The sequence below is a fragment of the Macrosteles quadrilineatus genome, unplaced genomic scaffold (genome assembly GCF_028750875.1).
Source record: "Macrosteles quadrilineatus isolate MER2022 unplaced genomic scaffold, UCM_ALF_1.0 Scaffold_1__1_contigs__length_201487025, whole genome shotgun sequence".
Taxonomy (NCBI): Eukaryota; Metazoa; Arthropoda; class Insecta; order Hemiptera; family Cicadellidae; genus Macrosteles; species Macrosteles quadrilineatus.
This window is the reverse complement of record NW_026542594.1, coordinates 156,899,451-157,187,352: the sequence shown is the minus strand read 5'-3', so window position 1 is coordinate 157,187,352 and position 287,902 is coordinate 156,899,451. Positions and strand designations below refer to the sequence as shown.

General features: G+C 35.1%; 4 protein-coding genes across 7 annotated transcripts; 2 read left to right on the top strand and 2 right to left on the bottom strand.

Annotated features, from left to right (window-relative positions):
- Window positions 1–6,424: 6,424 nt before the first annotated feature.
- Window positions 6,425–36,193, bottom strand: LOC128988206 (uncharacterized). 2 transcript variants are annotated; one of them, XM_054409477.1, is made up of 5 exons: window positions 35,968–36,193; window positions 22,427–22,573; window positions 17,233–17,277; window positions 14,740–14,874; window positions 6,425–7,909 (listed from the first exon to the last, which is right to left on the bottom strand). In XM_054409477.1, exons 1-5 carry the CDS (start codon window positions 36,107–36,109, stop codon window positions 7,833–7,835), a joined length of 546 nt encoding a protein of 181 aa, XP_054265452.1. In that variant the 5' UTR covers window positions 36,110–36,193; the 3' UTR covers window positions 6,425–7,832. The 2 variants fall into 2 exon arrangements, with proteins under 2 accessions (XP_054265452.1, XP_054265461.1); XM_054409486.1 differs by lacking the exon at window positions 17,233–17,277 and having other exon boundaries at window positions 35,968–36,184.
- A 50,826-nt stretch (window positions 36,194–87,019) lies between these two features.
- Window positions 87,020–113,253, top strand: LOC128988193 (glutamyl aminopeptidase-like). 2 transcript variants are annotated; one of them, XM_054409456.1, is made up of 18 exons: window positions 87,020–87,495; window positions 88,188–88,217; window positions 91,456–91,608; window positions 93,676–93,864; window positions 95,058–95,140; window positions 95,876–96,081; window positions 96,615–96,795; window positions 97,385–97,610; window positions 98,043–98,197; window positions 99,263–99,511; window positions 100,436–100,594; window positions 101,909–102,143; window positions 102,837–103,020; window positions 105,223–105,444; window positions 106,681–106,823; window positions 107,067–107,196; window positions 107,673–107,895; window positions 108,589–113,253. In XM_054409456.1, the coding sequence occupies exons 1-18, from the start codon at window positions 87,456–87,458 to the stop codon at window positions 108,733–108,735; spliced, it is 2,955 nt and encodes a 984-aa protein (XP_054265431.1). In that variant the 5' UTR covers window positions 87,020–87,455; the 3' UTR covers window positions 108,736–113,253. The 2 variants fall into 2 exon arrangements, with proteins under 2 accessions (XP_054265431.1, XP_054265440.1); XM_054409465.1 differs by lacking the exon at window positions 88,188–88,217.
- Window positions 113,254–117,283: 4,030 nt separating this feature from the next.
- Window positions 117,284–261,260, top strand: LOC128988185 (segmentation protein cap'n'collar). Of its 2 annotated transcripts, XM_054409434.1 has the most exons (16): window positions 119,743–120,180; window positions 126,595–127,274; window positions 180,879–181,049; window positions 183,993–184,047; window positions 196,444–196,580; window positions 197,399–197,542; window positions 248,233–248,476; window positions 248,592–248,722; window positions 249,795–249,894; window positions 251,569–251,764; window positions 253,395–253,543; window positions 254,378–254,551; window positions 255,193–255,297; window positions 255,916–256,103; window positions 257,732–257,905; window positions 258,831–261,260. In XM_054409434.1, the coding sequence occupies exons 2-16, from the start codon at window positions 126,660–126,662 to the stop codon at window positions 259,005–259,007; spliced, it is 2,760 nt and encodes a 919-aa protein (XP_054265409.1). In that variant the 5' UTR covers window positions 119,743–120,180; window positions 126,595–126,659; the 3' UTR covers window positions 259,008–261,260. The 2 variants fall into 2 exon arrangements, with proteins under 2 accessions (XP_054265418.1, XP_054265409.1); XM_054409443.1 differs by lacking the exons at window positions 119,743–120,180; window positions 126,595–127,274 and adding an exon at window positions 117,284–117,531.
- Window positions 261,261–262,364: 1,104 nt separating this feature from the next.
- Window positions 262,365–280,528, bottom strand: LOC129001957 (hepatic leukemia factor). The gene is made up of 4 exons (XM_054429409.1): window positions 280,396–280,528; window positions 265,385–265,516; window positions 263,802–263,950; window positions 262,365–262,496 (listed from the first exon to the last, which is right to left on the bottom strand). Exons 1-4 carry the CDS (start codon window positions 280,526–280,528, stop codon window positions 262,365–262,367), a joined length of 546 nt encoding a protein of 181 aa, XP_054285384.1.
- Between the last annotated feature and the right edge of the window lie 7,374 nt (window positions 280,529–287,902).

Here is a 287,902-nt window from a genome sequence, read left to right as displayed (position 1 = left end):
AAGATGGCATTTTACGCTATCTTCTCCTGGAAAACGCGAGTACCTATCAAGATCTAAGTCATTTTAATGTATTCACTGGATTGGCGAGATTGTCTTTAGCCATTAAAATATGGCCTCACTACTTTGTAAATAATATTACGAACGTTCAAAAATGTAGTTTTGTGCGATTTATGTCAAGTTTTCGTCCAATTTTTATTGCATAATCATCTATGAAATAACGAACAGCTGTTCGGATCAAGATTATTTTTCCTAGCTGTCACTGATATGTTTACAAATGTTGTTTACAAATACCGCAACCTTTTTCAATCACGTTTTGAATGCAAATCTCAACCAAGAGAGATTAAAAACGTTTTTCTTACATAACGGATTTAATTAATCAAAAGTGCAATAATATAGTGTAATAGTGTAACCGTGTAAATGAAATTAAATAACTAGGCATCATCCAGTTCAGGAACCAGAGATTCTTTGTGTATAAATTGTTCTTGAGTTTTGATAACCAGAAAGAAGACCTTGAATCAGTGTTGTATACGGCTGGGAAACTTTAATTTAATAATGATCGTCGCCAATAGCTTAGAAACATGGTTTCCACTCATTGACACGGCGCTTCAATGGCGGTTGTGTAAAGTGTAAAGTAAAAAATCACAACTGCAGTGGGTGATTGTAACAAAGGTTTACGGATGATGCTAAACTCGCTTTTCTAATGTGTTATTTTCTGTTCCTACCATTGACTATATATATATAGTCAATAGTACCTACTCACCGTGTGATGCAATCGCTGGACCATACAGCCAATAGGCCCATAGCCCATCTCTTGGGTACGTACGCCTACCCAATTATTCATAACAACCTTTTCGACGACGATCCTTGATACCGGTACTTTTCCCTAGAATACACGGCCTACCTACTTATGAAATAAAATTACAAACGTCCAAAAACCCAACGTTGTGTGATTTTTGTCACATTTACTTCTAATGTTAATAGATAGCCTTTACCAATCATTGTTTAGAGAATAGGTACGTAATCTATTAAATAACCACAAGTTGTTTGTATGAGGTCTTTTTTTGACAAACTGATACCGATAAGTTTACATTAAAAGTTGTTTACAAATAAAGCAATTAATGGGAAATAACTTTGATTGCCGTTTTAAAACGTTTTACGAGAAAATACAAAACCAAGAGATCAATAACCTCGGGACTTGATTAACTCATATAATTGGTCGGCTGTACTATAGTTCTCAACTGTGAACGTTGGTTTTTGGTACCGGTTCTATTCCTTAGAACCGTTGGTACTGTTGGTAGCAGCAAGAATCATTTTTAAGTGCCAACACATCACTGTACTTTACAAATTAGTTATCGTTGGTGTTGCACCTTATTTATTATTACAGGCGTATTCAATTTCATTGATGTCTTAACTGTACAATTTTTGCTTTTTCTTTCTTGATTTTTCTTTTTCTTTCTTAATTTATGCTAAGAAAACGATAACGCATTTTAGTAAAACATTTATTCATCAAACCATCATGGATTGTTTAAACGCTTTACGTTGTTTATGTATCAATAGTTCGTGGCCGATTTTGGTAATATTTACTATAAGTTACCAATCGTCTATAGTACTTCATTTCATATAGTATGCCGTCACTTCGGGTCATCATCGGTCCAAGCAAATATACATTGTTATGATGAAATTTTATGACATTAACAAATATTTCAGATACTAATTTTACAAGTACTTTGTTATGCTTAAAGCGTAGCAAATTCCCTAATTAAGTTCTGTATTTTTGTGTGTATGTATGTTAGAAACGCATTAATGTTCTTATTTCTCAGTGTTTCACGGAAAGGACAAAAGTATCTTTATAATGAAAATGTCAACACGAATAAAGTGTTAAATTGGGAGGTTGAGGTAGTGCCTTAAATACTTTTAACCATTGTGGAAGGTAACTTTCAATTATAGGCCTACATTAGGGCTATGCCTCATAGATCTATCTATAAAGCATGTTTTAGTTTAATCATTGGATTTAACATATGGACCAACACGACCCAGGCTACATTTAATTTCGAAGCATTTGTTTTGGCTTGAAACTGTCAGATACTGTATTTGCGAAGGTTTATATATAAAAGTATTGCCAGCATATCTGAAAATATGCAAACCAAATTCTGTTCTTAATAAAAAGGTTTCAATAACTGACTACAATAAGATCCCCGTGCGTAGAACGGGCACACAGCTAGTGACTTACTAAAAGAAACTAGGTACTTGTAAAAACTGGTTGACTCTGAACAGAAAACCTACTTTCAGTAGGTACACAGGATAGTTGGATGAAATACAGTAGTACTTTTCATTAATAGTCTCGAAAGTGACTTATTGTGGGGAGAGATTGCATTGGAAAAAATTATCGAGCCCCGTAATGGCACTTTTGAGACGAGTATTGAACATTATTTTTCATTACAATATCGAAAAACTTGTAAACAATATGAATATTTTTGTTTATTCAACTTAGGATCAAGAAAAAACCGAACTAATAACGCTGAGTTTCTGTACTTATGTCGAGGTACATACGTACCGAAACTCAGCGTTATGAGTGATTAACAATGCAACAGCTGATCAGTCTGCACCACAAAATCCCATAACAGTTACTTTTCAGTGCACCACAAATCCACAGAAAGTTAACGTTATGTAATTTTTCCTTGCAGTAGCGGGAATAACCTATTTTCTTAGCTAATTTTACGTTTAGAAAGTGTATTTTCGTGTATAGAAAAATGAAAAATATTTAATTAATAATAAACTTAAATTCCTAATGTTTGAATTACAGGCAAAGATTTCACAAAACAAATTTCTTATATAGGAGTAATACCTAACCTATTCAATTACACATTTGATTTTTTAAATTTAATTTAATAGTTTAAAAGATGCATTCTAGCAGGACTATCAACTAACTTAAAATACTTAAGAATGCTAAATGAGAATGATATGTCTCTGAAAAGTATTTTCATTAATTAAAATATAATGGGTAATAGTAGGTGAAATATATTTAGTTTTTTATAGAGGGTATTAAAATTATATGCCTATACAATGAGATTTGATATCACTATGTAACATTTAAAGTTCATTAACAAGGACCTTTTTTCAATGAGAGTTTTCCTCTTTTACCACTCATTTGTTAAACTTCAGTTATTGTTGTAGTGAATATAAGAAACATTGTGTGTAGAATATTCAATTATTAAACTGTTTTCTCAAATCTGTGTGGAGAAGTAGTGCTAAAACTGGTACTGAAAACATATACCCTACTAAAATTGATTTAATATTATAAATACAACATGTTTCTTCTGGCAAAATAAATATTTTGTAACTTTCTGTGAACTTCATAGATAAGATGGTAACCGTCACAAAAAAAAAGAAATACAGTAAAGTCTCAATTATCCAATCTAAACGGGGCCTGGCTTAGCAGTAACATGGAAAATAATAAAAAACCTATAGTAAAGATATTAAAATCATTAAAATAATCATTTTCAAATACTAGGTTTTAAGTTGGATTTCACCTGTTTACTTATGAATAGTCGTACTCTACAGAAAATAGTAACAATTTGTTGTACTCAATCATTATTCTGTTAACTTTCCAGAGAATCAGAATCAGAATAATTTATTTGTCATTGGACATTACAAAAATGCATGGACAATAATTGTCATGTTATAGCATGGCAGTCAGGCTAGACATTACAGATAACATCTATAATATGTTCATGAGGTGTTAGCTCTGTGGATTACCTAACAGTATGGCATGTGATTTAACAATCAATTTGTTGTTATTATATAAATAAACATGATAATTTAACAAAGAATAAATTATAGGAACCACAGACAATAACATAATACTGATAACAGAAATTAAGATAAAAATTAACAATTGCAAGTTGATGGTCAGTTAAAATATAAAAAACAATTGACTAGGCTCTGCTAACAATAGATAAACTAGGCACTGATAATGAGTCTAAAACTTCGGCAATTGAAAAAAAGTATAAATTTTTTTTACAATCGAGACTGTAATTTACGTTAGTTTAAAAACTTGCTGGTTACAATCTAAACCCTAGAATCATAAACATTCTTTCTTCACTTTTCCTTTTGTTTCTAAAGGTCATTTCTCTTCTTTCCTTTTTTGGTATACATTATCATGGCCATAGAAAGGGGGTAGCGGATTTCTACCCCCACGAGGGGCGGGGCCTATACACGGTCGAGAAACAGCCCGGGACTGGAAATTTACCCCCAATATATTATTAAATAATCAACATGTTATTGTTTGATTATAAAGTGATTTGCCATAGCACGGAAATCTACCCCCGGACATCTACCCCCAGAAATCTACCCCCAGACATCTACCCCCGGACATCTACCCCCAGTGGTTAAATCATAAATATCTGGCCCCGGAATTCTACCCTCGGAAATCAACGGCTCTTCGGTTAATCATTGTCTTGCAATATCCAGTATAAAACATGCGATATGTCATTGTCTTGTTTAACATTATCTATATTCCTAATTCAATAAGTTGTAACAGTCCTTTTTCACCCGACCTACTTTGCCGATTGTTACGATTGAGTTGTCATTTTAAAGCTTAAGATCTTGCGCAGAGCAAAATGGTAAATAATTAAAAAGGATATTTTGATTATTGCTTCAAAAGGTTGACCCCTAAGCCTTTCATGTTAATTTTCTATTAGAAAGACGTTAAAAAAGCGATAAAAACTATCTTTTTGATTAAGAATCCATTATTTTTAATTTTTATATTTTTCATCTTTCACAGCTGTTTGTTATTTCATAGATGTCGTATTCTCCAAACAAATTATTAGTATTTCATAAATTACTAGTAAACATTACGAGTAAACTTGACAAAAATGCAAACAATTGGGGGTTTGAACAAAATTTATTTTAATTCAAAAGTAGTGAGGCCATATTTTTATGGCTTAAGACACTCGTGTCAATCCACCGAATCCAATTAAAAAGATTATTTAAATCGAATCACGATCGATGCTCTAGTTTTTTAGGAGAAGGCCACGTAAAATGCCTCCTGGGCCTTGACAGACAAAGCAGAAATTGAGATAAAGACTTGTTTTGGCTTCTTTAATGTATGAAACGTAAAAATGACCAGAAAATATATAATTTTGAGCAATGTTCATACTAAACTCTAATTTCATTTAAATAAATTCGTAAACCAAAAAGAGCCATGAGGTAATAATACCTTCCCTATCCCGAAATATCCAATTTTATTCTTTTACATTATTCTCCGTTATTTCACAACCAGCATTGACAACCAGAACCAATCATAAAATATGTTTATGTTTTATTTTTTACGATTAATTATTTGTGTAAACAACTAGACTTTTTGGCCAATGTAAAACTCCGGATAGTGTCTACTACATAGGGATTATGCTATTTCGTATTACTAGAAGGTAATTGATAGTAAAAAAAAATTATTAATTCATTAATCAACCTGTGGCAGGCTTTTTATCAACATTTAATTGCATTTTTTACCACTAGTAATCAGAAAATAACCTCCTTCAGTGATAGGTTTTAAATTTCACGATCTGCACTCGTACATGTGCCGTTAGCTATTAGTGTATGTGAAAATTTGTCAACCATTTAAATCACTGTCTGAAAATAAATCAAATGCTTATGGGTTAAACTTTTGAAGCCCTTTATCAAAATATCCTTTTTAATTACCATTTGCGTTGCACTGAATCTTGAGCTTAAAAATGACACCTAAATCAGTTACAGCTTAATGAATTGGGAAGATTAAACAATACAACGACCTATCACATGCTTAATACTAGATATTAGAGTGTAATTATTAAACGAAGAGTCATTGATTATTTTTATAAACCAATTACTAAAATCAACTACAACAATGAATATTGGCCGATACGTAGTGTAGCACGGGGGGTAGATTTCCGGGGGTAGAATTCCGGGGTCGGACATATATGATTTGACCACTGGGGGTACATTTCTGGGGGTAGATGTCCGGGGGTAGATGTCCGGGGGTAGATGTCCGGGGGTAGATGTCTGGGGGTAGATTTCCAGGGGGAAAGTTCCGGTGTCAGGTTTATTAGCATTTTGATTAATTTCAACTGTTAAGTAAACCGTGAAATGCGAGTTGATTGAATAAATAATACTTTATCCATCCTAAAAGTTCACAGCCGGAAATCTACCCCCATACATGTGACGTCAAAGTGACGTAGGCGTTTTTTCATGGGGGTAAATATCCGGGGGTAGAAATCCGGCGACCCATAGAAAGAATTTTGTCATGGATTATAAATAATAACTTGCATATTTTTTTATTACTTTCAATTTTTTATTGTTCAGAGAAGGTGACCAAACTGTGGTATGAATTTTGAGCTAGTTAATACAATTTAGTTTTAGGTAACAGCTTTCAGTATCTAACAAAAAATAACATTTTACTCCAAAATGTTTTATTAAACAAATAAATCTACAATATTTTACTTAAAATACATTAAAATATTTCATATTTTTTTAGTACTACTAAGCTATATAATGACACAATAAATCGATTTAGTTCAAGCTTTGTTGTTAAAAAGAGTTCTTACCCATCTTAGTTAACAATATGCATTTCATCCTAATAATGTAATAATATGTTTGTCATATTATGATTTATAAAACAAAACACAAATTAAACATATTCATTATGAAGTATTAGATCATTTTATGGTAGTTCTTTGAAAAATGGAAAAACAGTTTAATCATTAAATTTTTAATTGATGAACATCATAAATGACAAAATATTTATCAACTTATGCCAAAACAGTCAGTGATAAAATGCAAAGCCACATTGTCATAATATTGGTTAAGTTATAAAGAACTCTTCAGAAAGAATCTTTGGGTGCTGTCAACTCAACTCTAAAGATTGCCAGAACTTTGTTTTAGCAGCCTAAATTACAAATTCTTTATAGATTGAACATTTTTAGTTATACTTAAGTAAAATAACTTTTACATTTATAGAAATGCACTTATTTAAGGGAACATTTTTTACTATTTCATTCGTTCAAAAATTATTAGTTCGGCCGCTTAGAAAGCGACCTCCTCCAGCATTGGTTTAGCATTAGCGAGCAGGTCGTTTTCTAAGCGGCCGAACTTTAGTAGGATGTGGCGAAGGATTAACTTTTAAGCCTGTAATAGCAACCAATCTCATGTTGTTGGTTAAAGAAGTAGATGATACACAAAACCCAAAAGTAGTAGTTTATTAATGAAGAAAATTCATTAAAATATTTTTCATCCCAATATTGCAGTTCCTACATGTAATTAATATTATTCATGTATTTTAAAACGTTTTTTAATTGATCATTTAGTGTTATTTTTTAAATAAGTTCAACCACTAAATATAATTGTAATGAAATAGTAATCAGTTTTTTTTTGACAAATCGAGTTTTTTCTTACAACTACAAAATCCCTGGATAAAATGTTGTTATTTTAGAATAATATTCCTCTTAAAAATACTCCAAGAGTTGACAGTGTGGACGGATTTTCTTAATTAAATTTCCTATTATACAAGTTACACTCATAACTACAATCCAGCCTATGTACATTTATATGCTGTCAACATTAAAAATAGTCGCTATGTATGCTGATAAAATAATACCTAGGTTTATAATCTACATTACTGCACAACATGGTAAAACGGAAATAGAAATACATGATTAAAAATTGAAACTTTTAAATTGATGATTGGAAATTATAAGAATTGTGTCTTGGAATGGACACACAATAAGTTATAAGATGATGTAAGCAAAACCAAAGTTGGAGGATGGGGTGCTCGTAGGACCTAGGTGGAACTAAGGGTCTCAGTTTGTGTGTAATGTGGCGATCGCTAGCGAGATGAACAGCATCAGCGAGATCCAGGCGTTGGTTTTGTGTCCACCTGTAACAAGGTGTTTAAAATATAAATACATCACTGATTGGTTACCGCTCCTACAATTTCAGGTACTCAAGGAACATGTTACATACGTCATATCTAGGCTAAATCCGTATTTTATCAATAAAAAACATTGTTTAAAATTAAAAGGCAGTCTCCATTAACTTATAATCAGTGTTAGAAATATCCATTCATGATTTGTTTGTCCTGAAAATGTAAACGTTTATAGCTTCAGTCAACACAACCACTAGTCCTTTGTCACTGCAGATGTCAGACCCTTGCCAGTTAAGAAACATTTTAAGAAATAAAGTACTTTTCCAAGATATATCTTCTAAAAAAAATTCAATAAATTTTATTCTTGAAAAAAATACATGCCATAATCTTAAATCATATACAGTATGAATAACTTGACATTTCAAAGCTTTCATCCAATTCCAAACTAACCTCCTCCTAAATGATATGATCAAACAAGTAGTTTTTTTTCTTTTTTTAAAGAAATAAGTCAAATGAATGGTATCAGCAAAGTTACTCGTAGGTACTTTCTTACATTAGCCTGTCAAACACCCTTACAATAAGTAAGCTGTGCTCATGATATTGTATGGGGAGAATCACAAAAATTGCAACTAACTAAAATTAAACGGTATTTTTTACAACATTGTGGGATGGTCAATTTTGTTAAAAATGAAAAGAACCGTATCATACAAAATTAAAATCAAAATCGCCATTTTTGTGAAGATCCGAGTTTTCGTTATTCTATGGCATTTTATGGAAAATCACCATTGCAAATCTATATTTAAAAATGCCAGAAGATACCGTGGATGTCCCACACACCAAATTTCATCAAAATCGGACCACAGATAAAGTATGTAGCTGTGTACACATCCACACAGACAGGAGCGCACACAGTCAATTCGAAAACCACTTTCTTTGGGTTCACGGAGACCCAAAATGGAGATTTCCGCTCAAAATTTAAACTAGGAAATTGTGACGAAAACAATACTTTCTCCGCATTAAAACCATTCAATTAGTATTGATTAAAACCATAAATATATTTTAATCAGAATTTTATTGTGGACGACACCAAGTGGACATCATTTTTAGTCCAAAACATCGGCATGCATACCTCCATTGTCTGGGCAAAGCTTGACTCAAGTTCTTTAGCTAATTCGTTTGAGCATTTCTGGGGTGACTCGTGCAAAAGAAACTCTCTACTCTCTACTGGGTGTCGCCGCGGATTCCGTCTCCCGAGCGCCGCGTCTCTCCAGGGGCCCTATTTTTGAAATGGTTGACTGTTGAGTCAATCGTCAGCACTCAACTCAACCAACAACATGATTTGGTATTTTTGAAACCCAACAGTTGGGAAGCGAGTTGGGAATCACTAGTTGAGAGACTCGTGGTGGAAATGTAGAGCATACGACCGTCAAAAATTCAGATGACGTCATTTTGAACCAATCACAATGCAGAGTTCTTGCGGACTTCGATTTAACCTCTTCTTACTCTAAAATCTGGCAGCTAATCTCAATCTGCCATATTTCGAGACACTGAGGTAAACTGTCAACTCCGTTCTTGAGAGATTGAGGTTATAATGGGTTATGTCTTGCTTAATTTAATCTTAGTGATTGCAAAGTACCTTAACTTATATAGGCTAAACTTAAGTATTAAAAATAAAATTTACTATGGATGTTTGTTTTAGGGTGTAGCTAATTATAAGTTTAGGCATAGGCTGCACTTTACTTTAGGTCCTACACTCATCCTAAATACATTATTAATTGCTTTCTTCGTCTCTATTTCGGAACACATCACCTTATTTTAGTTTCCTTCATCGGTTTGTTTTATGTTATTTTTAATTGTTTTTTATTTAGGTTAAAGCGGCTATTTGCCATTGCACTGGAAGCATATCGTAACTTAAATTAATTTGATCCCTTTATTAGGTGAATGGTATTGAAACAAACTATGATATTGTTTCTCTCTACCACAATCTTTAATACCTTAAATCATAGGTCTAATAACAATAATTATCTTATAATAAGTTCAATTAGTATGCCTAGTCTATTTCAAACATTCCAACAAGATTAAAACCCTTGATTAAATAGTCTAGTATTGACACAGTAAATAAAATTAAAATGCGATTATTCTACAGAAAACAATCGCATAATTGGGTGCTAATACATTGACAACAAATACATAACCTCTAAATCGCAATTAGTAAATTAAAGCAATAACAAAACAATATGGCGTCGTCTCAAAAAGAGTAATTTTTTGCCGAAAGAGAGGAAGAAGAAAGTGCAGTCAACCTCCACTCAACAGCTCGATAGGTGTTGAGTAGTTTTGGTTGTATAAGTCCACCGTCAACCGTTTCAAAAATACGAAACGATTGGAAATAGAATGACTCGACACTCAACTCAACAGTCAACCATTTCAAAAATAGGGCCCCAGCGCCGAACGGGTTACCTGGCATAATCTGACAGTTTTGACAGTCGAATTGGAATTCACAAAAGCAACGGACCGCAGTGAATTTGTGTGCCCAATTGAGCATTGTAGGCGGGTAGGCCTAGATCAGCAGTCAATATTTAATTTATACTAGAATGATTTGGTTTAACTACAGACAATAGACCATTATTTTTTGTCTTTGGGTATACTTTGTCTATGGTTTAACATTACAAATCAAGTCCAGTAATATAAAACCCCCGCCGCAGCAAACCTGCCGACTAAGCGAATTTCCATTTGTCTGAATTGATTTTCAGTCAAATATATTTTAATAACATTAGGTTTAACGAGTAGTAGCTAGGTTTGCTGTTACAAGGAAACTAATAAAGTGTGTTTTTGAGTAAAATATTGATAGCTTAGTACAAAATAAATAAATTTGCCAAGTTTGATCAAAATATATCCATAAACAAGCGAACTACAACATTTGACGATATTCTCCATAAGAATAACATGGGAATTTTAAATTTACAATTTTTTTTGTTTTCTCCGTCACTAATAACCGAACAAAAATACTTTTATATACTAATTTTTTTTTGAAGCTCTTTAAAAGGGTCTAAAGAGAAATTGGGAAATTTTGTGTTTTGAGGGTCAAAAGTGAGAAAAACCAATTTTTACCCCATAAAACCCCCCATAAAACCTTGTTCCCATGGTCCGATCGTGCTGGTTCGCGAACTCATTCAAGTTTATCCCCCTTTACACCTTTAAACCAAATTTCATCAAAATCGGACAAAAATTATTCAAGTTATCGCGTTCACGGACGTATATATATATATATAAGTCTATATATATATATATATATATATAAGTCTATATATGTATACATATATACAAATTTGAACGAATGGTGTTTTTGGCCTCTGGGGACATCAAAATGAAAAAGTAAATCGGTCCCGGGTCTAGGCGGAGCACATGAAAAGAGCCCGAAATTTTAATCCCAAAAAAGGTTCACTAATCAAGCATGGAAAGAGCCCGGGTCTCCACAGGTACCTGAGGAGGAGGACGCTGACTCGTGTTCTGAAATAGTGTTGTGTTTGGTTGGGTTAGGTTAGGTTAGGTTACGTTAGGTTACGTTACGTTAGGTTACGTTACGTTAGGTTAGGTAAACAGACTATATCTTTTAGTAATGTAAATATCTTTTAATAATCTATATTTTATCAAGCAACAGCTGTGGAGAAGGTATAATATGATGAAAATAGAAATGAATAATATCAAAACTATGTCCGTGCACCAATGAAACTGTTCTCAGACCTAGCGAAATTTTATTTTGAGTTTAATGAAATTATTATGATAAATATTGACTGATTCACAGATTAAACTCATTGTAAACGGCATAAGAAAACATATTAACCCTCGTCACTTCTACATCACTGAGTAGACCCTTTGGTAATTTATGGCTTCGGCGCTCGGGATACTCTTTTGCTTTCGGCGTCCATAGTAAAAAACCCAATAAGCCCATAGTAAAAGTAAAAACCCATGGTGCTATAATAACTCCTGCTACTTTTTACATCATAAACTCAAAACAAATTACCCCGCTTGCTTTTTGTAGCAGTTCTAAAAGTGTACCTAACTGCACTTGTCATTTAAAAATCAATTGGAGTGAAACAGTCAAACAAGGCAATCAGCTGATTGTTGGGCCAGTTTACGTCCGGATGTCGGTGTAATGGTGGCGGCCATGGGACTCGCAATTGCGGCGACTCGCGTGAAAGGTTACCTTATCCCGGGGTTGGCATTACTGGGGTAAAGACAGAGGCAGCCACGTGACTGATTACAACCTCTCCCCTGATATCGCGTGATATCTGACTACCAAGATCTCGCTCTCTTCTTCCACCTTCTTCATTTTGTTTGAACACCGAAGGTTAATTTGTATCGCCTCTGTCTCTGTTAGGTAATAAGCAAATCGGCAATTTAATACCTTGGTGTGTTTTCGTGATGGAAAGGTCCTACAGAAATACGTAACTTTTCAGACAGTCCTTGACATTTGTTGAGTGTTTAGGTTGATGTTTAGTACGATTTGCTATAAATATGTTTCGACGGTTTTTACACCTCCGCCATTCATCGTTAAGGTCGATTCACACACATCAGTTACGGCACGTTACAGTCCAGTCACTTTAAGCACGTCACAGTTATCAAAAATATTCTTTAATGGATTTTCTATAGCGCTATCTACACTCACCCGTTGCAGTTCCGTCAGTAGCTCTGCAGGCGTCCGTCAGTCAGTTTCAGATTTCTTTTCACCGATATTTTTGGATTGTTCGGAAGCCTGACGGACGTGTTTGAGGTTAGAAAATAATAATTGTTTATTTAAATAATCGATTTTATATTTTAAGTAATGCTTGTAACAATTAACAAGACGAACGATGAAAATTTTATAGAACGTTGTGTTTTAATTAAACATTTTATACTTTAACAACACTGTAAATAAGTGATGGAAGAGTGACTGCAACCAAATGACTGACAGTTTTACTTAGAAGAGGCGGATGCAACTGTGACTGGACTGTAACTGGATTGTAACGGAACTGTGACTGGACTGATATGTGTGAATCGACCTTTAGGCAAACCAAAGAATCCACTGATCAATGGGTCGTCTGAATAAGTTAAACATAGTTAACCCACAACAAACAATCATCCACAAAATAGGTCTTTTTACCAAAACTGAACTGCGTATAACTTATTCAGACGCCATGCTAGAAGTGAATCCTATGTAGACTGGCCATGGCGGAGCGCAATCGGGAACTATAAAAAAATTATAATTCTACAAAAGGCATAGGAGTAATGATTATATTAACAGTTTTACTGTAAGGCCTGCACAAGATACGAAGGTAGTTTGTTTCGAGAGTTCGTTCGTAGGTCTGTTAACTTCAGACCAAGTATATTGTACAGGGTGGGGCAATGAAAGCACCCCAATCTATAAGTAGTACAAACTCAAAAATATATTCACCCTATGGATATAAATTGCGCATCAAAACACAGCTCATCTTTTGCCATTTAACCTAAACAAAGTCATTTTTCCATTTCTTGAGAAAGAAATCCTGCAAGTGACGTTCTTGTCCTACTTGACATTCCTTTTTCATTTGAAAACTCCATAAAATACTCCTCTAGCATTTCTTCAGGAATCACTTAAGTTTTTGGACAATTCCTAGCTTCGGTTCAAGCAAATCTGTGGGGCGATTTTGGAAAATCTCTAACTTCAAGTAGCTTATTAGAACAACCCCCCCCCCTTCCAAAAAAATGAGCCAACGTAAAGCTTTCAACAACAAAAGCTTCCTGGGAAATCTCTTTGGACTTTCAGTTACTGCGACTCGCACTCTTTCAACATTTGCTGGTGTACAAAGAGTTTTGCGGAACCTATCGATTATTTCTTAGGTTTAAGCGTTTATCTTAAATAACGTTACCCAGTTCACCACTGTTTTCCAATCTGGAACAGTGCCATGTTGACCAAGGATGGAATGTGGTCCAAACAATATCTGGGTTTTTGCACAAGAATCACTATTTTAAAAATAGGTTTAGACATCAAAATCTCAGTGTTAATAGCCTCAGAAATAATATTTACTAAAATGGCATAGTTTAATTGTTGTTCCTGTCCTGGGGGAAGAGTGGACCTTTGGTCTAACTCAGGGCAGGTTAAATAAAGAATTTGTCATTTGTCATTTATAAGCACAGATGATCATTCGTTGTTGCAACAATTAACATGTGACAGCTAAAACAAATTGTAGCGTTCTCATTGCCTCATCCTGTACTTCTGAAATCTTTAAAAATTCATACTAAAATAAACTCAGCCCGTTTTTTATAGATTTAGACTTCTGATATTCTCGGACAAACGTCAATTAAGTGGCCCTTAACCGTAATAATAGCCTACTACAGTATTTGATTTCATACACTAAAACTAAAATATATATTTCATCTTTATAAACAAGCACTTTTTGGTGTCAAACTTAGATTTTCTTGTTGGAACTTTGAGTTTACAATAAGTTTTTCTTTCAATTTGAATTGCTTGAAAGGTTTGCATATTCGACAGAAATCAGTAAATAACACGGTTAATTTTATCGGTGGCCAATACCATAACGTTCATTTTTTGACAGCTTTAACATGGAAATGTTACGTATACCTCTATAAATAGTCAAAGGTATTATCATTGACTATTGGATAAATAGTCAAAGGTATTATGTAGTGTGATGTTATTGTGGCACGGATTACTTTAAGAGTTTATTTATGTTTTAAGTAGCCTACTGCGCCGTTACTTATCCACCCCTTGTTTGCTGTGATCAAGTTTCACAACGTAGGACCTACACTTGCTATTACCAGTACTATACCAGAAAATATATCCCTTAGTATTTATTGATCGGACTCACTGTTGCATTGGTTGTCCTCCTCCTCGTAGCCGAATCTGCAGTAGCATCGCTTCTCGTTGGCCTTGACTGTACTGTTGACCACACACTCCGCCCCGTGGATACACTCGTGGTCGTAGTTACAGGGCTGGTGCAGTTCTGGAACACACCGACAACTCTACACCTTACAGTACTGTCATATAGTAATGCTTCGCTGTTCGGCTAGAAGCAATTCTACTTTAGACTAGCTGTAACCCACGGGCTTCACCCCGTTTGACTTCATAAGTATTAATAAAACTATTGATTGGTTAAGTTAAGCTGAAATAAACAGATAAGTAGGCCTACAGCTGAGGTATTTTTAACATTAGGTATATGGAAAGTTCCCTTTAGAAAGGAATTACGACCTTAAAAGGCAATTTATGAAATAATGGATAGTTTTGCGCAAGGTTTCTCGTCATTACGAATATTTTAAGTATATGGTTTATGGGGGTGTGACTTGTAGTTTTCTCAAAAGTTCATGGGTACTTTGGGCTTTATATATGGATAAGAACAAAATGTTCAATATTTTTGTGATCGACATTTCTTAAAGTTAAATTGATGTTTTTAAATTGATTGTGGGTTAATTACGAGTATTTTGAAATTGCATTATAAATACACGCAGTGATATTTTATAATGTAAAATTTTAAGGAATTGTTTAAAAAGTAGTAATTCATAAATTATATCCAAAAGTTAATATTAGGAATCAAAATCAGTGTTAGAAATAATTTGGAGATCTAAAAAGATGTGAAGGTTTATATTTACGAGAATCTATAATCAGATTGTATTACGACTTAGTTTTTTATTTCTTTTTAAGTAAACGTATCTAATTTAAATCCATGATTTAAAATCACTTATATTTATATCGGCAAGTCATATTACCAAAGGATATAAGAGTTTTACTTTTAAAACGAATTTTCGTTCTTTCCTGCAGTTTTCACTGTAGCCAAAAGTAGTTTGTTTAATTTTTTGACAAATTTATTAAATGTTAAAGTTATGAAAAAGTAGTTCTCCAATTATCACAGGCTTAAAAAGCTACTATTTTATCAAAAAAACGGAAGGTCATTTTTTAGAGTAAAATTGTTGTTTTCGAATTTGAAATAGTAATGTTAAGAATGTAAATGTACCTATGTTGATATTAGCATAGGGCTTGAAGAGCGGAGGTTTGGTGGTTAGGTCCGTCTGGCTTGGGTCAACCGGCCGAAATAATTCTCTCTCATCTAATGTAAAATAATACAGTACACAGTTATTGTTTTCACTATTCATTTAACACCTAAAATAAAATTACTTCACAATACCTCTTGTATCACAACTGATATCTTACTAATGTTTAAAAGTTAAAAGTCTAAACCATTACAAACCATTACAAATCAAAGTATTCAAGTTTATAGAATACACTTGGTGGTATTTTTGATGGTATTGTATGATATACTATTATAAATTTACCTAATTTAAACTACATGAATTGCCTACGAGTGAGGACAACTAAGTTGTTTACAGATTGTTCAAATCGTGCATTCTATTGATAGCCAACGTGAGACTGAAACTCATTTTTACTAACTAAATTATCAAGTTATACATTACTTAGGAAAATTTTGGTTTATAATTTTATTTCATTAATATCTATAAAATACGTGTATTTTAATTTACAACCAGTAAGCGTATTAGTTTGCATTTACTGGTTTAATTGTTAATTGCGTTGTTTTATGTGCCAACGTTAAGGCAATTTCGTTTGTTTAAGGCTGTCAAAACCTTAATATGGTGAAACCTCTCAAATCCTAAATACGGGGTTTACAATGATACACTTGTTTTGTAGCACATTTTAACTTACCTTGTAGATATCCAACCCTTCCACATTTAAAACCTTATACTTTGCATGATTTCATGTTTGTCAAACCTAACAATAGGTTTGCATATTTTAGGCTGTCTTGCTGTGTGGGCATTGTTTAAAAGTTAGACTTTGAAGCCATACAAAGTTTTCATCGCCGCAAGCGTTTAACGAAACTATAGTGAGATAAGAACAGGCTTCAGAAACATTTCATAATTAATGTGTGAATAATACGTAAAGTATGAACTTACCTTTCTGATTTTGATCTAACACTCGTGTATTCAAATTGACAAATAAATTTTGTTCACACCAAACAGTAATTAGTAGTTGATAGTTGATACACAAAATCAACAACATACTAACTATGTGGTTGATGAGCATTATTCGTAATACTTGTGATATTAATGCAACAACATCAATTGCACCACATTAGTTGCTGACACTGACAACATAGTTACATGACACAGACGGGACTGGCTATATAGTGCTGCTACTTACCCTGGTCTAAGTGTCGTGTTAGGTTTGTATTTCGTACCCTATGTCATATGACAGCCCCTTACTTTGTCTGTATATTTTACGATTGTCTGATTCACTGTTTGTTTGCAGTTATGTAAATATTAATATTTTTGTTTTGTTATATCGGTCAACCAACCTTTTGGTGGGCGTTTGTTCCCGATCAGGACATATCCACGAACATCTAAGGAAAAAAACTGTCTTAACATTTGTCATGTTTAGAGTAAATCGCCTAGGCATATTTACATGTTTTTGGCAAAAGGCGTAATTGTGGTTGATTTTTGGTCTCATGTATTCTGGTGTATTTGAATATTACTTTGTGTTGAATTGTGGTGAGAATTAGCATGCTTGAATTACATTCTACGCGTGCAATAATTTTAATCGTGCTTAGTGACAGGCAACTAAACAACACTAAAACTTACCTGCAGTATTTAGTAGGATCTGACGGTTAGGTATTTATTTTAAATTCTGGATATTTTATATATGTTTCATTTGTATTATTAAATAACCGTATCTTACTGTTCGAACAGTTAAGGAATAGCCAGTTATTAATTTTGTCATACATTTCTTGAACAATCTATGGATGCAAGTTGTTTACACACAAAATATGCTTTATAACTCTGAAACCCTTTTAACGAGACATATTGTTTATATTTTTAAGTTTAATCGAAGAAGCTGTTTACTATGCAAGATAAATTTGACCAGCAGGATACGTAGTTTTAAGGCTTATATTTTAAATGAATGTTTTATAGAAAGTACTGACTACAAAATTACATTTAATTAAGATATAAAAGAAATATTTTTATCATAAAATTAACACGCAAACTGTATTGGTCCTATGAGTTATGATAGGAGATTATGCATTTTTTTACATGATAATATTCCTTTTGATTTCCGCTACAATTTTCATAAACCGAAACCAAATGTTTATGATTAGGCTACCTTACAAAGGTTTATGAACAAAGGTTTATATTTACTGAACCGCTAAGTATTGCAACCATAAATGAGGGTTTCCCCTTGTACACTGTACTAAGTTAGTAGGCCTATGTATCCATGAACACGCGTATTCCTGCAGATAAATAGCAATTATTTTGATAATTTCCTCCTTATGGGCTAAAACCTCTCTGTCTCAGAACAACAACAGTCTTAATAATAAATATGGTATTACGGAAGCATTCGATCATCTTTCCCTTATTATAGCAATTTTGACTAGTCGTGTTATTGAAAATACAACGTGCACAAAACTAGGGTTTTTTCTCCAATATAACAAATTTTGATATAGAAATTTCAAAAATATATATGTCATTGCGAAATATAGAGGCATAATTCAAACAACCCTGTTTTTACCTATGTTTAAAGAACGGGATTTTCATTATTCCACGGCCCACACCTCGACACCTCGTTGCTTAGTCAATCTTAAAATTTTTCGAATATGAAGAATTTTAGTCTACTATACTTGTTTTCTTAGTTTTAGTAATGTAATACAAAATATAACACACTGTACACTTTTTTAAACATTTCTATTTAAAGTTTTAAAGACATATTTTTTAACTCTCAGATAAATATATCCAAAGTTCGACTTAAACCATGAATTTATTGTCTCAAGAGCCCTGAATTAAGTTTAGTACGAATATTCAAGTCAATACCAAGAACATCCAACACACAGCATACAGCGGAGTTCAGAGAGCGGCTTACAAGGGAGGGACGAATTCGCTTCCTTCCATTAAGATAATAATAATTACATCACAGCGAACTCAAAAGTAACTTTTTCTAAGATCAGTAGAAAACATTTCGTTTTGTTCAAGCCTTATTGAACCTTATTGAAGCCTTATTGATTAAACGAGCATTTCATAGTACCATGGTATCATTTAAAGTTGATCGTTTCGCAACTAATAGTTACCTACGGATTAATCATCATGGCACCATGGGAATCCCGATTTCGCCTAAAGGTTAACAGCTGTTGGACATGTCAAAAGCCAAAACCAATTAATGACCGGGGTAACTTCAAAGCCAAGTTGGAGTGTTTATTCTGTTTGCAAAACCACAGACAATACAGGAACTGTTTGGTTGGAGATTAACGATGTGAAATTTAACTCTTGCCTGTTAATAGGCAACCTAACTTTTAGAATTATCATGAGTAAGATAACCCATTAAGTCTTAACGAAATTGTAAACGTCGGGAGGAGTACATTGGGGGTTCATAGAGTCCTTGTTGGAGAAAATGAAACATTTGCTATGATAACTACCACTAACTAATCATTAAATGTTATTAAATGTTTATTTAAATAACCTTTTTATTTTATACAACTCACATTTTTTTACCTTTTTGGCAAAACAAATCTATTATTTTGCTATCATCTCATAAAAAGGTACAACAAATTATCTTAAGACCTTTATTAGTTTTGGTATACTATTTACTGATATTATTTTAGCAATAAAGTGTTGGATTCTATTCATTTGATGATAGACTAAGCCTCTAGACATTAATTGTAAAAATCCATACGAGCACAGATCATGGTGCATTTTTTAAATTAAAATAGTATCGGCTATCTTACAGATGAACATAACCAAATACTTAAATATAAAACTACTTTCTCAGAATTGATGTCGGGGTAAAATAAAATGAACCTAAATTTATATGTCACGTTCCATTATCACGAATTGACATTTCCTATTGAAAACTATTAAATTTTACTCAATAAAATATTTACAGACTGCTTTTATAATATAAAATATATATTAAAAGTATTCTGAAACATATAAATGAAGCGTTGTGAATACTCAACTGATCTATATACCTACACAAAAGACGTGTATAAGAAGAGAAGTACTTAAGAAATATAGAAAATACTAAAACAGTAGCAAAGACTTTGGGTAAAGGCAATACAAATAGAAAAGTATAATATAGCTATGTACAGCACATGTATAATTATCTCTCTTTGTTTACAAATGGAAACAATAAAGAATTAATGTAGAACAGTTCACATGTCGGGTATAGTTGAGTTCCTAACCTAATAATTTAGTGCTCACAGTACCATTTCACATGAATTGCTGAGCTTGAGACCCATGCAATATTGATCTGTATATAAGTACAAGGCACACGCATTCAACAATTCTCCTTATATTATACCAGGCAAGTCAGTCTTTTGTGCGTTGTGGAGGTTTATCACGAAATAGCGTTACCCTCCCTAAACAAATTCTAACTAGTTAATAAATTGATTGAAACATACTCAATACCACAGAATATAGAACCTAAAGGTATGTCCCTAAAGGTAGAAACTTTAGGTTCTATATTCTGTGCTCAATACCAAGGGACACCTCAATAGTTGGGCTAAAACTTATATTTAAGGCTCCGCTCTACTTTTGTTGTCGTAATGAGTGAGTCATATAGTTCGCTGGTTGAGATATATAATTTAAGGATTGGCTGGCAAAGAATGATTTGACTTTTTCCTATTTATATTTGTTGAACGGGATTGATTTAAGGTGTATTGAATAAAAATCTCTTTGGTTTAAATACCATCTAGGGTTATTCTCCTTTCGTATTTTGAGTTCCTTGATAATCAATCACAATTTTTACATGTTTAAAATAAACACACACCGCTTGATACATCCATTTTTGTAAATGAAAAACAATAGTTTTAAAGCGTTGAACAAACATAACGTCTAGAGAACTAAACCTGTCACACCATTCGAGCTTTGATGAATGTTTTAATTGTCAGAGAAAGTTTTAAGAAAAATATAATGGTTTTATAACATTGGTTATAAGTTAACAATTTGGTGTTCCGTATACAAAACACTTGCAACACCCTTGCATAATCCTTGCAACCTTCTTGCAAAACGCTTGCAAAACACTTGCAACAACCTTGCGAAACCCTTGCAAAACCCTTGCAACACCATTGAATAACCTTTGCAACACCATTGAATAACCTTTGCAAAACGCTTGCAAAACCCTAGCAAACCCCTTGTAAAACCCTTGAAACACCCTTCCAAAATCCTTGTAAAACCCTTGCAACATCCTTGCAAACCCCTTGCAAAACCGGTGCAACACCCTTGCAACTTCTTGTAAAACCCTTGCAAAACACTTGCAACACCCTTGCAAACCGCTTGCAAAATCCTTGGAACATCCTTGCAAAACCCTTGCAAAACCCTTGGAACACCCTTGCAAAACCCTTGCAACACCCTTGCAACTTCTTGCCAAACCCTTGCGCAGATTGGTAGAACAGAGCCTTAACAACAAAGTAAAATAATGTAAGGAATTACAGTGTTGCGTCTAGTCACATAATTAGTAAAATTTAATTTGTTTTACTAAGTAAAAAAAAAAACATCATAGGCATAGTAATATAATAAATCTTATGGGATGTATACAAAAATACGTCTAATAAAACTTGAAACACGAATTCCCACTTAGATTTTTTTCGTAAGGGCTATTTGCCAGTTGCCGTCTTTTGTGTGTATTTGCAATCTTGTTAAAAACCGTGAAAAATGTGTACTTTTGGTTTTGAAGTAAATGGGTAAGTTTGAATGTCATATAATGTTGGTTTATGCTGAATGGTTAATGTTGCCTTGATCCGTGAAGTGAACCTAGGTTTGTATCAACACCACTATCGTATTGACCTACTAGAGTATCTTCAAGGGTGACAAAAACATCAGTAATTCGACCAAGTTTGGAATGATCGTCTTTGTCACTTTTGAAAATCCTAGTCGTACATAGGATCCCTTAATGGGACAAAGTAACATAAAACACTGAGCTTTAAATTCAGTTGTTCATAGCCTATTTGTCTATGAAATTAGTATTTAATTAAAATTCGTATCCGCTTACATTTTAGATTTAGACTGAAACTTATTTCTGTCAAAAATGCTTGTAGCACTTGGGGAATGTGGAACTATGTAGTCGATGAAGTCAAAGCTTAGATCGTATGGAAAACTGATAAAGTATAAGGTCGACTCAAGTGTTAATATCGTGAGATAAAATGACAACTTATTGTTGTTAACTCTTTAAATAATTTAACAGACTTTTAACAAAAAGTACCATACAAAAAATTAATAAATTATATCCATTTGACAAAATTACTTAGAAACATCATGTTAACGTACAGCACAGATAAATTTAATACACAAGTTTTGCTTTAGTAGTTTAATATTTCAGTTTTATTATCGTTTGTTTATTTGGCTATGTGACTAATGTAGTGAGTGACCTTATAAGTATGTTGTAAGTGTTCTGCACCACGAGCTGTGTACAGGGTTGTGTGCTAGTGTGTGTATGTGACGTCACAACCCGGTCCACAGTACGTGTATGTGTGGTAGTGTGTAGGTACTGTGTGGAGTGTGGCATACCTCTCTTCTTGGTGGCGCACTCCCCGTTGGCTGGTGGCTGCAGGTCGTAACATAGACACCGCTTCTTGTTGTCAGTGTCCTTCTTGCAGGTGGTGAACTCCAGAGCGGCGCAGTCCTCCTCTACGCGGCACTCCTTTCCTCTGGGAGCTGCAACACACCTCTACCTCACACCTCACCCATCACATCCATCACATCCATCAAATCCATCAAATCCATCACATCCATCCCATCCATCACACGACTCGCGCCGTGCTGTGTCTTGTCGGAGTGTAAATGTCTTACGACAAACTGAGCTCCCGTCTAACGATGGTGTTTGAAATGTAAGGGTACAAACTCCTCTAAAATAGTGAATAGTGTTGTGTCGAAACCTGATAGTAATGTGATACTGGTTCTTGGAAAAGTAAAGATACAGAGAACTGATGTATATTCGATACCACTGATGATAACAGATAGCTACGCACCGAGGTTACCTTTTTGGTTTGTTTACTTAGATTGTGATGTGTCCAAACGGACACTCGAAACCACCGAACATTGATAAAGCGACTGCGAGGCAATATATATTTTTTTAGATGGTTTTACTTTTCCGAGTTCATTTTTCTCTTCTACCCGACCGATTTTCATGATTGAGGTCGCAAATTGGATGGATACACGCACAGATTTCACATCAAGCATCGGCATATATTTATCTACAGTTCCACTCAGCTTATACGCAAACGAAATTTACTCCCCATGCATTTCTTATAGGAGTTAAATTTTGTTTTTCTTTTTGGCTCTTCTGCATGACCGATTTTCATTATTGAGGTCTCAAATTGAAGGAATGCACGCACAGGTTTGCCATCAAGCATCGGCATATATTTATCTATAATCCCACTCGGCTCATACGTAAACGAAATTTGCTCCCCATGTATTTCTTATGGTAGTTAAATTTGGTTTTTCTTAGCCGAGTTCGTTTGGCTCTTCTACCCGACCGATTTTCGTGATTGCGGTCAAAAATTGAAGGTATGCCCGCACAGATTTAACATCAAGTATCAGCATATATTTATCTACTGTATTACTCTCAAAATAATCAGTAAATTATACGCTTTAAATTGACTTATTGATCGTTTGAATCAGGTAAGTTCAAGATACTGTGTTACTCAATCAAAAATCACAAATTTAATTATTTCTCTGATATTATACAGGGTTATTACAAATGATGTTCCTGATTTTGATTATAAATATTACTGGGTTAATTTGTTTCAAGACTATTTCAGTTGGTACCATCGGAAAGAAAAACTCATAAAGTTTCATTTACATTGGTTTGGGTGCATATCAGCTGTTTGTCAAGTCAATTGTTGTAAGTGTTGTGTAATGGTTGAATTTGAAGGCAGGAAAGCTTTTTGCCAGTTGGAATATTACATTAACCAATCTGTTATTAGTGTTCAACGACACTTTAGAACTAGGTTTAACGATGATCCTCCTAGTAACCACTATATTGGCAAGTGACCCTTGAAATTTAAGAGAAATGGCTGCATTTGAATGTTACTTGTAGTAGGGCTGAACTTCGAGCTCGGTGGTCGGAATAATGACACACCCCTGAACTGGCCTACAAGATCTCCGGACATCACCCCCTGTATTTTTTTCTTGTGGAGATACATCAAAGATAAGGCGTACACATTACCATTATCAGATAGCATACTTGAGATCCACCAACGGATTACCAATGCTATCGAAACAATAGATCAAGACACACTTTTCAAAGTCTAGCAAGAGCTTGACTACATTATTGACATCCGTCGTACCACAAGGGGTTCCCGTATCGAGCATTTACAGTTCTGTGTATCTGTGTCGAAACTTTTTGAGTTTTTCAAAAGTTGTAACCATTTTATTTCTTTGTATAGCAAATAAAACTATATTTTATGTATGTTTGAAATCATGAACATCATTTGTAATAACCCTGTATTTATTTCAACGCAGCCTTGCAGCATGGGTCCTCTTCCTCTAGTATCTAAGAAACAAATGTTTTTAACACGGCAATATCGTCCTCATTTCTCACGATCGTGGATTTCTTGTCCTATGCGATGTCATTAGACGAAAACGCTCGGCGGTTGGTGACAAATATAAATTTTGTCACGCAAATGTTTAAACATAATCGTTTACAACTTGTTTTAACAGAGTGAAAACTATTTTAATGCAGGTAATATTGAAACAAGTACCGAGAATCGATTTTGTTCAAGAACCGGTGTTGGTTCATGAATTTACAGTTGGTTAAGAGCCAACTGAGGCTGCTCTAGGGGTTTGGCCCTGTTGGGCCTTCGTGATTGTAGCTTTGATTGGTGCTCAGTATCCTATGTACCCTATATCAGTGTCCCATATCGTACCTTTGTAATTTATTAAAATCCAAAATATCACTTGACCTCACAAACGGACGATGTAGGGTTTGTTGTAAATTAGTAGACTGTAACTGAATAAAGGATAACAACGATGGTGTTGGTCATCTATCGTGGTTTTCAATCTATACTGACTTCTATCTTGCAATGCTGAACTCTGTTAAGTATTTATCAAAACATACATTTTTGTATAACAACTATAAATTATTAGGTGTCGTTGTTTGTATCTAAATTAGAACAAAGTAGTATGGACACTGACAGTGTATTTAGTGTATAAAAATATAAATAAATAAAATACAATCGTGTTGTACTTCTGATCAGATTTCACATCATTAGGCATTAAACAAAATGCAGTAGCCACATTTTAATATATCTTTGGAATTGCACTTTAATATTCATATTCCACGGACCACTTGAAAATTCAAATTGAAATGTGATTTATATTTATGTGTAACCATGCGTGACTCTGATATACAGTTTCTCCAAATTCGATGTAATCAACTGAAACCAATTTTATTCTGAAAGTTGTTTAAGAAATGTTTGAAAACATATATAAGAGAAACATGTTTTTATATAACGAGTAATTTTGTGCCATGTAATAAACGTGAAATATTTTGATTGGCATTACACAGAGCGCTTGTTCCACTTAGCGCATACATCTGCCACATTGCGTGCTGCATTGATTCGAAGCTCGCATATTTCATAGCGGGGTCTGACATGAAAGAAACCCTTTCTTTATAGATTGATGCGGGTAAACATGCTGACCGTTTAAACAGTCCACTCAAACAGCGCTGGGCAAACCACCTTATCTGACCACGGAGAAAATAAGTCTGGCCTTGGATTGTGTGCTTACAATAATTATAGGCCTGATGGGTTCCGCAGTAAGTTCATGAAAAACCTTACAAACCTGCAGAGGAAACTTTGAAACTGTCTATACGAAATAATATCTTAAGTAATAATATATGCAGTAGTAGTATGGTATTTAAAGTATGTTTGCTTAGCTGTGGTAGTATATTTTGCATACTACTTGAAACAACTTATGAGAAAAAGTAAACTGTTTATATATTGGTACAAAAGAGAAATGTGAAATATTATTTACTTGTGAAAAGGATCGTGCGATGATTAAACATAGACAACACATTTTTACCTTAACATGTTGTGAAGTTAAATTGTGTGTTTGTGAAAAATATGTTGTTAATTGAAGATTCTCAAACCATTGTTTGGTGCTTGTTGATGTGATTGTAACAGGTAAAGTGGAATTTAAGAAACTTAGTGAATTGTAACAGGTAAAGTGGAATCTGAGAAACTTAATAATTAATTGTGTGAATGTGAGAAAATTGTGAGAATGTAATAAATGTAGATTAGATAGTAAATACCTTGTTAGGTGGTAATTTGAAACATTGAATTAAGAACTTCCACTAGGTGTTTAGTAAAAGTAAGTAAGTAAGTTACTGATATTGCAGACTTTTAATGAATTAGTCTTAAAGACTTAACATCGTTGAAACCACGTTCAAAAAATAAACCAACGTTTTTTTATTCAAGATTACAAGTATTAGCAAACTTGGTATTATATTATTACTCTACTAAGTTTTCTTTACATTCTGTTACGAGAACAACAATTAACTTATATTGGTTATTGAGGTATTGCAATGTCATAATAATATATGAGTTCTACATCACATACAGGGTGATTAACTCAAGGTGGCCACCATAGGAATATCGAAAACGGTAAGAATTAGAGAAACCTTTAAATGGGGGACATTCCTTTATTTTTTGGTGGCAATTGAAAATATGAATTTAGTTTTTTTTTATTCAGCCACCATTTTCCAAAATGGTGGCCAACTTTTAAATTTCTTATGGAACACCCTATATTTGAGCCTATGAAAAAATGACTTCCGGTGTACATGTTGCATCATGTAGCTCCTAAAAAAGTAGTCTTAAAATTGTATCTACATTCCAAAAAGACCATAAAATACGTAAAAAATATTGATTCTATTATTTCAAAAATGTTAGCAAACTTCAAAAGTGGAAAACGGTCTATTTTTGGTATTTTATGGTCTTTTGGAATGTAGATACAATTTTAAGACTTATTTACATTTAGCATTTTCGCTATAACCTACTCGTTTAGGAGCTACATATGATGCAACATGTACACAGGAAGTCATTTTTTCATAGGCTGTAACTCCTAAACAAGTGGGTTTATGAAAAAAATGCCAAAAATAAAAAAAGTTTTTAAATTGCATGTTCTATCCAAAAACATGATCAAATATCAAAGTTGGTCACCATTTTGGGAAATGGCGGCTGAATTTAAAATAACTAAATTCATATTTTTAATTGCCATAAAAAAAAGGAATGTCCCCAATTTAAAGTTTTCTCTAATTCTTACCGTTTCCGATATCCCTATGGTGACCTCCTTGAGTTGATCACTCTGTATATTAGGAAATCTAAAACCACAACTAGAATAGTACTGATTTATTAAATTTTTTACCATCGTTGACTGTGTCACTTATTATGATTTTATATTTCCTTGAAGGGATGCACTGTATTTATAATTTGTATGCAAGTCGCTTGGTTTGCATTATCATCATATGAGTATTTGTATGGTAAATCTATTGAAAATCGCCCATTGAAATAAGTACTGTAATATTGCATTAGAAAATAAGTTTTATCGGTTTACTTGGGATTATTCAAGTCAATCTTTTAAATGCTTTTTTATACGGTTCTAATAGTTCACCTACAGTTTTGTATCTTTGAAATACTATTTTCCGTGTTTGCCGTTTTACTTTTATAACAAGACGTTCTTACAAGTAGCCGATTTGTTTAATTTAATTGCTATACTTTCACGGAATCAAATAATAAACACATGACTTGTTTCTCATAGAATGTACCAAGTGCTTAGAAAGAAAGGGAGTGAGACTTTTGAATGCGAGTCACTTTGTGATATGGAAGTTATGTGCCATAGAAGGTGTGTGAGAAGGATCAGTAGTGTTGTAGATGTTGAAGTAAACCTGTACTCACTCCCGTGGGTGTACGGCACATACAGGGGTTTTGATCCAACGTCAGAGGTTTCTGAGAAAACTGAAACATGCCGCAAACAGCAGTAACATGCATTATACTGCTCGCACCCATAGCAGGAGAAACATATCATGTAAACCGGTGAAATTTGCAAACAGTTTTATTGAAGCACAGAACTTTGAAGACAAAACATTGTAAATGTATAGAGTGTTACCCCAAATTTGCTGCTAACTTACATTTATCATCAAACTAACTATTTTTTATGAACATTTATGAAATACAACAGTAAGTTGAAACTTGATGGATGAATGATAGAAAACTCTACTATATTATCATTAAAAACTGGAAATGTATGTGAATAAACCGTTTGCTCTGCCATAATCGGAATATTGTTAAAACACAATGACGTATACATAAATACCAACAGTTGACGCATAAAAGCTGTCAACATCCATAAACTTTTCGCTTATTGTTTAGTTCACATTAAAAAGTGTTTATAATAAGCTGTAGCTGTAGTATTTTGGTTTCTGACAGTGTTTGGTGATAGTTCAATCATGCATTCAAAACTCCATTCATTCATTTGCAGCTCTGAATGCATTATAACAGATTCTCATTCAATAAGCAAACATTCACAGATGATGCACCATTTTAACATTCTCACATAGTCATTTATGCTTCTCCATCTCTTGCATGCTTTTCAGTGCCATTAAAAATCGCTGCTTCAAAATGTTCTGTAAATAGCAGTGTAAGTAATGGTGGAAAAATATCCTCAACATATACCATGGAACTTGATTATCTGTAAATAGAGTACAAAACGTTCCTGTTCAGGCTATTTAATGATAGAAGTATTTGAAACGACAATACTGCACTCATGGAATCGTAGCATAAAAACTACTAGTTTCGCGACAGTCATAGAAACCGAATTGTCTATCTAAGACTAGACAACATCTCTAGACAAACACGAAACCTATTGATTAGTAAAACAAAGTTCAGATTTTAGGAAAGAGTAATCTACGAACACAACACATTTTTACAACAAAATTTAGAAAACTGTTTACATAATCTTCTGTCTCCTAAGGATAGCCTGAACCCAATACAACATTATTTGACACAAAACGTGATTTTCTCTCCATTGCATTTTTAATTGAACTACCTACTATGAATTAGTTATACTATAGTTCTGACTATTATGTTTTCTGTGCTATTAGTTTCATGAACAATCGGATTGATCTTCGAAAGGTAAACCTTTGCACACATTTATTTCGAAATGAGCTTGAGTAAGTAATGTAAAAGTTAAATTCAAACTTAATTTAAAGACGCATTGAAATTCGTAATAAATTTAGGGAGCAGCTTTTTACATGTGTGCTGTGGGTAGTTTTTGATTTGGTTAACGCGTAAAACCAATATTACCATACAAATATCCTCGACTTCGTTTTGTTTTCGATATTGTGCGGAAAGATTAAGGGAGATTTACAACTACAAGATGGCAGAATGTGGGTCAGGCAAATCACAGGCCATGTAATCTGAGACCAACCGACACGCATTGACTCAACAATAACTGCTGCAGTGACTGCTCACTGCTCCTCGCAAATATTCATTTGGAATTTGGATTGTTGTCTAGCATAAGCTTTCAACGCGTCTTTGAAAGCAATCCTGAATTCGCACTAATCACTGATAATACTACTCGTACTAGCATACCACTGAGACACTGTGTGCGTGTAAGTTTAATCAGGATGCCACGAAATCAGGCAGACCAAGATGCTACCAGAGTTAACAAACGTTACGATTGTATGCTAAATTATTTTATTTTATCTTCATCACGTAGAGGCTAATTAGCATAAAGTAGGGAGAAAACTGTAGAATGTAGATAACTTATCACATACTGCTAAACTGCTACTGCAGACTTAACGTATTGAACGTACCAATACCTAGCTAAGAGATTACCGGTTGTGCAGTTTGGCGTTTGGAATGTAGGTCACAACAACCGCATGTAGGATTAAATCAAATCACGCTTTAAACTGCACCTAACACTTAGAGCCTACAAAAACTATGGATCATCACGTTTTGTGCGTTACGTCTAAAGGTATGAAACGTAGCAAGATATAGAGTACTTAGCCAATGAATCATTGGGCACTCGTAGTCTATTTAGGATCATAATTTGTCTCACCACATCGGACAAAAATAAGCCTTGGTGTGAAAGTCTAATATTCCACGGATGCCCTCAAGAGCACGCGTGGTTCCGTGACTAGGGCAAGTTAATTTGCATGCAGGCGAGATCGATGGTTCGTACGTGGTGGTTGTGGCTAGAGAAGGACAGAGTTACGACAAGTGTCTGAATACATCAACCGTCGGACAGATCCGGTAGGGCACAAGTTTATATAGGGATCTTGGATTATAAAAAATATACAAGTTAAAAAACTACGTTTTAATTTTACGCTCACTCGGTGATGATAGGGAATCACGGCCTTAGAACCTACTTAAACTTTTCAGTCAGTTACTATTATTTTTATTTGACAACAGTTAATCTTATTATGGTGATTTCACGACAGTTTTTCATTATGATTAGTGAAAGGTTACGTTTTCTCATCGTCCACAAAAGCTGTTAAGAAATTGTTTTCAAGTTCCTTAACAACCCCCTACCATCAAGCCATAAGATTTATTTACTAAAATGAACAGCCAAATATAAAAATGAAATTTACACATAGGCCAATGATAAACAAATATCTCTTTTGTTTGTGATTTAGAAATACGTACTAAGTTTTGTAGGTATTAAAAAATAAACTAAATGAATGAAATGAGCGACTAACATTGTGTTCTACAACAGTCTAACTTTCAATCTTTTCCCTTTTTCTCGTCACTTTCTTTAGATAGTACTTTAGATACTTACTTTAGATTTAGATAGTAGATGTGACGTAAAAGATATCTAGTTTAGAATATGTTGCCCTTACATAATGTGTGGCTAAAGTTTGTGTGTTTCCAATGGACCAGTGTGTCCACCAGCGAACTCTGTCGGTGGCCCAATTCAATGTTGATTTGTTCTCAAACTTGCTACAATTCTAGCATGGAAATGAAATGTTCAGTTGAAATGTTCATGAAATGAAGAGTTCCATTTATGGTCAAAATTAAAATAGTTTGAGTTGGGCCGAACCATTTTAACTGTTGAAACAAGATTTATCCAAGTATTTCTAAGATTTATCCAAGTATTTCTTAACACTATTGTTTTAGAACAGTTTAAGTGTCCTATCTGAGTGTCCGTTTATTACAGGGATTTTATGGAGAGATTTAGCGATGATTAGTAACAAGCGTTGACAACATTTTTAATTGATCATCATTGAACTCTTAGTTTTGTTGGACGGCTTGAAATGAAACTCGGGTACAACTTTTAGTATAGTTTTTTGGCAACAAAATATGTATTTTTAAACTTAAATGTAATTTTCAGAACCGGTAATGTAGTGTAAAACTAATAATATACGTCAGACTAGTAAAGTTTTACTTAATTTTCCAAATGGTACAATCATGGAGTTGAACGGTAAATACGCGTAATTTAAACTGAATATTTTAACTATAAATACATATCTCTGGTTACAGTTTTACGCACTCTACAAACAAGTAATATTTAAGTAAAAAAAGAAATCGTCAAAAAACAGAGGGTGTAATTAATTAATTAGGAGTTTTATTACACACAACGGTACTTACTGACAATTACCGACAGTAAAACTGAAATATACAATTAGCCACACCACTAACTAAAAGATGTTTCCGAACAACTGGAGATTCTTTACTAAACACTACTGAATCCGTGGTAAAAGTTTCCATTGATCTCGCTTTTCATTTGAGAAAAGAAGGAGGAAGGTGTCGAAATCAAGTATATTTTACTAGTAACACAAATTTCTCTAGGACGTTCCTAAAAAAATTTAAAAAATAAAGAAACAAAGGAAATGAGCATGAAACGTCTAAAATGCCGCCATTTACTCTCTTTTACTACGACAAATAGTTTCAAAGTTAAGACCATAAATAATCGATAACTTTTTCGTTAGTGATAATTTCCCGCTGAACATATAACACTTTGTTCACTAGATATAGTACTATTGTTGACGTAAGTATGGTTAATTTCACATTTTCATTGTACAAAATGTTGCAGTGTTTCAAAAATGTCTGATGAGCTTCAACCTTAACTAATGAGGTGGTAAAAATCTCCTCAAGGATGTTATATTATCATTCATAAACATAGCAAAAATATTAAGCCCATGTAATATAGCAACTTTCAACATCACCTGGTTCTATTTCGTACGGCTACAAGATAAAAAATTACCTACCTTATTCAAAAATACAAAGCTAAGCGTTGAACTTGAAAAGACATTTAAAATCCCTCTCAGTGAAGTAACTACAAAGTAATTAACAAGGGGGGGGGTCAAAGGGGGGAGTTTGCATATACTTCATTATAGAAAATCTTGTAAACTTTAAGTCTATCCACTAGGCCCTAACAAAATACGCTGAAGATTTTATTGTTTTAGATATTATAAATTTAAAAAATTTTTACTATCCATTTTTATAACATTTGTCATATTTCTTCCACATTTTTACCACAAACTTTATTAACAATAGTAAACCTCTACTATGAGCCAGGCATTTTTCTTTTGTATTTCAATATATTGCAAATCTAAATTTACCTGTTCTATGCCCGTGCCATGGATCTTTTTTCTGAAAGAGTTGATATTAAATAATTAACATCCAAGAATAGGAATACGAAAATCAACAATACGCAAAATCAATCAAAAGAAGAAATCATATACCTCAGACAGTGGCAGTCAGTAAATCAGTAAAAACTAGTAGAACCCCGTCGAAATCGACGGTTAATCTTGAGGTTTTATGTAAATTCAGCTAACTGCGATAGATAGAGTGAAGTCATAAAATCTTAGTTAAATGAAGGGAGGATAAGCATAATAATAAGTGTGACGATTGTGTTCCCTAAAAACCGTGATTGATGAATTCCTTTAACACAATATTTCCTACCTTTTTATCGGCTTTAGGTTGCCTAAAAGGTTTTTTAGGAGTCTTATAATTGTTTGTTCATGAGTTTGTTTCATGTCAAAGCCACTTTCACTATATGGGAGAATTAGTTCATATAATTAGTCTATCATGTTACGGAAAGAGTCAATATTTATTACTAACAACTAATTCAATCTGCTTTAGGAAAATCATTCAGATTGTATCCGGATTTATAAGTAAATCTTCATCTTTGGTCATAAAAATACAAAATTTTATCAGCATATTAAATCAGTTTTTTTTTTTTTTATAAAAATATCTGATTCTCTAGAAAGCAGTAAGATTCTTACTTCGATCTAAGCAATTTTAATTCCTTCTCTTGCCACATCGACCCATGTATTTAATCATCCTGTTCTTACTTGATAATTCATTAACTTATGGGATAGTTTCGCCTTGGCCAGATCGATAACATAAAGCTGTGCATGTATTTCGTGGATGAAATGAACCATAATTGTAGGAAATTTGATCACAAATCTTGAACATTTGCGGAACCAAATCCATAACCTAGTCCAGCCTTGGTAACAAATTATGCAAACGCGATTAGATGTGATGAAACTGTTGTGTTTCCGAATGCTTTGTATGTAGTGAGGTTTAGATGCGTTGTTACATGTGTACAGCAAAGTAAAAACCCTGTACACATTTTTTTAAATACCTGAATTGACATTAGTTCACCTACATCACCAAAACCATAGATGAAACATACTCCGTAGTTAGTCTATTCCAAAACTTGAACACAGCTCTCATCCTCAACGTACTCATCTATGACACAATTTTGAACCCGATTGTTGAAAACTTTTATACCAATAAATGAATTTCTGGTGTTCTTTCTTTAATTCAAAAATAAATGGTAATTGAAAGTAGGCAAAAAAAGGCAAGTGCCAACCTTACAATATATATAAGCTAACCCGATAAGGAATAAATATGTCCTTTAAAATTGATATGTCACACTTATTTCATAATTAAAAATTTTCTAAGAGCAATAAATATATTGATATTTTTGATCACAACATTTAAAACATTTCATAAATTCATCATTTTGTTGAAACTATAAAAAACATGCCATGCAGTGGAGAGTCAATTTAAAATTATAAATAATAATTTAAACATTTAATTTTGACAGTTTCAGTAGACCTTTGAATACAATTTCAATATTAACAGCTGGTTCATTAAAAGTAGTGTAAAATTATCCATATGGTCGTAATGTAAACAAAATTGCTGAGTGAACTTTAAAGGCCTCAGGGGCAGAGTCCCGAGGAAATTTACCTCGTTTCTCTTTTGAAGGCTCACCTACAGACCAATACCTTTCTTTAGACACCCCTACCAAGTTTCTACACCCAGCCGTTCTCTCAAATTAGCTGTGACAAAAACCCCGTTTTCTTCCATAAGAATAACATGGGATGGGACTTAAAAGGCCACTGGGGCAGAGCCCCTAGGGAATATACCACGTTTCTCTTTTGATGGCTCATCTACAGACCAAGACCTTTTTTTAGACACCCCTACCGAGTTTCTACGCCCAGCCGTTCTCTCAAAATAGCTATGACAAAGAAAAACAGTTTCAAATTAATATATAGATACAGCCAAGCAAGGCATGGATATTGTTTAAATTTATAAAAAGTATATTTTTAATAGGAGTACTAGGAGTTAAACCTAGAACACAGTAAACCTCCAAACAGCCGATGACTGCGATATTTTTTTATGAGGAACATTTTTTGACATATTACACTGTGTCTTACAAATTGATTGCGGTATGGAAGTTGTTATCCTATAAAATCGTTGTTGAGAGGAAATAACTTGTTAACAAATTGAGAATGTCTGATACCCGAGAAAACAACTATTTAAAAAAACAATTGAACTGCCGATAGTTACTTACATTTTACAGAAGTGTTATTTTTTTATCAGCCATTCAATCTACACTTTATCTTCAAACATGATCTTTGATGATTTTAGTTAAATGCACATAATCATGAATTCAAATTTACCAAGACTTATTTCGAATGATAGTTTAAAAAAATGCAAATATTTAAATGACATCACCTCATTCGGATCTTTTGATAGATTGGAAAACTATTGTCTTTCGATTATAGGGTTCGATTTAGTGTCTACTAGTAAAAAATATATTGTTATATTTTATAAAAAAGATTATATAAAAAATAGTTTATATAATTGTATGAGTTTTATCATAGATAAAACATAGTCCCTTAGGTTTTATGCAACGGTATAGAGCGTAATAAGTCTACGAATGTTTCTAAAATTAGTTAATACATTCCATTGTTGTCCCTTGTCGCCGTAGGAAAACAGGCAATGAATAGGATAATTTCCTTTATTTCACATGTTGATACTACTATATTTCTATTGATCAATTATCCTATTAACCAATTTATAATAGAAATATTTTTTGTTTTAAAATGTGTTCGCCTATTGATATGTTTGAACTTTTGTCTCCTAGTGATAAAGTATTGAATTTACCATTTAAAAGCTCCTCTTGGAGCAGAAAATGTGAATTAATCTAGTTTTGTTTTATTTCTATATACAAATATGTATACCAACGGAAAAATTACACTTACACTCACGCCTGATATAAATAATAGCCTATTATTATAACTTGGATTTGTTGATGCAAGCAACAACCAACCGTAGTTTTACATTTTCTATTATTGTTGACACTCCACCATGAAATAAATATTTTATTTTGTTTTACGAAGACAATACTACTGTATAAACAAATTACTAAAATTTTACAGAAAAAGAAGGGGTTTTGTATGTATTATTATTTGGATCCTGAGGTCTCTCCTGTTACAACCACAATACAAATTGAGAAACTATTAAACTTTTTTAACTCGTACCTACTAAATATTCTGGTATTTCTACTTTTCCACTACTATAAAATACTCTTCTATTATACTTTTTACTACATATCGAATATCTAACTATGTTCCGATCACTAGAAATAGTCTAAACGGAATACAAAACATTAACCAGCTCCGGTGCGTATCTCAACATACTGTAGCTAACTAGTGGACATTGTCGAGGACATGAACGAGAGAAATGCACCACATTCTAACATAGACGACCGTGCAACATAAAGGGAGGCGATATGAGGGTGACGCTTACTTTTGGGGTCTGTCTCGGTGGCTGGGGTCTTGCCGAAGGTGGTGAGTCTCTTGGTCCTGGCGGGAGAGTCCTCGGCGACGACGGTGGAGGTGACGACCTCCAGCAGGACAAGCGCTCCTAGTAGAGCTAAGGGGCGCCACATGGTCAATCCTCAAGCATGCCTAGGGTCCCACTGCGGGCGGCCGCTGTAGTAAGGGGGAGGGGCTTCTTGACGCTAAATTATGTACTCCTTGGAGCATGCGCTGCCTTCCACCTCTCTTCGTTCCGACGATAAACTATAACAAAGTTTAGCGTTAACTGTTTAATGCCATAGGTCGATAGGTTGCCATCATCGGGATTTTGAACCAACCTTTAACTTCTCGAGGGCGTAATGGACTGGTCTGTGCACAGATGGATCATTAAATATTTGACATTTATTTCTTGAAAGCCAAGATGTCTCAGGCAGGACTTTGCTAGATTATTTCATGCATTGTGTAAAACTGAATACAAATCTAAGTATGATGAAAGATTGCTAAGATTGCAAGCATACATTGAATATATAGCGAAACCCGGCAATGTTACCAACATGTCAAAAATTCAAGTCGGCTGAAAAGTGTTGCATGATTTGAGGTGACTGATCTATAGAGGTGCGTTAAAAAGTGCATACGTCAGTTGCAACTACATACCAGTTTTAGTTGATCTGTTTATTAACTATTTTAACCCTTGATCGCCCGGGATTCCATTACTACCAAATCCAACTACTTTCAACGTCATACGAAGGTTATTCTGGTAAGATACAAGTCTAGAAACATTTCACATTAATCCCTGTTTTAGTACTTCAGCGTGAAATGTAATGTATCTTAAAATACAATTTAATACGGTTTCAGCCTTGACTTGAAACTGCCACTTTTATTTATGGCGAAGAAGTGAAATATTGTTTAGATATATCGCTTGGCTGTTGACATGGTGGGGGAAAGTTGGCATGATCAAATATCAACTGAAACAACACTGCGTGCGGCAAAACGCAGTCACGGTTAACTTTTGTCACGACTTCACAATGGAAGTTCTTTCTGAGAAATATTTCGCACTTTCCTTTATGAAATTCCTAATAACGTAATATTATTACGATTAATAATTATTACATTTTTTACAAACAACAACTGCCTACACGAATACGACAAAATATCAGATACTTCGTAAAGCTGGCATGTTTTATGAATCTTAAAAAAGAACCCATACATAATCTGAAGAGGGTTGCCTATTTCTTTGTTTTCGACAAAACCTTCTGCAAACTTTATCAACCGACGACACTGATCCTTTATAATAAATCGAAGGCGAATGAGATCCATCGTGGTAAGGATAATATGAAAAAATTGTTACCGTTATCTTCAAGTTATTTTCCAACATCTTACACAACTAGTGGCACTGTCATATTTTATTAGTTGTTTCATGGACCGAAAGGTAATTTGGTTATCCCTACTTCAACTAAAATGTATGTGAAATCACCAAGTATTAATAGTGTATTTGGTTGTTTGTTTGTTATTTTCTTTTTTTGACCTTAATTTTGACGCTTTGTTATGGATACAGATAATTTTGTGGGAATATTTTTAGTCATTGCTAACTAGACACAGTTTTAATCAGGAACAACTAATAAGGCTTCAGAGCCTGGAAAAAACAATAATTGCCTTCTGAATGAAATGGTCAGGAACTCCTAATCAAGGTGTAACATAGTTAAAGCAAATAGTTTTGTAAACAAATAGATGAAAACAAGTAGATAATTTTGTTTTGCAGATGAAAACAAAATAGTTTAGCATGCTTGACATTGTTTTACAAATTCACGACGAGGTAGATAACATGAAAATAATGAAAAGAAACTGAATCGAGGTAATAGTGTTTTTTTCACTATACTATAAAACAAACGAACTGCTCTGCCCGTGCTTATCTCAGAAAAGAACATTCAGTGAATAACGTAGGCTTTCTTTGACCGGTTTACTTTTTTATTGAACTTTTTCGTATTATGTGTAATTTTATAGTATTTTTTTTATTGGAAGTAATCACTATGATCACCGAACCACGGTGACGTGCCAACCACAGTATTTGTGAGTCATGTTTTCCGGGTTTATAAAATAATCATTGCCTAAGTATGTCGGCACTCATGAAAGGGTGTTATTTTCTTTATATTATTGTGTTTAACAAACAAATGTTTCAAAGTTGCAACGAAGACCAAAATAACACATTGTTGAATCTGCAGAGCAATGCTGTGCCTAGTGGCCGTTGTGGTACAATAAAAGCCACAACAATAACAGCAGTAAAAGTAGCACGGTCAAGTAATAGCTCAATACACGGCTCTAATAACAGTTTTACTGAGGTTATTTTGTTTGTTGCACATTTATTGTGATTTTCCGTGCGGGCGAAAGAAAACTATAGGGTTAGCAGTACTTCCTGTAAGAACCACAAGAGATTAAACCAGTATGAAATAAATAACCATGCAACATTTTTATGTTTTTTTTTTTACAACCATACTGCTTAGTTTTTAAATTCATTTCTGTCTACTTGTGCAGAAAAAATAGCTACATCGGCATAAAAGTAGTCATATGAAACCAGAACATGCTATTACCAATATCTCAAACTAGGCCCTAGTTAATAAAAATACTACTTGGTGGTAACAAAATGCGAGTGAACTTTATCCCTGATTGCTTGACAGATAGTGTGGTAAGCTGGCATAAAAGGGTTTAATTGTATGTTGATCTCTACAATACCCTGTACTTTCATTTGTTGTGTGGCTGCTGTGCAGTCAACTAAAGGCTCCAGTTGAGGAAGCAGAGTCGCTAGTTCGAGTGAGAGGAGAATTTATAGTAGGGGTGGTAGCAGAGTTACTTGTGGTATCATAGTATACATAATGGAGATGCTGTATATGCATACTGTATAAGCATAGATACTTTATACTGTACAGTAGAGAGATACTGCTAAGTTGATGGATGTGGCAGCAACAAATTAATACAGCAGCAGAGTTATTTGGCAGGTATGAACGTTTGTGATACCAACATATGTTAATGCAGAAGATTATTATTGGTGGATTGAGTTTTTGAAATGAAATAAAATGAAATGAAAATCCTTCTGCATTGAGGTGAACTTAGGACATCATGGTCCTTTCTTACAGTTAACCTCTAAGTTTATCAATGTTGTAGCAGATTTTCTGGACCATGTTGCAGCAGGTTGTTGTAGCAGCAGTGTAGCAGATTTGCTGATCGTTGTTGCAGCGTTGGTTGTAGTAGCAGCAGCGTTGTAGCAGATTTGATGACCGTTGTTGCAACGTTGGTTTGGTAGTAGTAGTAGCAGTGGTGTAGCAGATTTGCTGATCGTTGTTGCAACGTTGGTTGTAGTAGTAGCAGTGGTGTAGCAGATTTGCTGACCGTTGTTTCAACGTTGGTTGTAGTACCAGCAGCAGTGGTGTAGCAGTTTTGCTGGTCGAGGTTGTATCGGAGGCTAGCAGTGATGAAGTGGGCCAAGTGATGAATGTGGTTACAACACGCTCCTCGCCGCGATCTGACACCTCTCGTGCCAACATGTCCCTGTTAAACTTTTTCTGACTTTGAAGAACTTGTAGACAGAGTAATATTACATGACCTACACCTAAACTTTTTGCCAGCGTAGGGCACGCAAATGCTGTTTTTACTGTACCAAGTAGTTTTAAACAGTACCAATATATCTCTAGATTATTCTCTGCTCAATAAATTATCCAAAGTTTTCTTATATTTCAGCTGTATATCTTCCAAAAGCCGTTTTAGTTTACAAGTTCACAAGCTGCAATGCTGATCTACTGTATATTATTATTACTATAAATAGGCCTAAATATGGAAATGTTTTCTTACTAATAATAAATATATACAACAATTATTTAGATTAGAACACCGTACTTTCTATTTATCAATAAATTCATGTTCACCTCATAAAAATATATGTTTCACAAAATCAACACAGTGTCTAACATTTCACTGTGGATATAATATTTTTATTTTATTTTGAATCGTGAAATTTTCTATTTAAGGATCTTCACGCTAAATACTTTTGTCGAATTAAGCACGCCAATCGGTTGTTATTATTCAAAAATTCAAAAACACGTTTGATTATAGGTTATATACAGGCACAGTTTTCTCAGATTTGTATTACTTTTTTGAGTTTTAAAGCAGAACCAGAAGTCCGAGACTGATATTTATTTTTGACCTATTCTCGTTATGTTTTTAAAAAATGCAGCTGTCAAGCAAATTGCAATATTTTAAAGATTTTATAAGCTTACTAGCTGGCCCGACAGACGTCGTCCTGTCCTAATATGGTTTTATGTCAAATGCTCGTTCATTTTCAAGATGAACTCGTTCGCATGGCTCAATCAAGTCCTGGTTGAAGTTCGTTCGCTATGCTCACTCACCTTTAGGTTGGAGCTCGTTCGCTACGCTCACTCACCTTTAGGTTGGAGCTCGTCCGCTGCGCTCACTTGCCTTCAGGTTAGTTCGTTCGCTACGCTAACTCACCTCCAGGTTGAAGTTCGTTCGCTACGCTCACTCACCTTTCATAAATTAAAAAAAATTACAGTGCTGCACCCTGTTGGTAAACCTATTAACTTTTTAATGCTATTTAACATCACAGAGTCAAATTGTTTGGTTGAACCAGCTGTTAAGATTCTTTAATTCCATTTAAATATGAGTGCTCATAAGGTTAACATGGGAAACTCCAGAGCCACTGGGGCGGAGCCCTTTTGACGGATCTGCACCAAACTTCACACAAACCATCCTTGAATAATGATAAATAATGCCTGAAAGTTTTATTACAATCTGTCGAGTGGTTTCGGAGTCCATAAAGGACAAACATACATACATACAAACATACATTGGATTTTTATATAGATTTGATTAGTCTAATATATTTTGTTCGGTATTTTGAAATATAATTTTAACATTATGTTAACTCGTTAACAGAGTACTTAAGTGACTAACTTAATAATTTCAAATAATATAAGAGTGAATCCACACACGCACAGTCATTAATTTAAATATTTGATCAACTCACCAATAATTTTTCAATTAAATTTTGCACACAACATATTTCAATCACTAATTCGCCAAGTTTTTTGGCAATGAAAACACAATAAAGGTAAGACCAAACAGCTGGATTTTTATGAGAGTAGGACTAAAATAGGCGACTGTTCGTGTTGGTAGAATCATTACAAATTTGTTCCCCGGCTGAGGACGTGCTTGCTACGTCATAGTTTGCGTGCTGACCACCACGCGATCTGCCGCCTGGTCATCTGTTTGATACTATCAGCACAGGAGCGTTGCACCCCCAGTCTAGGGGGGGGGACGAACCTAATTGCTAATTTTGGCACACCTTGACAGATCGTTAACACCAACCCTGTCCATAATACACCAACGCAAGTAAAGAGTCACAGTCGCACACTAAGCAGGTCTCAAGGAGGAATGGGCACCAAAGAACGTTGTAAAAGTTTGTGAAACTTTCAAGATTTATTGTACTTCTTTCTTGTAATATTAAAGTGATAGTTTTACAAATACCTCAACTATCATGTAAAACATAGGTATCCAATAATCTAACTGTAGGACAACTAAAGTTATCTTTAGTTCTACAGTAGACCAAAGTTAGTTAAGTATTTTACAGGTGCAGCGATGAAAATTATGACCTGCTATTCCTGTGCATAAAATCCTAGCCAATTTTGTTAATAGTAGTAGTAATTAGTATAAATATCGACCATCCAAATAGCTTGCAGTAACATTAATGCTAATGCTCATGAAATTGGGGGAGCGAGCTGATCTAGTGGTTAGAGCGCGGGATTTCAGTCCCTGAAGTCCCGAGTTCAAATCCTGCCAAGTCACCAATGGATGTTATCTAAGTGATATTGCCGCTATCCCTAGGTCTAGCGTGACGTAAAGTGAAAAACAATTCCGGGCTCTTGCCTAGCGTCTTAGGACGAAAAAAATGCTTATGAAATAATGATTTAACTTAATTCAAATTAGTAAAATAATGGAAGTTGTGCTGAACCCGAGAGACTTTAGTTATGTTTCATTGATGAAACATATCCTACGAGATGATTAGCGATTATTTACATCACCATTTTGTTTGTATGTTGTAGCCATACAGGTAAGTGAGCCATCTACAGACAGACAGGCTGCAGGTATACCTGTTGCCAGTTCTGATGGTGATCGAATCCAATGCCGTGCCTCTGATGCCGTGATCAAGCCCATCTGTTGAGCTTCATGCCAATTTTACAGCGAGCCCTTGATTTTATGGCATGTTCGCTCTTTCTATCAGTCTTCAAGTTTGTTGATGTTTGGCTTAGTTGTTTTAAGGTTCTTTGTTCACGGACATATAATACATCGCTCTATCTTATTCTTGCACATAAAAATAACTAATTTACCTACGTCAAACGTTAATATATATCGTATTAACTTTACATACAAAACATGTAAACTTATAATAAATTAACTATGAAAAGGCGAAACAGTAAATTCTTTAAAAAAATGTCTCATAAAGTCCTGGATGAATTTCAATGAAACGTTAGTTCATACACAGCTTCCTTGTGGACCATAGATATTTACTCAGAAATGGTCCTCATTAGATCTTATACTTAGACATTATCCTTATTTATAACTTCTTTTGTCAACTAGAATAACATAAAGAAGTGTTTATGCATACATTCCAAACTCAAATGTATTCATTAACACTTAGCGTACCAATTAATCGATGTGCTTAAAAGGTTTAGTAATGCTATTGACTACAAATACTGAAAGAACACATAGCAAAAAGGATTACAATTGCATTTAATCTCGATTTTACACATGCCAATGCCAAAAATATCCACACAACACAAACTTATATGTTAACATAAAATATAACGCTTGCACATATGAAAATAATTACGTAAATATAAACATAAAATGGTTTCTTCCACCTAATCGTAGTTAGGAAGCCTAGTATTTGTATACACTTCGGTTTTTCATGCAATTTTTCATTGCATAAATATTGTACACCTTATAGTCTATCTTTTACTTGTGACAAATAGTGTTGAAGGACAGTAAGCAGCGACATGCGATTCAAGTTGGTAGTGCGTGTTTGGCTGTATTTTTAGCGCCAACTATTTTATCTATCTTATCTGCTACAGTACGTACAAGCCATTTTCCATTTTATGACGAAGTTTTTATATCTACAACTGTTTATCACGAAACATTCTTATCCTTTTAAGATGGCAAAAGAATAGCAAAACATGTTTAAGATAAAACCTTATTAATGCATGAAATATCTGCGGAATTTGCTCTAAATTGTACAATTAAAGCCTATCTATTTTATTCCATACTATCCTTAATGGTCACCTACCTTTAGAACTTTTATTCGTCACACCTCTTCAATTATTCATACAAATAAAAAAGTCAGCCGAATGCAGAACGTTACAACTCTAGTACAAATCGTAATATCTATACCTATCTTTAATTCCGAATAAAAGTATCGCGGCAAAATTTCGAGGTCCCAGAGGAGCTGGTTATAACATCTTCGAGATCCTAGAAAAATCTTGAACGTTCTCAACGTCAGCCATGGATGGCTATTGAAATGGCAGAATAAAAACTGCAATTTGTAACTTTTCATTGAGTTATGGTTATGTGTCTGCAAATCCGTAATTTTGTTGATCAATCATCAATTATCAAATTGGTGTAAATACCTGCTTCTTGTAATCCAAATTGTTGCTGTTATGACGCAACTAGTTTCGACTTATCACGAAGTTATCTTCGGGCGTACAGGGGATGTCAAATCACTTCATCAGAAGGTCGTCAATACACACATACGTTCATACACGAACATGGTCACGGTTACGAACAAAAACACAGACACGAACATTGAAACGAAAAAAGTACCGGTGAGGATTATGCGTCACGGCCGGATGGATGTAGCGTCTAGACTCTACATCCATCCGGCCGTGACGCATAATCCTCACCGGTGTAACCATTTTTAGCTTTTACTCGTTAAATCGTACTTTTTTCGTTTAGGGATACTCATGCGTTTTATAGGGTTTTCTTATCAATACTTGAGGCTTAGGGCTTTAAATAGCAATAAATGGAATTGCTAATAGTTGTTTGTAGTTTTAGAAATATCAATGCACGGCTTATACATATTTTGGTCTAAATATGTTTTCTTTGAAGGGAAATAAATCTTGTAATTTTTATAACAACGAAGACAAGGAGTTTTGTCCTATTTATAATTATATTTAGATATAAAATTTATGCAGGTGACTTTCTTAAAGTATTTTCCCTGAATATTTATTCTTTCCCTCACGTTTATTTATTATTTACTGTCTCTTAAATGTTTAGTACATTTCAATAAGCTAGCTTAACAAAAAATAACAAAAGTTATTTTGCTGGTACGCCAGCAACTGGATTATTTTAAGTACAAATAACATTCCAATTCATGTAGTCAGATTTTTTCAGGACGAGTTTAGGCGATGGTTTAGGCACGTACACGATCCCGTGCCTCGGAGACTCGCGCTCGGTGCAAAATACACAAAACTATAAAAAAAAGTCCATTACAGTAGTTATATCTATTATGAAAAAAGGAAACGTGGTAGTATAAATACTGTATTCCATTGAAATGTTGGTTCTGGTACTTCTTTTTTGGTCGTAACGGGTAGTGAGGGACACCGCTCTGATTTTTTGCACGTAAGCCCATTTTTTGCTGCATATATGGTTCGAAATAGGTCCCGGATGAAAGTACAGTAATGTGGACACGTCTGTTTACTATATAGTTGTTAACACTTTTGTAGTTTCTGACGGTTACTACAGCGTGTAAGTATTGAATGCAGGGCAGTAAGATCGATCAGACTCGCGTGCAAGACGGTGTTATCTCGGGGCTGATCTGCTTCCCTCTCCACCAAACCTCGCTGGACAATAGCCTTGAACACTTTATTTCTACCATTAGTACAGTGCTTCCTTGTCAACCATCAACTAATGCTAAAATATTGTTCCTCTTCCACCGACTTCTCTGTTTCTAATTAAATTAGCATCGGGAAAACAGAAAACAACAAAGAGAAATTATACCCCAAGGGATATTTTCGAACAAAGGAGCATCCAGGCGTCAACTTGAAAGGACTGTGTTTAGTTTAACAATTCCTTTAGAAAACCTCATATTCTTTAAGGAAATATCAAATCGGTTACAGTTGCATTCAAAAGTTATCGTATTAAGTTATCAGAATAGAATATCTATTAAGGATGATTAATAAGTTCACTCTTAGATAACAAATAATAAAGTTGACCTAAATTATTTATAATGAATACGTTTTGGAATAAATACCCCCGCCACAGCAAAACTGCAGACTAAGCAAATTTCAACTTGTCTGATTACATATTTACAAAAATATTTCCATAAATAAGACATATTTATTCCCAATTTAAATAAAATTAGATTTAAAGAGTGCTTAGGTTTGCTGCTATGGGGAAGGTAAAAAGTGTTTTTGACCAAAACTTTAATAGATTAAGTTAGGATGAAATAAATAAATTAGCCAAATTTTATCATACATATTTCCATAAACAAGTAAACTACAACAGTTTTAATTTTCTCCATAAGAATAACATGGAAATTTTACACTTCCGCTTTTTTTATTTCTCTGTAACCTTTAGGCATACAACAGAGCTTCAATGTACTAAATTATTTCTATTTTTTAAGCTCTAGAAAACGGTTTAGAAAGATATTGCAAAATTTGATGTATTTAGGGTCAAAAATGGGAAAAACTCATTTTTACCCCACAAAACCCCAGGCCCATAACCCCCCCCCCCCCCCCCCCCCCCGTTCCCATGGTCCAATCATGCTGGTTCGTGAACTCGTTCAAATAAATGTAGGTTTACACGCTTATACCAAATGTTATCAAAATCGGATAATTTTTCTCGAGTTATCGTGCTAACGGAAACATATAAATATATGAATTTGAACGAATGCTGTTTTTGGCCTTTGGGACCTCAAAACGAAAAAGTAAATCGGTCCTGGGTCCAGGTCTTACCAAGAGACTCACGGTAATAGTTTATTCTCTATATGGTAAATTCGCTAAAAGAGTGATATATCTTGTTCTTCTCATATTTACGCTATTTCCTCTAATGATAACATACAGTAAGAGCAGCGTCACTTCAACAGAAGAGTGACTTGGGTTTAATGATGTCACTGGTTACAACTCTTCCTACATTTCTAACAAGTTTCTAACAAACATGTGCAAGGCATACTGAAAACTTTTCCTTCCAAAACACCATCTCTAGCCGAAAAATCTACTTCTCAATGCCACCGGTGTCCACATTTTATATTGACCTAACAATACGCTTAACCAATGAACAGATCAGTAATTTTGTTGTATTCTTGCTACATAGAAATTGCATGTGAAAGGGCTAGATAGTTCTATGTAACGACCTTCGGCCTTAACATTTCACCAGATATTCGGCAATAAAGTATCTTGTTACCGATTCATGGGTGATTGTCTGGTCGAAGTAGCGTGAGTGTCACAAAGAATGAACGTTTCCTCAGCAAATGTCGCTATCAGCAGCTCCCAATCGCTGATAACGCTGACGACCAAACCCTCTCCTCGCGTGATAGGCCACCAAACTACCCGGCTGTAAACCGAAGGCCGAACTAATCAAAACTCAAATAAAAACTATTTGTTGCCTTAAAAAGTAGTGTGTTGGGGCCTTTGAAGATACAATAGCTAATACTGTAGGGTTGGAACCGTACTTGTTTAGTTGAAATGTACAATGTAAGGCAGTTTAAATATGTCTACAGTATCAAGGAGAGGATTTTCAAACGTTTTAGACTACTTGAGGAATCATTTGGGACATGAGATCATTAAAGAACAGAGATATAGAGATGTGACTGTTTTAGTCAATTTGCCTTAGTTAAAATTCTTTCACTGTTACAAACGTGTCAGTACACACAGTTTTAAGTTTTGCAATGTTTTAAATACAGTTGAAAAATACTTAATTTCTAATTCATAAACTTAAATTTATCTTCGAATTATTGTTATAACTTTGTTTATAGGTCTACCTTTTACCATAGTTTTTCATGCGATTGATTTTTGTTACCATGGATATTTAAAACTGCATTCATATTAATTCAATCTATGCAAATAGTAATTTGAACAGAACCTGGTTTAAAAAAGCGTATATTATGCAACTTCTTGGTATAAACAAGCGCATCTGTCATTTTCTAAGAAGACTGTTCGACCCAGAAGACAAGGTATCCAAGAAACACCGAACCTGTAACCTCGCAAGGCTTCAAGAGTAGATTGTCCCACATCACGTCAAATATTGGGATACAAATATACGGTAACGTTACGTACTATTTTATGGAGTAAGTACTCGGGTATGGAGTAATTAAAACAATGGCCTACAGATATTTACGTTGCAAATAGATAAAAAAATATCGTCCTAGGACCAAATCTCAATCAAACCACGTATTTTTTTTTTTTTTTGTAGTAAAAAAGCAAACTAACTCAGCACTATAATAGTTAAGGCAAATCTATAAAAGTAAGAAAATCGTTAGGAAAAGGAGAAGTAGGCCTACATTACTATGAGAGTTGCTTACGTTGGGCGACAAAGAAACCAATTAAGAAAATTCTGTTGGGCAATAATAAAATCTATTTGTTTAGTACTGATGTAGTCATACTGTCTATACTCCTTTTATCTATGGTCATACTATGTTTTGGGCACCATCTTAAAGTAGGTCCGGTCTACAGTAAGAAGAAAACAAAAAGGACAGTTTATGTGAGACGATAAATATTTCCTAGGTATTGAAGAAGTCCTTCACTATGACTTAACAATAAAGTTAGATCAATGGTTATCCGAGTTGCAAACAAAAGTCTGTCCGAATGTTAAAGCTATGTAACTTACCAGTATTTTCATCAAACTTTTTGTTAAATAGAAGTTCCTATTTTTGGAAATTAATTGTAAGACAATTTCAGTTTAAACATTTGCAACATTAAAAAAATTATTGACAATAGTCGTAAGTTATTGCCAAATGACAACTTATTGGTGCATTTCTTAAGGGTCGATAAGTTTGGGATATTTTTACTTCAAAATCTTTCATATCACAGTATGAAGCTAAGGAGGCTGATTGCCGTAGACCTATTTAATGTTTTGTTTCAGTTGCAATGACGGAGTGAGATTGGACTCCAGCATACAGTGTTATGGATACTGTACAGTATGTAACGTATTTAGTACTAAAGGTGAGCAGTCTGGAGTGTGGAAACTGTTTATGACGATTAGATTTAGGTATCTGCATTCTAAAAACTATAAGGGAAGGGAGGAAAACGGGTCCGCGACGTAGGAAGTGATGTAGGAAATAGTCAAGGCGAGCTGTCCGGAGTGTGGGAACTGCTTATGACCATTATATTAAGGTATTTTCAATCCTATGATGCTATGGGAAGGGAGGGAAACGGGTCCGCGACGTAGGAAGTGGTGAAGGAAGTAGTAAAGGCGAGCAGTCCGGAGTGTGGGAACTGTTTATGACGATTAGATTAAGGTATCTGCAATCATAAAATGCTATGGGAAGGGAGGAAAATGGGTCCACTACGTAGGAAGTGGTGAAGGAAGTAGTCAAGGCGAGCTGTCCGGAGTGTGGGAACTGTTTATGACGATTAGATTAAGGAATCTGCAATCATAAAATGTTATGGAAAGTGAGGGAAACAGGTCCGTGGCGTTAAAAGTGGCGAAGGAAGTAGTAAAGGTGAGCAGTCGGGAGTGTGGGAACTGTTTATGACCATTAGATTAAGGCATTGCAATCCTATGATGCTATGGGAAGGGAGGGAAACAGGTCTGCTACGTAGGAAGTGGTGAAGGAAGTAGTAAATGCGAGTAGTCCGGAGTGTGGGAACTGTTTATGACGATTAGATTTAGGTATCTGCATTCTAAAAATTATAAGGGAAGGGAGGAAAACGGGTCCGAGACGTAGGAAATGATGAAGGAAGTAGTCAAGGCGAGCAGTCCGGAGTGTGGGAACTGTTTATGACGATTAGATTAAGGTATCTGCAATCATAAAATGCTGTAAGAAGGGAGGAAAACAGGTCCACGATGTAGAAAGTGGTGAAGGAAGTAGTCAAAGCAAGCTGTCCGGAGTGTGGGAACTGTTTATGACGAGTAGATCAAGGTATCTGTAATCCAAAAATGCTATGGAAAGGGAGGTAAACAGGGTTGTGGAGTAGGAAGTGGCGAAGGAAGTAGTAAAGGCGAGCAGTCCGGAGTGTTGAAACTGTTTATGACGATTAGATTAAGGTATCTGCAATCATAAAATGTTATGGGAAGGGAGGTAAACAGGTCCGTGACGTAGGAAGTGGTGAAGGAAGTGGAAGTAGTAAATACGAGTAGTCTGGAGAGTGGGAACTGTTTATGACCATTAGATTAAGGTATTTACAATCCTATGGTGCTATGGGTAGGGAGGGAAACAGGTCCGCGACGTCGGAAGTGGTGAAGGAAGTAGTAAAGGCGAGCAGTCCGGAGTGTGGGAACTGGTTATGACGATTAGATTAAGGTATTTGCAATCATAAAATGCTATTGGATGGGAGGAAAACAGGTCCGTGACGTAGGAAGTGATGAAGGAAGTAGTCAAGGCGAGCTGTCCGGAGTGTGGGAACTGTTTATCACGATTAGATTGAGGTATCTGCAATCATAAAATGCCATGGGAAGGGAGGAAAACAGGTCCACGATGTAGAAAGTGGTGAAGGAAGTAGTCAAGGCAAGCTGTCCGGAGTGTGGGAACTGTTTATGACCATTGGATCAAGGTATTTGCAATCCTAAAATGCTATGGGAAGGGAGGTAAACAGGTCCGTGACGTAGGAAGTGGTGAAGGAAGTAGTAAATGCGAGCAGTCCGGAGTGTGGGAACTGTTTATGACGATTTGATTAAGGGATCTGCAATCCTAAAATGCTATGGGAAGGGAGAGAAAAAGTCCAAGACGTATGAAGTAGTGAAGGAAGTAGTAAATGCGAGCAGTCCGGAGTGTGGGAACTGTTTATGACGATTAGATTAAGATATCTACAATCTTAAAATTCTATGGGAAGAGAGGGAAACAGGCCCGCGACGTAAGAAGAGGTGAAGGAAGTAGTAAGGTGAGCAGTGTGGAGTGTGGGAACTGGAAACCGTTTGTAGCAGTTAGATTAACGTATCTGCAATGCTGAAATGCTATGAGGAGGGATGGAAGCATCCCCACGACATAGAAAATGGTGAAAGAAGTAGTAAAGGCTAGCAGTGCGGAGTGTGGGTAATGTTTGTGGCAATTAGATTAACGTATCTAAAATACTAAATTGCTATGGAAAGTGGTGAAAACAGGTCCACGATGTAGGAAATGGCTTAGAAAGTAGTAAAGTATGAGTATAGTGTGAAAACCGTCTGTGGTAGTTAGATTGATGTATCTTTAATAAAAAAAATGCTATGAGAAGGGAAGGAAACAACTCTCTGACGTAGGAAATGGTGAAGGAAGTAGTAAGGCTTGCAGTGCAGAGTGTGGGAACTATTTTTGGCAATTACATTAATGTATCTGCAATCCTAAAATGCTATGGGAAGAGAGGGATACAGTTACACGACGTTGGGGGTGGTGAAGGAAGTAGTAAAGGTGAGCGTGTTGAGTGTGGGAATGGATTAATGTATTTGCAATGCTAAAAGGCTATGGGGAGAGACTGTAGACTGTATGTTAAAATAATTACGAAGCACGAATCGATACATATTTCGATACATGCAATCGTTTACAATATAGAAATTTACAACTGAGTTGACAACAGCTGATTTTTACTCCATAGAGGATACAAACTATTTTTACTTCTTAAAGAGTAAAAATGCTACTTTAGACCCGCAACGCATGCTTTAAAAACGACTGGTATAACTGCAGTATGACCAAAACAATATAATATAAACTCTTGATGACTCCGCTCAATTTTGTGGATGCCTCTGCAAACGCCACCTAGTTACATTTTAAGCCGCTCCTCGACCCGGGCGAGTCGAGTCACAGCTTTGCAGACAATGAGACAATGTTTGTAACACTGATGGTTTGGCTATCACACTGATCTGTTTTCCTAATTTCTCATTTGGATGTATGAATTCATTTACATCCCGGTGAGAAACAAAGTAAAATTATGTAAATTTTATGTATCTTAGGTTTGAAAACACTACTATGAGTTTGTTAAATAATTGTAAAATCTTAGTTACTTTTAAAATATTATAACAGATAGCAGAAGTTTTGTAAAAGTGAATTAAATATCATAAAATAGTACTCTCGCAATGCAAAATATTACTTTGTTTACATTACGCCTGCAATTGGTTTAGGAGTTTACCAACAGATGGCATTGGGGTATACAACCCTATTATATGTACACAAAAAGTCTGTTGCTCTCTGGCGGCCAGTTGAAGAATTTGTTCCACTTTAAATTTACTATGCAAAAATTTATGTGGTGTGTAGTTTTAACACTATGATTCAGTAAATTTACATTAATTAATTAAAGTTGTTCTTTAACTAAACCCGCACAGAGGATGGCTAACACATTTTCCGATTGTTTCAAAGTATCTTTAATTTTTGTTAAATTTCAAATTAATTGTTGTGCTTATTTTAGAGTTTATTTGAATTTATAAAGGGATCCTGCACATCTATAGGAAAATATCTTTCTAACAGTATGCGTAGACTTTCCCTGCGATGTGTACAAGTTTAAACCAAAGGAAAGTAGGGTCATATAGTGGATTCTTTGTCTAGGAACCCCTAAAGATGAAGCATGTTCAAGGGGAGAATCCTGCAGGATGGTATCTTACACTTCCGCAGTGTGTCTCTCTTTTCCTACGGTTGGTACTGGAGTGCCTGGACAGACGATAATGTATTTTTTCAAATGCCAAGTATCATTGCCTGGAATTAGTGTAAATAACACTACAGTAAAGAGTGTATACCGTTGGACCTCGAGTTCCTAGACGATATGAAGGCTATTTATTCTGCATTTTCCAGTCCTAAATTTAGTTTATGTTCGTTTCTCGTGAACCAATCAACCAACCATAATCGTCCATAATTTATATTTTAAGCTTGTCCTTTGATACATTTGTAAGCTGTTGTAAATGTTTTTAAGCCCTACCCATAAAAGTATGATATTTTACGATATGTTCTTGTTATATTTTATGGATATTAGAGGAGACTGTGGTTCCACGAATAGTCCTTACGATACCCACTTGAACTTGTAAATTAAAGACAAATAATGACCACCAACATTAAAATAATCAAATTGAAGTCGTATGTATAGCACTTGTTTAGTTAAAAGTTTTAGGTCAAAAAAGGCACTTATTGATTTTGTTAAAGATACGTCACCAGTGAATGTGCAAACGAGTTTTTAAAGAATCGAACCTAAAGTTAACCGTTCTATGCATTTACATTCACAAATGATATTTGATGCGGAACATTTACATATAAATTCCATATACCTTCCTGTCTGCATAGCACATTCGTGAATATGTCTATGTTTGTAAAGATACAAACGAACAATTTTAACGGGAAGAAAAAATACAATTATAAATAAGGAGTTCGTGAAAGTAATTTTAACTTTACGTGAAGCACGCTAAGAAATGTCTGCAAAAGGAAAACAGTTGTCCAACGGTAATCATAGGAATATTTCGTGTGCATATAGCAATGTTCAGTAATGGCTGCGGGGCTATTATTTTGAGGCCACGCTATTCACGTGTATGTGTCTTGTAGAGGCTAGTGTACAAGACATGCCGTATGTAACTCCGACTAGACCATTTATGCTAATGTATGTTTGACTTTCAAATGTATCTGCCAATTAAACTCTATTGGGCGATTAACCGTTGAATCAAACTTTCGCTACGATTGCAGAATTTCAAATGTTCAATGGACAACACTTATTTTTGAAACCGTCAATTTGTGCGTATAAATTAATGTTAATAAAATCAATCTATGCAACAATTTATGTCACAAATTGTTGTGGAAGCCATGCACTTGATATACTAGTGTTTACTTTTATTTTTTGAACACCATTAAGCTATCCCCAATAATTCTTATTTGCAATACTAAAATTACATTTTAAGGATGGGTTATAGGTCACGTTTGATTTTCATTTAAAATAATCTTTAAAAAGTAAAGCTATTGATTTGAAATGTATGAATACTTAATTATAAATCCATAATTTTTGGGGCTTTGATTTATTCGTATTTAGTTTTTGCGATGATTAGAACGTTTTGCAAATTATCACAGACAACTCATGACTCATGAACAAACAAAATAGCTGGTTGGGAAAATTAAATATAAGTTTTTAGATATTTTTACTGAGTTTTGTATTGTTCATAACGTTCTGCACGACATCATGTTTATAAGATAATTTTCACTAATAATATGTTTCTTAATATAACTTTACCAATGCTATTGAGCATTCGTTTATTAACAGGGTGAAAATCAAGTAATTTATATTTATAATGCTTTTTAGAGTCTTAAAAAAGGTTGGAATTTGACAGAACTGTATATGCATGAACTTGAAAGCTTCTATTTATATAATAAGATTTCAGTAAGATGAGCTGTTTAAGTAGCCTATGGATACATGACCAGCAACAATTAATTATTCTTAGGCTACTCTCCATCCAAAATATTATGAATGAGCTTTAGTACAGTTGAGACATTTATTGTGTGAGAAAACCTTTGGCTTAGCAAAATATTAAAAAAAACTATTCTGAGAAAAATTAACATTTTTCTATCAAAACTTAGGACAGTTAAACACGCTGTCGTAAATTATAAGTTGTACTTAAACTGAGATATTCCAAGCCCAAAACTTTGTCTGTTGAAGTAATCTCGTAAGCTTATTAGGTCACGAAATGCGGTAGAATATTAATTAATACTTTCAACTGTATGTTGTTTGTTTGCGCTGGCACACGATTTTCAGGCTATAAAATACTTCGATTTCTCTAATGAGTTTTTAGCATGGAAAATAACTTTTTTGCGACCTTGTGTGCTGATAGCGGTTGGCCTGGATTTGCCGGGTTCGTGACCGAGTTTTTTATTCTTTGTTTGATATTAGCTTAGACTAACAAACATAACTTGGCTTCTCATCCCATTGTAAATTTTGAAGACTGTTCTTCGTGTCTAGTTTATGTCCGGTGACACTGATCACTAGTGTTGAAGAAATTTTAATTATATTATTTTAGGGTTAATTCCAAGATTTGTGCTTAACTGTTTAGTTATATAAGTAGGTGACGAGTTATTTTTAGTATCAGATCGTTTTATTTGGCTAAGCGAGGTTTAAATTTACTTAAATAACGAGAAACAAATTTTAAACCAAATACGACCCCTTCAGTGCACCGTACAGCACTATAACGATAAAATTGGCTTCAGCTGTTCCATAAGGATGAAAAATCTACTATGATAATAATTAGTAATCGCATACGATTCCGCAAGGCGCTGAAGTAGGCAATATAGATGCTGTATACGTTTTGTCTCCCTGAGCTTGAAGGCGCGACAGCTGTACATTCGGTTGTACATTGAAGTTCAATCACGCATTAACTACTATTTGGATTGGGCTGAAATTTGGTATGGTGATAGCTCACATTCCCTATTAACATATAGACATATTCCTATCTCAAAAGTCCTTCCGGGCTCCTCCCCAATGGCTCTAGAGTTTCCCATGTTAACCTTACATGTACACCTTACATTCATATTTAAATGGTATTAAAGAATTTTGTCAGCTGTTTCAACTACACAAGTTGGTTCTATGATATTAAATAGCATTAAAAGTTATACAGTTTACCAACAGGGTGCAGCACTATTAATTTTTTTTTGTTGCATTTATGACAACAGTTAATTTGAACCAACAGCAACGAAAAGCTGTGGTACACAATGAGAACTTTACTTTTTTCTATTGTTTAGGTGCAGTAGTAGAACATTATGGCTATGATAGATGTGCTATACTGTAGGTACCGTAAATTAAAAGAATCAAATTTTCTTAAATAATTGTGTTTTCTTCCATTGAATACGCATCCATTTAAATATTTAATACAATAGGTGATTTATTTGTTAAATTCGGTTTAAGCCATCCCACTAAACTGATTTTTATATTTGACTAGCTGAACCCGGCAGACGCTGTCTTGCATTTGACTATTTATAATCCCGCGGGCTTTGCCCCGTTTAACTTCTTTATTTTCAAGATGATCTCGTTCGCATGGCTCAATCACGTCCTGGTTGAAGTTCGTTCGCTACGCTCACTCACCTTTAGGTTGGAGCTCGTTCGCTGCGCTCACTTGCCTTCAGGTTAGCTCGTTCACTACGCTAACTCTCGCCTCCAGGTTGAAGTTCGTTCGCTATGCTCACTCACCTTTTGGTTGCAAATTAGCTGTTGCAATAAATGTAAAGAAATAATAGTGCTGCCCCTGTTGGTAATCCTTATAACTTTAATGCTATTGAACATCATAGAACAGAACCAACTTGTTTAATTGAAACATCTGTTAAGATTCATTAATTCCACTTCTCATAAGGTTAACATGGGAAACTCCAGAGCTACTAGGGCGGAGCCGATTGGACGGATCACGAAATTGATGGTGTATAAACCTATTCCATGAAATTCTACACGTATGTACCAAGTTTCGTGGCAATCGGTTCAGCGGTGTCTGAGTTTATCACTGCCAAATATATATATATATACAAACATCCTCTTTTATACTTATAGATGTGTCATTCTAATGTTTAGTATCTAGTGCATCTGCGAATAGTAATTTAAACTTTATTTACTTATTTACCAGCAACAGAGCCCGTTGTGGTTAAATACAACGATCTCTAGGAAAATAACTGTTGGCAATAATTATACTGTCATGATATTATTTGAAATCTACACGAATTAAGCTTTCCAACAACTCTTTAATTAATAACATCGGTCCAGTAGAACTCTAGATTAAGTTGAATTATATATAAGTAGATTTATGTGGTAACATCATGCATTTTAACAGAAAATATAACGAATTCTACATGGCAAGAGCAACCTCGGTAACAGGAAATCCAATCTTGACTAGATAAAGAAACAATGTAACAATGATGCACAAAATGAAATAATGAAAAACAATAACAATGTAATCGCATACAATTCCGCAAGGCGCCGAAGTAGGCAATGTAGATGCTGTATCCGTTTTGCTTCCCTGAGCTTGAAGGTGCGACAGCTGTACATTCGGTTTGGTGTAACTAAATTCTGTAAAATGATGTCAATAAAAGCTTACTTACACAGCATTATTTATTTACTAGCTATTGTACCCGTGCTTTGCAAAGGGAAGAGGACACAATATAGAAACATTTTAATCTTTACATCTGTTGCATATAATAGTTACACATCCGCTAACGCTTTTAGAAACGTTTAAGTTATGACTGATATGAGAAAAACTGACCAAATCTTTGAATAAAACTTTCACATACATGAATTACCTTCATCTCCCTTAGTTACATATAATTTTCCTTTATTTTTGTCATTTTAAATTTCAATTTTGAAATTGCAAAAATACTAATTACTAAATTGAAATGAACATTTCTTTTATTTCACTCTTCTTCATATTAAATCACAAATCCTTCCATCTTCAGTTTCTTCACTCACAATAAATCATAGCAAAACCAAGTCAGCTGTTGGAAATATTGTTGTGTTTTGTGTGTCCATTTGCTATTATATACCATACATGCTAGGCTATGTTATTTTTAACTTTTCTTTTGCTGAGAGCAACAGACAGTACCTGTTAAAAATTCATGGTGTAGATCTAAAATCAACAAATGATTTGTGAGTAGTTCCATTTGCCTAAATAACTGTTCCAAACAAACATAACCTTCAATAGGTAAATGGGTATTGCATTGTATTAATTTTTCCTCGGTAACAAGTTTTGGGCAATAAATACGGTTCCCCTCGTAACTATTTATTGATGTTGTATTGATATTATTGATGTTATCATGATAATAATTTGTGATATTGGCATTATCGAGATCATTTCCCGTAATTGCAGCAAAATGTTTAACATCACCCTTGTCTACCGGGATTCTGATGAAATTGAGAACATCTCTCGTGATCGCGAAATCACCACCAGGTTGTGACGACTAATGTTTCTCATGGATAGCAAAAATGTTGTTGCAAGTGTTGATAATGAAGGAACTGAACAAAAATCGCTTTTTCAACTACTTGCAAAAACATTTTTATACATCCATCACAATCTATATAAATAAAGATCCCCAAGACCCCAGAAGCGCAAGTGCGCTGCTTCCCCAATTGAGCTGTTTTGCTATGCTTCTATATTATACGGCTGACAATCTTGGGCCCAACAATGAGAGGGATTTTTTTGTTTTAGGTTTGATTTGGCCTAAGATTTGTTTCTGTAATACTGTATAGTTTTTGTAGTTATGTTGCAGTTTATATAATATCCGCCTGGTCAGCTAGCAGTGTCGATAGTCACCTACTCAAGGCGCAGCCGCTGACGCATAATGGCGACTATCACCTCTCACATCTACACGAACCTCCCACCATTCAGACTGCTTTTGCAGCTCTGTTTATTCACCTTTGCCCTATTTACACGTCTTTTGTTCCTTTTACCTCGATTATTTCTTGATTAACCCAACCTCTCTACAGTAAGATCGGATCGTATCGTCAGCTTTTATTTATTGCCGACATTTGTTTGCTTATTATTTAATCTGTCAGCAGTACAATCGTTTAGTGAGGGAATGTCGGTTTAAATGCAATGTAGAACTTTACAGGGTGGCAGTTGTAGTAAAGTACAGTTTCAGTGGCTGGAAGTCGCCCACAACTACTCCTTATTTTGAATTCGTTCAAAGCTGCGAAGAGGAACTCATCACGCTCACGCTGGAGAATAGATGTCACTTGCCAACATACAGAGTTGATCAGACTCCAGAGGCGGCGTAGGCTTCCGGCCACCTGTCAACCTTGACAGCAAGATTAAACTCAATAAGAGGTTGTCAAAACTCAAGTTACAGTTACTAATATAAGCTAATGGAAGGCACTGAAGACTTGAGCCGCAAAAACATTACATAAGGACATTCAACTTTAAATTCTTTGACCCAAGATTTAGGCACCGACCAGCAAACTAAATATCGCCACAAAAGAAGGCATACAAATCACTACAACAGAAGGCACACTAGATCACTACAAAGGAAGGTACACTAAATCACCACAACGTAAGGTAAATACCATAGATCACCACAAAAGGTTCACCAAATTACCACAGTTTAGTGTACACCAAATCACTTCAACGTAATAGACAATAGATAACGACAAGAGAAGGTACGAAAATCACCACAACAGAAGGTACACTAGATCACAACAAAGGAAGTTACTCTACAGAGTTTTTTGTATTCATAAAGACGTTGGTTTATAATATATTTTTCCTATTTATTTACAAACGGCGATACACCAATAAATAATCTTTGCAAAACTGATGACAGCAGAAACAATGTTCAATTTTACGGTAATCAATTCATACAAAATTTGCCTAATTTCATTTACAATGTGACAGTAAATATAAATAAATTGGACTTTTCCAACGTGTGTTCCGTTTAAAACTACCCAACGTTTCTGGAGGTGAACTATCCTGTTGAACAGAAGGAGTTTATCCACCTCCAGAAACGATGCGTAGTTTTAAACAAAATGCATGTTGGAAAAGAAAGGTACAAGATCTCACCACAAAGGAAGGTAGACCAAGTCAGCCCAACGGAAGTTACATTCGACCACCACAAAGGAAGGTACACCAAAATACCAAAACGAAAGGTACACTAGATCGTCACTATAGTGCAGTAAAAAAAAGAGAAAAATTCCATAAACCTAAAAAAATTTAGCACAACCGGGGAATTTGGTACAGATGTTGGGTGTACCTTCCTTTTGAACATACTAAAAGTCCCCTAAAATTGAAGCTGTGCTACGGCCGCCATATTGGAAAATGGCGGCATATTTCTGCATTTTTCGCTATAGTGACTTTATTATTAGAGATACAGGAAAAAGCTAAACATACAAAATGTAGGTCATCTAAAAATACATATTTTTTGTATTTACCATCTTTCTCTAAACCCAACGGTTTTTGAGTTATTTGTTATTAAGTATATTTAGTTTTTTCAATTTATCAAAAATAGGCGAAACACATGGAAATTGACCGTTACTTTCAAGGATTATGATAATTTATCCTATTTAGTTAAATAGTGTGATACTATAAAATCTTAAAATTTAAGCTTATTTTATGAGTAAAACAACTCTGCCACAGCAAACCTGCAGACTCAGCAAATTTCCTTTTGATTGGATGTTTTATTAATTGTATTTAAATAAAATCAGATTCAACAGGTACCTAGGTTTGCTGCTACAGGTAGGTTATTATAGTGTGTTTTTTTAGTAAAATATCAATAACTTAGTATAAAATAATTAATTTTCCAAGTTTGATCATAATAAATCTATAAACAAACAAACTGCAACAGTTAACTAATTCATAATAATAGCATGGTAGCTTAAGATTTACAATTTACAAATTTAAAAATACAAATTTTTGTTGTGTTTACTAAAAATATGGCTATTATTCGTCACGATTCGATTACTAACCGAAGGGGTTTTCAAAAGGAGATGAAGCAAGTAATTTAAGTACTGTAATATTAACTTGTACCAAGTATCGGAAATATTGTATGGAGTGAGGAAATCAACCATATTTTGTAAACTACGCAATAGTCATATTAATATTTTATACTCATTTGTACCCATTTAATAAATTAACATTATTTTGATGGCACTACCACTATCACTCTGATATCAACTAAGTGGGATGAATAATTGTCGTAAACCTTGAAAGTAACAGTCGATTGCGATGGGTTTCACCGATTTTTGATAAATAAAACTAACTATACCATGCTTAATTAGTCACCAACATGAACTAGACACGAAAAACACCCTTCCAAATTAACAATGGGATGTAAAGTATAGTTAGTTAGTGTGGTGGTGCCATCAAAATACTAAAATGTGAACTATTAAATGGATAAAAAATTAAGATAAAATATTAATATGACTATTGCGTACTTTACAAAATATGGTAGATTACCTTACTGCATACAATATTTTCGGTGCTTGGTACGAATTAATATTACTTAAATAACAGGCTCCATCTCCTTTTGAAAACCCATTTGGTTAATATTCTAATCGTGACGAATAATCGCCATCTTTTTAGTAAACACAACCAAAATTTGTATATTCAAATTTGTTTATTGTAAATTTAAAACTCCCATTCTATTCTTATGAATTAGTTAACTGTTGCAGTTTGCTTGTTTATAGATATATTTTGATCAAACTTGGAAAATTAGTTATTTTATAGTAAGGTATTGATATTAAAAAAAAATACACACTATAATAACCTTCCTGTAGCAGCAAACCTAGGTACCTGTTGAATCTGATTTTATTTAAATACAATTAATAAAACATCCAATCAAAAGGAAATTTGCTGAGTCTGCAGGTTTGCTGTGGCAGAGTTGTTTTACTCATAAAATAAGCTTAAATTTTTAGATTTTATAGTATCACACTATTTAAATAAATAGGATAAATTATCATAATCCTTGAAAGTAACGGTCAATTTCCATGTGTTACACCTATTTTTGATAATCAGAAAATAACTAAATATACTTAATAACAAATAACTCAAAAACCGTTGGGTTTAGAGAAAGATGGTAGATACAAAAAATGTGTATTTTTAGATGACCTACATTTTGTATATTTGGCTTTTTTCCTGTATCTCTAATAATAAAGTCACTATAGCGAAAAATACAGAAATATGCCGCCATTTTCCAATATGGCGGCCGTAGCACAGCTTCAATTTTAGGGGACTTTTAGTATGTTCAAAAGGAAGGTACACCCAACATCTGTACCAAATTCCCCGGTTGTGCTAATTTTTTTGGATCAAAACATATTTTTACTGTACTAAGTACACTGGATCACAACAAAAGAAGGAACACAAAAACGGCACAACGAAAGGTACATTAGATCACCACAAAGGAAGGTACACCAAATCCCCACAAAGTAAGGTACGCCAAATTACCACATCGGAAGGTACAATAGATCGCAACAAAAAAGGGACACAAAAACGCCACAGCGAAAGGTACAATAAATCACCACAATGGAAGAAAGACCAAATGACCACAAAGAAAGGTACACCAAATCATCACAACGGAAGGTACACTAGATCACCACAAAGAGAAGGAGCACAAATAATTACAACGAAAGGTACACTAAATCACCATAACGAAAGGTACACTAAATCACCATAACGGTAGGTACACTAGATCACAGCAAAGGAAGGTACACCAAATAACCACATAAATATACGTAAATCACTAAATATAAATAAATAAATATATTCCAATGCTGTTATTTCGTGTACCTTCCTAAGTAGTGATCTAGTGTACCTTCAGTTGTGGTAATTTGGTGTTTCTTCCTTTGTGGTGATCTAATGTACCTTCTTTGAAGTGTTCCTAGTATCAATACAGGAATAACAACTTTAAAATCACTTATGTTGTTCTAAAACTAAAGAAGAATTATTTTGGTTAATTTGCAATTTAAGAATCTGTATCGGAAGCAGAGCGGGCACGGGATTTATGAGTGTAATTTACCAGGATTGTGGTGGCAGAGATTTGTGCGTGGTTTGCATGGTCGAGTACATTAACTCGTGTGTGTCATGGTACTGAACAATCTTCCACACCTCCACATTCACACATCGACCTGCATAATGTCCGTCAGCTAACTCATCGACTGACATAGACATCTATCGGAAGCCTCGTACACTTCATTTTTGATTGTTTAAATAACCTGATAGAAATTGAAATAGGCCTTTCGTGCCGAACTTTAATTCTAAAGCTGGCGGATGGATATATGAGTTTCTTCTTTACGATATTTTGGTGCAGCCAATGACTATTCTTAACTCAAATGTGTATGAAAGCAGTGTAGGGTGACTGAGATGCCTTAAATAGCCTTCTTACCAACCAATCTCTGATGTTTCATTTTCCAGAACAATTTATTAAAACTTGTGGTTTCATTGTGGTCAAAAAATCGACCAAAACTATGTATTGTACAGACGTCTCTATTTTCACCCCACACTGTAAATAAAACATGTGATTGGAATTTCTTTCATTTGTTTTGATTTTCTGTTTATATTTCGTTGTTATTTCGTCACCAGCATGGCAACCCAAAAGGCCCATGTTAAATTTTTTCAAGATAAAAATTTTGAAGGGTTTGTAAAAAAAATACAATGACGAAAACCCGAGGTAGATATTTCATTGCTAGCCTAAATGGCGGGTATTCCAAAATTTGACTTATGTTAAAAAGCACCCATTTTGGAATACCCGCCATTTTGGCTAGGGGTGAGATATTCACATCGGGTTTGGGTCGTTGTGTTTCTTTTTACAAGCCCTTCAAAATGAGGGGTCACTCCATAGGGGTTGCTATTAAAAAAAAAATAAGTCACCCCCTAACCCCTACCCTGTTAGGGGGGTTAAAGATTTTTTGGGGTAGAAAAAATTGTGGAACTTTTGTTAAGAATCAATGCTACAAACAGAACATTTCTATCTATTTTGGTTTTTAAAATACAGATTTGTTTGTACACACTTCATAGATACCAATGATCATAGATATTGGAGTTAGATAATTCTGGTAAGAAAAACATAGACATTCAGTAAGGCCCGGAAATTAATACTCAGGCAATATTTCCCATATTGCCTCCACGCTAATTACCTAATCGGGAAAAGTATTTGACAAAATCCTAAAATTTAGACTGTTTTTCTTACAATAATTTTAAATATTGTCATGGCACGGTCTTAAAAGGATAACCATCGGGAATCCCATAATACAGCAGTAGATAAAGAAATATATAATCTGTTAAGTGAAAGAAATACGAGTGCGGTTCTAGAAAACAGTAGGTTTTTTGCGCAGTATTAGTAAACTTCTTACAGCCTTTTTGCACCCTTTTTGGTTTTACATTTTGACTTAATATGCATAATCTATCGACAACATAACTGAAAATAGGATATATTTTTTTCAACTTTGTAATACCACGTTAGTTATTAATCCAATTAATTGTCCTTTTCCTGGAACGCCGTTTTAAACAAAACCTGAACTTGGGGGGATATTGATCGATTATTCATCAAAGCTCTTATTTTAGTTAAAGACGTACTCATCTATATTCCTAACTTGTTGATAGCTTTAAATACTTAAGCACAAGACATCCTTATGGACTCACTGTTGGCAGAGCTTTCTCCAAAGAGAACTTAGCTGTTCATAGAGAGCGGTAAAAGCAACATGTACTGCCTCTTTCGGTTTTAAACGAATTTACCTATAGAAGAGCATCGATGTACTTAGTATAGTGTAAAAGTTATACTATAATATACTGTACATTGTACAGAAGAGTAGCTACTACTACTGACTATGGTATTATTCCCCAATAACTAATGGCAATAAGAACAACAAAGTTCACTCTTCTGCTACCTATCGTGCAACACTGGGACTAACTCCAACTTGACTGTTATTGACGTACTTGTGAGAGTTGCTGCCGTGTTTTAACAGCGAATGCAACGCTATCTGTTAGTAACTCTAGAAACTATTTAGGATTACACGTATACAGAAAGAAATTCGGTTTTATCAATCTTCGATACACTTGAATAAAACATTTGTTGTACTGCCTCATTTAAGAAAATCAAAGCCTATTACAAAATGGAAAAAACGTTGTTCTTGTCTACAAAAATATTATATAGCTTTAAGGACAGAATTATATGTTGGTTGAAGTTCATATGTAAAGTACTTACCAACCAACTCCAGTAGACCTTCATTTTATTCATTCCAATCCACCAAGGTATTTTATGTTCATTAATTAGTTATAAGCCTAGTGGATATAAAAGTATAAAAGTTTTCTTTTCCAATTTTGGGTAAATGTGTTACCGTCGTGTCAATCAGAAAATATTATACATAATGTAATTACTTCCATATTCGTTTTTCAAACTTTTACTGTTGTATTCGTTTTGTCACACTAGTAGTTACACTGCCAAGTAACACTACCTTTTTTATTTTCGATTAACTCAAGGCAAGATCAAGAAAGGTTATCAAGGTCAGCTCCGTGTGAATTTTGCAGTTCAGCTGAGAAATGCCGCCCTTGACCTTCAACCCTTTGATACGACGTTGAACACATTGTTACCAGAAACATGAGCAAACAAGCAAAGTTGTCGATGACGTCATCGCTGGAATTATTCATCTTGCCAAGGCGAACAATATTGTGACAATAATCATCTTGAAGCAAGGTTCATGGGTTATTTCATGGTTGATTTACAATATCAATAGGCAAAGTTAAATTATTACAAAACTCTTTCATAAATATATTTTAATAATAATAATAATAATAAGATAATATTAAGAATAAAAAGTCAAGACCCCCCTCTCTAATATTTTTCTAAGTAAATATACAGAGATATACTTTTGGTGGTCGTGCAATCTTAGCAGGAAGGTTTCATTTTATGATTTTTAAATTTTTAAATGTCCCCCCACAAAAAAGGGGGATTTTGGGGGCAGCTCAAGTGTTTACACAAACTTAAAGAATGGTGAAAACCAGAGTTTGCTATTTCAACTCTATCCAAAATGGTAGTCCATCAAATGTTATGGAAAATCAATGGTAATATTGGTTTTTAATTGTAATATTGGCTACCATTTTGGACTTCTGTCCAAAATTTCAAAATGAGGTGTCACTTAAAGGAGGTTAAATTCAAAACTTTTGAGTTGCCCCCAAAATCCCTCTTTTTGGGGAACACTCAAAAATGTTAAAATCATAAAATGAAACTTCCTGCTAAGGTTTCATGAGCAACAAAAGGATAACTCTGTATATTTACTTAGAAAAATATTAGAGGGGGGGTCTTGACTTTTTATTCACCCTTTAGTTTAGTTCTATTGTCCAAGTCCAACTCTCAGTATACATTGTCTTCAATTCTCATTCATTATATAAGTAGGTTTTAGTATTATATGCACAAACAACGACGTCTATGATATTTAGGTTTATAGAAGAATTTACTTACATGACACTAAATGATGTCATTTTTTATTCAGTAGATGCTACAGACTCTTATCTTCTTATCTCTTATCTCTTCGTCAAACCGATAATGCTTCATTTTCTCTTCTACCTTATCTCCAAGATATACAGCTACCCAATAATTATCCTACTACTCAATGATGAGGTGTCCTTTACCACACAATTACAGTATGGAATGCATCGTCACATGCAAAAAAGGTTGACATTGCAGTCAATGACATGGCTCGGATTGTAACTGGGCGTTTGAAACCAACCCCAGTACACAAACTCTATCCTATCATAGGGATCGCCCCTCCATCAATCCGACGTGATGTCGCTGCCGACGCAGAAAGGACTAAGCAAGAGACAGACCCTCGTCACCCATTACACGGCCACTAACCTGCAGAGCGACGGCGACGGCTTCGGCTTCGGTCCAGAAAGAGCTTTTTATCACGGACACGAGTTCTAGATGGATCACTCTCAAGCAATCGGGTGGCAAGGTGGGAGGCCACGTTGACTAACCCTCCCAAACCAGCCTGGGAGGAACTGGCTCCTGGTGGAGGCCTTCATTAAACGGTGTGGAAGACCTTAAATCGAACCAGGGTTGAGGTACCAAAATGCAAGACAAACTTACAGAAACGGGGTCTCTTACCAGACGAAGAAAACATCTTGTGTGCGTGTGGTGCTGTTCGGGATCTTGGCCATCTGCTGATCTGTCCACGCATAGACCAGTCTTGCACATTTGATGATCTTTTACAAGCGAATGACAAAGCCATATCGGTAGCTAATTTTTGGAAAAGCGAAGTCTGATTTCCGGACACGGAAAGTAAGTACTACGCTAAAACTTCAGAACACATGTATGTGTAGCAAATAAGGTCCATGTACCAACAAATTGCTAATTATCGTATTAAAATCTTGGTGCATGGCTTTTTCCTAGATTTTAAGAGTACGTCATAACATGTTGACCATGAGTGGTTTTATTCATAGTAAAATTGACTTAAGTATGATTACCTAAGACATGATTGTGGACATATTTTATCACGATTAGTAGAAAACAGAGTTTTCACGATTAGGCTACTATAATATTGTGAGTGGGGTTTTATTGTGTTTCCCAGCTTCTGCAGGGTTTGTATACTATTCTTATATTGTTTTCAATATACATTCTCGCGTAAGGACTGGATCAGATTCCTGAACCCTAAAGTCATAAAAATCTATTTTACTGATCATAATAACAATCATCTGCAATAATTTCTCGGATAATTTGTAAACTCTCTAAAAACTAACTTCAAACAAAAAAGTACATTTATATACTTGATTTATATACATTTTCAAGTGCTATGACTGTAGTCTTGATTTTTAGTTTAGCTCATAAAAGATTTTCTATTCTGTAAAAAGGAGCAATTTTAACATTTAAATATTTAACATACACCATTTTTCATTGGTCTATCTAATGATGATATCTAACAATAGGTCAGCGTTGGATAGTACCAACACCAGGGGTTGGACTGTCCCCTCACAAAAAAAAATAAAAAGTTCTGCATAGATAAAGGTCCTACGTAGATGAACATCAAAATAAAATAAATATCTGACCTCAGTTCTAATGATGATAAAAATTATGCAATGTTTTAAGGGTTTAAAACATTGCATAATTTTTATCATTGGGTAATGGTTTTAATTAAACCTTTATTTTTCCTACAGTTACCCGACAAAGTGGGCTTTCTTGCACTGATTATAGTACATAAAGCTGTTACTGCATTTACTTACTGTTTCGCACACCAGTATTCCAACCAAACAACACAAAACAGCGTGCTTTTATTATGCACGTAATTCGTAAACGCTTGGAAATATGTTGGCAACACTTTAAGATACTACAACTACGACCAGCTGGTGCAGCGTTTCCCGTTTCGTTCAATGTTTGGATTTAACCTAACCTAAAAACGTGTTGTACAGCGTATGAAAGACTAATCATTTACATGCTTTATAGTAAGCTGTAAGAAAAATATAATGTGTAACACGAGTGCACATTGCCTTTGCTGCACTCGAGAAACTTTCCACTCTCGCCTACGGAGTGCGTAAACAAATCTCTCGTGCCACTTCGCCCACTAGTTACACAAATCAGTAATCACCATAGCTGTGGCAATTAATTCGTCGCGATCAAGAAGCCCTTTTTCTCCCTAGGGTGAAAAAATCAGCTGGAGTCAAGACATCAGCGTAAAATGTTTCCGCATTAAAAGTTCGGCCGATGATTTTCCGAAGAAAATGACCCTGATTTGTGAAAATATTATGTCTAATGTATCATTATTAAAACGGTTAGGTGTTTATCATTTGACAATAATAATTAACTTATCCCTTAAGCACATGTAGACAAATTTGACCAATTTTGATTAAATATTTTGCTGGCGGAGGAATACTTTCTTCGGTCTAGAAGTGTATTTTTGACCCTCGCTCAAACTTGAGCTCGTGTCAAAAAGAGACACTTTAGGCACTAGCGATGAAATATATTATTTCTACAATGGCTAAATTGTATTTAAGTTTTGCATAACACCCGTTGCGAAGTGCAGGTGAATTAATTCTTTGAAACAATGTAATAGCTATTTACTTTACAAGTGTAGTAAGAGCGTGTTTACATCACGCAGGTGAATGTTGTGCAACGAGCGGAAGCGAGTTGCATAATTTACCTAAGTGATGTAAATACACCCTTGCGTAACGTGTAACGTACAAGATTTTACCTGACCCGACAATATACAGGAGGTTACGAACAATATTTTTCATTATCCATTTCACTCATCTTCTAACAGTAACGTTCATTTACAAACAAAAGCTAGGTTAGGAAAATTCTTCAAAGCATAACAATAAAATTCAAGTGCACAGCTGATTTCTAGCGTTGAACGTCGTTGGCTCCATAGAGGTATATTTTTTAAGTTAAGCCCTCAATGTTATTTAAATGGGGTTCATTACCTCACCGAGTGAGTTTTTTCAACTTTACATCACTCGAGAAGTAAAGAAGTTGTATACATTACGCTTGGGATAGGGAAGTTTAACATGGCGGGTTAGGTAAAAGTAGTTAACTCTACTAAATCCATATGCTTACTTTTTAAATTAATAGTGCTGTGTAACTGTTTTTGTTTACTCATTTGAAATCTACTAACTTAATTTAACGAATGCTTTGTTGCATTGCCTAGTAAACTATCAAACAGCGAAGTAACCTACTTTGCATGTAACTCTTTTTTGTAGGTAACGCAACTGTACGTAGATGCATAGAATAAGTAAGACGGTAGGAAAATACTCAATTCCAATACATTTCGAACAGAGTATACTTAAAAAAATACATAAAAAAAATCAGTTTAAGATGTTCTCAAATTAAAACCACACGGAGGGTTGTGTAAAGGATGTCAACCCCCTTCCACGTAGAAGATAGCGTCAGCCGATCATATTTTCAGTGAGTAACTGATGCTCGTAATTAATATCGGAGCAGAGTATATTCGTGCGGTAAAGTTGGTACTTGTTGCTGGGGTTGTACAACCTGTGGCGTGGGTGTGGTGGGGGTTGGAGGGAAGGGTGGTGGCGTCGCGGTGCCCGGAGACCATCAGTCTGGCGTCGTCCACCACCCTGTCGTGATCGTCCATGAGAGCCGTGCCCTCGTCTATAGGCGGGAAATGCCACTTCCTTGCTCAATATCGCCTCTAGTAGTAGAAACGTGTGTTGTGTTTCTGTTTGCTTTTTGGTGTTATAGCCCCTAATGGTTAAAATGCATACTGTATCCTAAAAATTTGTTTCCAATACATTTAGCATTCCGTGTGCTTGTTGATTGCCTCGTGTACAAGATATATTTTTTTGGTAATCATATATTGAAGAATTTACAGTGTAAGTATATATTTTTCACCTGTGTTTTTAACCGGAACGTAAACAAAGCTGAGAGAGGGCAGCACCCTATCACCTCCCAAACCCTTATTGTTTATTTTTGAATTTGGTCAATACCAAAACGTATTTTTATTTCTTAAGTATTTTTTACTTCAAACAATTCACATCCTGATCCTACGAAAACTCATCACGTTAGATAATTTATTTACTGTTTAATTTCAAGATCCATTATTTTTCTTCTGTCTGCATGTCTTAAACTCGTTACTTTTTCAAATATACCATTGTATTGGTATAATTTCTGCAGCATTGAATAATAAATTCCGCGCAATGTGGTTATTAAACAACGAAACCGATATGAACCATGCTAACCATGGTAGAATGTGTGTTGGTAGGTTTCTCTGACTGTCCTTGTTGCAATAAAAACTAAGTATAATCTATGATAAATAACATTTTTACTATATTTTCTATATGCATGTGCTCTAATTGATCTTCGTATAACGTTGTAACCCAATTACAAACTACCAGGTGAGCGGGGTACCCCGATAACAAGTTGTCATTTGAATTATTGATTGGGACTTGTTATCAGGGTTGACTTCTTATTGAGGTTTCATAAAATAATTTAGGGGTGAAATAAATTCTAAATGATTTGAAAATGACATTTTTTAGTAACTTATTATCGAGGGTCTTGTTATTAATGTATCACTGTACTACACCACCTTCAATAAGCTGTAACTATGTATTTGTTGTTTTACAGATCACGATTCTACGAAACTACACCGTCTACTACAACATAACTGAATAATGTGAAAAGACTTGTGACAATGAAGAGAGACAGGAGACTGTGTTGATTACAAGCCGTGTTAATTACAAGACGCTCGAGGGAGACTAGACCAACACAGCCGAGACTTGACCCCTTTACCCGTGACGTGGACATACTGTAGTGTAGTGATTGGAATATGCTACTGACTGCCACACTGTACAGCGTGATTTACATACAACACCAGTAATTGCCGACATAATCTACGGCAGTGACTAACATCCTGTACTGAAGTGATTTTTCATATCACAATAGTTACAGAACGATTCTACTACGGTGACTAACATACTGTACAGTAGTGATTTTTGATACTACAACAATAACTGACAAACCAACACTACTAACTCTTTACTGATACCTTGGCGTCTGCAAGATGCCTCACTCGGCGGAGAGGCCGGAGTCCATCCAACTGGAGCACCTGCACAAGTACGACCATCACAACAGCTCTCCCAACGGGGTGATGACGGGCCAAGGTAAATACCAACAACAATACATTCAATGTGATTAAGACTAACAATATCACGTACAATGACATTCATTGTCACGTTCATTAAGGTCTATAAACGCCTGGCCTGAAAACACTTCAATATTTCGCAAATTTAGGTATATTGAAGAAAACATGAGCTTGGTATTGTCTCTTTTAACATAAAAACAACTAGCAAAATAAATAACAGTTATCAATGTTTTTACATTGGACACTGCTTCTGCTGTCAGTGTCACAGTATATGTATTACATGTTATACAGTATGTATGTGTGGCCAGCTGATGGACGTCGTATCAGCGGTCATGTTGTGGACGTTGCTGTCTAGAGTACCCCTACTGCTGCTGTCAGTATTACAGTATAGTTGGTACATGTTATACAGTATGTGTGTCTGTGACCAGGAGATGCACGACGTAGTCAGCGGTCAGGTCGTGGACGTTGCTGTCTAGAGTACCCCTACTGCTGCTGTCAGTGTCACAGTATATGTGTTACATGTTATACAGCATGTGTCTGTGACCAGGTGATGGACGTCGTAGCATTGACTATACACGTCAGCGGTCAAGTCGTGGACGTTGCTGTCTAGAGTACCTCTGCTGCTGCTGAGAGTGTCACAGTATATGTGTTACATAATATTATACAGTATGTATGTCTGACCAGGAGATGGACGACGTAGTCAGCGGTCAAGTCGTGGACGTTGCTGTCTAGAGTACCTCTGCTGCTGCTGAGAGTGTCACAGTATATGTGTTACATAATATTATACAGTATGTATGTGTGGCCAGGAGATGGACGACGTAGTCAGCGGTCAAGTCGTGGACGTTGCTGTCTAGAGTACCTCTGCTGCTGCTGAGAGTGTCACAGTATATGTGTTACATAATATTATACAGTATGTATGTGTGGCCAGGAGATGGACGACGTAGTCAGCGGTCAAGTCGTGGACGTTGCTGTCTAGAGTACCTCTGCTGCTGCTGAGAGTGTCACAGTATATGTGTTACATAATATTATACAGTATGTATGTGTGACCAGGTGATGGACGTCGTAGTCAGCGGTCAGGTCGTGGACGTTGCTGTCTAGAGTACCTCTGCTGCTGCTGAGAGTGTCACAGTATATGTGTTACATAATATTATACAGTATGTATGTCTGACCAGGAGATGGACGACGTAGTCAGCGGTCAGGTCGTGGACGTTGCTGTCTAGAGTACCTCTGTTGCTGCTGTCAGTCTCACAGTATATTTGGTACATGTTTTACAGCATGTGTCTGTGACCAGGTGATGGACGTCGTAGTCAGCGGTCATGTCTCCGACGTTGCTGTCTAGAGTACCTCTGTTGCTGCTGTTAGTGTCACAGTATACGTGTTTCATATTATACAGTATGTGTGTCTGACCAGGAGATGGACGTCGTAGTCAGCGGTCAGGTCGTGGACGTTGCTGTCTAGAGTACCTCTGCTGCTGCTGAGAGTGTCACAGTATATGTGTTACATAATATTATACAGTATGTATGTCTGACCAGGAGATGGACGACGTAGTCAGCGGTCAGGTCGTGGACGTTGCTGTCTAGAGTACCTCTGTTGCTGCTGTCAGTGTCACAGTATATTTGGTACATGTTTTACAGCATGTGTCTGTGACCAGGTGATGGACGTCGTAGTCAGCGGTCATGTCTCCGACGTTGCTGTCTAGAGTACCTCTGTTGCTGCTGTCAGTGTCACAGTATACGTGTTTCATATTATACAGTATGTGTGTCTGACCAGGAGATGGACGACGTAGTCAGCGGTCAGGTCGTGGACGTTGCTGTCTAGAGTACCTCTGTTGCTGCTGTCTATGCCGTGGCGATCCTTCAGGTCAGCCCCCATCTTCCCCTCAATATAACAAACTCGTCCTAGCATGTCACTGGCGTACAGCACTTCACTTGCATGATCCGATTGTCAAAACACAATTGTTTTTTCCAATGATGTTTTGTATTTGTGTTAAGCGGTTATGTTTGGAATCTTTGAATCCTGTAGCCCTTATAGAGGCGGCATCATTGTTGAATCTCTCATATCGTCTGCACACAACAGAGCCAGGCTTCACGCTGGGAGACACTTCAAGCTTTGCACACTCGGGATAGTAACATGGTAGAATATTTTCTTTAGAAGGGAACCTGGCAGCAATTTTGGGAGGTACACAACGACGCTCTGCATTTATTCTTTTGGTTGATTGTATCTTTCAATAATGGAAGCATCTGCTAAAACTTTTTTCCTCGAAATAACGGCTGTTGAGTGGTTTTTGTTATCTGATGAAGGTGGTTTAGTTTACTCACTATTTCTTCCCATATTAGTCATAACATTACGGTGGTGGGACTCTGTAGAGTACTTTTGGTATTATCATTTTTCTCATCCAACGCCATCAGGAAAAAATAAACTATCACTTTCACAACACACGTGCTAACCGCTACGGTATATAGTGATATGCAAACTACAGAGGAGTTGTAGCCACCTAGCTTCCAGCTATGTAACAATCGGGGTGGAAATTGTAATTCCAACCAGCTATGCTCCCTGCGCCATCGGTCATCTAGCCAGACCTAGTCCTAGTCAACCGTGTGGTTATTTTTACATGGCAGTAAGCGAGTAAGCTACCATCATAGCCGGGATGTACTCGGCTGGAATATATTCCTTGTATTTTAATGTCATTGATTAGGCCTACTGCACAGTGTTATATTCAATTCAACGCTCTAAAAGCGAGGCTTGAATTTTACCAATCGATGAAATTAATTATGTCCTCAAACAGTGAATAGAAATTCCACAAACCATTACTTCAGCAATTGTCAATTCTTCAGCCAATCTAGGTAACCAAGTGCAGACATTTGGCATCGTGCGTCTATTATTATGAGGACGCCAGCGACTCTTAGGTTTTTCATATGAATTAGAATTGTTTTGTTATTCGCCTCTTATCAACACCCGTGGATCAGAGGATCCACAAGTATGGAATCGTCCCTCGGAGTACAAAGTTCGTTTTATGCAGCTTAAAACTATTTTAAGTTTTAAGTTAGAGAGCGCCAACATAGACGAGGCGTCGGAATTGTCACCGCGCCAGAACTGTGGCACGCGTTGAGCTGACAATTTATCGTCGCCAAAATACTTGAAAAGTACTAAAACTGTTTTATAACAAGCAACGCAGATTATGCATTTATATTTTTCGTAATTTTTCAATCGTCCTAGATCAACATTTTTTTTAAATGTATTAAATAAATGTTATTAAGCGTATATTTGGTTTACTGTATATATGTATACTTAATTTTAACCTAGCCCTTTTACGGGTCTATATTTGTGTATTAGATTTGCAAACAAATATGACCTTGTAAAAATGCATTTGTGTTATAAACATAAGTCGTCGTCATATTCTTGTTTTGACTTGGGAATTTTACTTAGGCCTTCATAATTGTAAAGGCGAGGCTTTGTGAGAATGTTTTACGGCTATTATGGGGAAAAATAAAACTAAATATTATAAACTTGAGTATAATTAATTGTCAATTAAATTGATTTAATCTACTTAGAAAAAATAAATTTTTAGAAACGTTCTTTGGTGTGGAACATTGGTATTCTACTCTAAATTAAGTGGACAACGAGCGACACAAATTGAACTAGTCGTTTTAATAATTACTACGTGTAAAGCCTAAGTTGTCGTAGTATTAACTGCAATTTTAGTGATTTATAAATGGGTTGATAAAGAAGGAGGAATTGGTTGTTTACGTTAAGCAATGTCTGTAGGGTTACCAGGTTAAATTAAATACACCAATTCTTATGACCCACACAATTACATAGCACGAAAATTAACAAAGAAACAAAGTTAAAAACCAATTTTCATAAATTAATTTACATTAATTATTAGTGTGCAAATTTAATGTTGACTGTCAGAGCATATTTTTTACCATATCGAAACGTACGATTGAATATAATATTAAAGTGTCCACAATTCTTCAAAACGTAACTTATAGATTTCAAAACAAATAATAATTTCTATTCATTTTCAAGAGTATTCGACTTCGCCCAAAAGACGATACTTGAAAAAATAAGGAAATTATACTTTGTTTAGAACAAGAAATCAAGTGCGGTTGTTAATAATTCTATATGGTAGAATTAACAGTTGAGTTCCTTACGTTACGCACGCGTATATGAAGTAACTTAACTGTTAATATTAAGAGCGTTGATTTAGATTTAGGGTGTTCTTGTTTGAATGTGCCACTCCAAACAAGGCGATATTGCAGCTCCTAGGGGCTCGTCGCTCTGTCATAGTTTAGTTTGTTAGTATTCTCACATCGTCTGTTCCATACCAGGACTCTCATTTTTCATATTATTTCACTCGAGTTAGTCAGCTTGAGTCTACAAAAACCGCTCCGGCAGTAAAAGTGGTATTTAAACCAATATTATATATTTTCTACAAGTTATTTGGAGGCTAACACCATTAAACTTGAGTATAATTAATTGTCAACTATATTTGTAATACTATTATGAAAACTGATGTGTCTGTCTGTCTGCTAGTCCTTCCATCAGAGAAAATACCACTGGCTAAATCAGCTTAAATTTCGCGAAAAACTACTATACTGAGCAAAGTCGTCGTCATATTCTTGTTTTGACTTGGGACTTTTCCTTAGGCCTTCACACAGTGGCGGATCCAGGGGGGGGGCGAAGGGGGCGACCGCCCCCTCGGGCATACATATATATAGTTTTTACTGCACGTAATACAGTAGTGCATACACATTGCGTAAAATAATTTGTCACACTAACTTTGGACGAAGAAATGGTATAAAACTGTCATTTTGGAGACTAAAGCTAGGCGCCCACCGGGCAACTCAGCGGGTGACGCGGCGCGGCGCGACGCCGTGGAAAAAAGTTGCCACGTATCCGTGCCATGTTATCTTATGGACTGACGCCCACCTAGCAACCCAGCGGGTGGCGCAACGCGGCGCGGAAAAAAAACTTCTTCTCGAATCCGGCAGTGAGAATTCGGTGGAGAATTTCTTCCTCTCGTGTTGCGGCGCCTCCGTTGAGTTGCCTGGTGGGCGCGGGGTAGAGGCACGGAAACGGCGTCTGCCCCTCGTCTGCCACTCATTCGGGCGTTTTCGGAAAGTATCGTGAGCCCTTCGGGAGTGTTCGGGTCCGAATCGAAGTGCACTGTGCATCCCCTCCAAAAGAACAATTCTCAGCGCTGCCCCGCGCTTCCGCTAGAGTTGCTTGGTGGGCGCGAACCCTGGAGAAGCGGACGGAAGTTTTTCTCCGCGTCGCGCCGTGCCGCGCCGCGCCGCGTCACCCGCTGAGTTGCCCGGTGGGCGCCTAGCTTTAGTTTACGAAATGTTTTCGAACCCCCCAGACCCCTTGGTTCGCCCCTCCCCTTGTGACTGTTCTAGAACCGCCAATGCCTTCATAATTGTAAAGGCCAGACTTTGTGAGAATGTTTTATGGCTATTATGGGGAAATAATAAAACTAAAATATATATACACTTGATTTAATTACGTGTCTCAAATGCCAAACTATTTTACAATTAATTGCATACATGTAACTCAGTAAAAATATTTGGGGGATTAATACGCGTGTTGATCCTGTGGTATTATTTTGGATACCATCATACTATGTTATGTTATACAACCAATGGTCGTACTATTACTGTTTGTACGGCAGCTTTAAATGGTTTACTTATCGATTCTGAGGCCACAACGCATTCCGTACAGTTAAAGTAATAGTGTCAATAATCAATAAAATAATCCATAGTAATGGATATGTACTTGAGCTACGCCTATACTTCTTTTCTTTTGTATAAAGTCACTAGTCAGTTGAATCTGAATGTGGTTTTATAGAGAGCAATTTTAATTAACAGTACCTAAACCAAATTCGCCAAAAATAACTAATTACCTAAGTTCAACAACTGATTTCTCGTATTATTTAAAACGCCATCATAAACAAATTTGTTTAGCTACGTAAGCCTACAATTTAAAAACTCCGCATTATAACATACGTGCGCTCACCAATTCTGAATTCTGTATAGGCCTACATAAATTATTCATGAAGTAATTTCGTTTCGTGTTATGAACGAAAGTCTTGTAAAGCGTTTTTATAAACATGCACAAGACTGGGGCTAACGGGCTCGGGTCATGATTATTGGTTTCTTATTTAGGGTAAGGCGAGGGCTGGGGCAGAGCATTGATCGTCCTCAATCATTAGTCGACGTCGACTTAACAAAACACACACACACACACACACACACACACACACGCACGCAAGTAATGCGAAATAATGCAAGGTTCATAGTGGTGTACTTACCAAAATTTATGTCAATAATATACCCAATACAACCAATTAATATTCAAACATCTTAAACAGTAGTTGAAATAGTTGATCGTACTTAATTAGCTTCATAAGTAGTAGAATACTAATTAGTTACAAAAGGTCTCAATTCCGTAGTGCAACTCATAGTATTTACTATGTTAAATGCTTTCGTAAAATTTGGATGGAAATGAGGTTCAAAAACGTTTTGAAGTTGAATTATTTTCGTTTATTGAAATATTAAAAAATAATCATTTTTTTAAACGCCTATCTTAAGCATAAGAGCATAAAGTGAAAATTAATTAGTACTACCCTTTTACTGAAGAGAAACTGTCCCAATAATGGCGAGTAGCTGTAAACAGTTTTATAATAAACAAGTGATTGGTTGAATTCAGCAAACTAAATACTGCAAAATAAATTGTTTCCGTTTATACTTTTTTGTAACTAAACATGCTAAACTAAATTTACCAACTTAATGTAAACTAAAATATGTTTTATTCGTCCATCATTATACAGTATTAAAACTGACAAAATAGAACTTCAAGACTAAAATATTATATGAGAGAGACATGTTCTACTACTGTATCGGTAAATGACTAAAAAAAATGGTTACATGTGGTCCATGTAGATGCTTCAGTATCCAAAAGGCAATGGCACAGTATAACTTGATAAATCTAGATTCAAAATAACAATAAGCTTGGCTTTCCAATATTGGCAAAATATATACATTCTAAAGTTAAGCAGTTAAATATTGTAATAAACATTATGACAAAGTACCAGCTAATGAAGTTCTTATCGTCGAGAGCACACTTTGGGCGGGGCCGGGACTGGAACTTTAAAACACTGCTTACTTTAATTGGGAGCGTTTCATAAACTCCAAATTTCACAAACTCCAACGCTTAAAATATTAAATAAACAGAGTGGTTCATAACCTCCAAATTTCATAAGCTCCAAATCTATAACATTCAAATAATCACTGTTTCACAATGTCCAAGTTTCACAAACTCCAACGTTTAAATATTAAATAAACAGAGCGGTTCATAATGTCCAAATTTCATAACCTCCAACGGTACAGTCTGGGCCAGAAGTCTCTCTAGTGGTTGCCACAGTCAGATAGCAGGCACCGTTCGCCAGCGCTCAACTACTGATTATACGTACATTTTAATGATTGAAGAACACTCAGATGTGTGACTCAAATATGTGTTAGCACACAATGTGCAAATCAAATTTACATTTTAGCGAATTTCCCCTATAGGGAATAAGCTATTACCGTAGTACTCATGGTAAGACCTGGTCCCGGGACCGATTTACTTGTTCGTTTTGAGGTCCCTAGAGACCAAAAACACCATCAGTTATATATATATATTTATATGTGTGTCCGTTAGCGCGATAACTCGAGCAAAAATCATCCGATTTTGATGAAATTTGGTATAAACGTGTAAACCTACGTTTATTCGAACGAGCTCGCGAACCAGCATGATCGGACTATGGGAACTCTTAAGAATATATACTTATACTATTAAGAAAGCAATTACGGAGCAACAATGATACTTCGTGTTACACCGCTACAACAGTAGAACGTGTAGCGCCTACATACCGAACCACGGCAACCTCTGCAGCGACTTCTGACAGAGACTGTACCGTTGGAGCTTATGAAACTTGGAGGTTATGAACCGCTCTGTTTATTTGATATTTAAACGTTGGAGTTTGTGAAATTTGGACATTGTGAATCGGTGATTATTTGAAAGTTATAGTTTTGGAGTTTATGAAATTTGGAGGTTATGAAACGCACTGTTTATTTAATATTTTACACGTTGGAGTTTGTGCAATTTGGACATTATGAACCTCACCCCTTTAATTTATATGGATTCGCTTATCCACTCTGGCTTGCAAATAAGTCATAGGTAATTTATTCTCTGAATAGATACATTTTTTACAATCATAGGTATGTCAGTCGTCAAATTTGCTCAAATTAAAAAATCCCTATCTTTACCCACTATTAAAACTTCTGGCCTTAATAGTATAGGCTAATTTATAAAATTAAAGATTATCTCATAATGTTAATAGTCAAGGGAGAAATTAGGTAGGATACAGTGTTTAGTAACTTTTAACCTATGGTTGTTTTCCAAATATAACTTCAATTTTTATCAATGAAGTTACTTTTAAACTGTGTGATTTTCCAAATTTTGATTTCCACCCCTAATAAACTTACAGTACTTGTACAAAGGGTCAGTCCTCCTGAAAGTATACACAGAGGTCCATACTTAGATCAATCGTTGGTCGCACAACAGTCGTACAACGGAAGCCGTACAAGTTCGAGAAACAATCGATTGATGAGATTAATTTTCCAACCACTCGCACCCAGAGTTAAGTCCCAATTATACGCAGATATTCTAAGCCATTTATCCCGCCCCTTGCCGCGCCTGCTGTGGACGGCTGAATACTGTTGAGACGATATTGAATGTGAGAGATGTTCATATTGTTATATAACGGATAATTGCATTATTGTTCCTATTGAATGTGGCAACAATAGAATGGATAGAAGAAGAAGAACAATAGCTTAAGCATTACAGATGATTTTGAAGAATGTGGTTGAAGCGGCAAGTCTGTCCTAAATATAACCAAGGAACTCTTCAGCATAAATGCGTACGGTCACAGAAAACATACTACTGGTACAGTACAGGGATTCGGATCATCGGACTAACAACCTGATTATCCATATGTGTCCAAATTAAAAAGTGAATGCGAAAATAAATTTGCCCTTCTAAAAAGTCATTGTTTACTATTTATTTTATGATTGACGCCTGGAAAAAGTGTTGGTTTTACCATCGCAATCGTCAACTTGCACATTAGTTGAGCTGCAATAATTGTATTGGCATCACCATTTCATTGAACAGTTCAAATACCACTAGGTATTTGCATAAAAAAAACTACTAATGTTCAATATTCCAAGATTTATTGAATTGCAATCCGTCAAAAAATATTAAATATCTCCTTATATTATGCTTATAATTTTAATTATACATGACCAGTATGCCAGTTAGTAACTGAATTAACCCTGATTAGGAATGGTTCATTCTGTAATAATCTCAAGTGCAATCTTTCACTGAATGTTTCAAAGAATACTTGTAATAAAGAAAGGTATTTTTGTAAGCTTAAGAGAACCGCGCGCAATTAAGAATGAATGCGCGAGATCGGGACAAAGCCGCCTTTGAAACCACTGTAGCCTTGAACTGCTGCGCGCTGGAGTGGATACGCCAAAAAGATACCCAACGTTTGGATCTCAAGCATTTATACACACTACGGTGGCCGTTATATACTACTAATATTTTTAAAAGTAAAATTTTAAAATTTTACGAATTAAATTTTTTTACGTTTTGGTTTTAAGTATTTGTGGTTTAACTGTGCAAAAAGTGGATTTACGCTGGCATTGTGTAAGGGTTCAATTTGTGAAAATTAACCCAAATATAGATTGTGTAACTTACATCGGAATAACAAGATTAACAAGAATCACTAACTCTAGATAGACGAGTACGCTGCCCCGCGGGACTCGATGAGATGTAATGTATTGATTTAAATGTTCCCTTTTCAACAATTCCATTTGACTTCTTTATTTTACAATGTGTTCTTCATAACCAACCGTATAAAATACAAATTCTAAAATCCGTAAAACAATAACCGAACCTGCAATGGTTGAAGCATTGTCCATTTTAAATGTATAAATCTCAGTATTTAAGTCTTATTCTGGACTAACATATACTTATCTTATATTACCTCCGATTTTTTTTTTGTATTGATTCGCAGCAGTCTCGCAGACCCACTGAGGATTTTAAAAACAGTGTGTGAATGAGCCAGTGTTGCTGCGAGGCGCACCCTGGCCTCCCCTTCCCCTCCCTTCCTGTGATAAATAATATTCAGTCGTGATAACGTGGGGGAAGGGAGGGTAATTGGGAATAGCGGGAGAGTTCATCCCCCTTCGTGATAAAACCGTCGGGGGAGTGTGTGCTGTAGCGACTACTGGTCGTGATAAAGTACGAGTAGAGGACTATGACGGACTATGACTCTGTCGCTGACGGAGAGTAAACGCATTGGGGATGAGATACCGTTAAGTGACCATCGAGGTCGAACAAAGAAGATTGAAAGCAACATGTTTTCAACATTCAACTTTGCACATGTTGCTTTCAGTATACTTTTGGAGAAGTAGGACGAATGAAGGTTTTTTTACTTTTTGTGTCGTCCTCCAATAAATTGGTTTCATAAAAACATACGTATAGCTCTTACTCTCTTAGCTCTTATACTCTGCAAAGAACCTTAGAACAAGTATTAAATAGGCTTTATGTTTACACACTATTGGTTGGTTTTTGTTGAACAATTATTTCAATTTATTGAAATGGAGTGTAAGGTTGTAATACATCAAAATGTATTAAACAATTAACGCATGAACATACCACAGTGAAAATAAGAGAGCTTGCTTCTAAATGGTGTAAATGCACTAACTTACACTTGTAAGTAACGATACCACACCGAAATTCACCTTGATAAATCCAGAAAATAACTTTTTATATTTAAAACTAGCTGTTGTACCCGCGCTTTGCAACGGGGAGAGGACAGAAAATAGAAAAATTTTAATCTTTACATCTGTTGCATATAATAGTTACACATCCGCCAATGCTTTTAGAAACAAAATTCAACTTTTATGGCCTTAATAGAAACGTTTGAGTTATGACTTTTAAATCTTGTAAGTAGTCGATACCACCATTTTGGTTTTAATTTTAAATCTTGTGTCGGCTGATATGAGAAAAACTGACCAAATCTTCGAATAAAACTTTCACGTACATAATTTACCTTCATCTCCCTTAATTGCATATCTTTTTTCTTTATTTTTTACATTTTAAATTTCAATTTTGAAGTTTCAAAACTACAAATTATTAAATTTAAATGACATTTTTTTATTACACTCTTCTTCATATTACATCACAAATCCACCCATCTCCAGTTTCTACATTCACAATAAATCATAAATAATTTAGCATTCAAATAATTTAGCATTAAAGACAGCAGAAAAAACTAATATGAGTATCAAAGCATGAAGGACTAAAAAATGTGTAATAGCAAATACAGTATATGTTTCATTGCATCTCTGATTCTACTCTACAAAAATATCAACAAACAACTTAATATACAATCCAGTTCTTTAAAAAAGTTCCATTGTCCATTTCCTTTACATTTTCAATATTAAAGAAACTATATCTATACTATAAAAAATTGTTAACAAATAATTTAGCATTAAATACAACAGAAAAAAACTAATATGAGTATCAAAGCATGAAGGACTGAAAAATGTGTAATAGCAAATACAGTATATATTATGTTTCATTGCATCTCTGATTCTACTCTACAAAAATATCAACAAACAACTTAATATACAAACCAGTTCCTTAAAAAAGTTCCATCGTCCATTTCCTTTACATTTTCACACTTGCCATTAAGTAAACATAGTAACAGATATTTCATTGATTTTAGAAACAAAAGAACACTGTGTACTGCTTAGTTTTATTATATTTTCCTTGGTTTAATTTAATCATTGGTGTGGCAAAACACAAATAATAAATTTATCAAATAAAGTAAATGTGAACTGAAATCTATGTTAAGATAAAATAAGAGTATTTTGTATTACCATTTGATAATTAAATATAGTTACACATATACAACAGATTTTAGTACACAAAAATCAACGACGTACAATTTAGTTATTGATGTTATTCTTTAGTTTAATTTAAGCATTGGTTTAGCAGAAGACAATAACTAAATTTACCTAACTACACATATAAAAAAACAATGTGATGTGCAAGTTATGTTAAGTTAATCTAACACATGTTAAGCAGTTCTAATTTATTTAAAGTAGCCTCCAAATTAATATAAATCATCTATACATTGTAATTTTCTTACTGTTTCATGAAAATATATCAATAACATTATTTTCATAACACTTAAGACACTTTAAAACACGAAAGCAGAACCTGAGTTGATACAGCTACGCTTTTAGAATTTTTTTTTATTTCTATAATCACTGACATAGTTTTTTTAATAAATGATCTTTGATAAATTTTTAGATTAAATAAACCAACCACATAATTGTGTGAAATATTATATTTAATTTCATTGGATCAGCTGTCTTACATTGTGAAATATGCAATTTGGCAGTTCTTCTTGTTTACATTGAAATGTCATAGCAAATGTAAACATTGTGAGTATTCTCATTGCAGCCATGGAAACCAATCAATATTTACTTTTAAAATCCTCACTTCAGAACGTTTAAAGCCAAAGGGGCAAAGCCCACGGTCAGTATCGAAGTGTGAATAGTCCTATAATGGTCCTTGGTATGGTAGCTATATTTTTATAAAATTTAAGCCCAGTTGGTTAAGTAGTTTTTGTAACTATTAGTAACACACATACAGAGAGACACCATTAGATTTTTATATAAAGTATGGATGGATTTGATTTAAATGACTTTGTTTCGCAAAATATTTTGAAGAGTCATTGAAAAATGAAAACGCTCAAATTGTGTAGGTATATCTCCTGAAGTAGTTAAAACGTATGACTATCGTCGATAGTTTGGGTGTAATCTACAAAGTGACGTATATTCGTAGCAACATGTAGGTGATTGCACAGACATATAATCTTTATTGAGGTTACTACCTTTACTTGTTTATTTTACACTTTTTATCAAATTAGAAACTTGATTGGACAGCAATAATGTGGCGTAAATTAACTGTAATCGAAAGCACTTCTGATTTAAAGCACATACATTGTCAGAAGTCTACTGGTGTTTTTACTCAACAGTTAAGGAACGTTGGCATGATTTAGAATAAGATCTATCGTCCAAATTAGCATAGAGTCCGCACGCACACAAGAACTGAAACTAGTAAGCTACCAATTATTATACACTTACATAATTGCATTCTAAAACGTAACCTTTGCTGTTTCCCCTCCCCTCATCCTAAGTAACATGGTTCTGGACAATTTTGAACTTTTCTCAACTGCTTACTGAGTCACAGCATTATCATTTACAGTAACACATATCTGTGATTGGTAACATTTAACCCATGGCCTTCAGAATTAAGAAATCACGAAGTCAAGACGTTTGGCCAATATTACATTATGCTTTCATACTTAAGTCTTAAGCATAGAGTACAGGACGCATAGTGCATTTTCTGTTACAAATAATTTGTACCACAAGACGCAATTAGTAGTTACTTATAACAAATTAAAAAAATAACATGGTAAAACTTTATACAATTTAGTTGAGTGATATGGAGTTAGCTCTCACCGTGTAAATGTATTGAGGCATATATTCCCTAACAGCCGTTAGCTGTGCCCGTGCTGTTGTGTATCGATTGCTATGTCTCTAGGCCCGCGTCTGGCGGAGGATAGCATGTTGCATGCATGGCAGTGACTGTCGCCGTCGCCACTAACACTAACAACACACTATAGAAATAAAGCACAATACTACAGTACTACACTATCAGTTATACTACTCTAAATTACAACAACACAGTACTACACTTTAGTTCCAATAGTTTTGTATATCAATCACATTTTTCTATCACTTCTTGCTTGAAAACACTGTTTGTATGCACGATCTGTCAAGCATCGTTCGTTAACCATCTGTCTTCGTCAAAACTGTTTGCCGAACTATTTTGCCAAGCACAATTTTCCGATAGTTGTTCAAGCATTATTTGCCAAACATTGTTTGTTAAGCAGTCTGTAAAGCAGTGTTTGTCAAAGAACCGTTTACCAAGCACTGCCCGAAATTCTGCGGGTACCATTGTATTTAACCACCGCGGAATATGAACACGAAATACAAACACTAAACCACGTTCACTGTATAATACCTCTTTCAATTTCAATCATATTTTTATTTGTTGTAAAGATCCAGACTTGTTGTTTTGCCTGTGTAATTTAATATATCAATGCTTCCTTAGCTAGTGTACAGTTTTATACGTTTACTGCACTGTCTATAATCAGGTTTTCTCCAAAAGATTTAGGTCGAAATGTAATGTATTTATTATACAACATACTACATAATTAATATTGTCATTATTGTGTCCATTTTTGGTCACGAACAAAAAAATAAATAGCTAACATTAGCTATCAAACAATGCAATAACCAATAGCACGACGAATAGAGTATGAAAACTCTCACTGATATAACCAATGTACCTTTTTTGCTACTTTGCTAGATATCATAGCTCCCTTTGCCACTACGATAGGAAAATTTGTTGGCTCACGTCAATATGGAAAAAAGGTTACAAAAAGACTTTTGAAATCAACACGATTTAACACATCACTAGTTCATCATTAGTTTACATGTCGTATGGGGCAACATAAGACTACATTTTCAATATGTTAAATCTGAAACTAATCTCGAACTTGTGTATTTAATGATGAAGAAAATTAGTAGTACAGTATATTCGGTTAGCTTGAGAACCAATAGAAACATCGTCATGAGACTTTGTAACTCGTCGAAGAACCGCCAAGTTGAGTATGGCAGTCACGTAGACGTAACGGTTTGAATTCTCCCTCGAACCTAATAACTGAGCGATATTGATCATCCCTATACTAGGAGAGTCTGCTCCTGCAAATGTGCTGTAAATAGACTTATGACACAAACTGTAAACATTTGACTACTCAAAGTTCTTAAAGTATACAAAAGATATTTTTTTCCAACTTAAGTTAAGTTGTTCACCAATCTAGTTTTGTCTATTTTTCACCTGAAGATGGGATCATATTACATATCCCGAAACGTTGTGAAAACTGTTTTTTTTACTAACCGTGATTGAAAACAATCCCACAAACGCCATAAACCAGTCATCACAAAAAATGAACTTTTAAAGTCTAAGGATGGCTACGGATTGTACATGAAGTAGTACAATAATATTTTAAAATAAAATGCATAATCATAGATTAAAGGAGTAGAGCACTCTACTCCTTTACCACTTAGGTAGAGGAAACAAAGTAGAACAACGTACACTTAGGTTACACAATGAGGAAATAAGTATTCCACATGAGTAGTTTCTTAATCGATATTGTACGTGGTTTTATAATCACAGATTTATAATCACGTTAACCATACGTTGATATACATTTACAGTTTGTACCAGAGCGAGTAAAGAAAACTGGTACAGTTTAGTGAGTAAAATGTTGAGATGTTCCATGTGTCTCGACGTAGAGCCAGTTTATCTTGTACAGCCGTGAGCTACGTCATGTTATATTTTCTCTGGAGATACAGTATTGCTGTCTTAAATGTTTACTGCAAACGCTCAAATTCCAACCTTATACCAACCAACGAACCAACCATCTCTTAAAATAATAGCATTTTTATATCATTAAATGATTAAATAATATTGGCACATGCATTAATTCATTGAATGTTTAATTTTGAGTAATGTGTAATTCATGCAAACTACTTTTGAAATCTAAAATAATATATTCAAGTTTCCACAATCCATGGGACTACCTTGATATACATCTTGAAACCATTTAGAATGTATGCTAATTTATGTATTTTTTTACATAAAAAAATCTAATAATAAATCATATTATAAAAATAAAATATGGTTTGCCTTTACATAAAGATAGCAGAGAAAAGTGTTCTCTCCTGCTAAACTGAAAAACTCATGCATAACTTTAAACATGTATGATGATTTAATGTAGAAAACGTGTGCGTGTTGATATGCAGATTGACTATGTAATCATATCCAAGTAGTAAAATATAAATATGTTTTGTACAAATCTGGTCTTTCCTAATGCATCGTTATGCGAGCGTTCTTAACGTTTGATAGCGTCAATTTCTCGTAATGTGTGACAGGTTGAAATTTTACTTTTACATTTAAATACGAAAATCTTTGCATCTTTGCATTCAAATTAAATATTGCACATTTTCAGTAATTAATATGAAAACCTGTAGTACAAACTTTAGTTGTGTTACGAATAAATATCCAACATATCCCTGTTTCAGAAATCCTGGTCTTTTGGCTTTACTGAAAATGTGCGCCGTAATGCCAGTTTCCCACCTCGTATTTCTTAAATTGGTATCTGAAATGGAAGGGGTTTTCGTTGAAATCGTAAGTATGGATTCTTTAACCTGGGTTCAGTCTCGACGACGTATGAACGTATTTTTAACGGTATTTTTTAGTAAGGTACGGTAATTTAACTTCTGTTGTCTGTTTTATTGTTTTTTTTGTGTTTACGTTTAGGGCAAAATTAATTCTTTTTACAAAGAAAAAAACTCGTACTTAACATATTATATCAATCCTTAAATCTTAAAAAAGTAGAATGTCCAACAATTCCCATAGTGGAAATGTCCATAATAAATTGCATAACGTTTGTATAGACTGTCACAAGCAATGTATATTTTTATTCGGCAAAAAACAAAAATTAAAAGAATGCTGACAATATCTTTAGGTCGGGGAGTATATAAACAAATTTGTAAGCGTAAATCGATAAATAAATGTTCCTAGTACAATCTGAGGCGAGTATTCTAAAACAAAGACACTACAGAACACTAAAGTATGACTCTATGGTAGGTAGCTACACTAGCGAACTCCATACAACAACAACGTGAAGTGTTGTGGAGCGAAGATCCTGCGTGTCCTGCGCTATCCTGCCTCACACGTGGTCCGTGGACCTGCCGCCAGACAGCAGCTCCTTCGCGCGGCGCGGGCTTTAGGTGGGTGAGATTAATCAATACGAGATGCCGATTGAATGTTAAACTGGACTTGACCCGGCTTTTGGTTGTTTTCGCCGCATCAGTAGATGTACCCGCGATGTGTCCGTGTATATAGTCGCGAGCAGTAGTGTTCCTCGTAGCCTCCAAGAGTGGCTTATTTTGACTCTAGAGACCGCCTCATCAAGGTCTCTGTGGTGTCCAGCGTGCGAGACATCGAGTCCGTCGTCTGGCGACGCAAGCACGTAGTGATGAGCGAGCAAGATGTGGACGACGTCGCTTTCCTGACAGGTGCAAACCAGCAAACCTACACTTCAATACCATATAGGTCCCCGGCGTGTGCTTTACCAATAGCCACAGGTCTAGCTTGTTATCTTGGGTGATTTAAAATAGGCCATTGACCTTGGCTGTCACCTTCACATGATCGAGGATTGGCCAATTTATATTGTTGCTGAGGGCTTTATAGTCTGTCTTGTTTCATTTCTTGCCTTGTGTCTTTGGTCATTGACCTTGATAGCCTCCCTCGTGGTTAGAAATAGACATTATATTATGACTACAGATTTTGAGCTGTAAGCTATTGGCTTTCTAATTCTATTTTAGAGAAGAGTATGTACAATAGTTACTAATTCCTTAACCTTTACCATGTTCTTACCTACTGGTGTGCTTAGTGTTAAGTTACTAAACCCGAGAAAGTTTATTTAGGTTCTTCCTACATATACAAATATTTAGAGTTATTACAAATTATTATGGCGGAAAGGTTGATGGAAATGAAGATAGGAATAGTGCATTCATCACTTAATGTGTTCAACCATAGTAAAACATTCTTGTATAACTTAATTAACTCATTAACTGTACATAAAATTAATTCCTGTGTATTCTAGCATCCTGATACTAAGTGTGTGTAACAGTGTATCAATTTATGTTAAAATACATGACTTTTGCTGCAAGAAACCAACTAATAAATTTGTTTCATGATGGTGAAGATACGTTTTGGCCAGTTCCTGTATTCTGTGGTGAGTGGAAGAGCAATTTTCAGTTGAACATCTTGAGTGTGTACTGTGTAGTATTGTACAAACAGTTGTGAACAGTGAATGACAAGTTTGGTGATGTAGAACTCTAGCAGTGCTCACTATTGGTAGATTAGAACAAGTGTACATAAGTAGTGGAAGGTGATATCCCAGACATACCCAGACTAGAGATTTTTATTCACTCCTTGCATGTAGATTAAAAACGGTTAAAAAAACATATAAGAATATTTTCTCATGAGTAGATCAAATTTCGACCCCACTTTGGTTGTTACATGTATAGAACCATAACTAGGTTTTATTATTTATTAAAAAGTTACTATACATTGTCTGTTATGTAGTGTTGAAGTTAATAGTATAGGATGATAGCACCACATTTTTGGTAAAATTTCAATTTATTGTTTGAAATATTGTATTTTTATATTGACTAATATGTTTTTGTTGTATTAACATTAGAAAAAATCTAGTCCTATATTTTTATGCTTGATATTTTTTCTTTCTCTTTATAAGTTACCTATACAGTACTGGGATTAAACTCAGGATTTCATTCTACCTCAAATGTGGCAAGGAAGTTCAAACAAGTGATATGCATAGCTATTAACCAGCATACGCTTTGATTAACCTGTACCACGACTAACATACTCAGTGAAAGTGTACACATTTGGTGTAAAATATCTACCTTTATTATATCCAACAAGAGAAGTAGGATTACTTTACACATATATTTCAAGTATTTATCTTCATTTTGCATCCAAAAGGTAGTCATAGGATAAAAAGTTAAATTAGGACTTTCCTACTGGATATGATTTTTTGGTAATATACAAAGCCAGGATCATTTATTGTGGTTATCCTCAAAAATTCCAGGTTCTTCCAGTAAAAAAACTGTATAATGTTGGATTTGGTAAGGTTAAATATATAACAAATGCATATTTTTATGTAAATGTCTACTCTATTAAAATAGGAATATGATTAGTACTTGGACCATCCATCCATAGGGAGTTCCTGCTTGAAGCAATTAACTTACACAAAAAGTAACACTCAACATTTTTACTTCTCAGTCATGTCTCTGAAGGATTGGTCAGATTGAATACAACAATACTCATGGACAAATTGTGGTCAAGTTAAATTTTTGTAGGAAACAAAAGCAAGAGGATGGTATTATACTGTCGGATACCAATAGGTTGACTTGGTTGTAAGATGTGAATATGGCAAAAAGTAACAGGGAGGAAGTGAAGCAAGAGATCGGCCAATCCATTCCAGCATTTATCATACATAAACTCAGATCACATTTAAAAGGTGTTATTATGACAAAAACCAATTAATTGGCATGTCATGTATACTTTTTAACATTGATCTGGCAGAGGTTATTATATTGCTGAGGTTATTACATATGAAGAGCTTCAATGATCAAATCCACTGGTGGAATGAAATAGAAGAGGAAGAAAAAAATTATTGCTAATTTTCTGAAGAAAATAGCATGCATTTGTGTGTAATTCCATTGACCATCATGAAGAATTTCCCGAAGTTAAAGAACTATGGACTGCAATGTGTTTGGTAGCTATAGTATGTGTTGTAATGTTTTCATGTAAGACAACAATTTTCTTTATGCAGCCTATAATGTTGTTGTTAGGATGTATCATATCACCTGACAATATTAACTCATTGTTTGCCATACCATTAGGTTTTTTGTAAAAGTTCTTTGTTGTTGATTGTAAGGGAGTATGTTTTATCTATGTTGTAAGTCACTCCATTGTTTTATGTCGATCTTGTTCTTTCTAGTGGGGCCTTGATCTTACTATCTATGACAGAGTTTATTGTTATTCTAAGGTGTTTTGTGGGAAATGTACAGTATTATTTTATGTAAATAATTGCATCTAATTTAATCGTAAGAATATTACAAATAGGAAATAAGACAATAAAGTCTACATATCTTACTAACTTATAAATATCTTACAAACTGATACTGTACTAAACATTTAAAAATACAAAAGGTAAAATATAAAAAGGTTAGAAAAGATAAAAAGGTTTATTGTTATGGATGAATGAGAGACTATTGCAAACACTATTTGCTTCTCTTTCCTCTTTAAAAATTAAATAGATTCAGTTCAAATGAATACTTAAGAATTTTGCAGGTTCTCCAATTAGATAGAGCAAAACAGAATTTTTAGTTACAATAGATTTGCATTGAAGCTTGGGAAACTGGAAACTGATATCTCTCATAACAACACAAGTCAGTCTTAACTGTCATGCTGGTCATTCCATCCATGTATGGGTCATTCACTAAATAATTCAATAGCATAGAGACAAAATCTTTTAAATCAGCATATGTTTTCAACCCTGTGCTAAATGCAATATCTTGAGTAGGTAATGTATTTAGATCTGAACTCTTCTGCATGTCTTTATATTTTAAACTTACAATGTATTTTTTATTGTCAAACATATATTTTACCACTATAGTAATACGTTTGGGAAAATAATAACTTAACTCTTACATGTTATGATAACTATTTTTATTTTTAACTGTCACAATATTCATAGAATTTATTTTAAATAAAAAAAAACTCCTTATAAGGTCATTTGTTGTCTCTGTGAACATTTTATGTAATTGTGATTCAAAACATTACAGACACGAATAAAACATAGTACAGGTCTAACTATTGTTTTAAATTTAAGTTTAAAAATATATAATTTTTCTAAAAGTATTTGCTGTATACCAATTTGTCAAAGCATTTTTCAAGCTATTGAATGGAACAAATGGCACTGCATTATTTTCCACAAACATTATGGGCACATATAAAACATGGTGCAGGAGTAACTTCATCTAGAGTCTCAAATTTAATTTAAAAAATATAGCACTGTTTGTAAAAGTATTTGCTGTGCTTACCAATTGGTCAAAACAATATTAAAGCTCTTGAACGTAAATAATGGCACTGCAGTATTTTCCATAAAATGCTGTTATAAAGTATTACAAATACTTGACTAACGTAAATAGTGTCATAAATAACTCCACTCTATGAAAAGAATTAAAGAAGCTTCATATTTTTATTTGGAGTTTTTTCTATCATTACTATAAATGCCTTATAAAGTACATAATATTTGAAAAGTGATACATTTTGCTTATAGTAAAAGGAATAAAATAATAATTACATCCCTTTGATGTAATTAAAGTTTAGTTTTTCTTTGAATCATACTCTACTATAACATGTATGTTATTTATGGTTTACAGGTGACAGCCAGACGGGTATACACAAACGCAGTGTGTACGAACACAACGGTGTGGCAGTATGTTCCCAGAAGAGAGCGCTCTGTATCGCCACGGTGATCATGGCTATCCTCTTCACCGTCTCCCTCATCATCGCCTACGCAGGGCCTCAAGCAGGTAACACTTAAACTTATTTACTACCATTATTTTTTTAAATATCAACATTAATTATAGCTCGGCCGCTTAGAAAACGACCTGCGCGCTAATGCTAAACCAATGCTGGAGGAGGTCGTTTTCTAAGCGGCCGAACTATAGTATATTACCTTACTAGTCCTGAAAATAGGTGTTTAAAGTACGAGTGTGATCGTTCCATGTATTTGCTAATGTAAAATGTATTTGTATATTAAATTATTATTATTATTAAATTAAATTATTATTTGTATATATTGTCTAAATATATGTAATGTGTAATGTATTTGATTTATTCAAGTCCTTTAGTTGGTGGTAATATATAAAGATTTGAATGGATTTAGTAGTATGGCTTAAACTATCGTACGTCACTCGTCCAAAATGTGTTTACCGGACTCGTATGGTAATCCCGTACCCCACTCATCCGGTAAACACTTATTTTCAGGACTAGTAAAGCTGGGTTTTCCTAGGCGCGGAAGCGGAGAGCGGAGAGAGGAACGCAGAGAGCGGAAAAGAGATTAACATGGTGTTCCGCTCTGCTTCTAGGAAAACAGTAACATTAAATTACCTAAGACAAGTGGAGTCCGCTCTCCGCGTTCCTCTCTCCGCTCTCCACTTCCGCGCATAGGAAAACCCGGCTTATAACGTAATATAGTATTTCTTAAAAGGTACATGATGATAACAATATGCTTTTGAGATACAAAACTTATGAAGCTAACTGCAATAAAGTTGGGGGATTTTTACCTCGTTTTAGAAATAAATACTGTCGTTATCCTTTGCAACTATGAACACAATAGCAAAATAAACAATCTTACCCACAGTTTGGGGAATATCATTATGAAACTTAAATGTGCCATATTAAATAATGGTTTGTTTGTAGTTAACTAATTAATGTATTTCAAGCGATAATTTAACCTTCCTAAGTATATCACTTTATGATTACTCCCTCCTCCTTGCTTTTTTCTCAGTAAACATATGTAGTAAATAAACGTGAGTGTAGCAGACAAATTATTTGTATAAAAAGGTTTTGTTTATTTATATCATTAAGATAAATGTAAACTTAAAATTATTAGATTCATTTAGCCTAATTTGCCGAAATTTATTTTATTTACAAATCAAAAATGAGATAATAGTATTTTCCAAATTTATATGAGATTCATTACAAAAGGTTTTTCATATTTATCAAAATCTTTGTTTACCGTATTAGTTTTTGTAAATACAATAGTAAATTTAGATAGTGTAAGAAGTTGAGTGATGCAATTTACATTCTTTTTCAATGACTTCTCCAAAAAAATTCTTCATTGGAGAAATTTTTTTGTTTTTGTGGTAATTTTGTTGATACTTACAGGTAATAAAACTCATCACCTATTTTAAATAAAATTAAATGCGTAAGAAATTAGTTTGTAAATTTTTCCATTTTAATTTTAGATAAATGTTAGTATTTAAGGTTATATGTACATTTAACAGTGTTTGTTTTGGAAGGCATGCATCGATGCATCCCCTAATTTTTGTTAATAATGCTTTTAACTCCTATTGAACAGCTTAACCTAAATTTAGAAAGAAAATAATTTGAAAAATAAAAGCCCCTACTATAATAGGTACCACATTTAACAACCAGAGACAATGTGATGTACAGATTTATATAAACTAATTCCTTGTTGAGGAAGCGAATGCTGTCTATTTTTTAGTACGTCTATTTTTACATAAGCCAGTAATCTATTTACGTTCATCTTATTATTTTAACATGTTTTCATTGCTCGTTGTGTTGAGCCTGTAATGATTTTATATTATCTTATTATTTGTATTATAAAACATTCTTGGGTTAAATAACACTATACAACCTTGTAGGTAATTATATTTTTGTAAATTAGCTACCTGCGTCTTTTATGCAAAAAATATTATGAAATTGATATTGATAGACAAAATTTTGTACTTATATGTTTTAAAACTGAAACACACTTTGTATCTTAAAAGAAGTATGATTGTCAAAATATGTTTAAACCTTCTCTGAATCTACTGAATAGGATTATGGCTAAATGCATTGTGATGTTACAGAATGCCCCTGTGCGGGGGAGATGCCTCCCTCCCTTGATGGGGAAGATGAGGAAGGGGTGAGGAACGTCATCCCCATAGCAACCAATGGGGAGATCTTCCCCTGGAACAACCATAGGCTTCCTACGTTTGTCAAGCCTACTAGATACCACATAAACATCCATCCTAACCTGACCACCATGGATGTTAAAGGTGAGGGACTCAAGTGAATGGGAGATTAAATACAATAAAACAAATTCTGTTGAACAGATCTGAATTATAAACATTCAATACGGTATCTATACTATTGTCAACATTTAAAAATATTGATTGTGAAGTTAATGTTTGACAAATACCATAGTTAAGACAAACATTAATTAAGTAAAAAAAATAAGTGCTCTTCTTTATATATCCTAGCATGACATTGTTCTAACATTGTGGTAATATCTGACATTATTCCATACATCAGGAACAATAGGTCAAACTTAAAAGTTTCAAAAATATTTTTGAATAAAATAACCCACTTTCTGTATAAGTTACCCTAAATTAAGTAATTGTTTTATACTTGTTCGCCCTGCAACATTTAATAATTCAATAGCACTCTCAGATAAGTAATCATTATGTTTCTAGAATAACTGAAATACGAACAGAAGAACTAAAAGAATAAAAAACAAAAAACACTAAGATGAATTTGCTAACACTAACTTTTTTTACAAACTCAATGAGGAAATAATCAATCAAATGTGTGAATTAGTCTATCATTATCCTTTGGGCTCTCATCAATAACTGTGGATACGGTATTCAACTGATCAGCAATCATGTATTGCAATTATGAAAGTGAATATTGTCGCTAAAGAGTGTAGAGTACTGGTTTTTACATGAGAGAAGTCTTCCTTTACAATGGCATCCATAGTTTGTGAAAACATCTAACAACAACAACAACAACAACAACACTGGTCACTTCACTCCTGCAAATACTTTATGTACAGTCAAAGCTGTATCTTAAAAGATCATTTTTACAAACTGATTGAAAGCTTATCCCAGACAATCTTTATGTAAATACCCCCGCCGCAGCAAACCTACAGACTAAGCGAATTTCCATTTGCCTAAATTGATTTTACTGTAAATTAAATCTATTTAAATTTAAATTTAAGTAACATGGAACAAGCCTGGGGAAACTGCATTAAAGAGCCCTTGATAGCATAAGGCAGTCATCTAAACGAACCTGCGCTAAAAGCTGATTTAGCTTGTAGAGTTGTATGGGAGACTCAGATGAAGGCATTGTTTGATGTTCGTGTCGTTTACACTGATGATCCATCTTATGGTGTTGTCATTCGAATTTTTACATAGGTACAGTCCTTTCAGCTAATACACTACCTCATCTATTTATACCTATGCTATTTCAGGCCAAGTGACAATTGATTTCAACGTAGACAAGGATACCTACTTCATTGTTCTGAACTCAAAGAATCTCACTATAACTGATAAGGTTAGTAGATACGGCAACTTTAAAGTGTAGTATGAACAAAATTACTTAAAATTAATTAATTCTTACCCGTTATTAGTGTAAGATTTTGGATCGCCCATCGTCAAAGACTCTTTCTGGGATTAGGAAAACAAAAGCTCGCACAGTCAGGGTGAAATTGTAAAAATATTCCGAGGTAACAGCGAAATCGTGAATAGGCTATCTTTTACAGTCACAGTGAAATCATGAACATCTTCTGCCGTTGCAGAGACTTACAGGCTCCCATGTTTGAGGACAAACTAAAAACATTAGCAGCGAGTGCAATGATGAAATATTACAGAAATTCGCTGATTCCGAATTCCCACTAATCCGAATAAAATTCGGTCGCAGTTACATCGGAATAGTGGGACTCTACTGTATGTACTAAACAGTATACAGTGGATTTCCTCTCATTCGGATACATAGGACAAGATCCTCGTCTAAACTTTAAAAAATCATACAAAATCAAACAAAATAAGAATGGATACGTTTCAAAACCACACAACAAAAATTGTTAAACTTAAGTCATTACTTTGTTTATATCAAATAATTATTTATCAAACTGAAAACAATTTTATGTGGTGGATTTCTATAAATAAAAATACCTATTTACAGGAGTTGCAACACTAAATTAAAAAATATGAGAAAATTTGAAATATTTTTCTTAAATTAGCTTTAAACAAAAATAACATTATTAACTGTCAATTATTTTCCAACTAGATGGTGACAACAGATCGTAAGACACACAGGCTACAAGTTGCTAGGTTTCTTGAATACTCAACTGGGCAGCAGTTGTATTTGGAGTTGAAGGAGAAGTTCAGAAAGAGAGTGAATTACACCCTGATCATGAGATACGCTACCAGACTCAGTAGAGAACTCGAGGGCTTCTATCTCAGCAGCTACACTAACAAGGATGGGGAGCGCAGGTCAGCTATCAAAAACACTTATCTAATAAGCTATAATTACAGGGATACTTTAAAAGTCTGTGCTCAAACAATGTGCATGAAGTTGAATGATTAATTAGGTATAGACTAGTAAAATATTGTCCAGCTAAACTTTAAATCACATTAACATGAACTTTGTTTTGGAATTAGCAATGAATAATAGCTAAAAATACCTGCCGGACATCACAATTAACTGGAATGTAACAACATTTAAGGAAAAATATCTGATAAAAGGTAGTTCTCCTCTTTATCCATTTTGTATAACGTTTTCATCCTATAAACAATGTATCTTATGGTGATGTAGATATTAATTTCATGTTTAACATAGAATCTTAATATTTTACAAGATGTTTATAAAACAAACAACTTGTAGAAATATTTAGGCTGAAGCATTTATCAACATATATCTTACATCTCATAATACGATAAATTGCAGGTTTTAAATATCTGAAACTGACCAAAACTACCCTGTTAAATGTTTTAAAATGATCTTCACCAATATGATTTTCTTTCAGGTACTTGGCAACAACTCACTTTGAACCAACTTATGCCAGAGCCGCTTTCCCATGTTTTGACGAACCCCAGTTCAAAGCTCGTTTCAAAATGTCAATCTTCAGAGATCGCTTTCACATATCTCTATTCAATATGCCAATCATCAACACTGAAGATGCTGGATTTTACATGGGAACAGGGCTGGTAAGTGAACAAGTATTTGATAACTTTTTTATTAAGTTTCTATATTGATTTTAATTTATACTGTCTATTATACCATCAACTACCATAACTATGAACTATTTTTCTGGTTACACATGTTTTTCCATTTTCAACATCTTATTTTTACACGTTTAAATAATATTTTGACACTATTGACCAAGAATTAATAATTACTGTGTCTTTATGAAAATTATTAGCACGTTACTTAAACATATAAATCGTACGTGTGTGGCAGAAGATTTTCTTCCCTCAATATTTAATAGAGAAAAAGTAATCGCACTGATCAACTTTGACTTTTTTATGATATCTAAAATAAATACCTAAATAAATGTTGCCTTTAAAGAACTGTTCATTGTAATTTGTAAGATATGATGCCTAGCTTCATACAACATCAAGTAACTTCCAGTTTCCTTCACCTTTCAAAGCCTTCAGTAAGAGGTTAATGTTCTTATGAGAAAATTAAATAGCCTTTTTCATTGGAATTATTACAGAGAATTTTAAATTGGACTGATTTAAAAACATTCAAGGTCCAACTCCAATACTGACGTTTGACATATATTTGCCGTTGCAGTTGAGGGATGACTTCCAAGAGTCGGTGGAGATGAGTACATACCTTGTGGCCTTCGTAGTGTGTGACTACAAGTACATCAACGGTCACACGGCCCGGGGTGTCTCTGTATCTGTGTATGCTCCTCCAGACCTCATACCACAGGCCAAGTTTGCCCTCAACACCGCCATCAGCATGATGGACCACTACGAGGAGTTCTTCGGTGTCGACTACCCACTACCAAAACAAGGTTGGTTGGATGAATGAAAGTGTATAGATTTATAAGACTTTATTTATAAACTGATAGGGTAAAACCCTTATTTTACCATTGGGTTAAACTATAATTTTAAATACTGTGTGAAACACAATTGTGTTTATATATGAGGTACTTTCGGAAAGTAAGTTCTGTTTCCCCTACTCTCCACAGTAGCACTGTGTTCGCAGTTTAACGCATGTGCATTAGTTACTCTGGCTCAACCAAAAGGAAAGAGTTGTACTTCGTAGCTCTTGTTCATAATGGCTGCGTTAATTGAGAATCTACTTGATTGTGAAGTTCTTAATTCACATCATTTCCCGCCAATTGCCAATCACCAACAGCCTGTACAAAAACTTATGCTTGGGTAAACCTAAAAGCTTGTAAAATATTTGATCAAAAGTTTGATATATTTACATTTAATTTCAGATTTGATAGCAATACCAGATTTTGGAGTGGGAGCCATGGAGAACTGGGGGTTGATCACTTATAGAGAGACTTCCATCCTGTACGATCCCAACGAGACGTCAGCCGCGGCTCACCAGTGGGTGGCTGTAGTGGTGGCTCATGAGCTGTCACACCAGGTTAGGATTGTGTGATACCAGTGACTTTTTTATACAATACCAATAAAACGTCGGCCGCAGCTCACCAATGGGTGGCTGTAGTGTCACACCAGGTCAAGATTGTGTGATATCAAGACATCCCATCTATACGGATCCGCTGTAGCCTATTTTCTATTCGAAAAGATTCGTTGAATGAGCTACTCACAGAGTGAACTATAGTCTTAAATTTTTTTCTCTCCGTTTTTTTTTTTTTTTTGTTACTGCCATTTGAAAGATGTTATAGATTACATTAAGCTGTTCTATCAGTTTGACGTTTAACTTGGTAAAAAATTTGGCATATTATAGAAATCAGTAATTTACATCAAAACACATTATTGTTTGTCCATTTTGGTTCTTAAACTGGGGACAGCTTTAACTTGGTGATGAAATGTCTAATTCTATTAATAATCATATGTGATAACAGCATGAGTGTGAGTAGTAGGGCTAGGGAACCTTATGTTCACAGCTCACTAGTGGGTGCTGTAGTGGTGGTACCTACATGATACACAACACCCAGCTAAAACAGCTAAAAATAAGCTGTAAAAGGATCGAGCCTTCATCTCCACTTCGGCTTCCATTAACATTATTTCCAAGAATACGGTTATTTTAAAGTAAGTGCTTTTAAAGAGTAAATCAGTACTTTTTCTTCAAAATATTTATGAATCTTTGAAAACCGACAAGATACTGGTACAGTTATTTTTATATACAAACATTAACACAACTCAAAAATCAAATCTGGAAAGCAACTGAACCCTTTTTTAAGAAATCAAGCACGTTTTCATAATTCCCTCGCAGTTGTTATAGTAAACTTGAAATAGCGTTGAATGTATGAGAAACAAATGTATACAATACTGAGACCAACAATAGCCTACGAGACTGAAGCACAGAGGATGATTGTTCCTAAATTTTAATGAGATGAACTATAATTGGTTTTGTTAAACGTTAATTTTCCTGTTTGTGTTTAAAAGATCAACCTTTTCACTAACACAGAAAGCAACCAGCGAGAATGAGATGAATAGATGTCTACCCGTGGTGTGCTTGTTTCAGTGGTTCGGGAACCTAGTGACAATGCGTTGGTGGAACGACCTGTGGTTGAACGAAGGGTTTGCCAGCTTCCTTGAGTACCTCGGGGTGGACCATGTAATGCCGGGGTGGAGCATGATGGACCAGTTTGTACTGGAGAAGACTCAACCTGGCCTTAACTTGGACGCCTTAGCATCAAGCCATCCGATATCTGTGTCAGTTCATGATCCGACAGAGATTGAGGCCATATTTGACACAATATCTTACAGCAAGGTAAGTAAAAGGTCTCCACTATTAATTGAAAATACATTTATTTCAATCTAAATTGACTAAGAACTAATCAATCCTTATCAATGGCTCACTACTACTATCAATGGCTCATCACTGGTGTCCAGAAAGTATTAGATGTTTTGCATCGGCACCGCTTGGGCTGGACTGTTGCCTATGCACTCTGCATCAGAGCATTTTCCATCTAGCTATGGTAGAATTCGGATCTTTTGTACTTTGTCTTCAGTTGAGTTTTAAAATGAGCGCTGCCTTTCCAATCCTATACAACAACTGTGAGGTTCGCTCTGTGATGAGTTTTCGGTTGGAAATCAATCCAAGCCAATTAGGTGTATTGACTTTAGAAATGGTTTAATCTTGGTTTAAAATTGTTTCATAGTCTTCCAGAAATGTTTATGCTGCAACAAGTCTCTGTTTTCTTTTTATAATCCGTTATGACTTTGGAATCCAGTAGGCACAAAGTTTGTCAAGTTTAGGCAATTTCATCAACCAAACTCTTTTATGTTTGACGAAACTGTTTTGTAATTGTGAACGGTGGTTTTCATTGACTGTGTCCTTGACTTTACCAACCGGTTTGTCTGTCACTACACTAGGTATCTGCAATCCTCATCCTGAACATTATTTCGGCCATGTTGTACCAATTGCACATTGAGAATTAATCTCTATATTATGGTAGTCTTACAGTGAAAAATCTTAACTATGTATTTAAATCAACTCATAATATACAGTTTTAAAATATTACCAGCAGTTACTGTGTGCTTTTACCGTATTTTAATAATTTCATTTCTTTCTGTTAACTTATTATGCTCCCTATAAGAATTTACAGAATTGACTTACCTTGGCTATAAAGTAAGGTAATTTGGAATTATAATACTGAATGCTTATGTTACAAAGTGTCAAACGACTTTCCAGGGAGCAGCTTTGCTTTACATGCTGGAAAAGTTTCTGGGCCAAGACACTTTCCGCAGTGGCTTGAATGACTACTTGAACACCCATAAGTATTCAAATGCTGACACCAAAGATCTGTGGACAGTCCTCAGTAAACATGCCAATAACACTATTCAAGTGAAGGTAAGTTTAAAATGTTTGTTCTTATTATATTCTTATTTTGTAAACTTTGAGATCTGAAAAATACATGGGTAGTGTATGGTTTGTTTTAACAATAATGATGATACTGTACAATAACTATTTATCTTTGTTTCCATACAATTACTAGTAAATCGTTCGATCACTATGCAAAATGTTTCATGTCCAGAGAAATATTGTCTATAAGAATGCTATGGATGACTGCAGTGCAGGCCGCAGGGATAGGGGACCATGGCCAGCTCTGAGAAGGTTTTTAGGTCTTCTGATAGCTTTGTAGGTTTTTATAAAGCTTGATGCATCTAAAATAAATCTGTGTAATTTATGAATACCTTTGTAAAAGCATGGGAATACATAAACAAATGACAATGAGATAAATAATGCTAAAAAAAGGTCTGTTAGAAAGCTGGTGTTGAGCAGTCCCCTGAGTGGGCTGTGCTTATTGTCAGTACATAGGAAATACATTCAAGAAAATAACTAAAAATCACAATCATGTTTTGCTATGATTTTGTTCGTTATTCTTATTAGTTCAAAATCTAAAGCCCCCCATACCCGGGCAAACATGTTCGTGAGCATGTTTGTGACGGTGTTGGCGGCGAACATGCTTGTCCATGTGTGGAGTCTGCGAGCCTTCGTACCGGTGAGCATGTTGGGCTCGGCGCTGGGCTCGTCATTATTCTTTGAGTAGAGGATAGCTTTATTTAAGATCGATTTTGAATTAAGGTAAAGGCTTTGTCAGACTGTCACAGCACGAGAGAAGTAATAGTAAAGTGCGGTGGCGGGAAGCAAGTTCGCGAGCATGCTCAACCATCTGTTAGAAACGCCGAGCATGCTCGCCCGTGTATGCAATAAAGTTGATAGTATTGATTCTGCCACACAGCTGATTGCAAATACATAAACCAAAGGGATCATAATTAAAATAAACTATAAGTATGACTGACTTTTACCTTTATTAAAAAATGTATAAAGTATACTAAAATGTTTAACAGTAGATTTAAAGAACACCACACCATTTTGTTCTGTAGTCTCGTCCCATTGTGAAGCATGGGCAGAGCAACTAGTTTTCATAAAGATAGCAGAGAAAATAAGTAAATTGTTATCAAGACGTTTTAAAGATAATCCCGGCTTGACAGCCTAAAAACATGCTTGAAAATTTTTTGCATCACAGCTGTGTGCAGGGAATATTTCCTGACCCTGGAACTAGATACCAGTTTTCCCAACTGTAATAATTGGAGTGTTCCTCTTGTTTCATTCCTCAAAATAACGAAACAAAACACAAGTTCCAGTGCGAGTATGTTTCAGACAATAATGGACACATGGACGAGACAGATGGGGTTCCCTCTCATCTCCATCAGCAGAGAGGGCAGCACTGTGTACGCCAATCAGACGAGGTTCCTGCTGACTCCCGACCCGACCAATGAAAGCATCCCGCTGGACCAGCCCAAGTCTCAGTTCGGCTACAAGTGGTACGTCCCTCTGAGCTACTACACCGACACCAGCGATGAAGAGGAAACTGTGTGGATGAATATGACTGACAGTGAGTAGGCTATGAAATAAAACTGTAATTTTAAACTGTTTTTTGTTTGGGTACATGCTAAAAGTGTTTATGCATTGTTGACAACTTTCAAAATGGGTTGGAATGGTTAATAGAAGATAAATCATGTAAATAATCAGTCGGTTTGTCATTCCTACCTGCTGAGGTTGTTTACAAGTTTCTACTAGGCTATAGTCAGTATTTATAAGTAATCCTTTCTATACTGTTTATTTCCATTGATACCACCTTGATCTTGTTATTTATTAATCCAAGGAAATTTTTATATAAAAAATTTGCAGTCAATTTATTGCTTTTTCTTATCTTATAATATACCCTCACTATGAAAGAGTTTTTACTATTTATCACCTCTAAACCTAGGGAAAAACAAACATAAACCTCTAGTACCACACGGGCCCTCTCATTGGTAAAGACAAGCAAAGATTTTTTTTTGTAACAGAAGAATTAGGCATCATAAATGTAGGCTAGTATTTCTGTTGGTAAAGTGTTAAATTTCACCTTTTAGATCTTCCTTGGTTTTTTAACCAATAATTAAATTACTGAACTAGTTTTACTGAAGTGGATCTTTAAAAAAAGAAATTTAAAATAGTTATCCTTCCTATGGTTGCTGCTTTACTTTCTATACCTATACCCTACTTATTGTCTTTTTTTGTTTATTTGATCTTTTACATTTTTCAGTCAAGTTTGAGGTTGATCCGAACATTGAGTGGCTGAAGGCCAATGTGAATCAGTCCGGCTTCTACAGAGTCACTTACGACGAGGAGATGTGGAATGATCTGATACAAGCGCTGAAACTGAACCACACAGCCTTCAGTCCAGCTGACAGAGCAAGTCTCATTGATGATGCCTTCACACTCTGCAGGTATTGTAAAATAAAACTGCACAAACTATTACATCCAATACTAGTCAAATTTTTATCTATTATTATTTTATTTCACACAATAGATTATAATAAATTGTTAGATTGATTGTTTTATAAAGATTGTCTATAAATCAAGGTCTCTAATGTGCTTCCGTGGGAAGTAACCAAGTTAAAATCTTTCACTACCACTGTGTTCTAGAGTGCTCACAGATTGCTGTTTATCTCTTATATACCGTAGTTGATGGCTACTATGAACGACCTAGAGATGGGAACTAGCAAGACAAGAATAGTATAGTCCTGTAGCCCTGGGAAGTAAAAAATGCAGAACAAGTGTTAGATTTAACTAATATCGAGGGGGGAAATATTCACTAGTTTAAACTAAAATCTATGTGAGTAAAAGAACAAAATTGTAAAATGTTGTAGCCCAATAAAAATAAAAATCCAAATGAAAATACATTTCTTCTACTTTCTTATGTGGTCATCCTACTCGCAAGTTATTTGTACCAAGTGTTATGAGGGTGTTTTATACTCTCCAAAACCTCCAGGTAGGATGGGGTCCTGGCTGTGCCCCCCCCAAATTTATGGGTCACATGACTCTTCCAGTGGCGTAAATAACACTCCTGCAATCCCCCAGTGGGGGGGAAGCCGAGGTCAAGGGGGCGCCGAGGTCTGACCGTCAAAGCTCAACACAATCAGGGAAAAAGGTGACGTTGTTTCCTTGAACGCGAAGACGGTGATAAAGTCTTACAGACCGAAGAAGGTATTCATAAAATTGCTGCAATCGCGGAAAAAGATAACGCAGTTTCTGTGACCGCAGGAGATGAGGATGATGTCTAAAAGACGGAAGAAAATGTTATGATGTTGTCACAATCACGTAACAAAGATTAAGTTGTTTCCGTAACGGCATGAGACGAAGATTATGTCTCCATGATTAAAGAATTTTGTTCATGATTTTGCGGCAGTTGGGTAAAAAAAAGATTAGGTTGTTTCCGTGACCGCGGGAGACGGTGATAAAGTCTTACAGACCGAAGAAGGTATTCATAAAATTGCTGCAATCGCGGAAAAAGATAACGCAGTTTCCGTGACCGTAGGAGATGAGGATGATGTCTAAAAGACGGAAGAAAATGTTATGATGTTGTCACAATCACGTAACAAAGATTAAGTTGTTTCTGTAACGGCATGAGACGGAGATTATGTCTCCATGATTAAAGAATTTTGTTCATGATTTTGCGGCAGTTGGGTAAAAAAAAGATTAGGTTGTTTCCGTGACCGCGGGAGACAAACATTATGTCTACAAGACAAGAAAAGATATCAAAGATTTTTGAACTATTGTGGAAAAAGATGACGTTTTTTTTTCGTGACCGCGGGAGACGATGTCTACAAGACCCAGAGAAGATATCAAAGATTTTGGCACTATTGTGGAAAAGGTGACGTATATTTCTGTGACCGCTGGAGACGATGATGATGTCTACAAGACCAGAGAAGATATCAAAGATTTTTGCACTATTGTAGAAAAAGATGATGTTGTTTCTTTGACCGCGGGAGAATAATAATAATATAAGTTGTGTATTGTACAACAAGAACAAGTCTGTACGGAAGAACAAGTCGCGCGCAGCGCTCAATTACGGGCACAACTAAAATAAAAATAAAACTTCTTAGCAATTAAGATGGAGATGAAAAACGTCTGCGAGAGTTTTTGGATTTTTCTGCAATTACGGCTTTTACTGAGAAGAACGAATAAAACATAAATGGTGATATTTTGATGGGGGGTCGGGCGCCATCTACATGTACTGTGGTGGGGGGACACTGCACGATGTACTTACGCCACTGAATGCCTCTGAATAAAAGTAATGGGTTTTAGAATTGAAGTTGAAATGTTAACTAAAGAAACCACCTAACCAATTATTGTTTTGGGAATTGATATGGCTTACTCAAAAGTTTATTGTTAACATCATATAATTTCAAAATGTTATTTGCAACTGTTTCAATGATGCTGTTATTTTTATAATGTAACTTAAGCTAAAATCACTATCAAGACACTACAAAATCAGTTCAAAATATCAATGTGATTGTAAAAGTGATTTGGAAAACAGAAAAATATTTTTGGTTCAAAGCAATCTATCATTTGAGGATAAGCCTACATTTACATTTAGTACAGCGACAAACTATTGTATGTTACTATTACCACTCTGTTACCCTCAGGGCTGGTCTACTGAATGTCACTGTACCCATGGAGCTGTCCCTGTACCTACTCAAGGAGAGAGAGTACGTGCCGTGGGCAACAGCGTTGGAACACTTCCAGGCCTGGAGTCGCTACTTGTCTGAAGCAGCTCCGTACAGACTGTTCCTGCGATATATGAAACATCTGCTGGGACCCGTGGCTCACTCACTGGGCTGGGAAGACACTGGCACGCACATGAACAAGTGAGTTACATTAACACTTGGAGTAATTCACTGAAGTGGTAATTTGGTCTAATATGTACTGTAGCTCATGTTATGCTAACGTACTAGAGGAAAAATAACCTACATGGCAGCATTCCAATAACACCATATGCAATGATTAATAAAAAAAAACCATTGTTGAAAATTTAAAACAGTGAGTAAAAGAAATTTGATGACCTCAAACAGAATGGATGGAAACAGATGCATCATTCACCATAGCTCGAGCTTGGTACTTAGCGATTTTAATGTTTTAAACGAAAGAAGTATCTTGGTGGAGTACTTTGCAACAGCAATGAAGTGGAAACACTATTTAAGACTGATCATCCCTACAAGCAGCCATCCAGCTTCTAACATTGATAGAATTAGTTTATTGTTAATAAACTGTAGAGAATAACTTATGAATCAAAATACTCTATTGCATTTTCTCAGTATCTCAGGCCCGTGTTTTGCAATCTCTAGATTTAGCTGTGTCGTTATGGGCCCGAGAGATGATTACGCCCCTCTTCACCTACCTTGTGGGGAATTTTTCACTTCCTTGCACCCCCAACAAACCTAATAACTCTTGTGATTAAAGTGTCCCCCTGCAGAAGCTACTGTAAAAGAAACAGGCAATACTTAAAAATCAAATCCCTCGTACAGTTGAACCTCTTTTGTACGAACCTCAATAAAACGAATTCCTCGATAAGACGAATTTTTTTTAATCCCCTTGACACTTTCATATAGGTCAATGCTAAAAACACCTCTATACAACGTAGTAATTAAGTTTAAAACCTCCATAAGACGAATTTTTGTGTGACATGGGCTAGGACTGATTAACCTCTATACAACGAATATTCTTAGCACAAAACCTCTACAAGACGAACATGACCTCTATAAGACGAATTTGTCATAATCTTAACCTCCATAGTACGTAGTTTTCAAAACAAACAGAAGCTTGTCTCAACATGAAACCCCCACCCATCCCTCCTCCTTCCTCAGTCATTGTTTGGAGAAACCTTGGAGCGAGGAGAAACCTCTATAAGAAGAATAACAGCAGCATTAAACCTCGATAAAACGACCCTCTTTATTAAGAATACCTCTATAGTACGAATTTTTCCCGTACCCCTTGAAATTCGTCTTATAGAGGTTCAACTGTATTTGATTGCTACCAAAACTACACTATGTTTGTATGTATTACATGTTTGATGTTTGTACATTTTGCCAAATATATGATTACAGATTAATGAGGTCAGACATACTGGCATCAGCTGTTCTCTGTGATGTTGAGGAAACTGTAAAAGATGCTAAATCCAAGTTCCACTCATGGATGACTAAAGGGACCAGGATACCACCAAATCTTCGTGAAGTGGTTTATTCAGCTGGTAAGTTTCTTTGACATACAAAAAGCAAATTCTTTATTTTATTGTGAGAAAACTGTCTATTTTATCAATACAAAAATGTATTGAAATAGTGTTTTTAAATTTTACACACACTTACATTTACTTTATTATCTTGGTAACATTATTTTGTGTAAGATGTGTGTTATTGTTGTTCTTCAAGAATTTAAATTGTATTCAATGTTAGTAACCATTAACCTAGTGTTATACTCCTCTACTGCCATACAGGTATAAAGTACGGGGGCGTGAAGGAGTGGCAGTACTGTTGGACCAAGTACAACAACAGTGGAGTGCCGAGTGAGCGCAAACTACTGCTCCGAGTCATGGGAGTGGCCTCCGACCCCTGGATACTACAGAGGTAGGCATATTACCAGCAGCGATCTGCTGTAGCCAGTACTGGTTAACTAAACTAACTTGCTCATTTTATGAAAAAACTATCAGGTAAAAGGTAACTGAGTATTTTTCAGTACTGGTAACTGAACTTACAACCAAGACTAATAATTTAAGACTTTTTGGAAATCAGGAAGTTGATCAAAATTAGAGTACCAAAAATGTCCAACCTCCTCAATTTCACTACTCCTGGTGTTTAACCTGGTTTTTTCCCAGGCAGTAGGACGAGGTAACAGATAAATCTTTTATTTGACATATGCATTACGGTAGTTTTTTTTGTGTTTCCATTACAAATGTAGTACGGCTATAAATGAGCAAGCCTTTTTTACCCTTATCTCTTTTTTTTTGTTCTGTTTATGGTGTGATGTCCTGATGTCAAACCTGAAAGTATGAGGGGTTCTACTGCATTCATAAAATCAAACCAACTTTTGACTGTTTTCTCAGGTATCTCCTAGCGACTCTGGACAGAGACAAGGTGCGACCGCAGGATGTGAAGGTTGTGATCGCAACAGTTGCCTCCAACCCAGAGGGCCGGCTGCTGGCTTGGAGGCATCTGAAGGCGCACTGGACCACTCTACAGGGTCTGTTTGGCAACTCCACCTTCACCATGGGGAGTCTCATAGGCAGTGTCACGTCCCACTTCTCAACTCCATTTGACTACAAGGAGGTAAACATTGTTTAGACGTTGTGTATCAGGGTCTTGTTTCTATTATTTTATGGTTAATTTAATGATTTGTGATTTACTGTTTGGTTATATAACTATAGAACGAGTTATTGTTTATGATTAGATTGTTTTATTTGGTAAAACAAGGTTTTAAATTACCAAAAAAAAAACAAGAAACTAATTGTAAACAAAACAAAACCTCTACAGTGCTTCACGCGGAGCTAACCATAAAGTTTTCTTCAGCTGATACATAGCAATGAGAAATCCACTCAGGCGTTATGTTTTATCCATGCAGTAGTTTCTATTCTACTAAATTTTCAATACCTATGGTAATAAATATAGCAAAAAGCAGATGAAAATATTGTTTCGAGTTTACAAAATGGTACTCTCTTTTATCATAAGTCTGAAATACCATAATGTAGCTTAACTTTTGAAACCTACAAAGTACCTTACAAAGTAAACCTTATACAAAACCTTACAAAGTATTTTTAAATCCTTCATAAGGAATTGTTTGTTTGTATAGCCAGCTAAAATTAGGGTAAACTTCAGCCAAGTCACCGAATGTTAGAGATTTCAAACAATTTTAAACTGACGACCACAATAGAGTCAACAATGAAATAAGACATTATAACCCTTAGCGTTTGAGGGAAGTAACTGTTTAAGAACCCATTTCTCACAACATTTACGGTTATCTAGGTATCCAAGTTCTTCCGCTACCTGAACGTGGGATCCGGAGGTCGATCACTGGAACAGAGTCTGGAGACTATCCAGCTCAACATCCACTGGGTGAGACGCAACGAGGAGCCAATGTTTCAGTGGCTCACCAACTATCTGGAGAGATAGTTCCGGCACACTAGACAGTTCGCCCGTGTGACTCTCTACTGCACGCCTGACTCCGGAGTCATGCCTCTCTGTCTCTAGTCTCTGTGATCTCCTCCGACACTAGTCAATAGATACGTGTGGTCCCCGACATATTGTAACTGTGCCAAAAACCACCAAAGTGAGCTATTTTATCAAGTAGTATAACTCAATAGTTTCATTGTCTTTTACCGGTACTTGTTCTAAAACGGTTTTATTTTGAGAAAATAAATGTTTATTTTATTATTTATCCCCCATTTCTTCTCATCTATGAGCATGTATACATTTCAATGAATCAAACCTGCTCTTAAAAATAATAAATTGAAGAAAACATTGTTATATACTGTCTGGCTAAATATTTAGATCCAATTATTCGTGAAGAATTTCATGCATAAACCTTGATGAAACCTAAGTACAGTAATCATCATCAGACAATGTGACATTTCAAAGAACCGTAACTAATTCATAAGAATCTGTAACCTCTCCCAATCCACCATTGTGCTAAATAGTAGACCAGTTAATAAAAATCCACAGCCAGTTAAATAAAAAAAAATCAATGTACAGTAAACTGATTACTAATAAATTGACAATAACTACCTACGTAATATATCATTACACAACTGTAAATGGAAATTTAATTTGAATTAGATAGTTTACCAGGCTGCAATTTCCTTAAAATATCCTTTCCATGAATATTTATTTAATATTTAATTATTCATGGTTAAATAACCAAATCGATTGATTTTATTGTTATGGTTTCAAAGAAAAATATATTGAACATATAGTATAACATTTTCTAAACACATTCCTATTTGTTGAAATGAATAAACAAAATGTACTCTTAACTAGGATGTCTTAGTTAAAAATTAAGGTTGAAATACTATAATATGATAACTGAACAATAACTGTACAATATTTAATTGAGAATGTTATCTTAGAATAAGGACATTTTATTGAGACACACCACATTTTATTAGATAATGTAACTCAATTTGAATAAATTGTTTGGGCCTAAAGTGTAAATTTGTGATGTGTTATTAAAAAATATATATTTAGGTTGGTACGCATGAGTGTCCAATGAGGTCCAAATTGCAACATCCGCATAGCTCTTCTTTGTCTTAAATAAAAAATATTTATAGGTATATATGTAAATAAACCATTACCGGTATCACACCTTACTATGCGTTAAAAGCTTTTATTGGCTTGGAACAATAATACAATTAGCAAACATGGATACAATAATTCATGGGTAAAATAACATGAAACATATTTACAATGCCCAAACTATAAAAATTAAAATACAAATTTATATATGGAATCATGCCTAAAATAAATATTATAAATTGCAAAATTGCAAAAGTTGTTTTACTATTTCAAGCTAAATAAAAGTTTTGAGTGAATTGTCTTTAGGTTTGTTGAAGTTAGTAAAATACCAAAACAAGTATAATTGGAACCATCATAAATACTTTGTGTAGTTTGAAATTAATCAACCAGGTATAAATTGTAGAACCCAAACTATGGTAAACAACGTTATTGCGAAGAAAGGAGACGGGAATTGCTTATTAATACATTTTTAAATGATTCATGTTTCAATTTGATAATATTTTCTACTGAAATAATAGTATGAAAATGGACATAAAACATTTAACAATACCTTATGTTTTGTACAGTATTTAATTTTTTTCTACAGAACCTTTACCATTCATAAGTTTTTTACTTGTTTTAACGTATTGATTTCTTTCACAGGAATAATTCATACCGGTACAGGTTTTATCATAGAATAATATCAGTAAAGTAATTTCTTTATGTAGGTGCAAAATTTATACAAAAGCTTTGAGTAATTTTGATAGTCTATAAAGGTCTTTTGGTAATATTAAGATCAATAAGAAAAACTACTTGTGATGCTACTTTTATGATAAATTTTGAACTGTTTTTGTAGATGTGAATTTAAAGTGGTCATAAGGAGTCAATTAGTTTAAATTTCTAAATTTTTCTCAGAGTTTTTATGTTGCTAAAAGTGGATTCTTCATATTTATTAGAAACTCTTGTTAGTATATATATTTTTTATTTTTATTAAAACATTACTAAAACTCCAGTAGCAAATCTAGGTACTTGGAGATTTTATAATTTTATACATCCAAGTGTCCAGGTTGAAAATAGTGTTTAAAATATTACCTCATTATTTTAACTATAAAATGCTATTAGTTAGTAGTAAAAAAATAGATTTTAATTTTATATTTTTGTACCTATGTGAGGTAGACCAATTGTAGAACAATTTTGTAAATATTATAAAATACTATCTGTCCATCATTTTACCATATCACACTTTTAAAAAATATTTTAGATGTAGTTAAAAACATAAATAACATAAAGTAATAATTTTGACATTAATTTATACATATATGCATGAAATAGTTTTGATATGTTAATTATGCTAAACATTCTGTAGGTTCAATTTTAAGGTTCCAAGCTTTATGTGAGTAATGCGTTAAAATTTAGAAAATAGTGTGGAATGATAGAATCGCCATTTAAGCATAGTAAGACCACAAAATATACTTGGACTTGGATACAACTGATCAAATATGGCAAACTTTTTTGTAATATCACAAAAGGAATGTTGCAAGAGAGTACACAGGTATAGCGATTTTCTTGTATGTTATATTTGTTGTTTTCTTGGATGATATCGCCAAGTTGAATTGAACTAAAGTACATTGACACAATCTATATAATTAATACGCTACATGAAACTTTGTCGGTTGAACTCCTCCGCCATTTCTTAACCGATTTTATCCATTGACGTCTCATTGGAAAGAACGTGTCGCGTAGATTTGCAAACTGATCCTACATTTTTGAAAAAGTCCCTTGGGCTCTGCCCCAGTGGCTGTTAAAGTTCCCATGTTATCCTTATGAAGAACATAATTGTTTACATTTTGATCAGCTGTATAATTTAATTGCTGTTATTTATTTTTCAATTCAAAGTCTTTTAAACTCATCGGAAATTGTGATGACTTTTATTTGTTTTTAAATAACTACTTTACTTCTTTGCAATTGCTCGATTTCGAGCAACGTGTTTACTAGTAAATATAGCTGATTAGTGTATATGTCAGGTCCTCATATGATCAAGGCCACTTTAGTAAATGGGCCCACAGATGTTTTTGAAAATTACCCCATAAGAGAGGGGGAGCAATGATCCCTCGGTCCCATAGTGTCACATGCAAACTACGGCATTCATATAACGATAATTTATTTGAAAAATTTTTAATTTATCAAATAAAATACAGTTTACAGCATGATTTGGTATCCATAAGTGGTGATTTGTTGTGCAGGTGATCCACCCAAACAGCCTGGGTGCAGTAGTAAGAAAAAAATATTCCTCATTTAATGTTGGAAGCATGCAATCGCTACCATTCTTATGTATCAGTATTATTAGTTGTAATCTTTAATAAAGAATAAAGGCTATGTTGTACATACTCTAAATTGTGACAAAATAGATAAATTATGCATTTGTTTTGTTTAATTAAAAACATGAACAATTACACAATGTCATTAATTTATTCTAACTATTGATATTGTGTGTTTTTTTTTTTACTGAAATATGTGTTTTTACATATTTATGTGTCTGTTACTTTTATTTTGTTGATGTATATGTTGTGAGTTTTGTAAATTAGACTAGGTATGTTATTTATTACAATTTAAGAAAGCGTTGAGGAATTTAAAACCTGTAAACACAAAACAACTAAATTAGATCAAAAGAGATAATGTATACTTCATAATAAGTGAGACAGGAGTTTCATTGTGGAGATTTTGTGTTCACACAAAACAACAGATTAACTAATGCATATCAGTTGTAAAAAATATATAGTAATGTTTCTCTCTAAAAGACTATAAAGAATTTTCCTGGCTACAAAATATATTTAAAATTAGTCAAATCATTAATAAAGAGTGCTAGGTAGCATAGACAAACTCTCAAATGAATTGCAATTTCAAAGTATTTCTGCTGCATTTCTCAGTTTTGGAGCGACAAATTGTCATCTCATTGGCAATTTGCAATAGCAGAAGTTAACGGCTAATAAATTTTAACTTCAATAAATTACGTCATTATTCGTGGGTGTGCTTATAATCCTCATGGGTGATTCACTTCTAGTGCTTTAAATGCATGCTTTGATTTTTCCAGAAGAATTTTATTATTGAATGCAATGCTCTTGATACAATTTCCTTTGATCCACAAATTGTAACCTATCTACCGATAAAACCATCAGATATACACTTTTCTCCTAATTTGCTCATAACAATAAATTATTGTTTCCTTAGAGCTAGGGTGCTTAGAATAAGATCTGTCTGTATACATTATATTTAATAAGCTAAATAAGTATATATTTTTACAAACAAGCCATAAATGTCTATAGTGTCTTTAATAAGTTACTGCTGCGTGTAAACTTGATTTAATAGTTGTAAACTTATTTTGTTTATAATCAAAATTGTAAAAAGTAAATAAAAATTGCAAATAACAACAACTGAAGCAACTTTATTCAGTAGGTACCTACTCAACCTTATCATAATTATTATTAACCTATCTATCTAAATCTAAACCTACCTACCTATCTAATATATTCATTAGATTGAATATATCAAATGAACTCATTGAGACCCCAACATGATTGCAAACTTGTTCAATGAATATTTCATGTCTATAGCTGAAGAAACACTTAGAGCCAACCCTTCAAAGAAAAATTACCAGCAAATCCATCAGCTCCTCCAACCATCTACGGATCACCTTGGGTTGCTCTTGTTTCAACTAGCAACTAATGACGAGATTCGAAACATAAGAACTCTAAGGCCAACCTAATCAACTGGAGTGGACAATATTTCCTCCAGGATGTTGAAGTTTTGTGAAGATGAGCTCTGTTTACCATTGACCGATATTGTCAATAAGTCCTTGTCTCAAGCAACCTTTCCTTGTGCCATGAAAATCTACCCTCTTCATAAAAAAGGGAAAACTGATGAAGTGGGCAACTACAGGCCAATTTCCTTGGTCCCCACGTTTCTAAAGGGTCTGGAGAGAGTTATTCTGGCCCGTCTCCAGAAGTATCTACACCAGAAAAGCCTTCTGCCAAAGGGACAACATGGTTTTATTCCTGGCAGATCCACCATCACTGCTGTGACAGATATAATCGAACACATCCTGGACAACTTGGCTGTGCAGCCTTCCTGAATCTCAGGAAGGTGTTCTATTGCCTAGACCATCATAGAGAAACTTCAAACATTTGGTATAGATGGTTCAGCACTCACCTGGTTTGGTTCCTACCTCTCCAATAGACAGCAGCTAGTTGAAATTAGGCATACTGCAAATGGAACAACTAGCGTGGTAAAATCTAAGCTGTTAGATGTATCGAGGGGAGTGCCACAAGGTTCTGTTTTGGGCCCAGTCCTGTTCGCACTGTTTTCAGCAGATTTCCCTGACTACATGGATTAGCATAGCCACACTGTTATGTTTGTGGATGACTCGGTACTTTTAACCAGCAACAATGAACTGGAGCCCCTTGAGCTAAACAACCTTCTTGCCATCAAAAGAGCCATGGAATACTGTGCAAACAATGACCTGGTTTTCAACAAAAACAAAACGCAGCAAGTTTTCTCTGGGAAACTTAAGGAAGACTCACTTGCCCCCTGACATACAAGCTACACTGAATCAATAAAACATCTTGGAATAACCCTGGACCAGTAACTGCGTTGGGGTGCCCACATCGACCATCTCTGCCAACGACTCAGCTCCTCCATTTTTGCTCTAAGAAGGATCAACAGTATTGCAACAGCCGATGCAACACAGGCAGTATACCACGCACTCGTTGAATCCCATCTTGGATATGGTGTAATTCTATGGGGAAACTGTGCAAAGGCAAGCACTCAGCGAGTTTTTGTTCTACAAAACCTTGCTGTGAGAATTCTCGGGGGCCCCCAGCAGCAAGAGAGTTGCAGGGACGTCTTCAAGTCTCTCCAAATCAAATACTTCCGCTGGCCGCCATCAATTACATCTGCCATTATACGTCTGCGAGGTTGTTGCCTTTTCTACTTCCCTTAACCTCCCAAGGAATTCAAATATCCATAAACACATTACCAGAAACCAATTCAAACCAAAGCTAATTTCAACCTTCCCGTCCACCAAACCTCCAAATTCTCTAAGAAGCCATCCTATGCTGGGTCCAGACTTTTTAACCTTCTCCCGATAGACATCAAAGCCGGCATCCCAGGGACAATGAAGAAAAGACATCGGAAATAAATGGATGCTCAAAGAGTTTGAAGCCCAATGTAGAAGAACATAGAAGAGAATGCCACTTTTTCTTAAAGAAGCCAAAGACATAAAAAAAACATGTATTTTATCTCTATACTTTTGTGACACTATTTCTAAGGTCAATGCTTATGTAATAAAGTTCTCTCTCTCTCTCTCTCTCTCTCTCTCTCTCTCTCTCTCTCTCTCTCTCTCTCCCTCTCTCCCTCTCTCTCTCTCTCTCTCTCTCTCTCTCTCTCTCTCTCTCTCTCTCTCTCTCTCTTCATCATTCAAGTTATTACTGTTTTATTAAACTATTATTACCTGTGAAGTTTGATACTGTGATAGATAGCTGCAAACATTGGGAATAATCATCGGATTATATAAACAAAGTACCAATTAAATGGCATACTTGTCCCATTTTGAATGAACCATGAAGCTATTTTCGGGGTTTCAACAGCGGTTTTTCCTAAAAGGCATTTTGAAGGCGATGCTGTATCTTCTTGATTGTCCAACAACAGCAAAATTCACTTGTTAGGGTGCAACGATGACAATGTTTTGGGCCGCTTATCCCACTGCTGCAACATAACCACTTTGCTTCGGCTTTGTAGATCTCAATGTAAACCACTTTTTAGGAAACTTAAGATATTGACTGCTCCATCTTTGTATGTTTTTGAATGTTTAGTGTATATTGTAATTAATTTAGATCAGTTTAAAACTAATAGTTCTGTTCATAACTATGGAACAAGACAAAAAAATCATTTAAGAATCAACTAATGTAATTTTCAAAGAACTATTAATTCAACTTTAGAGGTTGGTAAAAGAATGTTTAACAGATTACCTGAAAATGTAAAAAATCTTAACTTTGAATAATTTTAGAAGGTTTTTGAAAGAGTTTTTGATAGATTTGTCCATGTACAAAGTTTAAGAATTTAATGAATACTGGGATTCTGCATGTAGACGCCATCTTGACTAAAATTGCATTGTTTCATTTAAGTATTGAATGAGGATTCAATACTATCCTATGTGATAATTAAAACTATTGTATTGATAATGCACCTATTTAAGGTTACAATGTGTAATCATGTAAATGTTTTGTGCAAATAAAGATTGATATGATTTCCATTCTAAGGCACTTTATTGATGACAAACATTATGGCCATAGCTACTTTTAACTAACAGCCAAATACAGTAATCCAGATGGTGCAAATATTCACATACCTATGTTGGTTGAACCGTAAGTTGACAACGTGAGCATTTATTAATTCAAATAATCTTTATTTGTAAGTAGCATATAATACATACATAAATAGTGTCAAAATACAGGTATGTGAAAAGTATAAATCAAAGTTTTCTTTGAGTTTTTGTTGAAATGTTGATAGCTTTGTATTAAATAAACAAAATTGCAAAATTTGATTAAAATATATGCATAAACAATCAAAGTACAACAGTTTTCAACAGTATTTTTCCATAAGAATAACTTGAGAAATTTTTAAAATTATCTCAGTAATAATTGTTGGGCATACAACAATTAATGCTTCAATATACAAAATTATTTCTTTTTTTAAGCTGAACAAAATGGTTTGGGGAGTAATTATGAAATTTTGTGTTTTTAGGGTCAAAAATGGGAAAATCAATTTGTACACCATAAAACCCCCGTTCCCATGGTCCGATTATGCTCATTAGCAATCTAGTATGAATAAATGTAGGTTTTACACGTTTGTACCAAATCTAATCAAAATCGGATAATTTTTGCTCGAGATATCGTGCTAATGGACATATAAATAAATATATATTAAATATATTTTTATATGAATTTGAACTGACGGTATTTTTGGCCTCTGGAGACTTCAAAACGAAAAAGTAAATTGGTCCCAGGTTAGGTCTTACCATGAGACCTACGGTAATAGCTTATTCCCTATGTGGGAAATTAGCTAAAAACCCCTTTTTTGGTTCAGAGAGACCCAAAACGTGATACATCCACCCAAAACTCAAACTCGGAAAACGTTGACAAAACAATACTTTCTCTTTGTCCGCGATATACTACTATGTATATTTGGAGAAACTGTCATTTATGAAAATATCAGCAGTATTACAATAATAGTGTAAAACACACTGCATTTCTTTGGGTGTTGCAGAATTCAAACTTCGATAAGACGTCTCAGATTCCCGCCAAACAGGTCTTGGGTTAACATATAATTAGAAGGGATTTCCTGGTTTTGACGTCATCAGGACAGAACCTAGAATTATTGTTCTGCGGCTGTGGCACCAAGTTTACGTGTTTACGGCTATACTTTTGGCGTAGTTTTAGTTTTGATTTATTCAGTGGTAAATTATAAAAAGTTAGCAGTACCATAAAATTGTCACTTGAAATTTCCGGCGATTGTAGTGTTAGATCATCCAATCAAATCGATATTGGCATTTATTTGTAGTTTCTCTTAGGTAAAATGTGGGAAGATTATGAGGTTGGCAGCACTCAGCAAGTGTCACTCAATGCCATCGAAGATATTTCTAAGGTAAGCATTGTTACTTGTATTGCCACTTTTTCACAAGTTAAATACATAAGTACAGTATATTATATATATAAAAAAATACCCCCGCCGCAGCAAACCTGCCGTCTAAGCGAATTTCCATTTGGCCGAATTGATTTTCATTTGATCTATTTAAATAACATTAGGTTTAACGAGTACCTAGGTTTGCTGCTACAAGGAAACTAATAAAGTAGTGTGTTTTAGTAAAATATTGATAGCTTACTATAAAATAAATAAATTTGCCAAGTTTGATAAAAATATATCCATAAACAAGCAAACTACAACATTTTACAATATTCTCCATAAGAATAACATGGGAATTTTAAATTTACAATTGTTTTAGTTTTCTCCGTAACCAATAACCGTACAAAAACACTTTGATATACTGAATTGTTTGTTTTTTTAAGCTCTTTAAGAAGGTTTAGAGAAAAATTGGGAAATTTTGTGTTTTGAGGGTAAAAAGTGAGAAAAACCAATTTTTACCCCATAAAACCCCCCATAAAACCCTGTTCCCATGGTCCGATCATGCTGGATCGCGAACTCATTCAAGTTTATCCCGCCTTACACCTTCAAACCAAATTTCATCAAAATCGGATAAAAATTACTCAAGTTATCGTGTTCACGGACACATATATATATATATAAATCTATATATATATATATATATATACCTATATATATATATATACATATATAAAAATTTGAACGAATGGTGTTTTTGGCCTCTGGGGACATTAAAATGAAAAAGTAAATCGGTCCCGGGCCTAAGTCTTACCATGAGACCTACGGTAATAGCTACTTCCCTATAGGGAAATTCGCTAACACTAATAACTGTTATCACGAGTAGACTTTTTGTTATGAGGTGACCAGTTTATAGTCTCGAATCTTAACAGAGATGGCACTGGTGACGTCATTAAAAATAAATATAACATCAAGCAGTACATAAATTAAATTATTAAAATTTACTTTTAGATAGTTACGTCTACGTCACTTAAAAATACAAGTTACATGCTCAGAGATTCTTCATTGACTTTGTTGGTGCCATGCCATTAGCAGTGTTGCCGCCAATTTCATTTTAATCCTGCCAGTGCTGCCACTCGCCACTGAGCTTGGATAGCGCTGGGTTCACAACGATATGGTAGGCATACGGTTAAGTATCGATCGTCGTAGTATGAAAACAGCTACTATCGAATATCGTAAATCGATTGGCTTCCATAGCGCCAACCAACCAACCAAAACGTAAACAAACCAGTTTAGCTGCTAACTCATGTTTTCCAATTTTTATTTTATTAATAAAAATGTCATCATATTTAATTATTAATTAATTGTTTAATGTAAAACAGATTGTAAATAAACTTTGTTAAAAAAAACCAAACCAACCAACACCGACACTCGACAGACAGAAGAGAGAAGACAAGAGATTACAAAAACTACTAGCACTAGCCTAAAAGGAGAGGAAAATATTTGATTAAATTTATTCCAACATTGTTCCTTTTGATCAGTTTCATGGTGCATAGTGCATTATTATGGAGGAAATATGCAAAGGTCATCTAAACGCTTTTAAAAGTAAGGGGGTGGTAATTTATCTGGCGTTAATTGCGCAAGTTACTGGAATATTAATTTTAAAATTCCTCCGTAATTTAAGTTCTTATATATTTATCATGCTGGTTATCAGCCTTACTGTAATTGGATAATAAACATTTTCATTGGCAAATTTTATGCCAGGTTCAGATATTATGTTGTACTTATTTATTTGCATTCACTCTCACTGTAATATTGTGAATAAAATTATGGCCTTCCGTCGTCAAGGCCACATTATGACGTTTGACGACAGACATAGGAGCTATAGGAGCAGCTGCAACAGAAGGCACCAAGGCAATAGTTTACTATTACCAAAGATTACGATTACATATGCTATTCCACCATGAGTATGAGCATAGATAAAACATACTCCCTTGGTATGAGACAGCCGGTGCGGTGAGCCAGAGAGCCGATGCCGATACTAAAAGTCGATGTCTGTCATCCGGTAGAAAACAAGCTCGATATTTAACCGAATGCCTACCATATCGTTGTGAACCCAGCGCTATCCACTGAGCTTGAGCTTCAGAAAACAGACGACGCAACGTAACAGCGATCGGTTGGGTTTGCCTTGCCTGCCGTTGCCGAGCCGCAGCCGAGCCCGCCCGAGTATCATTATCATTCTCAACTCAAGTCTCGTCAGCCCCACAGCTGATCTCTGAAAAGCTGACTCATTGTTACCCTTTCTAGTGTGTGATGCCCGGTTATAAAAATTACATGTGTATTGGTTTTGTTTTCTGATAGGCCTAATAGAGTTTACTCTCTGAGAAACGATTTTAATTTCCTAAAATTTGTGAATATTTTAAAAAACTATCCGTCTTGTTGTTGTTGGACACAGTTTGAATCAGTCACTGACATTGCCGGCGTCTGTCACTTTACCGATTCATAGTCTAGCATGTATTGCTGCATTACAGTCACAGTCAGTAAGTTAGGTCGCTGTTGTTGATTGTTATAAATTTGTTGATATCCGTTTCATGTGTTATGATGTTACTTCAACTGAAGATCTTAGGATACAGTAATTGATGGAGAGGACTTAGCTTCAAAGGCTCTTTGAAGGTAAGAAAGAGGTTATGCTATTTACAATTTTTAGCCAACTTAAGTCTTAGGTTTGGGTACCTACTATATGGCAAATGTCAAACTTATAGGCCTACTTTTGATTAAATAAGTAGGCCTAAGGCCATTAACTTAGCTTTTAATTTTTAGAAATTATTGCACAACGATAGCCTAACTTAACCTTTATCATACCTTAAGTTTAGTCGGTACTTTCAAACGTCATAAGAGTGTAGGCAGGCTATGCTTAAGTTAATTTTTATGCAGAGGAAACGCGTCCGGTAACCGGGCTTGGATTAGGCATCTGGCAATTAAGTTACTGTCATAACCTAACCTAACCAACCAAACTTGCTGATATCTAATGAAAAAATCAAATGAAGGTTAAATTTTGTTCATAAAATAAAGTTATAAATGCCAAAAATTCTAACCAAAGATGTAGCCTACAGTTAAGTAAGAATAAATGGCATTCAAAGCAAAGTCTTTTGACAAAAAGTTAAAGTTACCGTACCGATGAGATACGAACCAGGGACCTCTTGCAAATCAGTCTTCAAGCACTCTATCCACTATACCACAAACACAGATGGCTGAACATCGTATTGTTGTGGTAAGTTAATGGCGTTCTGGGCCCCCACAACCCGGTGACGTCACTGCCAGACGCCTAGAATCCACGGGGTCTGGTTACCGGATGCGTATCCTCTGTACTTTTTACGTAGGTCTAATCTAACATGGAGAAAGTCAATCTAGGTCTATGTCCATAGGTAGTTATAGGTGGGATTTGGAGACTAAAGGTTATTGATTTTCAGGCCAAGGTGTGGGCCTAAGTTACTGGTAGGCCTTACTTACGTTAAAATAGGGTTTTTTTAGACCTAAGTTAAGCTCTGGCTGTAGCCTTAATTTCTTATTACCGTAAGTTAAAAGAGGTGAGTAGCCAGGACGCTTGTAGAAATAATTTATCCAATTTTTCTTAAAATAACCCTAGAATTCTTGCCCCCCCCCCACTGGGAAAATACCAAAATTTTCTCCTGGCTCATTTTTAATACTATGAGGGAAAGAAAGTAAAGGCACCCCTGAGCTTCCTGCCCTAGTAGACCTATCTTTTAGTTGACCTGTTTATTGGACAATCTAAATCAAGGTTGATATAGAACCCCGATTTTGTAATGGGAGATCTTAAAGAGACTTTACCCTGCATGAGCATTGGCATTTAATTACCGGTAGGTAGTTAAGATGCTAAGCATGTCTAAATTAACATAACTTACAGTTTAGTTGTTAAGATAATATCCAGCTATCTAAAATTGTTAAACCCCTTCTTGTCGCCCTAAGTACCTAAATAACTTACCTACTTAATCAGAGAGGGCGACATTATTTGGAAACATTTCACCCCATTGCAAACTGTGGTTACAACAATCATCTAATTGTGACGTTTGTAATCAAGAAAACACTTGCTAACTACCTTGGTGTAGTATGCTTAATGCCAGGTGTGAACTCTGTCCAACCAATTTAGACAATCAATTTTAAGTTTTCCTAAGATCTAGCCTGAAATAAAAAACTAAGTTCTGTGCTGATTGTGACAAAATCATCTGCAAGGTTTATTTAAATTAAAAACTTTAACTTAATAGAGGGGATTTCATAGAAAATAATGGTATAAAAGCTTATGTCCCACAACTAACACCTCTCGTCATGGGACCGGGTACGCGCCAGAGTGGGGTAGCACGTCCATTCCTGTAGGTAGTCGGTACCGTGTCTAAACATCAAAGGCGCGGGTTGGAGCGAGGACCGCCCTGGGCCAGTCACGGGCGAACAGGTGACTTGTTGAGCTGTCCGTTAATCTGCTAGTTTTTTGTTAGCTTTTGTGCAAAAATGGAGTTTTTGGGTTTGTTTGAGAGTGAACCAGTGATATGGAACCCAATGACTTAGAACCATAAAGACAAACTACATTTTCAAGCGTGGAAGCGCATCCATTCTCAACTTAGTGTCCAGTCCTCATTAAAGGAATTGAAATAGAAGAAAGTTTGATGCCTTGCCACAGAAAGCTGTAAAAATTATAAGTAATTAATAAATACAGTAGTAAAAAAAATAAACCCAACAATAAATAAAGCAGCGCACGCTAAATTCACTATCACTTCCCGAATCACTCATCATTTATTTATTTATTGACAAATGGCTGACGCCAATACATAGGAGATTTAGATTGATACAATTTGAAGAAAAATAACAGCTGCAAAATGAGAAACAATTCAGTACAGTATAACATGCAATAACATTTGACAACAATAATTGAACAATATAATAAATAACAATAAAAAGCAACAATAAATACAAGTTAACAAACAGGAAGAAGTTTCAATAACAATCTCAAATTCCAGGAAATTTTGATAACTAATTTGGGTGCAAAACAAAAATAACAATATTGCATGGACCGAAACAAGCAAAACACAACCAAACATAACAGAAAAAGCGAAAAATCTGCCGTGATGTTTACAAAACAAGAAAGGGCAGTTTTGAAATTACGTCATTAATCATTAAGGGCTCGATACAAATAAAGTTTAGGAATGATGTCTCTATCTTGTACACCATCCACTGCAGCCCCCAGTCGGCGAAACGCGTCATGGGACAGGTCTTGCGTGGAGCAATATGTGCACCGACGCCCCAACCTGCGGATTTTCACCGAAAGTTGCATGGTGTTCCGCACAACGCGTCGTAGGACATAGTTTTATCCTAAATAGTCTCGTTATTCTAGCTCTATTCTGTAGCCTACAATGAAATTTAATTTATGCCAGTAAAGCCCAAAAAATACCTTGTGCGGCCTAACAAAAATAGCAGCCAACTTCCTTAGAACGAAGCTAGATAAAATTATGGATACTCCATTTTTGCACAAAAGCTAGCAACTTTTAATTGATACACTACAAAATATTAGACAACATGTTAAGAAAAGCTAAATTAAAAAGACAGAAAAATCAGAGAACTAGAGCCACATTTCTGAAAAGAAAAAAGAAAATAATTGGATTAGGCCTAGTATGACGTACAACTCAAAATTCGCAAGAAACATTAAGAGCATTTAAAAAAATAAAACATCACAAAATTTAACTTTCAGACCTATTAACCTACTGAAATCGAAATTAGGCAATCCTAAAGAAAAACTATCAAAATTTGACATCTCTGGAATTTATGAAATTAATTGTAGGTAATGATTGTAACATGAAATATATCGGCCACACAAAAAGAAAAGTCCAAACAAGATTCAAAGAACACCAAGCTCATGCAAAGTACAGAAGACCTGAGAAGTCAGCCCTTGCTAGCCTTAGTATTTAATAATCTTACTAATATTATAAATGTGAAAGTTAGTGTGTTTGTTTGTTTGAAGTTCAATCACACATTAATTACTCGACGGATTGGGCAGAAATTTGGCATGATGATAGCTCAGATTCCCGATTAACATATAGCCCTAGGCATATTCTCATCTCAAAGATCCTTTCGGGCTCCGCCCCAGTGACTCTGGAGTTTCCCATGTTAACCTTATGAGTCCTCATATTTTAATGGAATTAAAGAATTTTAATCCATGCCCCATTCTAGGCCTATTAATTTTTATATATTTTTCCAATAGGCTATCCTTTACAACATCTGTTTAACTTTGTTTAAAATTAATTTATTATTAAGTAAATATTTACTTTTTGTACTACTGGTAGCGTACCGGTAGTTTCTGAAAGCGCTAGTAAATAAAATAAAATCATTATATAATGGCCTTGTTGAACCTGTAAATTTAATTATCGATTTCATTATTAATTGCCAATATCTCCAATATAAGTTAACTATATAAAATAAATAAAAAAATGGATTTAAGATACTTATTATAAGGGTAACAAACGGTATGAAAATAGTCAAAATACAAAATGGTCAAGCAACCCTCATTGGATAACTTCAGATGGATTGACCAGAGGGTAGGCCTACGATAAAACTTCGGGTTTTTCGAGTAACCAAAGCTAATGTTGAGTTTTGAAAGTGCTACTGTAACTTATAGGCCTATGTAAACTTGCTGAACATTCGAGATAACTATATCGAGGTGTTGGGTTCTGAAAATGATGATGTCATGAACTTTGAGTATAACTGGATTTAATTGATTATCAGGCGATATCTCGATTGTGAAGGGGTTATGATAAAAATTTTAATTTTACAAGTAAGCGAGGTTTGTTAGAAGGTGCTATCTAGGGAAATTTTAAAGGCCACTGAGGCAGAGCCCCAAGGGAATTGACCTTGTTTCTCTTTTGATGGCTTATCTACAGACCAAGACTTTTCTTACTTTATACTTTTCAATGAAATGGCGACCATATTTTAAGCCAAGTATGAATGGAGATGACTGTAGGATGAATGGCGCGATCTTTTAGTCTTGTTACTGACTAAGGCCAACATTCCTTAGACACAGCACAAATGGCAACTAAGGGACCTACAGTTTATATAGTGGAATCCGATCCACATTTTTGCCTTGGTATTTACAAATTGGTCTAACTATCAGGATAGTTGTAGTACTCACCAGTGCGGACGTTAATCCACACCAGGGTGTATAGTATCCACAGTGCATGCCTATAAATATCCACAATTCGTGACCTCTTTAGACACCTCTAGCTTCTACGCCCAGCCGCTCTCTCAAATTAGTTGTCACAAAAACCCCTTTTTTCCTCCATAAGAATAACATGGGAAGAGAATTTTAAAGGCCGCTGGGGCAGAAGCAAATAGGCATACTAGTTCACAAGAGATTGAGATAAAAAGTAGTTTTTGCTTACAAATCTAGGCCTATTTAATTTAGCAATTTAGCTTTATAACCCTCCCATACAATATCTGTATCTCACAGGCCTATCATTAAACCCATTCCTATTCTAAATTCAATTGGGCCTCTCCATATTAATCATGTTTGGATGAAATTTTATCAAGGAGAGCAAAGCAGATAATTTATCAAAAAATCTAATGAATGTCTCTGTTTTCAAATGTTTTTCCTGAATCAACCCGGCTTTAAATTCAATGGTAAATAAAATTTGCAAAATCGTTAGAGGTGTCGGTGAAGTGTCTGATCAGGCTTTGGCTTAGACACCTAAATTTTTCAAAACCGAAGTGGGTTAATTGTTGTGCCTTATAGGAACATTAATAGTTGAGGATAAGTTAGTTTAAATCTATCACTTCTAATCAGTGTAGGCTATCTATCTTTATAGAATAAAAGCCATCCAAGGATGGAAATGGTTTTGAGTGTGTCATAACTCAGATTAGTTATAGGTTGTGCAATTGTAAAATCCTCAATGATACAGGACTGAGCATTGTTCTAATCTATAGATTGTTCAGTCTCGTTGCATTGATAACAACACTCATAATATCTTCATTGTTTATTTTTTCATTCATAATACACATGTCATAAGCAGTTTTAATAGTAGACCCAAAACACAAAACATTTGTACTCCCTATATTTAATGAAGTCAAGACTGTAATGAATGTGAAACAAGGCTATTGTGTGGTGTGAATTCAACTAGGTCTTCTGTTCCTTTGACATAACCACTGGCCAATGCATTATGTATGTGGGTATTTTAATCAGCTACCTTTTTGACCTTTGGTTGGGGGGACATTCAGTATGCATTAACACCTGGTCGGCCTCACAACTGTTACACTTACAGACATGGCAGGTTTGTTTTACAGTAATAGTTGTTACAGGTTTAATTTTGGTTAGTTGATATGTGGTTGCTTAACTTATGACGTTCTTTGATGGAAAGGTTCAATGGAGTGTTTCAAAGCAAAAAGGAATTTGAAACATATCATTAGAAGACGTGTTTACCTTCATATTTGGCAATTGAGAATAAATGGTATGGATAAAGAATTAGCTTTTGCTTTCGATTCTTATTGTCGTCATGTTTTATGTACCTATCAATCATTTTAAATTAGAAGTTAAGTTTTTTTTAGCTCTTTGGTTTAAGTCACTGTTCCATGTAATTTACTCCAATTTAAGTCTACGTAAATGTTTTCAATTCCCCAGCCAATACCTGTCAAACTCTCAATACCTTCATAAATTTTATGCCACAGTATTTGCTATTATCTAATTTTTAGTTATTTTTCTTAAACTATATCCTTTTATAAATTGGGAAAAGACTATAATAAAATAAGTTTCTTAAATATGGTAAAATAACAAGTTTAATGTCTAAAAAAACTTTGAGAATTTTTTATTAAAGTATGGTATTTTGGTGAGGAAAGTGCTAGGTGAAAAACTTCAAATTAGTTTATACATTGACAATTAACTTAGAGCTCACTTATTAACCTAATTTCTCACACCTGTTTGAACTTCACTGTTTAACTAACTTTATCACTTGTAAAAACATTGTAACTGTTCCTAATTTGATTTTATTATTTCCCCTTGGTTCTTTGTGATTCATACTGTATATTTTCTTTCAGAATGCCAAGCTGGAAGAAAATGGAGTGAGAACAGGTTTGGAAGCAGCAATATCAAGTTGATCAAGATGTTGTGTCTGAAAAAAGTGTATCGTGATGAACTTCTGCAGCTGGCAATTTTGCTAAGCTTGCTACGGGTGGACAGGAGATCCTCTCTAAGTTACGACTACGACTCACCAGCTATCGGTGTAGGAATAGACGACATTCAGGGGTGGGAACACTCACACTCCCTCGTTCGCAGAGATGTGCAAATACACCCCAAGAACCTAGACTCAGTCCTTCTCAACTATGAACAACAAGTGTTTGATGATCTCAATTCCTTGGGCAGATACAACAGGATAAACTCACTTCAAGATGTTACTGCCTACTTACTAAACATTGACGGGAATAACGAAACAAATGACTCTGAAAGTTTGAATAACACACATTTGTTGAATCGTACAGATGAAGCGTCTAGGACGAGTGAAGGTGATACCGCTAGTGGTCTTGATTTGAGTGAGGTAGATGTAAAATTAGAACCTGGTGACAGTGATTTCAATCAGTATTCATTAAACGATACATTATTTGGTGCCAGCGAGTTTTTATTGAAGGCTGATGAGGATTACCAGACGGATACGTTTCTTGACAGTTTAGCTGTGGAGTCAAAAGCAGAACCTAGAATTGGAGATGAACTAACTCAGGAGGTAAGTGGCCTACTAATTGATCAGGGTTATGATTATTTTAGGATTATTTAGTTTCACTGTTAGTTACACCTATTGGTGTTCCTCAGTAGCCACATCAACAACATTGTTAAATGTTGTTTTGTGTTTATAAAACATAAGATTGTCCAAGAATTAAAGTTTTCACTTTTATAATGTTTACTTAACAGGTCTGAAGAAGTTGCTTCTATGACATTTAAAAATCTTTCAGCTCCCACATTTTTTAACCGCAAGTTTTGAAACCAACGTCTAAAGACATAGTAGTATTTTGTTGAAGATATTTTCAACTTAATATCTCAAACATTACATAAACATATCTGAGGTATCATCTCTTCTAAGCTTAACTATATTTAGCGTTCAACAGATTTTCCTATTAGTGGATCATGTGTGTAAATGCAAGCCTTGCCAAGTAATTTGCTTTCAAATATCCACATTCATTTTGGGAGTGGTGTTCTCGGAATTAGAGCTCTTTGAATGTTTTATGTGTTGACAGCATTAGATTTCACTGAAGATTTGCAAATGGGTGGGTCAATGCAATCCACATGTGCATCACTTGAAGTAAACAAGTGGTCCCCATTTGTCACTTGGTGTAGGTCAGCGACTGTTAAAATAGAATTTGAATATCTCGGGTCACCAAAGAACTTGCCAAGAGTCTTTGTGCAGTTGGTGAATGGGTTTGATGACCTGATCTTGTCCCTTGCTAAATACATCGGGACCTTGTAAAGTGAAACCTGTCTGCAGTAAAATATGCTTTTGGCTTTATCTGCAAGCTTTGGTTAGATGTCTTGACAGTTTCTATTTACATTTGATGACATAAAAGAAGAAGAATGTGCCTTTTGTCTTGGAAAGAATAATGAACAATGATGTCTTTTGAATTATCTTCAGTTCTATTTAGTACTTTATATTTTAAATCAAATTATTATAACAAAGGTCCATGGAAAGGAAACTTTTCTTAATGTACCTTTGCAGGGGCAAAGAAACTGATCATGCTGAGTTTTTCGAGTGTTGCACATTTTAATATTTTAAAGCTATTTATTAGCACAAATCAAAATAGATACCTTGAACCAGTTACATATGGGGATGAAGAAAAAACCATTGGGTATTTTAATCAGCTGGAAAGCCTTTGGACGTTCAAAAACATTGTGTGTAATACAATCAAAGTTTTTAATGGATCTGCTGATTAGTGGGTAATACCTTAAATAACTGTTTGCTAAATACCTGTTGCAGAAAACTGCGGATTATGCAAATTTCTTCTACATATTCTAATTAAACTTTGGTTGTTGTTGTTACTTATTTTGTTAATACAAACAAGCAGCATTTAAGTAAGTGATTCAATGATTTTGTCTATTATGATGGTTTTAGTGAACATTATACTATCGATATGTCAAACTATTGACAAGAATGAAACTATAGCTATAACTGATTTTAAATCATACATAATTTCGGTACACATGCGATTGCTTACAAGTTTACAACTGAGTTTGTAATAGCTGATATTTACTCCCTAGTGACTAAAAAGGCTTTTTACTTGAGACCCACAACGCATGTATCGAAACGGGTTTTTGCTGCAGTACTATGACGTAAACGTTTATTTCCTTTTTGTGAGTCTATGCAGAAGTTAACTTAGTCTGCTGACGTAACATATTTTAACCCCAGCTCCTTCCTGAGTTCTGAAATTCAACTGGTCTGTCAACTATTGAATACTTGTGAGACATAGCTCCAGTTAAGAAATGTGGCTTTGCTGAAAAACCTTTTGACACTGTTACATATTTTGTTCTAAATCATGTTTTGTGTATTTTTTGCAAATTTCTTATATTGGGAATAACCTATCACCGTTGTAGGTCTCATGGTAAGATCTACACCCGGGACCGCTTTAACTTTTTTGTTTTGATGTTCCCAAAGGCCAATAACATGATCTGTTCAAATATATTTATAGGCTGTATGTGTATACTAGCACAATAACATAAAAGTCAACAGATTTTGATGAAATTTGGTAGAAAAGTGTAGCCTATTGTGGAGGATAAGTAAACTATTATTGTAGTTTGCTTGTTTCATTATATATTAATAAAATTTAATTATTTATTTATTTTATACTAAGCTATTAACATTTTACTCATTAACACCAGCAACCCTAACTCATTAAATCTAAAATGATTTAAACAGGAAATAGGCTACATCTGAAGTGTTTTTTTTTTTAAGGAAAAATTTGATTGAAAATCTGATAGGCAAATGGAAATTTGTTCAGTCTTCAGGTTTAGCAATTATTATAGATTGACAATCCTACAACTAATAAACTTCTTTTAATCCTGAAACCTTTTTTGAATCATTCAGGAGAAAAAAATATTTTAGTTTGATTGTATAATTTGTGTCACAGTAGGTCTAGTATCTATTTTCAACAAATTACTGTGGCTAAGGTACAGTAACTACTGTAAACTCAATACTATACAAAATAACATTATCAAACAAACTATTTCACACATAAAAAATAACACTTTTAAATTAACTATTTCATTAGTTAGTTTTCTTAAAACCAACTTTTAACTGATATGTAACAGGTTTTGAAAATGCATACGGTATAAAATAATTGGTAAAGGTAACAGAAATTTACCTAGTAGTTTTTTGTTGCAAGTCAATCTGAATAATCCTTATACAGTACTGTACCTAGTTTAGCTTCGTAGATAAAGATTTAAGATTATTGTGATATTGACGCACAAGTGCAGTGGCATTACTTGGTGTGTTTTCTGGCACAGTGTTTGACAGCTGATTTAGTTCTCTTGTCAGAAGCTGAAAGCCATTTCATCAGCGAACCCATTCTAATGATTCAAAATTTATTGGTTTTACTGAATCGTATTCTTGGATCCCTGACACCCTTAAACACATAACGTTATCCACATTTCTCTTCCATCTAGGCCAGCTATTAATATAAACAGATAAATTTATTTGACGAATTTATTGCTCAGTGTTGGTTTGCTTCTGCAAGTAGTATCTCTTGTTCAACAGGGCTTCTCCAATGCAAGAAAGACTTTGCTTCCTTAAACTTGTTTATCTGAGGGAATAATGGAATAGGGAATGGGGTGCATTTTCCCTAATGCATTCCATTTAAAATGTTCAAACCTGCGTTATACCTATTTTCCACACTTTTCTACCAATAATAAACTATAGGTGTGTCTAACTATACATTTATTTTTGGTTCAAAATTCATCATGAAATCAATTTGTATTTAACCCATTCAGTGTTATGCAATGATATATCGTTGTGCGTCTTTTTCCCAAAAAGTGCTATGGAACGATATATTGTTGTTCGCATTTTATCAGAAAAGCGCTAAGCGACAATATATCGTGCCGGCACGACTTTCAATGGTGTGAGATTAAATGGGTACATCGGTTGACTCGGCTGTTGTTTCAAAACAGCGATGGTTTCTTTTGATTCCTACAATCAAGGCCTGATATATTGTTCTTTAGCACTTTTGAGATAAAAAAATTTATTTTTACTGATTTTTTCTCGCACACTAGACTTTGCTCCCTTGGCAAGCCTAGCACTTTTCGGACGTAATAAGTAAATAACTCTAGAAGCATTTTTTGGAAAATTACAAAAAAATATTCTAGCATTGAAAGGGTTAACCAGTAATTGAGGTAGTATAGGGAGGTAAACTTAGATATTTTATTGATCTCTTTATCGTACCTACGGTTTAAGTATCTTAATCTAGATCAATTGACTAAACATTAGGCCTACGAACAATTTAGACACTTATAAAAAAAGAAAACAACAGTAATTACCTTCTTCTTAATGAATACAGTATAGCATTTAAAAGTAACCTAGTCACTAATTGTGTTTAGCACCTTAAACTATTTGTTCATTGTAACTATTTTGCACCTGGAGCAGTGAGTGTAACTATTGAGATACTGTAGTTCAAATATAATGACAGAAACCATAGATTATACATACTCCCTTAGGGATTATGTTTAATCTATGCAAAAACCTAGTGGAAATATTTTTCATAAATTGTTAAAGCAAATCGACTAATGTTTTACAGATAGTTATTATACTTCTCTTGAATGATTATTATTATTAGTTTCTGGTTGCCGACTATTGTAAGGGGTTCCATAATCCAGAAGCTTGGTAGTGTAAACACATAAACACACATTCATAACATTTGCACTGTGCCGTGATTCTTTTTACATATTTAAACAAAACACATAAGCGGTGCTAAATCATCTATGTAACCTACAGTCTTGAGTATTCTAACAGGTTCATTCTTGTTTAAATTCAGCTTGAAACTAAAATGGGATTACTTTAAAAGTAATCTGTTCAAAAATAGATTATTGTCGATGTCGTTCATATAAAGTAGCCAGGTAAACAGTTGTCGGGTTACTCACACCCGTAGTCCTTGCTCTGCTTCCCATACCTGGCAGCAGTACCCCAGCACAGCTGTCAAGGGAAATATAATTTTGTAATGTATATGCAATTTAATGCCATTATTCAAAATGATTAAAAATAAAGTGATATACTGTTAGGTAGGATTGCTAAATTGAATTAGTAAAGTCTACGTAAAACTGTGTAAAAATATATTGTATAAATATATATAATATATATTAGGCTCAGGCTCACCGTTTCTTCACATAATTCTTAAAGTGTTATATGAGTATACTATGTGTTCATTTAGGATGCGGTTGTGTCGAGATCATGTGACTCTTGTGGACTTTTGACTTTTGTGTAAAGTCAAGCTTAGGCATAGAGCAATTAATTTGTCTCCATCAAGACAAAGGTTTTATAATTTTCATTTCCATTTCCTCATTTCCAATTTTTAATAGATTCCATTTTTTGATATCTCAACCTTGCTGTCTTCTTCAAAGGTTACAGTAATTGCTTTGTATGTGAAAAAGCTATAATAATTTAAATCAAAGAGACATACAAAAGCAATATAATACCATAGTAAATTCTGCTGTTTCTTGGTGAGTTTTTGCAGGCACTTCCTCAAAGTATCGTGTATAATTACAAATGACATGCCAGTGTTTAGGCCTAGTGGCCGGCCTTGCTTTGTAGAGGCCTTGGCATGGATCCTCCACTTGGCAACCCGATCACTCAACCATCAACAGCTTCCTATCGTGTTTTATTGTACTAATCTATTTCTGTCATAGCTAGTTTATATTCTCAGCAGATATGGATTTCTTATTTTTGGATTACAAAATTTCTTTGCTAGATGAATCGTTGTAATTTGATAGTAAACACCTTTAGCTACCGATACTTTTACTGGTTTTATAGCACTATTTTGACTGTTTAAGAAAACTTCCTCACCGGTCCTATATACAGTAGGCCTAATTAATACAAGGAGGGTCCTTTCTGTTTTTTTACATTTTGTTTAACAGTCACAAAGGCTCCAGTTGGAGCAACACACAAAACCCCTTTTCTTGCCTTGTTGTATCAATTTAAAATACCCCCGCCACAGCAAACCTGCAGAATAAGCCAATCTCCTTAAAAATATCAGATTTATTCCCTATTTAAATGACATTAGTTTATCGCGTACATAGGTTGGCTGCGACACAGAAGGTAATAGTTAGTGTTTTTTGTGAAATATTAATTCAGTATGATACAAAAAAATTTTCCTAATTTGATCATAGTCCGTTTATATAAACAAGCAAACTTTAACGGTTTACTTTTTTCTATAAGATTTACCGGTAGGCTACATGAAAATTTTAAATTAACAGTTTTTACAATTTTAAATAAATATGGATACATATTTATATGCATTTAATGGATGTTGTTTTTGGCCTCTGAGGACCTGAAATCAAAAAAGTAGGTAAATCTGTCCCGGGTCTTGGTCTTACCATGAGACCTGATCAAGTAATCAAGACTTATACTTCCCATTGTTGGCATTACCAGCTGATTTAATAAATGCAAACAAAAAAAATTACCTTAGTTTAGCACCATTATCTTTTAAGTGGGTTACACACATATGCATCTCGCACGGTGCGACTAGCATTTTTCTTGCTAGTGGGGTAGCATGCAGCTTGAAAACCAACCTGTGTTAATCACATGGAACTTACACACATATGCCACTGGTATCGTGCTACTGGCATCTTGCAGCTCCACTAGGAACCTTTCGGTCGGTGTTTTGGCGCTGCGTGCATCTTCAGTTTTTGCATGCGCAGAACACATTTCCAAGACTCATGGCTATATTGCATAAACACTAAAAGTATTCATTCATATACTACATACCGTGATAAAATAGAGAGTCGCTCCTGACACTGACAAAATCATGCTATCTACTATTCTTTATGTCACAGTGGTCTCTCAGAATGTTATGTATTTTATAAATTTCTCTGGATTCATGCGGTACAACTTCTGAAAGTTCTCTGGATGTTCCAAGAGTTGTTGGCCGATCATGTATTGGTTACTTTTAACTTTTTGGCGTCAATAAGCGGGGTACCCAATGTTTTCTTCACCCTACAGCATTTTATCATCCGACCTTGATGTCGACATTTTCCAATGAACTGAGCGCCAAAAAGCAATACTCATCATCAAAAATGCTAGTCGCACCGCAAGATGCATGTGTGTAAAACATGTAACCTGCGCTTACAAGAAGTATAAGCGTCAAAACAAAACAGCTCTAAGTTTAAAAAGCCAACGGAGATTGACTGTCATTCTTAAGATATTAATTCTTGCCAGCTTTATTGTATTGTATTGTACTGCATTTTTTAGGTAGGTAGGTTAAATACATTTTTCTATTGATTAAATAAAGGGGTCAAGTTAGGATGGTAAAATATTTCTAAAAGTAAAACTGCAATTTCTGTAATTCGTTTTACTGGAATTGTAAATTACAATTTGACTGGCCACTTGCTGTTGGCCAGAGATTCCAATGTCGGAACCAATTAGTTTATGATACTCTTGTCAATCAATTATTTAGGTCACATTGAACAGGTGAAATTAAATTGGAAGACAGACTTTTTAGGTGCAGTATGGAGTTCAGATGGATTACTTAAGAAAATATAAAATTAACTTCAGTGCCAATAGATAAACAACATAGGACATGCAAAATAACAATGGTTTTCTTTCAATGTGTAGGATTTCTTTTAAAGATTGTATTGATGATAAGTGTCATATAAACTGGTAAAGAAATTGCACTAATATGTCGCAAAAAAGGTTTGCAATAGTGGATTTTATATTAATTTTATATACCAATAGAGAAAAATCTAATTAAATACTTTTATTAAATAATCTTATCATGTCGTCTGTTTTCTCCTCAAATGTCATTGTTTTCTTGTCCCTTGTTTTGTTGCTCAGGTGTATTGTTTTGGAGAAAAGTTGATTTTATGATTTATAACAGTTCAAACTTTCTTTTACTTCCTCATTCACTGGGAACACTACTTGTTTGGGATTCCTTTGTAACCGTTTCTCGCACCACATGCGTGCACCGTGTACCGGGCAGTGCCGGAACTGATGCTAATAACCGTGTCCAAAATAAAACGGCCAGATTGTTGTGCGTGACCATCAGTAGCAGGCAGGGCTGAGGGCTGCCATGAGATTCGTAGTAGGGTACATGCTAGGAGGCCCTCTCATGGTCTTCACCTTCATCACTAACTGGTACTTTACACGTGTTGTAATTCCACAAACGTGACTGAAATTTATATTTTTTTTTACGTTTAACTTATTTCTTTACCACTATCTTTATCATTATGAGATGGGGAAGCCACTCAGGGACATAGATGATCTTTTTACCTAAATATGAGTGTAGAACGATAAGAGAAAATCTGTGTAGCTTTTTAAATGACCAAGATCAGCTGTTTCATCAATCAACATAATTTAAAAGCCCAATAATCAGGGACAGCTGGGTCCAGTTTCGAACCATTAAGCTACTGATTCTCAGAAAACCCCCGAATTCAGATGAATTCAGTTCAGATGAACTATCTTTTTCTGTTGAAAACATTCGTACCAATAACAGAAGCGTAGACATGGCAAGACAAATGAACCTAGATACTGAAGTGTCCGACCAGATAGCTGAACGTTCACGTACCTCCAAATATGTCCTGTTATGGAAGTCAAGAGGTTTAGACTTTCTCTCCGTATCTCAGAGCGACGACGTCGTGCCATGTTATCCGTGTCACCGCAACCGTAGATAGGTAACATCTCACCACGGTACAAAAACTACAAAGTCCCTCACTCAGTCAGGTCAAGGCATGGAATTGTATTGTCTTGTAACTTTTTTACTGAGTACAATGCCACTGATACTCATATGTGCAACACTCGAGTCACAACTACTTAAACCGGCCTTGTAAAATTGTATGGAGACTTATAGCTACTGTATGTATATAACAATGTGTATAGTAGGCCTCCCTTGTGCCCCTTTATAAAAATCGATATTGTCGTGGTATCTCAGTTTCATTTTATCAGCGTCGATTGTGTAGTTATCGTCTAGTGAGAGTGTGTGAGTCAGCCAGTGAGCCAGTGAGCGTAGTTGCTGATGCTGAGTCATCGGACCACACGATCACCTCCTCGTTGCATCATCCGACGACACCTACATCATACAACAAAACTATGTACTTTTGTAAATAAAAAATATGACTAATTGATTGTTTACTTTACATAAGCCCCCCGAGGATTTTTAATGGTCAATGTTTAGGTTGTTGAGTCGTAAACTAAACTACTGTCCGTTTTTATTACAAATTCGAAAATAGTTTGAATAGAATGTGTGGGAAGAATAATAACGTTGGGACTGTATTCAATTTACCGATGGGGAAAAATTTATTCTCTGTGTGAAAAATTTAGTAACTTGTGCGCTCTCCCCATCACCGTTTTTAGCGTGTTGAGGTTAAACAAAGCCCGTCTATGCACAATTGCCCAGCACACGTGACGTAATTTTTGTACGAACCCATTTAGTCCCTAATGGATGTTGTGTTTGTGATTTGCGCCTTGACCGAGTCGTAGGCCTTGGTTTGGAAGGCAGCAAGGCTATAGAGAATGGAACTTGTTAACGGATATGCACTAACCCACACTGTCTAATTTATCTGCATGTTGAGGCAGGTTCTAATAAATAACCCACTTATCGTCACAAAAACCACCGAGATGCAGTTCTTTATAAAGGAACGTTGTTTACGACCTCTCTCGATAAGATAAGCGACCTCAGAGACGTAGTGGGGGTTTATCATTGGTTTGAGGTTTCTTTCTGATTATTTTATCAAATATCGAAGCTGAGTGATAGCGTATTTGGCTGATTAGCCAGAAATTGCTGGTTTAAACCCGACCAGAACCATCACACCATTGGCTCTACCCACGATAACTTCGGATCACACAGGCCTGTTGGTAAAATACAGTTGGATCTTTAAGCGCAAAAGACCGAAGACCCTCATAGGCAGCGCAATTGATGACAAAAGGACCCGTAGAACACGAAACCTTGATCAAGTGGAATACAACCCTGAAGTCATGCGGGCGCGGGTAGAATTATATTTGATGAAAGTTCAATGTCTACTTTTTAGTGAGTTTCCCATTTGAAAATATTTTATCAGCGATCACACAGTGTAAGATTTTTCTACAAATTGCTTTTGCCTCTCTTTGTTTACAATTAGTCATACTTTTCATCAGAGCTTTGTTGTGATCCTCAATTATTATTCGTTAACGTCATCCATCACTCTAGCCATCTCCCCTGATATGCTCTAATTGAGCCACGGTGCTCGTTATGTTTATCACTATGTTTATATTTTAATAAACTTCCGTTTGTTCTGAATCTTATCAACCCACTAAAATGCACGTGGTCACTTGACACCATTGTCTGCGTTGTTAGTAATTTTGAATTGTTAGTTTTAATAATGCTAAACTGAAAATTTTGACATGCGCTATTAAAAACTAAATAAACGACACACCAAAACAACTTGTCAATACTACGACGCAGTGACTGACACATGAAGTGCTGACTAAATGATGATTCAGGTTACAATGGCTGAGTTGAAGTCGAAGTACTGACGCATGTGATTCTATATTGCGTGTTCACTGCGATCAACAGAGCGCGATATTTATGTAGGAGTGCGTTGTATGACCGAGCGGTGTCTTATAAGCTTTGAACTAAAGTACTATATTTATAATAAACATCATTATATCTATCAGAAATAAAAGAGTAAATTTGACGATACATCAGCCTGCTTTGCTACGTGCAGTTGCTGCTACAGTAGTCCGTAGTTACTATACGTCGACTGTTCGCATTTCGCGACGGATTTTTCGTTACAAAGTTAACTAGCAATAAATAATTGGTATTTCATACGCTTAGTTGTATTATAATTTACAGTAAGTGTAAGTTTTCACATATACGTAGTTTAATATGGTAAAATGATGTTCCAATACAGGTGCTTGGTTCTATCGAGTATTGTACCAGGATGGCAATGAGATTGAGTTTATCGCGCTCACTGTGTAAGGTGCTTACACAGTTTCCCGAGTTTTGCTGAGGGACTAGTGACATATGGGGTTTCAACTCGTGCTTCTAACACCCACTCTTGCAATACCCTTTGTCTCCCAGCAGAGCCAGGACACTTGGCAGATATCGTGGTCGTAGGCAGCAACAGCAGTTCTCGACCCTGAGTGACGCACGGCCTTGACTGTGACCACCTCAACTCACCTCTACCTCGTACACGGCGAGGAAACATTACTATCACTATCCCACCTCGGCGGGTTTCACAGATTTAATATGTTTGTCGAGTTCTACAACTGAATTGTCACCGTGAATTCTGCCCATCATCTAAGTAGCTATATCCTCAATGTCAATTTCGATGTTTCAACCTTATTGGTTGAACGGCTGAAAATTGATTGAAAATTTGAAATACTCTTACGACTTGCCCGATATTTACACATTATACTATTTGGTTTCGCATGAACCATGTATTGGTTATAAGCTCTATCAAAAATTAGTCCACGCGTTTAACGAAACTAAAGTTCCGGCCTTCTAATTACTAATGAGTCAAAATAAAAAATTGGATGGAATACCGATTCAGCTATACCGGCTCTACACTCGACATAACATGTGTCCAAGTGCCTTTCTACCAGATGGGCTTTACTTAAGAGACATCGGCGAGAGAAATTCGCGATGTCCCAACCACTTGTGTGTCTAGTTACGTCACATGCTGGTGTCTCTGTCAGACCCTCTGTGTGCTGTGAAGTACCGATGGCTACTAAACTTAGGTTATATGGAGTTTTCTTCAAGGACGTCGGTTTTCCGAAACACGCCGGTATATTGTGTTTCGAAAGACGTGAGTTTTTGTCTTAAGCCGCTGCTAACTGGTGTCTTTGACCGCGTTAACTTATCTAGGTGTCCCAGTTTAACGCCTGGCTGCACTCCAGTTGTGTCCCCTATAAACACGGGGATACGACGATTATGTGGAATCTGTCACTCGCCCTCCGCTATTTATATCTCCAACAGGCTGCATCCTACAAAATAGACTGTTCATATATCAATGCAATAATAATGTGCTATATTACATAAACCTACAACTTTGGTTTTGTTTAAAAAAAAAAATCTTCCCCTTTTTCTTCATGTATTAAGCATGTGGCAATTATTTACGTTTTTGTAAAGGGTAATTATCCCATCCAAACCCTGGTCTTATTTATATCTAATGTCTTACGTTTTGTTAAATAGCATCATACATTGATAGCCCAATGATAATGGCATCATGATCTCGTAACGATCTCGCATGGAATCGAACCAGCGACCTTCAGATGGTAAGGCGAGCACTAACCACTCGGCTACCCAATCAACTTATTTATCTGCTTTGAACATGAAAATCGATTTTATTTTGAATATTGTATAGCAAATAAAACATTGTTAAATTAAACTAATACTATTATGTACCTATGGTACTACCTCTATTTTCGGGGATAATTCATTTTTCCCAGTTAGTTTATGTGAGTTTAACAATAATGTCATTTAAATCTTTTAATTTGATGACTTGAGTATGAATTAAAATTCGCAAGGTAATAAAATTACGTCATATCTGAATGCTAAATCAATGTGCTCCAGCAGTGTAGATTGTTACTATTTTGTACGTATTGTAGTGTTGTAACCATCGATTCCAAGGCTAAGTTATTTGTGTCCTAGCTAGAAATCCTTTGACACCGCAATCCTTGCTTATTTGGTACATCATTAAACGTCATTATGTGTCATTAGATTACCCGCAGCCTTCTCGATTACAACGCACTTTCATGTCGCTAATAAAACAAACACAGATGTGGAATCTTCATTTAACTCATGGTCTACCTGATGCACGTTACTAAACAATTTTACAGAAATTATCAGTGATGTGGTGGCGTAGGCCTATATTGTCCATATGTTTGATGTCAGTATACTAAGCAGCAGATTATTGGCTACATTTGAATTTTTGTACCACGGTTTGACAGTTTATTAACAGAAAATGTGTCAATAAAACACATAAATAACTTTTATAATCAGACAAAAAACCTTTTTTCGAAAATGTGCAGATATATCGGCAAATATTCCGAATTTTGTGGTACTGTAGTAAACCACTTGACAACAGTGAAGCGACCTGCAATCATAAGGAGATCCATCTAGGCATACTCTATCTTCCAAATCGTATCGTGGTTATAATTGTCAGAATTGTTTTTAGTTTGTGTTAATTTAATGGTTTAGAGTAATTAATCAGGCCAAATGACAATCAAACTGTTAACTAATTGTAAGAACATATACCGGCAGTTAAATTGCTGTTAAAAACAATTTCATCGTGCATAAATGCGGTGCAGTCATTAACAGATCATATGCAGTTGTTAAGTTCTGGCAGTGTGCCGTCGTGGCGTCGGCGTTGGTGTTTATTATCAACAGTCAAAGTCGCGTTTGTTTATATGTGTCACTCCCGCGCGTTACCTACATTTGAGCGGTCATTGGCTCGTCCTCGCCCTCCTACAGATAATGACACTCGTGTAATACACGTGTACAAGCCATGGCTCACGTTGTAAAGTACCATAATAAGTAAATGGTTAGTTCCTGGTGTTCAGCCGCAAAACCCGTGGACTATTTTATGTTATTCGATAGGACTCTTGGTCGTAGGTAGCGGGTGGCTGAAGCTGAAGCTGATGAACTGTAGAAGGTAGTCAGTGGTATAGAGGAGGGGACCGGGTCGAGGTGAAGCCACTTTCTACCACAGCACCATTTCTGTACACAGACTTTGCCTTTATAGGAGATGTGGCGACCTGGCCATATGGTGCCGACTGCTGATGGATCGCCAGAACATGCATATACTGTATCGTGCTGCAGTCGCCACTGTCCCAACATTATAGACCATATTGTCACCGTGTTACTTTGCGATTGTGTTTGAAAAAACAATATATGCGACTTGTCCGTAAATTAAAGACCCTACAGCAGTTCAAATCGTGACGATAGTATCTAGTATGAGGGAAAATCACGGCTCCCTCCAAATATGTATTGTATTTTATGTTAAGATTTCTGTGGATGTGGTGTCAACACCTGTTGCCATTTGACCGATGAGTATGGGAAAAAAGATAATTAACATAACAGATGTGCGTGAAAACCATAGTGAGATCGCAGAAATTTGAATGGCGAGGCCAGCAGTTAATTTCCAATAGTTTCCATCGTGATAGTGACGAATGTTCAGGAAATGTTGCTCATGGATCGGCTAATTTAAAACTAAAATGTTTTGCCGCTATCCTAGATCGTCATAGTCCCCTATCAGTCTGGCAACCTGTCGTTCATCGCGATTCATATAGGCCTGAGACACAATTTCATCAACTTTGATCACGAGCTAAAGCTAAACCGATGAACGACGTTAAGTGGCCTACACCGTGCAAACAACTCATAATCCCCAACTCCTTCCACCTAATTACGAACATTTTGTACCTCAAAACCCTTTTCTCCATTCACATTAGTGGTTGCCCGTTGATACTTTAGGTCTCAAAAATATAATCACAGAACGCTATATATCCATGTATCGAATGTAGATTTTCCCTCGTCCATCCCTCCTATCGTTATTGGCTACTACCACCAAACAAATCATTGTACATTGTACTGTATAGGGTGGTCCAGCCAGAATAGTAGTAAAGGAAGTAGGGGTGTCACATTGATCTAGCCCACTTAGCCATGACTGGAGCTCGTTGGAAACTGACTTTTACGGACAATCGCGTTTTTGACAGGCAGTGACTATGAAACAGTAAACTTACATTAGAATTACTTGCGATTTAGATAATAGCTAATTAACTGAAAGGAAATTTGGAATATCTACATGTGTAGCAATATTTGTCTGTTTAAGGAGTATTTATTGAGTGAGTATATTGAGTCAGTTCATTCTCGTGTACCAATTCTCAGTTGCAGCGTAGTTCTTAATATCGTTGGTTGCAGCTCGCCAATATTAGTAACCCCAATGTAAAGGAACTAATAGGATATAGTGTATATAAAAAAGTTAATGCTTTGACCAAGTTAATAAAAAGTTATGATTGAGTTGCGTAGTCGATTTCTATCTTTCTCGAGATCTGTACTGATTTGGTCACTTAAAACTTAACACTCATGCTCAAAGCATACTCTAGGCCTATACATCGCCAAAAAATAAATTGAAAATTTAATTCAATTTATAGAAGTTTGTAATTAATACAGTAGATCAAAAGCGTTACTTGAAATTCTAAGTAAGGAAACATGAGAAAACATCGTAGACATTCAATTAATTGTGAACGGCACAAAATTACTTCATACTTGGCTTATTGGCTTTGGCTATAAATATACAAACTTAGACACAATAGCCTATGAAATAAAAAAATAATGTTAATTGTTTATAAAAAAAATTCAAAAATATTAGTGAAGTTTTAATTTTAAATTTGAAGAAAATGTTGTTCAACGCCAAGTTTGTGATATGGCGACGAAGATAAAAGTATGACGACAGCAAAACTGAAACCAATCCAAGAACTGAAATACATACTATCTGTGTCGCAATAATCTTTGTAGAGTATTTTTTATTTTATTTTTTATTTTTAGTAAAGTGTTAAAACTTGTCTTAAACCAGTGATTGTATTTTTTTTTTAGATACGAAGGTTTATTCGTGTGAAAAGTATCTTGCATGCGGTATATTTAACTATTATATATGCATAAACCAATGTTATAACTCAATTAACGTTATCGCTCAGTTAACGGTGTAATAAAATGTCATGGCACTGTATACAATTTGATTGCGCATTACTTTGTATTGATAGTTTATTAGCACGTTTTGTTTATTATTTTGTGATGTTTCGTCTAATTTTCATCTGTGTTGTTAAATGAATTTACTGTTTCAATCAGCCAAACAATATTTAATGGTCAAAGGAGAATCATTTTGCAATATCGCACAGTATTTTGAAAACAAGGAACTTATCTGGCTAACCTGTTCAAGGCTAAAATATTTACAGTGGCGACTGAAAGATTGGGGTTAAGTAGATTAATCTACAAACAAGTTAAAATAGGAAAACAATTGATAACTTATTAGGAAACCAACGTAATAACAATTTAGTATTTAAAGATATAACTGAAAGTCGTCAAAGAGAAAGTCCTGTAGTGCCGTTATTTGCGCCTCTGACTGTTTACTCTTAGTGTTTGCTCTTAAACTAATTTTATTTCCTTGTCACTTTCTTGATATAATGTTTGGTTCCTTGTATTAATTTAGCAGTTTATAACACCTACTTTACTCTTCCTGCACTTATTTATCTTTATAGCATTTTAGTGGCTGATTATTCGTATTTATACGATGTATATTGCCCCTCAATACCACAAAATTATATACTCGAGCTATTTAATTAATTTCGTACTAAGCTATCAGCATTAAAAAACACCTCATCAACTTTCCCTATTGTAGCAGTGATAAAAATTATGTTTTTTAAATAGGAAATAAATCAGACAATTTTAAGGGAATATTTTAGTAGAAATCTAGCCAAGTAAATGGAAATTCACTTAATCTGCAGGTTCGCTGCGGTGGGGGTATTCTTTATTATTTCAAGAGCATTTGTTATGAAAAACATGACGTGTAACGGGTGTGTTATAATCATGTTGATATCTTAATTTAAGCATTCCTCACAGTAAGCGTGCAGGTTTGATGTTACATATACAGATTAACAAACGAACTAGATCGTAATCCCCATTTAGTACAAGAGTAACACTTGACTTGTCGACGACCTGTGTACCTGATATCATAGATTAAAGGAGTACACTCCTCTATGCTGATATAGGGCCTACGAGTAATTTTATGTAGGCCTAATCTTGTTTTACTCAGTCAGCCAGTTCTTTGTTCCACCAGACTATAGAATTGCTGTTATTTCTACACCAAGTTTGATCTTTGACCAGTTTATCACCACGACGGTGGTAACACGTTATCCGTGATTGGTAGCGATAAATGATTGATTATGTAACTGGTTGTGAAGGTCGTCACTGATATGTCGATATCAATTAGTGTACTAGAGTAACAAACAATTTCTGATAATCCTGATAACTAACTCTGTGTTCCATAACGGTTATCAGTACTGAGTTGTGTAGAGTGTTAGTGCAATAAGGATCAATGCATACATATGGTTATACTGTACTTGTAAATTACAACATAAGTAGCTAAATAATAACAAACAATAGCGCATATTCACTGTGAAGATATTACTGTGTCGAAACCATAACCGAACTGAATTTATGATCTAAACCTACTTTATTTCCTAACGACCTTGGAATAATTATGATCAGTCTTCGTTGGTAAACATACAATATTGATGTTGCTATTTCGGTAGCAACCTGCATATTACCTTTGACTATTATTACACAGCTATATTATTTTTGTAATAATTTAGCTTGTAATAATTTTGTGCACGTAGTTAAAACAAACAAACATGATAATACCATGTTTGTTCGTTTTAACTACATATTATGTGGCACAATACGCAGAAACTGTCTGGTAATTTAGAAATACTCTCACGCAAGCATCTATAAAATTTTTTTACAAAAGTAACCTGCGTGTAATGTTGTGGGGTAGGTTTTGTGTTGATTGTGCATGTAGTGGCTGACGCAACTACTACGTACGGTTCTAGGTCTTGCATATCAACTATTTATTGAAATGATCTATTATGTTTTATGTGTGATGTTTGATGATCAATTACATCTATCTATCTATCAGTATATTACTATTGCGAGATTAAACGTAAGAGCATGTTCAACCTAAACATGAATGGGAGGTGAAAGTGGGAAGTGTCAGGTGCGATGCGTAGTACACCTTTTTTACTGGCTATGAATAGCTGATTTGTTAGTCAGGATCATTTACTTAGCCCAGTAATCAATAACAGGCTAAGTTTCGTACCATCAAAAGCCTACTGGCCTTTTTCAGGATCGAACTACAGTAAGTGACCTTAGTGATGAATTTTGACAGAATATAATGTCCACGGATGAACGGTGAACTAATCTGATACTTTGTAACAATGTTGTGCTTGTGCACCATGTACGTTAGTGATTGTTATAACTGACAGTGTTCACAATTGACACGGTATAACTTTAACAGACATTATACGGCGACCTGCACGGTAGTGGCCAGCGGGTGTCACAATTGACGCATGTTTGATCTAGGTCTTGCTGGTGATTTATGCGGTCACGTGAGCCATTATATTGTACCGTTGTTGTACCTTATGTACGTTAGTGATTGTTATAACTGACAGTGTTCACAATTGACATGGTATAGCTTTAACAGACATTATACGGTGACCTGCACGGTAGTGGCCAGCTGGTGTCACAATGGACGCATGTTTGATCTAGGTCTTGCTGGTGATTTATGCGGTCACGTGAGCCATTATATTGTACCGTTGTTGTACCTTATGTACGTTAGGATACATTGTACGATCTAGGTATACCTTTTCTTTTTCATTCTGTGGTTTGTGTTACACCTTTGATTCGCCTGAAAACTTAAGGTGTAGTTCATGTTGAACTAAGAGTCCATCTGAAGTCGTCTGTAGGATATGCTGAATCCACCGTGGATTCCACGGTGAAGGTGCTATTGGTTTCATTATACTTTAATGTGTTAGTTTGTAATTAATCTTAAGGTGCTAGTCCCTTAGTTTGAAAATCATCGAAAGATTTAGGACCTTTGGTTAAATTCATCAAACGTTATAGCATAGATTAAAGGTGTAGACACTCCTTTGCTTTCTATTAAAGGCCCGTTTTGCCAGAAGCGTCTCGTGCGTCTATCGCTCAGCGATTATCGCTCCGCGTCTATCGCTGCCCACTGCTTTGCATTGTTTTAGGTTAGTCTATTTTGCCAGAAGCGTCTATCGCTACAGCCGCCAGCGTCTGTAACTGATACGCTAGCGTCTGACGCGGACCACTGCTCCCGGAGCAGACGGAGACGCAGTCGCTAGCGATTATTACTGGAATAAGCACGTGTTTAGTTGTTGACTTAACTTTTGTTTCCTTAAATAAGTTGTGTTTTCAAGTTTAGTGACATGTCACAATCAAAGTAGGGATTTAATAGTGAAGAAGATGAAAAACAGAAAAACTAGATGAAATTAGTGAAACTTGGTCTCATCAGAGCGAAAGTGATTTCCAATCAACAATTTAAAATATCCCTCTTCAGGTCTCTTTAAAAACATAGTGCGCACTTCTTCCCTAGGTTTGCCCTTTATTTCTAATATCTCTTCATCGTCTAATTCCTCAGCTAACAAATACTTTACTTTTTGCTTTTTACAGCTCATTTTCAGAAACATTCTATTCGCCACCAAAGTAAACCACTCATTGATCAAATAATCGCAAGAAACAGACGCTTCTGGCAAAATAGGCCCGAGCGATAGACGCTGAGCGATTATCGCTCTAGCGATCATCGCTAAGCTTCAGACGCACCAGACGCTTCTGGCAAAACGGGCCTTTACTCCTTTAATCTATGGTTATAGGTCCTGTGGTGGAGGTCTAACTTAAGGCGTTGGTCTGGTAATTTGCAGTTTATCCTTAAGTTTTGCAGCCCACCAAAATATGTAGATTTACCCAAAGGACCTACGGCTTTGTTTTATCAAGTCGATAGATGACACCAGTCTCTCAAGGCGAGGAGAACACAACATTTATTAGGGACTGACTATGAGCTATTAACGTTTTCTATGTATTTTTTTTATTTATGTCTTTTTTATCGTACAAACAAATTACTTCTGAATCCCGAAATAACGTGTATGATTTTATTTATAAGAATTAATTGTAATGCTAATGTAGCGCACGGCGAGCTAGATGGGATATCTAAGCGCCTGCAATGTCGTGTCGGCAACTTCGTTACTGTCGTGCCGACTGTTGGCCGTATCTCGGCACACGGCGCGCGGCGCACCGTTGTTGATTGGATTTATTTAATTTTACTTTTTGTATTTAATTCAATGGCAGTGCCACGCATACATATTATTTATGCTTTGTTGTACAGTAATAGATATTAATATTTCACGAACAGATTTTTTTCGAAATAAGTATTAAAACGTCAAAGTACATAATAAATTTATCTTTCGATTTTTGTTTCAGGTCTGTAAAGTTGAAGAGCACGTAAGTTTGTTCACATATAATTAATAAGGCAGCTATTACTATAGTAAACCTATTTAACACTCAAACAGTATTGGAATCTTGCGACTTCATTATTAACAAGTTTAACAAGATTGCATGAGTCATGTTTATGTGTAGCGAAATACGTGCTGTACTGTAGTTCAAATATTGGAATCTATAATTTTTACTCGACTAGTCAAATTCATAGTAAATCACAATAAATATGGATATTACTCCAAATATTTAGGCAATCGGAAAAGGAAGGTTGAAGATTTTTCCACTCTTGCGTTAAATAAGAATTCGTAAAGAACATAGGCTTTAATATATCTTCTTATCCCTTAGTTATAGTCTTACTTAGTTAGTGGTAAGTTTTAACTTTTTTAACAAGTTTAGATTCTGTCCCAATAAGTCTACGCTCAATCTGACTAAATGTATCAAATCCATTATTTAAACTTAATACACTATTCAAACATGGTTTAATATAACAAGCCGGATACTTTTCATAATTAATTACACATCTTTGTGATCACCCATTTAATTATTATGTTTAAAAATAAATTTGTAATAAAATCTATCGATGCTGTATTTAAAATGAAGATCATGTACCTTTAGTTTTTTTTCTCTTTTGAAATATACCGCCCAATCATGTTATAGTTGTAGACACTGTAATTTGGCGATTCATCATAAAAATCTGTTTCTACTTGGTTGGGACGTTAATTGTCTACACGATATTGTTTAATTTACTTCATATTTCCTTAAACCATTTACTATTGATTGTAGTTTACCATCAATTCCCATGTTAAAGCAAGCTTTAGAAAAAAAACTTGGTTGAATTGATCCACCGACAGATTATACACTTGTAAATTGTTAATTTTTGTGACAGATGGTCGATTGTAAATTATTGATTCCTGTCGAACACGCTAACATTTCAACTGTAGGAACAATTTATTTTGAATCAAAGCATTTGTCATGTCACATCAACTAAGTACAGTAATCCAAGGAGATTTACAAGATTTACCATATATCTATATGGTTGGGATGTCTACTTCAGTATCCAAAAGCCAATGATAGCGTACTAGCATACTAGTATGCTTAATCTATGGTATGGCAAGTTGATAATGATTTTGATGTGCTGTACAACGTTCTCCATAGTCAGCCAGACGATTGTAGTTGCCAGTCTAGCCGCTAGAGTGCTCAGGCTTGTTAGTGGTTGTGGTTGGAGGGCAGACTTTCTTTCCAACTACAGCACACATTTTTTTTATCGGTGGCACCAGTATATTATATCATGACTTTCTTAGTAAAATCGGCACAGGCTTTGTATTTTCTTCAACAATAAAATACACTATATGATCAATCATTACTACATCATACATTATATGACTAACATTGTATTGCCATCTCCAGGAATACCAAATACTCACATGAACGTTAACATGATACCATTTAGTCAATGATGATACGTATGAAAGTTAACATTATAACTTGTTTATTTTATGACGTGGTTATGTATAGTTTAGTTACATGTTTTTGTGTTGACATTTGCTAAAAATATCAATTAATTTGTAGAATTTACAACGAGCACTAGCACCACACCACTGATTTGAATTACTCCAAATGTACTAAGTTATTTTGTTATATTGTTGTATTTTTCTTGTTATATCTTACAAACACTTAGTTCTCGTAGTCCCATACTGACTGTCCGGAGCTGAGGGGTGATGTGGTAGTGATGTGTGGTGTGTCTGTGTGTCTCTGTGTGTGACTAGTGACTACTATGATCCGGTTGTTTACCACAGAGGCGCCTGATTAGTGATAAAGCCAAGGTCAAACTCCATTGATATCTCAGTATCCCGCTCGTCGCCAACATCCTTGCTGCCGTGATCTGTGTGTCTGTATTATAATTGTGGATAACCTTGTCATACATACGGATACGCTCCCCAACATGGTAAGTTGCTTGAATAGTTCATCCCATGTGCATGTGACATCTCGTTCGGATATAAACATGATCACAGTATGTAGGCCTAAAACAGCGCTGATGCAATCATAATATCCCCGCCGCAGCAAACCTGCAGACTAAGCGAATTTCCATTTTCCTAATTGGATTTTCACTCAAATCTGTTTAAATAACTATCCATTTAAATAACTTCAACAGTTTCCTTATTTTCCATAAGAATAACTGGGGAACTATTAATTTTTTTTTTTTTTTTTGTCGGTAACCAATAACCGTAGGCCTACAAAAACAGTTCAATATACTAAATTGTATTTTAAGTTCTTCAAAATGGTTTAGAGAGATACTAGAAAATTTTTTACTTTGAGGGTCAAAAATGAGAAACCCTCAATTTTCCTCTGGGGTCATGAAAATTAAAAAGTAAATCGGTCCCGGGACCAGGTCTTATCGGGCCACCTACGGCAATAGCTTCTTCACTGAAAGAAAATTCGCTAACATGGGTACAGAACAAAACCACCAACTTCTTGCGACTGTACTTGATTACATTTGGCCTGGACATATTAACAAAACATACATATCAGTGACGTCACAACGTTTCAGCGAATGCACTGTATGTCTATTGGTCACAACATGCCTATTTACAACTATATGCAGCACGCTATACAGAACGACTTAATCGTTAGATATTTTTAATATTAATTTAAAAATAAATTTACGGTAAATTTATATAATTTCAAAACATTATAGAAACCTGCTGTAGTTGTTGGACAATTTGAGAACAAAATCGTGCTTGTGCACGTAAATCGTCTAAAATAATTGATAGTTGATTGATAATTTAAATCATCCAAATTGAATTGCCCACTTGAATACCATTGTAAATGCACTTATTTTTTTTTCCAAGTGTTGAATTTTGTCGGGTTACTTTGAGGCATTTTTTAAATTATTGTATGACGTATCCAATGTATAACTACTCATAATTGTATGAACATCTTTAACAAATAGTGTTTTAGGCTTCTGTAGAGATCAAAATTTAAAAAAAATATCTGTTGCGGGCCTAGGTCTTACCGTACCACCTCCTCCAGGGCATTCCTAAACGCAATAGTTTGGTCCATATATGGGGAAAAGTGCGGAGATTCTTAGCTTTTGGGGGATCTGAACTTGCGTGGGAAATTCGCCTTCGAATCGCTCCTCAAATACGTTTTTTAAAAGAGTTTTACGCTCGTGACGTGGTTGTGACTAGTGGTGTTGTCAAGGGGTGGCCAGTGGTCAGTGGTCATTGTGTGTGATGTGCCAAGTCCCGTTACTGTCCAGTGACTAATTATCACCTCTACACAGGGGCTAAGTGCCGTTCTAGTTCTAGTGTTTGTGTCCAGTTCCGCGCTCTCCGCTTTCTGTTCACCTCAACGTGTGTTTCCGCGTTCTTTTGTTGCCAAAATGGTCGAGATTCTCCAGCCGCTCTCAAGTAAGTGATTCATAAAAACTCTTACAATAGAGCTAAGCCAATCGCAGTTATAACTTAGCAACCCGGTCGCAGAAGTAGTTCAATTCTCAGTTTAATATGATTATAATGGAGCTAGACATTATATTAGGGTTTGGTCTATGACAGGGGAAAATGGTTTTATGCCCCCAGTACACTCTCGCCGAGGCAAGGCGAGCGTTGGCGATCGCGAGAGTGTACTGGGGGCCACTTCTCGCCTGCTGTGGTTAGGTTATGTTACTTAATTCCAAACTAATAAATAGACTAGACTTGCAGGTTGGGTCCATTGATTTAATAAGTGGGTAATGTTTGGTACAGATAATTTGGATAAATTCATGCTAAGTTTGGTTTGGCGAAGTTGTATAACCGACTACTACTTAATTTGTGGTTCCAACTTGGGGAGTTACGGAAAAGAATTGCCCAAAAACCGGTCGTGAGTAATAATGTTTATGTTTTTGAAACAGTCATTTGCGATTTTTTTTTAAGTACAAGCTTGTTCACAGAGAAATAAAGCGTCTAATTCCTTACTTCTCTGTGGCTTGTTTTCTTAAGTAGTACTTTTCAAAAATCTCTCTGCTGAGTCAAATATGGCGTCTAATTGCTTTCCAAACTAATAAATAGATGCGCAATCTTAATGCATTTTACAAACAAAACAAACGCTTATATACATGATCTTTATTTTTCACTGAAAATAAATTTAATTGGAACAACGAACAACTAACCTTTCCCGGTGATAACAGTGACATCTGGGCTTATCTCGTGTGATAACTCTGACACTTGTCTTGTTACATAACGTGCATTAACCTGTTGTAGCTGTTGTCATAGTGCAGGGACCAAGACCAACGATATCTTAGGTCAGTAATAACAATACATCCGTACAGCATTGTATATGGTAAAAACCATCAATAAATGTACACATTTCAGACTGTTATTGGCCTTTGAGACATTTAAGTTTAGCCTTCATCTACTTTCACAAGAACGTTTGTGTTGATTATAACGTCTGAGTCTGACTTGTAAACATGAATTCTGAGTGGAGAGTAATACCATTGAATATAATTATAAATCTATATTAGAGAATGTTATTTGTAATTATTACGTGTGAAAACATAGTAGGTACTTGTCAAAAATTGTGCAACGTTGTGTATAATTTTAATATTGTGTTTGTATGTCTTTGATGAGTAGAATTTTAAACGCTTCATAAATAAAAATGCAGAAATTTTAGAATGGCATACAGTAATACGTTTTGCATTAGACGCATTTTGCTTTGTGAGTTTAGTGTATCCATTATGGAAACTTCTCATTTTACATTATGTTTAACGGACAGTTAGAGTTAATGTTAAGTGGGTTAAAGCATAGATAAAAGGAGTGTTAAAGGTCTTTACACCAACATTACAGTGAATGCAAATACTTTTAAACTAAAAGATATAGGGTTCAGTTATCACTGACGTGCACTGTATGTTTCGTAGTCTTTGCTGGATAGCAATGAAATCATCAAACATGCCAACTAAGCAGATTTTCATTCTTAGATTTTTTCTAAAATATTTCCATAAACTGGTCCGATTAGGAAAATATTATTTCCTATCAAAATAACATTAGTACGTGTATGAGTATGAGTACTTGCTCCTAAAGAGAATGAAAGAGTGAGTTTTTAGTAAAATATTTGACCTAATAGTTTGACTATGTAAATTAATATGTTCGAAATTAGAACTAGAAATATATCCATGAGCAAAACTGTACAACATGTTTCTTATTCACCATAATAATATAATAACAATAATAATCTGATCATGATCTTTTACAAGCGAATGACAAAGCCATATCGGTAGCTAATTTTTGGAAAAGCGAAGTCTGATTTCCGGACACGGAAAGTAAGTAGTACCTGATAATAAACTAATAGAATAATACGTGGACTTTTTTTACGAAATTATTTGTTTTTTTATCTTCAAAATCGGTTTAAAAGTTTTTGCTAAATTGTATATTTTGGTGATTCGAAATGGGAAAAACCAATTTCAACTTAATAAAACCACTATTTCCCATTGTCCTATAATACTGGATTGCGAAGTCATTAGTTTTTCCGGATTAGTTTATCTCTTTGAGTTGCTTTATTAGTTAAAATACCAACGTTGGGCTAAGCATATTGTACAAAGAATTATAACATCTATATTTATACTATTATAAAATCGACGTGCTGTCTGTCTGACTGTCTGTGCGGCTGTCACGACTAAAATATTAAACCGATATAGCCAAAATTAAGCACAAAGATGTATCTAGGGATGTCAAGCATATTCACTTCCCTGAGTTCCCCACGGCCTTCGCCGCTTGAGTGTGCAAAGTTTTGAGGTGAGGTTTTCAAAAGTAAATACTTTTTGGTCTCCATGGCAGAGATAGAAAACTTATTACTCTTTGCTTTGACATTTTAATGTAAACAAGAAGAACTGCCAAATTGCTAATTTCATAATTTCAGACAGCTGATCCAAATCTGTCAAAACATTTATTATTTCATAAAATATAAATCCTTACTGGCATTACTATACGAGGTAAATTAAGATGGTCCTTCTACCCGCCTGAATTCAGCCTGAACTCAAGGTGGCGGATTATATGGATTGTAACATAGTTCAGAATTGAACATGCCTCTATTGTACATGCTCTCAACATTCTCAAATTAATTTGTTTCTAATGATTATGTGTTTTGTGTGCTCTTAACATACCAGAGCTTGCAATGGATGGGAAACATTTATTTTTAACCATCATTTAGAAGTTAAAAATCATGTGAAAAACACTAATTCACGGATTTTTAAAACGTCTTTGTAAATACTTACAGAAACAATTACGAAGTTTCAGTTCATCCAGGGCCACTCTTTTATTTGTAGGATTATGTTTACGTGGTGAACAAGCGGCGCGGCGGGTGGAACCCTCTTAAAAATTTCCAACTTTATAGTATGTTTTATCTATGGTATAGATATAGTTTCTTTAATATTTCAAAACACTTATTGGTGGCACATCAATATTTCTACTAAAGTTTGTTAATGATTTATTGTGAGTGAAGATTGAAGGATTCGTGAGTTGATTTGAAGATATGGACCTAAAACATTTTGTTTGGTAATTTTGATTAGATAATTAATATTGTTTCAACTTAGAGATTGAAATTTAAAATTTCAAAAATAAGGAAAAAAGATATGTAAATAAGTGAGATTAAGGTAAATCATGTATGTGAAAATGTTATCTGAAAATTATTCGCACATTGGCCTACACAAGATTTAAAATTAATCGAAACCAAAATGGCGGCTCTCACTACTTACCAGATTTAAAAGCCGTAAACGTTGAATTTTGATTCCAAACACGATGGCGGATGTGTTACAAGTATTTTATACAACAAATGTAAAGACCAAAATGTGTTTATTATTTGATGTCCTCATACCGTTAAAAAGCACGGGTACAACAGCTAGGTAGTACTATTATAAAATTGGGTGGTGTCTGTCTGTTCGTTTGTGCGGCTGTCACAACTAAAATAGTAGTACGTAAAGTTAAAAAAAAAACAAAGATGGTCAATACCCAGAACAGACTCTTGGTCTTATGTTTTAACAAATATACTTATGTTTTAACATAAGTATATTTGGAGTGCAATTTCTGTATTATTTTAAACATCTTGTCTGGCTTTACATATTAAGAGACAAGTAAGATGTCCCATAAATATTATACTAACACCTTTGTTATTAAAGATTTAACAAATATTCAATACTAGTAGTGGGTCAAAATACGGCGCACAGTAATAGTCATGAAAATTCTTATGAACGCATCGATTTTGCCTGAAAATGTGTTGAGTCTTACCGCTCTCTGTACTATTTGCTGTTGGTGGTGGTGCTTGTAAAGATGGTAATTTCTATTAGACTTACCTTGAAATACCTTTTACAGATTGTAAATAAGTATACAATAAAAGGTTTAAATTACCTGTATCCGTCAAGTGATCCTGGTTTGTAGTTAATTGACTACAGCCGTTTCGTGTTGCAAAACACATCTTCAGGTCAAACGTACATTGATTTAATCCATGGAATGGTCGTCATAAGGATTAAAGTTCACAAAAATAACACATACATGTAGGTACACGAAACACTAAACATAAATTGGCCAAAACAAAATACGAAAAACGCGTATAGACATCGGACACGTACGGCGTTCGGACGTACCGTTCGCACGTATCGGACACGTATACGCGTTTTTCTTATTTTGTTTTGGCCAATTTATGATTAGTGTTTCGTGTACCTACATGTATGTGTTATTTTTGTGAACTTTAAACCTTATGACGACCATTCCATGGATTAAATCAATGTACGTTTGACCTGAAGATGGGTTTTTACAACACGAAACGGCTGTAGTCAATTAACTACAAACCAGGATCACTTGACGGATACAGGTAATTTAAACTTTTTATTGTAAAAATCAGTGATCCAGAGGCTATACCATAAAAATAAATAAGTATATTTTAAAAATAAATACAATTTTCAATTAGTTTATTGGCTCATTTTTAGGAATACAGTAAATACATTTAGCTTTTACATTTAATGTAGCTCAGTTCTCTCTTTAAGTTATGTCAAAAGTGGCTTCAGTTCGGTTGTTCCTCAAGTATACAGTTGAAGTCAAGTGTTTATACACAGCGAAGCTATTAACATTGTCCAGCAACGTCTCGTGGTTTGTTTGTTGTTTGTCCAGCAACCAAGGTCGCTGTAGGGTTTTACTGCGAATTACACATTCACATCAAGTGCCTCACGACCTTCCTATCCGTGTGTTTCGCGTAAGTAACTGCTTCCACCAACCACCACAATGTCAAAAATAAACTAATTAGGGATTATGATTAGTCTGCGTATTTACTGTGGTTGCTTGGATGTTCTGTTTATAACAGAACAGTTTTCGTTCGGTTTTACTATTTTTACCTCATTCGGGTTTAACGCAGAGAAACGTCTTATTGGTTGTTTAATTAAAAACTGAAGTTGACATGTTTTTATTAACTTAAGGCAAACACTGATGCTAAATATAATTTTTTTACAGAGCAAACGGAAAATATATTATTGATTTAATATTGATATTTATTGTTTATTTATTTTATTAAGTATTTATAAAAGTGTGAAATAATTGAATACTGCACACTTTCACTTGTAGATGCAAATACAGTAGCGCGTGATTAATTTATTCGGCTGGTTATCATAATTATGCAATTTAAGTTTTACCCCTTAGCTTATTGTCTTTGAATAGCTAAATTGTTAAGTTAAATGATACAATGACCGTTTGTCCAAGTTAATTAACTCAGAGTTAACTTGTGACGAACGAACCGTCACACACGAGTGATAAGATAAGTGTGACTCGTGTAAATGGAATTAAATCATTCCGCGAAGTACGGCATGATAAAGTAGGCCTACATTATCAGAGGGTGCTCTCCGCTGCCGCTCTCGTGATGATCACGGTGCCGTGGAGGGGTGGAGGGGTCATGTGGAATGTGGCCCCGCCCCCTCTCCCCACCACTAACCGCCGCGGGCTGTGATTGGTCGGCTGGTTATACATTGTTGCCGGACCGTGCCATCCGGTAACCTTCGTCGCGTTGTGTTGTGTTCACACTTCACACCTCGCAAGTCTCTGTCCAGCTTATCGGTGCTTACGTTTACACGACAGCATCATGATGAATCTGAACTTGACTTTGAACCCGGCAATCCGCTAACATCAAACATTCAACATAATACATAACGTAATATTATTTCTTTTACCGCTCCTCCTCAACTCAATATTGTATTAATATAATAGGCCTCTATGCGGTTTTTCGTTTTTCGTTTTTAAATACTTTTAAGCCGTTCCTCAGGGGGATAGGCCTTCTCCGCGCGGTGGTTGAATTTAAGCCGAGGAAAAGTTTTATGGCACCCGAAGGGTTCAGTCCAACTCCGCGCGGTGGTCACTTTTAGTGTATAGTCCAACTCCGCGCGGTTGCTACATCTAATCTCTACGATAACTTAATTTCAAACTTCAAATACAAACTCTCAGCCATCAGGGCAGTGAGATCCAAAATTAACCACCGCGCGGAGTTGGGCATGTGCCGCGAGGGACCTGAAGTGACCGCCGCGCGGAGTTGGACAGTCGGTTTTGACAGATTTCTAACCACCGCGCGGAGTTGGGATAAGCCCTTCCACAGTTGTCTCGCATAAAACTGCAGGGCTACAAAAATAATCAATTTTCGCCCATAAGGCATATATTGAATGACTCGTGGCGTAGTGTGTAGGCCTAGGCCTTTACAAGGGCCGTGCAGAGAAATCGTCTGGGTTTAAAAGCTAACAAAAGTTCCCAAATGAGATACTCGCGGGACCATAATAGGTTGTTTGCTACTAACAACTTGTTAGCAAGTAGACTTATATAAGGTGTGATCCCCCAAGACTACCAAAATATTAAAATACGTCTAATCGACAATTTCTTCCATACTGCAAACAAATCACTAATAGATACTTTATTGAACATATAGTCCAGGCGCTAAACGGGTTGAGTATGCACTGAAAGTCTGACAAAATTTGACTTTTGATTATTGTTGGGGACATCTAGTAGATGAAAAAAAATCGATGATGTCGCATTTCTAGGGTGGTCACAACTCGGGGGGGAGGGGGGAAGTTGCGCGGGTCATCGGTTTACGTTTCCGCGTCTAACTCACAAACGGTTAATGATAGAAAGGTGAATTAAGCGTCTATCTACGCCTAAATATATTGTATTTTAAAAAGGTTATTACAACCTTTCTTCTATCTCTTATACTTTAGGCGCTAATCAACATTTATTGCAAAAAATAAAATTTACAAATACTTAAAAATGAAATATCGGAAATATTGCGCTTGTTTACGGCATGTTACAAACTATTTATGGTTAGAAAAACTAACAAGTAGTACAACAACACCAAGTTTAAAGAAATCCGTGCAAAAACAACAGAGCTACGTTGATTTCAGTAAGAGTAAACGTGGAAAATTCGTAGTAGTACCGAGGCGCGCATGGACGGTACTTAGCCCACAGTCGATATAGGTTTGATGTAAGTAACTATGGGAAAGCTGAATTTTTCTATGCTGTTAGACCATGTTGAGATGAGCATTTTCCCAAAAGTCCCCACTCCTGCCCCTTTGTGCTTTCCTCTACCCCCCCCCTTTTAGATAAATTTACAGTCTCTTAGAAATTAAGCTATAACTTTAAAACGGGTAAGGATAATAATGCAATATTTTATTAATCATTTTGAGTTACGATAATCTACAAAAAGAATTATTAGATGAATAAATGACGAAGAAGAAGAAAATGTGTTCATTGTAATAAAATATCAATACAGTGTTTTTTTATTTAAATGCAAAGAACAATGGTCAAAGACCGTCTGTTTTGTGTTAGACACATTTATTTTAAAATATTTTAAAACCGTTTGAAAAAATTCCATGAATCACATACAATTATTCATAAAATAACCTGATTTCAACTACAGAACATACACAAATAGCACTAAGATAATAAAGATCAGATAACAATTGAATGAATAATAAAATTTAAATGTAGCCTACTGAGAATATGAATTTTCCCTACAAACAGTTAATAATTCACAAAACAAACCTGTTAATTTTATAATTTACTTTGATAGATACTTAACAAACAATATTTTATAAATTTTTTAAATTACATAGATTTTTCGCATTTTTGTATTGATATCTCAATTCTTAAATTTAATAATTATACTCCATTATCAATTCTCACCCTTTACTCCACGCCTCTTTAAGATAATTTCCAAGTGCCCGCCAATCTTTGTCATTTAAAAAATCAAAAAAACTCATATTCATTTAAATATAACTTGTTAGACCAAAATTGACGTATCTTTTTTTAAATTGGAGATTCTGCTATAAAAGGGTACACGTTTCATCCCGGTTGAGATTACATAGTGAACATACACAAATTTTATTTTCCATATAGAGTTAACTTTTTAATAGACGACCCCTTTTAATAGTAAAAAAACGTTTTTAGGGATGGTTACGAATAAAAAATATATATCCACAATTTTCCAATATGGCCAACAACTTTGTTATTTCTTATGGAATACGGTGTATTTTAGTATTCTTTTACAATTTAAAAGCTATTTTCTTATTCGTGATATTTTTTCTCTAAACCTACCCCATTTAGGAGTTACAGCGTGTTATATCTAAAAGAAAGGCTTGTAGTGTACATTCGGCATCCTGTAGCTCATAAATGAGTAAGTTGAGAGAGAAAGTGCAAAGAATAAATAAGTCACATATAAGTCCTCGTTCAAAAAAATATATAAAATACGTTAAAAAATACTGATTTTGTTGTTTTAAAAATGGCCACCATTTTCAAAAATGCTAGCTTACTTTGATATTGGAACAATTTATTTTATGGTTTTTTTTGTAGATGTGATTTGAAAACTTGTTTATTCTTTGTATTTCCGCTCTTAAACTTACGTTTATGAGCTGTGAGGATGCAGGATGTACTCACAAACCATTTCTTTTTCGATGTAACTCCTAAACAAGTAGCTTTATAGAAAAATGTCAAGAATAAAAAGGTTTAAAAGTTGTGCGTTTACATTCTAAAACAATCATAAAATACAGGGTATTCCATAGGACTAACAAAGTTGTCAGCCATATTGGAAAATGGCGAACATATTTTTAAAATTCGAAACCACTAAAAAAACATCTTAAAATAAAGGGTAGTGTCCCATAAGAAGTTAACTCTATATCTCATAATAAAAAAGTTATCTATTGGTTCACTTTAGGTGAGACACCCTATATAATAAAATGAGGCTCTGGCGTACAGCGGCAAATGCACGATATTCATTCATATGTATCCACTACAGTCTGTATATGTACTGAATGAGCTACATAACGTTAATATAATCTATATAAAGCGGCAAATTCAAATACAAAAACCATAATATACGTAATTTTTTTCATTGTTACGGTGCACAAAAAAGCCTGAGTCCTGTAAAATCAATATACTGTACTATCTATAACTACTATATGCAAACAAACTGTTAATAACTATGTATCATTTTAAAATGTAAACTATGCACCCCAAATTTTGTATCAAACATTTTGTTGTGCGACCTCGTATAAAAAATCTACAAAGAAAAGTTTCATAAATTAATCCGTAAAAAAATATTTTTTTATGTTTATGATATTTTTTAACTATGAATATTTAGGATACCATGGTAAACACTTTTTGTAGAATATCGTAACGCAAAATGATTAATAAAAGATTGCGGTATTATCCTTACCCGTTTTAAAGTTATAGCTTAATTTCTAAGAGACTGTAAATTTATCTAAAAGGGGGGGGGGGTAGAGGAAAGCACAAAGGGGTAGGAGTGGGGACTTTTGGGAAAATGCTCATCTCAACATGGTCTAACAGCATAGAAAAATTCAGCTTTCCCATAGTTACTTACATCAAACCTATATTGACTGTGGGCTAAGTACCGTCCATGCGCGCCTCGGTACTACTACGAATTTTCCACGTTTACTCTTACTGAAATCAACGTAGCTCTGTTGTTTTTGCACGGATTTCTTTAAACTTGGTGTTGTTGTACTACTTGTTAGTTTTTCTAACCATAAATAGTTTGTAACATGCCGTAAACAAGCGCAATATTTCCGATATTTCATTTTTAAGTATTTGTAAATTTTATTTTTTGCAATAAATGTTGATTAGCGCCTAAAGTATAAGAGATAGAAGAAAGGTTGTAATAACCTTTTTAAAATACAATATATTCAGGCGTAGATAGACGCTTAATTCACCTTTCTATCATTAACCGTTTGTGAGTTAGACGCGGAAACGTAAACCGATGACCCGCGCAACTTCCCCCCCTCCCCCCCCCCGAGTTGTGACCACCCTAGAAATGCGACATCATCGATTTTTTTCATCTACTAGATGTCCCCAACAATAATCAAAAGTCAAATTTTGTCAGACTTTCAGTGCATACTCAACCCGTTCAGCGCCTGGACAAATAATTATGTGATAGATAGATAGATAGTGATATGTACCTTTTGCAATATCAGTAAATGAAATACTAAAACTCAAGCAGTTTCCTTCAATTTGGAAGATGAATTTTAAAGAAATTTGGTATGTATACACACACCAACACGCTATTACGCAATGAAATAAAAATAAGCCTGGTTATTTTTTTTAAATTCGTGTTTGATGTAGGGTAAAGTTGGAGAGTGTAGTTCAAACTTTTCAAACTTTATTTTAAACTGGTTATCAAAACGGTTTACACCAAAATTAATTAAACCTAATTTATGGATTTTGGTGAAATAACTTCTACATATGAATTTTGTATATACCTTGGTTTTGATCCTTCCTGCAAGATGCTGCCTTTCCTTACTATGCATTCTTGCAATAGGTCTCACATATACATTTTAAGTTCTTACATTTATGTTAATGTTTGAAAGGATATGGAACAACTATCGGAGTACCTGTCCTTCGTACGGGCTTGACGTTGACGTGATTTGTATTGTGCTTATTGACGCTATGCCTATGCCGGTGTCTTGCGTTTACGGGTAATGAACGCTGAAGGGATCATTTGTTTCTTTGAATTTACACATCTACCATTGATTTTATGGATTTCAATGGAATAAAAGTGATTGTATAACTTTGTTTTAAAAGTACCGGTAGCTTATTTCATTGTTCTTCAGGGATAAGTGGTGACAGCTGATCATGCTACAGTACTTAGTACGATGATTAAGATGTGTCGATTCACGTTCATGAGTAGGCCTACATATTTTCATAGTCAATGGGTAAAAGGTAATCTTACGGCACAGAGTAAAGCAAAATAATACAAAACTTTTGCTTCCTTATGCTAGTTAAACATATCTCTATTGTTAACCTAGACACACAGTTTATTGATTTAACACATTGACCAACAACAATAATATATATAATATTATATGTTTGATTTTGATTTTACCAAGCTTTTGAGCAAGTAACTAGCCTTATAGTCCCATACGCAACTAAAACCTTATATTCTATTCTTGACGACACAAAAACGTCATGTTTTATTATACTGTGGGTTTCTCGTCAAATATACATACAGTATCTTTATATTTAAATAATATTTTCGCATTTATGGTGTTAGTCTTTGATTCGGACTCAAAATAAACTTGAAACGTGTTTTGAAAGTTTATGATCTACATTTGTAATTTTTTAAATCATTTAGGTCCGTTACCAAAAAAGGTATAAAAGAGTTTCTCTTGCTCAAATATATCTAGCAATGCAGTAAGATGGCCGGTCCTGGGTTGGTTGCCATTTTAATGGGCATTGTCTTCTAATTGATCCCGCCCGTCGCCGCCGCCGCCATTCCCATGATCTGCCGTCGCTGTAGCTGTAGCTGTGGGAACCACAAAAAGCGGCGGCTCCTTTGACGCATATCTCTCATCTTTCTACGTTTTTGTACACTTTAAAATGATTGAGGCTCGATAATTGCCTTATTTATTAAGGAAAAAGAAAACGTGAAGTGAAACAGGCAGTGCGGTTATCGTGGATGGGCCTCTAGCTGGAACGTAATTTGTGTGAGAACTGCTGTTCTGTTATTTTGTAGTCTGTGCCGGCACTGAGATACACTGACAGGGACAGGACTGTATGGGAGGAAAGTAACACAAGGTTTCCTGCGTGGGACGGTCGGGAAGTGTTTACTTTCAGATAAACAGTATTTGTCTTAACATGTTGTTATGTAAGTGGGCTTACAAAGTTTACACACATCCACTAGTCTATCCATTACTAATTAAACTAAATAATGAGTCAACAACACCACTGTATGGTAAATCTGTGTGGGGAACAAAACCTGTATAGGAGTTTGGAGAAAGAGTGCGTACTTAAAGTTTAACCCCCCAACAAATAGGTCAAATGATTAACAATTGAAACAAAACTATTAGTAAGCAATCGTATGTTAGTTGATAACCAAACGACATTTTATTTTTACAATTATCATTAATGTGTCACTTATAAAACAAAAATGTTAGCCAACTCTTGCCCCTCCCACGGGGCAAGAGTTCGCACGTAATGGGGCAAAAGGACGCACATTGTTTAAAAAAGCACGCAAGACATAATGAAACAGATTTTATTTGTAAATACACTTATTCACTTAAATACTACAAAACAATTTAAGTTTAGCACGTTCTTAGTGAAAATTAGTTCTTTTAGCAGTAATGACAAGTGAATTTACCAATGGGAGTAATTTACTTCCTAAGGGAGTATGTTTAATCTATGATGGTACCAATCACACAAGCATCAGTGTAGGCAATGAATACTTTGTATTTATTGGTGTATGTTACCATATATCCGTAGGCAACAAATACACCAGTATCGGACTGTAGGGTACCCACTGTATCCGTAGGTGTTATGTAAAGGCGTCTGTCCCGATGACAAGGACACGTATCGCCAGTCAATGTCGATTCTTCCATAGCTTTCTCCAGCTCGACACGGCTCAGTTACTTCCGCTAATTGTCTTCCCACCGAGTCAAAAATGCCAACATTTACTTTCTTTTCCATTTTTCAAAACATAGTCCCGCGGATATGTTATTAACTTCTTATCAAAAGCGGTATGAACTCCCGTTATCCCTGGGCCATTGTGTTCTCATCATCAGGAAAAAGTTTAATTGATTTGCCATACCGGTTTCCGCTCTCCAATTTTTTCTATCCAAAATTGTACATACATTAGAGTGACTTTTTTGTAAGAGGCGTAAATAAAAAAAACCTGTTTAATTATTTTGAGCTAGTCCGTAATAACAATAACGATGCTTTACACTTACATTTTGTTGTAGGAAGGAAATTCTGTACAGTTTTATTTGAAATTGCATCCCTCGACATTTTAAACTACTTGACATTCATTCACAATACAGTACCACTTTTATTAGGAATATATTTTTAAATATATTAGTAGTTCCTATTCATAATTCCTGACCAAATACCAACCCCTAATGTACAATGCCATTTTGTATGGTTTACTTGAACATTTTTATATTTGGATTGTTTCAACCGATCTTTATGAAACTTGTTGGTATGTATGTTAAGGTAAAAGAGACCAATCTGTAAAATAATGTTACTTTGATCCAATCTTAAATTTCAAAATAGCGGCCATTTTAATATTTTAAACTAACATTACAAAAAGTGGCTGATTTATGAAAATATGTCAAGAACACTTTTATTTAGCATATAAGTTTCCCTATCAAACGACACCAAGTTCAAAAAGATCGAATAAGAAATAACTAGATTGAATAAAAGATTTTTTTCTTAGATTGCCATCTTTTACCTTATAATACACTCCAAGTTTCATAAAGATCAGTTTAAACAATTCAAAGAGAAAAATGTTTTTGTAAAAAATACAAAATGGGTAACCAAGCGATTTTGGAAAAGGTTCTATTCTTGATTTTCTTTAGAGCCAAGGAATCAATACGTAAATTATGTACCTACTGTTTTGAACACGCTGTATATTCAGTCACGATCGGTCGATTGATTTTATAACGCGTAATCGTAACGTTTTACGCTCGGGTCATAAGCTTGGATGTGGAATCTTTTACTCTCATAGGCTTTCCCGATGACCTCCTCATCTACAGCACCATAAACGCAAAATTCCAATACACGGGCATTTTCAATATGAAGAGTGATTTTTACTTAACTGTTTATTTTTATAATACAGTATTGATGAATATCCTGCAATTTGCTTCTATAAAGGGTTTGTAAATATTATTTTAAGTGCTTCGCCCATTTTCCTTTACTGTGAAGGCCTGTTGAAAGGCTTAATTTGTTTGGATTATTTCCGGTTGTGGTATATATTAAAATACTATATATTTTTATACAGTAAATATATAGGCCTAGCTTGTTTAATAAATTTTGTAAGTTTTGAACCCCCGATTGAAATGAATTATTTGACAATTGAAATACATGTTGTCAATTTACCAAAGTCTTGTTTATACTTACTACATAATAACGATCAAACCACATACCCTTAATACTACCAAAATAAATAGTTGTGCCGGGAAATAAATCATTTGTTAAAACACACTCGATGTTTTTCATTTAATAATAATGTACATAAAGAACGGGGTAGGGTAATCGAGGATATCGTTCCTCAATATCATTCACAGGCCACTAAAACCACAATTCCACTTTAACACCAAAACGTTATCCTATAGACTACGTATAAAAATAGTTTGATAGTCAATATTTCATTTATTTTAAAACGCTAAAATGTTAGAAAATGCCAATTTTTAATCTTTTGTAACTCTGCAACCGTTCACTTTAGGAGCACAGTATTTCGAAGTAGGCTATTCTTCGTAAATTTGCAATATAAATTTATCGTAAATTATTTGTTTAAATTACGTATTTTACGCTAAGCAACAAAGTCCTCAAAATACTTTATGTTTACTCCCCTTTCATCAGCCCAAACCCGACGTTCAAAAGGATGCATATTTTTTAACCATAGAATACGGAGACTATAGTTTTATTTTTATTTTATTTTTATTTTATTTTACTTTATTTTATTTTGCATGCTACAAAACAGAATACAAATCCCATTTACATTGCAGCACTATTCTAGTTTGTACAAAAATTGAGAACATGCTATGAGTTCATAAAATTGAATAAATTGAATCGTTCATAGACTAAGAATAATAAATATTAATTATTAAATAACAGCAACAATAAATAATAGTAGCAATAAGTAACAATAAATAAGAGTGACTAAGAACTACGCAAATAAATAAGATAAATAAATAAGATAAGAAACAAAACATGAGACACAAGATAACTGATGAGGGTGAGAGAAATTAATAACATTAACCATTATGTGAGATTAAAGATTTTTTATAATTATATATTTTGGAGCATCTCCTCTGAACATATCTTCCCATCAGTCTTATATCTCCTGAAAGTGAAAATAGACTACTGTATAATGTTAAATCACCATCTAGCAAATTAGTACAAAAACATGGTAGTACAGTTATACGTCTTAAAGAACATCTTTTATCATAATCAAGGCCTTTAACACTTATAACACAGGAGATACGAGTAAAAATTACCCTGCGTGGATAATACAATTCATACAAATGTGTGAACATTGATACAACATGTTTGGGGCAAGAGCACGAATGTGAACTTCTGCCCCGACGGCAATGCAAACTCTATAGTCCAGCACCTATAGGGGGTTGAGTATGCACTGAAAGTGTAACGCATTTTGACTTTTGATTGTTGTTGGGGGCACATTGGAGATGACCAAAAGCTATGTTGCCGCTCTCCCAGCAGGTGCACAACCTAGGGGGAGGGGGGCAAACATGGCGGGGGGCGCTATGCGTTAAAACGCAGATATCTCCGAAATGGTAAAAGATAGAACATCGGTTAAAACGTCGTTTTAATCTAAAAAATGTGGTTAACAATAAAGGTCATTAAGTCCGAAGTCGTATCTTGTTTAATAAACGAGTTATAAACTAAAACATGGAATTACGAGATATTTGGATAGCTTTTTTAACAAAATAAGAATTAATTTGTGAGTGTTTTAAGGAAGAGTAACCAAATATTTTTGCTGATCATTGTACTATGGACTGCTGGGATGACCAAAACCGATGTTGTCGCCCTCTCAGCAGGTGCACAACTTAGGGGGGAGGGGGGTAAAGTACGGGGGGCGCGCTCTAAAGAATCGCTCATAACTCGCGAACTAGACTCGATAGAAACATGCTATAAACGGCATTCTATTACAAATATTATTCTCTAAAAAATGTTACAAGAAAAAAAATGTATATATGCAGCACATTTTAAGGTATCAACAATGGTGCTGACTTTATGAATAAATATATATATATAAAAAAAAAAAAAAAAAATGCGCAATGTAGTGAGTGGGACGGCAGCTTCACAAGAGGCAGCTCTCTTTCTGTTGAATTTGGGTGACATTAAAAATCACAAATATGAGCAGTTTCAAAAAGACAGAATGGTTATGAAGCTTAAAAGCCTATACGCTCCACTGTTCAAAGAGAGGGTTTTATCATTTTATTCTACTGTGAAAGATGAGAGAAATGTGTCAAAGAAGACTAACCCTGAAGCCCTAAATATTGGTCAAACGATTCTTTTAGCCAATCAAAGAGGATTCAACATCAAGGAACTAATGACCCATGAGTTAGTTCATTTCCACCAAGTCTTTCGCTAGAAAACGGACACCTGAAAAAAAGTGTTAAATCTTATCTGACAAGTTTGGAACACACAGCATCTCTTCCAATCCAAATACATATTGTTGATGGCATGGCTCTTATTCATGGCATTCCAACTAGCGTGATAGCTAAAATGAAAACTTTTGGTGATTTAGCTGCCTACCAAATGACGAAATTGGAGAAGATTTTACAACAGATAAATACGACTCGAGTAGATATGGTGTATGACACTTACGACGACTCAACAATGAAATATGTCGAGCATGAAACCAGAGCTGATGGAAAGTCTCCGTTGATTGTCAATGTACACAACGAACCATGTAGAGGCAGACACTAGGATGTTCCTCCATGTCCAACACTGCCTTCAAGAGGACGAACGAAAGAAAAATGTTCTTATTCATAGTCCTGACACTGATGTGTTTGTGTTAGGCATACGATTTTGAGATGGTTTTAAACAAATTGGTTGTCAAGGTTTGTGGCTAACTGTTGACGTAGGAGCTAAAAAAAGAAGTTTAAGTTGCCACAAAGCAGCAGAGGTTTTAGGCAATAGACTTTGTGAGGTTTTGCCAGCTCTACATTGCTTGACAGGATGCGACACAACAAGCAAAATAGCTACAAAAACTTCAGCCTTCAAGTATGCCAAAAACCACCCAGAAGAAACCTGTGGCATTTTGCAGCTTATAAACCAACGCCCACTACTGGATGACGGCGTGAAAAGATTAGAAGCATTGTATTTGGAGTTATTGAGAAGAAAAGGTCAAACTTGTAATGAAAGTCGCTACATCCAAATCACCACAAACCCATCTGCCGTCAAGGACATAAGCAAAATGTCTTGTACATCGGACAGTTACAAATTACATCTGTTACGGTGCAGTGCTCAATTATACTATTGGGAAAATTCTTTAATTGCTGAAATTGAGCCTTTAGATTTATCAAAGTACGGATTTTTTAAAGATAGCTCTGGAAAATTACGCCTTCTACTTATGGAACTGACTCCTACACCTACTGCGTTACTTCAACCATGCAAATGCAAAAACTGTTCCAAGGCAACTTGCAGCTGCTTTTCCGGCCACTCTTCTTGCTGCTCCTATTGCAAATGCTACGGAAATTGCAAAAACCCGAAGAAACCTGTGTCATACATGGAAGACGAAGATGAAATCGAACATGACAGTTTATAAACATGTTTTACTTGTAACATTTTTGTAGAGAATAATATTTGTAATAGAATGCCGTTTATAGCATGTTTCTATCGAGTCTAGTTCGCAAGTTATGAGCGATTCTTTAGAGCGTGCCCCCCGTACTTTCCCCCCTCCCCCCTAAGTTGTGCACCTGCTGAGAGGGCGACAACATCGGTTTTGGTCATCCCAACAGTCCATAGTACAATGATCAGCAAAAATATTTGGTTACTCTTCGTTAAAACACTCACAAATTAATTCTTATTTTGTTAAAAAAGCTATCCAAATATCTCGTAATTCCATGTTTTAGTTTATAACTCGTTTATTAAACAAGATACGACTTGGACTTAATGACCTTTATTGTTAACCACATTTTTTAGATTAAAACGACGTTTTAACCGATGTTCTATCTTTTACCATTTCGGAGATATCTGCGTTTTAACGCATAGCGCCCCCCGCCATGTTTGCCCCCCTCCCCCTAGGTTGTGCACCTGCTGGGAGGGCGGCAACATCGCTTTTGGTCATCTCCAATGTGCCCCCAACAACAATCAAAAGTCAAAATGCGTTACACTTTCAGTGCATACTCAACCCCCTATAGGTGCCGGACTACTAGACCCACATTAAAAGTGTTTACTTGTAAGGAGCTGCTGCTCGCTGTGGTCATTACTAGTTACTGTGGTGTAAACTAGTTCAAACGCAAAGTAAAAAAAAAAAAATCCGCTCTGCGTACTCTTACCACGTGCTCACTCTTGCCCCGAGTTAACTCTACGTACTTCTTTCTTCCACTGAAGAAATGTGTACAAATTTCGTAACAAACGGTGAATGCAAAAATGGTAGACACCATACCTGCGTTTTGTTTTTAGCATAAATGTTTTTCAAAATAAAAATAAAACATTTGTTTACAAAATCGGCGCATGTGTAGGGGTTTCTTTATTTCAAGTTTCCCTAGCACCCAGTGTTTGATCAAATCACATATGTTTCTGTATTACGTAGCGTGGCTACACAGTACACGCCAGATGTAATTGTTATTCACGTGGTCGGTTCTCGATGTACAATAGCCGTCATCACCTGTGCCTGTTCCAGCAGGTCACGTGACCACGGCATCATGGCGATGGCGGTAAAGGACGCCATTGTGGTCCAATTAAATTGGTACTGTGCTCCCCCCCGCACCCCTCGCCAAGCCGGATACAGCTGCAGTCGTGCTGCCGTTTCCGCCACCAAATTATATTATTAATTGAAATGTTCTCCCCTATTGAGTCATCTTCATTGAATGTGATCACACATTTCGCGCGGCCCTCTGGCATTGTGAATATTGATGAGACTTTGTGAACGCCATTACAAAGGCACTAGCCGTCGTGACGTCATTAGTTATTTATTACATTCGTTTGTTTATTTATTTGCCCGTTTATTTATTTCCCAATGCCTGACAGAATGTTTTTAAAGGTTATTATTAAGGACTTTCTATTTATTTCGTTTGTAATATGTAAGTTTTAGATAGATGCTATGCTCGTCAATACTGTACTGGGTGGGCAATACATACACGAAATAAGTGTTAACTTCTCTTTACTATTCAGAGATTTGTTTTTTTCCGCGATGTTGTTTCTGAAGTGAATTTTCCTCCAAACTAATGATAAAACACATGCATTTATTCTTCACCTTCACGGCCCTAGGTACCGTGGAATCACTTTTGGCTCGAGTTTCCTTCTCCTCAACTTTCCTTGTCCTTGTCTTTCCTGAACTCTTTAGCTCTACATTCGTATAAATATTCATAACGTGAAATTTCAAATCAAGTAAATACGGTTGACTTGAATTAAATAATAATGCAATCGTGGACACCCGTGTGCAAATTGCGCATTTTAAAGCTGGTTTCCGATGTTAAATGGATAATACAATACCCTTTTATTTTCCAAATATTATATATGTAGATGTTTTGAACAATTATTAGGTGAATAAATAATCTAATTAAAAATAAATTAAATTTGTTGCTTTTGGATTCACAACATGAATAGTGATTTAACTTCCTCAATTAGTTAGGTAAAGGTAGCCAATTAAAAATCCATTTTCTTAAACTGTTTTGTCTCTTCTTACAATCTGACTGTGGTTTTAAACATTCAACTGAAAGAGCAGCTTTTCACATTCAACGCGCTAAGAAAGCTAGTCAGGATCATTCTTTTAAAACAAACTAAAAAAATCAAAAGCTAGGGACCTTAAGGAAAATGATTTTTTTTATGAACCAGTCATCCCTCCGCTAGATTCTAAGCTTTAAAATGACACGTCAATTAAGAAAATCTGTCAAGTAGGACGGCTGTAAAAGGTATGTTATAGAAAATCCCCTCATTGTATTAAAAATATTTTGAGGAGTGCAAGAGAGCATAAAATATATTTATTTTTAAACGAATCATTGAATATTCTTCTTTTAATGCACACACTTTATATTTTAGAGTTTCGGTCCAACCCTTTACCATTTCGTTCCTTCATAAAGGAACAGACATTCGGCGGTTCTGTAGTTCTGTAGACAGTTTGGTGTTGTATGATATGCATGTGTATATGGCTATCCCACGTACAGTATGGTACATTAATGTGTAGGGGGCAAGAGAGGGGGTAGATTGACAGGCCCCAGGGGGCACGGGCCCCGGCCTCCCATTGGGCCCCCTGGCCCTCACATTGTTTCATTTAATTATAGCCCTCTATTGTACGGGATCAACTTTACACTGGCCGGCCTTGCTCCACCTTTCCGTCGTATGTCACAATCATATTACTGTATAGTGTAGTCTAGTTTAGTTGTGGTACACTTTCAAACTATTGTACCGTGTGGTGTACACTTTCCTGGGGAAGGTTATGTACAGTTGATGAAAAAAAATAATTTGGCGATTCCGTTTATTTAAGCTCATAATATTTGAGAAACCCATTCCATTTACATGTATATACTGTAACTACTTATTGAGGTCAAAATCAAATGATAAGTTGTTCTTTAGTAAGAACAAGAGTCTCTCTCTTGACACCCTAGCTCGACTACTTCAATACGCTCAACAGCCAAATTCGTGCTACACACAATCAAGAGATGATCGCTTCATAAATTTATACTTCACTGATATACTTGCTTAGCCCCTATTGAACCACCAATTTGATTCCGTCCCATATATGCACGAATTCCATAAAAAGACACATAATCAAACAAATGTAAGTAATTTCTGCGGTTGGTTCTGGTGGTGCGAGGGTGAGGATGCTGCTTTGTAGTCTCACGTCTTGGTTGGCGCCTCAGCTCAGCTACCAGCAACGTCGAGTGTTGATCAGCATCTCCCACACACTCAGACAAACTACTGTCACACAAGTCTTATCCATAACGTGTTTACTGTAGTTTATTGTTCACTAAAACGCTACATCTGCATTCTTAGCCTTACTACATTTTGATACAAGTAGCCAACACATTCCTTGCATTCATAGTAAGGAAGAAAGGCAGACAAAGATAACACTGATATTTGCATACGAAACTACTTAGCCTTTCCAAAATGCGGTCCATTTCAAGAGAAGAGGTATGCATATACATACGAATGCTCAAAATTTCTTGGTATTGGATTTGTTTAAACTACTCGATTCTTATTGTTAGCTTTAAAAAGGCTTGAAACAATTACAGACTTTACACCGTTCAAGAGCCCAAGTTTCCATCACAATAAAAAGCTCGAGGCTGATAAGTTTTACAATTTTGTACTGTATGATCAAAAGTACTAAACTAAATTGTGCTGATAGTCTGACGGCAGCTGTTGCTATTTATTATACTATCTCAAAACAATACTCGGTTTAGGTATGCAGAAACTAAGGAATCAATTATCAATTTCAATTATTTAAGATGGGGATGCCACTATGTGCGTATTTTAACCCAAACACGAGTGAAGGATGAGTGTAGGATGAGTGGCGCGATCTTGTAGTCTTGTTAGTGACTAAGGCCGACAAAGGAAATTAGGAAGGTTGCCGATGTATATAATTTGCATGGCATCTATATAGGCAAGCATGTTTCTTTAAAACCCCCTCATCCTCGGCTCTTCTGCATCGCAGGACAAATCTACGCATACCGCTAGAAAGATATTTCCCTGTAGACTTGCAGAATCCCTTTATAAATTTAAATAGGCTCAAAAATAAGTTTAAAAAATGAATTTAAAATTTAAAAAATTAGCATGGTCTTTATGGGTTGCTAAGCTGGAGATGAAATAACAACGAAGTGTAAACAGAAAATCAAAGCAAATGGAAGATATTCCAGTCACATGTTTTATTTACAGGGTGGGGTAAAAATAGAGAAGTATGTGCATTAAATATTTTTGGTAGAGTTTTCGGTCACCGGACGACCTCTAGTATTGTAATACATTTCAATGTTGTAAAGATCATACGATGGACAGGGTAAATAAAAATAATCTTTCCGTATCAACGCATTTACACTATAGAAGGGGGGGTTTCGGCTCGCACTTCTTTGGTTGTGTTTCTAGTTTTGCAATTAAATAGCATGAGAAGGTCGGGGAGGAGGCGGAGGACCGTTATAAGGCTGTGACTGTGACAGTGGCTGAATGGACGGATGTCCCAAGTCCCAGGAGAGGTAGCGGTACAAGGGTCATTTGTCACCGGTCACCAGCCCTTGTCTTGCGGCGGTTCTCTGGCTAAACATGCGGCGACCGCCACCGCCGCACGCCCACACACAACGCCCACCCGCTACACTGCAATATGCAACCCAACACGTACATCGACAAGACGAATCTAAACCTGTATCCTACTTCTTCTTGGGCCGTTCTAGAGTTAACGATCGAAATCAGAATCGGACGAAAAACGTGACAAAGAACCGGACGTGTTTTGTCGAGATCCGTTCTACATATTAGCGATCGATTGTAACACTCGAGTATTATGAAAAGGCGTAACAATAATTGTGAACAAAGGCGCCGTTAGCAAGATGGCGGCGAGGCGCCCGCGGAGCGACTCATTTATCAGCTGATCTGTCGAAACATCAATCAACCCGCCGCGGCCGTGCGGGAGGACAGACATTAATAACAATTCAACAATTATAACAAGATTAATTTAATCTGTTTTTCTCCAGGCTCGTCTGATGTGACGCAATTATCAACACCACGTCTGTCTTGATACATTATGTTACAAATACTGTATTTCTGTAACGTAACATTATTACGAGGGAAGAGTGGTACGGAGACGGTGCAACTTAAATGTTTGCCTTAATAGGAGTGATTAATTGATTTTAAAAAGCATATTTTACTCGAAACATTATCAAACACAATTTTCAATATTTGATTGATAATTGAAACAGTTCTTATTACAAGACTTGTTTTACTCCAAGAGAGGATACATTATTAAGTTAAACGAACATTATTCGCAAAGGCGTGTACTTACTGTTGACATAACAAGCTTTTGACATATACAATTTGAAATAATTTAGTACGAGGTGTTAGCCCGTCCTACGTACGGGAATTCAGTAGTCAGTTAAAACCGTGTACAATTCAGATCAGCTAGTTTACACATATAAAGACAAAGATTCTTGCAGTTTTAATGTGAAAAATCATCTTGTAAACAAATGTTGTGTGACCAAATATGTTTTTATTCCATTATAGGCCTATACGATATGCATTTTAAATCCGATAATTTTACAATAAAACAGCAATTCTGCAATTTTTACGATGTGAAAAGCGTTGAAGCATAGATTAAAAGTGGTTGAAGTGAGATTTGCAGCCGATTCGCACAGACGCACACTGATTATAAGTAGCCTACAGTAGAGAGAGTAATAGTCAATTGAGAAGTGTATAGACTTAGTCAACGATACCACCTTCCATAGCATACCTGCCTCTTCCATAATTATTATCACCACAATACAACTATACTATACACAATTTCCAGTAGGTCTGAATAGAAACGACCTAAAATAAAACGATAATATCCAATAAAATTCACAGTACACATCAATCGTCACACCTATCCTTTATATCAATTTCACTGCATTAATTGCTAAAAAAATAAGTGTAAACAAAGAAAAGTAAAAACAATAACAGTTTGTTTTGAAACAGCTGTTTGGTTCAAATAACATTAATTTGAAAAAAAAGAACTCACGATTACTAAAAGAACTGGTCACATGTAGCAGGAATATAAAAAGTAAACACGCTAGTAAAGCTAATGACGTAATTGTCAATGTTTATTACCCATTCCGTTATCAGTTCTATCCTTAATAATTAATTACCCACCCTCATTGAATAAGTGTACATCGTAATTTCCCATATTAGTTAATTTAAACTACAATATATTCATAGTTGAAATAAAAGTGATATTTACACGTTTGGGGGCGCTGATAGGCACCCCCAAACGTAACCACACTGAACACGATTTCATAAAAGGATGGTTTGTCTAATTGCAGTATCCTAGGTCAATGTTGACGTTGTGTTCAATCTTTGTATAAAACTCGGCTGAGGTTGTGGTGGTAATTTAAAATCGTGATTCCTGATTATTCTTTATCTTCTTTTTATGACATCAATATTTCCGGGCCTAATCCAAATAAAGTTAAAGCAGACAAACATCAATTGTAAACAAAAAGCCACCATTACCATGAAGAATTAAAACATATAAACATTGTTATTTTTCTATTCATTCCTCGAAAAGTGGAATAGTAAAATAATTTGCATTTATCCTTTTTTATTAAGACTCGTGTACATAGCCTCGATTTGTACTGTGGTTTAATTAATTTTGGTCTAAACTATTTTAAATTGTGGTCTAATTATCTTTACTAATCTTACTTATTTCCTATAATCAATGACAAAATAAGACTAAATTAAATAAACTCATAGTTCCATTAAAACAAATTATATTGCTCTAAAGCAAATCGAAGATTACGAAGATTGCTTTAAAAAAATAACTTGAACATCCTAGTATTTTACTATGTATAATTTAATTAATCTGCCATCCTCTTACAGAAGAATTGAACGTACCAATGATTTGCATTACACATAGTATAAATAAGTCAACCCTAAGTATGTCTTTACATTTTTATCCAAATGCTGAATTTGTGACACAAAAGCTGAATGTTTACAGCTGTTATGTTAAGCAAATTATTTTATGCCAAAAGCTAGTTTAGAATCTTAGCGTCGGCTGCTAGACTTTAAAAAAATTAAAACTTAATTTCTAAAAAACTGGGACCCTAAACTAAATGTATGGCTTCGACATTCCCTAGTTCTCAAAATTATCTTTCTTTCAACACAAAAATCATGAAAATCCGTCGAGTGGTTGATTCAGAATCGTGATATAAAAAAACACTGTTTCGTTTTAATATTATAGATGATACCAGGAAATTTCTCCTGGAAATACTTCCAGTTTTATCTTACAGTACTTTTTTTGAATTGTGTTATAAAATTTGATGGCAATTTGAGTGGCATCATTGACTAATGGTGGCATGGACGAAGGCTACACGCTTATTGACTATTACATGTTTACATTTATCCATAACGGGTTTTCTACCCATAAGGATGCCAATTAATTTAAGATGCGATCTAAAGAAGCTGATAACAGTTAGCACTTTTACAGTAGATATGCACACAGTGACGTGCACAATAATTATTTTGGATTCAGAGAGTGGTTATTGACAGGTTACCTAAATAAAACCTACAGTCATACAGCCATTGCTATTATCATCGATATACTGTATATATCGATGGTTATTACTAGTTATCGTGGTACCAAACAACGCGACTAAAGTTTAACAATTGCTGGTGGTGATAAGTGGTAGTTGTGATGTACGTTGCTGTAAAAGTGTAGATTCTCTCATGTATGCTGCTGTATTTCCTCAATCGTGTCCAACGCCATCACCAAGTTGACAGAAGATCATTACACAATCAGACGCGGTGGCTCTGAAGCTCTAACAAGCGCCTAGTTAGCCTGTGTGGTCAACTCCAACTACGCTACCAAGGCAGCTTTCTTTCTTTCCACAAATCGCCAGTTTTGAGTAGTTATAGGTGAAATTTAATAAACCGCGTTTATCATCAACTGTGCAATTTAAAGAACTCTGTAACGGTGAGAAAGCAGATATTCCTAGTTAGAATGTCATGTTGATTAATTATGTTTTGTTTTGCCTCTTTACAGAAAGTTCTCATGACGTTTTAGAGATTTGTACATCGTTCTTTTTAGAGATCTTAGCATGTATTGCTAGTGACACACATTATGAAGCTTACGTGATTTCAATGTTTCAGGTTCGCACACTAGATCACGAATCCTTTTACACAACAATTAGATTGTGATAATTTTGTTCTTGTGCGAAAGGTTTGCTTCAAATACAAATTTAAAACAAATCTAGATCCATCAGAATTATTTACGTGTTCACCTTAAAGCGAAATCTAACCTATATACTTCACATTTATATAGCACTTGACTATTTATACTTAATTTTATTAACGAAAGCGTAACTCCCCTAGCACCTCTCGATACTGATTCCAGTCTGTCCTTCTCACGTTCCTGTAGGTTCGTGTACAGTACCAGGTTATAGTAGTAAGTTTTCTGTGACAGTACATAACAAATTAAAAACAGCGCAAAGGCTGTTGTTAACTCATTCCTATGCACACACCCATAATGCATTTGCGAATCGATAACATTTTTTCAAATATATATTAGTGTTCCTGAAATTTTTTTCATAAAATAAGTCATTTTCTAGTAATTTAAGTTCAAATTGAAATGGCCTTTTTGAATTTTAAATTGAATCACAAAAAAAATATTTCAACGTGTTTGGTTAAATTTTTCGTAGAGTAGGCCTACAATTTAATCAGCAAATTATAGGACAGTTGTCACACAGTATCAATTGGTATTGTACTGACTAGAGAAGCCTAGTGTTTGTGTTGTTATCTTTCACACACGTGTTCAGTCCCTTGTAGTAGGTGCAGGCGACATGAACACTGCAGCATCCCGTGTCAGGTGCGGCCAGGACCAGGTGGACGATGATTTATCAAGTCCCGTGTTGATGGCGGAGCCCCGCGCCATGGCGGACGAATTAAGCATCCACCCTACATTAATCTTTGTTCAAACTCGCCTACAAGAATCACTTAGAGGGCTCCGGGTCTTATCCCGCGGCGAGGGGATGAGCTGTCTTGCATCATTACAGTCTTATCATATGACACGGGGAGGGTACAGCCCGGAGTATGTTGATAAGGTTTATACCACTGCGTACCCCGTGCGCAATGACAGAAGAAAAGTCTAATTCTGTAAAAGATGAGATAGAAATAACACTTGTCGTAAAGCAGCATCGACTTTGTGTACTTTTACAATTATAATTGCTCTAGAGTAAATAAATATCTTTGTCGAATGAAGAAGTGGTGTTTGTGAAGGTCTAGTGGACCTACCTGGTGGCTGTTAGTGTGGGACAGTCAAGTGTCGGGGGATTAGCACAGAGTTCTAGACAAGTGTTGACAGTCCGAGTCTCCCTTGTAGCCCAGATTAGCAACCCTTCCACAGCTGGGGGTCAACAAACTTTGCATTCGTCACCAATTCTACACATTAAGAGCTTGACCAGTGACCAACTCTAGTATCTTGCTTTGACTATTTGACTAGGTACAGATGCATATGTATTGTTACATTAAAATTCATTGGTGTATACGTTTTATCTTTATCTAGAAAGCCAGAAATATTAGATGGTAAAGTTATCTTTTGACACTTGTTATAACCTACATTTGCTTAAACTTTTATTACTTTTGTATTGCTTTATAGCGTAGGCTGACAGTGAAACGCCATTGGTTCCACATTGGGAGGTTGGATATAGAGTAGTTTGAGATAACTTAATCTGAAACAATTAACTACTTGCTTTACTATTCAATTTTACTTTTATTTCTTGTTTTTGCAGTTAAAACCACTAAACCATTCTCATCAGCAATGATCAGGGTATTTCTTAATTTTCTCTTATTATAATTTTATTTTTATCTTTTACTTGTTATGAAGCACTCTTACTATATTAGTGCAGTACTTAGCAAAGCAACCCATACCTGTGAGAGTAAGGTGTATATTAGTTATTACTGCACTAATGTTTTTTTATTCAGAGATTAGTTAAGTCGTAGAAGCTAGATTTAAATTCTAAATATCAGCTTATGATAAAATAAATATATTGTTTACTATTTAATCAATCAACCCCTACTACTGTAAAATCATATTTTTTCCTGTTCGATTCTCTTTAATACAGTACTAATTACTAATTACTGTCTCATCAGCAACAATCATGGTATTCCCAAATTTTCTCTTAGTTATTATTTTATTTTTATTTTTTCACTCTTATATAAGTACAGTACTTAGCAAAGCAACCCATACCTGTGAGAGTAAGGTGTACAATCATATTAGTTATTACTACACTAATGTTTTTTTTTATCCAGGGGCCCATTTCATAAAAAAATACAAACTAATACTACAGTATTAGTAAATCAGCTGATCGCCCAATGCAAAACTAATGGAAATTACAAGTTACAAGTTGTAACTTGTAACTTGTAGTTTATTATGAAATGTGCCCCAGAGATTAGTTAAGTGGTAGAAGCTAAATTTAAATTCTAGATATCAGCTTATGAGAAAATAAATATATTGTTTACTCAATCAATCAAACCCTACTACTGTACAAACATAATATTTTTCAGTTTGATTCTCTAATTACTAATTTGAATTACATGTAACTTTCTACATTATAATCTTAGACAAATTCATTGAACATTTCCTATTTAATGCAAATAGTTTTAATGCAAATCCAACTAATAAGATATATTTATTCCGCACATGTCTTAGTTGTTTAAGCAGATAGGTAGAGGAGATACATAAAAAAGTCTGACCATTTAAAAATTTCTTCTATGTAGGCTACTAAGATTTAGTAGTGACTTGGTGTTTTATTCATTTTGTGGTGATGGGATGCCATATGCATCACCCGGATGTACCCTCATGTCTTTTAATTTAACACCAGTTTAGAACTTCAGTTATAATAATCAAGAATCAAGTTTCATTACATAGTGGCTGTTCCAGCCAACCTATTTAAGCTAAAAATACCCCCACCGCAGCAAACCTGCAGACTAAGCAAATTTCCATTTGCCTGAATTGATTTCAATTAAATCTATTTTTAAATAACATTAGGTTTGCTGCTAGGTGGTTTGCTTAGATTGTTGTTAGGTTTGCTGCTACAGGGAGGCTAATAAAGTGTGTTTTTAGTAAAATATTAGTAGCTTAGTATAAAATAAATAAATTTACCAGGTTTGATCAAAATATTTCCATAAACAAACAAACTATGTACAACATTTTACAATATTCTCCATAAGAATAACATGGTAATTTAAAATTTGCAATTTTAGACAAAAACACTTTAGTATACTAAATAATTTGTTTTTTTTTTAAGCTCTTTAAAATAGTCTAGAGATAAATTGGGATGACCTGTGATAGAAAAAAAGTACCCCCACCGTAGCAAACCTGCAGACTAAGTGAATTTCCATTTGCCCGATTGGGTTTTCAATTGAATCTATTTAAATAGCATTATGTTTAACAACTGTTTTAATCTCATTCGAAAGAATATAATGGTAATTTAAAACGTGTAGTGTTTGGAACTTGATCCCTTTAATCCTACAAGAACGCTTCATATTAATATTTTGTTTGTTTTTAGCGAATTTCCCATATAGGGAATAAGCTATTACCGTAGTACTCATGGTAAGACCTGGACGCGGGACCGATTTTGTTTTTCGTTTTGAGGTCCCTAGAGGCCAAAAACACCATCCGTTCAAATTCATATATATATATATATATATATTTATATATATATATATTTATATATATATGTGTCCGTTAGCACGATAACTCGAGCAAAAATGATCCGATTTTGATGAAATTTGGTAAAAACGTGTAAACCTACGTTTATTCGAACGAGTTCGCGATTCAGCATGATCGGACCATGGGAACGGGGGTTTACGGGGGGTTTTATGGGGTAAAAATAGGTTTTTCCCATTTTTGACCCAAAAAACATAAAATTTAGCAATTTCTTTCCAAACCATTTTGTAGAGCTTAAAAAAACAAATAATTTAGTATATTGAAGCGTTATTATGCGCCTAATGGTTACGGAGAAAATTCCAAAAAATTGTAAATTTAAAATTCCCATGTTATTCTTATGGAGAATAAGTAAACTGTTGTAGTTTGCTTGTTTATGAACATATTTTGATCAATTTTGGAAAATGTTTTTATTTCTTACTAACTATTAACATTTTACAAAAAAAACAAAGTTTTACCCTCCCTGATGCAGCAAACCTAAGTACTTGTTCAACTAATTCTATTTAAATCGGGAATAAATGTTATATTTTTAAGTAGACATTTCAGTGTAAAAATCAAATCAGTCAAATGGAAATTCGCTTAGTCTGCAGGTTTGCTGCGGCGGGGGTATTTAAGCTCTTAATGATAGATTTAATTTAAACTGAGCATTTTAGTTTTTTAAGTGTATTAATTAAAAATAACCAATTTTAGAAAATTTACAAAATTCCATATCATTCTGGTCCCATAACAGAGTCTTGCTGGTTTTAAACTCAATCAAGTTTATCAGCTTTACACATTCATACCAAATTTTATCATAATCGTTTATAAAACACATATGGTAAACAAAATTTGAAGAAGCGGTGTTTTGGCTTCTGGAGACATCAAAATAAATAAAAAATTAATTGGGTGTAGGTCTTTCCGTGCCACCTACGGTAATAGCTTCTTCCCTATAGGGAAATCCGCTAAAATGATCTTTGTGAAATGAGCCTCTCAAAGAGTATACTGTTACTGAGATTGATCTAATACAGTATGAACGAGTGACACGGTGATCAGAATTCGAGATTCTCCTAAATTTGGTCACAGCTTCAAACAAGACATGTAAATAACAGCGTTCGCCTTATACGATGTATAAAACCTCGTGTATATGTGGACTAACCTCTGAAGTACCCAGAAAGTACCTACACCCCTTGCAAACATTGTCTTTATCCAATTGACCTACCCTATTCATTTCCATCAACTATTGATGGCCTTATATAGTGGTTGACAACTAAGATCACAGAAATCTTATCACAGAAAGCAATACATAGACGGAAGTGCTAGTTTTCTTTCAAAGGTTTAGATCACTGTGACTAGATTAATTGTCTAGGGGTGGGAACCGACTAGAATAATAGTGGATGAAATAAGGTACACGACGTTGGTTCTTAGATTTGAACTAACTAGCTTGGTTGCGACAGGAGTACAACTGTAGAAATGTGCAGAAGTGTTATGGTAGAGAATGTTGATGTAGATAACTCAAGTGAGTGATGGATGTAATCGTAATGTTACAGGACATGGAGCTGATAGAGGTGTTGTGGAAGCAGGATGTGGACATGGGGCTAACAGTGGATCTGCTCCAGTCACAACCTGCAGACCCGACACTGACCAAGCCTGGGCCGGACCCGGACCCTAAGGCCAACACTACCCTCTCTGAGCTGCTGGACCCAGACCCTCTGGACAAGGTAGACATTAGATGAGATTATATAGAACATACTGTGGTTTTGGGTACTGTACAATCGGTTGGTTGTTCTGTGGACATCAAGTGATCAATGGAAGACAGTACAGTATTATAGTTATAGAGTCATCTCTGTTATAAACATTAAACTGTGGTAGATGTTAAATCAAATTGAAACACTAGCTGAGACTAAATGAGGAACTAATGTTAAATCACAGTGTAATATTTTCAGAAACATAAGATTCAAGGAGACCTACCTATACTTTAATAATGATCAAATTCTCTTCTACTATTGGATTTCCATCTGAGCTTCGTTTTGTAGCAGGCAAATATCTTATCATTTCCTTATCTTGTTCCCTGATGATTCACAGCTTAAGACTATTGAGTATTGAGCAAATAATTCTTATGACAAATTCTGTTCTACCTTTGTCTGATTTCCATATGAGCTTCCTTTTGTAGCAGGCAAATATCTTATCATTTCCTTATCTTGTTCCCTGATGATTCACAGCTTAAGACTATTGAGTATTCAGCAAATAATTCTTATGACAAACTCTGTTCTACCTTTGTCTGATTTCCATATGAGCTCCGTTTTGTCAGCAGGCAAATATCTTATCATTTCCTTATCTTGTTCCCTGATGATTCACAGCTTAAGACTATTGAGTATTCGCAAATAATTCTTATGACAAACTCTGTTCTACCTTTGTCTGATTTCCATATGAGCTCCGTTTTGTCAGCAGGCAAATATCTTATCATTTCCTTATCTTGTTCCCTGATGATTCACAGCTTAAGACTATTGAGTATTGAGCAAATAATTCTGATGACAAATTCTGTTCTACCTTTGTCTGATTTCCATATGAGCTTCTTTTTGTAGCAGGCAAATATCTTATCATTTCCTTATCTTGTTCCCTGATGATTTACAGCTTAAGACTATTGAGTATTCAGCAAATAATTCTTATGACAAACTCTGTTCTACCTTTGTCTGATTTCCATCTGAGCTTCGTTTTGTCAGCAGGCAAATATCTTATTATTTCCTTCTCTTGTTCCCGGATGATTCACAGCCCAATGATCCATATTGTTTTGTCGGTGCCCAGCCTGGTGTATGTAAATACAGCAGTATCACTCGGTGCTCTGCATTCCTCAGCTGGATTGAGATGTTATCAGGTGTTTAATTAGATGTTGTCAACACAAGATTGACTGTCAACATCAATTAGAGTGGTGCAAGTCACTACCCGGCTGATGTTTATCTTGCCTGGACCCACATCACATCCCTGCCTCTCTGTTACTGCCTTCTTCATCTCCACTCTTCATTCCCCCCGGGCTTTTTTGTCTTCTATTTTCAAGAATAAATATTTTTTTTTTTTATAATTTCAGTTCCGTTGTACACTACGAGTTCTACTTTTCATAAATATGCATATATTATTTCACAATAACACAATCATAAAATTTTCCAACCTAGCCTACTGTATTTTGTAAATAAGAAAAACTTGTTTATGTAACTGAACAATAAAATTATAAATTTTAACATTTCCCTAATAGGGCTAAACTCTTTCTCTGTACCTCATTTAGATTTATTGATGTATTGATTACAAAACTCTGTGATTTAGATTTATTTAAAACGTTGATTATTTTTTTTCTTGTTAATATTTAGGTTTGGAAACAGGCACAATTGATACAGTAAAGAATTTGGTTCGGTGCATTTGGAAAACATTTTTCATTACTGGTCTCATAGAATCGGCTTTGGACATTTCTGTTCTTGGTTGTAGGTGGTTGTAAACATTCAACATCTAAAACTAAAGAAGATATTTTTAAAATTATTATAATTATGGTAGATCATTAATTTTATTTGGTCATACTAGATGGACTGTGATGATTGGTGAAGATTCCTATCAGATTTATATCCTTAAATGCTTCAAAACAGAGAACTAAAGCGTAAATGTATGGCGAAATGTAGATGTAAGCGATTGTACTGTAGTCAGCAGTGTAGATCAGAAGTAGGCAGTAGGTGGTGGACTGTGTAGATGGTGGGGGAGAGGTGATTGGACGAGTTGTAGTTTTTACACACACTCTTGGAGTGGTGTGAGAGTACGGATGATTGATCTGTGGGAACCGAACATTACTTGCAACATGATCACATTCCTGGTCCTGCCAATCACAATGTCCCTTGCTTACTTACCTCGCTCTGTTGCCTCAAACACTTAAACCCCTCTTAGCTTATTTTATAACTTTTTCACCATTGCTGCAACTCGTCAAAATAGTAATCCTCACTAAATGTCTCCTAGTATTCTTCTAACCACCTTCATTTGGCTTCTGTGAAATTCAATGTTTCGTCTGTTACATGTTCAACATTTTGATATGTTCAGTGCTCAAAATCAAGTGCATTGTACTTTTTCACGTTAGCCTTTAAAGAGGGATTTTGAAATTTTTATTAACAATTTAGCCTATATCAAATGACAAATGACAATCGAAATATAAATAAACTAAGATTTAGCCAGTAAGGTACCAATAAAGCTACATCACAGTGGGACTTATGTTAGGAGAGGTAGATAAGAGAACAAATGTCTGTTACTAAGAGTTGTTGAACAATTCCTCAAGACTATAATATTCTTTTTCTGCTAAAACTGTTTTGATTTTGTCGGTAAATATCATCAACAGACAAATTATCTGTTCATTTTATTTAGGATATAGAACTCGTAATGACAAAAACATGAAATATCATTGTAGAAATTTCTTTTAGTTTAGGGTTAGTGACATTTTCAAGTAAATTTTAATGCAATGTTCCAACTCTTGTTTTGTTACTAACATCAACATGCTGTTTACAAGCATTATTTACTGCGTAACAAATGTTTTGAGTATGTTGAGTTCAAGACTAATTTAGTGAAAGTAATAGTTTGTATATAGTGTAAATCTATCTAATTCCAACTCTCACTCTTATGTTTGGCTTTTGTTGTAGCTACCTGATTTGGATGATTGGGATGGTCTGCCCTACACAGTGGATGAGGAAACTGGTAAGTTAACTTAGATTCAGATCATGGTGGTCACCACCTAACCTGAGTACAGTAAAACTTCACTAACTCGACACCCGTTAACTCGACAATCTTTGTAACTCGACAATCTTTGTAACTCAACAGTCTAGCACACTTCTAGCGTGGCTTTGTCTTACTATTGGGTTAGATTTTTTAAATGTTTAATATTCAACATTTCTTTGAAGTTTGTTTACTCAATATGTAAAAATACTTATCTGAGTGATAAATGAAAATGAGTCTTTTTTAGGTACCTATTCATTTATTAAAACCCATTGAAAATGTCAATGTTCTGGATAATTTGTCAATTCCCAAACTCGACAATATATGGGTCCACAAATTGTCAAGTTAGTGAGGCCTTACTGTATTAATAGAAAATTAATTACTTCTGTGAAATTGATAAATTACAAAAATAGATATTTTAAGACGAATTATGTTGATGGGTGGGGATGTATTGCAATGGGTCTACATCATAGAGCACCGTCCACTATTACTTGGTGTCAAACACTTCCTTCAACAACATTCAGTAAAGTAGCAACCACTACATGTGCCAATCTATTCTGTTTGTCATCAAACATTTGTGTATGTTGAAGCGGTGTGCAGTTCATTTGAAAAGGTTTAAACTAGGTACCTTTAGAGATGATTAAAATGTGAGTTACTGTAACAAGTAGTTATCAGTTCTTAACACATTAGAGTCGGGACCACATCAGTTTGCAGTTGAGGGAGGAGCCTATTTACCATATGGGTTTGAATGAACCAATGAGAACCGTGCGGTGTTGCCAAATCTAATAAAACCAGCTGATTTGAAAACATTGCTTAGTATATTTTATTAGTGCGATGTGGCAACGTCGCACTAGCCTTGTCTTGTGATTGGCTGCCACCAACTGCAAACTTACGTGGTCCCGACTCTAGATACTAGCTATACTCTGTCCTTATATACAGAGGAGAGTGACGGTCGGTAGGAAACGTGTTAAAGTGATTTCATAAAAAAATTTACCATGGGAAAGTGAGATATTAGCATGACTTGCATGGCAAAACTTAAACGCAGCGCTTTCACTTTTACATTTTTTTTCTAGTTAGCCGCCATATTATTTAATAGAGCATAACAGGATCTTAATAGGTACTTGAGTAGTCTAGCTAAACAAATGAATAAAATTAGAATAATTAATATAACTTAATCTCTCTTTTTTCAAACCAAATACAAGGTGATAAGATATTAAAGTCTCTTAATTTATATAGATCAGTCTATCCTTTAGGAAAAAATGTAACACAGCAGTAATTGGTTGCATGTTAATTTAAAAACGTCTACTCCACCACATTCACAAGATATACTACTGTATATGTAACTCCTCATTTGAACTTCCAACAATCGCACCTTACTACCCAAGTAATGCTGAAGTAATTTAGAAAAATTGATTTGTTCCTCACACTTTTATAGTTGAGTTGGATGTCAAGAAGTTATTTTGACAATGTCATTTTGTTTCCATTGGTTTACTTTCTGCAGCTGGATTCTCTTCCTGGTAATAAAGCACTTACATACATCCATATGCTGATAATTGATGAATTATTTACTGAAAAATGTTTGAATTAAAATTAAACTTTTCATTAATTTTGATTTCCAATAAACATTTGTAAAAAAATGTCTACTCTGATTTACCTTGAACTAATGTTTAGTCTCAAACAGAATAGATTGGTATCTTTTTGTGGTTGCTACCTAGCTGGATGTTGTTGAAGGATGTTTCCGACAGCAAGTATTAGTGGAAGTTCCTCTTTAATTTACCCATTGCAATAAATTAGGTATGACAAATCTACTAATGAAAAAATAGTTTTTTTGTTGTTTTGATTAAAAAAAACAATATTTTAAATCCTTGCGTAACAACATCTAGATGCCTTCATTACGGTAACTCATGACTTAGACGGTAGGAAATGCTTCTGAATCTGTTGTGTATGTTTGCTCACTACACTAGTGGTGGAGCAAGTCTCAGAGTCCAGATTGAGTTTTAACAATTGCCGAGGTGTAGCCAGTCTGGCCGTCGCGCCGCGCCGAGTCGTGACGAGTATTGTGCCCAGACATCATTACTCATAAAGAGCGGCCCAGCCAATCCATATTTTTCCAGCGGCCGCCATTGTGTTGTGATTACCAGAGTCCCCGGTCGACCACCATTAATCTTGCTCCGGACAGAACACACAATCCGAACGCGAGGGGAAAAGAGCACTTCCATTTTGTTGGTAGGATCGAGGGGCGATATCGCATGCACGCAGCCGGGGGTGAATTCGGAATGATATTGGAAGGAGGTTTCGGATAAGTGAGTTCTTTTGTAGGGTAGAATAGAACCGTCATGCGATTCCCTCGGTACTCTACTGTGATTAAAACACAACTGGTCATAAAGGGTTGTTTGATGATCCGTTACAAATTTTGCTTCATTTTTATAAGAGCACTTGAATTTGTTCTGCAAGCGTTGGGGTGTTTGAGTAGAAAGTAGTTCAAAACATCATTCTTAGTTTCAGATTTTTTTGTTTATGAAAATATTGGATTTTTTAATAAAAGTGATACACATCTTCCAAGAATAACCCCCTCAAGAACCTGTAACATGTTCAATAAAACATAAACTTTAAAGTGTATGGAGAATATAGTTAATAAAATGGAGGAAAGTTAGTTTTTTTAGGTGTCTTTATAAAGAAAAATATATTTAAAAGAAACTTATTTATAAAAATATAAAACATAGTTCCTAAAAATCCCTTGTAAAATTATAGGCATGTCATTTTAGCAGGGGTATAGTGGAACGGGAATGTCATTCCCACTCTGCTTTTTTAAGCGTTTCTACACTGGAAATTTCACAATTACCACGACTGCATTCAACCCATTTTTACCAGAGTCAATATGTTACTTGTCTTATTTAAATACTTCAAACAAACATTTTTAACATTTGATTAGCCTAAAAATCCGTATTTCCTATCTATAAATTGAGGCGCTAAAACTATCTATTTTTATTAGACTACCAGAAATCTGGATAACAGCAGGTAACCCATTAAAATTTTGAATAGTCTGAGCCTGAGTCTTTACCGAACGTAACAGTTAGTGAGCTATTAGATGTTGAAGAGCGGAGAGGTTTCTGAAAGCTGGCGAAAGGATGACTGGCTTTGTCTCGGGTTGATTGAAGTGTCACCAGCCTCCGCACAACGGTGGTTGACACGATATACCACAAAAACATGATTAAATCTGTGCAACGGTCACTTTCTTGCAGACAATGCCTGTCCTACATGCCTGTGCTTGGCAACAGTTTGTTTTCCTAAAGATTTCTTGCCTGGCCTAATCCCCAGGGAACATACCGTGCCTCCCTCCACATGACTAATGATATCGGTTGTCAAACTCAATGATTGATTTTGTTCACAAACCATTTTCTCTCTTACCTGATGTATGACCTCCTAGTTTAAACTGTCTGTGGGAAATAGTTTGTTCGTTAATCGTTGCAAAAGTAGAAAAAAGATGTGTACTTGTTAAATTACTGAAAATACCACTCCTACTCACCACGTTGTAATAAATATTTTCAATCAAGCCATGCTTTAAACTATATCTAGACTCGTAGTTAAAATGATTTATGGATGTAAAAATTTTATTTTAAACTTTAACTGAACTCTCCTTGGATCCCCTTGACTCTTTCCAAATTTGTGATCCTAAGGCCAGGAACTAAACTATAATTTATTAATCACTACTAAAACATTAATCAAAATACCTCCTCTTAAGACTGTTCAAACTTGTTGTTCAGATGTTGACTGGGTAATAATACTGACCAGCTCAACTTGTAGTTGTAGCATTTCCTGAAGATAGATGCTTCAAAGCATCAGAAAAACGCTGGTCAGTATTTTTGCCTGTGTGACAACACCTAAAAAAAGATTCTTCAGTCTACTCTGGCCATAGCAGCCTACCATATAATTCCGACAAAGGTTTAAATATATTTTCATCTTGTGACACATTTAGCTTTTATTACCTCTTGGATTTAGTTTATTACTTCACCAAATAGATGGGTTTTGTTGTGTACAATCCGGCCAGTAAAATAAATTAGCTTACAGCTGATATTACTGATTATCAAACAATAAAATTCACAATAAAAGCAGTTTCAAAAGATTTTTTTTCAAACTAGTCAACCTCCAACCAAATAATTAAAAAAATTCCAAGTCAAGTGTTAGATTCAAACTGAAAAAATCTGCCTTGAAGATCACTCCTTGTTAATTAGTTTCTACTTTGGCTATGGTAAATGTCAATGGATCAAATACACCGGTATTGATTGAAACGCAGTTCACCTTGCCACGAATAATATAAAAATGTGGGATGTGATAGGTGTCTGTTGGCTGCAGTGTTATTAGCCCGACGTCTGACACTGATTACACAGTCCAATAGCGCTCATTGTCAGAGTGAGCTCGATATGCTACAACCTTTGTTAATTGGTCCCCGAGCCCATATGCTGTATGTCCTGGTCACAAACATGTAGTGAACGGAAAAGCCTAATTAAAATTAATTGGGGTTATATAAATAGCTTTTTTTAAAAAGTCTCACCATGTAGATTAATTTTCTAGGTTTGTTTTTAAAGCGTACCCCCCTCCCCCTCACCAATATGTATCTCATAACCAGATGTTAATCGTAACTAGAGCACGGTGTAGGAAGCAGAGGGTGGAGGTCCTGTTACGAGGTACGAAGGCTGAGGGAAGTGAGCAATGCCAGAGGAAGTTCTGTTTAATTGAGCGTATTGGAGTTTTGATGAATCGACAAGGTTGTAGAAGAGTGTTGACCTAATGTGTAGCGAACGAAAGTCAGCATGACAGGCATTCGGCAGAACAGATCCTGAGGTACCGTTGCCTCTCACACGGTCCGCGGGCTGCTGGCCCCTGACTATACTCACTGTTGTGGCTGGAAACTTTAACATTAAACCTCTCAACACTATCGTTTCAAATAGTGTGTTTTATGCGTTTTCTTAAGCTCTGCATAAATTAGCAACTTTTGTGATGAAGGGAAGGAATAATGATAGTTTAAAACAACACTATATGTGTCTAAAATGTTTTAACCTCCTAATAAGCTTCATTACTGTTGGGTTTTTTGACTCATTTGGTTAATTTATCAGAAGTAACTTCAAATTTGCTGGAAAAATATACTTTAAGTCTTCTTGGATTAGTCTCATTGTTGTTTTTACATTATTATTAATTTCTGTAAGTTATTATTTGGTGTTTGTTGAAATGTCTACAGGTTGAGTTTCAGTATAAAAAACAGTTGAGCAAAATAGGTTGCTCATTCCTACTAACTCTTCAATTCTCCACTCTTTTAATATGATTTATGTATAGCTACAATGCAATGCTGCAACAAGTAAAGTTGGTTTGATAAATCTTTAGATCTAAAACATTTTATACTACTTTGCCTCTCACATTTTATGATAGTTTTTTGTGTTGGAAGAATTAGGCATAAAAAACTCATTGGATTAAAATTGTATGACTTCTGTTTGTAAGACTTATTCATGAAATTCAAGGGTCCACAAAGCACCGTCAGACTAGAGATGGGGGTTTTGGATTGTTTTTCAGAGGTGTAGGAGGAAGCGATCTCTGTTGTAATTTAGCATGATGATGAGGCAGAATGAGGTTGGTTTTTAAGGTCACCATATTGTCGCATGCCTGGCCTTGATCTGCGAGGGTTGGTCCATTGTCTTGTGACAAACCGTTACGGAGATGGAGACTAGCGGCAAAGTGTCTTGGTCTACCTCTGCTGCACACAAGCTCACTGGCAGAACAGAAACTCAGCTGATCACTGATCAGTCGGCTGAACTGGAGATTCACAACCACTAGCGTGTGACGGAGGATTTCTTTGAGGAAGTGCTCGCTGCTAACTCACTGCTAACTAGAAATCACAAAACGGAAGATGATTTCAACTAAGCTAAATTGATGAAAAATTTGATTATATTTTGGGTTGGAAAACTTATCAAGTCAGATAAATTAACAACAATAGTGTTTATTTACATATGATTTACATATTGTGAAATTTTTATAAAGTAAATATGTACAGTAGTCTGGTTAGGATGGCACTCTTAACCAGATTAGAGTTCTGGCACTCAAATTATCTTTAAAAGGAAAATAAATTGCTCCCAGAATGCCATAAAATCAGTTTAATACCAACTAATTGCAACACAAAACAAAATAATTATAAAGCAGGAATAAATATTGCCACTTTGTTAGTCTCAATTTCATGCACAAGTTTTTAAAAACTAACATTTAGTATTGCATGATGCCAGGTTCGTAAGCTGCAAACCGTCCTAGACCAGGACGGGAAGCTGGTAGCTGAAAATGACTAATGGACCTGTTATGAATTCTCATTCTTCTACCTCTCTTGCTTTTCTATTGTACAAAATTATGAAGGAATGCTAAGCCTAGGTCTAGTCCTGTGAGACCTTAGACTGGGTGCAGGGCACACTTTGACAAGAGGATTTGACAAATGATTTGCAAAGGCAGCTGTGTCCAATTACTTCCATATTCATCGTAGTTTGATTTTCTTGTTGGTTGTTTATTTCTCCTTTGTCTGCTCAAAGTCGGTGACTCTTATAACTTGCAGATAACTCAATCACTAAGTCTTTTCTGATTTCTCTCAGAGTTGCAGGAGACTGCTAAAGATTCTTTGTAAAAAATCTGCGGGTTTAGAAAAAAACCTTTTTAGAGGATTGTGAGAATGTTCCGAGTCGCCGGGTCCTCATTATGGCAAAAGATAATGGATTCTCGTCCCGACTGATCCCTCGTATTATATGATTAAGGAATCTCCTACCATTTATAATTGTGTGAGATGTGTGGTGGGGGAGGGCGCGGCATTGCCAGTTCGAACCGGCTTTGTCTGATGCGGCAACGTCGGAGGGGAAGTTAAGCGCTCCCGCTCTGAGCCCAATTGTGTTTTTCCCAGCCATCGTGGCAGTGTCGGCCATGTTGTCAGAATGTTCCGAGATCCGATGAGTGATGGTGCCGCGGCTCCGACTGTCCGTTCCGTGTTGTTTTAGCTCCGCTAAAGTGGACGGTTTGTAACAGTTTTTGTGTCTTGTTCCTCTCATAACAGTAGCGTATGTGAGGTTGTGAATAGATTTGTTCTCAAGTGTTTGCCGGAGATTTCATCTCAAGAGGTTCTCCGGGATCTCCTTTGTCCTATCTAGAGTCAAATATTAAGGTATGTGAATGTTTTTGGATTCCTTTGAAAGAGAGGGCAGAAATTGCCTAAAATAACAGATGAAAGATGATAAGTGGAGTGACAGTGCACTTTAGATGTGGAGGGTGTTATTGTTTAGGGAAGGTCAAGCTAGATCTAATGGATTGAGCAGGTAGATGCATTGTTGCAGCCACCCTACCTGACCAGACTAGAGAAAATAATCTTTTACATGTAGTGTTTACTAATTTCTAAAGAAACCTCCATAAAATAAATAAATAAGAGGATCAGTAGTATATAAGTAATGTTTGAATGTTTAAAATTAGTAATACCGGTAATTCATTACTTTGATATAAACGTTATATCTTTTCATATAATATTTAATCTTAAATTTAAACATTCAACCTTTTTACTTCTACACTTTTAATTCTTTTAATAAATCCCATAAACTCATGGTGCTAACAATAGTTGACTAGAGTAGAAATAAGATAGTACAGCACTTCTAAAATTATTGTATAGAAAACTGTATAACTCACTAAACTGACAATAATTCTCAACTTCGGCCAGTGCTAATAAGCAATGACAAACACTTGGATACACTAGGACCTTGAAATATTGATGCACCATTTCAGTTATTTTCTTAAGAATGCTTTCTCAATCATTCTCAATGAGTAAAAGTAAAGAAAATAAATCCAAATTCTGCCTTAGGACAGCTATCTATATAAACATTAATCCTGGAGCTTTGGACTACTTTTCCTGGCGAGTTGAATTAATTACTGATATAAAGTGTTTTGTAAGAGATGGACAGCCAAAAATATGGTTAAACTGTAGGAAAAAAGCATTTTTTTACTGAAGGCAATATTTTTTTTAATCTTTATTAGTTGTGTTTAAACATATCTTACTTTAGTTTTTCACAACAGTTCTTAAAAAATTCTTGTAAAAACACAAGTCCAAGTGTATTGTAAGATCTATATTGAAACAATAATAGTGCAAATTGGTTTATTAGCTCTGAATTCAATCTTTTAGTTAGTGTAAAATCTAAATTGATACTGTATAAACACAAATGGAGTTTTTGTAAAAGATAATTATTAACTTGAACCGAAAAAGATAATCATTACCCTACTGTTGTTTTATTTTTGCATACGGTACATTTTAAATATTAAAAACTTGTATATTACTTTATTTATATTTTTTATTTATTTTATTTTATTTGTAATTTTAAAAATTATAAACCCATTTAATCAAAAGTATTTTCCTTATAACAAAAACAATTTCCTTTTTTAACACCACTTAGTTTCCCTGTTAATTCGGAGCAAAAGAAATTATCTGTTTTGTTAAGGTTTAATTTATTATTTAAAACTAAAATTTTATTTTTTAAGTATTTTTTAAATATAAAATATACAATAAATTTAATTTATTATACTGTATTTCAGTTATGCTTGAAATAGTAATTATTCTAGTGTAAGTTTCCATGTTGAGTCTTTATACACACTAGTCAGATGATTTAAATGATTTTAGATTGGAAAAAAGACAGATTTGCATTTCTAAGTTGACAAATAATAATTTTCAATTTGGGTTTCTTGTTGCGAAATTCCCCAATACAGTACTGAAAGAGCTGTTTACCATAGGTCTCCTGGCAAACAAGACCTTTTTAGATCCTCAACTGTTTTACTCTTTTGTTTTAGTTTTTCCGAAATTGAACGCATATACTGTCAGCACAAAATATGGAGACCATAGTAACTGAATGCTTTCTTAGTGGTTTATCTAGCTCTAGAGAATTGGCTGGTCCGCATAGTAAAAACCAAGCAGAGCTGAAAGTGTGTACCTAGAAACTTAACTCTGTGAAAAAGATGTTTAAAGGGCTTTTTATTATGTTAACTTTATTCAACTGAGTCAGTTAACCAACACTTGATTTTCTATTAACTGAAGTATAGGGGCTGCTTTTAAACTTGCAATATATGTTAACATATCTTAATTAATTTGGTTGAAAAATTTATAAATCACACAAATTTATCATACCTAAACAATATTTCCAATTTAACATTCACAGTTTGAACACAATTCAAAAACAAATAAACAATATCAGCGATCTGACACATACTTTCTCCCATTAGCTTGTCAACAACCTTAATCATGGGTAAGCGATTAGAGTAACAAACTATGATATTTAATAGGTAAAATCTAACCGTAATTTTTACAGGAATGGCGGGTTGCACTATTTTGCTTAGAAGGACCATAACAGACAAATTTCAATCAGAATTGTTTTTTTCAAAAAATCCATTATCCTTTTTTTGTGGGTTTTTATGGGAAAATAACATAAGTTACAATAACTTTTGAACCGTAATTTTTACAGGATAGGAAGTTCTACCATTTTGTTTAGAATTTAATTTGGGCTACAATGTACCAAATTTTTATCAAAATCGTTCAAGACATAAAAAAAAAATCAGTTTTTTTCCGTTATTTTATGGAAAGATCACCATTAACACACACATACACAAAAAACATCACTTCAAAAACCACTTTTTTGGGTCCAGAGAGTCCAAAGTTTATATATCCACTCAAAACTCAAACTCAAAAATGTTGACGAAAACAATACTTTCTCCATATACCGTAACTATGTATAGCCGAGAAAGTAAAAATGGGTTAAATATGTTAAATAGCTAGTCTAGTTACCTAGTTGAGATTTTGACTGCAATTTGAAGGAGAGGATACAGACAGAAGGCTAGACAACAGAAAAAGAAGAGAACATAACTCAATTAAATATTCAAAAAGAAATTTATTTCCTCTAAAAAAAAATTTAAATTGAAGCACTTTTTCTTATTAATTAAACCAGAAGGTTAAAGAAGAACGCAAAATGATAAGTAAGATTGTTAGTCTGTTATTTACAGATGATGGTATTAATATGTATTCAGAAAAAGCACATCAGAAATCTAAAACCTGGCAGTCTACATAAGAAAGAGAGGATTTAAGTTTTATGGAAATATTACCACACTTCCTCAAGAAGACCTGCCGATAGGATTCTTCCTTAAATACAAAAGTTCAAACAACACCAAATTAGCCAAGCTACTGTAAAAAAGCACAAAAAGTTAATGCCGCATCTAAAAATTTCCTCAAACTTTTTGAGAATGCCATGTTTGTTACAGGTAGATGATGCAACAGAGCTTTACACATAAGCGCCACACTTAAAAATATACTTCATGCAGAATATTAATTTGTTTTCCATTATACTTGAGAAGGTCAAAAAAGAACCTCTTAAACAGAGCATACAGAGTAGTACATAATTAAGGTCTCCATTAAAGAAACTCATTGTTGCAATCACAACCTCAAAAAATCCATCATAGCCAAAATGCTGGTATTTTAAATTACTAATTTGAAGTTTTAGCAAATAACAGCTGAAAATTAATTTTTTTACTCACACTCCTTACACATTCCTTAAAACAGTGAAATTTTATTTTTATTTTTCAGCTTATAATTTTCTTGAAGTTTCATAAAAAATATATTTAAATAGATGAAATTTTAAAGTCAGGATTCAAATTGTATGGATTAATTTAAGTTCGACTAATGTCATGTCAACTCGTTCTATTAATGAAAAATTGTCATGTGATATCAAAACTAAAACTTTTCACTTCTATGTTGGTTATTGAAATTAATAACTTACAATGAATAATATATAAATATTTCAAAACAACTGCAGTACTGTTATTTTTTGTTGACAATGTGTTGTTCAGGAAGAGCCGCTAGATTGACAGTAAGGGTCTAAAGAGAGTCAATTGTTTTCATCACTGTCAAATGTGCAATTTGTGTCTATACAAATTTGTGATTTTCCTTATCTTTCAGTGTTGTTATAAGTGTGGTGCTGTGACATATTTTTCTTTTCTTTCTAACTCCAAGTATAGAAGTCCCTTTGAATTTCCAAATAGACTTAAACATTTTTGAATGCATTTTAAAAACACCAAACTATTGGTACTTTATTTGCTAGAAGATAAACGAGAAAATACTGCATAATTTTGAAAATCTGATTGTAGTAAATGTTTGTAGGATTATCCCAAGTAAATATTTATAAAATGTTATATTCAAATCTTGCACACAATCACAAATTAAAACTTGTGATCAAACTGTACTGTTAACCCACGCTTCCTATTGTGTAAGTAGAGTTCACCCAACCTATCTTATATGCTCAACAGTAACATGATCGGAACATTATTAGCACAGAAGCTCATTTCTTGTACATGCATTATAATAAGGTTTAAAGTGATTTCCAAAATAAGAAAGCGGTGAAGCCATAACACTGCAAACTCCTGTTTAAACAGCTCAGTATATTGCTTTTACTGTACATTGCATTTGTTGCACTGATTAAACATATATTTTCTTTTGTAACCAGTATCTATAGTATGTTTTAGGATTCCTTCTTAATAGGTTGTAAAGGCTAGCATTGATGTAAATTATTAATATTTTCATAAATACAATACAACTGGGTGGCTGAAGAATGGTTATAGTGCTTCACCTGGTAATAAGAAGGTAGCTGGTTAGATGTTGAGGAATGTCAGTAACTTTTTGATAGTTCGAAACTGGACCCAGCTGTCTTTCCTTCGACCATTCGACTTTTAATAATTAGCCGACTAAATAAACTTCTGATCACAGTTAGTAAGAACTACACATATTACCTCACTCTTTTCTCATTCATGTCACAGAGAATTAAGATACAGAGGATACAAGCTTATGGGGCAACCGTGTGCTTAATGTACTGGTATTGAGCAAGGAAGAGCCTGAACGGCAATGGCCACAAAGCATTGTTGTACAGCAGTTATAGCGCACAGGGTCTTCCTACAGCGACAGCGCTGCAGTACGTGATGGCAAGGAAGGAAAGGAGAGTGGGAGGGGTCTAGACACCAGCAACTGATGCCAGACACCACTTAAGTGTACCATTGAATGTATCCTCTGTTTCTTATTTATCTGTGCATTATACTGAGGTTATACTACGCCTCAGTTGGGTCCCTAATTTTAATAGTGATACATAGCAAACTTGGTAGTACAATTAGTTGCCAGTTTTAACTTTTGACTTCTCTGAATAATGTTGAAAGCAGTATCTGGCATCGCTCAGAAGGCAGTGTTTTGATTTAATGATATTCATAGTTATTTTGAAGGGGAGACATATGCCTATGAAATTCTTTTACAAGTGCTAAATTATGTGATGAGTCTCATTCTTGTGTTTTCCTCAGGTGAATATGTTCTGAAGGAGGACATCAATGTGACTTCTCTGTCTGTTGATGATCCACCGTCCGCCCTCCTTCAGGAACCCGACTTCTCATTGGAACAAGCATTTGAACTTGTCTGCCTTGATGAATCTTGCACTGAGGTAATGTTAGAATTTCTCATCTAAAATCATTTCACTTTAAGAACAAATTTACAGAATAGGTTGTTACTGAAACACTGAAACTAATGTTTTGTTTCAATCATTTCAACAACACAAGTTCCTTATATTTTTTACAGAAATTGTTGTCTTTAAGTTGGTATGCTGTATCTAATGGCACATTGATATTGCATTAAATTAATATACTGTATGGACAAATTTAAAATCAAGAACATGTTTGTTTGTTAAATATCAACCTTACTCTTACTGGTAATCCTAACCCGGGAGGTGTTTCACTAATCTTTAAAAGACCGTTTTTTTTCTTTTAAATTAAATTTTGTTTACCATAGTGCCAGTCATAATTATCTTGACTAAAATACTTATAGTAATAGTATGATGTGTTTCATTACTCCCCATGCTTTTGCCCTTCGGGCCTTTTGACAGCTTCTATGAAGTATTATTGGCATTAGAATGTGCCATTTTTTGCAAATTAAAAATACAGTTAGTTGAACCATATACTTATCTTTTATGCTAGTAGTTTTAATTACTTCACAATATTTGTATTGTAAAAGTATACGTTTATAAAACGTAGTAAAATTATAAAACTTGGAAATAAGATTAAAATTGGCTCCTACCAAATATTCATGAATCAAAATTCCTTTCACCTTCCAGATCCTAGGTAAGCAGGACAATGGCAAACCATGACTCATCTTTAGGAGTTGCCACCGTAGTAGTACTAATTTTTAAATTTAAAAAATGTTAATGTGCACAAAAAAGCTTATTATATCTTTATGATAATTAATTAGTGACTGGTTTTATTGCAGTTGGAAACAAGTGCTGAAGCGAAGCCAGACAGTGAAGAAACGAAGAAAGATTCTGAAGACGTATCTACATCAGATGCTGCTGAAGACTTGGAGTTGCTCTCTGAAATGATTCAGACTCCTCAGTACCATGCTCGCCCTTTCCAGGTAACCTTACATATTCTTCTTATAGAGAGTGTTTGGCTGTTTTAGGCCCCTTTTGTGCACAGTGGTAGCGGATTTTAACGCCCAAGCTAAAAACAAAGCGGCTGCAAAATTCTCAAGCGATTCGCACCCGCAGCCCCACTAGTGTTTTCATATCAGCCGTGGTAGGGGAAGTAAGTGCTGCCAACAATCTGTTAATCTGTTACTATCATTGGGTTGACATTGACTCTTTTTCTTTTACGGTTACCACCTTACTATTTAAACTAAAAATAATTTGTAAAACTGTTAAGTTTACGCTTATTAATACACATAAGCAAACCTTGGTTAGATAGTATATAGTAGAACCGCTGATATCCGGCCTTGGTTTTACCGGTCCCCTTCCAGGAAGCCAATATCAAAATGTTTTTTTTTAAACTTACAGACGTGTAGCTGCAAGCACATATGTCTTTGCAACTTGATCCGCTTCAGGTTTCTTACTATGTATCTGCTTGTTTATACATTTTACTGTGTCACTACTCAGTAGAGCTAGTAGCCTCTGAACAGATGGTTGATTATTTCCAAAGCGGGGTTAGTTTAGTTCATTAATCGTTGTATTTCACAAAATGGATTAGAAATTTGAGTAGAAATTTATAAATTTATCTCAGAACAGACTTGAATGTTACTTTTGACTGCATATATTGATTACATAATAGATATTATTATTAGGTATCAATTTTCATTTTCCTAGTGGGTTGTTTTATCCGGCTAAATCGTTATCCTGCTAGAGGCTTGGTGGGGGCCGGATATGAGGGGCTCTACTGTAGTTATAAAATATTAACTAAGCCTCAAAACATTAAAAAAATTAACCCAAGGTTCCAAGGTTGTGACTTTTCTGGTTTTACCGTGGCTTCATTTATACAATAATTTATACTAAAAAATAGTCTGTACTTGGTGGGTTGTTAAATAGGGTCTTCAAAATACTTTTTCTAGTTACCTGTAAGCTGAGTCTGAAACATCTGTGAGCTTTAAAAAATCCATCTGGAAGAGTAGGTTTTACGGTTAAAACGGCAAATTATAAAGCATTAACAATATGTGTAATATAATGTCAGCAATTCAGGTATAAAAAACTTTTTCTTCTAAAACATTGCTTTAAAGTAGGTACTGTACACAATTTAAGATATTTTAAGCCATGTAAAATTAGTAGGCCTACGAACGGTCGAGGATATTAACAAAAGTACAATACATTCCGTCAAAAGTAGTAAATTTACGGGACCAAGAAGGTTGCAGCACTTAAAGTGGGAGCGGGCCGTGCAGCTGTGCAATTATGTTCCCTCAGGACCCAATGTACATACAAACTGCTACAAAGTCACGGTTCCTATGCCCACCGCTCTGAATTTTCGGGCCGCTCCGTTGTGCATAAAAGAACGCATTTGAGTCAATATACTTATAGAATCGCAGTGGCTACCTCTGTGTGGCTACTGCTGGTGCATAAAAGGGGCCTCAACCTAAAATGTGATAAAAATATTAGCTTTACAGTTTTTTTTTCATATTGTGATAAGTACATTACTTATACGACCTTCAGACTTTATTCTGACTGCATCCCTGCCTATGTCCCTCAAGTGGTGGATTTGAACCTGAAAGACACAGTCCTGATGTATTATTGACCCTTCAAGGCGCAATTCTTTTAATGCCCGCTGGCCGCTGGACCCTGCTATGATAGTATTTCGCCAAATTGCATTCATACCCTCGATTTGCCATTTGCTGGTCAGCATAAGTGTTTGGTCTAGCCATGATTAAATTCATAATTTCATCTTAAAAATAGAATATAAAAATACCTAGGGGACTATCAATTGGAAATTTAGGTCCATATTCACAAGTAAATGGTTCTTCTCTTAAGGGTTCATATCCTTGTAATAAATTTCATGTTTGAAAAAAAATGTCTCTCTTGCATTCACTACGACCAGAAACAGGTGTAAAAGGTCGAGCAACCAATGGTTACTATGCTGTATACAACCCAGTTTAAAATAGCTCACTAAATCGTCGTCAGATGCCACTACCAATTGTGTTGCATCATGAAGTTTGAGTCTTGTCAAACCGTAGCAGTGTCTTTTTACGTGTGACGAAGAAGGCTTGTAAAACCGTCAAGAAAGGTTAAGGGGAAGCTTAGAAAAGCAGTCAGTTCTTGCATCAAGTAGAAATTCCATCTTTGGAATATGCCATACGGCTCTTAGAAGTGCAAATTTTCTGGATGAGAGCAACCTTGTAGGTAATGCAGTGGCCCATATTGGTAGCTAGAGAAATCAATAATCTCTGTTTGCATGAGGTAATAAATAGGCTCAACAGGTAATTTTGTGATAATTGATTGTCTTTCACTTTAAGTAAGACAGAGATTAAATTCCATTGAAATATGATCTTCTTGACCAGTTAAAATGTCTCTAAAACTTTCGCTGCGGCACGCCAAATGGCAGGCGTATCCCCAGTGCAGCATAGCCCGCAGCGTCGAACAAACCCGATTGCCGCGTGTGATTGGCTTTCCAATTTCGGTCTGACGAATAGCAAATCAAGTGCGGGGATGTCCTGCTTTACGATGAGAGTCGACGTAGTTCGCTAAACACCCACAGATAGCAGCACTGCTTGGAACATAGCCGGTCCCATTGGAATTGTATTGCCAAATGGAGGGAAAAAGACAAGACAAAAAGTTTATTTTTAAGCTTGCCAGACGGGGATTTTGAGGGAAAATTACTACCAACCTACACCACGACAAAATGCAAGTCACACACTACACGCCAACGTGGTATAGGTCCGCTTTCGACCGACGCTAGACCAAAAAACGAGGATATACAAAAGGCATTGCCGAGCGTTCCCGATCGGGTACGGACGCACCCTCTCCATTAGCTAACTAGCTTGGATGATTATTCCATTATATGTCACGTGTTTCATATGTCCATGAATTATACAAAATCACAGAGGGATGGGAAACTACGTCTCTAAGTTTACGTCGAGTTACAGACACTTCTGAATGTTTCTCTGAACTGGAAGAAACAGACCCATCATTGATCATACTTCTTTTAATCTATGATACTACTCAGGTGATAGATACCACACACGTACACTGTGGGTCACTAATCACTAAAGACTCATTGGTGTCAGGATTCAGATCTCTGGACCTGAGTAGACTTTTTTACTTTTCAGTTTTAAAATTGAATTACACATAATACCTCTGCAGTCAGTTTACTTGGATACTTGAAGTATTCCCACTGGTATCGCATCATCGGTTCGTCAGTTTTTTTTTCTTGTTCTTTCCTTTCTTCATATTGATAGTATATCCTCTGTTATGAATTATAATGATTTGAATTATGAGTCAAATTAACTACCTCCTAAAAACTACAACAATACTGAAAGTGATAAGTTTAAAGTGTTTGTCATAGAGTTTCTAAAATTATGTCTGAGGAGTAGTGACGTCATTCTGACGTGTTAAGTTAGAAAATAGTGATCGTAAAGGGGATCAGGAGGTTGATGTAATTGTTATGGGTATGATCACTGTTCGATAAAAACCGTACTGAACAATCACGGATGTTGCGGTGATCACTTTTCCATTGTTATTGGTGGTTTCAAGTTTTAGCTGGGTCACATAAACCTAAAATAAAAGTAACTCTGCACTAATGGACATGTTATCCTATCTGCACCATGCAGCTGGCATGCTACGGTTTGTACCACCAAACAATGTGCCGTGTTGGCACCAAGAATTAAAAATCATGTTTCATTACTAACATTACTTTTCTTAAGAACCAGTTTTGCCATCTCTACTGTAAAATACAATTATGGCAATCATGAAATATATTCCCTAAAAAAAAAAATACCAAATTTGTTTTTAAAATTTTAGCAATATTTCTTGGGTATTTTAACTTTCATATTCAGACAATCAATTTTAGTATTTCTGGAATCTGATTACAGTCAAGTTGGTGATTTCTTTTATGGTTTTATCTAGCATGATTTCTAATGTGTAATTAAAAATGTGCTAACTTGGCATCCTAAAAATTCTTGTATCTGGTCCTAGAAATATCTTCTGATTTGCCCCCTGAGTTTGATAGTTCCATTACATCTCCAATAGTTTATTGTTTCAGCCCAGAAACATTGTTTAACAAATTTGTATTTTTTGACTAAACTTATTTTCCTATTAGCTGATAGGAAACACTTAAATGTCATTCCTCAGAATATTTGCATATATTAATGTTACCTCGTGCTTGATGATTGTATGAAAAAAAAAAAATTATAAAACCAATCTCATACAAAAAAAACTTTAAAATGTAGATTAAACTGTGGACAGCCAAATTTATTACATTTTGTTTATAATCAATATGCTATATTAAACCAATAATAAATATAAAAAAAACACAACACAACATGCCTATGTGGATGTGATAATTGTGTTGGTTTTTATATAGTGTATATTGTATAACCAATATGAATTATTATAATCAATGACAAAGAAATGGTGGTGCTATTAATCTAATCATGTTATTGTATCAACCTTCAACATTCTTCCAATAATACATTATTATTATTTTTTTCAATGCAAGCCTAAAGCAACAATACAAATATAGAGAATTAAATCACATAAAAAACCTACCTTCTATTTACTCTTTAAAAAACCAAAAAGCGTAATAGTAATAATTATAGTAATTGACTTATTTTTTATATTTTAAAATAAAACCGTTCATACTATATACAATTAAATATTGCCGTACTTTGTTATAAGTTAATATAAAATCATAAACCCACAATCTTAACTGTATAGGATAAGAAAGTCACATAAAAATAATGTAGTTTCTTCAACCACGCGGAGCTCCTTCAAAACACCGAACACTGTACTATTGGTTATATGTAGTGTTGGTTGCGTCTCTGCTTTTTGAAGGCACCTCGAGATTTTCGATTTTGTAACCTTGTCACACAAATCGTATCCAGGCCATAATTTGTATATTTATTGTTGTTTTTAACTATCGTGCTATTGGTAATTCGTGATCGAATTTCGCATAGTTAGGTTTTAATATTAGATTATATTAATTATATTTAATGTTATTATTCAAATTACTGTAGGTTTTATGGTAAGACCTAGGCCTGGAACAGAATTTTTCTCCATTTGATGTTTCCAGAAGGAAATTAAACACCATTCGCTCAATTTCTTTTATAAATAGCTGTATTATTTTAGTGCTGTAATACTAACAAAAAAATTGTGAACTTTATTTTTTTTTAAGAAGAAAATGAGGTTACCGGTATTGTACCGATGGATTTAAATATTTTTATGATCTAATAGATCTATGATCGGATATAGGATAGACAAATCAAGGACTGTCAAAAAACTGTTAGAAAAGAGTTTGTTTCCTCAGAGATCCTCACAGAACGAAATAAAATTATTACCTCATTGCTAGAAGAAAAATTTGGTGTGCCATTGTACTTTTTTGTGCAAGATTACATCGATTGTAGATTACAATTATGTACCAGTACCGAGTACCGTAATATTATTTTTCTTCATGGGATAAACCACAGATTTCATTATATAGTACGTCAGAATACACTTTTAGCTATAAAATTTATAAGGATGACTAGATGACCCGTGCTGTTCCGCAGCATTGAAATTAATAATAAAAAAATAAAATACTAAACTAAGGGCGGTACAACTTTAATTAAACTCTTATAGGGCTGCTGGATTAATTTCGCCTTATGACCAAATTAAAGTATAACACATTCCATATAACACAGAGAAAATCGTCCCGATGTATTTTTTTCCGTTTTGAAAATCAATTAATCCAGAACAATATCCACACACTTCCTAAAAGCACCTACAGAGAAAGCACGTACATTTGTTAACTCATATGTAACACAGCGTGAATGAGGCTTTATTAAGAATGTTTTATTAACAACAATATTTCTTGTAAAATAGACATCTGTGTCGGTAGAATTGCATGTACGCATATTCTCAGGTGTAGTTCCCTCCATCTGGTAATCTTTATTAATATTACGACTTTTATAATACTTCCTTCCAAACAATGTTTGCTGTTCGTCCACCTTTTGATTTAGTTTCTACTTTTACAGTATCGAAAGATTTCCCTCTCGATAAGGCGACGTACAACTGACCGTGACTAAATACTGGTTCAGGCAAGTACACACCAACTCGATCAATCGTTTGGCCCTGCGCCTTGTTGATGGTCATGCAGAACGCAACCTTTATGGGGAATTGTCTTCGTTTGAAAGAAAATGGTACTGTAGAATCTGATGGAGAGAGATCAATGCGGGGTAATAGTGCACGTTGTCCAATATTTGTGCCAGTTATGATTTCTAAGTCTAAACTGTTTTCATACATTTTCTTGACAATAAATCTTGTTCCGTTTAGAAGACCTGCTGTGTAGTTTAAATTTCTTAATAACATCACAATGGCACCTTCCTTTAAGACTAATTTGTGAGAAGGCAAACCAGTCATCTCAAGGCTGTTGAGGAGTTCAATAGGGAATTGCAATAGTACACTGTCATCATCTATTGGAAAATGTTTTGAAACTAAAGTTCAGAGTCAGCTCAACTCAACATACCCTCCGCCCGAATAAAAGTATAGCCCGATATTATACCGATAGCCCAAATAAAAGTAGATTATTTAGACAAAAACAAAACAAAAAACTAAACGAAACGAAAAAACGAAAGTTGATATCTATACTCAATTCTAATTACGTTATCCTATTTATTTTCATATAAGAACCTTCGGTAAAATTCCGGCATCATTTGTGTAATTAATTATGATTATTAAGATTGGCATAGTGCTGAATCACAAACAAACCAAATGGTTCCAAAATAGAATTACCTCAACAGTACCTGTTGATTTCGACGGGTTTAACCTTGTATTTTTTTTTTTTTTTTGTATTTTGAATTTTGTATCTTAAACCGATGCTTGTTGTGAAATCTGGACATGCATAACTTCAATTTGAAAATTCAACCATGAAAATTGGTCGAGTAGAAGAGCCAAACGAACTGGGGAAAAAAAACTAAATTTAACTACCAATAGAGCAAATTTATTTTACGTATAATCCGGGTTTGGACTGTAGCTACATATATTCCAATGCTTGATGGTACATCTGTGCGTACATACCCTCAATTTGAGACCTCAATCTTGAAAATCGGTCGGTTAGAAGAGCCAAACGAACTCGGAAAAGAGAAACAAAATTTAACTTCTATAAGAAATACATGGAGAGGAAATACTTTTTACGTATAAACGAAGTGGGGTTATAGATAAATATTTGCCGATGCTTGATGGAAAATATGTGCGTGCATACCTTCAATTCGAGACCTCAATCATGAAAATCGGTCGGGTAGATGAGCCAAACGAACTCGGCAAAGAGAAACAAAATTTAACTCCCATAAGAAATACATGGGGAGCAAATTTCGTTTACGTAGAAATCGCGTGGAATTATAGATACATTGATGCCGATGCTTAATGGCAAATCTGTACGTGCATACCTTCAATTCGAGACCTCAATCATGAAAATCGGTCGGGTAGAAGAGCCAAACGAACTCGGCAAAAAAATCCCAAATTTAACTCCCATAAGAAATACATGGGGAACAAATTTCGTTTACGTATAATCCGCGTGGGATTATAGATACATTTATGCCGATGCTTGATGGCAAATCTGTGCGTGCATAACTTCAATTTGAGACCTCAATCATGAAAATCGGTCGGGTAGAAGAGCCAATCGAACTCGGCAAAAATAAACCAAATTTAACTCCCATAAGAATAACATGGGGAGCAAATTTCTTTTACTTATAAGCCGAGTAGGATTATAGATAAATATATCCCGATGCTTGATGGCAAATCTGTGCGTGCATACCTTCAATTTGAGACCTCAATCATGAAAATCGGTCAGGTAGAAGAGCCAATCGAACTCGGCAAAGATAAACCTAATTTAACACCCATAAGAATAACATGGGGAGCAAATTTCTTTTACGTATAAGCCGAGTAGTATTATAGATAACTATATTCCGATGCTTGATGGCAAATCTGTGCGTGCATACCTTCAATTTGAGACCTCAATCATGAAAATCAGTCGGGTAGAAGAGCCAATCGAACTCGGCAAAGATAAACCAAATTTAACTCTCATAAGAATAACATGGGGAGCAAATTTCCTTTACGTATAAGCCGAGTAGGATTATAGATAAATATATGCCGATGCTTGATGGCAAATCTGAGCGTGCATACCTTCAATTTGAGACCTCAATCATGAAAATCGGTCGGGTAGAAGAGCCAAACGAACTCGGAAAAGAAAAACCAAATTTTTTTAATATATAAGATAAGGTGATTTAAATTATAAAGGCTTACATAGATTAACTAGTACTTCGCACTCATTTACATTGTTTGAATTTGTGTTATACAAAATAGAAATATTTTGGTAGAACAATACCAACATTTTAGCTTACCATAACTGGTTAATGCTGCACAATTGTAAGCTTGAATTATTTGAACACCTGTTTTTATGCAAGTTATGCAGGTTGTTTTATTATTGTGTCATTGAGTCCATAGCCCTGACAGAATATAAGATTAAAGATAACTAACTGTTGCTACCAATGCTACCTTTGATATCACAAACTTCTTTGTACAATCCAGGAAATTGTTATCAAATTTAAAATATGTATAATGTGTATTGACTCTATAAAACATTGTATTTGATTGGTTTACCTTACTTCTACATTAACAATGAAGTGATTTTTCTTAATGAATATTTATTCCTCCAGATTTACTTACCTGAAGTCTATTTAATCTACCTATTTAAATCTCTATTCATCTATTTAATACTAAGTTTCTTAAAGATGCTATACCATGTTAATGAACTCTGAAACATGAAATATATAGTGTTCTGTAGTACCGCCATACTCCCTGACGATGCATTAAACTAACTGGACATCATGCATTCAATGAAAAATATATTTAATAAAAAATTGATAACACAGTCTTAACATTTTATGTGTAATTTAACAACCACTAAGTTATCTTAATGACTTTTAGTGTGTTTTTCATATCTTTTGTGGTCTTATTATCTTTATAAGTAAATATAATCAAACTAGACTGAAAGACCGAAAGACCTAATGCTACTGTGCTGATAGATATGGACAACCTCTTATATCAGTATATTTGTAATATTACTCTGCAATCAACTCAATAACATCTTATAATATCATGCATCTAAACATTGATTGTATGAAAAAAAAACACAAATTAAATTAGGAAAATAGTTATTTTAACTAAAGTTATTTTAATCTTACTCTGCAATCAACTCAATAACATCTTATAATATCATGCATCTAAACATTGATTGTATGAAAAAAACACAAATGAAATTAGGAAAATAGTTATTTTAACTAAAGTTATTTTAAAATTAAGTTTTGTAAAAACTCCTTTACTGCAAGTAGATATACAATTTTTTTGTATAATCAGAAGAGTATTTTGGTTCTTGTTTTAAAGTCTATTTTAGCTTTTTCAAAAGTTTTTATGTATGAAACTAATCACTTTTATATTAATCTACATAATTGCGAAGGGAAAAACAATATTTCTATTGATTAGATATCAAAACATTTTTCCTATGTTAAACATTCCTTTTAAGTGGCAAAGAAAGGGTTTTTGATTTTTTGAGTCACATACTGGCTAGTTGCCAATTAATTATGAAGAAGATGAGAAAAATACAAACTTTATACAGTTAGATAATATGGTTTCTTAGTTGTCTTGGTATAAAATATATCATAGGCTATAGTTAGTATTAGTTCATCGGTTTTACTTTGATATTTTCCTAGGATTTAAAAAGTTATTCAATGTAAGTTCTTGAAATTGGTTATTATACTCAGAATGAAAGAATGTATGACACTTTAAAATTTGGAATTAGTGCTTTGAAACAGTAGCTAGTTAATAAGATTATCATACAGGTTACAAATAAAGTTAATTCCAAATAGACAGCAACCAAATCCAACTAACTTATGTCGAAACAAATTTTATTTTAATTTTATTTTCATTAAAAAATAATTCACAACAACCTCTAGACTCTGTATTTTGCTCTGTTCCAAGACGAAAACCTCTGTTCCATAGTGACGATCCCACTTTCTTTTTTACTAGATGACACTGACAATAGATTTGGTGCTTTCAAATGTTTTTTTTAACTGCCATAGTGGGTATTTATTTAGGGTCGAAGAATTAGAAAAAAATTGCAACAAAATATATTACAATACAAAATTTTTGACTCTATAACCGAATGCTAAAATAAAAATGTTGCACAACCTATGGTGATTGGTGGAGAAAACCAATGGGATGTTGCTGTACATCTCAGCTGATTTAAGGCCTTAAATCATCAATATTTCTTACCTAGAACCTAGAACAATGTTCTTGGAATTAATTACTAAAATGTAATTTACGGCACCCATTACACTCTCGAGATTCATTGTTCTTAACCCATTTTCTGTAGAAGGTTTTGACAATAAATGTCGCCAAATGGGGGTAATCAGGAGACAGTTTATAACTAACGAGTATGACATCTTTGGTCAAATTAATTATGATTGAAGATGATTGCATGTCAGATCGTTAGGCTAGGTGTTAATGAGATAATTGGTATCAATTTGTCCTTTCCTGGCAAACAAACATCAAAGTGACCAACCTTGTGACCCGTGCTGTAATTGGACCTCACAACACAGCTTGGCAGACGACGTCCTCTAATGACACTCCAGCATGGCGTACTTTGATTACAAATGACAAAATAATTTGATTTTGACAGTAAACATCTGGTAATTATCATCTTGAATGATTATGGCCTCTATATGGTGGTTTATGGCTCAAGAACAAATTGGCCTTGCGCGGGGATTGCCCAAGTCTTGGGTCTTGCATATAAATAACAGCGTGCGAGATTTTTGTGGTGTAGGGTTGCTATGAATCATATAATTAATGGTAAACTTAATCTATATTATTAATACATGAATTTTTGTAAACAATAAGGTTTTTTGTGATTTAACCCCACATGTTATATACTAAAATCTTTGTCTAAGTGTGTAGATTTGCAAAATGACCTTACATTTTTGGCTCTGCCCCAGTGGCTTTTAAAGTTCCCATGTTATCCTTATGAAGATATAATTTCTGACAACAGCTGGAGTTTCAAAACAATGTTATGTTAATCTTATGGAGAAATACGAAACTTTAAAGGGCCAAAGGGCCTCATTCTCTAATTATTTACCTAAAAAGAAAGTTCCCTGCACAACTTCACGTTACGCTCTTTCCAATGGCACCAAAAACATGTCAATCAGTTCAGTAGTTTTGGAGGAGTAATTTTCACAAAAATCCTGCTTGCGTATTAAATAAGTATAGATGTGCTACAAACATTTGTTGACTTGGTTGAAATGAAATATTTACTATTTGAATTTGGGTTGGCGTAAATATTACAATGGAAAAAAGCGAGAAAGCCTGGACAATTTGATATACTAAAAAGAAAACTGAATTAACGCAGTGCTGCGTTTCTTGAGCAATTATTAAAATAGCCGATTTGCAAAGTCCTCGGAAATTATGACTGTTATTCGTTTTAAATTACGCCTGTAATAATTCGTAATTGCTCAAATTTGCAACACTTGTTAATTATTTATCTTAGTTTGATTAACTTAGGTGATAATTTTTCTGCTGTTTTCAATTGCTTAGCTAGACATTTTTTCCTCAAAAACATTTTTTTTTTATTCATTATATAGGAGCAATCGTTAATCGTAAATACGGGACGAAATAAGGGGGTTTGACTCTGGGGGGGGGGGGTTCTATCAGTGGTAATAACTTTATGGGGAATAATTATGGGGGAGGAGGGTTGGGACTGCCGTTGTGTAACGATGTTTACGATATGCTAACAAAGATTTAACAAATCGTTTTTTGACCTCTAGGGACCAACGGTCCAACCATAAGATAACCTATGGTAATATCCTCCTTATTCCCTTAAGGGAAAATTTGCTATAAAAGTAACTTCATATTTAGTTACATTGCCAGTTGGATTCCTAAGTCGCCAATTGTAAAAAGTACCACTAGCTTATTTGGATAAAAATTCAAAAATATAATACATTCTTATGTAATCTCATATCACTCTCATATTTTTAATAATACAGAGCCCAAAAATTTAACCAACAAAATGTTAAACAATTCCAATGGTTAAAACATTATTTCTATTTTTTCTACTTGGCAGTGTCCTATGACTTTCCTATGTTTCCATAGTTTACAAATCGGATCTTTTAATAATTGCTCAAGAAATGCAGCACAGTGTTAATTCGGTTTTCTTTTTAGTATACGAAATTGACCAGGCTTTCTCGTTTTTTTCCATTGTAATATTTACGCCAACCCAAATTCAAACAGTAAATATTTCATTTCAACCAAGTCAGTAAATATTTGTAACACATGTTTCCTTAAATTGCAACTAAAATATTAACATCAATTAAACTATACATCACACTTTAGGTGAAAAGCTGGTCTCGTGTTACATGCCCTTTGGTAAATGCTCAATGTTTGGCCCATTTGCCAAGCTCAGAGATATTATTTGCTGTGTTCGAAGTTCGAACCTGTTCCACCCATGTCATGACCCCAGCCAGGCTGTGCTGTGAACTAATTGATTGAAGAGTGGAACCCCACACTGACAGATAAGATACCTTGGGACAAAGGTCACTCACTATGTTGACATCTTGGCCAGGGATCTCATTTAATTATTCGTTAGCAAAAAATAATTGTGAAATGATCATTTTTGTATCTTTAATAATACAATGTTTGCCATATGCAAAATGGTATTTGTCCAATTTTGATTATTAGTACACGTTTTATTCTTTTTCTAATTGAAAAGGAGGTTTTAATTACGTTACCACTTGACTGATTTTATAATATTGAAAACAATACACTTGACAGTGTTCGTTGTTATGAAAACATCGTTTCATGACATTTTGTTTTTTGTTAGTATCATCATTGTAATTATAACCACCCAAATTACTCACCTGGCTTCCATCTAAATATATTAACATAAAGTGTAATCATTAACCCGACTGGTATGGTTTACCGACGATTGTTTAGTAGCGCCGAAGTGACGGAGACCGATGACCGGCTGTGGCTGGTTTACGACATTTCGACTGAAATTGCTGGTAACATATGGGCGACAGCTGTATAATGTATTTTGCCAGTAAATATGCATTAAATGTTGGAAGTGTATTTATGCTTATGACCCGGAACATCATGGGAGAGGACCCGTTAGACCCGATCGTAAAACACAGAGTAGCAATTTACTGCCTATTGTACAGCAGGTACCCTTGCCTCTCACTGCACAGTACTGCCTTCAACTTGACTTTACTCTGTTTACTGTGTGAAGATAGTTTATAAATATATTGTACCTTCTTGGAACTTTGAGTAATGGTGAAGCAGGGAAATGGGCCTCCAATTGTAGTTTTCAAAATGTCAAAGATTTCCTCAAACTGAAGGAGGTACAGTTACAGATAAAGATTACATATCTTCTAGGAACTTGGGGAAAGTTTGAAGCAATCCTACTAATATTATAAATGAGAAAGTTTGGATGTATGTTTGTGACTAGTAAACGCGAAAAATACTGGTCGGATTGAGCTGAAATTTGGTGTGATGATAGCTTATATTCCCGGTTAACATATAGACGCATTCTTATCTCAAAAGTCCTTTCGGGCTCCGCCCCAGTGGCTCTGGAGTTTCCCATGTTAATCTTATAAGTAATCATATTTCAAAGGAATTAAATAATTTCGTCAGCTGTTTCAAATCACAAGTTGGTTTTATGATATTAAATAGTACGAGAGGTCGTCCAGTGGTCGAAACTCGACCAAAAATATGTAATGTACTCACTTATCTATTTTCACCCCACACTGTAAATAAAACATGTGATTGGAGTTTCCTCCATTTGTTTTGATTTTCTGTTTATATTTCGTTGTTATTTCGTAACCAGCATAGCAACGCATAAGATCCATGTTAATTTTTTTCAAATTTTTAAACTCATTTTTTGTGCTTATCTTTGAGCCTATTTAAATTTATAAAGGGATTCTGCACACCTACAGGAAAATAGCTTTCCAACGGTATGCGTAGATTTTCCCTACGATTCACACGAGCTGAGAAAAAAGGTTTTAAAGAAACATGCTTGCCTATTAATATATAGATAGATTAAAAAGTTATAAGGTTTACCAACAGGGTGCAGTACTATTAAATTTAATATAAAACTTCAGTAGGCTATAGAATATTACAACAAATGTTAAGATCAAAATGTTTCTATTTTGTGTCCTCTCCCCGTTGCAAGGCACGGGTACAACAGCTAGTAGGTCATAAGTTGCTGGGTGCTCAAAGTGGCTAAAGTCTCGTGATCGCAGGATATGATCATGTTGACACCGTTATCGCGGAAGATGATCGAGAATGATCACGATGTTGCTGCGAGTCTAGCGTTAATTGTGTTGCACGTCAATAATACGTCGCAGGACATTTAAAAACGTTTCAATAACAGTTAAAAAGATTTACTCGTGTTTTACTATCGAACAATAGGCTAATACTTGTCGAGTTTTGGGATTCAGGTTTTTATGACTCCAAATTCGAGATTCAATTTTTCTAGAGTTTAAGATGACTTATGTCCGTTGTACTTCTTAAGATAAATAATATTAGTAGTACTTATTATAATAAAAAACTCAATACCAATATTATATTCGAAATATTGTATGGAAGGTGTACAATGCGAGAATGGTATTTTCTTGATGCCGGACGAGTTCTTTACCGTACTGTGTTTGTCATAAACTTGATTGTCGTGCTTGATTTCATAGTTAGATTTTTAGTAGGTCTAAGTTTCCTAGATGTATCAATGTACAAAGAATAGTGACACACGTTAGTTTTGACCACTAGCCTCATTTGGTTGGCTTATCTTCATTATTTGGCAAATCGTTTTTTCAAATGCTTCTATAAATATTTTACTCTTTTGAATGCAGTTAATGCCCTTTTACTCTTTATAAGTTGTTTTATTTTCAGCGTTAAATGTTCATCTGGGAATTTCTTGTTTCAAACGTGGAACTGTTCTAGATTTTATTTTGTTTTATAGCTTTAAGAAACTCCCTTAAGACCAATATTTAGTGGAAATCATGTACATTGAGGTTGTATTTCATAAAGTAATCAGACTTTAAATTTATATTTTATCTTGTATTTGCTGGAAATTGATTTTTATATTTTCAAAATGCGAGTTACCCATACGTGCTTTTGAAAGGGCGGTTATGCTAGAAATTCAGGATTTGCACAATATAAAAAATTACAGTTATTGTAAGAAGTAACACGTTGACGGATCTAAGCATTGCTGGTGGCTGGTGGCACACGTGTGGACGAGGCTGATGAGCGACGTTACTGCTGTTGTTATCTCCAGCTAATGCCGCTGTATTCGGCTGTTTACTGGAGTTATGATTAATTAGCCAGCCTTGATTGCAGCTCCGCCTCTGCCTCGCTAATCACGGCGACTGACGTTACACAATTACAAGACTTACCTCCCACCACCACCACCACCATACCGTGCCGTACCGTTGTGTCCCACACAAGCGTGGTTGTGTTTAAATAATAACAAGAGTCTTCATGATATGAAACACATTAATAACTTGTTGATTAGGAAGTGATTTTCTAAAAAAAAAAAAAAAAAAAAATGGAAATAGATATTGCGTTTTGTATGTTTGCATGAATTTGCAATCCCAGTATTGATACGGCTGATCAAAACGTTCTGAAATTAATTTTCATAAAAGGGCAGCTACAGATTTTATTTTATTTTTTCTGTGTTCGGAAGGGGTAAACTATGAGGTTATTAAAATACCAACTATGAATAAAAAAATATAGCGTTATATGTTAATCGGGCATATGAGCTATCATCAAACCAAATTTCAGCCCAATCCGACTAGTAGTTGATGTGTGATAGAACTTCAAACAAACAAACAAACAAACTTTCACATTTATAATATTTGTATGATAATTATTATTTAATCATTACTACGTTAGCTATCCCACAACCCAATCGTGAAACCATTCTGTTTCATCGTTAGGTTTTGTCCAATATTAAAATTGTTAAAGGATGGAAAAACTATGTTGTTGTACTTAATCCGCATATCTCGCTCAAACATCCTTGGATATAAATTTATATTTAACCGTTGTAGTATTAAGTATTCAATAGAGTATACGTTTGAATAAAGTTAAAATCTTATGTGCACTGTATTTAAATCTCAGCTATAAAATTTTATCGAGAAGTTCTTTTGTTTGCAGTAAATAGTAATGTTTTAGCCATGCCGTACGATAAAGTATTACTCCACCAAATGACACACTCTATTTGATACAGATTCGTTGCTTTGTCTTATATTTTACATTAATATAAACACTTTGGACCTTCGCTTCTGTTGCTTTTGTGAGCATTTTATATTATGCTCTTTTTATTTTTGTACATTAACGGCATTTTCATGATTATTTGTCAAGGGAACTATCGGAACCCTGTTCTTGTTACTATGTAACGTTGACTACGTTTATGTACGACTATTTAACTGTATAAATGCTCTTCATAGTACTATTTTAGTTTAGTTATTTACTTGTTATTACTATTAGCACGAACAAAGGACTATTAAGTTATACATGGTTAAATTCGAATCCATCCAGTAGAATAAGCCAACGTTACAAAATGTCTATACATAATTTATTGTTGTTAGACGTTTGGTTTTTCAAGCCCTAATGAGCCACAGATTTGTTCCTATTTCCAGACAGTCTAAATAAATTACAGAATTTCCTCGTCCTGTTTTGGAAAACATCCCTTGTATTAAATAATCGGAAATCCAATAAAATATGTTATAGTTTGCTTTTATGTCATATTTTGATTAAGTGACTTTATTTGCAGTAAACTATGACAATGCGATGCAATTTTGTTGATTGTTTGGCCTATAGTAGTGTGAGAATCTAATTCCAACATAGGATGTCTAGATTCTCTACTATTAATCGAATTCTTCAGGTCATACATGTAAGGTATTGTTTACCATTTTAACATGTTGCTCTATGTACATAACACATTTTCTAGTACAGTTCTTCTATCTCCAGTTTGGGTTTGTGAAACTGTGCAGAACACGTTTCTGACTGGGCATGAGATGGTTCAGTACAGGAATCCAATCATCATTTCCAGTGTCGCTCTAACGTTTGGCCATCCGTTTGAAAAATGTGAGAATCGTCGAAAACAGGTAGTAAATGGGCGTAATAAAATAGATAGTCGGAAGGCAGTTGAGGCGTAATTTGGGCTGTGAAGTACCTGCACATCCCCGAGTAGGTCAGTAGGCGAGGCGGCGAGGGCTGTGATTTGACGAGTCACCTTCTGATTGGTGGAAGAGAGAAGAAGTTTACCGGGGAATGATGATGTTTCCAGCGAACGCTAATCACGTAATTGTACCTGTCAGAGTAACAAGCCGAAGCTCATTGTCTCCCGTAGTTCAGAAGAGTGAACTTGAATTGATTGATGGCGAGCTTGAACTATTTCCCGCAAGGCCGGTGCCGAATCAGTGGAAGATAGATTAGAGTTATAAAACAGCTGACGAATTAATTAAACGGGAGGAAGTGATAAGGTTATCATTGAACTGATTCTTGGGTTTCGCTCGCCATCAACTACCAGCTTTCCCCTTTGACACGTGACACCTGACACCGGCTGATGCTGTAACTCTCATTAATTGTTCTCCAGGTCCATTAGTTGGCGCGGACGTCATTGTCACGTCAAGCCGTCTTGTACTCGGTTTTTAGACGCGTTTATGACAAATGTTAAATCACTACTCGGTCGAGGGCGATTGGCAAAAAGTTCAACAAAGTCGTATCAGAAATGCTGATCTGTGGGATGAAAAAATGAAGGCCGCCACCCGAAAAAATCCAAATAGATTCTCACTCTCATTGCCATTAGAATATCCGGCCATTTCATACTTGTTTATAACATATTTGCAAAATAAATTCTTACATGATTTTTTAGATCGGTGCACTTCCTAAAACCGAACGTGTTGTTGGTGAGTTGGTCTCTCGACTACTCTTTGGAAGAGTCAAAGGTTGTAGCCCTTGCAGCTAGGTTGTAGAGAAAGCCCTTTTAGGTATGGGAGTACGTGTAATTGATGAGTTTACTTCCCACTATTATACAAGTTCTGGGTCCGCCTTTGTTGTAACCTTACTTTTTACAGCGAGAACCATTTCTCTCAGTGAAGGAGCGGGATCAGATAGGCTGTGGCGGCAGCGGTGACCGCAATTAGGGGTTGTTATCTGAGGGCGAGGGCAGCTGTCAGGACACAAAGGGGGTGATTTGTGAGGTGCGGACAAGTCAGAAAGTCTACCTGCGCCGCATTGGTCTACCGTCGCCCTGTGTTTACATCACATTAGGGCTGTAGGAGTGGGGCGGTTCAACATGGTGGTCCCTACCTGCATCTACAGTCTTTTCATTTTCACTTTTGTGAAAAGTTCCTGTTGTGTTGCGTTCGGTGTTACTCGTGCCAGTTGGTGTTAATGTATACAATATCACATTTACCTTTAAGTCGTGTATTACAATGCCAAGAGAGATAGTAATTGTTTTCGCAAATTCAATTTCTTCATTTGAAATGCATTATTTGTAATGCAAACAATCGTCGTGTGATCAGTCATATTCAGTGAAGACTTCAGCTGACTTGTGTTGTTCGTATACATTGCGTTGTTTGTTCTACATTTAATTAAAGTCTTCGCTTGCAAAAAGACTTTAACGAACGGAATTAATGAAATCAGAAAATCAGTGATAATCTCAAATTAAGAGTAACCACCCCGTGTACAATGTTCCGCGCGTGTGTAGTGGCCGTGGTAGTGCGGTAATGGTCTAGTAGTGGTAGTGTGGTAGTGTGGTAGTGGTAGTGGTAGAGGAGGCGGCGCTACGGCTACAGTCAGTGTCTCAGTGTCGGACTATGTGCGAGTGCCTCATCTTATGATCGCCGCCACCAGCCTCCCCGCGTACCCTGGACCCCAGGACCACGCGCATCCCTCATGTTGGCGGCTCCGGGACAAGGATGCCCAGGTACAGCATGTCTATAGTGACTATAGCGTATATTTCCGCCACTCTTACAGTATCTGAAAACAAATTGTTATTCTAATTAGTGTGTGTTAAAATGTCCGAAATGGATAGTTTTCTACGATTATTATGTTAACTACTTAGAACGTAGGAAGAAAGTTACGTATTTCATTTTATTTCCATTTCATTGGTTCAAAAATATACATACTTAACCAAACGATAGTGGGTTTGTGATCGTTGACAATTTTCATAGTATTACAAGTCAACTCTAACTTAGTAACAACTAGTGATCTACGTAAAAGTTAAGATATTATTATTCTTAAACTACTGGTACTAATGGTTCTCACTGCGATTTAGTAACCAGTTAAGGTTGTTGTTTTTTATTGTAACTAGTAGTGTACAATGTGTTTTTAGCTCTGATCAACAGGATAGATAACGTGACTAAACGTAACGTCTTTTGCATTAAATATCCACAAACATTTTGTATAAAGTTGCGCTAAAGATCAAGACAAAAAAAAATTAGGAAAACTCTGTTCAATACTACATTTATCCTAAACATAACGTCTCATGCACTTAATATCCACAAACATTGTTTTTAAAGTTTTGTTAAATACCAAGACATAACAATTGTAAACGAAATGCACTGTATGTACACCGTGTAAAATTTTTCTTATGTTCAACCGATACAGATGTAAAAAAAACATACTTGTAATCGATTAATTTTAATTAACAAATTGTGTACTTTCTTTACGAGTATTTTATTTTGCAAACAGATGTCAATAACCTGTCTACTAATGAGGCATTTTGTGTACGACACTTTTTCCCGACAATATCCGCTTTAGTACATCCTTCCCTATTCCAGAATACGCTATCCATAATTTTAAACACTAAATCCGAAAAAACCATCGATTTTATGGAATGTCCGCGAAATTTGTGAAGGATGTTTCACCGTCAAAAACCGACGGAATCAATCTTTATCGTTCTGTTGGTTGACTTCTCTAAGGTAAACAACTATAAAAGTATTACATTCATGAAAATTCCTGTGTAAAACAATTTGTTTGGATTTATTTAAATTATTACTTTACTTTTGTATGTTTGAACACTACTTTTGATTTTAAACAACCAAAATAAGTTAAAATCGTGTTTGCAACTTGATGATCCATTTCGTTAACCTTTTGTATGCATTGCATAATTTTTCGTTTATCCCGAAAGTGATTGTACCAGCAAGATACATGTTCATGCCGTACTTCGCGGCAATGTATAATACCCGCGTTGTAACAGCGTAAGTGTGTATAATTTTTTATTAAATCTGTCAATTATAAATACATACAAATAATTAATTTTCAATTTTCCGTTCCTTTTTTCGTCTGTCTAGTCAATATATTGGATTATATTTAAGTTGTGTTATTATAATGTTCACTTTTAGGGATTTCTGAAATGTAAACTATAAGTATCTATAAAGTTACAATGTTTTATAAAACAACCGAAAACTGTACTAACAATTTACATAAGTAATAATTTGTTATACTCTAGTAATTGACTCATTCATTTGAAATGGTTGTGAGTCAAATCATATTAAAATAAAGAAACTTTATTAACAGTTGATCACACCAACGATATGCAGTACTACTCACTCCTTATAAGTAAGTAGTCTTTTCATCGTTTGATCACACATTATTTTATAATTGTAATTTGTACAGACATGACGAGTGTTAGTATTCTACAATGAAATGAGTTCAGAGGTCAAAAGTTGTAGTTGCTTACATTAGATTTTTTTTCGCATTAAAATAGTCAGCATTGAATTTGTTGTAATGCAATCTTTATAACATGAATTTGTAATTAAAACTATAGCTCCTGCCATTTCTGTACTGCTTAGTTAGCAGGATTAAGGAAAATAGCTCCTGAAAATAATTTACTGTTATCAAACAAATACTATTCTCAAGAATTAACAAGCCTCGTATGTCATTAGACGTTTTATTAAATAATGTACACAGCATGCAAAAGTCATTTTGCTGTATGATCTGTTCAACTCTTAAAGTTTAAAAGCGGTTTTCGTTAAGTTTGCATCGATATATATATGAAAGTTTGTTGTCCGATTTGATATGAAATGTTATTTTATGAATTAGCCAGGGAACAGATAAGATGTAACCAAACGAGTATATTCAAAGGCAGTTTTGTCTGGAATGTAAGTCCGTTATAAAGTCCATTTGTTGAATATTTGTAGCTCATTTATTTCATAATTTCTAGATGTATTGCTCATGAGCGCCAAAAGGTATTAAAAATCTAAAATGCAAAATATAGTACTGTACAATTTCTAAAAAAAGAAATGAATTACAGTCAATCTTTGCAAAGAAAGTTTATCCCACCTGCCCACTAACTTTTTTACCTCTTAAATGTGTTGACCATGGAAAGGTTTCTAGAAGGAACAAAACATGTTGATGATGAAACACGAGGTATCAAGATCGGACAAGCTGATCGGAAAAACTGAAAAAATAGGATGTGTGTATAAAGCTGCAATGTTATAATAATAAATAATTACCTACTCTTGTAAGTATAACGCCTCACTTCAGTAATTGAATCTTTAGGTTACTTTTTTGCTGGAAGATTGATTTGGAGCTACCTCCAAAAACTACAAGTTGTCGTCGAAAGAATCTTAAGTATTAAATTTATTGAACTTTAGCCTTTAGATGATAAAACATCCTTTCATATACTTTGCAATCTTAGGACTTTTGGTTCGTCACTTCGGCAACAACATAGTCAGAGAGTAGTTTTCCCAGGCTTTAAAATAACATTTTCGACCTTACCATCAGGCATGTCACTAGTCTTAGTATTGTGATACAAACTTAATCAAGGGAATATCACATAATGCCGATTATTTTCCAGTTAAAGCAACTATGCCTACTTCCAGCTTATCTTCATTCCAAGTATTTTTATTAAATTCTTAAACACCTTAGCCCAGCTATAATCTTTCTAATAGAGATAATCTCAACACTTATTAAAAGGAAATTAAGTAAATAACTATAATTTCTTAGAGCCGATTTGTAAGGATTGCTTTTTCTAATCCTCTTTATTAGGAATATTAACTAAACAAATTTAAAATAGCATGTATACATTATGTATTATAGTTACCATCTTGAGATTTGTAAGCTGATATGGCAAATCCTTGTTTATTACACATTACTGTATACAATATTCACTTTTTCACATAGTTTTTAATTCTTATAACAATAGTTTTAAATTTTACAGTTTTATTTTCTACTTCAAAACAGCGTTAAAATAGGTCTACCTTTTGTCAAAGAAATTGTATTTGATTATGAGAATCAAAATATGTAAGTTGGGCACCGTTTGTATACATTTAGAAATTTGTGGGTTATTTATTTGTCGTATTATTTATTCTATGACAACTTGATATAGTGTACAATCGAGAACAATAATTATTCCTCCCAAGATGTAATGACCAAACACCTTTCAAATGACCCCTACAAATGTACCTTCCAAAATCGACATCATGGTGCACCTTTCAAATGAGACCTCCACTAGCTTTCTACAACCTCAGCTCTGTCGCTCGTTCAAAATTTCATAGTGATTCTGGCACTGTAGGATTTAATGTATATATTAGTAGCTCGTGTATATTACGACAGTTCATTCGTAAACTAAAGTTTACTTACATTTCAGACAAAACATCTTTTTAGTAACAAATAAATATATGACTTTAAACTATAGCTAGATAATTAATCCTATAGGCTGTAAAACTATAAGGAAATACAATTGCACAGTTCAAATAGACCTGAAAAATATTGAATATTGCGTATGATATTTAAAAATGTCATTTGAATATTTACATTTAATTTGTTAAATTAGCAAACGCTCGCACTAAATTTTACCATAGCAGAATTTGTTAAGTGTAGTCAAAATGTTGGGCGAAGTGATCACGAATCTCCAAAACACTTTCCAACAGTGGGAAATATTGACAAACAGACACATTAGTGGGTTTGCCAAAATTGAGATGGATTGCTGTTTATAATTTCGTAACAAATAAGCGTGACTATCTACATTCGTGTTTGTAGTAGTAATATTTTTGTTATTCTATTGGCAGCTTCTGGTATTATTTAAACTAGAGGTCGTCCAGTGGTCGAAAACTCGACCAAAATATGTAATGTAGTTAAGACTTCTCTATTTCCACCCCCACGCTATAAATACAAGTGATTGGAATTTCTTAAAAATTTTTTAATTTTCTGTTTATTTTCTGTTGTTTTTTGTCACGAGCATGTCAACCCATAAGGCCCATGGTAATTTCATAACATATTAAATTCATTTTGTGCTATTTTTTAGCCTATTTTGATTTATAAAGGAATTCTGCACATCTACAGGAAAAGATGTTTCTAAACTGTACTCGTAGATTTTCTCAGTGATGCACACGAGTTGAGAAAAAAGGTTTTAAAGAAACACCAGGAGCCTGCGTCACTTCGTGACTTCAAAAGCCGTGCTATGTTTGATATATATCTGATAAGGGTGAAAACGATTATTTCTCATCATATCATTCATATCCCTATTATTTTAATTGCATGCGCGATCTCTTCGAGGGATCTAGTAAGATTAAATAAAAATGCTAATGAAACATACCATGAAAACACAAAATCTATTCTTTACATTTCAAACAAATAACATTACAATATTTTACCTAAATTCCCTCAAACACCAATCAAACATATTATCTTCTATCTATATAAATAAAATTAGAGTTTTGTCTGTACATTGCTCAGAATTATATATTTTTAGGTTATTTTTACGTCTTATACATTAAATAAGCAGAAACGAGTCTTATCTCAATTTCTGTCTCTCTGTCTGTCTGTCCCTTTGTCTGTAACACTCAAGATGGCATTTTACGCTATCTTCTCCTGGAAAACGAGAGTACCTATCAAGATCCAAGTAATTTTAATGTATTCACTGGATTGGCGAGATTGTCTTTAGCCACTAAAATATGGCCTCACTACTTTGTAAATAATATTACGAACGTTCAAAAATGTAGTTTTGTGCGATTTATGTCAAGTTTTCGTCCAATTTGTATTGCATAATCATCTATGAAATAACGAACAGCTGTTCGGATCAAGATTATTTTTACTAGCTGTCACTGATATGTTTACAAATGTTGTTTACAAATACCGCAACCTTTTTCAATCACGTTTTGAATGTAAATCCCAAGTGATTAAAAACGTTTTTCTTACATAACGGATTTAATTAATCGAAAGTGCAATAATATAGTGTAATAGAGTAACCGTGTAAATGAAATTAAATAACTAGGCATCATCCAGTTCAGGAACCAGAGATTCTTTGTGTATAAATTGTTCTTGAGTTTTGATAACCAGAAAGAAGACCTTGAATCAGTGTTGTATACGGCTGGGAAACTTTAAATTTAATAATGATCGTCGCCAATGGCTTAGAAATATGGTTTCAACTCATTGACACGGCGCTTCAATGGCGGTTGTGTAAAGTGTAAAGTAAAAAATCACAACTGCAGTGGGTGATTGTAACAGAGGTTTACGGATGATGCTAAACTCGCTTTTCTAATGTGTTATTTTCTGTTCCTACCATTGACTATATATATATATATATTCAATAGTACCTACTCACCGTGTGATGCAATCGCTGGACCATACAGCCAATAGGCCCATAGCCCTTCTCTTGGGTACGTACGCCTACCCAATTATTCATAACAAACTGTTCGACGACGATCCTTGATACCGGTACTTTTCCCTAGAATACACGGCCTACCTACTTAAGAAATAAAATTACAAACGTCCAAAAACCCAACGTTGTGTGATTTTTGTCACATTTTCTTCTAATGTTATTAGATAGCCTTTACCAATCATTGTTTAGAGACTAGGTACGTAATCTATTAAATAACAAAAAGTTGTTTGTATGAGGTTGTTTTTTTTCAAACTGACACCGATAAGTTTACATTAAAAGTTGTTTACAAATAAAGCAATTAATGGCAAATAACTTTGATTGCCGTTTTAAAACGTTTTACGAGAAAATCCAAAACCAAGAGATCAATAACCTCGGGACTTGATTAACTCATATAATTGGTCGGCTGTACTATAGTTCTCAACTGTGAACGTTGGTTTTTGGTACCGGTTCTATTCCTTAGAACCGTCGGTACTGTTGGTAGTAGCAAGAATCATTTTTAAGTACCAACACATCACTGTACTTTACAAATTAGTTATCGTTGGTGTTGCACCTTATTTATTATTACAGGCGTATTCAATTTAATTGATGTCTTAACTGTACAATTTTTGCATTTTCTTTCTTGATTCCAAAATGTTAGTTTATGCTAAGAAAACGATAACGCATTTTAGTAAAACATTTATTCAGCAAACCATAATGAATTGTTTAAACGCTTTACGTTGTTTATGTATCAATAGTTCGTGGCCTATTTTGGTAATATTTACTATAAATTTCCAATCGTCTATAGTACTTCATTTCATATAGTAAGCCGTCATTTCGGGCCATCATCGGTCCAAGCAAATATACATTGTTATGATGAAATTTGACGACATTAACAAAATATTTCAGATACGGTACTAATTTTACAAGTACTTTGTTATGCTTAAAGCGTAGCAAATCCCCTAATTAAGTTCTGTATTTTTGTGTGTATGTCTGTTAGTACATTTAATTTCGAAGCATTTGTTTTGGCTTGAAACTGTCAGATACTGTATATTGCGAAGGGCTTTATATATAATAGTTTTGCCAGCATATCTGAAAATATGCAAACCAAATTCTGTTCTTAATAAAAAGGTTTCAATAACTGACTACAATAAGATCCCCGTGCGTAGAACGGGCCCACAGCTAGTTAAATGAAATAAAATCCTATCACATCACAAAATCCAATGTAAGTAATTTTCTTCTTTACATTTTATACAAATAACATTACAATATTTTACATTCACTGAAATATCACTTAAATATAGATAACCCCATTTTCGTATGGAGGTAAACAAAATTGTATTATGGCCATCTGTTTTGATGTAAACCAATGTAAACTTAAAACAGTTCAGATGATTGACAACAGAATTCAGCACAGATTCTTACATTTTAAAAGCCTGTAGGACGACGGGCTTTCACTTGATATCATCCAAACCCGCAAAAGGCACATCTATAGGATAAAAGCTTTAAATTGATACCCAATACGCCTACAAAAATAAATATTTAGGGGTCGATTTTCTGCACACAAATATCCAACAAATTCTTAAAATAATATAGATGCTTGCCTATTAATATATAGATCCTATAACGTATGGGTTGGTACAAATTATAGCTCTTTGGAAAAACGAATACGAGCACAAAGACACGTTTTCAACCTACTTAAGTAGACCCCGTACAATTTAAAAATTAGATAATCTCAAAACTTTCCGTTAGGCAAAACCATTTTCTGGTTAAGAGACCCAAGGATAATATGTCCATTATCGCATCCGAAATTAGTGGTTTAAACCACTCTAAAATAGCCCGGAAAGTCAGAGGCCAGTTGATATAAGCCTCATACATTCCTAATTATGTAGATGTTGTGGAAATAAAGTTTTATCGAAACTGTGATATTAACTACAGGTGAAACTTGAACAAAATAAGTTCTTGTTGCCGATAAAGAAACAGATCAACAGACTCTAATTAACATAATAACTTATCTATTACTTTTAGAATGTAAGCGTGAAATGTGTTAAAGTCATGCGGAAATTTGCTGACAATTTTTAAAATTAGGGTGGTTCCTATGAATCATGGAAAACAAATGAACACCAATTCATCAAACAACAGATTTAACTCTTATATTGTTTGCAGGTAAAACCCCCCGCTTTAAAAATTGCATTCATATAATAAATAATGCAGATAAATATATTATAATAAATAAGTCAGAGTCGCGATATAATCGATTGTGAGTTCCCATATTTCGGACTAATTGTACTACTTGCTAATTCTATGTTTTTTTTTTGGATTCCTGTAAAAATATCTATTCATTACGTAATTAAAGAAAGTTTCTATACGCTCCAAAATCGCCGCGTTTTTCATCTCATCGGTATTGAGCTTTTTATGTTTCTCCTTGTATAAGTAAACTTGCCTTATAGAAACTTGAAATTGTGTGTTTGTTACCTATAATTAATATTATTTAATTCATTCCCAACCAATCAAATTATTAAAATTATATTCAATTAGCATAATACAAAATGAACTGCGTTTACAATGGAATTATCAATTAGTACTGTACAATTAGACTATCGTTACTTTGTAAGTAGCATTACTGACATGGAATCTTTTAAAGATAAAAATTAATTCGTAAAAGAAGGCGATTTATAATCGAATAATTTTGATCAAGGGGTTTGGTTTGATGGGATTACCCAGGGATTTTACAAAACACGACTGAATAAGGACTCCTGTTACGTCATAGTCAATCACAATACGCTTTAAAACATGACAAGAAAATAAATAAATAAGGGTGGCAAAGAAAGGTTCGACGAGCCAATCAGCCCCCATACACTATGTTTAGAACTTTTTCAAAATAAGCGCGCATGTTTCAATGTCATACTTAGTATGAATTTTTCCGCCATTATAATAATTTGTTTTATAATCAGGATAAGGCTGGTAAAATTGCATTGATAAGTCCTGCATCTCAAGGATAGCGCTGTTTTATCCGCTATCAACCTATCATACCGCTCTTAATGTATAATAAACTGGTGGTTAATGTTAAAAGATAAAACCTATGACGCTGTACCATCACTTATCTGTACTGTATAGCATATCTTAACATGTCTGCACCCTACTGGCAAAATGCTATTTACATTTTGGTAAATATGTGTTGTTTTGTGTTGTATGTTTGTTTTGCTTTTAGCATCGGAGATATTTCAAATTCAAACCATTAATGTACAATAGGTTGATTTTCTATGTATTTGTGAATATGAATAAATACAAGCTATCATGATTGAATCAAACGTTTCTGTGAAATCGCCTAAAACTAAGGAGTTAGTTGTGATTCCATGCCTATAAATACAAAGTTTAAAAATTAGGCAAGAGAGGTTCACACAAATGTAGATTATGAATTCCTGTTTTGGTTTGGAGCCCAATGACAGAATACCAGTTATATTTGATAGTTAAGCACGTCGACGCCCACCTCGCAAATTCCTCGCAGTCTGCGATGCAGAATCTCATATTTGGCACCTTGTGTTTCCTAATTCGCGCTAAAGACCTGTTGTGTCCCATCGCTGTTGGCCCCTGTTAACTACTTCCCACCTAATGCATGTTTACTCCGGAAGTCGATTATTGGTCCGTCACCTTAATTGATGGCCCAGTTTAAGGATGTTGGAATTAGTTTATCACTGTCTATAATTCAGCGATAAGCTGAGGATATTCGCGTCTTTCTTAACACCAAAGTGGAATTGATTTTCCTTATTTTCGCTTACATCTACGACAATGTATCTGCTTACCGCTAGTTGTCTTCGTCTTCGCTACTTGAATGATAAAAGTTTTGTTCTTTCAGGCTAATATGATAAATTGTAGCTTTATCTCAATTTACTGATAAATCGCCACAATAATGTTGCTATTTTAATACTTCATATATTTAAACTAAAGAAAACTGTCTACTCCACCCAGTATACAGACCATGCTATCCCCAAACCCAAAAGATATGGATGGTTTACAAAGTTTTACAGTAGATGTTGTCTGGTATACAACCCAAGCGATAATTATTTTGATACGTAAGAATTTAGTCGTGTGTGTCAATTATATGGTCTTTATATTTCCTAGGGTGAATAGGAAGAACGTTTTCATTTTGGTGCACCTAAGAACTTTAAAATCGAAACAAAATTAGGCCTATGGCAATCATTAGTTTTTAGTTTTTCAAGCTGTTACCTCAATCGGTCCAATAGGGTTTGTGTAATGAAGAGACAGACAGGGGGAAAACGTAATTTTACTTTAGTATATTATGTCACATACCGAAGTCTCGTCTCTTTAATATAGTATGAAAGAGCATATAGTAATAAAATATAGTATGAAATATAGTATAAAATATAGTAGTAGAGAATATAGTATGAAAATGCGATAGTTCAATTCCTCTTGGTCATAGTTCATACAAAATACATGTCTATTTACTTTGTAACCTAATGTACTTAACTTAGCTCAACAAGTCTGATTTCGCAATACAGTATGGTTGGTTATAACTCAATTGCCAATTTAGTAATGTGTGCAATACAGTTAGTTTATATTGGAACTCTCCATTATAATCGATACGTGCAGTAAAATCTGTACATCAGTAAGCAATGTTAACGAATTCATTTAACTATCTATGAGATTAACATTAATACTCCAAGACGAATCAGCCTTAGGTTAAATCTTTTCCGTTTTGAATAGAATCTTAGGACCTAATATCAGTTCTTAAAGCATTAGTTATGATTTGTTTCCTTCTTAAAGGATCTACTCAATGGGACCATTAGGACGAAACAAACAATATTACGCAGTATAAAGTGTTATAGAAGTCGCGCGTTACTTTATCAAGGAAATAATCTGAGTTTACGACTGTCCAGTAGATCTATCCACCTTGTGCCAACACTGTTATAATGTAAATTGGATATTGGAGTTTAGCGCTGACAAGAACACTAGAAGCAATGCCCAACTATGGAGTTTTGCAACTTTAAAATAATCGTAACTGCCAAAAACTGAGTCTCGTTAACAACAAACACGGTTTACGACCGCTACATTGTTTATGCGAGTTACCAATTAGCATATATATACATTTCCAATTAAAACCAGTCCTAAATCACGGCATTAATGGTCACGTGGATAGTTTGTAGTTTGACTCGAGTGTATGGGAGGTTTACTGCCTCTTAATGTCTCTGTTTATAAGTTTGAGAGGGACTAAGACATGTGCGTTGCGAATCCGAACCATCAAAATGTCCCATTACTCATTGTCAAACGTCACAGCTACAGGTGACGTGTTGTGAACGCACTCTACTGCACTGCACTGCACCACTGTTACTCTGCACATGCAAAAACATCTAACTGCAGTTTAAGTTAAATTAAAGTTTATTACATTTGATAAAAATACTTTTGAACGTTCGTTTAAACGTTTCGGTACTCTTATATAATTTCACTTCCTCAATGGAAATCGTGTAGAGTTTAGAGTGATAACTGATGCGTTTACCCGTAGTTTTGTCTTGTACAATAAATGATCTCACATTTATAAATAAGTTATGGTCAAAGGGCATTTTTAAAATTTTTTAGCTTTTTAAAATACTTATTACCAATTGTGTTGGAGGTTTTTTTGGGCTCGTTAAGACATTTTCCATGTTACTTTTTATCATCGAAGTGTAAGGTATCTTAGGTTAAATATAAAATTAGCTTTGTTTACCGGTAGTTGGTACTCACCGCCGCAGTGATAATCCTCTCATCCGCTAATTTCACAATCAGTTCTTCATATCTTATCATTAGCCTTCTGATAAGCGGTAGTAGTTCCTATAGTCAATGGCAGTGTCAGTTGTTGTTTCTGTGGATTAATCTATGAAGTGAATATTGTAGATACCGCGTGCTCCGAAATGGTAATTATATAGCCTACCTAACCTGAAATTAATATGTCATATTTTGTTTACTTTTAACATAAGCATTCAGGGTGAACATACTAAAAACTGAAGTAAATATTTTAAATATTTAAATGGTCATTTAATTTAATCTTACAATTTATACAGTTAATAAATGCGTTAAACAACTTAAAACCAATAAAATTTAAAAAGAACTGTTCAAAAAATCTGTTTCATATTTCTTTTAGGGTATTTAGAGGTGTACACGTCAAAGCTGTAACCTATCAAAGGGACCTCAACCGCAACACTTAATCGCCAAAACGCCTATCTATACTATTAAAATTCTATCAAAAACACAATATTTCCCTTCCCTGTAGCAGCAAACCTAAGTAATCGCAAGTCTAATGTTATTTCAAAGGCAATAAGTATGACTTGTTTATGGAAATATTTGAGTAAACATTCAATTAGACAAGTTGAAATTCGCTTAGTCTGCAGGGTTGCTGAAGTGGGTGTGTTTTGTGATTCGTGTTAATATATTCTTAATATATAACTTTGTTTCAAGAAACCTCTCGCATTTGAATGTTTGTCGCAGAAGGTCCGTAGTGCCCGTAGTCATTCCTGTTGTGTATTTTTTTGACAGTCAGGAAACAAACTTGCAACAGAAAAAGGCTACATTTGTTTTTTTACAACAGTTTTTTTTTATATTTCTACTCTACAAATATATCAAAAGTTTGTAGAGGACTAAATTTATCTGGCAATTTTTCAGTGATAAATATTTTTCCTTTACTCCTTTATTCCACAACTTCGGAAAAAGAAATTATCGCACTGAGAGGACAAGAATGGCATTTTAGTATCCTTCATTAAGTTAAGCTTATTGGTTACGAAGGGGAGAGCACCTCGATATATTTTTTTCAGTGCTAGAACGAAATAGTTATTTGTGTAACTAGTGGTGAAAGTGGCACTTTGCTGCACACGAGAGCAATGTGCGGCTCGTGCGGAATGATCTCGAGTGCAGCAAAGGCCTTTTTCACCCGTGTTACACATTATATTTTTCCTACAGTCACTATAAAGCATATAAATAATAAGTCTTTCAAACACTATACAACACGTTTTTAGGTTCAGCTGGCAACACAAATGGTGCCCTAGAGAAAGTAGTACCCGCGGTCCGTATCACTCCGCTATTTTTCCTCGGCAAGAAATGTGCTCCGCGTTTTGAGAATATAGTTCCGTATGTTTTTGTAATTTGAAGTGGTTTCCGCGCCCAAAAAATGCTTTAAAGGTATTTTCTTGTTTATTAAGATCGTAGGAATTTTTTAAAAACGTTTAAAAGAAAAGTCCAGAAAGTTCAGAAATACCGAAACTATAAACACGAAATGACAGGTTAAATCGTAGTTATAATAATCAATCAGCTGCTCATAGCATTATTATCTTTAAGTATTGCCAACCTATTTCCAAGCGTACACGGATTACGTGCATAATAAAACCACGCCGTTTTGTGTTGTTTCGTTGGAATCCTGATGTGCGGCAAAGTATAAACCGTACGACAAAGTATAAACCGTACGACAAAGTATAAATATGCAGCAATTAGCAGCTTTCTGTACTATAAACAGTACAAGGAAGCCAACTTTGTCGGGTGACTGTAGGAAAATTATATTTAGCTTCAATTTCCTGGGAAATTGTTTTGAATCTCTAAGTTTCCACGCATATCAGGGGCCTTCCACCTTACTATATTTGTGGACATTCCTTGTTATCGGCTTTGTTTATGTCAATGAATTACCTCACAATCGTGTGAACGATTAGTCCTGTTATTGGCACAAACTTAACCGGTTCGCTAGTCCTAGTGTGCGTCTGTAAAGGATTTTCCGTTAGATTGGCTAATAGCACTGTGGGAAAACATGAGGAAAGTTAAATTTTGACGTCAATGTTTTCTGTTTGTATTTTAACTTCCTATCTCACGGGGTTCGCCACTTGGTTGAAGGTGTTCGTGTTTTATAAGTGGCCAATAGTATCGATATCTTGTCAATTGGGAGATAAGGTGTCAAGGTTTTGTGTGAACTAGTGTTGAAACGTTTACAACCGAAGAATCAATTCTCGAAGTATGCCAAATCGGAATACAGCACGTATATCCGGGTTGTGGACCATCTGGTCCGTTATCATAGCACTCGGCCGTTCGCCCCGTTTCTCGTGAAAGCCCGTGTAAAGTACACACTGGATGTTGAACTAATGGTATTTTTGGCGACTGCGCGATGGCCGGAGATGGAGATGGATGATGGCCAAAGTCAAGGCGGAGTTGGAGTGTTTGTTGAGCACAACGCCGCGTTGCGCCGCTTCAACGCCGCAACGCCGCTGCCGCCAAGGTCGCTCGTCGCTGTGTGTACAGCACTCCACCGACTACACGTCAAACATCATTTGATTAATCAACCGAGACTACCACCTTGACATTGCATTCAGACAAAGGACAACTGCAATAGTTATAAAACCTGCAATGATATACGCACGGTATTGTAGTCAGCTGCATTCTGAGTTATAATCGTAGGTACATTTTTTACAAGATGTATATTTGATGTGTATTCCAAACTAACCTTTCCAAAAATTGCTGGGATTTAATTAGTCAACATCATTTTAATGAGCTTAAGTATGCACTCTTACGAGGAATACTGTGTGAAAATCTTACGGGCAACTTTTCGGTTATCATTTTGTAATGAGAGGTACTATAGGTGCGCAGTTGACCAATAACACATTTCGGTTTAAGATCCTAGTTTCGATCAATTGTTCCAAGTCCAAGTCTGTTTGGCTGCTCGCTAGGAGCATAATATGATGCCTTGAACCGCCTTGTGTTATCGTATGCCCTGTACCATCAGTATCAGAAGTCGCATCCTCACTCAAATTTCTCAGAAAAACAGTATCACTTCGTCCCACTCGCTTTTACAGATGATTAAATAAGCTAATGGAGTAACATTTCGGCCCGACGAAAAATTGACAAGGGTTGAGGAACGCAGTTCAGGTAGTAAGAGGAACATGACCTGTATACTTTGCAACCACCCTCTGGTGGAATGTCGCCCAACCGTCACCCCTTGCATCCTCTGACCTCACATGACGGAGAATCGGTGGAATCTTACCTAACCTAACCTAACCTAACCTAACCTGTCAAATATTTTGTTGGGACGAAGTGTTACTAGTGGGCAGGTAGAGAGTTGGACCGTAGGCCACATCTGAGGGTTTCGGGCCGAAATGTTACTGGGCCGAAGTGTTACTTGGGCCAAAGTGTTACGACACGGCATCCTCATGGTGCCTCGTCATACTGTGTTTACGTAGGGGATCGGAAGGAGGGAATGGTTCATTACCGTTACATCCTTTATAATATTGTTCTTTCTGAGATACCTCTTCTCTAAGTTAGGAAATGGATATCAGCCAAAAAGTATCATTTTCTCAAATCTTGAGAGGTATTTTATAACTTAACTTCAGGGTTCAAAGCATACGTTGCATTATTGTTGGATACAACATCACAGCCGTGTCGTGTGAGTGTAGGCCTACAACAGTGAGCAGCACTAGCAATCCAGTGTCGGGAGTATTGTAATGCGAGATGGACTAAACGAGTGATCATAATGACGCGGCCTCGGGCAAACCCTAATCTCTCTTCTACTTACAAACCCTCGCGTCTGATAATGTCCAGGAAACTCCAAGGTCTCCGTCGAAAATCAAAGGCCTCTTTACGATTTGCCAGACATGTGGAAGTCAGTAAGATAATATTACGTCGGTTATCTCTTTTACAGCATGAAGGAGTTGAGCTCTAGTAAAAAGTGAACGTCCACAAATATTACTCGCTAGGCCTATGTAAAATTCACCACTCTAATAGAGCAAAAATCTCAATTTTATTACCTGATATAAAATTTATTGATTTTCATATTGAACACACACAGTTGTCCTATTGCTTGTTTTTTAGTTTGGATATTTTTTATGTAGTAAAGAGTAAAACAAAGTGGTATGCAAGATTTATGGTTGTACATTTTCTTCCGTTTACATTACGGCTGTTAAAAGTGTAAAATCTGTCAAAATTCGACAATAATTCTACATAAGGTCGCTGCATAGTTGGTAATTAGGGTCAAGTATTTTATCCTCTTTTTTAGAAAAAGGTATTTTAGTTATAGCCCAACAGTGCGTGCGATTGATGCATTTAGTAAATATAAACTTGTTAAGTTTTTAAAAACACGTGAGTACAGATAAAAAAAATAGACACGTAGAGTAGTTTCTTTAGTTTAATAAAAAACTATACAACTTTTGTACTATGTGATCGCTAAACTTCACGTGATTTGTATCTTCAATCCTTGAAGATGTGTGATATATAGCGCCCATAGCTGGATAAGCTTTTATGTCCAAAAGTTGTTTTAGGAATGGACAACAATCAATCCACTAAAGTGTGCACAATTAGGATTGTGTTTAAGGTAGGTTCCTAGTACCCGCCGATAACTTCCTCATGAGCGGCATTAACGCCAATAGTTATGTCGGTTTGGCACGTCAAGTCCCTGCAACGCCATTCATCACCATAGCAAAGCTGTTCGCGGAAACCAACTTCAGCGTCAACCAATGGCCCATAAATCTGTCGGAGTAGCTTTTACGTTGATTTTGCTATAAACGCAATACAGTGCTACACATTAAACTCAAGACGTACCTTAGTTACTGAACGTTTAAACGTGAATCAAATGTAAAAATTTATATAGTTTGGAACAAAATACAAGGTTAATTTAAGTTGGCAAGTAGTTTTGCTTCTTCGTGTATATACACCTTTGTGTCTTAAAAAAAAAAAAAAAAAAAAAAACTAACATTTAGTGAACTACTGTTTTGTATTATGTACTAAGTATTATTATTGTACCATTCTGCTTTTAGAGGTGTGTAGGATTTTTTATCTTTGGGGTTTCTTAATACCAAACTACACCAATGTTCGAAGGGAATGGGGTTGCGGAAAGGAGAAAAGTACTATCGGTGTAGTTTGGCTTCTCAGATTGATTTTGGACTACTTAACTTGATTTAGTCTTAATCTGCCCCGTAATATTATTTAGTAGGGATACGCGTTGTGGTAATTTAAAATATGTTTTTCAATCGAGAGTAGTTAAATTGGGTTCTTTTGGGTATTAAAATGGAAAATATTTGAAGATGGAAAATTGAACTAACCTACTTTTTTCGCCACAATTATTGTATTTCCCCCTTTTTACTGTAATTGTTAATCTCTACGTACAATATATGTTGTTCACGAGAGATTGCACATGGAGAGTGGTGGGGGCCGAGCCACAGCGGGAGACTAGAGTGGTGGGGCCGTCGAAAGCTTCTCTCCAATTCGCTGGCTTTTGTCGCCGCAAAACAGGAATCTCCGGCTCGTCGAATTAAATAGCATTACACGGTGACTCCTCTTATCGAATCCCCTCCAAATGGTTTCTTCATTGGCCGATTTTGAACTCCGTAGTTCAGCCATTCGATCTACACAATTTAAATTACTGTATAAATAAATATACACCGGGATGTAGCTGCAGTAGGCTGTATTTTCACCCCAGTACACCCTGTACCCTGTAGAGACCACTGAGGCCGCTCTTGTAATGTAGGTTTGATAGTCGCCACAATGCTCGCTAGTTATTCTCTAATTAGCCGTATATTTCCGATTACACCGCGATGGTAATGAACGCATTGTGGATGGACTGACGGACGCGTTATTGATGACTGTTGGGAATGCCGCGGTCTTGTTAGCTCGGACGCACCGCGCACCGCGATCTTCGGCATCAACAACACCACCGAAATATGATACAGCTATGCGAAACAGAACTGAGCTACTAAAGTAACTACAGTACGGGGTGGCCAATAGCAATGCGTGAGTGTTGAAACTACACATCAGCTACAGAATCAAAGCCTTCACCGTTTTATACAAACTTCTATCTCGCGCTTCATGTTGAGCAATCGTGTGACAAAGTTTTAGTGTTGTTTTCTATTTTGGTTGCTGTTTTAAATGCAAATTTTGCTATCCCAGTTTTGATAACTTAAATCATATTAGATTTATCTTTGTTATTTCATCTTACCTACAAGAACTTAAGTCAACAACAACAAAGGTAAATCTAATATAGTTTTAAATCATTAGAGTGTATTATCTTTCATGTGTTCAAGATTTACAATAAGTGCTTACGTTCTATAAAATATTCTCGTTACCATTGCTTCCGGTTAAATTGAGTTCTTGGTCTTAATAGACTTTTTCCAAATAAAAACGATACTAGACATTTTAAGTAGTCTAGCATGTCAAATGCTATAAATGCAAACATATCCTTGTACTTAATGGTGGCGAGAGATGTAGGCCTACGTCGCATGAAGGAAACAGTCTTTGCTAGTGCCGAAAGTAACCAAGCGTGAAAGGAGTGTGTAAAATTGGTGGGGAGGCAATCACAAATGTATTGAGTGGAGAGAGGCTTTCTCCAACAATGTATTGTGGTCGAACGTTGAGTGGAAAGTGTGGGTGATTGATGGGCTGTGGGTGAGATGTGTGCCATAAACCACGTGTTGTAGAGATCTACCGCGATGTTTGGCACAACGGACTGGACATGCCTCTACACTCTACAGTCATACGACTCAAGATGTTGAAAATAGTATCCGCAGTCCCTCATCGTGTACAGAGATCACCACGTCTTGGATACACCCCCACAATTACACGTCTCTAGATGTTGAAAGAAGCATCACCAGTCTCTCATCCTGTACAGTTTGGGGAGATGATGGCAAATCTGCTGTAGAGAGATCATCATGTCTTGGACATGCCTTTTCAGTCACACGACTCTAGGGGTTGAAAGGAGCATCCCTTGCTTCTCATCTTGTACAGTTTGGGGAGATGATGGCAAATCTGCTGTAGAGAGATCATCATGTCTTGGACATGCCTTTTCAGTCACACGACTCTAGGTGTTGAAAGGAGCATCCCTTGCTTCTCATCTTGTACAGTTTGGGGGGATGATGGCAAATCTGCTGTAGAGAGATCATCACGTCTTGGACATGCCTTTTCAGTCACACGACTCTAGATGTTGAAAGGAGCATCCCTTGCTTCTCATCTTGTACAGTTTGGGGAGATGATGGCAAATCTGCTGTTGAGAGATCATCATGTCTTGAACATGCCTTTTCAGTCACCCGACTCTAGGTTTTGAAAGGAGTATCCCTAGTATCTCATCCTGTACAGATTGGGGAGATGATGGCAAATCTGCTGTAGAGAGATTACTACGTCTTGGACATGTTTTTTTCAGTCACACGACTCTAGGTGTTGAAAGGAACATCCCTATTCTCTCATCCTGTACAGTTTGGGGAGATGATGGCAAATCTGCTGTAGAGAGATAACTACGTCTTGGACATGTTTTTTTCAGTCACACGACTCTAGGTGTTGAAAGGAACATCCCTATTCTCTCATCCTGTACAGTTTGGGGAGATGATGGCAAATCTGCTGTAGAGAGATAACTACGTCTTGGACATGTTTTTTTCAGTCACCCGACTCTAGGTGTTGAAAGGAACATCCCTATTCTCTCATCCTGTACAGTTTGGGGAGATGATGGCAAATCTGCTGTAGAGAGATAACTACGTCTTGGACATGTTTTTTTCAGTCACCCGACTCTAGGTGTTGAAAGGAGCATCCCTAGTCTCTCATACTGTACAGTTTGGGGAGATGATGGCAAATCTGCTGTAGAGAGATAACTACGTCTTGGACATGTTTTTTTCAGTCACCCGACTCTAGGTGTTGAAAGGAGTATCCCTAGTATCTCATCCTGTACAGATTGGGGAGATGATGGCAAATCTGCTGTAGAGAGATTACTACGTCTTGGACATGTTTTTTTCAGTCACACGACTCTAGGTGTTGAAAGGAACATCCCTATTCTCTCATCCTGTACAGTTTGGGGAGATGATGGCAAATCTGCTGTAGAGAGATAACTACGTCTTGGACATGTTTTTTTCAGTCACACGACTCTAGGTGTTGAAAGGAACATCCCTATTCTCTCATCCTGTACAGTTTGGGGAGATGATGGCAAATCTGCTGTAGAGAGATAACTACGTCTTGGACATGTTTTTTTCAGTCACCCGACTCTAGGTGTTGAAAGGAACATCCCTATTCTCTCATCCTGTACAGTTTGGGGAGATGATGGCAAATCTGCTGTAGAGAGATAACTACGTCTTGGACATGTTTTTTTCAGTCACCCGACTCTAGGTGTTGAAAGGAGCATCCCTAGTCTCTCATACTGTACAGTTTGGGGAGATGATGGCAAATCTGCTGTAGAGAGATAACTACGTCTTGGACATGTTTTTTTCAGTCACCCGACTCTAGGTGTTGAAAGGAGCATCCCTAGTCTCTCATCCTGTACAGTTTGAGATGATGATGGCAAATCTGCTGTAGAGAGATAACTACGTCTTGGACATGTTTTTTTCAGTCACCCGACTCTAGGTGTTGAAAGGAGCATCCCTAGTCTCTCATACTGTACAGTTTGGGGAGATGATGGCAAATCTGCTGTAGAGAGATAACTACGTCTTGGACATGTTTTTTTCAGTCACCCGACTCTAGGTGTTGAAAGGAGCATCCCTAGTCTCTCATCCTGTACAGTTTGAGATGATGATGGCGGATTCTCACGGCCAAGATCGATGCTACAATAGACGGTAAGCACCTCAGATAAAGAGGCGTACTCGCGCTAACGACGCCTCAGGGTCAGGAAAGTGTGCTGTGTGGAGGGTACCTCGCTGATGTGTCCGTCCTAATGTCTTCTCTCGGCTCTGTAAATGCCACTTGTCCTTGTACAACGACCACTTGCCACTTCAAAATGTTCCCTTTACCGCCACCACGATGTTACCCTTTGCAAAACTCGGGGTGACAATAACAGAATAACGGCGTTGCCGCTTCTCTGAGAAATGTGCACAATATACACTTTTGACCATTCCCTTCAGCGCCTCTTGTGAACGGATTACACTAGGAAACGAATCTGTCATGATAAAATGATGAACCTGCCATTTTTATCGAAACTTCAACAAATAAACCTTTAAATTGAGAGCATTACGGCCTCAAAATAGCTACACATTTAGTTTTCAACTGTCCACAGGAACACAGTATTCCAGGGATTCGAGAATTTCCTTTAGATATCTCGCAAAAAATGCTTTAAAAGTCAGTAACCGTAAACCTAATAACATACAGACGCAATCATTTTACGTTATTATTTTACTTTTATTATTTCTATTTCGAAAATTCGAATTTTTAAAATTGTTCTGTTAGTAGATATAACACGTATTTCGATGTGCGTTTTTCATTCGAAAATATATAAAATGTGTTTGAATTTAAAAGTGTTATTACTACACAAGTAATTTGACCAAATAGTTGCTACTGAAGATGATTCTTACAAAGTTGATGTAATATTTTTTGTTTCACACTCGTTTAAATATACGCGGGTTTTTATCTATTTAGCGCGGGGTTCCCTTGGAAGTTAATATTTGTAGAAAGGATTGTATTAATGTGTTAAAACATTTAGATATTTCTAATATTAGATAAAACCACATTTTGTAATTTCCTATGGACACGTTCATGAGTTGACGCGAGTAATATTTTCTCCATGTACTCCCTCATTGTTGAGGTGGAACACTGAGTCAGTGCTACTCTGGAAGGAAAGATATATTACTTAATCACAGAAATAGAATAGTTAGCGAAAGTTAAAGACCCCTTGACGTATCCTGGTAATTATATGCGATAGTCCATCCCTAGGATTCCGCCCAATTGGGGAATTTTTTAAATAAAATTTCCTCGCGCTAGCTATTATCTTGGAATTTCCTAAGTGATCATAATCTGATGGTCTATTAATAAGTCTTTTGTTCTAAGATTAAGTTTATTTCTCACAACGTGTACTTAATATTATAATTTATGTGCAGTTGCGAGCTGACATTGTTTTAAGGCCTTCGCTAAAACACTTACCGAACAGCTTCCAATCCCAGAGACTACGTTCACTGTTCAGGTCTACATTATCAATCAAATACGATAGAAATCCATCGCTATCGTCATTTGGGGTCGTCGGTAGATAACGATGATACAAAAACAATGCTGTATCTTTTATTGTTCCCGATTAAAAGTCGAAGATAAAGAAGTACGAATACAGTTAAATTTAGTTTGGTTCTACCATTATACAGGCTGCTCAAAATAGGTGGGGACATAATTTGCGTAGTGATTCCATCGGTTAAAAAAGGAAAAAAAAGGATACAACTTTTGTCCAAAATCGCATCTTTATTCAGAAATCCGCCATTTTGTATTTCTTACATAAACATTTTTCGATTTTTTTTCAACCAATTTTGATTTTTTCCCATAAAATTAGCCAGTAATTTAAATAAAAAATAGAATGAACGCCATTTTGAAATTTAAAATTGGACCACGATAATTTTTACAATAGGTCCCTTCTACCCTAACATAGACACCAAGTTTCATTATGATCGGTTGGAATAATCCAAAGATAAAAATTTGTTTTGTTAAAAAATACAAAATGGCGGATATTTGGTTAACAAGCTAGTTTGGAAAAAGTTTGATTCCTGATTTTCTCCTTATTTTGGCCCAAGAAAGCACTACATAAGATGTGTCCCCAACTTTTTTGAACACCTTGTATATGCCTATAGTATGTACGACGTACGTACCCTTTGTGTCATCAAAAGTATTATAAAATCCCCTAAAAAAGGTTGATGATGATAGTAAACATTATTTTTATGTAATGGCATAACCCAAATTAATGACTTTGAGGTGGAAGAACGCAATTATTCAATATACAAAGGGACAGTATTGTTTTGGATGTTCTGCCCTTCACTTGCCAAACCTCTCTACTATGCTAATACCATTGACTTTATGTGTAGATATAAAGTCAATGCTTATACTGTATTTCGGTTGTTGACCAATCTCTTGCTGTACATAGGAACAGCTACAGCCAGCAGTCGGCTGTAAGACCCTTGGCGACATTAATACAGACGACCAAGAGTTTTTCTCGTCATTAACCTTGACCTGAGCCGAGCTGATAGTTCCTCTGATCCTACCCTCTATAAACATTATCTGACGCTATTATATTTGCATTTTCTGTTGACGCGCGCCGATCCATACTCCGCAGTAACACCGAGATTTCATCATTACGCCAGTGGCTCAGACACATGTAGGCCTACTGCGAACCATATTGTTTCATTTGTTGTTTGTTCTTGAAATAATTTCACTGTCCATAAATCCATGCGTAAGTATAATATTGAAGTAGGAAATAACATTATATGGAATATATAATCCAACTAAACGTAATATGTGCATGATGTGTGATTTTGTTGGGGGCCTTACAGCTATAGCCTTCCTGGATTTGAAAATACCAGCTTAAAGATACAAAAATTACTCGTACAGCACCACAGTGCTCGTCAAATACATTGTTTGCTGTGTATTGTTGCACAGAGCTCGTCAAATACATTGTTTGCTGTGTATTGTAGCACAGAGCTCGTCAGACACATTTTGTTCTGTGTATTGTACCACAGAGTTAATCAGATACATTGTGTGCTGTGTATTGTTGCACAGAGCTCGTCGTATACATTTTGTGCTGTGTATTGTACCACAAAGTTCGTCAAATACATTGTGTGCTGTGTATTGTACCACAAAGTTTGTCAAATACATTGTTTGCTGTGTATTGTAGCACAGAGCTCGTCAGACACATTTTGTTCTGTGTATTGTACCACAGAGTTTATCAGATACATTGTGTGCTGTGTATTGTTGCACAGAGCTCGTCGTATACATTTTGTGCTGTTCAGTTCAGTTCAGTTCAAAAATCTTTATTTTCTGCATAAGATGTAGATACAAATACTCCCATGAACCACGCAGGGTTCGTGCGGGAAAAAATACATTATGTTTAGTACAGAATAGCTGTCTGGCAGCCTAAGTCATCATAATGTCTATTGTTCCTTTCTTCAATATTAGGTAAGTCACATCACTTTTTTCACTTTTAACAATCAATAATAATTCTTTCTTTTTTTACAATTATAAAACGTGCACAATATAGCTATACAAAAATACGTTTAAATAGGTACATTCATAATAATGTAAAGATATTTTTAACATGCATATTTTTATTCATGCTGTGTATTGTACCACAGAGTTCGTCAAATACATTGTGCGCTGTGTATTGTAGCACAGAGCTCGTCAGACACATTTTGTTCTGTGTATTGTACCACAGAGTTCATCAGATACATTGTGTGCTGTATATTGTACCACAAAATTCGTCAGATACATTGTGTGCTGTGTATTGTACCACAGAGTTCGTCAGATACATTGTGCGCTGTGTATTGTACCACAGAGCTCGTCAGATACATTGTGTTTGTAGCGCAGAGTTCGTCAGATACTGTACATTGTGCGCAGGCCGCTGTGTATTGTAGCACAGAGCTCGTCAGATACACGTGCAATTCAATAAACCGATGCTAACTTTCATAACGCACGCGGTTTACGACCACTAAACTAGGATTCCTCGTTTGCTACAAGAGTCATAAAGTGGTTCATTAAACAGTTTCTACGGCGGTGCGGCTCGGCGGGCTTTCCTTTGGTAATTGGTGACATCCGTGTCCCCAGAGGCCTACAAATCCTACAATGTAGTGACAGCCGCAACAGGTGCCGTTTATAGGAGAAAACTATGAAAAGTCCGCTGTTGGTACGGTAATCCATGCCTGACCACGTGTGCAACCAACCCATGGTTTCAAAAACACAGTGACAATAATATTACCAGCTTTAGCGTGTATTCGTTAGGAGACGACTTTCAATAAGTATTATTTATTCCTAATGGTTTCTTAAGCTAAGAAGAATTATTTGTAACCAAACTATTTTAAATAATCTACAATTTAAATATAATCGTATTTTTTAAGAATAATTCAAGTTTTTTTTTCTTTGTTGTAAAAAGAGCTTAGAGGAAATCTAGGAAATGTAGATGTTTAAGCAAATGTGTGTTTAAGGTATTCGTACCACTATTAATTGGACTCAGCGATTAACAAAATTAGACATACTGACATAGGTACTGTACTTCCAAAGGCAGTGGTTCTCAATAGTATTCAGTCGTCATGCTCGCAGACCTTCTTTTCCATGGAGTTTGGGAAATTACCTACCAATTACAAATCTACAAAAAAAGATTGTACAAGACCAGACACTATGACCAACAACGGATAATTGTTACACGAACTGTACATTCAAATCTATCAATGAATTATTATCTATGTTTCCTGGTTAGAAGCTGTATTAAGAAATTGTATTACATTGGGAGAGAATAATATTTTTGCTACAGTTGTCTGAGAGTTTATAGCATTTTTGCTAAAACAAATTTCATCCCAGCCAGGGTATAGGGTCGATAGTAAGTAAACTATGAAAATACAACTCTTAACTGTGTCCATGTTTTGCTAATATTTCATTGATATTCGAAATATTCTATTCATCAGACTTTGTATTTTCTTTTTCATTTGTATTTATCGTGTAAAGTTGTAGTTTTAAAGTGTATTTCGAATTATCTTTACGTGTCGAATCAAGGATGGAACATGGGAAGTCGTTTCTCCATTAAGATTGTTTCCTCGTGGGGCTTCCTAATCTAACTCATAATATTTATTAAATCGATTAGGCAACCAAACTCTATATTAAGACCATTGTAGACGTGGTCAAATGAGATTTCGTTGGAAATAGGTTGGTTTTGTTGATTGAAAATATGAATGTAAGTTAACGGCGTATTTTACTGAACTAATCATACTCAGACGAAAGCAATGAAACAGTGAAGCACTAGGTTTGGTTGTTTAAACTACAGTATTTAGGTACACCGCTGAGGAAAGTATTCCACATCAATTACATTTCATGTACAAAATGTATTGCAAATAGTACCTCCTCCTTTTAATCATGTTTCTAGTAAACCTTTCTTCTCAGCTCGTGTGCATCGCAGGGAAAGTCTACGCACATTCTTAGAAAGATATTTTCCTGTAGATGTGCAGAATTCCTTTATAAATTAAAATAGGTACAAAAATGAATTTTAAATTAAAAAAAAAATATCATGGGTCTTATGAGTTGCCATGCTGGTGACGAAATAACAACGAAATTATAAATTTAATTTTAACATGTCGAGATGGCGAAAATATAACTCCCCGGGAGACCTGGCAAGCTTAGATCGGACTTTGTTGTTGCTCTAGGGACACTATACCTACATAGCAATGTGTGTACTTATGCCGTACTCTGCGCAGTACTGTTGTACCGCCAGGGCGCTATAGCAGAGCAGAGCAGATGGCAGTCGGCCGTTGTTGCTGTTATTGTGATTACTGCGCCACGCAGGTCCGGCCGCGGCCGAGCTATTACTCAAACCAAATGACAAATTGTTAGACATTACTGCCTAAGTACACACCGGCCGCCGCCGCGCCGCCTCCGGAACTCTACCTCCTAGCTAATTAACACAGAAATTCCCTCAAATTCAATTATTTATGTGTATATGTTGTGGCAAGCAAGTTCATACCTCAATAATACCGTCATACATCCTCGTTCTACTGTTAGCATGCGCAGCAAACATTATATATTGTTCACAGGCTATCTCGTAGTTTTCTCTAAAAATTCGAATACACTTTTGGCTAAAATTGCATATGAATAAATATCTGTCGATTATTTAATTTCGGAAATAGTTAACGTTCCGTTTACCCTCTCCTTTCAGTATAAACATTTTGTTTTATGTTCTTACTTAGGCTAATTCTTTGTCAATATCTTGTTCAAAAAATGTATCTTTGCCATTGAAACTGTTTTCATGGCTCAACTCTTCCAACCTATTTTATTAATCTCTTAGCTTAAAGGTACCGGTACTAATAAGTTAGTCAACTCTTAGTATTGTTTATCGATACACTGGATTCAACTTCCTTTACTAAAAATTTGCACAATTCAGTTCTCTGACTTTTGGCGCGTTGAATTGTACCACAGAAAATAGACCAATGGTATTGGTTCTATAGTCTGGGATTGTACATACTTGATACCGAATTGAAGACCCCGATGTTGTGATGTTGCCACCTATGTTGCCCCTCGTAGTTACAGCGATGCCTTGGATTGCTCGGACAGCATCCTTGGAATCAAGTGATCAATCTTGCAGGACCAGTTGTCACTTCAATCACTGCTGACACATTCCTGGGTCCCGACACCCTAGTCGACCTACTGGCCAAATACAGGTGTCACTACTACACCATCGCCACTATCGCACAACACCATACAGTGTTTCATCTCCATAACCTCCTCAATAAAGCGTGTATGTATTTCATGACAATGTTGGTCCTCCGTGTCTGAGCATAACCATTACCTTGATATTGACCTCAGTAATTATTAGTTTATATGAGCTATCAAACGGTTCTCAGCCATTATTTCTTTTAGGATCCACAATACAATGATGTAGTTTAGTCAGTCAGTTGAGGCCTGAGGGTGCTTTGTGGACAGCGGCGTGCCATGTTTTGTGCGTTGGACCACTGTACAAGTATATGCTCCCAGCGAGTAGGAACTTCGAGAGAAGTGGCGCAAGTCGCCACAGCCAACAGGACTTGGACTTGGACTGTACGATGTATCCACGTGCGAAGTGGTCGGTCCCGACGACACGGCGCGGTGGCAATAAGGATACCCGCCAATGGCACACCGTTTAATGGCCAACATTAGCATCTAACTATTAAAATATTACATTTACAGCGGCACCGTCATAAATCGCCACTCCCGCCTGCCGTAGTTACGCCATCCTCTGGCTGTTGGCTGCTGCTGGTGCTGGTGTGCAGTGCTGTGATGTCTAACTCGATGTGGAGTGGGCGTGAGACACCTTTGTCAAAGATCCCTCATAATTATATCTGAGATATAGCCCCGTGTAGGCGGATGCACTGAGATCTCACGACCACGACTGCTACTGTATTACTGTAGCCTACTGTCAGTGTCGCACTAACTACTGCTGTCTGTAGCTACTGTACAACCGTTTGGTTGCCAACCAGATCCCGAGATTTGTAAAAATGTATATGAATAAATTCAAATGTTATTCAACTGAGATGTGTTCTGTTGCTCCTACAATTAGTACAACAGGATATTTAGCTTTGTTTGGTACGCAAAAAGAGTTTCGACTCGTCCTGAACACACACGATTTACTTAATTTTTGTAGACGATTGTTGAACTCAAAGCTCGTAGAGTTTTCTAAATTCCCCGAGCTGCAGTACCTGTATGTGTAATTGCACTGAACACTGAGGACTCGTCACACAACACAATACCCATGCTGTACACTGCAGAGTGTAGAGTGGCAATCATCGGTCGTTCAGTGTTCATGCCTTCTCTCTGACCTCTACTGAACGTTTCCTAGAGAAAGTAGCGGCTCCAGTGTTTTGGTTCCGTTTGTGAACTCCACATTCGAAAAGGATCTTTTATGAACCCAGTAAACGCAGCTAAACGCAGTGTTTCGCCTCGGCCTCGGCTCCCGCGGTTGAGCCTGGTGCTGGTAGCGGTCAACGGCCGCACATCTCCATTGCACGCTGGACAAGACGGCCTTCCAATTTTTACTAATGTTAAAAAGCGTGTAACATTGTAAAATCATAATATTTTCAACGATTTTACAGTATTTTATAATGTTTTGGTTCTCGGTACCAAGATGTTATTAGTTGAATACAAATGTCTCGTCGGTAAACCTGCAAGGAGCAAAGTGAGATTTCGACTTTACAAAAAGTCAAACAACTTATACCAAGTGTGTTAAACCTGTTTTTCTGCAAATCAACCCATCCTTTTTTGTATCATATTGACTTAGAATTGTGTTAACCTTAAAACACAATCGGTTCGCCTAAGAGGGATGTTAAAATGTGAACTTATAGGAAATAAGTAGCCAAAAGGAGAGCTATTATCTTCTCTGTTGTGAGCGATGGGTCCCGAGATGAGGACAGCTTCTGCTAATCACCAATCAGCTGTGGCGATCCTTCACAGTAATCGTCGCCTAGAGCCGCGCCACCGTCACTTCACACCTCCGCAGCCCATACTGCTGCAGTGCTGTGTGCTCTGTGTGCTACTGCTACAGCGTGGGCGAAGGCGAACACTCACGACACCAGAGTCAATATTGACCTGAACAGGCCGAGATCCGTCAATCAGACTCCTCCACCTGGAACAACATCCCAGTCCTCCAACGTCCAACGTCCGTGCTTTCTTTTAATTCTACCTTGTTTGACTTTGGCTTTATATCGGGGTTCCACACAACGCTGTGGAATGTTCATCTCGCATCGTCCCGGACAGTCTTGTGGTCCTTGACAAGAAATCCTGAAATTTGGCCGTAAAGAAAACTGTTATCAAATTGGGAAGGGTGAATAAAGGATGGTTTCTTGTTTTTAATACGGATATTAATCGCCTTATATTATACGCCTTCAAATAGTGTTAACTTTTGGTAGGCTATTTTTTCGCTGATACACATATTTTTTAAGATATAAAAACACATTATTTGGATTGCTTTTTGAATTCTAAGTGTTTTGTTTGGTTGAATGTTTACAACTGTTTATTGTGCCTGTTACTTTAAAAACTTTGATTAAAGCCCTGTTAACTATTCAAATAAGTTACGAAAAAGCGTAGAAAATTGAATTTTTCGTCAAGTATACTTACTTTAATACTTTTCAATAAAATGGCGACCATACGAAGTAGGTATTTTTAGCCAAGTATGAATGGAGATGAGTGTAGGATGAGTAATTAATTGATTTGTAATGTCCATATCTTCTACATAATATGTACATTTGTACTACATTTGTAAATTTCTGACTAAAAAAAAAACAGACGAATGCTGCGGAGTTCCGTCTATACAGGTAGCTGTGACAAGAGAAAGATTACGGTTGATAAGATAACGCCCTACGACTGAACCTGATTTAGAATATGCACAATGCGGATAGTTTTTATTTATTAAATACTCTCTCAATACCAGGTACTCACTAGGAAACAATTTCATCGTGTAGGGAAACTTTAAATAGTGGCGGCTCTCTTCTGAAATATCCCCCACATTAACTTCTAATCGACTTTAATCAACGTATCTTATCTTTATCAGCGCTGTTTTTAAATTATTCAATCTAATGTGAGTAGGTATTTGGTATATGTCTGACCTGATTCAAGGCCTGTTAAAAGCATTTTTATCACGACAAAAATTGTTATTCTTTGTCTCGATTTAACATTTCATCTGTTGAAGTCTCGCTAAATTCTATTACTATTTAAATTGACGTGTTTTTCACATTAATATCTGTATAAATTACTTACAAACACTACAATCGTCTTGCAGAAAGGCCAACATGTTGAGTGTTATTGCTTGTATTGCTGCTGCAGCGTGCAGACCTCGCGGTAGAGGCACAAGACGCGCGAAGTTGACGTTGTCGTTGTCGTCACCTCTGCCCTTGTCTTGTGTTTGTCCACACACCACATCTCGCTCCCTTGTTTGCTCTCCTCTAAACCGCGCAAATATCCAGCGATCCACACGCTCCTGACCCACAATCCCGCATTCCATCATAATACAACAATGCTTCATCACGTTATCAAGTTCTTCTTGTGCTGTGGTCAGTTCTGAATAATGCTTTTTTTGTTGCTCTCAAAACATATACTTTTACACGTTCAACTTCCTTAAAAATTAAAAACATTAAACAGGCTGATATTAAGATCGTATTTTTATTGACAAAAAACTAGGTACAATGACAACAACCTGTCTAGGTGCATGGCCTGTACAACAAAACCACGATTTCTCAGCGATTTATTACTCGATTTTTCAGAACTTGATGATGTTTGTTGGGAAATTTTTAATTGTAAATAAATTTTTTCTTTGCGGTTTTCATTAAATTTGACGTCTTTTAGTTGGTTAAGTTAGACAACCAAAAATTACAGCAATTTTTAAAACAAAAAATACAAAATAATGTTTTTAATTAGTGTATTGTTGTTTTAAATCTTATGTCAAGTTTCAAAAAGTGTTTGGGATTCAAATTTTTTATTACAATATACTTAATGTTGCGGGTCGCAATGTGTAAAAAAATATTCTTTACTATACTTTTATTTGGACCCAAAAAATATTCTCAAGGGGTTTTATACTAATTAGGGGTTACCCTGCACATTTTGTCTTTATATATCGGATTTTGAGCCTGCATTGAATAATGATGTAGCCCATAAGCGATTAAAATAATATGTACTACCAGTTGTTAGATGTTTTAATCTGAAAAAGGTAAAAAGCTTTAAACAACATTCTGTGTTTTATTGTACCTGTATATGGAATGTGTATGTGTCTATCTATACCTGGTGTTCATGAATCTTACCATCAGGCAGCTAGATGTTCTGTAATTGATTAGATAGGTAGTGTGTTGATAAAACCATTTGGCTCCATCCCAAGTCATTAGGCACATAAGCAGCAGTAAATCATTTGTCTGCTGTATTACCTTGTTGAGGACATTGCAGCAGCATAATATGTCCAAGTGGAATTCATCAGAAAGTAATCAAGTTGTACTTCTTTACTCTCCGGTAGGGAAATACTCCAATACAAAGTACACTATATACAGTAGCATAGCTTGGTCACTTGGTAGGGTTTTAGAGGGTTATTCAAAACAATGTTAATTGTTTGCAATACAAAAGAGAATCATTATTTATAACTTTGTTACCATAACGACTTTTTAAAGTAAAAATGAAGGTTTTTTGTATTGCATATTATTACTGTTTACATAGATGTTGCTACTGATGTTAATATCCTTACAATGTAATTTGCTTGTTCTGGTGACAATTCACCGTTGTCATCAGTGTGAATGTTGTACCTCAGCGAGATTGTGTCTAGACATACAAGATTGCATAACTGAACTCTGCTGAGACTGCATACAACAAACATAGCATGTTGTCAAATCCTCCTACGATACACCATACACCTCCACAAATATACACTGAAATTATATCATACAAGTTACATAACATTTTATTGGTTTCTCTTTTTGCAATGGAAACTCAAAGAAGGAATAGCAAAGCTATGACCAAACAGATGTTAGTAAAAATTGATTTGAACATGTATAAATGCATCAAAGGTATTAACTTGTTGGATTTGTTGTGTTACAGGGCCGCATGCCGTATGTGCGCACCATGAGTATGGAACAAAGATGGCAAGACTTGGCTAACCTGCTCAGTTTACCAGACCCCAGCCATGCCTATCACCACTTCCACTCCTCTGGTGGGTACCCCGGGGGCCCCTCGTACCCAGGGGGGCCCTCGTACCCCTCGGACCGCAGTGTGTTGCTCCACAACGCCACCCTCGCGCCCCCTGTGGGGGAAATCAACAGCTCCACTCCGTATCAACCACTCGGTAAGTTGGAGGTATTGCTAACAGGTTAATAAAATATAAATCTGTATCCCTTATTTGAAGTGTGAAGTTAGTAGTTATATTTGTAGATGAATGATGGATTGTTTTGTGGTGGTAGGTGGAGGTTCGAACCTAGGCAATGCTGTGGCCACCTCTATGAACCTGACCAACAGCAGTGAGCCCATGGGAGGGGAACAGCACAGTGTCAACTTCAAGGTGGAGAACCCCCATGACATGATGTATTACCAGGTAGGCCTGCCTAAAATTTTGTTGATGATGAATGAAAAATCAAAAACAAAAAAATCTTTTGTGATTTGAAATTAAAAAATTTGTTGTGATTTGATGTCACGTAGGCTTGGGCTTATTTTAATGAGAAATCATAATCGTTTCCCCTAAACATATCATTTGACCATAGGCCTAAAACCTTTTTTCTGAAAATACACATCCAAAAAGACAAAAGAAAAGTTTTTTAAATACAGTTTTTGGAAATTCTGTATAGTTTACATTAGACATATGTTTTTAATATGTGCAAGAAGCAAAATATTTTGAGAGAAAATCTTGAGTCCACTCTTGGTTTTCTTTAATTTTGTTTATTCATTTTATTTAAATTTTGTTGTATGCCCCACATTCATATCCTAGGACGCTAGGTTTTAGCCTAGGACTGTTTTAGACATTACTTCAGACTAGTCCGAGATGTTTGCTCTATTATTACATACAGTAGATAAATCCATTGGTGATTAGTGGGATTTTAACCCAAGACCTTACAAACCAATGGCTCACACTCCACCGTTAGACCAGCTTTCTCCCCCTTCGCTCAATTTATTTAAAGTACAATCGTGTTAAGGTGTATCTTACACAAATCTTTCCAAACTAATTTTGAAACAGAAATAACTAAACTTTTTAAGTTAAGTTAAAAATCTTACTATTAGTGTCTCAATATCATTTAACCATTTGAAAAAAATCTAACTATAAATAATTTGGTGGTTTAACAAGTTCATATTATTTATAAAAATTAAGTAACTAATATATTATTTTATAAACTTGTTATGATTATTTTTTAGAAAATTACATTCAAAAGTGATTTTGATGCATAATATTTCCTATTACACGTTCACTCCCAACACTTAGATGACACTATTTATATAAGTGGTTTTAGAAGGCGACAGTTCTGATAACTAATTGTGCGAGGTGAGGTATCAGTGTATGTATTAAGCATGGGTACAATAGAGCATGACAGGCAGTTTAGTCGCCATCTACATATTCATGGTGTGTGTGTGAATGAAGTGGAGTGGGCCGATGTATTCTGATGGAAATGTTTCAGAATGGAAGCAGTGGAGAGATGAACCATACCACGGACGGCTTCCTGTCATCCATTCTCAATGATGAGGACCTGCAGCTGATGGACATGGCGATGAATGAAGGTAACTCACGACATGACAAAATATAAACAAAAAGTCTGGTACTGTGTGTTTTGAATGCAACTTGGCAATGTTAACCATTAAGTTTAAAGTGTTGACCTTTACAAGTTAGTGAGTCAAGATGTTGTCGGGTGAGGCGTGGTATGGTGTTGTGATGACGCCAGTTTTGATGATAGCTCTGTGTTAGTCAGCAGTTAGTCATGTGTCCACCTCAGTCAGTGTGTGACTGTAGCTGCTGCACTTATTGGCTCTCTCTCATTGAGAATGTCTTCTCTACAGGTAAACTAGACTGTAAATGTAGGTTGGTAGATATGTTAAAATATCAACAATTATGTGTATGTAGCTTTGTAATCTATAAACGTCAATATTAAGACTTCAATGGGAATTATGATTACTTGTAAAGTTTTTCTACTGTTTTGTTTTTGTTTTTTCACTCTTGTTTCTATAAATCAAGATCAAAGTGTACATACTGCTTTTTTATATAGTTTTACATAACAGGAACATATATTGTTTTATGACAATATGTGCCCTGGTCACCTTTTTAACTTTTCAAACATTAAATAGCATACTGTAGTTTTCTAAAAACCAAATTGTTAAATGTTGGCCTTTATGGCCACTGTTCAACAATTATGTTGAAATAAAAATGCATACAAAATGTTTACTAAACTAAACTTTAAACTTTCTATACAGTTTTACTGATACCAAAAACTACAATATTAATGAATATGTTCCAGTTATTTTGCCCAAAGAGCATCTCTTAAGAGCCGGACTCATTACTTGTATCATGAGTCTGTACCAATAAGTCTGTAGTATACTGTTGTTGCCAAACTATCTTGTTTTGTTGATCCAATTATACAAGATCGGAAAAATGTGAAAGCTGAACAACTAATAGAAAAGTGGTCATGACTTAAGATATTTTAAAAATGTTGCCGGAATAAGTTTAAGAATTATCCAACAATCCACCAATAAAAATGAAGTTCTGAATGGGGCAATCTTTACCGCATTGGTTAACTTAAACTTTTAACAATATATATTATTAACTTAGTTGTGAGAAGTAAGGCTATAAGGATATTACACGTCAGTGAGTGAGCCAACCAGACTCAGACTGCTGTGAGCTCCATGGGTTGTGAGAGAGACTGCCTCCCCTCCCTCACATGTACTCTGCTTGTTAAAAAAATCAACACACACCGTGTCTGTCGGCTCTCAAATGTGTCTGCCTGCCTCCAAACTGACACATTGAAATCACTCTGTAAGCAATAATTCTTCTCAGACAGCTGTGTCCAGTCTTTCCCCATCAGGAGCACCAAGTGTTTACTACATGTCTTCATCCATAGAAACCACCCTGTGCAGTGAGAAAAATCCCATCCTGGCATGAACCTTGGCTTAATTCGTTTCCATATTACACGGGAATCATCAAATCCCAGTGTACTCAACAAAACGATTAAATTCTACTAATACATTTCTTTATTTATTTGTGTACCCATCAATCCCGCTCGCTGATAATAGTTGCTATTTCTGAAATCATAGTCCATCCACGGCACCGTAATAACAAAACCACATTGGCACTCCAGCTCACATAGGGGAGACTGCAAGTAGGCACGATGTATTTCATCCAATTGGCGGATAACTTATTTGTTGTGTTGACAGCAGATTAAAGATGAGTTTCATGTGTTACAGGGATGTACACAATGCGGATGCTGGAAGGCAGTAGCAATGCGACGGCGGCCGTTGAGCGAGCTACAGACTCAGACTCGGCTGTCAGCTCCATGGGCAGTGAGCGAGTCCCGAGTCTCTCCTCTGACACTGAATGGATGGAGACTAACTCTGACTCAGGCCATACTCCTGCAGATCACTACGCCACCGACTACCATGGGTAAGTCACTTAACAGACCCAGTTTGATGCATATTCCACACTAAATGGGACAGAATCAAGTTGGGATTAGTGGGAATTCATCATTTATTATTAAACCCTCCAGTACAGGCGCGGCTAATAGTTACACTAGTACACGTGCGTGGACTGACAGTCTGCGTCTTACTTCTAACTGAAAACGCTCTTTTATATAGCCTACCTAATAAGTTCATATAGCATCAAAATTTCAAATAATCCAAATATAGGTTGGCTAAATAGATATAGATAAATTTCAAAATAATTACAACTAACTGTTTCAAATTGAAAATGTCCTGTTGAAGACCAATCAGTCAATTGCTGGCCTTTTCTTCATCCTTTTAAAACATGGCGCACCTAACTTTACACCCTCGTAGCTCAGGGCCAACTGACGCTAAGATGGTCAAAACACCGTCATTGTCCTTAGTGTAGTAGAGTAGGTATATGTGGTGTCATTCGCTAGCGAATTCACTTGTTTCGGCACACTTTTATTAATGTGTTTTTTTGTTAATGTGCAAACTCTGAGTCAGTAAGGGCCGTTTTTCTTATAACTCCATAGAGTCGGCTTTCCGCTTACTCGTGCCATTTGCAGCTATGTAGCTGACGTTTGTGCTTTGCTGTGTGCTTGGACAATTTAAAAAATCATTGAATCTCCCGCTGCATGGGAGATAAGCCAGTGATACTTTTTTGACCAGTAGAAATATATTCAATGCTGACATTCATTTCCAGATGGTTGAAGTTTATAGCCTTAATAAAATGAGTCAGGGTAAAGTCCGGAAATGGTTATGCAGTGTAAAAATGGCCAGGGAAATCATTTCCCTTCGTACTTTTACGGCAATTTTAAACTCTAGCCCATTTCTGCGCTCATTGCATTAAGGCCAAACTTCAGTCATCTGGGGAAGAATGTCTGCAGCCGATATGTTTTGTGTGGTCAAAAAACATATCAGTTCAAACCATTTAAACATTTTTCTAGAGACACTGCAAAGGGTTAACGTCAACTACAGAGCTATAATAGCGCCTTTCAGTTCACAAATGATGGCAGTAAGCAGCAAGGGGCTCCTTGCAGTGTAGACGTGAACTAAGAAGCTATACGCACAAACGGCCCTTACTTAAAACACGACCCTCGTATCTACTCCAACGTTTGTGGTATCATTGCCAGATTCTCCACCCTTTGCAGCAACATTGCAAATGTTTCCGACATTCATGGTATTGCTTAATTTGCCTCGGTCCTTGGAGATACCTTTAGCTTTGTCAACGTTTGGGACATCTTAACTCCTAGGAAGATGATCCTAGCATATAAATAGGATTATCTATTTATAAATTAAATAATTTTTTTAATTATTTTTGTAAATTACTCCTTTGCAAAATAAAATAAAATGTTTTTATTTGGCATATATGCACTACACAATAATGCATTTCTCTCAATTGTTAATTCTTTAAAACAGCGACACACTCTTGGATGTGTATTTTGAGCTGAATATACATGCAAGTAAGCTTAGGATAAAGTGAGATGATCTGTCAAGTTTTGTCACTGACTATAGACTTGGTGCATTATTATTTCCAAACAAAATTACTGATGAATAGCAATTACTAACAAGTATTGTGTTGAACATTGCAGAAAACTAAGGTGGTATGACTACAGTTACCCAGGCCGTGGTCACGTCAATGCTACTGAGGTAGGCGCTGTGAGCAGACTGCCTCAACCTTCCGTAGCTCAGAAAAAACATCACATGTACGGGAAGCGGTACTTCCAGGAACAGGGCGCAGGTTAGTACTATACATCTGCAGCACTACCTGACTGTTGCAAATCTCATTCATCCCTCTAGCCTCGTTAGTCTGTAAACATTTCAACTGGAAAATATTTCAAAGAGTGGCCAATAATTGTTATGTCAAACTTAATCGCAAAGATTAATTTAAATAAAACTACAATGTTATAGAGAGTTTGTGTTGTGTTTTAAATCTTGTAATGGTTAAGCTGAAAAGAATGTTTCAGTCTTTTTACACTACTGTTTACTAGCGATTGATGGATTTGCACTTGTAGTTTGGAATGGAACGGATTTTTTAATTCCCTATGCAAAAAAGAGGTTTTTCAAAATTCTATAGTAGGCCTACTCATTTTTGCAGATGGCAATACTGACAAACAAAATAAATTTTTACTCTTTGTAGTACTGTTCTATAAAAACCAATAATGGGTCAAAATACACAAGTAACAAACACTGTCAACTGAAAAAAAATATTTTTGGTACAATTTAACTGTGAAACATCTGTCTAAAACACTGTTAGCTAACCACAAACAGGTATTCAATCCGATCATCACTGCATTTTTTTAACCGTGTTTGGACTTTAAGACAATATGGCTACTGGTACCAGTAGCAAATCATTATCATTTTTAGTAATCATAAATTTTGTAATGTGTACCTACCACAATGTCATCAAGACCTGTGATCAAAGTGCCATCATAAATACCGTCCAAACGTTAAATGCTACTATTAAAATGATTTTACACCTTTCTTGGTAAAATTAATCAGCTGAAAGTTGAAAGCTACTAAGAATCATTAGATTGCTATGAAGGGACAGTAGCTATATATTTTGTTTCACCAGGTTCGAGCTCCAACAGCAGTATGGGTGTGCCGTCTGGGGTAAAGTTTGACTATGGCCCCTCCCCCAGTGAGGCCAGTCCCTTCCCAGGGATCCATCACCAAGGGGACCCCTCCAAACCTGGCCCTGAGACCAAGTACAGTTGCAGCGTCGAGTTCACTAGGCATCTTCATACTGGTAATGCTCAAGCTCATCTTAGCAATGAACATCCTTCTGTTTTAGGACTCAATAGTTTTTTGATCTTTAAGTTTCATTGTAGTTTTATATTACATATTTTTTTATCTACCAGTAAACAAAAATCGAGTTCAATGAACCAAGAATTGATGATGCACTTTAAAAATAATCTAATTAAAGCTGTTATAATAGTTAACTTATAAAAACATAAAAGACATAAAATATTCAGTTGTATTTTTACCAATACCTCTCCTTTTATTACTACAATTCAAGATTAGTCCTTACAAGTGACTAACAATAAATTTAAATATCTTGTAGTGCAATAGTTTAGGCAAAAACTGATGAAACAATGTAAAGGAAATGTTATTCTTTACAAAGTGGGGCACATTAAAATATTGCACATTTGTATAATCTAGAATTGAATGGTAGTGAATTACGGTAGATGCCTATAGTTTCATACAACTTTTTAAGATTAGCATTGGAACACTAACTACATTTACCTGTTTTGTACCATCTGATCAAAGAAAACATGGTTTATCTGTGCTAAGATAATTGGACAGAGACTAGTCCAGGCTTATGCCTGACTAACATATGCATTGCTAACATATTGCTAACATTGCTAACATATGTGTAACTATGTGCAGGAGTGAGACCAGCTGATCATCATGTGATACACAACCACACGTACCATCTGCCTCCCGACCAGACCGGGGCCATGCAGAGACCTGTGGCTCGTGACAAACAAAAAGGTACAACATGCTCATAGCAGCAAAAGGAACCATAACACTGCAACACTTGACTTGACATAATGAGTGTAGAGATGAGTGTTGTTGATAAGAACTGTAAATACATCAGACTTTTGGTAATCCTGTGGTTCAATAGTTGTCACCACCAGTAATCTGACAGTATATTGACTGTGATAATGTTGTTTTAAGACAAATTGATACTAAAATCTTTCTGTAAATAGTCTTCTGTAGATCTTTAAAACAATATATGACTCAACAATATATCAACCAACTAAGGAATAATACCATGCTAAATTAAAACATTTATGTATACTCATACTCTGGAACATTCAGGTTCTAGTCAATGTTTTTTTTTTTTTTTTTTTTTTTTCAAAAAACTCCATCGTTTTTTTAATTCTAAAAAATATCCACAGGCTTTAAGCTGAATATTCTCTGATGGTGTTACAACCTTTAAACTTGAGAGTGGTGTTTCAAATACTGTATATTTAAAACAATCAATTTATAACCATCAATTTTACAATAGGTAATCAATCAAAATTTTCAAAATTGCATCTTACCAAATCTCTAAAGGTAGTTAATCATGTTCAATATTAAACAGTTTAGCATACTTTATGTTACTAGGACGAAGAAGTGATGAAGAACCATTGACTAGAGATGAAAAGCGAGCTCGAGCATTGAATGTTCCCATCCCTGTGTCTGACATCATCAACCTACCCATGGATGAGTTCAACGAGCGATTGTCCAAGTATGATCTTAGTGAATCACAACTATCCCTCATACGGGACATCAGACGTCGAGGGAAGAATAAGGTTGGTACCAACAGCTTATATACAGCTTGGGCTATAGGGCAATAGTAAAGCTATCAGCAGAAAATTGCTTATAATTGGTATAAAAAAGTCTAGTCGCAAAAATCTAAAATTGTATGAAGTCACTAGTTTATCTAAATTTTGTCGATCAAAATTCTTTATATGCTTAAGCTTTTTTGTACTATAGACCATAGACTAACCAACACAAGCATACTTCACAAGCAGAATTTATAATTTAATGATTTGTGCTTTACTGTTTGGTTATACCATTATCAATTGGCGATTGTTGACCAGATGACTGGATGGATCTTGTCAGATAAAAATTTACTTTTACACAATGAATTAAAACTAATATTTACAATATTTAAACTTCCGTCGGGCGAATTGATTTTCAAACACCAAGGGCGCTCACGGATGTTACCTCCGGGAGTACAAAAACTATACAATGATGAGTAAAAAACATTTTAATAGCAATAAGACTGTAATAAAAACATTTTTTTATAAGTTATTACACTATTACTTAAGTTGTATATCAAATAAAAAAAATTATAAAACCAAATGAAAATACGTAAGTGTTGTGGATAAAAAAGACCAACTTTTTGTACTTATACAGTACTATTTTATATTAGAAAACAAATTTTAAAAGTGTATAATATAAAAACACGTACATGGGTCTAATGAAAATAATCATTTTGTACAAGGACAACTCATTCGATCAAAGCTCTTGTAGACAAAAATTGCATCAGTGTATGACATAAAACCCCTATGGTGTTATAAAAATATATATTTCATAAGAACAAATTACTTTGTCAAACCTCTTTAGAAAAAATTGCAATGGTGTTTGAAATAAAACACCAATTGTCTAATGCAAAAAATTATTTTTTAGTAGGACTAAACGTTTTGTCAAAGCTCTTTTTCTTGAAAAAAAAAAGGTTTCCAAACTAACGCACCATTAGTAGGCTACTTTCTACTAAATGTTGATCCTTGTACTCCCTTTTAACACTAGCCAACAATCTCACAATTAGTTCTTCTTCATCCATTTTATAATATCGCTAAATATGGTCAAACACAAGGGCGCTCACGGAAGCTACTTCCAGTAGTGACGCGAACCACCCCCCCAAGGTTGACTGACAACTGGGAAAGGGGTAAGAGTATACAAATCCGATTCCGCAAATGAGGTTCATGAGGTAAATCAGGCCACAGCCCTGCCGAACACATACTATGGTTTTTATAACGAAAAAAATAGTGACCCGGAGGTAACTTCCGTGATGCGCCCAATGGAAGGTTAAACTTAAGGCAGCTGGATTCAGGCTCAAAAGTCCATTGCAGTGGTAAAGTACCCCTCAATGGAATAGAAGCACTTCCTACTCAGCCATTTTTTCAGTCAATTTTAAAATCTAATAATAAATAAGATCCATTATAAAATAGATTATGACTAAATCTATCTATTACCAAAATCTACTAAGGGAGTGGGTTTTATATGGCAATTTTTATTTAAACTTAGAAGATTAAAAGGAGCAGTTTTAACACGTACACCTAGTTATTATACTAATACCAAATTGCTGACATATTTATAAAATAACATTGATGACCACCAGTAACTAAAATACTTGTATGATTTCTCTTGTCAGGTTGCTGCTCAAAATTGCAGAAAACGTAAACTTGACCAAATAATGAACCTAGCAGATGAAGTTAAGCAGATGAGGGACAGAAAACATAGATTGATGCGGGATCGAGACTACTTAGTAACTGAAACTCAGAGGATGAAAAACAAATACACTCAGCTCTACAGGCATATCTTCCAGGTACTGTATACAGTATATATTAATTATGCCTTAACTTACACCCACTTCACCCCAGTGTAATTTATCTGCTCCAGGTAAATGAGGTATATATGAGAGCGATGATTTTATATTCATTTATATTTTTACTAATTGCTTTTGGGACATATAGGTTTTAAACCATAATAGGATGTATGTAAGGTGTGAAATTAAATTAATGTTAAGAAATGGTTTTGCCAACTACTATGGACAAGTTAGTTGGTCATCAAGCCAAATGTCTGATTTTAAATTAGCCTTCATAAATAAATATGTCAAATTAATCTGTCCACAAAATATTTGCCTGGTAATTAAACGAATTAAATAATTATAGGATAACGGGATGTTAACCTTCGTAAAAATTAATTAGTAAAAAAAATAATCAATGATTTTTGTGAATTATTCTTGTGCATTTAGTGGTGGGGATAGATTTTGTTTCGAACCAAAAATGGGTATAATCACCAATAGATTTACTTAGTTCTCTTGTGACGTTGTCATTTGTTGTAAACAATTTCATTAGCGAGATACCCTCATGATGCTGCTGTAACGGCAAGAGCTGTGATGAGGGGCAATGATCAAAGATGTTGACGTAATTGCATGAACAGTCTTGGAGTCGTCAAGACTGTAGGGAGATGCTCACAGTATGGAACAATAATTGGGGGAAATGATTCTGATATTGCCATGATCAAGAGATAAGCTCAGAATGTCGTGAATGCAGAAGAAAATCACGGTTATATCTTACTCATGATAGATGGTTATGAGATTGCTACGATTCTGTTCCAAATAGTTTGATAATCAATTAATCAAGTTTTAGAAGCTTTTAAAAGAAAGTAAATAATGTTGAGAATAGACTCTCATAGCAGACTCTGAGTTGGTACTTCTGTAGACCCTACTAATGATGTTGGATGTACAGGCTCTAAGGGACTCTGAGGGCAACCCATACTCTCCGTTTGAGTGGAGTCTGCAGCAGTCAGCAGATGGGTCAGTGTTGTTGGTACCGAGGTCTAATGCCTCCACCTCACTGGGTGACCCGTCGGAACTCAGACCCAAGCACCACAAAGACACCCAGGACCCCACCCGGAAACAATAAGACAATCAGTGATGCAGAGACCCTGTGCATCTGCTGTTTGCTTGCATAGATAGGATTTAAATGCTATACAATTTTGCTTCTAGCAATTAATTGACAATAATACAGTTTTTTTTCTCAAACCCTTTAGCTTACTCGCAATAAATATCATCAGGAGAGGCCAAAAAAAGAATGTTAACATAAAAGGACTTAGTAATTGATTTGCAATTACAGTTAATCAGCTTTGTGAAAAAAAGTTGTTTGGTGTTGAACTAAAACTGAGATTTGTGTGCAACATCATTCATTTACTTGTTTTGTATACTAAATATTTTATAATTGTGTGCTTTTATAAGCATTTAAACTACCAAGTGGAGTATTGTTATTATTTTCTTTATAAAAGATATTGTACTGAATTTCATTTTTTTTAAGAAAACAAATGTTTGAATTTTAGTACTTATGTTTAACCTAGATAGTTTATAGTAAACAATTTATTTAGTTTTTTAACCCCTTTATCTTCAATATTATGTAAATATTACATATTTTAAAGCGGATTAATTAAGTTTCTGTGTTTGAGAAAGGGTTTGTTATTTTTACTATTTATTAAAAAACTTCACAACATTTTGTACCAAAAATTTGGTACTCTTTATTTAAGGTTGCAAGACCCACATTTGTGATATAAAGAAATGTGCATATTTGAAAATTTTGTAAATAGTTGAATAATTTGTATATTGGTAAAGATTTTAAGTGAAACATCAATAACAGAGTTATAAAGGCAGCTTGAATTTATTTTAACACGAATACTCTGTTCACTTGATGTTAAGCGTTGTAAATAAAAGCAGTAACCAGAGTCATTTTTTAAGTTTTCTTCAGTCCAGTTTTAAGTTATAATTCCTGCCAAACCATATTTTATAATAGCACCTGTAACTTTACTCGGTCAATGAAATTAAGCTGAAGCCTTGTGTTGATTTTTTTGTTGTGTATTTGGATGTCTTTATGGATCCAAAGCTCGCCTTGGAGAGTAGAGAGTGTGATTATTACCTTTAGAAATTTGTTTTTAAATCTAGTGAAGAAGTCTGAAATAAACATTAGTTTATGTTTTGTTTTAAGCATAAAACAAACATAACAATGTTGGCAATTTCAACAGATGATTCAGTTGGCCGTTTACTACCAAAGTCACAAAAGTTCAACAAATTCGCAATTGGTATTTTTTTACAAATTTATTTTTTTAATCACTATTCAAGAAGACTCAGTGATTTTTGTTACTTGTGTATGTAACCACTTCATTAAAAAAATAATTTGGGAATTTATCTCGTTTATACATGTATAAATTTGGTGCACTTATTTTCAACATTTTTTTATCAATTTAAAGTGAAAAGCATTTAAGTCTTAGCACTAACTAAGGTTTTAGTTTTTTCTTTTGAGTAGTATAGTAGTTTAATGTATAGCAACATCCACACTCTGGCAAAGTCACTAGATGTCAATCATTAAAGTTTTTTAATTATTATTTTTCTTTATTTAATAAAATATTTATTAAAAATCTATTAGAAAGAGTTGAACTGTGAAACTGGAAATTTGTGTACAATTGTTATAAGATTGATAAACAGAATCCCATAAAATATCAGGTTAATATATAAATATTATTGTCATACACAATTGTGGATTTTGCTATTTACAGTCAAATATGGTGTTTAAGTACAGGATGTATCTATTTAAATATTTTACTTTGTACCTGTGCTTTCTATGGAATTTAAGTTGGTCTGGGTTAAAGGGTTTAACCTTACCTTACCTCGTCCTCGTAGGCTCTCTCTAGACTGAATTCAAAATGTATATTCAAAATAAGTGTTACAACTAGTTTTATTTTATAAATTATTAGAGCAAATATTTAAACATTTTATTTTTAAGTTTCCTTACTGGTTTGGTGTTTCTAAAAGTGTGCAATTAATGCCTTTGACAGTTTTTAAAGGCTAGACTTTAAACACAAATACAAAACTATCATGTTAATATACTGAGACTGGAATATCTGTATGCTGCACCAGCATCTAGTAAGTCCCTGCCTTACTGCATTGTGTAGTATTTTGTAAATAAATAGTGACTTTAATGTGTACATTAACTATTTTTATAAGGGTGTTCGTATTGGGTTTATGCTCACAAACACTGATCTCTGTATATATTGTGTATTTTTTAACGACGTGTCTATTCTTTTGTATTGTACAATTATTGTCCTTTTGTTGATTTCAGAGTTATATTGTAATAAAGTGATGGGCTATCTATCCTCTACATTCAGTTAATTTTTCCTCCACCACTCCTTAGTTTGCAGCAAATATTGTGCAAATTCCAGATGGTTGTCTTTATACCTTACTACCTTATACTTTATGACAACCATCCACACCTGTTCAGCAAATGAACACTTTCTGAATACAATAATTTGTGAAAATCCTTATGGTACGAGGTAGGATTACAAAGGCATATTACTACACCACTTACTGTTAAGAAATATTTTCACATTTATTTTACTAAACTTGTGTTTAAATCTTGGTTACCACAGACTTAGACAAAGGTTTAGGTTGTTAAGGTGATGTTATTTCAAATCAATACCCAATCTATGACTTTCCAATCACTCGCTTATTAATCGGTGTGGGAGTAATGTGATATAAACTATATTTTTATTGTAGTTTTCAGAAACTTATTTAGATTAACAGTTTATACAAAAATATCATTGTAGAAATAGTTGTACTTTAATGTAGTGGTCGCATGGGTTCAACAAGAGGGCCCACACTGACTAAATAAGTGAGCTAGGAGGCAGTCACGGTTAAGACTAATTTCATTCAACGAGCCACCTTCACGCAGTTGGCCCATCAACTGATTATACATGAGTCACCCTTGATACAGCCAGCTCCATCAACCCAGCCTGAATCCCACCAGCAACAAGGTGTTAAAGTGTCAAGTTGACCCACTCTTAAGGCTGGCAGGTCCATGACATCATTATTCGGAACAGATTGATATTTGGTCTCCTTGACGCTAAATTACCACTCACTGGTGGAGAATCACAGTAGGAAAATTTACTTTGTTATGTCTAATTTATATATTTGAAAAAAATTATACAAGACATTTTATACTATTCAAAAGCTTAAGTTAATCGAACCAATAAGTCAGGAAGTGATGTAATCTATGTGTTTTTTTCCGTCACACTTCACACTTAAGCTATATGAGCGGTGTTGTGAGAGGTGGTAGTGAAGGGGTTAAGAATTAGAAATTCACCACCAGCAAATTAAACAATCAAATATTTACTATACTTAAATCAATGTACCTAACCTAATAAACGTAACATCAATAAATCAACAAATTATCAAAGTGTAAAAAAATTGATGATATAGAAACAAGTCAGTTGGCGCTGGAGGCTTTGTTGCACTTGAGGATTAGTTGCCTGAGAGTGGAGATCTCATCGCGCAACGTGAGGTTCTGAGCTGTCAACATGGCATTCTCATGTTCTAAGTGCAGTGCTCTCATGGCAATCTGGAAACACAGATCATTAAGTACTACTTAATTACTTAATACTTAAGACTAGCTAAAACAAGATGATCAAATGTTATTTCCTGGGTTTGTGATCCAGACAGCAAGTCTTACAGCTACCTGCCTATCAGTGCAAATAAAGAGTTATGGGATCAAAGCAAAAAAGTGAACAAAGTAGAATGTTTGACAGATGTGTACTCTTTGTCTCTTTGAACAAGGATAGCTATTTTTTTTAACTATTATCTTAAACATAAGTCAGCTAGTAAGTGCCAATGGTTTACCTTATTATTTTCTTTGTCTACTGTACGTTGTTGACAATACGTTGTTGTTGTACTATTGTTGATTAGTAGCATTGACTTATATAGTCAATGTTAGTAGGCCTGATAGTAACCTCACTTTCATATTTATGGATTTTTACAACAATTTTAAAGTTGAAATTCCTGTGTTTCACATGAAATACTTTTTGGTAGTACATTAGTTTTTTCTTGCAAACTACGCCTAGTACAGGGTGGCCGAAAAGTCCCTTTACACAACATTGCAGTACTTATTACACTGTTATTAACACAACTGTTCGGAAAATATTCGTAAGTGAATAGAAAGGGAACAGTTAGGTAGATAATGAAGCCTCAATCTCCCTTCCCAACCACCGCCATAGCCCTAGGACGTGGCGACACCCAGCAGAGAGTAAGGGCGGCGACTGATCGACTACGCAACCAACGATGGAGTGATCTCCGAAACGGCGGCAGTGCTATAACTTATCAGGATTGCGAAGACTGTGAGTTGCCTATTTATTTATATACATATACTCGCAATCTACCACACTGAAAAATCACCTTTTGTAAAGATTAAAGATATCTTTAAAAATCATCATCGTATAATTTACAGTTATCACGCAATAACAGAACTGTATGTTTCCTCAAAACTTTGACTAAGAGGATATCAACAAGTGTCCAAGAAATTGTCAATTATTTGGTCTTTTCATGTGCACACTTCTGTTTGCTCATTTGAATATTGATAGAACTAGATGTCCCATATTCCATCCCCATGTCAAAGTTGTTGCCAGTTTTTAATCAAAATTTGCCACCAACAGATTGTGCTGATAAAATATAATTTAATGTAGAATTTTAGACAGTGCAATCTGTTACATGGCTCACTCGAGACTCATCTATGTTCTTTGGAAAAAAAAATTGGCGACAGCGTTCCATAATATGCGTTTTGGAACTTATAGATGGAATGTCTACTTCAGTATACAATTAATTGTCAATGATAATACCATAACAATCATTGTTTGAAACAATCACAACTTGCCTGGTCTTCTCGTAAGCGTCTGGCATCTCTGGACTTCTTTGCTGCTTGATTATTTCTCTTTCGCCTTTCATAATACCTTTCATCTTTTTGTTCGTCTGGGATTGCTCTTTTTTCACCTCTTTTCTTTTGAGAACAAACTGATATGACACCTGCTGTCACAGATCAGTGAGATCAATTATAAATTAAATTCAATCCATTCAAGACATTAAGATGGTGTAGAGATTGTTTAAAAAGGAATATTTAACCTCTTTAAAATTTGTATTACATGGGGTCTGACTTAGGGGAGGTACAAATGAGGCATTTAGTTCAAAATTCCTCTGTGAACAGCACTGTAGTAAAAAGCACTTTGGCAATGAAGGTTTACTAATCGCAAAAATAGTTCTGTTCATAAAATAAAATTATAAATGCCTAAAATTCAATTTTATTAATTTTTAATTATAAAATTAAACTATCATAACCTAACCGAACTAACCAAACTTGCTGATAAAGAAATAATATAACAAAAGTTTATAGTAATCGGAAAAATAATTCTGTTTATAAAATAAAACTAGAAATTGCTCAATTAAAATTTTATAATGACTTAATAATAAAATTAAACTGTAATAACCAAACCAAACCAACCAAACTTGCTGAAAATAAAAAAAAATCTTGGATAAAAAGTTAATGCCGCCGGCGGGATTCGAACCCGGGACCTTCAGTATATCAGCCCGGCACGCTAACCATTAGACCACCGAAGCCGATGGCTATCGATAGTTTTGTTACGGTAATGACGTTCCCTCAGCTAATAAGAAGCCCTCAGCTGTCATCGTAGCCTCTTCTATACCTCCCCTGAGTAAATACCTATTACATGAGTATTGCTGTTACAAATGACACCAGTTAAAAGAAAAATCCTAATACAGTAGTTTTGTTTTTTGCTACATCAAGTCTTGAGCATTACTAGCATAACAATGTAACTGGTTGGTTGAATGTCTCTCTACTAGATCTGTACTGTGCCTTGTGACCAATGCTCAATGAAAACTCTCAAAAGCATTAAGAAACTCAGAAACGGTTAAAACTGCCATACTACTTTATGATTTTTTTATAAATCATGTAGTCAACCTGCCTGTTCTTATAATAACTCAAGAATGTGACCATAAATATATTAATAGCTACTAGAGGTTGTCCGTTGGTCGAAAGTTCTATCTAAAATATGTGATGTGCAGACTTCTCTATTTTCACCCCACACTGTAAATAAAACATGTGATTGGAATTTCTTCAATGTGTTTAGATTTTCTGTTTATATTTTGTTGTTATATCGTCACCAGCATAACCCCCTTAAGACACCCATAAGACCCATTTAAGCTTTTTTTTTTAATTTGAAATTCATTTTGGTGCTTATTTTTTAGCCAATTTAATTTATAAAAAGATTCTGCACAACTACATGAAAATAGCTTTCTAATATTGTGCGTAGAGTTTCCCTGCAATGCACACGAGCTGAGAGAAAAGGTTTTCAAGAATCATGCTTGCCTATTAGTATATAGATAAAAAATTATAATTATTGAGAACAGTCCATTACTATATTAACTAGTTTAGCCAAAACTTACCAGAAGAGGAGTCTAGGTGCAGGAAGGGTGGGGGAGAGTAATGTTGCACTGTAGGTACACACAGATTGAGGTTCCTGGGTGGCAACAAACACTCAGGTCCCACAGTGACTGGGTATCTCACACCTGGTACCTCTGTAACATCAAGATACACTATTAGTGTTGCAGTTTTTTGGATGCAACAAACACAGAGGTTTATACAGGTTAGTAAAAAGTCTGGAGACCCCCTGTTAATTTTTTAACAGCCCATACTAGAAAAACTCAACTCGGCAAACCTTTATGGCATGTTATGAAGTACTTTTTGGGAATAACCACCCACAAAGGTGGTGGGGTGTACATCCCCAAAATGGGGGAGATATCGGGGGAAACTCAAACATTTCAAACGGTAAGACCCATTGAGTGACCCCTCATTTTCAAGGCCCTGATAAAATAAAACGAACAACGCAAACTAGAGGTCTCTATCTCAATCCAGTAAAAAATGGAAGCTGATTAAAGTCTTTAGAAGTCAGAATTAACTTTCAATTTTATTCAATTGGCTGCCATGTTTTACTGTGTTAAGATAGAGACCTCTAGTTTGCGTTGTTAGTTTTCTTTTATCAGGGCCTTGAAAATGAGGGGTCACTCAATGGGTCTTACCGTTTGAAATGTTTGAGTTTCCCCCGATATCTCCCCTTATTTTGGGGATGTACACCAAGTGGATCACTAAAAATGATCATTCAAACCTATCAAACCTACCTATGTACCTTAAAAATAATTGGTCACTCAATGGGGCTTAACATTTACAATCTTTGAGTTTCTCCCAAAATTTCCCATTTTGGGTTTGGGAACCAAGTAGCAATAGCAGTTAGGCTCAAAAAGTACTTCATAACATACTATAAAGGTGTAGAGTTTAGTTTTCCTAGTGTTCCAGTTACAAAATTTACAGGGGGGCTCCAGACTTGGAAAGCTGTAAGTTAAATTTAACTTTTGAGAATTTCAATTGGCTGCTATTTTTTACTGGATTGAGATGGATACCTCTAGTTTGCGTTGTTGGTTTTCTTTTACCAGGACCTTCAAAATGAGGGGTCACTCGATGGGTCTTTGTATTAGAAATTTTGGAGTTTCCCCCAAAATCCCCCATTTTGGGGATGTACCCCAAGTGGCGGTTATGCCCAAAAAGTACTTTATAACATGCCATAAAGGTGTGCCAAGTATGGGCCTATTTTTCTAGTATGGGCCGTTAAAAAATAACAGGGGGTCGCCACACATTTTACTAACCCTGTATATATAATACGCTAAGCCGATTTTTGTAAACAGAACTCCTCCCTCATTTTTGCACCGATTTTGAGGATTAAGTGTCAAAAACATGGCCCTGATCTGTAGTTTTGCAAAGTATTTTTCATTTTTTGACATCTTTGTTAGTTTGGGCAGGATCTTCCATCAAAGTTGGGTTTTCTCCCTTAAGATTAACATGGGGGAATCTAAATATTTAATTGGAAACGTTGTCCGGCCCGGCCACTAAATTGAGAGAACGGCTGGGCGTAGAAACTTGGTAGAGGTGTCCAAAGAAAGTTCTCGGTCTGTTGATGAGCCATCTAAAGAAAAACGAAGTAAATTCCCTTAGGGCTCTGCCCCAGAGGTCTTTAAAGTTCCCTTCCCAGATTTGTTTACATTATCGTCATATGGATAATTTTTCACTACTTTTTAATGAAACAGCTGTTAATATTTAAATTGTATTTTAAACAACACATATTATAGGGAGTTACTGAGTTTGTTAAAAAGAAGTATTTGCAATGTAATTTTCTGTTTTTAAAATGTATTTTGTTCTGTATCATCTCATGTTTTGCAATATAACGTTCAATTACGAAATCATTGGAAAATCTTAATATTACAGTAACTCTTAAAATGATTTCTTATTGAATAATCTTATATCTATTGGACGGGTTGGTGTCTGCCTTTTTTACCACTTTTGCTGATATTTTGTCATATAATTCAAGACAGATCATCAATAGGTTCATGCGATTATTTTCATTCATGTTTTTAATTATTGGAAATGATTTCGATTGTGTAATACAATACAAAATAATACAAGTGCAGGAGGGCACGTTGCCCATATGAGCCGTGTTCATATTTTGTTAAATTAATTGTGGTGTACAGCAACTGGATTAATTGTTTAATAACTTAGAGATTTTACTTCGATGGACAGTATTCAAACAGCTTAGTGAAAACACAATAGTTCCTATTGAATGTTATTAAACTAACGAAAAGGATTGTACATGTTTACTAGCGCTTCTCAGCAACAAAAAACATTTATCTCTAAAAGAAATTTATCAAAGTGCATTGGTAACTTACCCAGAGAGTAACATAAACAAAATCCCCAAACTTGATTCTACAAAAAAGTTCAGGCCAGAGCCATTTTAATGCGCTTGGATTGTGACATTTATTAATTCCCGGCTTATATTTCTCTTGACCAACGGATTATTCATCTGCAGGAGAAGTTTATTGTGCTCTTATCGTGTCTAATAACATCTAAACACAGAAACCTTGCCTAAAATAGTACTTATATCTTGACAGATGTTTTGCAGTGGCCTATTACGGACCGTGGCTCACTTGGTTGGCCTTAAATGAGATTTGTGAAAATAACACTACACTTCGACTGTAAAACAAATTTCACAAAGAGTAATTACCATTTAAGCAGTTACTGCCATGAAAGAAAGGTCGTGTTCATTTTGAACTAGATATCCTCACCCTTTCTAAGATACGTTGATTAACAACAATGCATGTAAATGTCACTATTTACGTAACAATTTACAGTATTTGCTTTTAGCGAATTTCCCATATAGGGAATACTGTAAGCTATTACCGTAGTACTCATGGTAAGACCTGGACGCGGGACCGATTTTTTTTCGTTTTGAGGTCCCTAGAGGCCAAAAACACCATCCGTTCAAATTCATATATATATATATATAAATATATATATATATATATGTGTGTGTGTGTGTGTGTGTGTCCGTCAGCACGATAACTCGAGCAAAAATGATCCGATTTTGATGAAATTTGGTACAAACGTGTAAACCTACGTTTATTCGAACGAGTTCGCGATCCAGCATGATCGGACTATGGGAACGGGTGTTTACGGGGGGTTTTATGGGGTAAAAATAGGTTTTTCCCATTTTTGACCCAAAAAACATCAAATTTAGCAATTTATTTCCAAACCATTTTGCAGAGCTTCAAAAAACAAATAATTTAGTATACTGAAGCGTTATTATGCGCCTAATGGTTACGGAGAAAATTCCAAAAAATTGTAAATTTAAAATTCCCATGTTATTCTTATGGAGAATGAGTAAACTGTTGTAGTTTGCTTGTTTATGAACATATTTTGATCAAATTTGGAAAATGTTTTTATTTCTTACTAACTATTAACATTTTACAAAAAAAAAACAGTTTTACCCTCCCTGATGCAGCAAACCTAAGTACTTGTTAAACTAATTCTATTTAAATCGGGAATAAATGTTATATTTTTAAGTAGACATTTCAGTGTAAATCCAATCAGTCAAATGGAAATTCGCTTAGTCTGCAGGTTTGCTGCGGCGGGGGTATTTTGAAATGCAGCATTGCTTTGTCATTTGCATTATTTGTTGCCAATGAAGTCGCATGACCATATGAACGAGGTCCATCATTTCAAGAATAAAAGCCAGCTTCACTGCAAGTATATTCCTTTACACCTAACCACCTAACATTCCGAAGATATATTATATTGAACACTTAATGTAATTGATAAGGCTGAGACCACTGACATCCGCATGTCATCGAAGTTATGCTAAAAAAATTGTATTGCTAAATTTAGAGGGTTAATAGCTGTGTGCCCGTTCTACGCACGGGGATCTTATCGTAGTCAGTTAAAACCATAAAACCTTCTCATATTAAGCACAGCTTCAGTTGGTTTGCATACTTTCAGATATGCTGACAAAACTATTACTGTATACACATATAAACCTTCGCAAATACAGTATCTGACAGTTTCAAGCCAAAGCTTAATGCTTCGCAATTAAATGTCACCCAGATCTTGTTGCTCCATATGTTAAATCCAATTATTAAACAAAAAAAATTATAGAACTATGAGGCATAGCCCTGAGGTAGGCCTATAATTGAAATTTACTTTCCACAATGGTTAAAAGTATTTAAGGTACTACCTCAACCTCCTTGTCCTTTCCGTGAAACACTGAGAAATAAGGACATTTAATGCATTACCAACAGACATACACACAAAAATACAGAACTTAATTAGGGAATTTGCTAAGCTTTAAGCATAACAAAGTAGGTCTACATATTAAATTAGTATTTGATATCTTTGTTAATGTTAAACAAATTTATCATAACAATTTATATTTGCTTGGACCGAAGATGACCCGAAATGCTGTTGAAATGCTATATGAATCGGCTTGCTATATGAAATGAAGTACTATAGACGATTTAGATTGGTAATTTATAATAAAAATTACCAAAATAGGCCACGAACTATTGATACATAAACAACGTTTAAAGCGTTTGAACAATTCATAAATGTTTTACTAAAATGCGTTATAGTTTTCTTAGCATAAACTAACATTTTGGAATCCAGACAGAAAAATCAAAACCTATACATTTAAGACATCAATTAAATTGAATACGCCTGTAATAAATAAGGTACAACGCCAACGATAACTAATTTGTAAATTACAGTGATGTGTTGGTACGTAAAAATGATTCTTGCTGCTACCAGCGGTTCAAAGGAAAAGAACCAGTACCAAAAACCAACGTTTACAGTTAAGAGCTATAGTACATCCGACCAATTATATGCGTTAATCAAGGTTAGATCTCTTGGTTTTGGATTTTCTCGTATTAAAATTTATCGGCAATCAAAGTTATTTCCCATTAATTGCTTTACATTAATTGCTTTTCGTAAACAACCTTTAATGTAAGCTTATCGGTGTCAGTTTGAAGAAAAAAAAACAACCTTATACAACAAATTTCTGTTATGTAATAGATTACGTATTCCCTAAACAATGATTGGTATATATTAACATTAGAAGGAAATGTGACAAAAATCACACAACGTTGGGATTTTTGACGTTTGTAATTTTATTTCTTAAGTAGGTAGGCCGTGTATTCTATGGAAAAGTAGGCCTACCGGTATCAAGGATCGTCGTCGAAAAGGTTGTTATAATTGGGTAGGCGTACGTACCCAAGAGATGGGCTATGGGCCTATTGATTGGCTGTATGGTCCAGCGATTGCATCACACGGTGAATAGGAACTACTGACTATATATATAGTCAATGGTAGGAACAGAAAGTGGCCAATTGGAAAATCGAGTTTAGCATCATCCGTAAACCTCTGTTACAATTACCCACTGCAGTTGTGATTTTTTTCTTTACACTTTACACAACCGCCATTGAAGCGACGTCAATGAGTGAAACCATGTTTCTAAGCTATTGGCGACGGTCATTAATAAATTTAAGATTCCCAGCCGTATACAACACTGATTCAAGGTCTTCTTTCTGGTTATCAAAACTCAAGAACAATTTTATGCACAAATAATCTCTGGTTCCTGACCTGGATGAAGCCTAGTGATTTAATTTAATAAACGGTTACACTATATTATTCCACATGCGATTAATTAAATCCTTTATGTAAGAAACACGTTTTTAATCTCACTTGGATGGGATTTGCCTTCAAAACGTGATCGAAAATGGTTGCGGTATTTTTAAACAACATTTGTAAACATATCGGTGACAGCTAGAAAAAATAATCTTGATCCGAACAGCTGTTCGTTATTTCATAGATGATTATGTGACAAAAATTGGACGAAAACTTGACAAAAATCGCACAAAACTGCATTTTTGAACGTCCGTAATTTTATTTACAAATTAGTGAAGCCATATTTTAATGGCTAAAAATCCAGTGAATACATTAAAATGACTTGGATCTTTATAGGTACTCTCATTTTCCTGGAGAAGATTGCGTAAAATGCCATCTTGAGTGTTACAGACAGACAGTCAGATAAACAGACAGTCAGACAGACAAACAGACAGTCAGACAGAAATTGAGATGAGACTTGTTTCGGCTTCTTTAATGTATGAAACGTAAAAATAACCAAACAATTTATGATTCTGAGCAATGTACAGACAAAACTCTAATTTTACTTATATAGATTCATTGGCACAGATGTACTGTATGATGACCGACGTGACGAAGGAAAAATAAAACTTACACAGCTTTAGGGTGGGTCTCCCTTTGAAGTAAGAACGTACCTTCTCAACAAACAGACATTTTTCAAAAAAATATAACACAGATTTAATCTACATAACACTGACGAAATCGCAGAAGTATGTACCGGTATCTCAAAAGATCCACCAATACGATTTTAATACTATTTAAAGATTCTTCCAAAAGCATTCTTTATATTATATTCATAAAAAAGAAGATAAACCAGTTAACATAGGAACAATAACTCCTATGATAGACGGTATAAGAAATATATTATTCATTGAATGATCAACCATTGTTTCTACTCCTATTTATTACTCATTTAACAATGCTAAATTCTAAAATTTTCTATAATTTCTCTTTTTGTCGCAGTTAGAAGAATTGTGTCGTAAGCCTTTAAAGCAACCATCGATTTCGACGGGTTTCACTGTAAATATTTCATTTCAACCAAGTCAGGAAATGTTTGTAGCAAACTGTTAAATTAGCAAACTTATTGTCTGTTTACAATTAACATTTATGTTCTTCTTCTCACTTTTAATTTCTGACAACAGCTGGAGTTTCATTACAATGTTTGTTTCCCATGTTAATCTTATGGAGAAATACGAAACTTTAAAGAGCCCCAGGGCCTCATTCTCTAGTTATTTCCCTAAAAAGAAAGTTTCCTGCACAACTTCACGTTACGCTCTTTCCAATGACACCAAAAACATGTCAATGTTTTATCTATGGGTTTACTAATACTTTTGAAGTCAAACGGAGTAAAGCCCGTGGGTAACAGCTAGAATCTATATATTTAATACACAGTTGTAACACTGTTTTCTCAGTAATTACTGGACCGATCTACAAGATTTATGTCACAAATTAAAGGGGATAGTGTGTAGATTTGCCGAACTTCCTTAGAATTTACGTTTTTTCTAAGGGCTACGACCTACAGCCCTTTAAAGGTCGAGTCAATACAATTCTTATTGAAGAATATAATATACAGTTTATAAATTATTCCTCAGCTGTTTAATGTTTGTCAGACATTAGTTATTATTTTTATAACCTCACTTTCAGTATGCAATTATTAAACTTGGAGTTTCTGTTTATAAACACACGATTTTGATCAAGGAAAGTGTATTTTTTAACTTATTTTTTAAATGTTTTAGTTTTCCTGCAAAGTGATCTGAAGGAAAGTGGTAATTGAGTTTATGTTTGAGTATGGAATGTGAAATAATACCCATAGTAGGGGACGGAAACTTATTGTTTTGATCAATATAATTTATTCTCTATAGCCACCAGAACAATCATAGGGAAATCCGCTTGCAAGTTGTACAGATAATTGCTAATGATTGGTACAAACATACAAACATTTTATCGTAAGTGATTAATCTTACTCAAGATCAGTGTTCGACGTCCACATTTTACCTTCTCGAGATGGCGAGTACGCTGGGATATTTGGAACTACAATTTATCAGTGAACTATACCCTAACTATATTTTTTCGAGTAGGCCAACACAGGGAAGTTGCTTGAGAAACTGTGACTTACGATTTCGGTTCTGGCGAAGAAGTATCTGACTTGATGTTTAATGGCAATGTTGACTCGGGTCATTATAGCGTTATAAAACATTATCATTAACCCAGGATGTGAAAAGTACAAAAAGAAAAAGAAAAGGTAATCATTAACCGGGCGTAAAAAGACAAATAGAACGAAAAAACATGTAGAGAACCATCGAACTAAAAAGGTAAAGAGCAGTGATGGTGTTAAATGTGCTCTGGAAGTCCCTTCTAAAAAATACCATTTTTTTTTTAAATTGGGGTCGTTAAATTGGATTTGTCAGTACTGCAAATCTATGAATTTTGAGTCAGAACAGACTATAACTGGGACACAAATATTTTTTCCTTATGTTGTCACAAGGGGAAGGTAAAATGAACTCCTTATCAACATTTTGAGTTTATGGAAAATCTTATCAACCGCGACTATAAAAAAAGTATTAAGGGTCAAAAGAGACAAAACACTATTAGAGTAAAACATAATACAAATCTGCATTTGAAATGGCCAGTTCTAAGTATCACTTGAATCAACATCTTTCTGGTAGTGGTATCTTTTTGGTAGTGGTAGTCTACATAGTTTTAAAATCCACGACACCTTTTCCATCAAATTGGACCGTTAATACCCTCTAACATTGAACAAAGTATGCCCAACTTTATATATACGACGTAAACACAGCTTTTACTTACAGTATGGGTCAAAGATTCGTGAAATGCTACCAACTGCTGATGCGTGATTTAGATGTAGGCTAAGTGACTATATCTTTATTCCATACAACAAATGTAATGAAAAAAAAACGACGAATATAGGAATATACTTGAGCAAATTATCTAAATATCATAAATAGCTGCTTATTAGGTTATCAGCATTGCCCAGTTCGTATACTATTTATTTTTTAAATGAAACTCGAATTAATATAAAACATTCATTTGGTTAAAATAATATATCGGTTTGATTAACATAAAATAGTTTTTTATACAGGCAAACTATCAGTTCTATTTCATGTAAAAAAATAAACAACCCCTAAATAAAATACAAAGATAAACAGTATTTGTTAATTATTATTTCTTTTATTGCTGACAATATTCCCGTGGCGGAGCACGGGCGGTTAACTAGTTGTATAAATATTGTAGTGTAATGTCAATAATGTATCAAAATAACATGATACATTTTCGATCCAGAAAACAACTAATTTGGCCCTAGACAAAATAATTCAAACGTCCCTATCGAGTGCAGTAATATATTGGATTGTAAGATCTGAAAACGATTTCTTCCACAGTACCTATATAAAACGTTTTACATCACCTAATAAAAATTAACTCTACTATCATAGAGTACCTATGATAATTATTATATAACTCTAATATAATTATATTATAACTCTAATATAAAGTATATAATTATAATTATAATTATAATTATTTTGTGTGTTACATTATATTGATGTAAATATTATTCACATCATGCCAGTTGAAATTATTTTATTTTTACATTCTTTTATTCTCTGCTCTGTGCTTGCAACCTTTTCACTTAGACATATAAATTGGAATGCATAATGGTAAATGTACCTCGTCCGTCTTCATTCTTCTAGATTATTTAATCTAGTTTCGGATCGAGTGACCCATTGTCAAATCCGATATCAAACTGCGGGTTTACATCTAAACGTCTTTGTCAACACACACCTATCCGCTATCTACACGATATGAACAATAAAACATTTGGAAACAACATTTAAACATAGGCTGGTCACACTATTAAAATCGGAACTGACAACACATGTTGTACGGCGATCACGACAAAACTCATTTTTACTTTCTCCCCCTATACCATAGTATATGGAGAAAGTATTGTTTTCGTCAAAATTTTCGAGTTTGAGTTTTGAGTGGATATATTCGTTTTGGGTCCCCCTGGACCCAAACAAGTGGTTTTCGAAGTGATGTCTGTGTGTGTGTGTGTGTGTGTGTGTGTGTGTGTGCTTTCGTGCTGCATAAGCTGTGGGGACATGAGTGTGAATGTGACCAGACTGTGTGGACCTGGTCGCTTATGTGGACATCACACACGTCCACACAATTTTCACAGGAAATACATTAACTGTGTGGACTTTAGTATATGGAGAAAGTATTGTTTTCGTCAAAATTTTCGAGTTTGAGTTTTGAGTGGATATATTCGTTTTGGGTCCCCCTGGACCCAAACAAGTGGTTTTCGAAGTGATGTCTGTGTGTGTGTGTGTGTGTGTGTGTGTGTGTGTGTGTGTGCTTTCGTGCTGCATAAGCTGTGGGGACATGAGTGTGAATGTGACCAGACTGTGTGGACCTGGTCGCTTATGTGGACATCACACACGTCCACACAATTTTCACAGGAAATACATTAACTGTGTGGACTTAGTGATGTCTGACTTGTCGCGCTCCTACAGACTTTTTGGTGAACAAGGAAAGCTGCTGGCGGCTAATAGCAATGGGACTTGAGTGTTTGGCTTCCCTATCTCCTGATATAGAATACTCCTTGTACAACATTTCATAATAAATTAATAACCCAATCAACTATTTAAATAATTCTTACAGTTTGGTTAAACATAGCATAATTATCATTTATATATATATTTATTTATTTATATAAATATTATTTTTTAACTTTTTATGCCACCTAATATTTTTTTCATAGTTATTTATTTCACTATTTGTTCTTGTGATTCCATTTAGCTCATATTTTCACCCATCTTCTTTCATTTATTTATTTTTTCTATTTGATCAAATAGAATTAGATAAAAGGATAATTTAATTTATTTACTTCATTTCACATTTATGTTTTTCTTCTCCATTAAATATGTGTGTACAATTTTTGTAAATACTTTGTTGGAATAAATATATAATTCATTCATTCATTCAAAATAAATATAATGAGTGTGTCATATAATAAATCATTATCACATTTAATTGTTACATATATTATTCAATATGGTATTTAGTAAGTAAAAAAAAAAACGATTTGCAGGATCCATTTGCAACAATTTGCAAGTGAATAGACAGTGCTGGCCAGACTTTACAGTTTTAACTAGTTTTATCACCTTTTATTCTTTTTTTATAATTTGATCAAAATGACTAGTTTTGACTATCGTGATTTTGACAGTATTTTAAAGAATCTTTTGACATACCACAATGTTAATACATTGATTATGTGGTTGCATACAATGACTTGACGAAGTTCTAAGGAACGAAACTAGTCGTCATACCAGCAACTGTGGTTGGATGAGGTAATCCTTTTATATTATTAATAAAACTTGTGTGTGTAATAGAAAGCAAGTGGTTTACTAAGAACAAATAATAGAAGTCATTGGATTTATCCTTTTTGTCGTGAAAGTTTTTATACTATCGTATGTCAGTCCAGTCATTCGATGAGCTTCTTCAGATCATGAGGCATCAGATAACAAAAATAAACACGCATTTTAGGAATGCTATTCTATGCTATCAGAATATTATTATGCCTGTTTGTCCCACAGGGATAGCTGGCAATGAACATTTTCGATAAACTTATCAATATCAAACATTTCTAGTAGAATCTAAACAACCGCACAACGCAACAGGATAGTGTGCACGAACCCCCGAGACTGGACGAGTTTTCGGTCTTTGTCTGGTCGTACTAAGATGATTGATTAAATGCACTAAGTTGTGACAAAATTAGTCAGTACAGTTTTATCCCTGTCTTATTACATTTTTCCATTACAAGTACCATCATTAATTAAATGGCCATCATTAATTGTCTTTACTTTCTGATTAATTGCGTTCTTAAGTACGGGGTTTGTGAGTGTAGATGCTAAGTTTGAGAACGCCTCACAGAAGAAATTTACACTCGCTAAAATCTGGTGATCTAGGGGCCACGACATAATATCACGACATAAATATTTGGAAGGTGAAATAAACCATTCTAGAATAGAAATATAATAAATTTAATGAAAATTGAATCCTAATGGGCAGTGAATCTTGTTAAATTAACATTTATAAGGTTTAATGTTTATCTAACGTTGTTGTCTCACCTGTGACATAAAAAGAGCTTAATCAACAATTATGAACCACAGCTTGACACAGGGCCGTCCGAAGGGGGGGGGGGCAACCGGGGCAAGTTGACCCGGGCGCCGGAACAAATTTTGTTTGTGGTATTGTAGGTTTGCATGAATTGTAAAGGTTATCAGATTATGGCGTTAATAAATACGAATCTGAAAAATGAGGCTGTAGTTAACAGCGAATCTAGCAGTGGGGAGGAGGGGGCACCGCGACTACATTTTCCCCGGACGTTGACAACCCTAGGGACGGCCCTGGTTGACAAAGCGTTTCAACATCTACATCATCCTAACAGTTTCTTTAGAACCGTACGGCTGCATTTTCCCGATAGATTCCGTTTCCCTAAAATTCATTCGTACGGACATAATTCATTTTTAGAAAAATAGAAAGAATTCAATAATAAAATGAATTACAATTAAAAAACTGAGAAGACAAAATGTTTAACTCTCCTCTAATAGTAAGGGGTTGTCGTCAAGATGCTACACCAACAAAACGCCACCATCTAGATGACCGAAGTGTTGGGTTGACTTGTAGGTTGCAATTTAAGTGCCGTACCGACAGTATAGTCATTAATTAAAATATATAGTACATTTTCCTTACGTCCGCCAGTAATTTTAATACGGGAATACGCTTTATTTCTTCTCATAAAACCTTTTGTACTGCCGTTTATTATGGACGCTAACTGACTACAAGTACAGGTAATGTATCATAAGGGGGGGAGACGTGATTCATATGATAATATTTCTTTGTACTATCGGTCGCTGATTACTGTACAGAATTATCTTTTTCCTACCTGCATTAATCCATTTCCACTATCGTCGATTATAGGCGCTAACTAGAGCTACAGTTCAACATAGTCAAGCTATAGTCAAATTTGAAACTGAATTGAGTACCTCATCTGAAAGGGCTCTCTGTTCAGAGACAAAGTCAGTAGGTGTCATAGATTAAGTCAAAACCAAATACAGCAAAGTACTTAATTTATATATTATTAATATATAAAATATTCAATTAATATTAATTAATAAATCAATATTGTAAAATATTAATATGAAATTAATAGTATAAAATATTTATATCAAATTATACAATATTAATATATAATATTAAATTATATTAGTAATATGGAACCAAATCAATTGTATCACTGAAAAATATCGATATTTCTCCAGCAATATCTTTATGAAGACATTGGTGTTTTGGCCTGATATTTTAATCTGACAAGAAACTGTATTTCTTACTTATTAAATATTTTTTACAATGAATTAATACATGAATATTGTTATTTCATATGCTACATAGCAATTCGGATGTGACTAATATACAACGATTTGTTTATAAAGAAGAGTGGAGACATAACCTAAACATACTGTCAAAATGCAACCAGTGAAATTCCCAAACTGTGTGGACATTAACACCTTTAAGCGAAAAAACACTCGATTGTGTCAACATTTGCATTATCTGTGTGGACATGTGTACTAGCTTTTGCATTACCTGTGGGGACATGGCCGACTCTTGCATTAACTGTGGGGACGTCCACACAATTTTTATGATTTTTTTTACTACATTTAGACCAATAAACAAGGAGTGTTCTTTTATTCGTCTTCAATTTGAGGTTAGAAAGAACCTAGGATATTTTTTTCAGCCGTGTGCCTTGATGTCCACATAGTTTGGTTAAAAACCCATGTCCACACAAGTATAGGGATGGCGTGTACGTGTGTGCGTTGTGTGTGTGTGTGTGTCTGGATGTGTACAGAGCTAGAGACTACACCTGTGGTCCGATTTCGATGAATTTCGATGAATTTCGATTTGGTATGTAGGTTCTAATCCATGGTATCTCCAGGCGTTTTTTTCATTTTTTTGAAATTTTTATTTTTAATGGGGATTTTCCCATAAAAACCCATAAAAAATGGAAAAAAAGGATTTCAAAAAAATGGCCCGAACGATTTTGATAAAAATTTAGTATGTTGTAGCCCTTTAAATTCTGAATAAAATGGTACCAATCCCATATCTGTAAAAATTACGGTTCAAAAGTTATGGTCAAATATGTTATTTTCCCATAAAACCCCATAAAATAACGGAAGAATAGGATTTTCCGAAAAATGGCCCGAACGATTTTGATAAATTTTAGTTATGGTCAAATATGTTATTTTCCCATAAAACCCCATAAAATAACGAAAAATAGGATTTTAGAAAAAAATCCGGTTTTGATTTAACATAGTATGTTATATTCCTTACAGTTTTGATAGTTTTTTTTTTTTTTAATTTTTTAGACATTTTTATTTTTAATGGGGATTTTCCCATAAAAACCCATAAAAAATGGAAAAAAAGGATTTTCTAAAAAATGGCCCGAACGATTTTGATAAAAATTTAGTATGTTGTAGCCCTTTAAATTCTGAATAAAATGGTACCAATCCCATATCTGTAAAAATTACGGTTCAAAAGTTATGGTCAAATATGTTATTTTCCCATAAAACCCCATAAAATAACGGAAGAATAGGATTTTCCGAAAAATGGCCCGAACGATTTTGATAAATTTTAGTATGTTATAGTCCTTTATATTCTGAACAAAATGGTACAAATCCTATTTCTGTAAAAATTACGGTTCAAAAGTTATTGTAAATTATATCATTTTCCCATAAAACCCCCATAAAATAACAGAAAAATTGGATTTTTCCAAAATTGGCCCGAACGATTTTGATAAAAATTTAGCATGTTATAGTCCTTTAAATTTTGAACAAAATTGTACAAATCCCAAATCCATCTCACCTTAAACACGATAAGGGTTGTAGACAAACTTATGGGAGAAAGTATGTGTCAGAATGCTGATACCGTTTATTGTTTGTCAACTTATGATTTTATTGTTTGCTCACAGGGTGACGACAGCCAATTTCCAACTCCAACGCCATAGTTTGCAGGTCAATACGTTTATCGTATTCTATTTTATAAATTTAGCTTCAAACGTACACAATACTAAAACAGTGAATCATTATCCAGATAATAAGTTATTTTGAAATTTAAGAGCAACAAATACTATGAGGATAAGGTAAATATACCTTATTTACTAAAGTTATTTCTAACACAGCTAAGTAATTATTTTCCTTTCCTCTGTGGTATACTAAATCTCAACAACACCAGAGGAAAGTGCGCCATTAATCATGTAAACGGTGTACTTGTTACTTGACTGAAACTAAACAGTTCGATTTACCTGATTGTGCAAGTAGGTGATTGTAACGTAATAAGTTTAGCGCAGAGAACGCTGACATCATGCTAGGTGTTGTGATGTCCACCTTGGTTACATCAGGAGGGCCGGGGTCGCTGAAGCTACGATACGCTTCCATCAGTCAACTAACTACGGTCATGGTCTCATCAGCAGTGTGAGACAGAGGCGTCGGGAGTAACAGTAATTTGCATGTTAGTTGTCGGACCTAACAATCCGTGTAAACCAATGACAAATCTTTCTCAAGCCCCGCCTCGCGCCTGCGTCCCGATACTGGCCTCTCATTGGTCACTACTTTGTGTCCTTTCGTTTCATTTTTTTACACACAAGCAAAAGGTGACACAATGCATTGCCTATTTTCTTACCCATTCTTTGATCAATCTATGACACCGTGAGTCAATTTGTTCTATAACGTGTAGATTCCGACAGCTAGGTACCGTAACCCAACTAATTACAGTTTAAAAATACCCCCACCGCAGCAAACCTGCAGACTAAGCGAATTTCCAATTGCCTGATTGGATTGGATTTACACTAAAGTGTCTCCTTAAAAATATCACATTTATTCCCTATTTAAATAGAAAATATGTTCATAAACAAGTAAACTACAACAGTTCACTTATTCTACATAAGAATAACATAAGAATTTTAAATTTACATTTTGTTGGAATTTTCTCCGTCACCATTAGGTGCATAGTGACGCTTCAACATACTAAATTATTTGTTTTTTTTAAGTTCTACAAAATGGTTTGGAAAGAAATTGTAAAATTTTGTGTTTATTGGGTTAAAAATGGGAAACCCATATTTTTACCTCATAAAACCCCTCATAAGCCCCCGTTACCATAGTCCGATCATCCTGGTTTGTGAACTCGTTCGAATAAATGTTGGTTTCTAGAGACCTCAAATGAAAAATTAAATTGGTCCCGGGTCCAGGTCTTACAATGAGTACTGCGGTAATAGATTATTACCTAAATGGGAAATTCACTAATAAGATCAAATGTATTCAAGTCCGAAACATTTTCGTTCAAATACATTATTTATCCCTTCTCAATAGCACAATTTTTACAAATCTAAATATATAAAAGGCAAAGCCCTCACTGACACACTCACTCACTCACTCATCACTAATTCTCCCACTTCCCATTTACCTAGGAGGCTGAAATTTGGTACACCGATTCTTTAGGCATTAAATAGGAAAACTAAGTTGTTTTTATTCTGATCGGACTCTCGGGCTCCGCCCCAGTGGCTCTGAAGTTTCCCATGTTAACCTTATGATTTTTCATATTTAAAAGGAATTAATGAATCTTATCAGCTGTTTCAATTAAACAAGTTGGTTCTGTTCTATGATGTTCAATAGCTTTAAAGTTACAAGGATTGCCAACAGGGTGCAGCACTATTATTATTTTTTTAATTTATGACAACAGCTAATTTGCAACCAAAAGGTGAGTGGAGTGAGCGTAGCGAACAAACTTCAACCTGGAGGCGAGTTAGCGTAGCGAACGAGCTAACCTCAAGGCAAGTGAGCGCAGTGAACGAGCTCCAACCTAAAGGTGAGTGAGCATAGCGAACGCACTTCAACCAGGACGTGATTGAGCCATGCGAACGAGCTCATCTTGAAAATTAAGAAGTTAAACGGGGCAAAGCCCGCGGGTACAGCTAGTATTCATATAAAACCATTTTTTTATTTTTTTAATAGGCGTCCTCGTATCACTCAGATCGATTGATTCATTTAAGATTGACTTTTTATACGGCATTGAAAACAAAATTTGAATTTAATGTATCATTCAAAACAGCGATGCTCATTTGGAAGCGCATTTTTAAGTGGAATAGTAATGCAGAATGAGTTTATAATTAACTTATTAACTGAGATCACTTATGTAGGAATATCTTTAATTAAAAAATGTCCTCATAAATTTGGGATTGAAGTAAAATTTTAACAACGTTCAAGTAATTTTGACACTAGACAATATAAATGTTGTAGAAAATTAATTTGGATACCAAAACGTTGGTGTTTACTGTGTTGTGTATTAAAGGTTCAACCCCTTTCCAAAATTAAGATTTTTCGCAGACCGGTATCAATATTAATTACTCTTTGAATTGCATTTATTTACGTTTGAAAAATATATGCATACAGTGATAAAATAATATATGCCCATGGATTTTTTTATCGCCACTAAATCCCTCTTGCAGGCCAAAAAAAGATTACAGTTGTTAATTTTATCAAACAAATCGTAATATTATTTTGCAAAAAATATAGTGGCTGAAAATATGTATACACATCATTTTGTTTTATGTTGCTCAGAAACTGACACTAGGGCCAAGATGCAAATGAATGCCGGTACCTTTATTTCATCAGAAATGCTTTCAACTAAATAGTGTATGATGTCTTAAATAAGACAACTTCGTTTATAATCTTTTGCAAAAAAAACTTATCTAATAAAACAATATCGTTAATTAGAGTAGTTAGATCATGCTTAAAAATATGGCAATTGTTATTTTAACCCCTCTTTTTAGCATCAATAACGTTTGGAAAAAGTACTGAAACCAAAATACTGCTTAAATAAACGACATTTATTTGAAAGATTGGTAGAATCTACTGGTTCCAGGGGCAGGCCTAAGCACCCGCACCACAATTTCAATTACGAAATAGTATGGGTCTACGATCACTAGAGATTTCATGATCTTACCACGATTGTGGAGACGATGATAATGTCTCCGCGAACGCAGTAGGAGACAGAAGTGATTCTTCCGATCGCAGTAAAGACAGAAGTGATTCTGCCGATCGCAGTAAAGACAGAAGTGATTCTGCCGATCGCAGTAAAGACAGAAGTGATTCTGCCGATCGCAGTAAAGACAGAAGTGATTCTTCCGATCGCAGTAAAGACAGAAGTGATTCTTCCGATCGCAGTAAAGACAGAAGTGATTCTGCCGATCGCAGTAGAAGACAAAAGTAATTCTGCCGATCGCAGTAGAAGACAGAAGTGATTCTGCCGATCGCAGTAGAAGACAGAAGTGATTCTGCCGATCGCAGTAGAAGACAGAAGTGATTCTGCCGATCGCAGTAGAAGACAGAAGTGATTCTGCCGATCGCAGTAGAAAACAAAAGTGATTCTACCGATCGCAGTAGAAGACAAAAGCGGTTCTGCCGATCGCAGTAGAAGACAGAAGTGATTCTGCCGATCGCAGTAGAAGACAGAAGTGATTCTGCCGATCGCAGTAGAAGACAGAAGTGATTCTACCGATCGCAGTAGAAGACAAAAGCGGTTCTGCCGATCGCAGTAGAAGACAGAAGTGATTCTGCCGATCGCAGTAGAAGACAGAAGTGATTCTGCCGATCGCAGTAGAAGACTAAAGTAATTCTGCCGATCGCAGTAGAAGACAGAAGTGATTCTGCCGATCGCAGTAGAAGACAGAAGTGATTCTGCCGATCGCAGTAGAAAACAAAAGTGATTCTACCGATCGCAGTAGAAGACAAAAGCGGTTCTGCCGATCGCAGTAGAAGACAGAAGTGATTCTGCCGATCGCAGTAGACACTCACGATTTAGTCGCGTTCACGGGAGAAGTTATAATAGGCACCAATAAAGTTAATAGAGTCCAGATATTGCAATCAAACTTCTTAAAATATTGAGAAATCTTATTCAGGTTTTGGTACTGTACCCTAACCTGTTTTGCTACTGTATATAGCCTAATAACAGATGACTGACAGTTTTTTACAGATTGATTGGTGTAATCTATTTGGTAGAAATAATTTTGCTCTCTGTACATCTGAAATGTACCTTACAATAAAGGCTACTCCAGCTGATGACAAATACGTGGGTTGCATCTAATCATAGCACTTAGTTATAATATATTTGGGCGTTAAATTGCACACAATTCTCTTCTATTCTGGCGTTGATAGATAGCACACGCCACATACTTTCACATTAATAGTATTTAGTACAACGAATGTTGGAATGACAGAAAAATTGCATTTAGCGATTTTCCCATAATAACCCATGGGAATAAGCTAGTACCGTAGCTTTTTTATCCAATTTTTTTTTCATCCGTAGCCATTTTTGATCCAAAAAACATAACATTTAGCGTTTTCTTTCCAAACCATTTTGTAGAGCTTAAAAAAAACAAATACTTTAGTATATTGAATGTTAAAATAAAATAAAAATTAAGAATCTATCTTAATATTTGAGCAAGAATACTACATTATGACATAAATAAATAAATAAGGTCTTTATTCATGAGCGAATTTCAGTTACAAAACTGTTTTACAAATTGACTCAAGTCAGGACTTAAACTAAATAAAACCTCTTATAACTACGAAACAAAATAAGATTAGTTACAAACTCTTTAGGTGATTCTTAAAACTGCTTTTAGCTTGCAAGGAAGTGCATTGTACTGAGCCGGCCCGAAGTAAGAAAAACCCCTTCTACCAGCATCAAGAACAACCCTTGGTATGTCAAGCAACAAGTCCTGTCTAGTTCTGCGCTCTCTCACGGCCGACCTCGCTTTCAGTTTTTCCTTCAAGTACTGTGGTGTCTGAGTGACCGGTGTTTTGTGGACGATACATGCAACCTGCTTATCACAGCTCTCTCGGACGGACATTGTATTTGAGATCCTACGGTGACTTGTTATATGATCATATTTTTTAAGTTTGTATACGAACCTTAGGGAGCAATTCTGTAGCCTGTGAAGTATTGTGATCTGTTCCTGTGTTAAGCTGTATCCAAAAACAGATAGGCAGTAATTTAAAGTAGGGAAAATCAGGGATTTGACCAACCTCAACTTGATGTTTGCTGGGAGCAATGTTCTAAACCTATTAAGCACTTTTAATTTTCCAACAACACGTTTGCTTATCTGTTTTACATGGCTAGAGAAAGTCTGCTATGTGTCAATTGTCACACCAATAATCTTAATGCTTTTAGAAGTTGAAAGCTCTGAGTTATTAACTGTAACTTTTATGCTATTTTTTCCCAGCTGCTCATAGATTGCTGTATTGGCAAAGTGTATAGCGGAACATTTTTCAGGGTTTAGCTTTAATCCATGATCCTTAGACCATTCACAAACCTTTGAAAGGTCACTACTCATATGCTGTAATGCCTCCCCAACCAAAGTAGGCTGGTATGATAAGAAGATTTGACAGTCATCAGCATAAGAATACATAATCCCGAAATCCAACACTGGTTCACATAGGTACAATCAGCAATAGCAATCCCTGCTATTGCTAATAGCAGTGTGTAATTTTTCAAAATTCAAAAATGTCTTTGTTTATGTGTTATCTTAAGCAATTGTGGTTCGATTATGATAAAATGTAGCATGAATGTGTAGCAGTGGATAAAGTGTAATGATTTCGTGAACCAGCAAGATAATCCAGTAAATAGAGACAAAAACGGTGGGGGTTAACTTCCAAACGGCCCGGTAGCTTTAAATTGTTTATATGTTGTCTATTATGGTAAGTAGGTGTTTAAAATGCAAAATGCACTATTTTCACCCCTCCGCGCTTGCCACCATATTGGGAAAATCTGAAAAAATCGGCACTTTCTTGAGATATTCACCTATATCTCAATTTTCGTGCGTTTTAGTGCACTAATTATTGGTCATGTAAATGTGCATGATTGGACATTTTAATTGCAGCCATCCTGTAGAACTTTGAAAAAATAAACAACAATTTGTCTATATTGAAGTGTTTTTGTATGAATTTTGCCAATGGGATGGTATAAATCGGGGTACCATATTTTTCACCCTGTACTTAAAAATTTTGCAATTTATATCGAAACTAGTTTAGTAAAGCTGGAAATACAAAATAATTTGTTGCATAAAATTGTTGTAAGCTTACTGGTTACAGAGGATACCTATCCAGAAAAAATTTAAAATTTAAATTCTAATCTTATTTTTATTGAGAATAAGTAAACCATTGTAGTGTGCTTGTAGTGTTGAATTTTTTTATTTATTTATTTAATACTAGGATATTATAACTTCATAAAAATAAATAACTTTATTGTGTCACCTGTAACAGCAAACTTTAGTAGGTACTGTACTAAATAAACTAATGTTATTCAATTTGGGAAAATCTTACATAAGCAAATGTTTTAATATAAATCTAATCAGGCAAATGGGATGTTGCTTAGTCTGAAGGTTTGATGCGGTTGGGGTATGCAATTATACAGTATGTAAAAAAATTAACATTAGCAGTTTAAATAACAAAAACTGTACACCATTCGTTGGCAAAATATTCCTTAAAGATGGAAACTAAAATTATTACTCTTGCCAAAACTGTAGTAGTTAAAAGAAAGGATAACTTCTACTAACACTGGTAATTAAAGACCAATTATAACAATATTATACCAAATTTCTTTTAAAAGTAATAAGCAATTTGCGCAAATAGACTTAACAAGACAAAGCGGAGGTGGTTGGATTATTGAGGCAGTATTTAGAGTTGTAATTGATGAGCATTGCGAGGGGACAGGGTAGCACCCTGCGTGACGAGGTGTCGTCAGTGCTGTAATATGACGTGTGAGCCTCCAGTGAAATAACTACCACACCTGCGGTCTCTCAGCACTCATCATGCAACGCTGCTACAACAGGACAAGTGTCCAAGTGTCGCCAGATTGGTATATAGGTGTTGTATATCTCAGGTAATGCAGCAGCTACACCTGCGGTCTCTCAGCACTCATCATGCAACGCTGCTACAACAGGACAAGTGTCCAAGAGTGTCACCAGATTGGTATATAGATGTTTAAGATCTCAGGTAATATAGCATCTACACCTGCGGTCTCTCAGCACTCATCATGCAAAGCGGCTACAACAAGACAAGTGTTCAAGTGTCGCCAGATTGGTATATAGGTGTTGTAGATCTCAGGTAATGTAGCATCCACACCTGCGGTCTCTCAGCACTCATCATGCAACGCTGCTACAACAGGACAAGTGCACAAGTGTCGCCAGATTGGTATATAGGTGTTGTAGATCTCAGGTAATGTAGCATCCACACCTGCGGTCTCTCAGCACTCATCATGCAACGCTGCTACAACAGGACAAGTGTCCAAGAGTGTCACCAGATTGGTATATAGATGTTTAAGATCTCAGGTAATATAGCATCTACACCTGCGGTCTCTCAGCACTCATCATGCAAAGCGGCTACAACAAGACAAGGGTCCAAGTGTCGCCAGATTGGTATGTAGGTGTTGTAGATGTCAGATAATGTAGCATCCACACCTGCAGTCTCTAAGCACTCTTCATGCAACGCTGCTACAACAGGACAAGTGGCCAAGTGTCGCCGGATTGGTATATAGGTGTTGTAGATCTCAGGTAGGCCTAATGCAGCATCTACACCTACGGTCTCTCAGCACTCATCATGCAACGCTGCTACAACAGGACAAGGGTCCAAGTGTCGCCAGATTGGTATATAGGTGTTGTAGATCTCAGGTAATGCAGCATCTACACCTGCGGTCTCTCAGCACTCATCATGCAACGCCGCTACAACAGGACAAGTGTCCAAGTGTCACCAGAT

What these genes read in the sequence shown, in the direction of transcription:
- LOC128988206 (XM_054409477.1), bottom strand. Translation starts at nt 36,109, where the DNA reads ATGTGGCGCCCCTTAGCTCTACTAGGAGCGCTTGTCCTGCTGGAGGTC. An exon ending in GTGCGCCACCAAGAAGAGAG is followed by an intron (nt 17,278 to 22,426) that starts GTATGCCACACT and finishes TTTTTTCCTTAG; the next exon opens with ATGTTCGTGGATATGTCCTG. An exon ending in GGAGGACAACCAATGCAACA is followed by an intron (nt 7,910 to 14,739) that starts GTGAGTCCGATC and finishes ACCTTGTTACAG; the next exon opens with GTGGACACAAAACCAACGCC.
- LOC128988193 (XM_054409456.1), top strand. Translation starts at nt 87,456, where the DNA reads ATGAGCGAGCAAGATGTGGACGACGTCGCTTTCCTGACAG. An exon ending in CTACGCAGGGCCTCAAGCAG is followed by an intron (nt 91,609 to 93,675) that starts GTAACACTTAAA and finishes GTGATGTTACAG; the next exon opens with AATGCCCCTGTGCGGGGGAG. An exon ending in GACCCCTGGATACTACAGAG is followed by an intron (nt 107,197 to 107,672) that starts GTAGGCATATTA and finishes CTGTTTTCTCAG; the next exon opens with GTATCTCCTAGCGACTCTGG.
- LOC128988185 (XM_054409434.1), top strand. Translation starts at nt 126,660, where the DNA reads ATGTTGTGTCTGAAAAAAGTGTATCGTGATGAACTTCTGCAGCTGGCA. An exon ending in GGCTCGTGACAAACAAAAAG is followed by an intron (nt 255,298 to 255,915) that starts GTACAACATGCT and finishes TTATGTTACTAG; the next exon opens with GACGAAGAAGTGATGAAGAA. An exon ending in GACGTCGAGGGAAGAATAAG is followed by an intron (nt 256,104 to 257,731) that starts GTTGGTACCAAC and finishes TTCTCTTGTCAG; the next exon opens with GTTGCTGCTCAAAATTGCAG.
- LOC129001957 (XM_054429409.1), bottom strand. Translation starts at nt 280,528, where the DNA reads ATGGAAGCGTATCGTAGCTTCAGCGACCCCGGCCCTCCTGATGTAACC. An exon ending in GCACCTAGACTCCTCTTCTG is followed by an intron (nt 263,951 to 265,384) that starts GTAAGTTTTGGC and finishes CTGTGACAGCAG; the next exon opens with GTGTCATATCAGTTTGTTCT. An exon ending in GACGCTTACGAGAAGACCAG is followed by an intron (nt 262,497 to 263,801) that starts GCAAGTTGTGAT and finishes CTGTGTTTCCAG; the next exon opens with ATTGCCATGAGAGCACTGCA.